The sequence below is a fragment of the Acartia tonsa genome, chromosome 7 (genome assembly GCF_053477335.1).
Source record: "Acartia tonsa isolate MP-2025a chromosome 7, ASM5347733v1, whole genome shotgun sequence".
Lineage (NCBI taxonomy): Eukaryota > Metazoa > Arthropoda > Copepoda > Calanoida > Acartiidae > Acartia > Acartia tonsa.
Genome location: NC_137266.1, coordinates 46,726,598 through 46,945,137, shown reverse-complemented (window position 1 = coordinate 46,945,137; position 218,540 = coordinate 46,726,598). Strand labels below are relative to the sequence as shown.

The following is a 218,540-nucleotide window of genomic DNA, read 5'->3' as shown; positions in this document are numbered from 1 at the left end:
TTACTAAAAAACTATAATATAACAACGGTATCCAATTTAATAAATAAACGTCCTGCATTATGCAATTGCAAAAAGTGCTCTTGCTAATATGTCTACATCAAACCACTTTAAGTTAATGCAATATAATCGACATAAACCATTAAGATTGTATGTCAAAAAAGTCATTTCAGTTGTTCTTGATTGTTCGATATGACATACTCTAGTTATAGAGTAGCTGCGCTCAAAATTAACCTTTTAGTAAAGTATATATGTGAATATATCAAAAATGATAAAAAGATAATGGGAATAATGTGCTCGAGATACAAAACCATTATCCCAGGGAGGGAGGGGACATTGGACTATAAATCATGCTGCTCTGAATTTTACAGTTTTACATTCGTTGGCTTAAAAACTTTAAGACCTTAAATAAACATTCACAGGGTTATAAAAATCCACAATATCAAAACAAATTATTTTTTTAAGAAGGGGTAATTTTGTGTGTCATAATTATGGGTGTATTAGTCAATTGCCATATTATTCAGTGAGGGATTGAACAATGGACGATAAATTAATGTACATATCCAAAATTACCTCCTCTTTTACCAATGTAATTAACTTGTCCCCTCCTTTCCTACATATTTTTTTAAAGATTTGATGTTAATGTTTTTAAAAGCATATTTTATTTACTTTCTTTAGACATAATTTTAGACTTATAAAATCTAAAATTCAAAGAGAATTATAAAGTGCATTTTATAAGAAATATTTGATCAAAAAATATTTTGAGTGATTAATTTTATATGAAAATTTTCCAAATATGACAGATGTTCAAGATTTTATAAATTGCTCTTTATAAAATTCTATTTAAATCCTCTTATAATTAGCGCAGCTACTCTAAAGCTTTTCTGTACGTCCGTCTGACGGCATATCACAAAATATTGACTGTATAATCGACAGAATATATGTTGCTTTCACTAAAAGTGTCTCTTAAGCACTGATAACCCCAATTCCTTTATTTTTTTTAATAAATTGAAAAAAAGGTAGTTTTCCTATGCCTTACCCCTGCAAAGTAACCAAAACCTGCGTGACCATTCTCTGATTTGCCCTAACCATGAAGGGCTACCTAGTACCTTAAGTAATAAACAAGTAAACTAAAAACTAATCCACCTGCCTTATTTATTATTTATTTTAACTATACCTGAGATGCCCTAACCATGCAGTGCTACCCAGTACCCAATATAACCTAACCTTACCTGACCTAAAGTAATAAACAACAAATGAAAAACTAACCAACCTCTCTTATTTCCAATTTATTTTTTTCAAGCAATGGAGGTTGGCTCAATAAGCTGGGTATATTCAATGCATTTTGTTTAGCTTAATTATTGATTACATTCTTCTTACACTGTTTACTGTTTTTTTTTGTGAAAGATATTACTTATCTTATTTTAACGCTAATTCAGAACAAATATGAACTTGTTTTTTATATTTTTCAAATTAATAATAAATTTCTTTTCAATAGAATTAAATTTATTGATAATCTCTGTTGAAAAAATCAAAAATCTGGTACACTGTTACTAGAAAGATTTCAAAATTAATTCCATTTTAGCTTTTGAATACAGGCCAAGCTAATTTTGCTTGATTCACTTCACTGCAGACTTGGAGGATCAGGACCTCCAAATTAAAACATAGAACCTGAAATATTAATATAAAGATTTACTTCTAGTTTAGTACTTTTGTAAAATGAAATGCTTTGATTAAGTCAACAAAAAGGATTGCTTTTAGCTGGCATCCTGTGCCCGCCAGGATAGTTACATTGAAAAAATTCCAACTTTCAGTTATAGCCCTCTATCTTTCACACACAGAAAATGAGTAGAAAAAAAATGTAGGAGGGAGGGGGTCATTCATCATATGGTTAAGTAGATACAAAATATTTTATAGAAATGATATTTTAATAAAAAATTAACAGATTAAATTTTCTGAATTTTGCTCATCATGGGATGAATAATGGATTTCCTGCGGAGTGGCATTTTTTTGCCACTTCGCACGGGAATCAGAGTGTGATGGGCTAAGGGGAATTGACAATATCAAGTTGTAATCCATTCTCTACACCAAACAGCTGAGAATCAAATTCTATTATCCAATCAACTTTATGAATATGGTGTAACAGCTTATAAAAATGTTAGATCTTTAAATGTTAGCAGTGAACAAATTGCCAATACAAAACAATTTTTAATTCCAGGGCGCAATCCAGCTAATGCCATAGAAAGAATTCAAAAATACCATTGTTCTATTCATGATAAAAATGAACTAAATGTGATGCATGTAAAAGATTTTTCAAAAGATGATAAAATTTTAAAAGATGAGTGTCCAGCATGCCGGCTTAAACAAGAACTTGTTCATCCAACTTGAACTATTTATTGAATGTGGTGTCTGTGTATGGAAAATCAATAGTTTGGTAGACAATGGGCCTACAATAGGGGGCGGGGATGTGGTTGTCCAGGTGGATTGTTCTACACAAAGTATAACTTGGACGTCAAGTGAGGTAACAGCTGTGGGTATATGATTTTAGTTGCACTTCTTCAATACCAGCAACTGTAATTGTAATACTAGGTGCTGACTGTACTGCAGACTCATTTCTAGATTAGATCAAGTAACATATGAAACAAGGAAATATAACATTTACACAGCAACCGTTGTATATGGAAATTCCATGAATATATTTTAGCCACTTGACAGTCAATCATTCTGAAAACTTCATTGATCCAGTGACAAACGCTCACACAGCACATAGAAAGTGCCTGGAAACAGATGAAGCAAGATATAAAAGCAGGCAATGAGTTCATCTAAGACAACCTGGAAGAGCATGTGTTCAACTGCATGTGGTAAAACAGAATCAGCTAAATTTTCATGCCACCATGTTCCAGACAAGCTAATAAATGACATACAATCATGAAATTAGAAATTAGTAGCAATAAGAATACTTAAACTACATAAAAACCCTGTTTAAAAATTTTCAGCTTTCTCTTGATATAATTTTTTGTTGATAGTTTGGCTTCAATGAAAAATCCTCATGGCTGACAATATAATTATTTTTTAATTAAAATTATATTAAATTATACAGTAAAATATTAAATTAGAATGTAGTTAAAGGATAAAAAAGATTAAAGTCAATATAAAATTATAACATCTATGACATCTGTTAATTTCTTTTAACTGCACTGCAACAACAGTTCCTCACGGCATTGATGGTGAAACTGCCTCATCACAGAAAATCTTGGAAGCCAGCCCGACCAAGGCTTTATTTAGTTTGTGGCATTTTTCCACAAACACTGTCTTCCTTCTTGTACTCTTGGTGTAGGTGTAGTGGGCCATGGTTTCCTTGGTTCCAAGATTCTTGGTGATGATGATGAGGTCATTCTATGTCTGGATTTTGCTCTCTTTCCAAGTTGAGTATTACTGTTCATCACAGAGCTAATCTCTCTGATATGCTTAAGTGCGGCTCAAGGAACAACTGCTCTTGTTAGTTCTATCATTGCCTCCAAGCTCTCCTGCAGTAGATTTTCAACCAAGCCCAGCTTTGCCATGGAATCTTTCTATATATGCCAGTCTCAATCTGGTTTTCCAACTTGCAGTCAAGGTTTTCTACAATTTCAGGCAGGCAACTGCAACTTGGAGATAGAGACAATGAGTGCATATGTACTGAACAGTGGTGAATTCTTACAATTTTTTTTTGGCTCACTGTCTCAGTAAAATAGTCAGGCAAAATTATCCCCTCTTGATTTTAGGGAGTCTCACTAATTTTAGTGAGGTAGTGAGCCAAACAGTTTTTTAAGAATTCACCTCAAGTTGTCAATTTGTCACAACTTCACCAAACTGTCTACATAATCTGGACTGGGAGAAGTAACACTTAACTCTCTCATTCTTTTTTGTTGACTTCTCGTCCTAACATTGTGAGACATTCTCTTGTAGAATATTAGCTTGGTTGTATTAGACAATATAATAATAGGTAAAAGTGGTCATAGCAGACATTTTAACATCATTGTGACTTTAAACTTATGTTGAACTAATAACTATGTTTTGACAAGAAAGATTCTAAAATACTATTGGATGTCGACTCCCTACTAAATTAAATGTTATAACCAGGGATCTAAATGGATAAAAATCGGCGGGAAATAATGTACATCCCCTAGGTATACAAAATTACTACCTTTTGTGTGTTACAATTAGTGGTTGAAACGTTTTGACACTCAACTTATTGAACCAACCAAACAAAAATCATTAAAAGTTCCCAAAGTTGTTGAGTCAATGAATAAGAAAGAATCAGTAGAAAATGTTGGTTACTAGTGTATTGTGCAGCACTTTGTCCCCTCCTGTGTAAAACAGTTCTCGAAGAAAGGGAAGATAATAAAAAAGTTTTGTCCCACCTCTGCTAAAATATTAGATTTAAGCTTAGTTTTGATGGGATGGTAAACAATATTTGCATTTCGTACAGTAATTATTTTGTACACATGTTTTTATTTTCTTATTTTACATATATTTTCAAAAAGATTTACATAGTTGATTAAAATGTACAAAAAAATATCAAATAAACTTTTCGTAAAAGTATTTTCCAGTATGGCTTATAAACTATCCGCTGGAATAGAATCGGTTCTCAGTCATACTAAAAAATCATGTATAGCATCGTATTACAGACCATTTTTCATGAATATTGAAATAAAAATAATAAACTAACACCAGTTACTAACTTAAATCTTAAAATTTTTCTTGAAAGCTGTCTATAATATGATACGACAAATAACTATTTTCAAATATTTTTCCTTGTACTTTGTAAACTTGCATATATTGTTGGTCTACTTGGTGTATATAATCTTCATTTTCTTACAAAATATTCCCTTCTTATTCTCTTTAAAAGATTTAATAATTTGGTATAAGCCTTAATATTCTCGATGGACTAAATAAAATCTACCCTTCTCAAACTAAAGAGAAATGCTATGAATCTAAACAGCATTGTTTCCAACTATTGATGTTAAGTCAAGGTAAGGCGGTTGTCTTATTAAGGACTTACATACGAATGTAAAGCAATCAAATGGTTGCTTTCACTCACTCGGGATACTGTGGGTACTCTTCTAACCTTTATCTAACCAAACCTAAAATTAGAATTTAAATTCATTTTTGGTCCACATGGAGGCTAGACAAAGTGGCCGAAAAAAAGCCGTGTGACGTCATAAAAATAGAGAGATGAGAGGAGATCTAATTTTCTATTGCTTGGAATACTTTGATAGTATAACTAGTAGCTACGCCCTAGCATTTAAGGGCTCTATATTTAAATGGGTAGGCAATGATGCATAAAAATAACCTAAACCATCCGAAGACTTTAATCTGAAAATTAAAGGCCTAAACCGTCCAGGAACCTATGTGATGCTTCCTTAAAAGAAAGAACTAAAACAGCTCAGTAGTTATTGAAATCTTAAAATATAGACAAAAAAACTGGATTACTTTTAAAAACAGAATACATTATTTTTGGGGGGAATTGAGGTTATTTGGTATCAATGTTAAATTGAAGGATTCTGTTAATATTTTCACTAAAGATATAAAATATTTTGCTACCCTTATATTGCGACCATATACACATATTTTATAGTGGTACAGGATGTCCTTTAAAAGATTCTTTTGTTTTAACTCCGGGAGGGAGGGGACATTGGTCTGTAGATTACACAAGTCTCTATAGGTTTATAAACACTTTCTCCAATTGTTGCCTCAACTAAGGTAACTTTAATTTAGTCTCTTGATTAGTTGGTACAAACTAATCACATCGAATTACATTACAGATGAGGTTATTTTGTTTATGATAATTGTGAAGAATACACAAATTATTACTCCATTGTCTTATCCATTGCTACAACTTGACTTGTAAGCAGTTGACTTTCAGTTCATGTAGCAAGCTAAAACCTAAAGTAATAAAAAAATACCCTTCTTTTTATTTTCCAAAAATAAGAGGGAGTTTTATCAAGAATATAATTTGAGTGAAATTATACATTTTCACATAATTGTCCTTGAAGAAAGTTTTTTTCTGATCCATCCTGAATTTGAGGGTTTTGTTTGGTGACGGATTTACCTGAGTTCAGGGGAGACACACAACTGCTAATGGTCCTAGACATACACTGATGTTTTTAAACTAAAAAAGTTTCTTTTAAGTATATGTTAAAAGAGTATTTCTTGTGTTTCAAACACATGACAATTAGGGTTAGAATCGGGGACATAGCCAATAAAACAATAAGCCAAGTATAGAAATGAATTTATTATTTAAATTTACTCTAATCAAGTGAAACTTGTAGTTGGATAAAATAACGATCCTCCCCATTCACCCCTTTTATCCCATCCCCTTCCTTTCCCAATGGATGAACGAACTGACATTAAGTGATGTATGTTAGCAACCTAGATCGACGACAATATTTCCACGTATATTCTATATCCATTATATCAGGATGAAGGGGACATTGGGCTGTTTATTTCTCTAGCCCCCAAAGTTTTATCTTAGTCTAACAATTTTTTCATAGTTTCATTGAATTTTGATCGGTTGGTTTATTATGATGAGTGTCCAAACGTTTCAACCACTAATTGTAATCTACAGAAGGGGTCATTTTAGGTATCATCATTAGGGATGTGCAATGTGAATCAATTTATCGGCAATTGTCTTATCCCTTTAGATAAATTTAAACATGCATGTTTTATCCTAAAAAAATACCCCATTGTCGTGTGGTTTGAAGCATGATAAATCTTTTTTACAGGTATTAAACATAATACTTTTAGCCTTTTCTTTCATTTTACTTTTCTTTCTGCGGATTTTTATATTTCCGTATTTTCTTTTTCTACAATATCAAGGAGATTTATGCTAGGGATATAAAGGGATAAGACAATGGCAGATGAATACATACACAATTATGATATACAAAATCACCCCTTTTTGTAGATAAAAATTAGTGGTTGAAACGTTTGAACACTCAACTTATTGAATCAACCAATCAAAATTCAATATAGGTCCCCAAGGGTGGTAAGCCAAAGAATAAGAAAATGTCATTATAAAACTTTGAGGACTAGTGTAATAAACAGTCAAATGTCCCCTGCCTCCGTGGAATTATATCCATAACTAGCGCAGCAATTCAAAGTTAAAGGGTTGATACTAGGGGGACATCTTTTAAAGATAAGTTAACTTTAAAGATTTTAAAGAAATCTTCCAAAATTTGAGACAAAATCTACTATTTTTTCTGAAAGGAAGATATTAAACAATAATACATAGAAGCAAAGCTAACCTTCAAAGCTAATTATAGGTTTGTTTGCTATTACTGGATGATTAAAAATGGATAGATGACTTTAAATTATCATTTGTCACTATTTAAGTACTTTGTTCTTTTGTCATAGTCATCCTTGTTTAACTTTTTTACGCAAATATATTTTTTTTTGCAATGTAAGGGTCATGTAACTTTTTTGGCATGAAAATATAGAAAATAAATTTTTTCACTTTTTTAACAGCGAAGCTATTCTATAGTTCACTTTCTCCGTCCATCTATATTGCTATAGAAATAATGCATTTTCTCATCTGCTATTTGATATATAAACATGCAAGTTTTTTTGTTTACATTCCCTAAATAAGCGAGCATCCAGAATACTGAAAATCCTATCTATTATTTTTGTCCATTGATAAAATTTTTATGGTTCTAGACTTATGGATGATGCTATCCTTGTTAATATTTGCGCAGTTGCATTATTGTTTTGATCATTCGTGTGTATGGCCATGATTTAATCGGTTATTATGGATATTGTAAAAATTACTGGTTTATACTGAAATAGATTTAACGCCTTTAGCCTCTAAGGGCTCTGTATTCAAAGAGGCAGAGAGAAGCTAGAAAAATAGCTTAAAACAATCTCAGGACTTTCACCTGGAAATAGAATTGCCTAAAACCATCTCAGGTCCTATGTAAAGCTTCCCTCTTAAGCTTCAACCAAAAACCCTTACTACTTTATATAATAGGATTTTATTAATTAAAAGTATTCATTGATTATCATCATTGACATAAATCATTAGAATAAGAAATTTGCCTTATATTTGCGTAAAAAATATAGAGGTTTTTTTTTTAAAAAAAGGTTATTTTGAATATGAAAATCAAGTAGGAGATTAGTTTGTTGTCAATTGTCCTTTTCCTGTTAAAGATTCACCTTGAAATACGAAGCTACTCTATACAAATCTTATTCGTTGAACGGTACCTATTCAGTATTTAAACTTCAGATATTTTTTTAAAATATAATTCTTCCATAGACGTCCAAGGGGGGGGGGTAATGGGGTGATTACCCCCCCCCCCCCATTTAAAATTTACCCCTACCCTGGGGGTGCCGTAGGCACCCCCAAACATTTAGGAGGGTGTATTTACCCCCCCAAACAATTTTGGGGGGGTAAACTAAATTTACCCCTGCCAACAGATTTCAAGGGGGGTAATTACCCCCCCAATCAAATTTTACCCCCGGGGTAAAAATTTTGGGGGGGTAACAAAAAAATTCGGCTCGCTTCGCGTGCCATTTTACCCCCCCCCCCCCAAATACGATTTTCCCCCCCCCTTAAAATTTTTTAACCCCCCCGCCAAAAAAAAGCTTGGACGTCTATGATTCTTACAATATATTCTATAATGCAAAGTAGAACGATGTCTGTCTATCTGTCCGTCCGTCCTTCTGTCCATTAAGATCTCGGTAACCACTGAACCAATCGGACTCTACTCTTCAGGGAATATACCTACTGGTCATGTGGTGGTTTAAGGCTATTTTCTTGGGGGGTGGGACACAAACAACCCCCCCCCAAAAAAAAAAAAAAAAATCTCCCCACCATTTATTTTTCAGGCAGTTATTTTAAAATAAGTGGCAGCACCAGAAATACTTATTTTTTTTTACCTCTTAGGTGCAAAGCCCCTAGAGGCTAGGGGCGAAGCCGCTAGTAAATATGCAATTTATCAATTTTTCACAATAATAAGTTAATTCATAAGCTATGTTGGTGTTAAGAATTAATTACAGAGTAACAGAGTAACGGTACTTAATTATAAGTACACATAGCCTTTTTAGGATTTCAACCAGGGATCAAAAGGATAAGACAATGGCCAATATATTAATTTACATTTCCAATGCTTACCTCTTTTGTAGGTTACAATTAGTTGTTGAAACGTTTGTATATACGACTTAATGAACCAATAAATCAAAAACCTATAAAAGTTCCCAATGCTGTTAAGCAAACAAATAAGAAAACTTTATCATAAAACTTTGGGGACTAGTGTAATAAACAGCCCAATGCTCTCTTCATTCCGGCCTCCCTGATTTCGAACACATATTTGTTAAATCTGAAGCTTCTTTTCATATTGGTTGTGTCTGTATTTCTTCTAATAGGATGCTACTTTGTTCTAAAACTTGCGTTAGAACCATCTAATCATACTTAACCTAGGAAGGGAAAGGTCATTGGACTCTAAATTACACTGGTATCCAAAGTTTAATAACCATCATTTTTAGTTCAAAAATTGTGGTTACTTTTATTTCGGTTGGTTGCAATAACAAATAATTTCAATCTACAGAAAGGGTAATTTGTTTATCATCATTGGGATGTATATATCAATTTATTTTGGTGGCTATACGGACATTCTCTTATCCTAGAATAGCTGCGCTAGTCCATAAAATACTTTTTAAATCCAATGACAAGATTACTAATGTATGATGATCACTTTAAGGTTTCTTGTATTAATAATATTAATAACCAACCCTCAAATAAATTTTCATCCCCTTTTGGATTAAGTGGTGTTTTCACATTTAGGGAAAAATTAAATAGCGATGCACAAAAAGTCATGGATGGGCAAAAGGACAAAGTAAGTTATAAAGCAAATGTTCAGTGGTCAAAAAGAGAGATTTTTTTAGAAGCATGATTAATAAAGAAGTACATGGGGAGAATTCTTCAAAACAAGGTTGAAAATATCCATAAAAGCGAAGCACTGAAACGGCAGGACAAACGCACATCAAGAGTGTCAGTTCACTGAAAAAAAACAGAATATAGATGTATGGATTTTTTAAAATCGTAAGTAAAATTGTTGCAAAACTGCTTACACAAAATACTGTTTTGGACTTCATAATAGAGATGCTTTGCTTATACCATTGTACCGTGATGTAATAGGAATCAGTTTTCCAAAAATGAGATGAATAGGATAATTATAACCATTTTTTAACAATCAGCATTTTTAAAATTTACATACGGACTTACTGGTAACAATTACAGAGTTGCAACTATTTCTTAATTGTAGCTAACTGTTATATGAATCTTAATGCAAAGTTTAAAATCAATAGGACAATTCTAACATGTCAAAATTAAATTGCTATTAAATTTCATTTGCATTGTTTTGTTTGAGCATATGATTAGTACATGGATTATTAATTAATTATCTATGTCAGCATATCATAATTAATACAGGGAGGGAGTGGACTATGGTAATTATTTTATCTATGTTACTTTGTTTGAGCATATGATTAGTACATGGATTATTAATTAATTATCTATGTCAGCATATCATAATTAATCATGGAGGGAGTGGACAATAGGCATTATTTTACAACATTACCTTGATAATTTCAATGAATTAAAAGCCGTTAGAAATTCATTAGAGTAAAACACTAGAGGGAGAAAGTGTTAAATAACTGTATCCCCCCATCGCAACCACCTTGTGCAACCTTTCTATTAGGTCATTGAAAATCTACCAATGGTGTCGCTTATATTAACACAGCCAAGTAGCAAAAAATAATTTAGAAGCAGACGAAAGAGGTCTTTGAAAAAGGAAGGGAGGTAGTTGTCTTTATATACATCTATACTATAGATCTGTTAGAAATACCATGTTGGCTCAGGAAAATATAAAATGTCTGACTTTTTAAAATAAAATTATCCAATTTTTATTCTAAAAAATGCTTAAAATGTTTTGTAACAAGTACACAGATAAAGAATCAGAAAGAAAGGCATTTTATTGATTTTATCTCGTCGTGACGGGAAGGTGACAAGTAAGAATCTTGGTCTAAACTCGTAATAACCACAGAAGTAAAAAAAATATATTCCTACTGTCGGATTAGTAAGGTATGGGGAAGGTTTTGGCCAAAAACAGGTGCAACTCTTTAAGCTGCAAATTCCAGACAAAGGTCGTGCAATCAAAAGTTGCCTGTACCTTACGACATACTACAAAAAAAGATTATATTTTATCGTATGGCTTCGAACCAGATTTCATATAACAGGTTCTAGGCCATACTGAGAAAGCATGTATAGCATCGTATTACAGACAATTTTCTATGATTATTAAAATAAAATCATAAAACAAATTCTAGATTGTTAGCCCAGGCATTCGAACCCTTAGGGCTAAAAAAACTGGTTTTAGTCTCGTAATGTTTTATTTCAATATCCACGGAAAGCTGTCTATGATATGATGCGATAAATAACTATTAATTCTTGTGGTAAATTTTTTGTCTCAATCCATGACAAAGATGATGTCTAAAGGAATGAAATTTTTGTGTCTAATTACATCCCAAGCTGCAAAAAGCAAAATATTTGGCCAAAATTTGCTGACAGCCTAATCAGGGCTGGGTTACTTTCAATAATTGCCAAGAAATTCCTGAGGATTTTCTAGTAGGTGTAAAAGAGTGATATGGTTCTTGAACTTATGTAATGGTATGCCTTTTTATTTGACACCCCCCCCCCCCCCTTTCGCTATATTAGGGGGCGTATCAGAGGGGTTTAGACCCTAATCAAGGGAAATGTAGGGGGTTGAACTCCTAGGGATATGTGTATCCAGCCCCCTTAAATCTCGCCAGAGGGGGGGGGGTGATAATACACCCCACTTCTGCACGCCTCTTGTAATATTTATAAAAATAAAAATTATCTTTTTTTTAGATATACCAGATTTTAAAATTTTATCTATTATACAAAGGTGTAAGATTTTTTTGGCATAAGATTTCAATAACTGCCGAACTGATTGATGTCTCAATCTTAGAGAAGCTTTACATTGGTCTCCGGATAATTGTAAGCTTTTTTATTTCTAGATTTAATTTTTAAAATTGTTATAGGCTATTTTTCGACTTTGCCAGGGACGAAACCGCTTATTCTTATTCTAAAATTCAATAGGTTCTGTTCAAATATATCTGATTTTACCCAAGAAAACGTCTCAAACCTTTTCAATGCTGTATTTATGTATTACAGAATGTATATTCAGGGAGGGAGAGGACACTGGGCTGTTTATTACACTAGTCTCCAAAGTATAACAATAAGCATTTTCTCCGTAGCTGAATTAACAACTTTGGGGACTTTTAACAGATTTTGATTGGTTGGTTCAAAAATAATTGCCCTAACGTTTCAACTACTGATTGTAATCCACAGAAGGGATAATGTTGTGTACTATCATTGGGGGTGTAATTTATCGGCCATTGTCTTATCCCTTTAGATCCCTGATTTATATATGTAAATATATTCAAGTAAAATATAAAACAGCTGGGCTATTAAATTGATTTCTGATTATCAAAGTAGTCAATTCTTATTTCAAGAATTTTTTACTTAATTCTTTTAGAACATGTTAGTTTTTTATATATTCCACCATGTAATTGTATAGGGCCATAATTCTGCAAGAATGCCTACATACTTTTCGACAGACATTTTTCGACCTAAGATACTAGAAGAGTTGCTTTACAAGCCCAGGTAATGCTGTATTTATGTATTAAAAATTTATATATGTAACTATATTCAAGTAAAATATAAAACAGTGAGGCTTTTAAATTGATTTCTGATTTATAAAGTAGTCAGTTCTCAATTCGGGAATACTTTTAATTAATTCATGTGGTACCTTAAGACTGAAGAGGGTGCAATGTCCACCGAAATATATTTCAATAAACAATAACTAAGAAGTATCAAAGACTTTTTCACTCAGTGAATTAATGTATAAAGTATTTTTTTAATTTGGGATCTTAATGGATAAATATGATACACAGCTGTAGAAATAAAGTATAGTTGGAAAAGTTTGGACTATGAAAGTCTTTCTAACCAAATATGATTCAATAAAAGTCTCTAAAGTTTTTTATCTATCTAAAATTTTGAGGACAGGCGTAATTTATAGTCAAATGTTACTGTCCATTCCCTTCCTAAAATAAATAAGGATATTTGCTTGATTTCACTCTGATGAATCCTAAACCCCTTACTATAAAATATGTAAGATTCTGTGAAAATCTATCATACCAAAGTGGTTTGAATTTTAATATTTCAACAAATCCCATTTCTTACATTTAACATTTAACATTTTCATAATTTAATTCTTTAATACAATTTGAGACGAAATAAACCATTGAGAGTATATCCTTTCCTTCTATAATCCTATTATATAAAGTAGTAAGCATTTTTATGTCTGTCCCAAAGGATCTTGCTAACTGCTGAACCGATATTGTTCTCCTTTACAGTGAAGCTTTTTATAGGTCCTGGCTTCTAGGGGGCATAGCCGCTAGTATAATATTTGGCAGCTAAGTGTGACATAATCATATCGACAATCTAATAACATTATATTTACATAATTATAATCGTATAACGTTATATAACGTTATTTTAGCCAATAAAGTGATGTTTTTTTATCTGAAGCTTTAAATTACATTAATTACGAAACTGCTTGAGTTCTCCTTTATGGTGAAGATTAACATAGTTCCCGCTATGAATGTTTTCTATTTTATTTTATATTTAAGACTAGGGACGGTTTTAGGCTATTTTCTACCCTCTTTTTCTGCCTTTGAACATGGAGTACCTAGATGCTAGGGGCGTAGCTTCTAGTTCTAAAAAAAATTATATTTTGTTTATGATAAAAGCACCAAGTTTGACAGTGGCGCATAACACTTTACGCTGGCAAAACATGATTTACTAAACATTGCGGAGATTAAAGCCTATAATTGGCCAAAATTAAAGACAGAAAGGCGAAATATTCGGATCATATATGAGATATGCAGTATCCACTCATTTATTCTGCATTTTAAAAGTTTGAAAACAGTCGGTCTAGTAATTTTAATTTTCATGGGAAAAAATCATCATTGGAGATGTAAATCATTTTAAAATTTTGTACGCTTCGATCTAATTGATTGTTGACGCAGGGTGTGGGGGCTCTACGGATTGATCCCGACATGATCCAAAGATTCTTCAGAGATATGATCAACAAAAACTTTACCTGTTAAATGATATGTTTTTACATTTAAACCAGAAGTTTTAGGGAAATAGAACGATTATGTCAAAGTCTGACAATAGCAGGGCTTTTAAATCAAAATTGCTTGTCCTTTAATGCCATTATTTTTCTTAATTTTTTTTTGGCTTAAAAGTTTACATAGTAGGATGTAAACTAGGATTTCTGTCCTTCCGTGTCACACAGACTGGGTACGTTATGGAGATTTAATCTATCCTACATCTTTATTGGCAGATCTAAAAATTCTACAAAATTATGTCAATATACAGAGCAGAGGTTAAAGAACTGGCACATTAGAAATATATTTCAATGTACGGAAGGACGAACATAGAGACATTTGCTTAAATTTAGAGTAGCTGTGCTATTGAAAATATAGAGTGCTAAAATTCAAATGTGTTATCCAACAAAACTGTTGTATTTGGTGATTTATTTACAATATCTGCCAAAAATTACTATTTTATATATGTAAATAGCCCCTACGCCCCTAGAGGCCTCATGGAGTACGTATTTTTTTCTTTTGAGTTACACTATTATCCTTATCGGTTCAACGGTTAGCGAGATCCTTCGGTACAGAGGGATACACAGAGATTCATTTATTTTGCGCAGCAATCCATGAACATAAATTTTTGTTACTTGCTATTTTAATGTTAATCCTTTTTTGGCCTTTTTACAGAAACACACCCAAACACTTTTTTGTGAAATATTCTGTATAATAGTTTTAGCATTGGGACGTTTTTCACCCTGCTTGTTAAAAGATGGACATATTACTAAAAGAAAAATCTTTCAAAATTTAAAATCATAGTGACGGTAAAAGTAGAACATTATCAGTCCTGTGATATTTCAAGGTAAAGATAGACAGATAAACATCTTATTTCTTTTAAGTTTGGATGTACAAATTTTCAATAAATTTGAAATCAAGGACGTCCAAGCTTATTTTGAGGCGGTACAATATCTGTTTGAGGGAATGATAAACCCCTTTCTATCCTCCCCTTGGACGCCCTTGTTTAAAATATTTGAAAAAATCATCGACGAACAAATTTTTGTTGCAAACAGTTTTCTTTCATGCAATTGTCAAAACAAGGATGGCAAGATCCATTAGAGCGAAGTTTAGACACAATTTTATTTGGGTACCATGTTACAGAGTGGTAAAAATTTTTCAATATTCTAAAAGTTTAAACGATATCGACGTAGCAAAACTCTCATAATTTCTATAAGATATTTCAGGCACGGCATTAAAACCAGTTATAAGCCGTCCTGAAAAATCATGTGTACCAATTTTCTTAGTGGAAACTAAGCAAAGGTATACAAAGATACATCGCTGGTGTTAAAAACTGGGTAAAAATCAAACATATTCTGGAAGGGTTGGTTATTGTGATGGTACAGACTGTATAATGTGAACGCGTAAGGGACGTACATACCAATGTATAGACATTGACAAGCTTCGGTCCTTCAAACGGTGAACAAGCATAAAATAAATTTCGGGGAGGGTTGGTTGTGTAAAAATGACATGATTTCCATTTTAGGCTGCCATCAGAAAAAACGCAAACAGAACATTAGTTTCTACAAAACGACAAATATTTAAATAAAATGTTACTTATATTTATTGCACTGGTCCCCAAAGTTTTTTAATTACTTTTTCTTATTCGTTGACATAACAACTTTTAATAAATTTCGATTCGTTGGTTCATTAACTTGAGTGTTTAAACGTTTTAGCCACAAATTGTAATCTACAGAAGGAGTAATTTTGTGTATCATCAATAGAGATGTATAATTAAATTGTCTTATCTATTTAAATCCCTGAATATTTTAGTGAATTAAATGTTAGTATTGCATGTTGGTAACAAGTAGCAAGTAGTTGAAATTTATTTCGATCATATTATTCTTCTAGGGAAAATGATATAAGCAAAAAATCGGTTATCAAACAATATTAGCAAAGTTTCTCTATAAGTGTTCTTGTTTGTCTGTCTGAAATTTATCTTTCTATATAATGTTTAGGACAAATTTTTGCAATGTTTAGGGGTATCTTAAATTTTAGGATAAGAGTTAAACTTTTTAAGGACCTATACAAAGCTTTAATAGAGAACACACCAATCCATCCAGACGTTATCAAGATATTCCCGAACGAACAAACAAAAAATTCTTACTACTTTATACTATGGAAGGCTAGTGATATTTCTTGTAGACACCCTAATAATAATCTGTGCCATCAAATCCGCATATCTCATAAAATGCCGTGTTATTTATTCGCAAAAGTACTTAATAGCAAATAAATTATCGCTAGAGTTTAATAAAAAGCATAAATTAAGATACAGGGGCAGATCTGTGCAAGGGTCTTAGGGGATAAGACAATTGGCTACATATATTTTGTGAATCCACAATGATGATCGCCAAAATTATCCCTTATTATGATAAAGATTATTGGTTGAAAAGTTTGGATACCATTAGTTTGAAACCAACCAATCAGAATTGAATAAAAATACCAAAATATTATGAGCTAACGAATAAGGTAAGGTAGTTATAAAACTTTGTGTGTAATTTATATTCCATATCCCCTCCCTCCCTTATTAGTTAATGTGATACCCTTTGTGTAAGCCATGGCACACCCCCCATAATTTTTTGGCAAGAACTGTGTAACGCCAATCTTCATGGGTTAAATACATGATAGATCATTGCAGATTATGCCATGGATTAAAATTATTAAGGATTGGCAATATGTTTGCTAATAAAAGCATACATTTCTTGTATGTCCGCGCATACGACAATCAACATAGACAATTATCAAATCAATACAAATAAAACTTGTTTTATACTAAAGTAACAGGATGATGTCTGCATATAAAGATCTCGCTAGCCACTAGACTGATATGGCTCTAAGCTAGAGTTTCTTACAGGTTCCGGGAAGGTTTTTATCTGTTTTGGGGTGAGTACCTTCCCCCTCGCAAGATAAACAGTTACTAGAAAAAGAATTATAACCCCCAAAATTTTTTCTTTTTTTAGGATTAACATTTATGCTTTGAACGGCCCCTCTAAGCCTTCAGATGCTTAACCGCTTGTTTTAAATCAATGAATAATGAAGAATAAATTTGAATACAGCGCAAATTAGAGACGGCTAACATAGTGAAGAATTTTATTTTCTAGTATATTTTGAACTTTAATATTTGATGTTTGATTCTAAAGTTTTTATCTAGAATATATATTCTACACCATCTAAAAGGTATGTGACAATGGTCCAAAAAAGGTTAATATATTATGATTTATAATACTAAATTATCATATATGCTTTCATGGATTAGGAATAGGTATTCTAAAAAAAAGGTTAATATATTATGATTTATAATACTATCATATATGCTTTCATTGATTAGGAATAGGTATTCTGAATAATATTAGATGGACTTTACACTATATCCTGCATATTTAAAGGAAGATATAACCCTGGGGGGTTTCCTGTAAATTACTTAACCTAAACTAACCTAAAATAAGCTTTGAAATGTAAGACTTTTAATCTTTGGTTTTACTTACATTTTGAAAAATTCTTAATATTTTATTTATTGAATAAGACTTGTTATCCTATTATATTAAGATGTAAGGTTGTTTGTTTTGTCTGATGCTTAAGATTTTGATAAGATTTATTCTTACACTTATGCCTTGTATGTTTTTAGACTATTTTTCTTACCCCTTTGAAGACAGATTCTCTAGGACTGCCTTTACTAAACATAAATAATACATAAGATTTATAATACTATGATTTAAGGTGTTCTTCACATCAAAGTTATATTTCTCAGAAAATAAGTCGCTATACTAGGAAGTAAAAGGTGTCCAATTACTTACACTTGAAGATTTGTCATAAATGGATGTAGAATAAAAGTGGATATTATGACAAGTGAAAATTGTCTTTTATTATGCTTGCTATCATGGAACTCATTTATTGGTGAGTTCGTTCATCCAGTAGGAGGGGAAAGGATGGGGTCGAGGCCCGCTTTAATTTTCACTTGTTCAGAAAACTGTAAGATCCAAGTAATAATATATTCATTTAAACAAGTTATTAAAGCCTCAAAAGTCCCCAACATTCCAATATGATTGTGGTAGGGGTGAAGCGTTTCAACCCTACAACGCGAGTTTGATTCAAAAGAGCCCCTAGCCTTAAAGATTCTATCAATAAAGAACTACAAGTAGTTACTGTTAAAGAGATATATTTGAACTGAATACATTTACAGCAAAGTTACTAGTTTATATACAAAACAGATTATAAATGGGTTAGGTAGAGAAGGGTGTGGGGGAGATGGGGTGGAGCCCCATTCAGGTGAGCAGTAGAGTGGTAGGCTCCCGTAGGGGGTAAGGTAGGCATCTCCCGGAAAAGGGTAGGTTGCTGGGGGCATGAAGGGGAGAGGGGCAGCGCCCCTCCCATTATCAGCGGTGTCCAAGTTGGCCGCCGTCTCTGATGTGTAGACAATGGCCAGAAAGGGGCTGGGCAGAATTGTGATAAGCTGGGATTAGCGTCGGGGTGTTATTTTATAAACATGGAGCATCGCATACTCTGGAAAAGGCTTGTCCGTATGCCGCCTACCACATGATCATTAATAGCTTATCTGTTTTTTTTAAATGTTACTAGCTTTCTGGGTAAAATGTGATATTTTTGGAAAAAAAACTTACACTTTTTGCGGACATGGTTGGACACTGGAATATAATAATGAATAAAAGTGTTATGATTGATGACATTTTTCTACCTTTATTATCTGATTTAATCATACTGTAGATACATATCCCAAGTATAAAAGAGGTATGATGTATGTGTGTCTTTCTGAAATTTAGTATGTTTGTTTCTTTGAATCTCGCAAACTGTTGAACGAATTTCAAATTTTATTCTTAACAAGAAAGAAGCAAAAAATGTTTTTTGTGAACACAGTAATAGTGTCTGACTGATTATGACGTAACAAAAAAAATTAGCCAATGAGAGGCCACTATAAATTTTACCATTGGTCAATAACGGCCTCTCATTGGCTAATTTTTTTTGTTACGTCATAATCAGTCAGACACTATTACTGTGTTCGTTTTTTGTAGGTCATTATTTTCAGGAACGGTTTCTCTTAGGTGCGAGATATTAAGCTATAGACACACATAAAAACAGACGTCCTGTTACTTTATGTAAGGATTAGGCAGGGAAGGGGGAAAATTGGAATGTAAATTACACTGGTTCCTAAAAATTTAATATACACGATCTCTAATTCGTTAGATTTGGAACTTTGGTGACTTTTGACTATGGATTTTTGTGCAGTATTCCAACTTTTTCACCAATAACTTTATTCTACATATGAAGTAAGTATAGCTCTTGTCGGATATATAAATAGATTAATAGACAAAGTATTATGATTGATTGTTTTCGTTATTTGATTTGATGTGATTTGTGTAATAATAAATTGGATCACATATACAAATAAAAAACATCATCCTAAACTTATTGCCAAAAAAGCAAATTTAAAAAAAGTTATTTTTTTTGCAATACAATGAAAATTTTACTATAATATACAGGGAGAGAGAGGACATTGGGCTGTAAATTACAGTAGTCCCCAAAATTTTATAATTTATTATTCGTTTGCTCAACAACTTTGGGGACTTTTATTATTTTTGGATTGGTTGTTTCATTAAGTTGTGCGTGCAAACTTTTTAACTACTAACAGAAAAGGTTAATTTGTGTATCACCATTGAGGATGTACATCAATTTTTTTTGCCATTGTCTTATTCTTTAGATCCCTGTATAATATATCCCTGAAATTGGCAGATATTTTACAACTATTGGTTGGGTACATATTTATTTGTATTTGAGTCAGCTTTTAATTATCTGTCACACATGGTGTTGCTGTTTATTTGTAGTGCTACAAAACATCAGAATTTTAATTATATGTCACAAGTGGAGTCATTGTTTATATGTAGTGCTACAAAATATCATAATTTTTATTAATTGTCACACACATGGTGTTGCTCTTTGTATGTAGTGCTACAAAATATCATGATTTTTATTGATTGTTACTTATGATGTTACTGTTTATTTGTAGTGCTACAAAATATCATAATTGTAATTATCTGTCACACATAGTGTTGCTCTTTATATGTAGTGCTATAAAATAACATAATTAAAATTATCTATCATACTATGGTGTTGGTCTTTATATGTGGTCCTACAAAATATCATAATTTTAATTAACTGTCACACATGTTGTTGCTATTTATATGTAGCACTACAAAAATATTGAATAACAAAATATTTTTTTTGTGACTCCACTGATGTGTAGGACACACCAGATTTTTTTTTTTTTTTTTTGGTAATATTCCTATTCACATTTTTTGTTATTTTGTGACACCACCTATTGAAAAGAGTCCTGTTGAATATTCCTTATAGACTCATAATTTGCAAATAGGACACATCACAATATTATTTTTAAATTCTTTGTTATTTTGTGGCACTCTCTATTGAATCAGAAAGATTTAGTAATTTTGTAAGACCACCTATTAAACAGAGTTGACTAATTAAAAATATCCCTTATAGACTCATAATCAGCATATATTATTTCCTTGGTTTATAACAAAGAAGTCATATTTGTTTGCTATTTTGTGTTACCACTTTTTAAAAAAAGATTTTGGTAATTTGGAACACCACCCATAGAATATAGTCTACTAATTACAAATATTTCTTATAGACTCATAATTGACAAGTAACCAACATTATATTTTTCTTGGCCTTACCCTTTTAGCATTCTTATTATTTTGTTGCACTTTTTTTGGTATAAAGAAGTTTTAGTAACTTTGTAAGACCACCTATTAAATATAGTCTACTAATTACAAATATTCCTTATAGACTCATAATTGGCTAATAGGATAAAGAACATTATTATTTTTTTTACCACCTATAATTGCATTTTAAAAAGATTTTAGTAATTTTGTAACGCCACCTATTGAATAGAGTCTACTAATTACAAATATTCCTTATAGACTCATAATTGGCCAATAGGACAAATAACTATTCCCTTGTTCATACCTATTTGTAATCTTGGTTAGAAAACTAGTTTATATGTGATTGTAACTCTTTTAGTGGCGAAGCTGCTCTATGATTCACTTTGTCTGTCCGTCAGAGAATACATTATGTAGTCTACTTTGTCCTTGAGTCTGTCGGTCATGTTTTTAAAGACACAATTAATATTTTGCTATAAAAGTTGTATAACCTTTACGATGGATAGCAGGCTCGCTCTATTTTTATGACAACTGAATATCAGCTATACAACTTGCTTTTTCCGTTTATCCATTCAAATCTTTTTGTGCTTCGCTACTTATGGATGTTGTCATCCTTGTTTAATTATCATTCCCTTTTGTCTTTTTTTACTACCATCCTCTAGGGTCATCTCTAAATAGGAATATTTTTAAGAAAGGGAATAATATCTACCCTCCACATAAAAAGTCAAACCACCTTTCTAGGATCAATGTATGGCTTCCCCTTAGAGTACAATTCAATTGGTCTATCATATGTTACATAACAGACAGGCATACATACATACATACAAATGCTCTATATAAGTAGTGTATATGTATATAAAAGTAACATGATCTGTGTCTCTCTGTCTGTTCATACCGATCTCGCTTACCGCTGAACTGACATAGTTCTACTTTACAATGTATCTTCTCATAGATCCTGGAAGGTTTATAACTATATTGGGGAAAGGTAACACCACCCTAACCCCTCACCCAAAGAGAAATCGACCCTATAAAAAATTACATAGGGATATTACTTATATAAAATGTTACTGGAGGATAAAAGCGCAGCCGCTAGTATATATAAACGCAGCCTAAAATTGGTTGATCTTTTATATGTATTATAAATTTACATACTATAATTGGGTGAATATCCTTTGCTACAATTTATAGTATAGGAAAAAGAGGTACTTTCACCTAAATATTCAGTGGACCACTTTTAACACCCTTTTTTCTTTGAGAAGAAAGAGCTACAAGAAACTCTAGCCGACCTTACTGAACCTAACCAAACCCAAAATAAGTATTTGAAGATAAGTAATGAATTATTTAATCCTGTTGTTTTGAGTCTTTTTATATTTCTGGCCTCTGCAGGGTTAATTCAAATCCCGCGGGACTCTTCCTAACTTTTTATAGCCTAAATGAGAAAGCTCTGAAAACTGTATTTAGAAGATAGCTATCCAATCCCCCTTTGGGGCTTTAATTAACCTAAATTACTTAACAAACCTATTTTAAAGATTATACTAATATTTCAATCTCAATTTTTAAACCTGTTTTTAGCTCTTGTAAGGAGCTATAACCATGCAGGATTTTACATAAAATGACCTAACCTAAAAATGTCCTACACATATTTTTAAGCCTATCTTAACTTTACCCAAAAAGAGATTTATAAAAATGTATATTGAATTAAACTATAGGCATTAACAGGAGAGGGGGGGGGATTACCCACTTGCGCAATAATAAATGTTGCTGAACAAGCTTACTAATGTATGTATGTATTGCCAATTTTACTTCAATGGTGGAAAAAGGGTTATATAGTTTGCTAAAGTAGGGAAAGATATTTATTTAATATAAATTGTGTAAATTTTAGCGGTCTGGAATGTTTTCTTTTTTTTAACCCAATTCAATGGAAATTTATAATCATTGATAAGAAACTTCTATATGACTTTAATAAACAGATTTAACTCTATCATAAGAATTAGTAGATCCATTTCAACCAATTGGTTGTAGAGTTATCTAATTAATATATTTTCACATGGTTTCCCTAACCTTTTAATCAACCTCGTCCCCCTTTTGATAACAAGATATTTTTCCTTTCATTTAATTACCCAACTTTCCCAACCTAACATTTTTTCTTAGCCCTTTCTTTTCTTTCACATGAGCATTTATTATTTGTTTTAATTAGCAGAGATACTATATAACTAGTTTGTTTATGAAAATGTTTGCTTCGCGAATAGTTAAAAGAGATTTTATCTTACATATTTTATGCTTCTACTCTAATGACATTTACTAAACAATCCTGAAGATTATTCTTATTAACTTCTGTGTAGTAGTTTACTGTTCTCTTTTAAACTTTTTTTCTATTTAGAACCTTTGTTGCTGCGCTACAAGTAAATGACTGTCCTTGTTTGTTTTGTAATTGATGAGTTAATTAAGGAGGAGACCTTAAGAATTGCCTATCTGATTTTACCCTACTCATTATTCTTATACTCTTGTCCTCTATACATAGGACATACTAGAATATAGAGGTTTAAACAATAAATATCTGATTTTACCCTACTCATTATTCTTATAGTCTTGTCCTCTTTACATATGACATACTAGAATATAGAGGTTAAAACCATTACTATCTGATTTTACCCTACTCATTATTCTTATAGTCTTGTCCTCTTTACATAGGACATACTAGAATATAGAGGTTAAAACCATTATTATCTGATTTTACCCTTCTCATTATTCTTATAGTCTTGTCCTCTATACATAGGACATACTAGAATATAGAGGTTTAAACCATAATTATCTGATTTTACCCTTCTCATTATTCTTATAGTCTTGTTCTCTATACATAGGACATACTAGAATATAGAGGTTTAAACCATTATTATCTGATTTTACCCTACTCATTGTTTTTATAGTCTTGTCCTCTTTACTTAGGACATACTAGATTATAGAGGTTTAACATTATTATCTGATTTTACCCTACTCATTATTCTTATAGTCTTGTCCTCTTTACTTAGGACATACTAGAATATAGAGGTTCAAACCATTATTATCTGATTTTATATTACTCATTATTCTTATAGTCTTGTTCTCTATACATAGGACATACTAGAATATAGAGGTTTAAACCATTACTATCTGATTTTACCCCAATCATTATTCTTATAGTCTTGTCACCTTTACATAGGACATACTAGAATATAGAGGTTTAAACCATTACTATCTGATTTTACCCCAATCATTATTCTTATAGTCTTGTCACCTGTACATAGGACATACTAGAATATAGAGGCAAAAAGCTCTGTTAAATTCCAAGGAACTTTTATTTGGATCTAAAAAAAGTAATTAGCTTTTTACAAAAGAACCTTTCCTCTCATATAATATAAAAGCCTTGTAAAACTTTTCTAAAAAGGACTTTAAATTATTAAAATAATATTAACTATCTATAAATAATATATTAATTGGTGTCCCCTATTTTCTTTCTCTCTCTCATCTTGTTTTGTGGTCTACTTGGGAGGTAAAAATAAAACTCTTCATAGAACAATGGTACAAGAAAATGGATGTTTAAAAAATGTTTCAGGAAGGTATTGAATCGAATCTATTTAATCAGAATTTAGAGAGAAAAAAGAAAGAGTTACATTCAATAGAAGGATAAAAAAAATATTTATTAGCAATTACCATTGCATTGCAGAGATACTGGGATATAGAAAGTTGTACCCACTAATCAAACCTTAAATGACTATTCTAACATAATTGTTCTATGGTTTTACACACAGCAATACTCTGACTTTTATAGTTAGAGGACAAACCATTTTCTTTGGGAATAGTCCCTTTCGTAACATCGCCCCATAAGTGGCGATTCGTCGTATTTTTAAAATCGCTTTTTATAGGTTAGGTTAGGTTGTATTGGGTTTGGTGATTGCAACACAGGGTTAGGTGATTGGCCCCGCAGGATTAGAGCTCCCCGCAGGGGCTAGAAATAGGAGAAAAGCTACTGTGAAAAACACAAAGAATCGACCCATAAGGTGCGATATTACGAAAGGGACTATACCCTTTTCTTTTTCTTTTTTTATACATCCATGGAGGTGTAAGTAAAACAAAGATGACAATATACATAAAAACGAAGCCTAAAGAATCAGATAATAAATATTGAATATTTAGTGTTTAAGAATAATGAATAATTCAAAATTTGAATTTACACTGTTGTTCAAAATCCAGGATGCTTGATTTGGATAACCTATCTTTTTAACTGTAAAGGGTTCTCAGAATAAATATTTTAAAACATCATATCTAAAATGGGCATATTGTATTCTAAGCTTTTACGATTATTTGAAACCGATACCATAACAACATAAGACAATATATAATGCCATCGATAAAATAGTAAATACAGCTTTCTTGAAATATTGCTTAATGCTGAAAAAATACATAATACATTTTGTAGAAATAAACTATTGTTTGTCAACAATGGGCGAAGCCACTAAAATACCAAAAAGGGAAAAATTCTAAAATGTTAAAGTTTTGTGTCCTCTGTAGTGAAATTAGTCTGTTTCAGTTTAGGTAATCCGTCCTGTCTAAACATACCTCACACCAAGTGTACAATAGGATCACACTTTTAAGCGAGTTGGTTGCTTTTTAACAGAAATTGAGATGATCGCTCTTTGGTTTTTTAAGAAAAATAGGTTATTGTCTGGTGTATACATATAATTTTCGTCAATTAAGGTTGCTAACATGGACATCACTTATTGGTCAGCTCGTTCATCAAGTAAGAGGGGAGTTGATGAGGTAAAGGGGTTTATGAGGGAATCGTTATTTTAGCCAGCTACAAGTTTCTTTTTAATTGAGTACATGATGATCTGGTGTAAGTAACTGGACAAAGTGTCTAAAAAATCAGCCATTTGACGTCATAAAAATGAGGGATTATCCATTTCTTTTTTGGGGGTTTTCTTTCCCACTTCTCCTCTCATCTCCCTCATTTTTATGATGTCACATGGCTGATTTTTTAGACACTTTGTCCAGTTACTTGTGTAAGATCCAAGTAATCCGTTTTTCCTTACTACTTTAAGAATAGTGGATAACTACAGGAATCTGACAATGCTCGATAAATTAATGTATTTTCCCAATGTCAATAAAGAAGATCATTAAATTGTAATTAGTGGTTGAAACGTTTGGACACTCAACTTAATAAACCAACCAATCAAATTTCAAAGTCCCCAAAGTTGTTAACCTAACTAATAAGAAAACGCTTTTATAAAACTTTGGGGACTAGTGTAATAAACATGCCATTATCCCCTCTCTCTCTGTTATAAAGATCATAGTATGCACTTGATTGTCAATTTTGTGTTGCAAGATTTATTGCAAGGATTTTATTTGCATTAGTCCGGGGTTTACAAGGGTTTAGCCAAAAATTAGGATAAGAACCACGGACTTTGATGGGGGGGGGGGGGGATTGAGTTATTTTACACAAAACTAAGATAAAACCAGGAATATGAAAGGTTTGTAAATGTTTGCCAAATATTAGTAAAAGAACCATGAATTATTTTTTTTTTTTTTTTTTTGGGGGGGGGTGGAGTTTAGCCAAAAAATAGGAAGGATAAGAACCAGGGGCTTTAGAGGGGGGGGGCGGGGGGTAGGTAGATCAGGTGCTATGCTAAAAGCCAGGGACAGAAAGGTTAATAAAAAAAAGAATCATAGACATGGGTATACAAAAAATTAGACAAAACTACATAGAATAGCACCAGAAGGTTGGTTACAAGGGTTTGGCACAAAAATTACCTGAAATTGCCATAAGATATATGTGATGAGAAAGGGGGAGGTATATGGGAAAATACATCATTGTTTGAATTTTAACTTTACTTTTACGTTTGCAATTAGAAACTCATTAAGTAAAAATTAATCATTAAATCAGAATTATAAACAGCTTCGCAATGCTTGGATACGATTATTCTATTTTTTGCAACAAACCAAAATTCCCCGACCATTATAATGTCTAAATTATACTGGTAAGAAACAAATGTTAAGGAAAATGTGCACAATTATTGTAAATGAGTAGTCTCAGGGATCTTTAGGATAAGACAATGGACGATAATGTGGTAACAACAACAGTAACAAGCCCTTTTCACTCCACAAGGGGAGCATAGGCCGCTGACAATTTGTCAGTGTTTCTGTAACAATGTGGCTTTTTATGGACATGGGATAGGGTTGTTAGCCTTAAGCCCTATGATTGCGGTGTAAAGGGTCCATTTGCCCATCAGACAACCAACCCTTTGATTGCACGACCTTTGTCTGAGAAGTCCTAACTGTGCATGGTAGTGAGTTGCGCCTGTTTTGGGCCAAGGCATTCCCCCTACTCTAACTATTTATGTCGCGCACCTGACATAGCAGCAGTAGGAACCATTTTTAACGTCTTTAGTTTTGACGCGGTGTCGGGCCGAGATTCGAACCTATCACCTTCCCGACGACGAGCGGATGTGCTGCGTGTTGAGCCACGATCGCGGGCGATAATGTGGTATACATCTTTAATGATAATATACAGAACAACTTCTTCGATGGATCAAAATTACTGGTCAAAAAGTTAGGACACATTAGTTTGGAGCAAACAATCAGAATTCAATAAAAGCTTCCAAAGTTTTTAAGGCAACAATTAATATATTGGAATTATAAAACTTTGGGTACCAGTAAAATCTCCCCTCCTTCCCTGAATATATTTTTCTAATATTGTGGTGGCCATAACCTGAATACTTATTATAATATTACTATATTAAACAACATATTTTTCTAATACTAAATACCAGAGGCGCCGAATGCGTAAAAAGTCAGAAAATTGTCCAATTTTGTTAAGCAGCAGCCGATGCCATCCGACAAATTTTGGATTGTGCAGTCGTTATATTCATTAAAATATCAGCTGTTTGTAATGATTGACAAAAATGTAGTTGCAGCCGCCTCCAAAGTTGATCATTGGATGCTGATTATGCCGGAAAATTTCTGATAAACCCAAGCAGGCCATACCTTTTAATCTGAATTTTCGTGAAAATATGTCTGTAATACGATGAAATAAATGAATTTTTAGTATGGCTGAGAACCGGTTTTCGTCCAACGGATATCAATCGTTTTCGAAGTAATAATGAAATATATTGTATATCGACTTAGAATCATTTTGGTTCATATAATCGTTTTAATAAAGTAACAGGATGTCTGTATTTATGTTTGTCGGTTAGTCGTTTTCTTTTAGAATCTAAAAAATTAGGTTATCTAATTAAACACCACCCTCCTCAAGTGACCCTAGAGGCCTCATGGGGCGTAGCTACTTGTGTAATAATAAGGGAATGACAAAAAATTTTGTGGCATGTTATCGACATGATATTTATTATTTTCAAATAAATTGACATTTTAACTATGTTATTAATAATATCTATAGCATTCATTTTAAACTCAATTCTCTGATAATAATAGCACAAAAGTTTAACACGTTAATGACAATAGGATTGTCAATAACTTATGTCTTATATCATTATTATCATAGACATCGAATATTGATATTATTGAGAAAAGTCTCTAATCATAGATAATATAACTAGCGGCTACGCCCCTAGAGGCCTCTAGGGACACTGGAGGGGGGGGAGGGAGTTTGATCCCAAAGCCTATTTTTTAATAGAGATAACAGACACACAGACAGACAAACATTCTTTTACTTTATTATAAGGGTACTCTTAGCGATATAATTGTCGTATTAATTTAAAACTCTATACCTACATAAAGAAAGAACTTCTATTTTTAAGAATATCAGTTTCCTTGTTCATTATATCTTTAGTATATTTGTATATATTGTCTTCTCTGAGTCATAATATTTTGCCAATTTTTTTTGTAGGACAATATCCCCTTGGATAAATCTTCCAAATTATTGTAAATCAATATGAAAACTTATAGAATACATATCTTAGGGGCAAAACCCATTAAGTTTAGAAATAAGTATTACTGCAAGAGAGTAAACCATTTATTGTGTTTTGACATATTAATTCCTTTAATTTTCATTGTAGGACATGAAACCTCTAAGAAATATCCTATAGTAGAATATACTTGAATTTTAGTTGTTTAATTAGTTAATGGTTAATAAATGTCTTGTATATTTTCTCTCTGAGTCATAATATTTTGCCAACTTTTTTGTGGGACAAAATACTTTTGGATTAATCCTCCATTATTTTGTATTTCTAAATAAAATAGGAATCATGTAGAAAACCCAGAGATCTATAGGGATCTAAAGGGATAAGACAATGGCCGATAAATTAATGTACATCCCCAGTTATGATTCACAAAATTTGTCCTTCTGTAGATAAAAATAGTGGTTGGAACATTTGAACACTCAACTAAATGAATTAACAAATCAAAAACGTCCCTAAAGTTTTTAAGCAAACCAATAAGAAAATGTTATTATAAAACTTTGGGGACTAATAAACAGCCCATTGTCTCGTCTCTCTTTGAGAAAACCACTATATTTAATTTGAAGTAATATAAGCGTAATTTTATAAAGATAAATCCCTTTGTGCTATGAAAGTCTTGATTTCAAAATAGTCGGTTTTTTGGTATTAGTTTTAAAATTTTTGTATATTTTTCACTTTGGACTCTGCGCCATATTGATTTGCCAATATTTTTCTAGGATAAAATCCCTTCGAGAGTTTTTTCTGTCTGGGATTTGTCCAACCAATAATCGATACGCCCATTTTACAATTACAGTATCAAAGGGAATACGCAATTTCTTGAGACAAATAGATAGATAGATAAACAACCGTACCCATTTAAGAAAGTTTAGCTCATGAAAGTTGAACTTATACAATAAGGAAGCCTTCATTCAAAATGCCTCTCAAGCAATGAAAACCTCCTCTTTTATTTTAAAAATAAATTGAATGTTAGTTTTTATTCCTATGACTAACCCCTGCTGAGCCTATATCTTCAGGGTTACCTTACCCAACCTAACATAACCTAACCTGCCTTTAATTAAATAATAAACTAACAAACAAAAACTACACTCCTCCCCTTATTTTCAATGTATTTCAAAATATTTCGATAATGCACTTTAAGAGAAATTGCCAGGAAAACTTGCCAATCTTTTTTTTATTATTGGCTGATTTTAAAACTAAAAACATAGATTGTATGAATTAAATTTTAGCTCTTGTATATTCGTATAATTCTTACATTGTTTATCAATTTGGTTTCATAGGCAACACTGTAATAAATATAAGGTTAAAAGGGAATAATTTCTTGGCCATAGAATAGGAGATTTTTTTACATGTTCGGCTATATTTTTATGACTCTATCTAAATCAGCAAACTTTCTGTACAATCAAGGATGACAAAATACATTAAAGCAAAGCTCTAAAATCAGAGGAAAGGACAAAAGAACAAATACTCTTGTATAATGTCAGAACTTAATACGCAGAACATAATATCTAAGTCTAAACGAAATTGTGTATAAATTTGTTGTAAAATTGCTCAAATATAGGATACCATAAAAGGACATACTTTCATTTTTTAGAATTTTAAACTAGAGATGCCTCGCTTTTAATACTCTAAATGTTGTCTTAAGAATTATTATTTCAAAAATCATATGAATAGGATAATAATGCCATAAAACAAACAGCATGTTTTAAATGGACGTACGGATTTTCTGGTAACGAATATATAGTTGCCAAGCTTTCTAATTGGTACCTGACTGTTATAGGATTCACCAAGTTCAAAATCGTTATGACAAATCTAACAGGTCTAATTAAACGAAAAGAGCTAACCGTTACGGACGGACGGACGAACCGACCGACCGACCCTAATTATAGAAAAGCTTATTAAAAAGTATTGAAGTGGGTTTAGGCTGTAGCTTGTAAAAAGAAATACCTTTTTAAAATTTTGATTTGTTGGTTTAACATTAAGTTTAGTGTCCAAACGTTTCAACCACTAATAGTAATCTACAAAAGAGGAAATTTTATGTATTAAAGTTTGGGATGTAGATCAATTTATCGGCCATTGTCTTATCTCTTTAGATCCTTGTATTTTTTAAAGGATAACAAAGAATAAAGTAAATTTTTGGCAGGTAATGTTTATAAATCTAAGTAATTACATCTTTTCATTCGCTATTAATAAGGACTTGGGCATTTAGGAAGAAAAGACATCCACAAATGTAGAGAAGCTTCGCTCTTTCTAAAAAAATACTACATTATTCTTTATTGTTAATGCATGATAATCTTGAAATAGTTATTACTTTCGTCAAGTTCTATGGATACTTTAATAATGTTAAATCACAGAAGATTTTAGTAGCGAAACTACCGTATAATAAGAAACCTTTTATTTAACGCATGTTATTTAATTATGCATCTATTCCATCAACTCATAGAATCCTTTTATTGTCTATGTAATATTTTTCTAAAAATTATTTAACCTTTAATGACTAATGTTAAAGTTTTGAAACATAAATTGTTTTGGAATCAAATGAGCTAATCAACTGCAATGTCAGTATTTTTAGGCTACAGTCATAATCTAGGACATTCAGCAAATGGGAGGGGGGGAGGGTGTTAATTGGGATATTATATCCCTTATAACAAAATTTCGAGATGTAATACAACATAATGATCAAATAGATATTAAACAAAGTAGCTTTAATATCATCAGGTGGACATTATGTCAGCAATGACCATTTTCAGAAAGCCTTAAATTCGAAACTTGAGATTGTGGTTCTACAGACTCCATCTTGGTCAATTACATTACTTAAAATCGTATTGTAATTTTATAAGGATATATTAACATTAGAAACTGCCTTTTGTTCGCACAGGCTAATATCTATTTTATTGGTTGATGGGGCTGTTTCTACGAATGAGACCAAAAAAGTATTGATAGCAAGAAAAGGATGAAAATAAAAAGAAAATAATTAATCACCTTCAAACATTTGAAACCCCTCATTTTACCGATCTTAATATTTTTAAAAATACATTAGATTACCCCCTCTCAAACCTTTAAAACTCCTGATTTTGTCACCCACAAAAAAAAGCTTAAACGTCATGATTGGCAAGTATTGGTAAAAGATCTATGAATATAACATATTCTTCAGATAGCTTACTAAATATAATATGTATATTAATTAGTAGATATTACCAAATTTATATCTTTAAAAAAAACTAATACCTTACGTACAATCTACAGGTCGAAGTAGCTAAGCTACTTTAAATAAAGTGTCTTTCCATATGTCTAAAATTATCAACAAACGTTCAGAACCTTGGCAAACATTTTCTTGTTTTCTATCTTTCTTGCTTTAACGCAATTTACTGTTCTTAATTATATTGTTGCACTACTTATTTACATTATTATATACATTTTTAGATTATGTAAAGAAACCAAAGTAGCGGTTTTCGTCGTATTTTCATAGTAACTTTTCTCCAAATTCTAGCCCCTAGTGGGCTCTAACCCTGCGGGGCCGATTTCTAAATCCTGCGGGACAATCATTAACATTTACCTAACCTAAAATAACCTATCAAAAGCTACTGTGAAATTATTACAAAACCCACTATTTCGTTTTCTTTACATGACCCAAACTTTTGCATGATTTGCAGCATTATTGTAACACTGCATTGTAAGGTGTAGGCCAGATGAACTGAATTTAGTTTCCGAAAGTGTGCGTAGCTTCCGCGTCCTATCTCAATATTTGCTACTAGCTAAAAAAGCTTCAAACTTAAAAAAAAATCAAAATTTGAAAAATTAAAATTTTTGAATGTATTATGTATAAATCGTTTATACATTAAATCGCTTTTCCATTTGACCAGAGTCGCTGAAAATAGGGTCTGCAATAATTGGGTTATCTGCTGTACACTTTAGGAAACTAGGGCTCGAATAGGAAATTTATTTCAGCTGATCGTAGGCCAACCAATGCTTAAAAATGTCATTATCTAACGCCTATTTTAGCCATGTTCTACAAATGGGTGAACCATCACACCCGCCTTAAGTTTTGCTGCGCCTGTAGAGGGCTCTTGGGGCACTTTAACGAGGGGGGGGGGGGAGGTTGATTGAAAAGTTTTAAAAGGAAAAGTAACAAAAAAATTAAAGGTTGGTAGGATTGATATATTCTCCCCCAAAACAGGTTGAAAACCTTTCTGGAGCCTATAAGAAATTTTACTATAAGGAATAGCCATATCAGTTCAGCAGTTGGCGAAATCCTTAGGTACAAACGCACACACAGAGAGAAAGAAAGGCATCCTATACATTGGTATTAGAATTTATAAATCAGTAGCTCAATTTTTTATTACAACGCATACTTTCAGTTAATATAAATAACATAACAGTCCTACCATTGTTTTTTGCAACAAGGCTAATCTTTAATTTCAAATAAATAATAAGAGATAAACCATAAATAAAGAAATTTCATAACCACTGTTTTTTGCTTCGCTATTTGTAGATATTGACATCCTTGTAAATATTGAGTATCGTGCAAATCGGGGATCTAAAGGTATATGACAATGGCCGATAAATTGATGTAGATCTCCAATAATAATACACAAAATTACCCTTTTTTATATTATGATTACTGGTTGATACGTTTGGACACTCAACTGAATGAACAATCAAAATTCAACAAAAGTCACCAGAGTTTTTAAGCAAATAAATAAAAAAAACGTTATAAATACTTGGGGACTAGTGTAATGAACAGCCAATGTCCCCTTTCTCCCTGCGTGCTTATAGGAAAAATGTTCCAGTAATGATACTTTTATCGGAAACTATTGCACACCCTACAAATGTAAATGCGTATTATTTGGAAAAAATACACTTCGTTGCTAACAAAATTTCATTTTATTTATTTTCATTTTTATGGAACAGAATAGTAATTTTTCGCATTGTATTTCTGACAGCTTTCTGAGTATATTAAAATTAAAAAGATTAAAAACTGGGTTGTTGGCCCGTGCTTCTTTAAAAGTTTTAGTTTCTATTGTAGTCTTAACGTTCGAGTTTTTTTTTTTAAAATAGTAGCTTATTATTGCTTTATTTCTATCGGTAAATGTTATTTACTAAGTATATTTGCGATTACTTTTATTTAATGAAATCTTCTAATTTTTAACATGTACAAAACGGCCTGCTGTATTGCATCAAGATCCATGTCAGATCTATATAGGAAATAAATGTCTATAAATGAGCTCAAGTCTTCCAAGGAATATATGTTTAAAACTTATAGTGCTCCAATAATCCATAATAAAATCCCATTGGCCAGAACGATAAGACCCATTAGTTTACTCTATTAAAAATAAATTCATTTTTTTCATTTCATGTTGCTATTTACATTATATTGAAGTATTTAATTTCTAATCATGAAAAAGAAAATTTAAATTTATAATATAATAAATTTAAGAAAACTCTGTTTTAAAAGAATTCGATTGTGGCGACACTTTGTGTGTTCAAATATTAACCCATTAGTGCCGAGCGCCACTTTTATGGGCCGATCGAGCTGTAAGTTTCAGGGAAGCTTTATAATGGTCAAAACGGAATTCGTATTTTTTTGTTTTGCTCTAGTGGCGTGCACAGGAAAGTTGCAAAAAAACCCGGTTCGGCTTGGCCATAAATACCAACCAGGCATTAACACCCGTTTTTGGTGCTTTCCCCCAGTTTTAAAACCCGGTTGACCTGTATAAACCCGGTAATTTTGACCAAAAATCGAAAAATGTAATTTTTGAACGCCAAAAGTGAGATGAACACTTTTTAGAACTTTGATACGATCCGTAATTGAAAACTACACAACCTCATGTAATCTAAAGAGCTACAAGTATAATACGAAGCGATTTATTTCAAATTTAGTGTTTCGGCTATAGGTGCCGCCGTTTTCGGGTAAAAAAACCCGTTGCTCGAAGTTTTAAAAGACACACACTACAAAAAAAGAACATATAAAATTTGGGTGTTACATATCAGAAAACGAGCATAAAACTATTGGGTGACACCTATAGAGATTACTAGGGTTATTAGGGTGGCTCAAACCCTTACTAATGACGTAAACTGTTATTTTTATTGGTTGAAAAGTTAAAACCGGGTAATAAAAACCGAAACCGAGCCGGGTTTTAAAATTTTCGGGTATTTATGGCCAAGCCGAACCGGGTCATAATAGGGCGTAAAAAAACGATAAAAAAATCATATAAAAAATTATAATTTGAATAAAACGAATTCACAAATAGATGTACTTGTCAATAAACATTAGATTTCACAAAAAAAATCAGCGACTTTACTATAAAAACAAAAAAGTTAGAAGGGGTTTTTGAATTTTCATGATTTTCAAATTTTGTTGAGCTATACCAGCAAACGGAAGTAAGCTAAACTGCCTGCTCCAGGGGGAAATGAAAGTCAGGGTAGTAGAGGGGGGATTCATTCTGAGAATGATGCAATTATGAAGCCGGAAACCGGTTTTTTTTCCATTTTTCGGAGCCGGGTTTTGATGCCCGGTTCGGCACTAATGGGTTAAACTAAAATTGTAGTAATCATATTAACCCTTTGGTGATGGTATTGTAGAAAAAAATATAATTTAAAAAATCTTTTTAAAATCATTTAAATTATTAAATATTTACTTTCTTTAAATAGAAATGCCGGGTGAGGAAAATAGATTTATTGAGAAATAGATATGCATTGCATATAGAAAACTAGCCAATAGGGAGATAGTTATATCGAGCAAACTCTAGTATGTTATATGAACGCATGCACTGTTATATAATTAAGGACAATTAGTTTGTAATTCGTCCGAATGTTTATTTTTTATAGCGGCTTAACAAAAACATAATTTTGTTCGTTGCAGAAAAGGAAATTTTATCTGCCTGTCCTTTTTTTGCATCTATTAAGACAGGGTTAATGCGCAACTTTTAGACTTTTGTTCTTGTTTATGTAATAAATTAAGTGTAATAAGAGATGTAAGGAAGGGTGGTTTAACTACCCCTCCCCCCCCCCCCCTACAAACAGCATTTTTTTCCGTAACCATTCGTCCTACTAACTATTTTAATATTTACAAAAAAAAATATTTAGGAGGGGGGGGGGGAGAGATTTGCAGCACCCCACTGACAAAATCTTTTGCCAGGCGCCTGGATAAAATCTATTACTTTCTATATTTGTTTGATAAAATGAGAGTGGCTAAAACAATTTATTTTTTGGCTTGCAGACTATCTAAGTTGCAAAATCTTGTACAATTTATTTAGACATTAGGATAACCAAAAAAATGAATATTCATAAAAAATATATCTTAGCTAGATATATTCAATATAAAAGCTCTGCTTTTCTTTTTAAATAGTATGTCCATCTGTTTGTAATTCTTTGCTATAATCAGTAATTTTGTGATGATTCCTGTAACTATATGATTGTATCAAGGAAGGTAGGGAACAATTAACAATAAAGTTTTATCTAACTGTACCAAACCTAATTCCAATCTAACAATCTAAAATATGTTAGTTTTAGTTGAAAATTTTGAAATTTAAGTTTTGAAATGAAAGTAAGACCATATTGACTATCTTAAATACACGACAGATTTATACAAAGAATTTTTTTTATAATAATTCATGAAAATTCTCCTCCATACATACCGACATACAAAGACTTGATAAGAATAGCTGTGATTTAATTCAAAACTAAGGCTTTAGGTGGATGATAGGCTTTTGAAGAATCCAACTTTGTACAGTACATCTCATATACACATTGGATTTTTTGAGTTTTCAGAAATTTTTTTTTCTAAAATATACAAAATAAAGAGATTTTAAAAACCAAATAAAAATACAACTTTGAAAAGTAGTTTTTAGGTCTTTTTTTTACCCTTATTCTTGTGTATATATTCGGTCTGCATGGTGTACATAATCCATTGGGTGGATAAAAATCGTAAGTACACGCGTCTTGGCACAAAACAGTGGTGTTCTTCTAAAAAAAGAACATATTTTAAGATTAGCAAATAGGTTCATGTGCAAATATCAAACTATACATTAGCAATGTTTCTAGAATTACGAAACCTGCGACTGCGACTGTGACGTGCACCATCATAACTTAACTGTGCGCGACATAAATAGTTAGAGTAGGGGGAATGTATTTGCTGAAAACAGGCGCAACTTATTATCATGCTATGTTAGGGACCCCAGGCAAAGGTCGTGTAATTATATTAGTTGTTGATTGGTATTTGAGGCCAACACACATTAGAAGGATAAAACTTTTCGTTGTAAAAAAAACTAGCCACCATTGAACCTTATCGGTCCAGTGGTTTTAATGCGTTTTAATGAAGTAAAAGCAAAAGTTTATTTTTTGTTGAAAAGATAGAGCACTAAAAATAATAATTGTTCATTTGTGAATAATAGGTTATTATCTGGGACTTACAAAGAAAGACAAGCATAAGTAGATTAGGTGGATAATCATTTTTAGGAGCAAAGCTACTATATTAGTGCTTATTGGTCGGTTTTTGTCTAATGTTAAGTTGTTTATGCATCACATCTGGGACTTACAAACAAATACAAGCATAAGTAGATTAGGTGCATATTCATTTATAGTAGCGATGCTACTCTACAAGCCAACTATGTCGGGTTTTTTTCTAATGTTAAGTTGTTTATGCATCATATCTGGGACTTACAAACAGTTACAAGCATAATTAGATTAGGTTGATAATTATTTTTAGGAGCGAAGCTACTACATTAGTGCTTATTTGTCGTTTTTTCTAATGTTATGTTGTTTCTGCATCATATGTCCATTTTTTTCTTTTATCTTTATTACTTCTCAATTGTAAAGATTAAAATTAATGGTTAAAAGATGTTTGGACAATGCATAAGTTTGAATCAGTTAATCAAAATAGTTCCCAATCTCGTTAACGCTAAGCTGCTATTGGGCATTCTTTTCATATTACTATTAATAATTTCAAAGTTAGCTTTATTATGTTATTACTGTATAACTATAATGCAAATAATTGAACCTGTTAATTCATGAAAAGTTTGTTATTGCTTCCCATAATTGTCCTGGTTCACAGATTTATTCTCTATAAACTTATCCCTGCAAGCGTGATGATAATAATAGGTTTATTGTGCGAATTTTACAATCAGATCGGCAAAAATAGTTACGCCAATTTTGCAATGAATTTAATCAATTGTAATAGAACTATTTTTCGCATCGTATTATAAACGGCTTTCCGCGGATATAGAATGTACAATTATGAGATTAAAACTAGTTTTTTTTAGCCCCGAGGTGATTGTACATTTTTATATTCGTAGAAAGCTGGATATAATACGATGCTAACATAGTTTTTTTCGTATGGATGAGAACCGGTTCCTATCCACCGGATTCGAATGAATACGAGAAATAATTATTATATAAACTTTTCTATGTTTGATTTTTTATTCTTTTAACTTAAATTATAAGAATTAAGGGATGGAGGGACTGTTGGACTTTATTTCACACTGGTCTCCAAAGCTTTATAGACACCTTCTCTTAAAACCGTTGGTTTCAAACTTGTTTACGGGTGTACAGTACATCCTAAATATATCTATCTACTGTCTATTCTGTCAAAAATTAGCAATTAACATATTAGAAATCAAAAGGTTTCGTGGTTTTTGAAAGAATAATCTGAGATTATAGTTATTATAATTTCTACTAATAGCTGCTTGTAATTTCTTCATCTAATTACTTAATAGAAATTAGTTCAGATAAAGGGATTAAGGGTTTTGTAGAACATACTTTGCGCGATAAAAAAAAGTTACAATGATTTTGAATTTTGATTTTAATTGAGTATAATTTTAGCTGTATTTATACAATTATCTTTTCTACTTTTTTAAACTTACAAGCAGAGTGTGGGATTTAGGGCATTATAGAACATATTTTGCGCGATAAAAAAAATTCTAGCTATCTTTGTACTAATACAGCTTTTATAGTTAGTTTTTCAATTTTTCTAAATAGTTGATAGAAATTAATGTAGAGTAAAGGATTTTGGGTTTTATAGAACATATTTTGCGTGATAAAAAAGTTTGAATCATAAAATTAGTATAATTTCTAGCTGCAGTTTTTTAGTTGTACTATTATGTTTTCCACTTTTCTAATTTACAGACAGAGTGGGGTATTTAGAGCATTATTGAACATTCTTTGCGCGATAAAAAAATTTGGAATGATAAATTTAGTATAATTGATAGCTGTTTTGTAGTTGTACTATTATGTTTTTCCACTTTTCTAATTTACAGACAGAGTGGGGGACTTAGAGCATTATTGAACATACTTTGCGTGACAATTTCTAGAAGTCTTTGTACTAATTAATAGCTTTTATAGTAATTTTTCTGTATAATTTTTCAAAATCTAGAAATTAATTTAGAGTATGGGATTTAGAGCATTACATAACATATTTTTCGCGATAAAAAAAAGTTAGAATGATAAATTTAGTATAATTTCTAGCTGTCTTTGTACTAATACTTTTTAAACTTACAGTTACAGTGGGGGATTTAGAGTATTATAGAACATTTTCTGCGCTATAAAAAAATTTGGAATGATAAATTTAGTATAATTTCTAGCTGTCTTAATACTAATATATTTTCTACTTTTCAAAATTTACAGACAGAGTGGGGGATTTAGAGTATTGAAGAACATATTTTGCGCGATAATAGCTGTCTTTGTACTAATTAATAGCTTTTATAGTCATTTTTCTGTATAATTTTTAAAAATTATAGATAGAAATTAATGTAGAGTTAAGGATTTTGGATATAAAGATTATATTTTGCGTAATAAAAAAGTTAGAATGATAAATTTGGTATAATTTCTAGCTGACTTTGTTTTTAGCAACTTTTCAATATAATTTTCAATAATATAGATAGAAGTTAATGTACAGTAAAGGTTTTTGGGTTTTATAGAACATACTCTGCGCGATAAAAAAAATTGGAATGATAAATTTAGTATAATATCTAACTGTCTTTGTACTAATAGGTTTTTATCCATTTATGGTTGGTTGTGGAATGACGCCCATATCATAGAACAATGTGGGGACAACGTACACCCCATTTTCTTTTAATCTAAGGTGTTCTCATAAAAAAATTATATTTTTTTTCAGGGGTGAATTATCCAAAAAAATAGTTACAAATCTTAGGGCATCTGTAAAAAGCTTCACATCCTGTTATAGTAAGTAGTAAGCGTTTTTTGTCTGTCCCGAAGGATCTCGCTAACTGCTGAACCGATGTTGTTCTCCTTTACAGCGAAGCTTCTTATAGGTCCTGGGAAGGTTTAAACTATTTTTGGAAAGGGTGTCTTCACACCCTCCCCCCCAAAAAAATATTTTTTTAATCTTTTAAAACTCAAATTTAAAATAGGATGAGGTCATCTTTTCCCTCTCCTTACCTTAAGTGCCCATAGTAGAGCCTTCTGGTGGCGTAGCCGCTTGTTGATATAAAAAGGAATAACAATATATGCTGAAAAGTTAGGACACTGCTAGTTTAAACCAACCAATCAATATTTAATCAATGTGCCCTAAGTTTAAGGACCAGTATGAGTTGCACTCTCTCAATGGATTATATACCTTTGGCTTTTTAAGCTCCTTTTTCAGCTGCTTTGAATAAATTTTGTTTTGTTTATCACTTTCTTTATCTAAAACAAAATTGAATGCATATATCACAAGAATATAAATATAGATATACATAGTATATATCTGCTAGTTGCTGCGACCATAGCATCTAGAGGCTCCGTAAATGAAAGGGAATGAATGTGCAGAAAAATAGCCTAAAACCATACCATGACTTGAATCTAAAACCTTCCCAATTCAATTTGTTTAGTGGTTATAGAGACCTTAAGCTACAGCCAAAAAACTTTATATCAGAGGATGAATTTAATTACGGCTTTGCTTGTAGCTTCTATATGCTATGTATTTAGACAATAAATTTTAACATTGCTTAATGTTGGACCTGATCCGGTTTTAAGCCATTTGGGTGTGAAAACTTCTCCTCATGAGATTAAAAAAAGTTTTTACTTCAGAATAAATATCCCTGCCTGTTTAAACATATATGGAGGGGTAATTTTGTTGATTAAAGGACCTCTAAAGAACTCTATTGACTTGATGAAATTAAACAAATATTTAGTTAAATCTCCTTTCATTTTTTTTAATCACTTTAGCTCCAAAAGTATTATGTTCCCCCTCAGAAGCGTGCGGAAGGGGGGTGTATCAATCCCCCTGACAAAATAAAGAAAGTTGATCAAGGATCACAGCACCAGGATGATCTTTGGACTTGGTATGTTGATTATGTAGGGGATGTGACCACCTACCCCCCCCCCCCCTCTGACGATTTGATAACACTTAGATCTTGTTTTAGTTTAAGGGGAGAACCAAAACCAAGTTAGCATAGGATAATTTATTAAAATAAAGAAGAGTACGTCCAAAAGTAGCGAAGCTTTAATGTAATAGAATGTAAATTTAGGTAAGTAGGGTATAGGCTATTAAGAATGAGGTTCGAAAATAGCTACAATACTCCCCCCCTCTCAAAAAAAAAGTCCAGTTGACTAGAAACTTTTTAATAAAAAGTAAATGGATGTAAAGTATCGAAAGGAAAGTATTTAGATTTTAGTTTTTTTGTGTAAATTTGTGTGGTTGTATGTTTTTGTATGTGTGTAAATATTTTGCAAGACAAGATTAAAGTTTGCAATATCTAGGGTTGCAAAACAATCTGGGAAAGCTGATATTTTTGGGGGTCAATATTAGTTATTTCTCGCATCGTATCATAAACAGCTTTTCGCGGATGTAGAATGTACAATTATAAGATTAAAACCAGTTTTTTTTAGCCCCGAGGTGCCGAAGGCACGGGCTAAAAACTGGTTTTAATCTTATGATTTAACATTTTCATATTCGTAGAAAGCTGGATATAATACGATGATAGACATAGTTTTTTTTGTATGGATGAGAACCGGTTCCTATCCACCGGATTTGAATGAATACAAGAAAATACAATACTTTTAACAATTTTAGAAATCTACCTTAAAGTCCTTAGAGAGCATAGAACCCTTCTTCTTAATTTTAAAATAAATCCTAATGACAAAATAACAAGATATCAATGTGTGTTTGTACCAAAGAATCTCGCTAACTGCTGAACCAATAAGGTTCTCCTTTACAATGTAGCTTCTTATAGGTCATGGCAAGGATCATAACTATTTAATATGTAATATGTTTAAATTTCCATATATTTTAAAAGTCCCTAACTTTGAAAAGACTACAATTTGCACAGCCCTAATTTTGTAAAATAATTTTAACCTTTACTACTAGGTACATGCTTAAAATTTTAAACATAAAAAAATGTTTTTAGTATTTTTATTAAGTAAAAATATTTATTAATGTAACTTGTAAACTGTATCTTTCATGGAGCTTTTGCATGATTATTAATTAATTTCCTTTTTTTGTTTTCAAGATTCTAACAAAACTGGTTTTCATTTTATAATTTTTTTCATTTTAATATCCGCTGAATGCTGTCTATAATACAATGCGATAGATAACTATTCTAAGCTTTTGTCAAAGATTGACATCTATTTTTTTGAGTAGATTCAGGTAATGATGTGTTTGTTAGCTCTAAGATCAATACTTCACTTCATTTTATTTGCTTTTGTGATTTTATTGATAACTAGAGGCTTCTCCCCTAAAGGCACGTAAAATGTTTTCTTTTCAATCTAAGTTAATATCAGCTGTTACCAAAAATATTTGCTATGCGGCGCTTTATATTTTTTGGGGCTTTTTGGTCATTTCTCCTGGTTGGGTGTGGTACCCAACCCCCAAATAGATATATGCCTTCCCAGGACTATGAGAAGCTACACTGTAAAGGAAAATCATATCGGTTTGGCGGTTAGTGAGTTACTTCGGTACAGACAAACGGACGCAGATAATTATGGAAGGGACATAATCCTGAAGACTAATCATAGATATTGGTATAACTTAAAGGGGATATATAAAGATATTAACAAGGATGACAACATCTAGTAGAGCGAAGTTAGACAAATACATTAATAAATTATTTAAATTCTGTCACAATGAAAATGATTTCCAAATGTTATTGAACTGTGAATTATTATGGTGCCTAAAATTTTATAAATACGGTATCATATTCGCTGGCTTAAAACTTTGGGTACTTTTATTAAATATTGATTGGTTGGTGAAAACTATCCAAATTACAAAAGGGTCAATCTTGTTTGTCATCATTGGAAATGCATTATCCCTTAAGATCCCTGATATTTATTAAAGACGGACAATTACCAGTTATAGAGATACCGTGCTTCTCAAAAGGACATTACATTATTATGAAGAAAATGTTCTAAATATTATTGAGACACAAAATTTATCATACCATAAAATCCCTTAACGGGTCACTATGGGCTTAAAATGTACATTTCTTGTAGAAAACTAACTCAATATTTTTACAGGAATCTAAAGGGATTAGACAATGGCCGATAAATTGATGTACATCCCGAATGATGAAACATAAAATTATCCGTTCTGTAGGTTAAACTTATTGAAACGTTTGGACACTCAAATTAATGAATCAACCAATCAAAGTTTTATAAAAGTCCCCAAAGATGTTGAGACAACGAATTAGAAAACATTATTATAAAACTTTGAGGACAAGTGCAATAAAAAGCCCAATGTCCGTACGATCGCAACGGTTTAGGGGTTTCTAGGCTGCTTTTATGGATAGGTAGGTTGAAATTATTGCCGTTTTTTCCCTAATCTGACATCTACTCTGTAAATTTTTCCATCTTTCTCTCTATCCATTCAAAATATTATAGGAGAAATATCATTTTCTTGGCTATTAAATAAAGTAGACGGCTAGAAAAACTAATTTATCTATAGTTACAGTGACTGCAGCCCTAGCAACTGGAGTTGGAGGGTTGTATAATAACCTAAAAGCATCCTAAGGCTTTAATATTTTTTTTAAAAAATAGCCTTAAACAATCCACAGACTTGTGTGAAGCTTTTTAAATGTGAAAAACCTAACAGACATATATTGAAAAACTTTTTTATTTATATAAAAGGATATTATAGAATGCACAGATCGGCCTAATGTGTATTAAAAGAGGGGTGAAGAAAAATTTGGATATAAAAGATAATTTGCAGGGATCTAAAGGTATAAGACAATGGGCGATAAATCCATGTACAATACATACCTAGCGATGATACACATAAATATCTCATGCAGATTCAATTAGTGGTTAAAATGTTTGAACACTTAACCAAATGAACCTTCCATTAAAATTTTTTTAAAAATATCCAAGGTTGTTAAGCCAAGAAATAAGAAAAAGTTATTATAAGATTTTGGGGACTAGTGTAATAAACAGCCCAATGTCCCCTCACTCCTTGATAATTTGTCCCCCTACACCACATAATATTTCAACATATAAAAAAAAACAGAGAGAGAGGGGACAATGGGCTGTTTATTACACTAGTCCCCAAAATTTTATAAAAACCTTTTCTTATACCTTTGCTTAACAACTTTGGGTACTTTAGTGAATTTTGATTGGTTAACTCATTAAGTTGAGTGTTCTAACTTTTCAACCACTAATTTTATTCAACAGAAGGTGTTATTTTGTTTATCATCATAGGGGATGTAACTCCATTTATCTGCCATTGTCTTATCCCTTTAGATCCCTGAAAATAACCATCAATAATAATGTTACAAATCTTTATAAGAGATAAAAACAGTAAATTATTACACAGAGTAATCAATGTACTCCTCCAATTATGATAAATAAACATTCCCCTTTTTGTAGACTAGATTTTTTTGTGGAAAAGTAAGATTATAAAACTTTGGATATCAGTATAGTTTACAGTCAAATGTCATAACTCTCCCCCTGTAGAAATATGATATTTATCTAGTCTCAAGGTTGCGTGATTTTTTAACTAAATTCAAGAGATGTCATTATTTGTTTATATTTATAACTAGATCAAGGCTACGCTTCTAGGGGCACTTGAGGTGGGAGGAGGGAAACCAGCTCCCCCCCCCCCCCCTTTTTCAATTTTAGTTTTAAAGGCAATGTAAAAAATAAAATGATGGTGGAACTCTCCCCCTAAATAGTTCAAAGTTCTCCAAGGACCTATGCTACAGCGTGGAGGAGAACCATATCGTTTAAGGGGTTAGTGATATTCTTCGGCATAGACAGACAGACACAAATCCTGTTACTTGATAAACTTGAATTAATATATTTATTCAAATGGAATGTAAAAAACTTCCTTTCGAAATATCTTTTTGTCCATCAAACAGTTTTTGAAGGTTAGTATGATTATCACCGCTGGTATTAAAGATAGCTGAAATTTAGAGTGAAGCTTCCCTGAACCAACAAGCCTCCAGCATTTATAGAATTTACTTGGTCCGTCATTTTCTATACATACTAGCGGCTGCAACCTAGCTTCTAAGGGCTCTGTATCCAAAATGCAAGATAGGGGACAGAAAAATAGCCTTAAACCACCCCAAGGATTTAATCTACAATGAAATCATCCCATGACCTACGTGAAACTTCCCTATAAATAAATTAAAAGGTTTAGTAGTTATTGCAATATCTGCAGCTGAAGACAAAAACCTATTAGAGGATCAAGGGGTAATTAAAGTGAGTCAGAATATTTTGTTTTATTGTAGAAACATCCCACATAATCCAAAACATCTTTACATGTTTTCCCATAAACATTAACCATTTACCATTATGGTTAGAAAAGAAAAGTATTCTGGAAAAACTGATAACGCGGGAAAATTGATAATTACAAAAATACGTGTACAAAGTCAGGGCTCAGTCTTTCTAAACCGTAGCCACCCTCAGCTTCAGCCACCCCGACCGTAAGCCAAATTTAGCTACTGAATCTTTTAGCTACAGCCATAATCAAATGCCTAGTGACGGTTTCATAGTCTTTTAAATTAGACCTTGTATATTTGTAATATATGTTAAGAAAAATTAAAAAATAAATTTTAACCAAAATTGAAAGCTAAGGGCTGTCTCCCCCCTTCCCCTCCACCTCTAAGGGCCTCTAGGGGGGTAGTTGATAGTAAAGTATAATGTAGTTTTGATATTACAAACAGGCCTTCTTTTCTGATATTGTATTTAAAGATTTATCACATTATTTAGTTATTTAATTTATATTTTTTCATCATCATAGTAAAAAATGATAACTTTTCGCCAGGCCAAAGTTAAACAAGTACAATATTATCTTGTGTGGCGTGGCCCTTTAATTTCTCAAGTTTAAACTAAAGTATTCATTATTATATAGTGTCTACACTGTGCATTTCAAATCAACAGGGTAATTCTTCATTTTGATTTGATTTTTCAAACTTTCAAAATGATTCAATAGGATAAGACCAGGAATAAGGTATAACCAACAAGCAAAATAAATCTAAAATAATATTTGGGGGGCAAATGGAGAGGTCGTCAATTTTACGATGTGTTGCCCCCCAACGACAGCTGAAAAACACTTATAGGTTTCGTGATTTTCTTCAGAATTAATTTCGTTATTGGTATGAGCTGGGATAAGACACTTCTAACATGCATGGAGGGAGGGGACATTGGACTAATTGTTACACTGGTCCTCTTTATAACAGCGTTTTCCTATTACTTGGCACATCAACTTTGGGGATTTGATTAGTTTGTTCATCAAGTCGAGTGTCCAAACGTTTCAATTCAACCACTATTTAAGGGGTATTTTTTTGGGGATCTACCGATTTATCGGCCATTGTCTTATCCCTTTATATCTTTGTCTAACAAGTGTTACACCTACATACAGACGGTTGGTAGATGAACTCAATTGTAGAAAAGCTTCAAAGTACATAGAACATAGTAACTTGAAGTGATCACAATGAGAAAACATTACATTTTTGATGAACAATAATCAGATCTAATATATTGTACATATTCTAGGAATACAGTTTCAATGCAGGTTAAGATGACAACATTCATAAAGGTGAAGCTTTGAAAGGGAAGGACAAACGAACATTAACACGAGTGTCAGAACTGAACAAACAAAGTATTCCTAACATTTTTAGATCTTGATTACAGATATGGTAATAGTAATCAGTATTTCAAAAATCAGATGAATAGGTTAATTAAAATATACATACAAACATTTTTTTGTAAAAGAAATTAAAACCCAGCTTGTTTTAATTGGACGTACGGACTTTCTGGTAATAATTATGGAGTTGTTACACTTCCTAAATCGTGCGCAATTGGTATAGGAATCATCATCAAAGTTTGAAATCGACATTTTAATTTCATAACAACAAAAAAGTGCCTGAAATTGTTCATCTTAAAAGTTTATAAAGTGTACACTTATAGAAACATATCTTCAATTTCAATGAATCTAAATCAAAGGCAGGGATAAGTAAAGAAAATAAATCGTTGAAAAGCACAGGTAATGGATATATTATTACTTGGATCATACACCAGATTTTCGTGTTCTCTAATAAAGTGAAACTTGCAGCAGGCTAAAATAACAACAATTTCACTATACCACCCCGTTTACCAATCCCCTCCCTTCCTCTAGATGACCATTTTTTAGTGATTGAATGTTAGACTTACGGATTTCCTATGGTTGAAAAGTAGATGCGCTACGAAGGAGAAATAATAAATTACTTATAATGTTAAAAAAAATATTTACTTTCCCTGCTTTATGTGAAAAGGGTATGTGTGTGTTAGTGTGAGTGTGTGTGTATGTATGTAAGAGTACGTGTGTGTAATTGTGTGTGTAAGAGTGTGTTTGTGTATGTGTTTGTGTGTTAGTGTGTGTGAGGGTGTGTTTGTGTCCATATAAGTATGATTCTATAGTAATATAAAACTAGTTTCATTCTTAGAATTAATGTTTAGTTTAGTTATAAACTTCCTTAGCAATAGTTATTGTATTAAATGAATTTTTTGTTATTTGTTATCTTTTAATATTTACACAGGCAAATGCATTGGGTTGACATTACATATTGAAATATTATATTTTTTCAAGTTTAATATATTGACAAATATATTCCCTATATAAAAGATTTGTAGCTATTTAGGGGGAGGGTACCACTTCCCTAAGAGAAATAAACCCTAGAATCCCCCCTCTATTTATTTTACTTTTTCTTTCTAAAACTAAAATTTAAATTCTGGGTTTTAAAATGAGCCCTATCATTTGTTGGCTTAAATCTTTTTTGGGTATTGTTTTTATGGTGTGCTGAAAATGGATTGCCTATTTCTTTCCTAATTTCCATAGTTAACCCAATTATTGCAAACGCTATTTTCAGCTACTTCGGTCAAAGAGAAAAGCGATATAATGTATAAACGATTTATACATTATACATTCAAAATTATAATTTTTTTTGGAAGTTTGAAGCTTTTTTAGCTAGTAGCAAATATTGAGATAGGACGCGGAAGCTAGGTACACTTTCGGAAACTAAAATTCAGTACATCGTTTTTATTCCATATTGGTTGGTTAAATCTTTGAGTGTCAAAACTTTTCAACCAATAATTTGATCTACATAAAAGTACATTTTCTATCATTTCAATGGTATTTTACTTTAATTTATTGTCCATTGTCTTATCCCTCAAGATCCTTGGATATAACTTAATTTGTAATTATAATGTGATAAATTTATATTTTTGTAGATTTTTTTGAAATGGAGGAAGAAGGATTTGTAGTTCTTGGAGCTGGCCTCCCTAGGACTGGAACATTGTCCACCAGGTAGATAGAAAAAAAGATGTTTCTTTTTGCACTTATTAGTTTTACCAAGATGAAAAATATAATCAGAGTCAGAGATAGAAGATTAAAAGATATGAACACAATGCAATTAATTACATAAAATGGAAATAACTTTTTATTTTTTAGGGCCGCACTTAAAATTTTGCTGAAGGGTGATATCTACCACATGGCTACTGTAATGCACGAAAGACCAGACCATCATCCCCTCTGGAGAAAAGCAATTGCTGGTAAAGCAAGGTGAGAAAACATAATAAATACATAAGAATAGATGTGTAACCAAGATAACAACCTGGATCCAGTGTTGAAGATCTTTTTCTTCTACTAGGAAATTGCTTTCTACCCTTTTTAGCTACTTGGATGTGTTAATATTTCCGACACTAATGGCTAATATTTGAAGACCCAACTGACATAATGTTATTTAACCTCTTCCCCATTTTTGTTTTACTCTAATGTAAACAGAATAGTTAACTGCCTTTATTGACCTAGAAAGTCTTATAATTGTTGATTTCTGAAGTGCCAATGGTGGATTGTATTTTGAGTGAACACAATGTCATTATATTAAAAAACCTGTCGCCTTTATGTAAAACACTCAACACTAGAAATACATGCGAAATGCTCCAACAAAAGCTCAGGACTTTCAAACAGGGGCTCTGAGTAAAAAAACATTTTGAAATTGAGTTCTACTTGATTCTAGCTAATGCCTTCTTCCACTGCTGTAAGATTCTATTACAATCTTTAGAATGACCCAGTTTTTTTATTGCAAATGAACCATAAATTTCAGAATAAATTTGCTTACCTCCCATTAAACACAACTATCCTTTTTTTCAGTGATGCTGACTGGCGCACTATCTTGGCTGATTATAGGGGTGGGGTGGATTATCCAGTCTCTTTCTTCTACAAGGAAATTTACAAAGCATATCCAAATGCCAAGGTGAGACAATTGTGTTGTAAGGACTAATAAAAAGCTTTCCCTGAAAGTTCTTGTCAAGCAAAGAAACCAAACCCCATACTTTTTTGATCAATTGAAAATAAGAGAAGGGCTGGATTATTTCCTATTACAAACCCCTGCGAAGACCTAACCCTTCAGTGTTTCTTGGTATAAAAAAAACCTAACCTAATCTGACAGTAACAAACATAAAAAGAAAGAAACTACATCATTTCCCCCACTTTTTCAACTTATTTCAAAAATTATGGAGGGTGGGGTTCTGTACTCAACTAGACCTTTTGAGGTAAAACACCAAAAGCATACATTATGAAAACAACTTTTCTTTTAAATTTTCTTAGAAATCCAAACAACAGTAATGTACTAGATTAAAGCCTCATGAATATCTTTATTAGTTTTGCCTGTCTAAACATGAATAACATTTAAAGGAAGCCTGCAAGAAATACACCGCTCTAACTGCCGAAAGACTGCCACAGGCAGATCAAATACACCAAATTTGAGCAATGGAAAACCTTTAAATTTTAAAATTTCAAAAACTTTTTGTTAATGAAGCTGAATGCTTCAAATTTGAGGTTTTTGGTCTACTTGTGGCGGTCTTTTAGCAGTTAGATCGGTGTATTTCTAGCAGGCTTCCTTTAGTATGTCAACTTTGCCAATTTAAATTCATTGAATTATGTTTTTTAAAGGTTATTCTGAACGTAAGAGACCCAAAGAAATGGCATCAGAGTGTAAATAACTCAATTAGGAAGTAAGTATTGTTGTAAATTTCCAGGGATCCAAAGGGATAAGACAATAGCCGATAAATCTATGTACATCCCCAATGATACACAAAATTACCTATTCTGTAGATCTGCAACAGTCCTCAAAGTTGTGAGGAACACAAATAAGAAAATGTAATTATAAAACTTTTAGGACCTGTGTCTACTTCCTCTCGCCTTCCTGCGATTGACCTTAGAGGCTTCTAGGGGCGTAGCCGCTAGTATATAAATATTACTAAAGTATGCTAGGGTTATACATGAAAACCAGAACAAAATTGAAAAACTTTTTTTGATTGTATAACCTATGACTAATTTTAGTTCTAATTATATTAAATTACCCCTTCAAAGTTTTGAAACCCCTTATTTTACCCAACTCAACATAAAAAGCTTTGATATCCCTGATATAGAAGATTATATCCTGCAATTAATCAATCAATCAATCAATCAAAACTTACTTTTTAGGGCCCATGGAACAGCAGCTAGCTGGCCGTGTAGTTGGTTCCTCAGGTTTATTGGAAAATACTCAAGTGTCAGCCTTGTCGGGTAAGACAGAAAGACAGACAGATAGATAGACAGACGAACAGAAAGATAGACAGATAAACAGACAGACAGACAAACAGACAGACAGATAGATAGACAGATAGACATAAGATAGCTGGCCTTGCAGTTTGTTTCTCAGGTTTATTGGATATACTCAAGTTTCAGCCTTGTCGGGTAAGACAGATAGATAGACAGACAGATAGATAGATAGACAGACAGATAGATAGATAGATAGATAGACAGAAAGACAGATAGACAGATAGACAGATAGACAGACAGATAGACAGACAGATAGACAGACAGATAGACAGACAGATAGACAGACAGATAGACAGACAGATAGACAGACAGATAGACAGACAGACAGATAGATAGACGGATAGACAGACAGATAGACAGACAGATAAACAGGCAAATAGACAGATAGACAGACAGATAGACAGATAGATAGACAGACAGATAGACAGACAGATAGACAGACAGATAGACAGATAGACAGATAGACAGACAGACAGATAGACAGACAGACAGATAGACAGACAGACAGACAGACAGACAGATAGACAGACAGACAGACAGATAGACAGACAGACAGACATGGACCAGAAGCTAGTGTAGTTGGTTCCTTCGGTTTATTAGAAAATACTCAAGTGTCAGCCTTGTTGGGTAAGGCAGATTGACAGACAGATAGATAGACAGACGGACCGAAAGATAGACAGATAAATAGACATACAGACAGACAGATAGATAGACAGACAGACAGAAGATAGCTGGCCGTGTAGCGTTATCCTCAGGTGTATTAAAAAATACTCATGTGTCAGCCTTGTAGGGTAAGACAGATAGACAGACAGATAGATAGAGAGACGTACATACAGATAGACAGACAGATAGACAGACAGAAGATAGCTAGCCTTGTAGTTTGTTTCTCAGGTTTATTGGAAAATACTCAAGTGTGAGCCTTGTCGGGTAAGACAGCTAGACAGACAGATAGACACAGACAGACAGACATATAGATAGACGGATGAATATATATATGGACAGAATGACAGAGTGAAAAATGATAGACAGACAACTATAGATTGATAAAAAGAGAGTCAGAGATGTATTAATTTAGATAGACATACAGAAAGACAGATAGTTAAACAGATATAAAGACAGATAGATGTACAGATAGAGAGATAGATAATAAACCTACATCTATATATAGAAAGAGAGTCTGAGAGATATTCATATAAATTGATGAAGTGATAGACAGATAGATAAACAGATAGACAGACAGATATATGGACAGATAGATAGACAAATAGATAGACAGAAAGTTAGACAGATGGACAGATGGACAGATAAACAGATGGATAGATGAACAGATGGACAGATGAACAGATGGACAGATAAAAAGATAGACAGATTGACGGTTAGATAATAAAACAGATATACATAAGGATAGTCGATATATAAGCAGAAAAAATATGTGACTGTTAGGTAGGCAGATAGATAGACAGTTGAATATATTATACATTTGGGAAAATAAAGACGCAACTTTTAATAATTTTCAGGCAATTGTCTGATGTGGCGCCACAGAACTCTCCAACTGGTTTGGGGTTGTTTTCAACTGTTGGCAAGGGAGAGAAAGAGGCTGTTGAATACTTTAACAGACATGTTGAAGAGGTAGAAAAACAATAGTTTCAACTCAACAAAACAGTTGATGATAGTTCATGATAAAAGCTTATCATTTCATATAACTTTTTTACATAAAAACATGGTGAAGCTGAATTTTTTAGTCGATAACTAAATCAAGCATGAACCCAGTATATTAACAAAAAAATACGCAGGTTCACTGCCGAAGATGCTTTAAATCAATAGCCATTTTTGATTAGCCCCCTTTTAAATCTTGTATGAAATCTAGTCCCTTTAAAAACTCACTACTTCATAGTACAGGAGGAATAATACTATTGATTTTTTAGGTAAAATCTGTTATTCCAGCAGAAAACTTGTTAGTTTGGGAGGTGAAGCAAGGTTGGGGACCTCTTTGTCAATTTTTGAACCTTCCTGTACCAGATGTGCCTTTTCCAAAGTAAGTAAGACATAGATAGACAATCCTTATACTAAAGTAACAGGATGTTTGTCTGTGTGTTTGTACCAAAGGATCTCGCTAACCGCTGAACAGATCAGGTTCTCCTTAACTGGGTAGCTTCTAATAGGTCCCGGGAAGGTGTATAACTATTTTCTTGTAGGGTGGGACACCCCCCCTAAAAAAAAGCAAGAAAAATTTTTCTTTTTAAAACTAGAATTAAAATAATGGAGTCGAATACCACCCTCCATGAAAAAAAAATTCCTCCACCCCCCAAAAAAAATTTTTCTTTAAAAACTAAAATACGAAAAATTATGTTGATCAAAGCCCCCTAGAGGCCTTATAATAAAGTAACAGGATCTCTGTGTGTCTGTCTGTCTGTGTGTACTGAAGGGACTTGCTAACCAATAAACCTATAGGGTTCTCTTTTACAGTGTAGCTTCTCATAGGTCCTGGGAAGGTTTAAAACTATCTGGGGGAAGGTACCAACACCATTCCAAGGTAAATGTCTGTTTTTTATAGCGTAGATTCCTCTAACTATAGGAAATGTTTAACCATATTATAAGAGACCCCTCCTTTACTGCTTTTTACCCTTTTTCATATTTTTTAAACATTTGTATGCTTGTTTTTAGTGTGAACGACACTTCTGAAATTGAGAATGGACGGAAGAGCTTACTGAAGATCTCGTATCTATTTGTCCTTGGTATTCCTGCCGCGATTGGCGCTGTTTCTTGGTGAGTATTAATATCCAATCCTTGAAATAAAGTAACAGGATCTCTGTCTGTTTGTCAGTCTGTATCTCGCTAACCAATAAACCAATATGATTCTCTTTTTTGAATAGCTTCTCATATATCCTGGGAAGGTTTATAACTATTTTAAGGGAGGGTAAAAACATCCCCCATCTAAGATAAATCGCCGCTAGAAAAAGTGACACTCTCCAAACAAAATTATTTGCTTTTTTTTAAATTTAAAGTTGGTCAACTTCCCCCCACCCTCTCCCTTCAAGGGGTACTAAAGGCTTCTAGGGGCGTAGCACCTAGTTGATAAATCAACAAGAACAATATTGTCCATATTGTGGCGAAGCATCGGCAATCAAATAGTGAATATAAACAATTTACAGTTTCTGGCGTTTTCTCTCAAGATGGAGCGGTTAGGAATCTCGTCCAAATCTGACAAAACACTTCAAGACAGCAGTACATACGTACATAACCAGAATTTAGAGCAACTGTGCTACCAAAAATCTGTTATTAAACATAGATTTTCAAACTTTAAACTAAATCCAGTTTGGTTTCGAAACTGTTTTATATCCCCTAGATTGGAACCGGTATTCGGCCATACTGAAAAATCATGTATAACATTGTATTATTGCCAATTTTCCACAAATACTAAAATAACATTGATAAAATTAATACCAGTTTTGTTAACCTGTGCCTTCAGCATCTCGGGGTTAACAAAACTGGTTTTAATCTAATAAATGTTCATTTTTATATCCGCGGAAAACTGTCTATAATACAATGCGATAAATAACTATTTATAATTTCAGGTACATGAATATAAGAGAACCAGCAACATATATGGGAATAGGGGCTGGATACCTTCTATCACTGGGTAAACTAATTAGAATTTTTTTAGTAGTAAAGCTACTCTATAATTCAAGCTGTGTGTATGTCTGTCTGTCCGTAAGTCTGTTGTGGATATAAGAGAACCAGCAATATATTTTCGATTTGTGAACACTGAAAATTTTCTTTTAAAACACTTTAAAATTCAGCTGGAAATCCAATTCACTAACAGAAAAGCCATCTTCTCGAGAGAAAAAATATTTGTCACTTAATTTAAATTTTAAATTTAGGGCTAGTGCGCTGCTGAGATGCGGCTGCTGCCCCTGCATTTCAACTTTTAAAGTAACACACAACAAAGTATTTTGCTTTCTTTTAGGATTTGTGAAATCAATGATTGATGGATTTTTACTGCAAGCTGGCCAATCTAAGGTATTTTTTTTAAATTTATCCCTAAGTAACATATCTCTGTCTGTGTGTCTTTCTGTCTGTCTTTATGTACCGAAGGATCTCGATAACCGCCGAACCGATATGTTTCTAGTTTACAGTGTAGCTTCTTATAGTTCCTGGGAAGGTTAATAGCTATTTTGGGGGAGGGTACAACCACCCTTTGAAGAGAAATTGCAAAAAAAACTAACCCCATCTAGCGGCGAAAAAATATTTCTTTGCTACCAGCTGATCTTAACATAGATTGAAAATAAAACATTTTACGTGCCCCTAGAGGTTTCTGGGGAGTAGCCGCTAGTCATAAATAAAATAAATATTAGGCTGAGACTTAATTCAAAATTTTTATCCTTTTTCAGAAGTGAAGAATTACAAGACTGCTATTGAAGTTACACAATAACTGTATCACCAAAATGATATTTGTTTTATAAATTTAAATTTTTGAAAAAAATAAATATATGAAAAAATCTGATTTATTAGTTATTTAATAGGGGTACTATGACATAAATAGCACAGCAATAAACAAATTGAAGAACAAATAATGTAAAACTTTTATCTTGTATAGCTACTTATAAAATCTCAATTTGTAAGGATTCAAACGATCAGACAGACGGTCTTACAAATTCTAGTTTCAGAGTAGCTATGCTACGAAAAAGGGAGACTGTTGTATAACGTGAGGTTACTGATTAATGCAGTACGTGATCGGCAAATGCAGACCAAACAAAGATGACAACATCCATAAAAGTAAAGCTCTGTAATGGAAGGACAAATCAACATTAACGCTTGTAGAGTGTCAGAACCAAAGAAGCAGAATATTAATGCATAAGTCCAAACAAAATTGCAAGTAAATTTGTTGCAAAACTGCTTAAATACGTAACTATTTAAGGATATACTTAAATTTTTAGGACTTGATTATAGAGATGCTTCACATTGTACCTTGTTGTGATAGGAATCAGTATTAAGAAAATCAGATAAATGAAATTCGTACTCAACTAACAGAACAGCTTCGCTTTTAAAAATGTACAGACTAATTTATCTTAAAGTTAAAGAATCTTATCATCTCATTAAATTATTAACAGACCAACGAACCGGCGAACAGACAAACAGACGCACACATTGACAACGGACAGACAGACAGACAGACCAACACCGCAGAAGTAAAAGCGTAAGATCCGTCATTTGATTTGATGCACAGTGTTGCCTGAATGAAGTATGAAGATTATTGGACTTAAATTATATTACTAGTCTCTAATGTTTTTTTAAAAGTATTTATTCACCTATTTTAGTCCACAAAGTTTTATTATAAAGTTTTCTTATTCGTTGGCTTAACAACTTTAGGGACTTAAATTAAACGTTTCAACAACAAATTGTAATGTATAGAAAGAGTAATTTTGTGTATTATTATTGGGAATGTACATAAAATTATAGTCCATTGTCTTATCCCTTTAAATAACTGGTTAATAAACAAAATAAATTGGCCAACCTTCTTCAAGTTAAGCTGGCAACATTAAAAACTTGGAAAATTTTCATCTTTGCTTGCACCGCACTGTGCCCCCACGCACAAACACACACGAACGCACACACATATACACCAGTAAGGCGCACACCATCGGACCCCATGGTCACCCTGTTGCCACAATGTAACATTATATTAGTTAGTCAACCACAACTGAGCTTGTTTTGTAATTATATGCTTTTTAAAGACTTTAGAAGTCTATTATGATTTATGAAATGTATAACTTCAAATTTACTTTCAAAGTTTCTTAAATTCTTTCAGTCAGTACGTTCAAATCATAAACAAAGTTATTTATTTTGAAGTTAAATATTATATTTTTAGTTTATATATTAAAACCAATTTAAGGAATGTAAAAAGTACCAATATTATACTGTGCAAAATTGTAGATAGTGATTTACTGCAGTAAATTAATATAAAATTACGTATTAAGTGCATGTATTTTGAAACTAAACCATGTGAAAAATGAAAACCAATATAATATTTTGGATATAACTAGTTATAATTTAAAGTGAAAATATAAAATAGCGCAGCTTTTCTATAATTAGGATCGGTCCGTCCGTCCGTTACGGTTAGCTCTTTTCGTTAATTTAGGCTTGTTAGAATTATCCTATCGATTTCAAACTGTGCATGGGGATTCCTGTACTAGTTAGGTACTATTTAGAAAGTGTGGCAACTCTATAGTTATTACCAAAATGTCCGTATGTCCAATTCCATTTTAAACGTGTTGATTTTTTACTTTTTTGACATAAAATTTTTGTATGTTAGAATTATCCGATTCATCTGATTTTTGGAATTTTGATTCCTATTACAACAAAGTACAATTTTATAAGCGAGCATCTCTATAATCAAGTCCTAAATATGTAAGTATGTCTTTAAAAATTATAATGTATTTATGCAGTTTTTCAACAAATTTTCTTACAATTTTGTCTATACTTATGCAATGATAATCTGCTTATTCAGTTCTGACACTCTACAAGTGTTGATGTTCGTTTGTCCTTCAATTTCAGAGCTTCGCTTTTTTGGATGTTGTCATCCTTGTTTAATGTAGTTTTACCTCACCAACGTCACCTAAAGGCTATGGGCGAATCAACTAGAAAATATAAAATACTAGAGGCCCAACCCCCTAGCATCTTTTGGGAAATATATTCAAAGAGATATATTACTGTCCCCTGGCATTTTTCAGGCTGTTTAGGGATATCTTAAACATACCCCCCCCCCCCCTCCACTCCTCTTTAAGAAATAAAATGAGAAAAGTTAAGTCTGTTTGAACATTTCTTGCATGCATGTTAAAACTATAAGACAATTGATATTTTCATGATATAAGACAATGAATTATTTATGAGATTCAATGACAGGGACAAAATACAATGATTTTATATTTAATTGAAACAATTGACAATTTTATAATCATAAGAAAACACACACAATAAAAATATATACATATATGTCCACTTTTTGGAAACAGTAAAATTTGATAACAGACATCAGTATGTCGAAAATGTTTTCAAGTTTTAAAAAGTACAATGTCAATATAAATGATATTTCTAAAAAAATATCAATATTTTGTTTTTAAAACATTTGTTGTGTTTATTTCAATCATTAAATAAACATTTTCTAAAGTTTCTGTACAAAATCTGACCATAAAGTTAACTTTAAAATGATCTGTTATTTTCTGTATGTAACACGAACTATGGAATGCAATGCAAGGGTGTGCACCTTATGTTTCACATTATATCAAATCATCAGAACCGCGCAAATTACTATTATAATACAAACTGTTAATTGCCATTTGCTTCACCTTCATTATTGTATGTACACCTTTACAGGGATAAGACAATGACCGAAAAATTGATGTACATCCCCAATGAAGATATACAAAATTATAAAATTCAATTGCAATTAGTTCTTAAAATGTTTGGACACCCAACTTAAGGAACCAACCAATCAAAATTCAATAAAAGTCCCCAAAGTTGTTAAACCAACGAAAATGAAAACGTATAAAACTTTGGGACTACTGAAATAAACAGCCTAATGTCCCCTCCCTACCATACACCTTCGAGATTATTTTCAATTGTAATAATATACAAATATAAAATATGACAATATGCAAAAACGATGTCACACCATATCACTTTACATCAGGGAGGTAGGGAACATTGAACTGAAAATTGGTACCCAAAGTTTTTTAAGCCAGTTCTCTCATTTGTTTACATGAAAATTTAAGGTACTTGATTTGTTGGTGTCAAAATTTTTCAACCAATAATTCTAATATAATTATGTAGAAGGGTAATTTTGTTGATCATGATGGGGGATGTGATATTTTTTCTTATCCCCAAATATCCCTGGTGTATATAAAACATATGAGTAAGCTTTGTTTAGTCAGTAGAAAGTTATACTTTACCAAACATCCAAGTGAGACAGAGAGAGAAACATAAAACAAATATAAATGAGTAATATACACACACACCTTAGGAATCTCAGTCATCAAGTTTTGCCATAAGGAAAAAGGATAAGAGGATGAATACTCACCCCTTTTTCATGGTAAAATACTACTTCCCCATCCCTAAATTTAGAAGCAGACGAAAATCAAAAGCCGCCCAGGGCTTTTTGTATGTCAATCATAAATAATAATGTGAATAAAAAGAAAAGCAATATTTAGCAAACAGCCGTGGGCGTTCAGAATCAGCTGAATGTTCATTATGAAAAAAATTTCCCTCTTTTTAGAAATAGAAGGATTCATCTTTCATGAACAAATTTTTTTAAATAAAAATAAAATTCTATGTAATTTTTAATTAAAACATTAAAACGAAAATATCTAATCTAATATTCTTGCCCTAAATATGGAAATAGTAAAAAGTAAAAAAATATTTTTTTAAATAATTTTTAATCCTCCCATTTGAAAAGTAGTGGAATAGCAATAAATTTTAGCGCGGCAACAGCGCTGAGTAGGCCTCTAGGCCCACTGCCTATTTTCGTCTTCTAGTTGCTTCGATTCCTCTCTTTTATTTTTTTTCTCTATGAGTTTTGCATAGCAAATCCTCAAAAGAAAGGTATTTTTAGAAAGGGAAGTATATGTAGACAATGCCTATGTAAATAAAATCTGAAGAAATTGTATTTAAAGATTATTTGCAAAAATTTGCAATATTAATTTGCAAAACTAATTTCATACTCTTAAATGATAGATTTTGAAAAAAAATACATATCATATAAATGTATATAAAAAAAACTATAAAACAAGTTAAATGTTTTTCCATTCTGTCATTGATTAAATTGCACATTGGGTTTTATCATTGCCAAAGTAGAGCATAAAAACTCTTTTTATTAAGTAATTAAAAAAAAATTAATTCAAAAAAACTACAAAAGGGTTGATTGATTGATTGATTGTGTGTAGCAAATCAAAATGAAATCATGGATGGACAAACGGACAAAGTGAGCTATAGTTCATATGTTGAGTGTGAATAACAGAAAAAGAAAGAATATGTGATTATTAAAACAGTTTACAAGCACGAATTCTTACTAAAAAATATATGTATCTTTTGTTATTTGAATTTAAAATAAATTGAAAATAAAGAGGAGGTTTAGTTTTTCACTTGTTTAGAATTGATCGTATCATTCTTGTTTTAAATCAAAATATAATTTAATTTCAGGTGTTTTTTTAATATGTTTTAGAAAAAAGTATACAGCTTTAAAATGAACGAAACAAAGTAAGTTGTTTTACACGTAAATCGTGTTCTAAAATGCTTACCTAGCGTATTAGTTTATAAAAAAAGAATTATATTTCACTAAAGCAATGGTGTTAAACAACTAATTCTGTCGGTCAAACTATTAGACGTGCTCCAGTTATATGGTAGTTGCGCTCCCATATAAAATAAATTTTCATTAAATTTTTTCATCAGGATTTGTAACGGATCTGTTGGACCACTGGACCTTTTAGAGCCAATAGGTATTTTATATTTTTAATAGCCACTCTAATATATGTATAATCAACATAATAGGTCTCTCAGTATTAGTACCAATCTATGTATTGGTTATTACTCTAATAATCTCTATTATAGGTCTCTCTGTCTTAGTACCAGTCTATGTATTGGTTATTATTCTAATAATCTCTATTATAGGTCTCTCAGTATTAGTACCAGTCTATGTATTGGTTATCACTCTAATAATCTCTATTATAGGTCTCTCTGTCTTAGTATCAATCTATGTATTGTTTATCACTCTAATAATCTCTATTATAGGATTTTCTGTCTTAGTACCAGTTTATGTATTGGTTATTACTCTAATAATCTCTATTATAGGTATCTCAGTATTAGTACCAGTCTATGTATTGGTTATTACTCTAATAATCGCTATTATAGGACTCTCAGTATTAGTACTAGTCTATGTATTGGTTATCACTCTAATAATCTCTATTATAGGTCTCTCAGTATTAGTACCAGTCTATGTATTGGTTATCACTCTAATAATCTCTATTATAGGTCTCTCAGTATTAGTACCAGTCTATGTATTGGTTATCACTCTAATAATCTCTATTATAGGTCTCTCAGTATTAGTACCAGTCTATGTATTGGTTATCACTCTAATAATCTCTATTATAGGTCTCTCAGTATTAGTACCAGTCTATGTTTTGGTTATCACTCTAATAATCTCTATTATAGGTCTCTTATTATTAGTACTAGTCTATGTATTGTTTATTACTCTAATAATCTCTATTATAGGTCTCTCAGTATTAGTACTAGTCTATGTATTGGTTATCACTCTAATAATCTCTATTATAGGTCTCTCAGTATTAGTACCAGTCTATGTATTGTTTATTACTCTAATAATCTCTATTATAGGTCTCTCAGTATTAGTACCAGTCTATGTATTGGTTATCACTCTAATAATCTCTATTATAGGTCTCTCAGTATTAGTACCAGTCTATGTATTGGTTATCACTCTAATAATCTCTATTATAGGTCTCTCAGTATTAGTACCAGTCTATGTATTGTTTATTACTCTAATAATCTCTATTATAGGTCTCTCAGTATTAGTACCAGTCTATGTATTGGTTATTACTCTAATAATCTCTATTATAGGTCTCTCAGTATTAGTACCAGTCTATGTATTGTTTATCACTCTAATAATCTCTATTATAGGTCTCTCAGTATTAGTACTGGTCTATGTATTGGTTATTACTCTAATAATCTCTATTATAGGTCTCTCAGTATTAGTACCAGTCTATGTATTGGTTATTACTCTAATAATCTCTATTATAGGTCTCTCAGTATTAGTACTAGTCTATGTATTGGTTATTACTCTAATAATCTCTATTATAGGTCTCTCAGTATTAGTACCAGTCTATGCATTGGTTACCACTCTAATAATCTCGGTGTTTTCCTACGCTTTATTTCACAAGTAAGCTATGGTTTTTAGTAGCGAAGCTTCTCTATAATTAATAATATCTGTATGTCTATAAGCTAATTGTGATATAGAATGTTTTAGCTGCTTTTTATAATTTCAAAAATTCTTGTACTCTGTAACTTATTTGGTCCATGTATTTTTAAAATGTATTAATTCCAGATGAAAACGTAATATAGAAATCGTCATTTTCTATCTTCTGCTTAATTAAGCATGTTATTTATTTAAAATACCAAATATCCTGTTTTAAATAAAAAGAAAACTATAGTATATGATCATGAATATAAAAGCGGCTACACTCTTAGAGGCCTCTAGTGGTACTTGAGAGGGGGGAGAAGTTGACCCCCCACCCACACTTTAAATTTTTAAAGGAAAAGCAAAGAGTGGGGGGTGTAATTTAATTTTCTTGGGACGATTTCTCTTAGTTGGGTGGCAGTACCCCACCCCCCCAAAAAAAAAGTTTTAGACCTTCCCAGGACTTATGAGAACCTACACTGAAAAGGAGAATCATATCGGGTCAGCGGTTAGCGAGATCTTACGGTACACACAGAGAGACAGACACAGACATCCTGTTATTTATTTATCAAGAATAAGGCCATTTGCTAGTTCAGAAATAGAACTAAGTCCAATTTAGAAAATAAAGACATAAACCCCATTTTTATTTGTACTTATAAATATTAAGTGGTAGAATGGAGAGTAGATTAATTGATCTGTCATATTCCCTGTCTCTTCCTTCCTGTTCAATATAAGACTTGTTTAGAGATTAAAACAGCTTTAAATTTGAATAGTCTGATTTTATAAGTACATTTGAGACAGAGACGTGCAGAATGATACCACCCCTCTATACCCTCCCTTAAGAGGTGGTCTACCTCTCCCTTGTTCATCCCCCTAATGCTGCCAAAAGGGGTTTCAATTAAATAAAATTATATGTCCATTAAAATAAACGAAGGTGTGAAGTTATGTATATTACCTAAAATATAAGAATTTCTTTTTAGCAATTTACATCAAAACACCATAAATCTCACACCCAATTGACGATACAATAACACCTCACTTGTTGTAAGAACAAGGATAACAAAATCCATGAATGCAAGGACAAGCAACCATTAACACTTGTAGATTTTCAGAACTGAATAAGCAGAATATTTATGCATAAGTCTATACAAAACTGTAAGTAAATTTGTTGCAAAACTGATAAATACATGATACTTTTTAAGGACATACTGACATCTAAGTCGTACCTAAGTGTTTTAGGAATCAGCATGCAAAGTTTGAAATTGATAGGACAATTCTAACCTGTTCTAATTAACAAAAAGAGCTTACAGTAACGGACGGACGGACCGACCCTAATTATAGAAAAACTTCGCTTTTGATAAACTTCCTTAAGAAGAGTGTCAAAAATAGTAGGGAAAGTGTCCAAATTTTTCGGCGCACCCCTAGCAAAACCCTGTGCACGCCACTGGTTTAAGGACAATAATGTCCATTGATAGCCAAAAATCGTATGCTGTTATTGGACAAGTTTTTTTGCTCATCAAAAAGTGTACATGCGTTCAAATAAGCGCTCTTTTTTCCACCCATTTGGAAATCCCCATACCTATATATGTGTCTATAGGGCACCTAAGAAAATAAGAAAGAGAAAAAAGGATGTTTGCATGTTTAAATAAATTTCTTTTAAGATCTTTCAAATGACTGAAACGATTGTATTTTTTTTTTTTGGGGGGGGGGGGTATGTTAGTCTTCCCTCTCCTCCTCCCCCCCAACTCATTTTCCATTATTCAATCCTCCCCAAGTATAAGAAAAGCTTTGAATCAAACACGACACCTCTCACCAAACAATTGGAATCTTTACATATAGAAGTTAAGTCTCAATCAATCTTAATAAAAAAAAGTATTTTTTTAAAAAGCATCAAATTTGTCCCTTCTCAAAAAAAAGCAACAAACTAAATAACTTTTTTCATTGCTAAATTTAATTTTCATAGGCAACAATGAAATCTTAGAAATAAACATATACAAATGTTTAAACGCAGGTTTTGGTCACCATGCTAAATTTTAAGTGAGTGATGGATTTATTATTAATTGGATTATCATGAATTCTAATAAAGTGAGACTTGTAGCTGGCTGAAATAATGATCCCCCCTCATTCACCCCCTTTACCCAATCCACTCCTTCAGTACTGAATGAACAAACTAACCAATAAATGAAATCAATATTACACAAATTGACGAGAAATTTTCACCTGTCATAATATCCACGTATATTCTGTAACCATTACAGAGTGAGTGATGTATAGTTGTACACTTTTATATTCAACAAGGATGACAAGAAGACAATATCCGTAAAAGCGAATATGATCATCATAAATATAAAACTTTTTGCAAAACTGAGTAAATACGCAATTATGTTTAAAAACATATCTACATTTTAGGACTTCATTGGGGAGATGCTCCATTAAAATATTGTACCTTGTTGTTCTAGGAATAATTGTTCCAAATATCAGATGAATAGGATAATTATATTATTTAAAAAATGTTTTGATGGACATATCGAATTTCTGGTGACGGTTATGTAGTTGCTACACTTTCTAAATCACACCTTATAGTAACAGAAATCATCTTTTAACGTTTAAAATCGTTTGATAAATTCTAACATGCTTAAATTAAAGAAAAGAGTTAGTTTTTACTTACGGACTACGGAGGGACTGACATTAAAATTATAAAAAAGCTTCGCTTAAAAAGATTGCTTTGCTTTCTTTGTACCACTTTGGCGCGCACAGTTGTTAAGGGGATGGGAGGGGGGGGGGGGGGGAACCTACCACAACTTTCAAATTTATTATAAACAAAAAAAGGCCTTCTACAAAAAGATGAGTGACGTCATACATTTGCTTTTCATAAACTTAAGGAGGGAGTGGACATTGGACTGTAAATCATACTTGTACCCAAAGAATTATAAACAATTTATTTCATTACCTTTAACTAAAGCTTGATTGGTTAGTTCAAACTAGCAGTACCCAAATTTTTCAAATAGTAATTTTAATCTACCTAATGGATGATTTTGTTTACCATCATTGAAATTTATCTCAATTTATCGTCTATTTTTTAATGTGTGCTTCTCAGCAGCTACGCGCCTAGATGCCTCTAGAGAGCTCTTTCTCTTACGAGGGTGGTGGTAAATTCCCCCAATATAGCCATAAACCTTCACATTAAAAGCTTTATTGTAAAGGAGAGCCATGTCGGTTTAGTGGTAAGTGATATACTTTGGTACAGACAGACAAACAGACACTCACACATAAATACATCCTGCTACTTTTATATAAGGATGAATGCAGTCATCCTTGTTTTATAATTTAGGTTGAAATGTGGTCGAATGTTGACATGGATAGAGAGTTTCCAGATAATATTTCCCTCTATCCATCTATTTATTACATCCCTACCTCTCTTTTCTCCTGTTCTTTATGAGATGGTGGCTATTCTACAGGTATGTATTTCCAGATATTATTTCCCTCTATCCATCTATTTATTACATCCCTACCTCTCTTTTCTCCTGTTCTTTATGAGATGGTGGCTATTCTACAGGTATGTACTTCCAGATATTATTTCCCTCTATCCATCTAATTATTACATTCCTACCTCCGTTTCTCCTATTCTTTATGAGATGGTGGCTATTCTACAGGTATGTACTTCCAGATATTATTTCCCTCTATCCATCTATTTATTACATCCCTACCTCTCTTTTCTCCTGTTCTCTATGAGATGGTGGCTATTCTACAGGTATGTATTTCCAGATATTATTTCCCTCTATCCATCTATTTATTACATCCCTACCTCTCTTTTCTCCTGTTCTCTATGAGATGGTGGCTATTCTACAGGTATGTATTTCCAGATATTTCCCTAGCTCCATCTATTTATTACATCCCTACCTCTCTTTTCTCCTGTTCTCTATGAGATGGTGGCTATTCTACAGGTATGTATTTCCAGATAATATTTCCCTCTACCCATCTATTTATTACATCCCTACCTCTGTTTTCTCCTGTTCTCTATGAGATGGTGGCTATTCTACAGGTATGTATTTCCAGATAATATTTCCCTCTATCCATCTATTTATTACATCCCTACCTCTCTTTTCTCCTGTTCTTTATGAGATGGTGGCTATTCTACAGGTATGCATTTTTCAAAAGTGTGTAGACATTTTTTTATGGGGGGTATATAGTTATCTCCCCCAGTCTAAAAAATTCTCCTTATGAACATAAATTTAGAATTTTTACTGAGGACGAGACAAAAGTATCTAAAAAAAACAGCCATGTGACGTCATAAAAATGAGGGATTATCCATCTTTTTAAAAAGATTTTTTCCCCACTTCTCCTTTCATCCCTTATTTTTATGACGTTACACGGCTGATCCTTGTTACACTTTGTAAAGCTTTAGTATGACGTATGACATTATCTATCATATAAAGTAGAGATTTGTCTAAAGCAAATGATCTCGGAAAATTCTGGTCCCAATTGTTTGTACGTTTTTAGAAAAGCTTTATAAATATCCTGTGGTGGTTTTAGGCTATTTTCTTGACCTTTCTCACCCTTCCTGTTCCTTAGATGCTAGAAAAGAATAAACTAGTCTTAATATATGTCCAATCCATCAAAAATAATACTAAAATCTAAATTAAAAATTGTATTTAGGATCTGTTATCAACGACAGCAATGTTGCTATTTATGTACCAAAGTGTTACCCTCATAGGAGGTAAGATTATCATGTACCCTAACAAAGTGAAACATGTAGCTGGATAAAATAACGATCCCCCCATCCATCCCCTTTACCCCATTCTCTCCCCTCCTACTTGACGAACGAACTGATTGATAAGTGATAAGAATGTTAGCTATATGAATCTACAATTTTTCCTTTGTTATAATATCCATGTATATTCTATATCCATTTAATTAGTGGACATGAATGTCTTTGTGTCTTGTTCTCCAAAAAGTAATATAATGTCGGTCTGTACGTCCGTTTATCAACATAAGAGGGCTATTAGATATTTATATTATTTTTAAACGATGTTAACGTTAATTTACAATAATTTGAAAGATTAAATAATTGCTCTAATATGCTGCTGGCTTTTGGCCATATTTTATTTATTTTTAAAGTATTGTATTATGTTTTAGGTTATGAAAATCTTATCACAGATAATTCAAGGTAAATATTTTTAATTATTTTTAGAAGCGTTGCTATTCTATATATCTAAATGTCCGTACGTCCGTCTGTACCAAAATATTCATCCAGTATATAATTTACTTGGTACTACGTACGATCTGTCATTCAAGGTCATTCAATATTTCACTTGGTCCATCAGTCCATCCTCAATTTATGTGCTTTGCTTCATATGGATGATGTCATCCTTGTTAAAATTATAACTGTAAAACAGCTAGATTTATACTTAAATTTTCAATAGGTGTACTTTTGACCTAATGACATTTTTTGTGCAACCAATTTGCAAAAATTAGCATAAAAAAGCTTATTTTCATTTATATTAAAAAATATTTTTATTTTCAGATGTCCTTTGGGTACTCCTCCCTTGTGCTGTCTCAGAAAATGCAAAAGGTTTGTAAATTAGTTTTTTTGTACCAAGAACCTCTAAAACATTGGTCTCCCAGTCACAATTTATGAAATTTGATTTATTGTCACTGTTTTTCATTTAATTTGCATGGAATTTTTGTATATGATTTGTTTTAGGCTATTTTCCTCAACTCCCCACCCTTCCCTAGAGACAAGGGGCGATACCCCTAGTGGCATTTGTATTGTGTTATGTTAATGATAGATATTTCAGTCTTAATATAATGAACATATTATTACGTGGATGTTACACCAGATTTTCATGTTTTTTAAAGTGAAACTTGTTGCGGGCTAAAATAACGACACACCCCCTCCTTTCCCCTCTTACTTGATGAACGAACTGACCAATAAATAAGTTCCATGTTAGCAACCTAAATTGACGACAATTTTTTCCCTGTCAAAATGCCCACGCATATTCTATTTCCATTCCTAGTTTATTAATTTTAATTAATTTAAGACCAAAGATGACTCGCAAGTTGATGAATTTAATCTTTCTCTCAATCAAATTAATAGGTAAAACTTTTTTTAAAAAGGAGCGAAGCTCTTATATTGTAGTAAAAGGAACAGCACGGTATATTGAAGAAAAAATTAACAAAACAGACAGACGAACTGTGTTGTACAATAGATGCTCAATATTATATTATATAAAACATTTCAACAGACTATTTTTTTTACAATAGCTGAAAAAAAACACAAATTTTCTACAAAAAGAATTTATAGAGCATCATACACTTTAATATTTAATACTTTAATACCCGGCCTTATATCATGAAAAATACACAGTTATACAAAATCTAGAATATGTTTGTATTTTCTTTTTTTTTTTAATTATTACATACATATTATTGTACACAGAAATGCATGTAAATATTTTTTCAACTAATATTTTGTTGATTTTTAGTTGTTATGAACTTTTTACTATTGGTGGTGAATATGGCTTTAACTTACAATGGATTTCCTCCACCCAAAAGTAAGTTACATTTTTTGTATACATTTTACTAGCAACTACGCCCCTAGAGGCCTCGAAAGAAAATAAGGGAAAAGGGGTAAAAGAGTTAACAATCCACTGTCTATTCTGTTTTGAAAAGAAATATTTTTTTTCGGGGGGGGGGGGGTTAGATGCGACTTCTTTTGGGGGATAAAGGTGTCTTCTACATTATATAAAGTGTTCTAAGTATTTCCTGGAATTATAAGAACCTTTAAAGGAGAACCAAATCGGTCCAGCAGTTAGCGAGATCCTTCGCTACACACAACTTGTTACTGTTATGTAAGAATGGAAAAAAGTACTCGGTCAATATTTAGATCATAATATATTTAAATAACTGTTATATGAGTTTGAGATCTAAGGGTCTAGGCAAAAAGGATTTAAGAAATTGTGTTATCTTATTTATAATCTTTTCAACAGTCCTAACCTCAATTAATCTATAAATTTAGGTGTCTCTGATGTAACGAGTATACCTTCTCTGTGCTTAGCTCCCTTCCAACTGACTGCCATGTACTGTTATAAGGTTAGTGTGGTCAGTAATTCTAGCTGTCACAGATGTAACAAGTATACCTTCTCTATGCTTAGTTCCCTTCCAACTGACTGCCATGTACTGTTATAAGGTTAGTATGGTCAGTAATTCTAGCTGTATCAGATATAGCAAGCATACCTTCTCTATGCTTAGTTCCCTTCCAATTAACTGCCATGTACTGTTATAAGGTTAGTATGGTCAGTAATTCTAGCTGTATCAGATATAGCAAGCATACCTTCTCTATGCTTAGTTCCCTTCCAATTAACTGCCATGTACTGTTATAAGGTTAGTATGGTCAGTAATTCTAGCTGTATCAGATATAGCAAGCATACCTTCTCTATGCTTAGTTCCCTTCCAACTGACTGCCATGTACTGTTATAAGGTTAGTATGGTCAGTAATTCTAGCTGTATCAATATATAGTAAGTATACCTTCTCTATGCTTAGTTCCCTTCCAACTTACTGCCATGTACTGTTATAAGGTTAGTATGGTCAGTAATTCTAGCTGTATCAGATGTGGCAAGCATACCTTCTCTATGCTTAGCTCCCTTCCAACTGACTGCCATGTATTGTTATAAGGTTAGTATGGTTAGTAATTCTAGCTGTATCTGATGTAACAAGTATACCTTCTCTATGCTTAGCCCCCTTCCAACTCACTGCCATGTACTGTTATAAGGTTAGTATGGTTAATAATTCTAGCTGTATCAGATATAACAAGCATACCTTCTCTGTGCTTAGCTGCCTTCCAACTTACTGCTATGTACTGTTATAAGGTTAGTGTGGTCAGTAATTCTAGCTGTATCAGATATAGCAAGCATACCTTCTCTATGCTTAGTTCCCTTCCAATTAACTGCCATGTACTGTTATAAGGTTAGCATGGTCAGTAATTCTAGCTGTATCAATATATAGCAAGTATACCTTCTCTATGCTTGGTTCCCTTCCAACTGACTGCCTTGTACTGTTATAAGGTTAGTATGGTCAGTAATTCTAGCTGTATCAGATGTAGCTAGCATACCTTCTCTATGCTTGGTTCCCTTCCAACTGACTGCCATGTACTGCTATAAGGTTAGTATGGTCAGTAATTCTAGCTGTATCAGATAAAGCAAGTATACCTTCTCTATGTTTAGTCCCCTTCCAACTGACTGCCATGTACTGTTATAAGGTTAGTATGGCCAGTAATTCTAGCTGTATTAGATGTAACAAGCATACCTTCTCTGTGCTTATTTCCCTTCAAACTGACTGCCATGTACTGCTATAAGGTTAGTAATTCTAGCTGTATCAATATATAGTAAGTATACCTTTTCTATGCTTAGTTCCCACTTACTGCCATGTACTGTTATAAGGTATAGTAGCATTTAATGACTACCAGAAATGGACAGTAAATAATTCTTCTCCTAAATTTGATAAACTGTTTCTGCAATTAGTGAGCTTAAAATTTGGAGGGAGGATGATTAGCAAATATTCAGTAAACGTTTCCTCGATCCAATAAGTTCAAAATTTGGAGAAAAATTTGATCTCCATTGTACTTTCCTTGTAATATCTATCATGGAATTATATCTTTATTGTACCTTTTATTTTGTGTAGAAAAAACTAATATATAATTGTTAAACAAATTGACGTTTATTTGGTTTGCTAATAATCATATCCTGATTATTGCCCTGATTTGCCTGATTCTTACAATATCATGTAACAAATTAGTAAAATGTGTGTGAATATCTCTTAAATCGTTGTTGATGAACCTGAGGTTTGAAATAACAATGGTACATTCTTTAAGTCTTTTTTTGTTTGAAAAATGACTCTTGGAAAGGTCGTCATATTTAGTCTTAAACTTATATAAAACTTTATAATAATATTTCCTAATTTGAACAATATACAAGCTTTGCTCTTTTATTGATACTAGAGGCCTCAAGGGGCACTTGAAGTGGGGTGTGGTGGGTTGAATCCAACACCCTATTTATATTTTAGTTTTTTATTTTTTTAAATTGGGAGTGGGGTATAGAAGAACCTTATCGGTTCAGCAAGACCCTTCGTTACAAACAGATAGACAGAAACATAGCTAAACTTACAGACATCCAGTTACTTTTATATTAGGATTGATAGACAGCAAGGTCTCAATTGTTAATGTTAAAATTTTTTTTTTTTCTTCAGGTTTTTATGAATTATGTTGAACCATTACTGAAAGGAACATTTCCGAGGTAATATCTTATTGATTATGTGAAGTTGTTTGAATATGTGTAGTTAAATCTCGTGAACGGCTTAGTAATGATCTTAGGATTTACAGGTCAGGTTTTAGTCTATTTAGCGGAGGATTTCAACCATCTATAGAGAAATTGTTCTTAGATGAATTTGAACCTCTTACCCTAGAAACTGATAAAAGGCAACTTTTTTTTTGGGTAGAAGGCATTTTTTTCTAGGGGCGATTTCTCTTGGGAGGCAGCGTTATTAATGCTCCCCCCAAAAAATAGTTATAAAACCTTACTAGGACCTATGAGAAGCTACATTATAAAGGAGAATCATTTTGGTTCAGCAGTTAACGAGATCCTTTAGTACACACAGACATCCTGTTACTTTTATACAAAGAATTTGGATATACTGCAGTTCACGGTAAAATATTGCTGGTAACGAATATTGCTAAAAATTTATGAATGTTAAAGGCTGCTAGCTGCCAAACGGCTGAACGTACAGATCATGCTCGCACACTGTTTTAAGCGGCATAGAAAGGCCTACAAATAATCTGGAATAGCCATAAATCAATAATGCATAATTCTCTCGCAGTGCAGAGAAATGCGCGAAAAAGACCTATTTTACGCGGTTTTTCTTCAGTGAAGCTTTCCCTGTGCAACATGGGATCTTGGCTATTCCAGATTATTTGTAGGCCTTCTTATGCCGCTTAAAATGATGTGCGGGTGTGATCTGTACGATCAGCCGTTTGGCAGCTAGCAGCCTTTAAAATTCATAAATTTTTAGCAATATTCGTTACCAGCAATATTTTACCGTGAACTGCAGTAGATCCAAGAATTCTTGCCAAATTTACATCTATTCTTTTTAATATGTCATGAATACATGATACATCCTAAATTCATTTCATTCTATTCATGCATTTTAATTAATTTGTAAAATATGAAAGGTTTCGTGATTTTTACAATATTTTTATTTTTAGAACACGTGGAAGGCTGATTTTTGTCACCTTTATTTTGATTGGAAAAACATTGGGAGGCATTTTTTCGGCCATTGAAAGTAAGTCATTATTATTTAGCTGTATTTAGTTAGCTTTGACTTTTTAAATTTATTAATAAATTGTATAACTAAGCGCTTCCTCGAGAGGAAACTCAAAGACAAAAGTTTTATGATTAAATTTCGGGATCAGAGGGGTATAACTTGCATGCGATTTTTGATGATCGTCAGCAAGCGTCTACCATAGTGAAGTAGATTTCAACTATTCATCATTTCCCTTTTAAACATTCAAAAGGATCGTGCACTAAATTGGATGTTTTAATGAACAATTCGAGCCATTTTTGATTATTTAATCATCTTTTAATATTATACGAAAATTTTAAAATTAATAGTTTATAAAACATATTTATAATTAAAAGGAAATAACTTTAAAAGAAAACAATTTATAATTTTTTAAACTTTAAAAATTGTATTATTTTTAAAGTTTAAAATGAGTCACCTAGCGGCAAAAATATGAACTTTATAAAATTGAACTTTATTTTATTTAAATTTTATTTGGAGATTTTTCAGTTAAAACTAAACATTAAGCATCATAAACAAAAACAAGTTTGTCCACAAATAGCGCAGCTAGAATGTTTGAAATAAAACAAGAGTATTAAACTGTACTTATTAAACCATCTGATCGTTTTTTTAATAAGACATATGATATATACAGTAAAAAAAATGTTACTCTTCTTAAATATCAAAGTTGGGAGAGGGGGGGCGGGGAGGGCAGTGATAGGGACAATACCCGCCCTCCCCCCTCCGTAAAAAAAAACTAAATAGTTATGACTAATGAAATATTTACAGATCTGTATTATAGATGACTCTCAATTGTTAAATTACTTTATTACTAAAAAGTTTTGCTATAATTTGACTTGTGATCAAAAAATAAAAGAAGTTTTTGTTTACAATAACTTAATTGCAGTTTATTGTTCTCTGTTTAAAAAAATATTAGCATGTTATTGCTGCGCTACTTTATAGACATAATTTTCTTTGTCAAATGTATCTTTTTTTTTTGCAGGTCTTGGTTGGATTTCTGCAGTTAAAGGACTTGAATGTATTAACTATGCACAGGTTGGTTTGGTTTTCAATAAGATGTCCACAAACAATCATTTGATTTTACTTCACTAATGGCTGCGCCTCTAGAATCTAGAGGCTCTGTATTCAAAAGGGTAGAAAGGCGCTATAAAAATAGCTTAAAACCAAGACTTAACTCTAAAAATGAAATAGTATAAAACAAACATGGGACCTATGTGAAGCTTACCTTAGATAGAGAACCAGATCAGTAAATTGATTATTGAGATATTAAGCTTCAGACAAAAAAAAATTAGGAGAGGGAGAGTAATGAAATTGTATATAATCATCCCAGCTTTGAACAACTGCAATTTCTCCTTGATTATCAGCGTAGCCGCGGTTTCAAACTTAAACAAGGCAGTTTTGCCATAGTATGTCTCCTGTCACATCTCGCTCGCGTCGGCCACAGCGTATACTGGTCTGAATACTTAATTTTTTCTTCCTGGGCACAAAGATGCCTGAACTTGACTGTGTTGCCAGCGATGGTCCCTTTCCCTATGGGCTATAGCACATCTAGCTTAATCTCGTTCACACAACTTTTTGTTAACATACAAGCAGCAGATGTAGGCGACAAGTCTGGTTTAGGCATTTTCAAATTCTGCCTATGGAAAGCCTTTCTATCTGCCTCTCAGAACTTTGGTGCGGGTGTAGCGGCTATACCCGCACCGCCAATTATGGTAAAAGAGGCGGGTTCTCTGTGTGAGTGTAGTATGGAATTCGTGACAGGATTCAGAGGCAACTGGCTGCTTGGACCGCCAAAACACATTGCTGCACAGTTTGTGGAATGCGTTATATCCACACTCAAGGAGAATGACGTCACCAACACCTTTGGACGTATCGTTCTACCAACTGCAGAACTTGTTCACAAATCCTTATTTAACGCTCGGTATCTTGGCAGAAAAATATTTCTGCTAGGCAACTCCATCCTGAGAAATATTGAAAGCTGCCTTCGTTGTATTTGCGCTGAATCCGGAGTTGAGACGGTCAACTGGTCCAAAGGAGGTAATTTTTTTGAGTCGTTCAAGAAACTTGACTTGTCTGCTTTAAAGGAGTGCAACAAAGACGACATTATAATCCTCCATGCAACTGGCAACAGTATGCTTGTCAAAGAGCAGCACCAATTAGTTAATGGACAGTACCACCTTCTTCACCCCCAACTCCTGAATGACGAACAAGCTGCCCTTCATGTTGTACATCTGTCACAAGTACTAGTAAAACTAACAAGTACCTTCACAGGGAAAATAGTCATGATTGGTCCCTTTCCCCGACACATAGAGACATGCTGTGACAACCGTGATCATGCTATTGTTGACGTCACAGGCAGCCCTGTTAACATGATCAACTACACACTAGCTGTCTCCAAATACATCGCCTTGTCACCTGGTCTCAGCCATGAACATGTACACTACATCGAATATCCTGCTGTGTTTGGTGATAACTTTGCTGGCGTCAACCTCACTGATGGCGTCCATCTACAGGATAGCGCCACTGAAACATTGTCTAATTTCGTGTTTGGTCTGCTAACAAAACTAAACAAACCAACTTCCAGATATAAGAAGAGTCTACAGGTACAACTCTCTTCCCTGCTATCAAAGAAGAATATCTTCAATAGCGACACCATCATCAACACTAACGACGATGCAGAGGATGACAACATCAACATGGAAAATGGAATCGATACAGCCATCAAACTCATTAACCAGTAGATCTATATCCCACCGTTTTTTTTATTTTACTTTATCTTATCATGTTTTAATATATCATATGCGTATTTTATCAATTTTTTATGTTTATTTTATAGAAAACCCAATAAATTATAGAATAATAATAATCATCCCAAGACTCAACTTTTAAAACAAAATAGCCTGAAGCCAATAAAAATTCAGAACTATAATGGATCTACAGTTAGTGAGACTTTGAGTTACCAATAAAATCGAGATTTCGTGGCTAAAGAATGCCCAACTGACAAAAAAAAACTTCAGGACTAGCAGCTGCGCCCTTAGAAACACACAATCTCCTTATTCAATATAGATTATATATTTCGGTTTAGTCTGTTGTCTGACTGTTTTATAGATCTTACAAAGCTTGTCCACTCACAATATCTTAATCTTTCTACGGTTCCAGGACAAACGCACGAGTGTTAAAAGATTTATCTAATTAAGTATTTCTATACAGGTTAGGTTAGGTTAAGATATGAATATACAAATAAGCCCTATGCAGGCATTTAAAAACCTAAAAGATAATTTAAAATAGGTTAGGTTAGGTTAAGTTTCCACTTCGACGTTTGGGACTCCTGCGTTTGTCCTAGGGCCCTTTCTACTATTACAATGCTTGTTACCGTCGTTTTACAGATCTTAAGTGACAACATTTGTTTATTTTAGTTGTTGCTGCCCTTGGTACAGATAATGCTCCTATTACCTATCAGCCTGATACTTCCCAGAGTATACACAAAGAAATGGACAAGGAAAAACCAGGTATAAACCAGGGAGGTAGGGGACATTGGACTGTTGATTATACTGGTACCCAAAGTTTTATAAACACTATATCACAAGATGGTTAATTTTTTGTTGTTGTATTTTTATGTAATCTGGATTGGCTGGTTCAAACTAGCAGTGTCCAAACTTATAAACATTTTAAACCTGACTTTGGAGTTTGGCGAAAAATTTTAAAACGATGCTGTGAGTATTGGTGCAAAAAATATGACGTAACAAAAAAAATTAGCCAATGAGAAGCGTTATTGACCAATGGTAAAATTTATAGTGGCCTCTCATTGGCTAATTTTTTTTGTTACATCATATTTTTTGCACCAATACTCACAGCATCTTTACACGATAATTATACTTTAAACTTAATTTTTAAATGATGAATCCTAGCACAATTAGGCAAGGCCTCTTTAAAATCAAGTTCTAAAATGTAAGTATGTTCTAAAAAAACCTCAATTACATCATCAATATTGAAATTGCTCAAGTGACTCAAAATTAGCAATCTGACGTCATATAAATGAGGGAGATGAGAGAAAAAGTGGGATAAAAAAAAACTTTGAAACGAGATGGATAATCACTCATTTTTATGACGTCACATGGCTGATTTTAAGTCACTTTGTCCCTCTACTACTTAACTTGTTGAGCTTTGCTTTTTTGATGTTGCTATCCTTGATGTTTTTGTTTACAGGTTGGGGATGAAACAAAAGAGTTGGACATCAACGAGACAAATCTGAGCAAACTTGAGGACAAAGGTTGTGTTGTGAATGTGAACGGTGACAGCCAGAAAATCCAAGAGAATAGTGCTCTCATAGTTCCAAATATATAGGCTTGTTTTGGCTGTTTCCCTCAAAGTACCTGGTCGAGCAGGTTTTCATTTTTTAGGCCCACCAGAGGTTAGGCATGGAAATTAAACCTAAACCACTTTTGTAATGATATATGAACAATAAATGTATAAATATACAATATTAATCCAGACAATTACCTGGCCAAAGTGGTGGAGACCCTTTTCGTCGGTTATCAAATTGCTTTCTGTTCTTTTGTAGGGACTTGGCTTTGTTTTTATTTCCCACACTATTAGCTGATTTCAAAGGCCCAATACAATATCGGGATAGGGTCAACCACCATGTGGACAGAGTTACATATATTAGCTCTTGCCTCCTCTATTCTTTTACTTTAATATATGAACAGTTGACTAGTATATCATTGTCACCGCAATGTTGTAAGGCTAACAGTGGGTGTATATTAGTTCAATTTTGACCATACAGTATTAAATAGAAATCTCTGGATTTTTTTTCATTTTTTTTCATAAAAAAAAATTCTTTTTCTTTTAATTAATATGATATCAATATCCTTGTGATTTATATGTGATACTATTTTTTTAATAAATAAATATGATATACATTTTTTAATGCAATTTTTGTTTTAATATTTTTTCAAATTTTTACAGTTCTTCAGCTATTGACAATTTCAGCTCTTGTTAGATTACAATCGCCCCATCGCAGTGTGCTTGTGCCGACTTTCAATTGGGTCGATGAAAATAAAAAATGGTGTCAGTTATATTTACATAGCCAAGTCGAAGAAAACAAATTGGTAGCAGACGGAAAAGGTCATTGAAAAAGGGAGGGAAGTAATTATTTGTATATAAATCTACATATACTATAGATGTGTTCATTTTCTACCCATATGCTTCTGATTTTTCTAAAATATTACCCTAGTCAATAAGCATCAACTCTGTAACTCATAATGGTTGTATGTTGATTTGTTATTTTTACTAGTTTTATAGCGTATTTCTTTACTTCAGGCTATTGACGTCATTATCTCTTAATTGTAATAAAAAATCGTTGACGTCAATTCTCTTTAAATAAGTTTATAAAGGATTTCTCATTATTATAAGATAAATCTTATTTAGTAGCAAAGCTACTCTATAATTTACTTTGTCTGTCCATCAGTCCGTAACGCTATTGGGGAAACGATTCGATAGACAGGTAAAATTTTTAGGGAAGATTCCTATGACATATGCTCATCTAATCTATACCTTCTTTTGTCCATCTGTCTGTTATTGGGGGTGCTAGATCAATTACTAGATTTTCGAGTTTTCGTGATTTTCTCAATCTTTTTCAAGATAGAGAGCTGAAATTTTTAGGGATTAATTAATTTAATATTCTACATATTTTCCCCAAGTTTTATTAAGATTTGTCTTTTAATTGGGGTGCTAGAACGATTCTTAGATTTTTATGTTAACGTAATTTTCTCTATTCCTATTCAGGATTGATGGCTGAAATTATCAGGGATTGAATATACTTTTATTGTATATACACATTTCCATCAAGTTTCTTTTAAGGTTTCGTGATGTCCATATTTTTCAAGTTTATTGTATGACATTGCTCTATAGTTAATTTTTTCCCGATATTTATTCATAATGTTTTAGCTTCGATACTTATGGATGTTGTCATCCTTATTTGTAGATGAGATACTCTATAAATCTATTCAACAACAGATAGCTTACATTTTATTCATTTTTAACATATTTGCGGTTGCCCCTAATATCTAGAGGCTTAAAGAAATAAATTAACTAGAAAGCATTCCTCAAATGGGTAACTGAGTCGGTTCAGTGGTTAGCAAGAATTAAACTATGAAACAAGAAACCTTTACTACTCTATCAATATTACTGGCGTCTTTGCCCCTAGCACTTAGGGACTCTATAATCGAAGGATTATGGTAGTGCAGAAAAATAGCCTAAAACCATACTGGAGGCTTTTTTAATTGAAAAAAATAGCCTAAAAACTTCCTGGGTCTAAGAAAAAATCTTGACATGAGAGGAGGACTATATCGAAGCAACGGATAGCAAGATCCTTCTCTACAGACAAAATAAAACATTACTACTATTTTTATAGAATAGGATACTATATCCGTAACAGGATCTATGTCTGTCTGTACTGAAGGATCTTGCTAAACCGATACAGTTCTCCAAGGTCCGTTGAAGCTATTTTAGGGAGGGTACCACCATCCACCAAAAAAATCCCCCCCGTGTTAAATTTTCTTTTTTGTTACTTAATTTTAAGAATAGGTGTGGGGGGTCGAATTTTACCTTCCACCATTTTAAGTGCTGAAGTGTTGAAGTTGCTATTCGTATATAATGAAAATGTCCATCCATCTGTCCTTCAGTCCGTCTGTCTGTCCGTCCGTCCCTTAATATCTCGGTTACCACTGAACCGATTGGATTCTTCTCTTCAGGGAATATACCTACTGGTCCTGTGGTGGTTTTAGGCTATTTTCTTGGGAAGTGGAAGCAATTTTTTCGGCTTGGATTGGTGACTCATTCGCAATTCTTTCGGCTGGGTAGGTAATAGAAGATGGAATAATTCCCATACTCAAATCATTTTTTAAATTTCCTCTTAGGGCAAAGCCCGCTAGAGGCTAGGGGCGAAGGCGCTAGTTCGTATATAATGTATCTATAATTAACCATTTTATATATATTTTATAAGATATAAAATTTGGCTTTTGTCTGAGTAGCATCTTAATACATTTGTTTTAATAGAACTCCTTGATTTTATTCATTCTTAATATTTAAAAGCGAGGCTTTTCTATAATTAGGATCGGTCCGTCCGTCCGTCATGGTTAGCTCTTTTCGTTAATTTAGGTGTGTTAGAATTATCCTATCGATTTCAAACTTTGCATGGTTATTCCTGTAGTAGTTAGGTACTATTCAGAAAGCGTAGCAACTCTATCGTCATTACCAAAATGTCCATTTTAAACATGTTAATTTTATACTTTTTTTACATCAAATTTTTGTTAGAATTATCCGATTGATCTGATTTTTAGAATTCTGATTACTATACAACAAGGTACATTGTTATAAGCTAAGCATCTCTATAATCAAGTCCTAAAAATGTAATTATGTCCTTTAACAGTATTATGTATTTATACAGTTTTGCAACAAATTTACTTACTATTTTGTTTATGCTTATGCAATAATGATCTGCTTATTCAGTTGTGACACTCTACAAGTGTTAATGTTTGTTTGTTTTTCAATTTCAGAGCTTTGCTTTTGTGGATGTCGTCATCCTTGTTGCTTTTTCGATCTCTTAAGCCTTATTTGAGTTCTTTCTCTCGATTCTAACCAATTTCTTTCAACTGTTAGGTACAATTTAGAAGGCTTAGCAACTCTCTAATCAATCTATTCAGCCAATTAATTATTTTGAAATTGCCGAAAATTAAATATCTTGTTGGCGTAGAGTTAGCGTAAAACTTGTTTTTATTTATTCAACCAAAGGCAAGTGGGTGGTAAGAAGTGGAGAAAAAGGGGAATGGGGTTGTATGGTAATTTTTACACAGAATTGTTTGTTAGAATCAAATTCCCTGTAAAATCAAGTTGTCAAATAATGGATAAATAATACGTGACTATTATGAAAGAGTATTTGTTTGTAAACTCAGTCAGGTTGCTAATATAGTCATCAGCTATTGGTGAAAGGAGGGGGGATTGGGGATATTGTTATTATCAATTAATTCTATATCCTTATATATAATTCTATGTTACTTAGCCTAATATCCTTGGGTGTTTGGACAGAGAAGGGTGCGTTAGTCATCCTTAGTTCTCCTGGATTGCTGGACCAGGACCTGGACAGTACATCAAGTCGATAAGGTCCGGTACTGCAATCCCGCCCGTACGAGGTAATCTAGGTAATCTAATTCTATATCCATTCTTTAGATTATTAATTCTGTATTAAAGCAAATGTGGGAGATAGATTTACACGAACTTCTAATTAATGCTGAATATTAAATGCATTGTTATTCTTTATTTGTTTGTCTGACTTTCTGAAATGCTAAGCCTCGCTTTTATGGATGTTGTCATCCTTGTTTTTTCTAAAATTTCCAATTAAAGCAGTAAATTTGTTTCCTTTGAAGCAAATTATTTAATTCTATAGAAACATTCTACTTAATTTTATTCAAATCATATATTAGTATTAATTTAATTTTTAGTAGCAAAGCTGCTCATGGAGGGAGGGACATTGGGCTGTTTATTAAACTAGTCTCTTAAGTTCTATAATAACGGTCTCTTATTCGTTGGCTCAACAACTTTGGTTCATGAAATTGAGTGTCTAAAGGTTTCAACCACTAATTGTAATCTACAAGGGGCAATTTTGGTTATCATCATAGGGATGTACATCAATTTATCGGCAATTGTCCTATACCTTTAGATCCCTGGGAGCAACTCTACAACTATGGCGTCAGAACAAAGACAAAGCTTAAGATCTCGATAACTGCTGAATTCATGTATATATACCTGCTGGCCTTATAAATGTATAGGGCTATTTTCCAAGAGCAGAACAATAACAAGCATGACAACAAAGTACTTTTCTTTATTACCCAAAACTGAACAAAAAACCCAAAGAAATGTGAAAATAAGCAAAGATAATAAAAGACTAAAAGGCTGTATAATCCAGACAACTACCTGGCCCAAGTAGTGGAGACCCTTTCCGTCTTCTAGAAAATTGAGTTTTGTTCTTTTGTAGGATCTAGGCTGTGTTTATATTTCCAACGCAAATAGCTGATTTCAAAGACCCAATACAATATCGTTACAATATCGCCCTGTGGACAGAGTTACATGTAGCTCATGCCCTCTCTATATTTTTACTTTAATGGAATGTGAACATGAAAAATCATATCAAGTACTTGTGATTCTATAAAAATTAAATTGATGAGTCAAATTTTATTAAGAAAAAAATTAATTCCTCATTCCAGATAAAAACGGAAAAAATCCAATTTCTAGTCCAATATCAGTTTTTCAACAGATTTACTTACAATTTTATTTCAACTTTTATACAAATTTATATTCTGATTATTCAGTTCTGACGCTCTAAATGTGTTATTGTTCGTTTGTCCTACCGTTTCATAAATTCGCTTTTATGGATGTTGTCATCTTTGTTTCTTTATGATTCCAGCAAGGTCCGTTCCATACAAACTAATTAAAAAGTGCATTGCTGCTTGGCTGACTAGAAAAAGTGAAGGGAAATTTAAATCTAAAAGAGAGAGAGAAAAAGATATTATAGAGAGTGAGAAACAAGGAGGGAGGGGACAATGGTCTGTTTATTACACTAGTCCCCAAAGTTTTAAAATACCGTTAGATTAACAAATTTTGGGGAATTTCATTGAATTTTGATTGGTTAAGATAATTTCAACCTAAATAAGGAGTAAATTTGTGAATCTTCATTGGGGATGTACATTAATTTATCGGGCATTGCCCTACCCCTTAAGATCCGTGGTGAGAAAGGCTATGATTAGTTGAATTGCATCATTACTATAAAAACAAGGATGACAACAAGGCAAAGCTCAACAAATCAAAGCAACTAATGAACATTGAAAAATATTAAAAGGCTGAAATTTCACAGGGATCTAAAGGGATGAGACAATTTCTAATAAATTTATGCAAGTCCCCAATGAAGATACTATTACACAAATATGAAAACGATACTTTAAGGACTAGTTTAATAAACAGCCCAGTGTCCTCTCCTCCCTGACAATTTCATCGTTATTTATAAATCTAAAAATATTTTTTCTTATAATTCTTTGTTTTTAGCCTTAGTCTTCGCTTATTACTTAATGCCTAATATCAAAGGAATTACCATTTTAAAATCATGGTAATAAAATAAATAAATTAAAACTTACCCTGCAAAGAATATAAAATTCGAAGAAAAAAAGTTAGATATACAAAATTTCATATGGACAGACACACCAACATTCTACTGCTTTGGCATACAGACATCCAATTACTTCAAAATAAACCGAAAATAATTCTCCAATACTTTTATCTCAGAAAGTCTAATAAATAGTGGCTGGCCAAGTTAGTCAAAATTTCATATAGACAGACACATTTACACATATCAAACATTGGCAGAAAGGAATCCCACTACATAATGATTGCAGATTATTTTTTAATCATTTTATTCGGAAAAAAAATAATCTGATAAAAATATCCATACTATGCAAAATTTAATATAGATTAACAAATAAACATCATACTACTTTGCCATATATTCATCGAAATACTGCATAAAAATAGACCAACAAATAAACACCATACTACTTGCCATATATACATCGATATACTGCATAAAAATAGACCAACAAACAAACATCATACTACTTTGCCATATATACATCGATATACTGCATAAGAATAGAATAACAAACAAACTTCATACTACTTTGCTATATATACATCGATATATTGCATAAGAATAGACAAACAAACATCATAGTACTTTGCTATATATACATCGACATACTGCATAAGAATCGACCAACAAACAAACATTATACTACTTTACCATAAATACATAAAAATACTGCATAAGAATAGACCAACAAACAAACATCATACTACTTTTGCAGATATACATCAAAATACTGCATAAGAATAAACCAACAAATAAACATCATACTACTTGGCCATATATACATCGAAATACTGCATATAAATAGACCAACAAACAACATGCTACTTTGCTATATATACATCGAAATATTGAATAAGAATAGACTAACAAACATCATAATACTTTGCCATATATACATCGAAATATTGCATAAGAATAGACCAACAAACATCATACTACTTTTACAGATATACATCGAAATATTGCATAGGAATAAACCAACAAACAAACATCATACTACTTTGATATATATACATCGAAATATTGCATAAGAATATACCAACAAACATCATAATACTTTTGCAGATATACATCGATATACTGCATAAGAATATACCAACAAACATCATAATACTTTAACAGATATACATCGAAATATTGCATAAGAATAGACTAACAAACAAACATCATACTACTTTGCCATATATACATCGAAATACTGCATAAGAATAGACCAACAAACATCAAAATACTTTAACAGATATACATCGAAATACTGCATAGAATAGACTAACAAACAAACATCATACTTATGCAGATATACATCGATATATTGCATAAGAAAAGACCAACAAACAAACATCATACTACTTTGCTATATATACATCGAATTTACTGCATAAGAATAAACCAACAAACAAACATCATACTACGTTGCCAATATACATCGATATATTGCATAATAATAGACCAACAAACAATCATCATACTACTTTTGCAGATATACATCGAAATACTGCATAAGAATAGACCAACAAACAAACATCATTCTACTTTGCTATATATACATCGATATATTGCATAAGAATAGACCAACAAACATCATACTAATTTGGCATTTATACTTCGTATTTCGTATTTCATGTTTTTTGTGATTTATCGAGCATTTTCGCTCTATTTACTAGTTATGACAACGGATCATCTGCTATATAACTTACTTTGTCATTCATTAGTTATGGATGTTTTCATCCTTGTTAAAAGCGAAGCTTTTCTATAATTAGAGTCGGTCCATACGTCCGTCACAAACGGATAGCTTTTTTAGTTAATTTAGGCATGTTAGAATTGTCCTATCGATTTCAAACTTTGCATGGTGATTCCTTTAGTAGTTAGGTACGATTAAGAAAGCATAGCAACTCTATAATCATTACAAGAATGTCCGTACGTCCATTTTAAACATGTTGATTTTTTTTACTTTTTTAACAACAAATTTCATTTTTGGTATGTTTATTCTTGGGACAACAAAGTTTAATGTTTCAAGCAAAGCAACTCTATAATCAAGTCCTAAAAATGTAAGTATGTCATTGTCCATAAACATTATCCTGTATCAAGCAGTTTTTCAACAAATTTACACTTACAATTTTGCTTTAACTATTATACGTTTATATTCTGATTATTCAGTTCTGACACTATATAAGTGCTAATGTTCGTTTGTCCTACAGTTTCAGTGCTTCGCTTTTATGGATGTTAACATCATTGTTTTATATGCATATGAAAATACAAAATAATAAGCTTAAACGCCTGCCAGTATCGGGTCAAAATAGAAGGGGCTAAAAAACAGCCAAGGGACAGTCTTTGTACCATTTTTCAAGCCTATAAATGCGCTAAATGGACAGAAATCTACACACAAAAAATCATAAATCTAACTCAATCAAGCATACAAGCTTTAGAAATTTGATTAATATAAAATGGCAATATTAACCAAAAGGACAGGCCCCATTTGTAGAGTAGCTATGCTGCTATAAAAATACATACGTATCTTTTGCACACATGCAACAAAATCTGGAAAGGTCCTAGATTTAAAAACACAACTTACAAAATATTAATTCCATAGTCCTTTCCTTCCCCTTTGAGGCTGCTTATTAATTTTCCTCCCCAATATTTATCTGTCCCCTTCCCTAGCTCTCTCTCTCCGTGTAATTCTACTCCGTCCGTTCAAAGTGTTTTCACATTATAATAAAATATTGGTTTTCTCAAAACAGTAAAATCAATAACGAACTAATTCAATTTTTAACAAGTCGCAATGTGATGTGGACAAGTTTAGATTTAAATTAAATATTTTTTTGCTAATTTTATAAACCAATATTGGTTGGATCATAAACTAACCTCCGTCCGTCCGCTTTAAATTCACCCCACCCTATTAATTCTTCTTTCCCTTTCTCTTTTTATTAGTGTTTAGGCCTTCTCAATACTTTAAATCCCTTCCCCAATTCCCTCTCTCCTCTTTTCAGCAATGGAAGTGTCCGATCCTCCCTTTCACTCTTGGTTTAGGGGCCTTGCACAGCTTTCCTAATTACATCCCATTTCTAGGCTTCAGAGGGCTGTTTTTTTGTCCTGAATTTGTAATATAATAACTGTGGAAATCAACCTCTGTGTTTAATGAGGACCGTTCCTTGTAAGTGTGTACTATTGCGCGCTTTTAAAACAATGTTTCCAAACGGAATTTTGATAACCCATAAAAATTCTGCTGTAGTGGATTTGGTATAAATATTAATAATCCATTTATTTTGACATTTTGTAGTTTTTAGTGGATTTTGAAAAAGTTAAGATTTTATATGTAGTGCAAATATTTGTTATATGTATGGAAAAGTCCATAAAATTGTAAATTATATCAAAAATAACCAAAATTTTAGTTATCCAATACAATTATTTTTTTTAAATGTAAACGGCATCCCAATGTAAACATCAAATATTGAATTAAATTTATAAACACCAAAAGTGGTTAATTTATTGGTATAATTAAATATTGTGAGTTGGTATACCAAATAAAATACTTCCCTAGCCCCCATAATTTCACCCACTCCCCCTCACAGCATGTTGCACTCTCCCTCCCGCAGCCATTTTCCCCACACAAGATTCAGCTGCCAACTTGTGATTAATAGCCTACTTCAACTTTCCTATATGTTTGGAACGGCCCAACTGATATTTTGGACTCTTTACATAGAATGACAAAACCCGCGTAATTTCTATTATTCTACATAATGCATATTTATTTAAATTATTATCAAATGATTGATGTTTTACAACAACGGATTAGATTTAGAGATAATTAAACACATTTTCTAGTAAAACAAACAAAAAGAAAGCTTGAAAAAGGGAGGAATTGAAGCAAAAAGTTTGAAAATTAAAGTTTCTCTTTAATTTTGTGGTCTTTAACCTCTGTAAACAGCACGTGGCCTTGTGTAACTATAAAACAAGGACAATCTATTCCATACTTGCATAAAATAGCCTTAATTATTATTTAAATCTAGCGGAACGCCCCTAGAGGCCTCTGGGGGTACATATGAGTTGGGGGAGAGTGAGTCAACTACCCCTAATTTTGAATTTTAGTATTTATCCTTAGTAAAGGAAAAGGGTGTCTAGCTGTCTGTTGGTACCGAAGTATCTCAATACCCGCTGAACCGATATGGTTCTCCTTTACAGGGTAACTTCAACAGGTCCTGGGAAGGTTTTCAACGATTTAGGAGGAGGATCCATAACCCAAATCTCCCTAGAAAAAGATAACCCCACTCCAGAAAAATTAACTAAAATTATAAATGGGGTTTGGTCGCCACCCCCCCCCCCCTCAATTTTTTTTTAATTTTAAATAAAAAAAATGAGGCATCTAGGGGCATAGTCGCTATTAGGAAATAAAGTTAACAAAAAATTCTGGAGGGAGTTGACAACTCCTCTTTAAAATTTTAGTTTTAAAAATTTTCTAATTTTATGGGTGGGAGTATTCTTTTCCAGGGGCGATTCCTCTTGGAAGTGTGGTGAAACCCTCACCAAAAATATTACCATTCCCAGGGCCTATGAAAAGTTACATTTTAAAGAAGACCCATATTGGTTTAGCAGCTTGTGAGATCCTTCAGTACACACAAACTTTGAGACATCCTGTTACTTTTAGGAAAGGATAAGACTAAAGAGTGGGAGGGGGGGGGGGGATACATGAGAAAGATAAATTTTGTGATCAGGTTTAACATCTTTAATAATGAGAAGTTATGAGTAATTGGTAGCCCCCTCCACCCCCCAACCTTGACATAACCTGAATATTTTCAAAGTTACAATTATGACTATTACAGACTGACAGACAGACTAACAATTTACAAAAGTAAGATAGTTACATCATTTGAAGACAAAAATATCTTGGGCAGTGAAGCTGCCCTACATTTAATTCAAAATGAAGGTCAGTTGATTGTCTGTCTGTTAATGATGGTTAGCAGGAAATTTAAATTTTTGCTATTCAACATAGGTGGATAATTTTTTTGTGAAGATTCTCTGTACCAGTAAGCATTCAGTACATTATAATCTGCTAGGTCCGTCAGTCTGTTGGTAATGCCCTTATCCACATCTTAGATTTACTAGGCTGCTAGAACTTGCTGATGTAAAGATTCTATTGATTGACTAATGGGCATCTTCTCTCTAATTCAATTGGTCTGTCAGTCTCTCTGAAATTCGCTAGAACCAGCTCTAAAATAAATGTAAGGGAAGTTCTTTGTTGTACAATGAAATTTGCATTGCAAAAATTCCAAATTGGTGCATTTTATAATTTTGTAAATTGTGAAAAAAAGTTTAGAACTTTAACACTGAGGTCCGCTCCAAAATAGACCTGGCAAAAATACACAGTACACACACACACCTTTAGTAGCCTGCCAGCTATGATGCCTATTGCCTTCCCTATTTACTGTTCCTGTAGTGCTACCCAATGCTACTTCTTACTAGATTAAACCGGTTTATTATCTGTACATATCCTTGAACCTTCCCCTTTCACACATTAATTGCGTGGGTTACAATTGTTTATGGGGGAAGCGGGCAAAGAAAGAACTAACTCTCTCTCTTTCTTATTCCCTTTGCCTTGCCTAGCTGAAGTATTATTGGGAGAATTATAGCAGCCGGTTCAACTTTGGACTTGGCCTATTCTGCGTTCTTCTCCATTGCTTTATGCATAAAAGTCCACCAACAATTTGGGAAAGAGAGTTGGAAGGGAAAGGGGATGTGGTGTGTAGAGAGAGGGGGGTGACCAATGTCAAATTAAAGCAATCAAAATTACGGAACGGACCGCTCCTAAAACACACACACACTCGTGCACACACATCTTTACATTTAACAACTTACAACCCCCATTTTATTGCCTCCTTAAACTTAACTCTCTCTCTCTCACTCTCTCTGTTGAAATGGTTCCAAAACTAAATATACAATGAAAATAACACAACAAGTCGGACCCATTTTCTAATATTCAGATGTTACTGTAAATTTCATAATTTCTAGAACTCTCCCTGTGTTCTGTCCGCTTCATAAACACTCTCTCTCTCATTTTCTCCCATCCTCTTTGTCCTCCCCCAGAGCGGCCCTATCTCTCTCTATCACCGGCTGTGAAACTTCCCCTCTCCTCCTTCTTTCTCATTCATTTCTCCCGGTGTTTACGCAAATAAACTAAAATATTCTACCGCAAAAAAATATGCACTTCAAAAATCGACGAATATATTTTTGGAAAATGCGCAAAATTCTATGATTCGAGGATGACTTTTAATATTTGAAAAATTTATTTGCAATCATAACTACAATTAATTTTGCTGTTTTGTAATATAACCAATTCTTCTCTTCCCTTTTTAATATAACAGAGGTGTACTCTTAATTGGTGCCTGGATCTTCATTTTAAAACTTTTATTCAAATTTTAAAAACAATTATTTATTAAAGAGAGATGTTTGTCGATTATTTTAAAGCATACTTTAATTTTGAAAAAAGTTTTAAAAGTTGTGATCCCGGGCCCACTCCATAATCTCTAACGAAAAGAGGGACCGTTCCTAATATTTAGGTGGTTCCAAAATTTCTGTCAAACTTTCCCAACAATTTTGGAACCTTTCATTCGTGTTCTTGCCTCTGAGTGAAAAGCACGGCCCTACGTAGACCGTGTTAAACTAAAAAACAATATTTATTTAACAAAAAGTGCTTTTTAACGCGCATTTAGTTAATAAAAACATTTAAGTGTAAATTAAAAAATTGCTGAAAAAAGCATAATTGGAGTTATCAGAGTTATAGTGTTATGATTACTAATGGTAATATAATGTATACTTAACTGTGTACTTAAACCTAACCCATTAGCTTATATACATGTGTGTTTTAACCTAACCTACCCCCTAGTATATTGCTTAATAACAGCTTTTATAAAGTGCTAAAACAGGTTTTCTAGTGGAGCTTTATCATCTATTTGGCTGCTTAAAATCCTGCTTTAATCCTATACATTCCGGCCATATATATCTCTAGCTGCTGACCGGTTCCCTAGCTGTTTGATGTGATCATTTGATGTTGTAATTTCTACAGTCTTTAAAAGGTATTATTTTACATGAAAAATTCTAACTTTTTCTTCCTTAAATCTTTATATGCATGATACTTAATTCCTTTCAAAATTCTTTTATTGAATTGGACTTATTTGATTTATTTAATGGTTTTTCAGGCAATGTTTATTTATTTTGCATGTTATTGTTTATTATTTTATGTATCAAATGTTCTTTGACAGACGGACGGACAAATTTTGTGTTGAAACATCTGATTTTTGCCGGTTTTCACTTGTGTAAGACGACATTTATAATTACCATCCGTAGTTTTGGTGTAAGGATTTTGATGTACATTATTATTTTCTTTTATTTGTAGTTTTAGTTATTTGTGCATGTTTTATTTGTATAATTAGAGATAAGACAATAGTAAATTAACAGGGGCTAATATTTTCCAAAATTTCTATTTCCCCACTAGCTATTAAGATTACTAAATATTTCCTTTAATTTTTCCCTATCCTCTTCTCTGTAATAGGGTAAATACACACCCCTGCAATAAACTGATTTTATTTTTTAGGGGTGGGGGGGGGGGAGCGGCCATCTTATTTAGAAGTAGACTAGTTTATAAAATTGTGTATTTTTTAACCCATCACTCTTTGCATGACTTTTGTAAACAGATGTGATAGACCCCTTATTTTCTTTAAAAGTACTCAAAATATTTGCGAATGTACCATAGCTTGGGATGGGGGGGAGGGGGGCGATCACCGCCAATTTCAGTTCTCACATTTGTTACGTTGTTCTTTTTCTTTTGGGTTTGTATAAATATATGACCCCCCTCCCTACCAGTAAATAACATTAATTTGGAGGTAAAGCATGATAAAACAAATATGAGAATTGTGATCTATTTGAAGATTTCTAATTCTAAGCATCTCCCTATTAAAAACATACCTAGGTTGTATAAGTCTGATAGATTTTTCTTACTATTTCTATCTGTTTATTTTAGGTTTCTCGCTGCCTGTAAAAGAAGAAAATGAGGACGCGGAAATTCTAGAGCTTGCCCGCAAGATAAAGGAGGCCAACAAGGCTAAACTAGCTCAACTTCAAGCACCACAGTATCATCAAGTATCAGGTGGGTTGTCTTAGGACGCCCCTAGTTTTTTTTTTTTTGGGGGGGGGGAGGGGCTTTATAAAATCTTATTTTATTTACCATTTATACGTAAAATTAGAAAAAATTTGGGAATTTTTAACAGGTTACTGTATGAAATTTGTTATAAATGGCTTAAAACCAACCCAGAGTATTAATATTACTTTTAAAGTATATCTAAAACGTCTTTTTACTGCCTTTTTAAGATTTTTAAACTTCTTTTCTGTATGGTTTAGTGGCGTGAAGTGTCTTTATTTTTTTACTATAATAATAATTGATATTTCAGTGCAGGGAATGACTATGGCCCCTGGACAGCAGACCATCACCCAGTACCTTAATGGAAACAGTAAAGAGACTGCGGCGATTCCCGCCGTTAACGGCAAATCCGCCGAAAATGACAAACCAGTGGACGAGGAGTCGAAGAAGGGAAGATTCGCCTGGTTTGAATTAGAAAAGACTTATCTACCATACATTTTTAGGTAGGCACTTACTCATTTTGCTGTTTTTAGCGAAGCTTTGTAATTTTGGGGCGCATCTATTTTAATTTTAGGAAGTTCTCTTTTCTATTGTTAAAATGTCAGGGTGGGGAAAATTCAGGAATTCACCCCTGCAATGAGACCCAAATTTTTATCAACTTTACTACATCTAACTTTGAGAAGTTTGTTCCAAATTTTGTTCATAAACATTGGGATTGTACATTGTCTTATCCATAAGGATCCCTGAGACAACAATATTTTTATGTTTTTATCTTTTTTTAGGTTTAATTCAGAAAAGTATACATCCGTGAGAATGGTAGAAAGAAAATTATTGAATAGATATTTACAGGTAAAGAAAACTTGCCAATAATCATTATTCAAACAAAATGTATTGTTCTGCATTTTGTTTTAATACCTAATCATAATGAATGGTAGAAAACTAGGTTTTGAATAAACATTTTTGATAAATAAAAGAAGATATTAATTTTTTAAAACTATTCTTAATTGAGCTAGACTTTTACCTATTATTTAAAGCAGCATAGTGGTTTTGTTTGTTTGTTTTTCTGTCCTTCAAGATCTTATTACCTACTATTGAACCGATTGATTTCTCCATTTAAGAGAAGCTTTACATAGATACTGGTTTGGTATCAGACTATTTACACCCCACCCCCCCTCCCCCCCTTCCCATGGAATTTTTCAATTATTACTTTTCAGGCAACTTAAAATTGTGTATTTTATCAGGTGTTGCCACAGGAAGTGAACTCGTGTACCTCCATCAGATCCTACTACCTGACAGACAACGAGTCCAAGCTGCTGAACGAGATCAACCTGAAGCACACGGACTGCAGCTACGGCAAGGAGGCCTTTACCAGCAAGGATCTGGTTGTCAGACTAAAGGATGCCAAGGTGAGCTGCCGTTTTAAAGATAGTAATGGAAATAAATCATGTTTTGTAGCAAAACTTCTCTATAAACCATGTAATTAGTGCATATAAAAATAAAGGGTATCGTTGTTTTTCGATGGAGTATCACTCATTGTTAGGTTAAATTGGGTACTGGGTAGCTCCGCAGGTTAAAGGCACTGCAGATATTAGCCCTCAGGTTTCAAACATAAGATAATAATTACCCCTCCTCTCTTATCTTCAATATTAAAAGGGGAGTTAGCAACAATATTATCCACTTCATCAAGTTATCAAATAGATCTTGTTATTCTTCAAGTATTTGTACATCAGAATATTTTTCCATGGTAATAATATATAAATTATTTGATATATTTTGCTGAGCTTACTCAAATTTCAATGGAATAAGAAAAATCATATACAAGGACCAAAAGTAACGCAGCTTTAATAGGCTATCTTTTATTTATTAAAAGAGCTGAAAATAATAAAAATCTTTATTTTAAAATGTTGTTTTTGGCGGGTTATCTCTTTCAAAATGTATGTGACGTATTTTCAATTTACAAGATTACACATCAAAGTCATTTAAGAGCAGCTATGCTCCTAAAATTCTCTAGAAAACTTTTATTGAAATTCTTTAAAACTTTAGAGCTGCAAGAGAAATATGAAAATATCTAAATTTTCAGTTTTTTAGGATTTTGTTTTGGATTATTATTTTGGTTGTATTTTTTGTATTAGGAAAAGTTCTTTGTAGTAAATGTATTTTAATGTTATTTTTCTATTTCAGGAATTCTACAAATTTTTGGACCTATGCCACAAGAAGCTTGTGATGAAGAAATCCAACGCCAGCGACCGGTGCGGATTTTTCCGCATCAACGGCGAATCCGTGGTGCCCTACACCGTCAAGAATAGCATCAAGTACGTACCGCTCTTCTACTTCGAGGGCGAGACGGACCATTTGAAGTTGAAATCCGAGGAGGTCGAGGGCTGGGATTTGGCCTACCTTAAATTCTGCTGCAAGGTCCAAGGCATCCGCTCAGAGTTGTTCAACAATGACATCTGCAAGGTGGTCGCACTCGACGAAATCAAGGGACACTTCCCGCAGGGCACCACCTTTGAGGATTATTGGCCCGCCAAGGGCAGCATCGAACCTGTATCCTCTAGAAGTGGCGTGACCGGCGGTAACTGGACACAAAAGCCGCCTGGCCAGCCAGTCAGCAAGCCGCTGAATCCAGTGTCGGCGGCCGCCACTGGCAACGCAGTCCAAATGCAGCCCAACGGCATCAGCAGCCTAAATCAGCTCAACAGCCAGCAGTTAAGTGCCCTACAAGCAGCCTACCGGCTGCCAAATGTTGGCAGCTTAACCGCCGCTCAATTGCAACAGCTTCAACTACAAAGCCTGCAGGGTAATCAGCAGCAACAGCTGACAAACTTAATCCGTGCTGGTTTACTAAACCAAAGCACACTTCAACAACTACAAAGAAACCCACAAATGGCAGCATTTACAAGTCAGGCGGCTGCAGCCGCCGCCAGCTTAAGACAACCAGTCGACATGGCAGCCTTGGCGCGCCAGCAGCAGCAGGCAGCCCAGTCACAACAGGCGGCCAGCAAACCGGGCGGTAACAAAACATTCCCCGGTAAACTGACACAGATCAAGGAATTCCCCATGGAGCGTAGCAACCAGCCGCCCTACAAGCTGCAGAAGGCGCTGATTGACCAGAAGATCGTGCCCTGTATCAACGTCAGGCCGTACGTGTTCCACGACCTCATGATGACTTTGCCAGATTTTGTCAAGAATTTTTTCCCCGATTTACCCCTGGAGAAGGCGAGAGATATGCTTCAGGAGATTCTCAAAGTTGTCCTCTACAAGGGAAACACGTAAGTACCTAGTTATGATATCGCAGCTTTTTTATGAGTAGGGTCTGTTTGTATGTCCGTTATTCATGCTAAAGTTAGTAGCATTTAATTCAAATACAAACGCATTAATTTTTTTACAAAACGTTTCGTCCAAAAATAACTCCACCTTTGTGTAAATTACTGCTTTTTTTCATCCTCCCTTTTTTTCTACACAGTTCCATAAGGTTTTACTCGCGGTTACCAAACACAAAAAAATGAAAATATTAGTTTTTGGGGGATTTTATCATTTGGTTTTTGATCTTTTAGTATTAGACCTTACTTTAAATCTCTAAATTATGTAAGCAAATATTTTTTTTGTGTAATAAAAAATAATGAAAATTGGGAACCCTGACTTGATATAAAATATGTATAAACTATCTAAACTTGGAATGGCCCTTACAAATAGGAATAGGGAGAGATAAAATAGGGGTTCTAAAACCTTAAAAATTATAGTAACACAGTGATTTTGTTCAGGCTAGCCTGATACTATGCTGTTATATTACAGGGACCTTAAAAACCTTCTAAAATACATATATATAATATATTAGCAGGAGAGGACTTTAATATGATAGGGCGGGTTAAAAACAAAACAAAATAGATTATTTTATATGTTTTAATTTAAACCTTTTAGGTACAAAAACATGTTACTTTTTAATTTAATTTTAATATTTATGAATTTTAAAACACCTTTAATGGGCAAAGGAAGGGGGAGGGGGCGAGAATTGGGGATTAAGTTTAATCTGGGAAAGGGTTGGTACTGGGTGTTGGGGTGACCAAGGGGTGTTGACAAAAAGGGACGTGATGGTGCATTAATGGGGAAGGGATTAGGGGGGTTCTGAAGATTTTTTTAGGGCTGTAAAATTACAGTAAAATATATAACGCATCTTCCCTTCTTTTGTGGTATCATATTCTAAAAATATCCTGAAAACCCGCTATTTATAAAAGTTTGATCAGGGAAGGAGGGAGAATTGAGACTTAAAACTAAATATACATAGACTTCTAACCCCCAAGAATCACCAACTACCAATTGATATTGTTAATAGTAAGTTTGGGGTAACTTTAAGATTATATCACATTTTCTTATCCCTTCAACCCTGTTGAAATTACACAAAGGGGAAAACTCCCGGGGTTTTTTAATAGCACTGCTAGTCGTTGACTCAACTTTTCCTTAAAATATTGTATTATTTCTTTAAAATTGCGTTATATCTGTAATTTTAAAAGGTAAGTCGACCTTCCACTTCACCATTTCATTTCTTTAAAAAAAGCAAATAATTGGAAGGGGCATTGGCTCACATGAAGGAGACTAGCACCGGTGCTAGTCTCCTTCATTCTACACCATTTGGTGCTAGGGTTCTTCATCCTTAAGATTTTCAAGATTTCTAATAGTGGGGGGGATTTTAGGTGTTAAAGGGCCGGGACATATTTTGTGTGAGAAAGAGGGAGGAGCAATTTATGTATTACTAGCGGCTATGCCCCTAGAAGCCTCTAGGGGCACTGCACTGGTAGGAGAAGGAAAAGTCGACCTCATCCTATTTTAAATTTGAGTTTCCAAAGCGCTATAAAAAATATTTTTGGGGGGAGAGGGGGGTTAAGACACCCTCTCGAAAAATAGTTTAAAACCTTCCCAGGACCTAAAAGAAGCTTCACTGTAAAGGAGAACAATATCGGTTCAGTGGTTAGCGAGGTACTTCAGGACAGACAAAAAACGCTTACTACTTTATATAATAGGATTAATACATAATACAATTAAGAAGGGTCAAAACATTAGGTGCTAGCTTTCTTCACTTTAGGACATTTGGTGCTAGCTTTCTTCATTCTTCGATTTCGGTGCTAGTCTCCTTCATGTGAGCCGGGGCTTTTTTCCAGGGGTGATTTAGGGGGGGGGGTGAAGGTACCCTCACCCCTAAAAGTTTATAAAAAGGACTAACTTGTTGTTTCTGTGCTACTTTTGGAAATAGTTGTCCTTGTTTAATAATAACTATCAACTGTTTATTTATATTCGAGCTTAAAGGTCATGTTTTTTATTGAAAAATAAAGTAAATATTGCAAAGCAAATAAGAGAATTAAGTAAAAATTTTAACTTTCGCCTAAATGTAAAACTTACACTATGTAGGTAAGAATTAAGAAATAATCGAAAATTCAAAATAAATATTTTAAAAAATATACCTAATGTTTCTTAATACCTAGTAGATTTTAGATTATAATAAAAGTTTCTTAAATTTTCTAGTATATTTTATCTTGTTATTATTGCTTTTGATCAAGAAAGATAAAATTATAAATCAAGAACGGATAGTACCAATTTACCAAAGGTTTGAAATGGTGCGTCAAAAATAGCTAAAGACTTATTGTTTATTAATTTTCTATTTTATTTCAGCGGTCACCAGGAGATCTTGAGATCTGAGGGTAAATGTCAGCTGTACGACCCTGTTCCTCTCGTTCTTGTTAAGGTAATTTTATACTTTTAGTAGCGTAGCTACTCAATAAATGTTTGTAAGTTTGTCTTTATAAAAGGAAACATGATATATTTATTTTTCATTGATATATCCCTTTTTTTACCTAAATATTGTTAAAACTAGATTTTAAAAAAAAGATTTTAACAAATATTAGGAATAATTTCCATATTGTATTAGTTATTTCTAGTAAAATCCGCATTGGAAATTTTTATTTAATCATTTTGATTACGTCTCTTCATGTATTTCTAGTAGCAAAGCTAATCTTTAACTTGTCATCTTTCTATTTGCAGGACATAATGACGTACATGCCGCAGATCAAGTACATGTTCACTCAGATGATGAACGAGCCGTCCGCCAAGAGACAGCGGGTCAACTAGCATGAGGTCACGGGACTGACAACCACACAAGCACAACAAGCCGCCGCCTTGGAGCAGTACGCGGCAGCCGCATTATTGGCGGCTAGCCAGCAACAGGGCAGCGGCAGCAGTAACAGCATGTTTGATCAATTAACAGCCGCCAGCAGCGCGTTGAGCCGTCTAGCGGCGGCTAACAAAAATACAAGTGAAGCCAACAGTTATCAACAGCTGTTGGCTAGTTTAAGCTCGGCGGCCCAGGGCGGTGGTAACAGCAATGTTATAACTACAACCGCACCATCAAGCTGTGGCGGCAGCTTTTGGGAGAAAGATTTTAAGCTGTTTGCCGACTCTATGACGACCCAACCGTCGGCCAATATGGATACACATACAACAACTGTATTAACGCACACCCCACCGCCTATGCCGCCGACTTTAACGCCCTCCCCCAGCCTTCACACGCCTAGTCCTGGAATCATTTCAACCGGCGGCGGACAACACACGCCGTCGCCGAGTTTAGGCGGCAATCCGCCTTCCTCTCCATCAACACCGGGCAGTAGCAGTAATGCTGGTCTAATGGGCGGCGGCGCTAACAATTTACCCACACCATCGCCAAGCAGCAGTGGGCACGATTTGGAGGCGGCACAGCTGTTATGGGCGCGCTACCTAGAATCGGCTATGCATCCCCAATCGCAGTAGCCCCGCGGGGTGTAGGTTTGAGCCCTAGCCCTTGCAGAGGAAAGTTCAAAATTGTAACCGGTGATTCAAGTGCTTGTATATTTCAAAATGCTGTTATGTTGAATGGGGGGTGGGGATATTGAGTTCCCCACCCCCTCATCTGTTTGTATGATCTCGAAAACCAGTTTTATTAAACTACGTCAGTCCCACCACAATGTAATTACTCATTCTTGTTATTTAAAAATTGCAAAAAAATGGACTAAAACTGTTAGCCACTACAGAAGCTGGATATTTACTAGCTTTTTGTCTTCTAGATATCTATTATCTATCCATTATAAAAAGTGATACAAGATAGCCAAAAATTATTGTCTATAGTTAGATCAGTGATAATATAAAGATATACAATTAAAATTTGAGTGCATGATGGAGAGGAGATGAATTTTAATATGAGAAATTTCATTCTTTTAGCGAGTTCGTTATTTGGTTATTATATTAAAGTTTTCGTTGATTTATTTGTATTTATGCTGTTTTTCTAAATATATAAATCGAAAAAAATGTTATGTTTTTGTGTAATTGTGCATTAGTTAACGCTTCTCTATAATTTGACATGTCTGTACGTCGGCCTATGGAGTAATAAGTAATTTTTGAAAGCGAAGTTGTTCTGTAATTAGGGTTGGACAGTCCATCTGTAATGGTTATCTCGCAAATTAAATCATGTTATAATTGACCTATTTATTTCATACTTTACATGATGATTCCCATAACAGTATGGCATGTATTGTCGGTACGTGTATTAGTTACTTGTAACTAAGTTGGGATTGCACCTTTGAATTTAAAATTGGCTTGATTATTTAGGCTTTTCCCTATAAATTACAGTAACAGGACGTCTGTAGGTGTATGTTAGGAAAGAAACTCGTTAATAATTATCGATAATAGGACACATAAAGGCTGCGTCCTTAGAATTCAGCTGCTCTGTATTGGAGGAAACAAGAAATTAAAATAGCTTTAAACGAAACCGGGATCTACGCAAAGCTTTCCTGAAAAGAAGAATTCTAGCAGTTCAGTAGTAACGCTGAAACAATAAAAACTAAAAAGCTTCTGGTACTTATTATAATGAATTTAATATTGTTTCCAAAAATGCGAAGATCCTATAAAATTTTGTAATGTTCGTATGTCTAAGCTTCTCTTTTGATGGTGTTTCCATCCTTTTTCTTCTATCAACTGATAAATCAGTGGACAAGTAAGCAAACAGAGGCGTGCCGTAGGGAGGTGTCCACCTCCCTTAAGATAAGGGCGATGTTTTTTTTGCGTTTTGGACTTTTCAGTGGGTAGGTGTACCTCCTGAACTAAAAATACACCCCTCTTGTTGTCTGTGGTACATCCGCCGCGATTTTGGATCAAGGGGTTGTCTACAGCTGTGTATTGAGCACCCTCTTGCAAAATACTCTGTACGCCACTGGCTACAAACCTATCGTCTAATGTCATATCAAGTTACTAATGATAAAAGTACAATTAAAACTAAACTAGTATATACTTGTTCTTATGACTTCAAATGTACTATCTCATCGTTATAGAAATTTAAAGGACACGGGATAAATATTATAAAAAAATCGCTGTCTGGAATCGGGTTTATACATTACCAGTGCAGTTTCTGTATTCAAAAATTGAAATAATAGCCTAAACCATTCTGGGACATATGTTAAGCTTACCTAGTAGTGATTGATATCATAAGCTACAGATAAAAACCTTACTACTTTATTTATATTAGATAGACTTGTATTGGTTTGGATGTATCCATTTTGTTGAGTATATGGATATAGTCATCCTTGTTTTTAAAAAATAATTATGTTGCATACTGGATGCTCTTTACAGTAGGGATATCTTCACAAAATAACACAAAAAGTCTGTCTTAAATATTAGCCGAGAAAATGACATTTACCTCGTAGCGTTACAGACGGATAAAGTAAATTAAAGAGTAGCCTAGTTACAAAAACATATTTATTTTCCACTATGGCTTCGAAATCAATAAATATCCGATGCTGGCTTAGAACTGGTTCCCAGCCATAGTGAAAAATCGTGTATAGCAATTTTTCACGAATATTAAAATAAAAACCATTCGATTAATTGTTAGTCCGGCCCTTGGAGGTTAACAAAACTAGTTTGATATTATATTTTTTTAAGCCGCGGAAAGCTATCTATAATACTCTGCGATAAATAACTATTATCAAAAATATTTATGTCACAACTCTTATCAAACAAATTATAGTTTTAATTGATAAAATATTCTATTATAATGGATTTATTATTACTTGGATCTTACACCAAAATTTTATGTTCCCTAATAAAGTGAAACTTACATCCTACTGGATGAACGAATTGAACTGGCCAATGAAGTCCAATGGAAATAGCAACTTAAATTGACGATAATTCAACCCTGTCATAAGTATATTCTACACCCATTTCTATTTTGTAAAGTAGAAAGGTTTATTTTGTCTGAGTGCACAATATCACATAATTTTTAATTAACGAAAAAATAGCAAATATATGTATTTTTATTTATTTCATATTATAGAGTTAAGACAAGTTTTGTTTTTAAATGAATTTCCAAGCAAAAATGTTAAGGATTGGATTATTTATGACAGGTTTCGTGAATTTTACCCTACAGAAAAAAAAACAAAAAAATATTTTCAGGTATTTTCTCGTATTCATTCGAATCCGGTGGATAGGAACCGGTTCTCATCCATACGAAAAAACTATGTCTAGCATCGTATTATATCCAGCTTTCTACGAATATAAAAATGTACAATTATAAGATTAAAACTAGTTTTTTAGCCCCGAGGTGCCGCGGAAAACCGTGTATAATACGATGCGAGAAATAACTATTAATATGTTTTAAGGTTAATTTCTATAAGTTTGTTTTTAAGGTATAATAGATCAGTAGATATAGAAAATTTAGATGAGCAATCTCTAAATTGGACCAATAGAAATACAAAAACGGATATATAAGAACCATTCCTGTGCTACGTATAGTTTAGGAGCTACGTGGTAAAATGTTCCAACTTAATTAAAACTTTTCAACGTTTCTCACATTTTTCAATATAGCTCCTATACTACAAATAGCACAAAAATGGCACTTATATTTCCAAAAACTAGAGTTTTTGACGATACTACCGGTATGCATAACGTTTTTCTACTATTAATACAAGCCGCGCAATTTGAATTTTAAAAATGAGGGCATTTTTTCCACAACCTTAAATTTTGTAAATCTTCAAAGGTCTTTGGAAAAACTGGTTTTTAAGGCATAATTTGTCAAAAAAAATCACTTCTAAATATTTAAAACATAAATGTCCCAGAATAGGTTTTTTAAATATATAAAAAATTTTATATAATTGTTTCATTTTCTATGCCTAATTAAGTTTTTTTAAAAACGCATTTCTCTTGAAACACCCTGTAGTACCCAAAGTTTAATGAATATTCTCTCATTAGTTAGCTCAAAATTTTTAAAAATCCTTTTCAGTTTTGATGACGGTATTAAAACAAGAGATAGACATACATCAATCATAAAACTTATATGTCAACATAATCATTTCGGATTCAACAGAAGTGACTAGTAAGCACAGAAGCAGGAAGGAAGGGGACAATGGGCTCTTTATTACACTATAGTACACAAACTTTTTAAAAAGTTTTCTTATTTGTTGGCTTAGAAACTTTGGGGACTTTTCATTTTGTGTATCATCATTGGGAATGTAAATCAATTTATTGGCTATTGTCTTATCCCTTTAGAACCCTGACTTGTTATATTGATTTATTTGTGTTTTCTTCGTTTCTTTCGTTTATGCTTTCTTCCAGAGCTTTGTCGTCTATCTTCGTCGGAATCTGAATCTGTGGAAAAAGAATAATCTTATATTTTTGGTCATTACTCGGGATCGGCAATTGTAATAAGTTTTTTTAATCTGCATCCATATAAATGGGAAATCTAGATCAATATCCCCTAGGGAATCCAACATTCTGACGGTCAACATAAATTACATACTGGATGCTCAGAAAGAACAACGGGAAATTTAATTTTGATACTATAATGCACAAAAACTTTGAAAACCAGACCAAAAACACCAAAGATATGGGGATATAGATATATATAAACTAGCGGCTACACTCCTAGAGGCCTCTAATTTTTAATTTTAGTTAAAAAAATATTTTTTTTAGGGGGGGGGGATTTTTTTGGGGGGGTTAGGGGTGTCCCACCACCCAAGAAAATAGTTATAAACCTTCCCGGGACCTATGAGAAGCTACCCTGTTAAGGAGAACCCGATCGGTTCAGCGGTTAGCGAGATCCTTCGGTACACACAAACACACAGACATCCTGTTACTTTGGTATAAGGATAGTCAAAAAATCTGCTAAAGGGGTGGGGTGCGCGAAGAGTATTCAAAAAGGTTAGCAACCTCAATTTAACCGAAATCGATGTTAGTGAGACAACAAGATCTTAGGATGTTATTTCATCTTTTGTGGTACACACAGCCAGACTAACATCCTGTTGCTTTTATACAAGGATTTAATATAAGATTGTCCCTTTAAGATCTCTATCTCTGTCGTTGTGTCGATTTGATTTAATTTCATTATTTTCTTTTGGCATTTCTTCTAAATTTTCTTCAAGATTTTTCAACCGATTTTCTCTAAAAAAATAAAATATTAAATTACGGGTTATTAGGAAGTTATATACACTTTGTCTGTTCGTCCGCAAAAAAATTTTAAAAAACAATAAAAAAAAATTCAAAGGTTTTAAATAATATAAATCAATATAAATAAATATAAAAAGTTTTAAAGAGTTATAAAATGTTATAAAGGGTTATAAAATGTTATAAAGAGTTATAAAATGTTATAAAGGGTTATAAAATGTTATAAAGAGTTATTAAATGTTAAAAAATACAGAAAATGTCTAAACAAAAATGTAAAGAAAATTTTTTTAATTCTCCCCTGAACCTTCAAAAAAAAAGCCCCTAGAGGCTAGGGGCGAAGCCGCTAGTAAATTTATAAAGGTTTTAGCCTTCTCTGAACCTTCATGTAGATTCGTTTGAAAGGAAAACCATATCATTTCCGAGTTACAGTGCTACAGACAAATAGACATCCTGTTACTTTTACATGAGGATGCAAGTAACCTCGCCCCATGAGAGGAGAAATATACCTACCATTGTCAAAATGTTATGCCACATTTTTTTTTACAAAATTAAATTTTTTTTTGTGGGGGCGGGTATTTTTTTCCATTTTGGGTGGGTGTCCAAACCCCAAGAAATGACTAAAAAACATAGCAGGACTAGTTATACATATTATATATATAGCCCTTGAAGAGTAGAACCCAATTGGTTCAGCGGTTGCTGAGATCTTAGGATTCATACAAACAGACGGACTGACAAACATTGTTCTTCTTTGTATTATTAAAGGTATACCTGGCTTTGTGATCAAATTTAACATTTAGAATTGTGACTGTTTTATAACTCGTTGCTACTAATTTGGAACCTTAAAAAATAATAAGAATGGCATTAACAACATTCATAATTAAAACCAATTTGAGTGAAGTCGGATAAATGAATGTGTAAGTAAAGATATATAATCCAGAAAACTACCTGCATCCAATGTTTGGGACCTTAATTTTCTGTCTGCGAGCAAATTACTTTCTGCTCTTTTGTAGCGACTTGGCTGTGTTAATATTTCCGACGCTATTATGCTGATATTCAAGGACCCAATTAAAATTCGCACGGGACGGAGACATAATTTTACCCCTCCCCCCTCTATAATATGCTAATATTACGTCACTGAAATATCCAAGTATTCAGCAATTTTATATGGAATCAAGCTGCTGAATCACGAAACCTGACATATACGAAAACTGGTGTAATACTTTTAAACACATTTACAAATATTTGGGTATCTCTACAAGAGGGCGTGTGGCCAAAAGGATAAGGCATCGGTTTCCGGCACCGAAGATTGCAGGTTCGAGTCCTGTCGCGCTCGATAGTCTATTTTAAATTATTTGTCTTGTGAAAAAGTAAACAGACATTTTAAAAAACGAAATATCTAAAATATCAGATATATCAGAAGTATGATTTACATTTAAGAAAATGAAAACTATAATTTTGAATTTTAATTTAATGAAAGAAATCATTATAAGAAAGGAATCCATAGAAATGAGGGATTGATTTGTATAGGTAAAAGCTAGCCCACCAACTAAAAAATTTATTTAGATTTTTTTATGTAATTATTGTTTTTTGCAGTTTTTCAAGCTGTAATAATTTTTTTTGTATTTCTATATAGACCTTCATTAGGTGTCACTTTAGCCAGCTACAAGTTTCACTTTTTTGTAGTACATAATAATCATAGTGTAAGATCCTATTAATAATAAATCTATGGTAATCAATGGCGTCCTCAGGATTTTGCTACATACAATTGTTTTATGTTACAGAACTTTTGCAACATATTAAAGATAGTTTAAAATTAATTTCCGTTGGACTATTCCATCAGAGGGGCGTGTGGCCTAATGGATAAGGCGTCGGTTTCCGGAGCCGAAGATTACAGGTTCGAGTCCTGTCATGCTCGAATATATCTTTTAATAACAATTTATTACAATATATCAACTTTTACATTTTCAAATAGTTAATTTTTTAGAACAGTATAATTTGTATAAAATGTAAAATGTTTATTTTTTCTTTTTTTAAATTAAGTCACTTTTATGTTTAATATAGGCTTAATGAAATTTCAACAATTGTAGGTACTGAAAATTTAAAAGTTTTAAAAAATAGATTTTTTACATTTTTTGTTGTTTTTCATATCAAAACAGATAACATTACTTGTGTTTTTTAAAAATTTATTCCCTTTTTGAACTATTTAATATTAGATTTATGCTTTATTTTTATCTTCTTTATAATGCTTTTTGCTATTTAAACTAAATTTTTAACTATTGCTACAATTGTAGAAAAGGTTTTCGAGGTTGCGTGATTCACTAATATGATTCACTTTCATGAACTATTTCATGTATTTTTGAAATATGACAATGGCTTCGCCCTTGGCTTTAATGGACGTCAATTTTAAATTAGTATTTTTGAGTTACCCGACCCTTCAAAAAAGCAAATTAATTGTTCAGAAACACTACTAATATTTCCAAAAAATGTGGCCTGTTGAGGCGTCTTGTATAAAAGTAACAGGATCTGTCTGTCTTTACAATGCAGCCCCTCATAGGTCCTGGGAAGTTTTATAAAACAACATTATAATATAGATAGTTACAAATTCACAGTTTAATAAAACATTTTTTTATTGAACAGTAATGCAAAGTTCAGCCTCATTGATCGCTATTGTTCAAATTATAGTAATAATTTACCTTCGGGGTTCCAAGACGATTGGATTATTCTTCCAGTCCCTAAAACATTAAAATTATCAACTTTTAATATCTTTAAATAAAAGTAACACAATGTCTGTGTCTATTTGTTTGTGTGTCTGTCTGTCTGTAGTTTAAGATATCGCTAACTGCTAGATCGATATGGTTATCCTTTGAAGTGAAGCTTTTTATAAGTCTAATAAATGATCTCTAAATTCTTACTCAACCTAACCTAACAAAAAAATTTTTTTTATTAATTTAGTTTGAAGTCTATTGTCGGTTCTATAGAATTTTAAGATTAGATACTGAATAGTTATTTATCGCATCGTATTATAGACAGCTTTCAATGGATAATAAAATAAACTAAAATTCTCGGGGTTTGCAAAACTGGAATTTTCATTCCACTGTTCTTTGAAAATTGCATCTAATATGACCGATACATGCTTTTTCAGTATGGCTCAGAACCAGTTCAAATCCAGTGGTTATTAACCGGTTTCGAAGCCATACTGGAAAAAAATCTCACCTTCAAAAGAATTGATATATTTAGCATCAATAATACTCCAGAAATGAACATCTCCATCCAACCCCGAGGTTGCTATAATAAATGGATATATTATTACTTTGATCTTACACCAGATTTCTATGTTTTATAATAAAGTGAACTCTGTAGTGAACTAAAATATTGATCTCTCCTATCTCCCCCCCCCCCCCTTTACCCCATCCACTTTCCTCCTACTGGATAAACGGCCCGACCAATAAATGCTGAGGGAAATTTCAACCTAAATTGACGACCATTTTTCTCCTGTTATATCAACTTATTTTCTACATCCATTCTATGATAAAATTATTAATTTTTCTAACACGCATATAGTGTTCTTTAAAGCCTAATATTACTCAATCTTTGTGTAGGTATATATCTCGAGGATTTTATGATTCTAATAATCATTACTAATTTTGTACCTTGTCGATTTAGGTTCAAAACGAAGAAGAAAACGTAAGGAAGGTCTAAGTAAAAAAAAGTCAAATCCCCTTGACATTGATGGGGGCATTTTAAAAAATTCGAGCGCTTCGCGCGCAAATTTACAAATACACTTATGAAAGTTTTGACATTTATCTTGTTTTTATGCAAACAACAGCCTAATGCTCACATCCCCCTGACCATAAAAATACCCCCTTTGTTGTCTTATACACCCCACTAAAGCTCACACACCCCTAAAACTCCATTGATTTTGATTTAAGAGTTGTGTCAAATTTTACAAGTGCGCTACGCGCAACTCCCAGCAAAAACCATGGGCACGCCACTAGTCAAAGCCTAGCAAATTGTTGGTTGAACAGCAGTCTTACACTGCACTGTATAGAAAACTGCTGACAGACAGACCTATGGAAAAATTAAAATTACCTAAATATTCTGAATTAGGGGATAATGATATTTGTGTAACGGCATCCTTGTGTTTATCTAAAAGAAATAGTGATATTAGAAGAGAAAAAAGTTGAAATTCAAGTCAATTGGTGTCCCGTGGCTAATAAGATAAAATGTCTACCTAAAGTAAGTAAAAGTTTAATATTGAAGAACCCCTAATACAAAATTTTGGATTGGCCCTTAATTGTTTATTTATGTTTTGTAGCAACCGGAATTAAATAAACTCTTAACGGTCGGACCTGCAGGATCATACCTGGAACCTGTAATTGACTTGAACACCTATTTTTCATATGAGGAAGCACTACTATGGATATTTTAGTATTTTGGTAACATAAAATGCTTTGTTTAAGTCATGATGGGTTAATGTTAAAAGAGTATTCTTTTGCCACTAAAATAAAATATCTACCTAAAGTATGTAGTAGTTGACCGCTAGAAGTATCCCAAATACAAATTGTGGAATCAAAACTTGCGGATATAAGCTTGTCCGTGCTAGGTATCCATTCTAATACTGTTACATAGCCACAATGCTCCTACAAATATGAAAAAATACATAAGTAGCAAAGGAAAAAAATTGTTAATGAACAAACGGACAAAAGTTACTTAGGTATATAACATTTTGGTGTTTTTTTTTACATAAAATAAGTATGAATCATGGAAAGAAAACAAAGTAGCGGGTTTCGTCTTATTTTCATAGTAGCATTTGAGAGATTATTTTAGGTTAGGTAAATGTTAATTATTGCCGGGTCCGGAGAGTAGAGCCCCCCGTAGGGGGTAGAAATAGGATACTGTGAAAATACGACAAACCCCGCTTCTTTCAAAGATCCATAAAAATTAGTATTTTGTAGCATGTCCGACTGACCAATTATGTACTGGATGTATAATGAATCTACATATAAATTTTAGACATCTAACTTGAACTGCTCCTAATAATTTTCCGATTCCCTCTTTCCGTTTCTTAATGATAGACAGATAAAGATAATAAAGATAATAGAGAGGGCTGGGGTAAAATAACTTTATTGTCCATGGGGTGGGAACCCTATGCCGACCTTCAATTTGAAAATCAGCCAATATCGTCGGAAACATTAACACAGCAAAGTTGCTACAAAAGAGTAGAAAGCAATTCGCTAGCAGATAAAAGGTCACCATCACTGCAATCAGGTAGTTGTCATGTTTATACATCTATTCTTATACGTCTAGGTCCAATTAAAGAAAAGCTTTGTTACTAAAACCTTATGAAACACAAGATAAAATCTTTAAGTTAAAGAAAGATAATACCTCTAGATCTTTGAGTAAAGGTTCATTTTTTGACTTTGTATCCCAGATTTTTACTGAACAATCCACAGAACACGAGGCAAATATACTGTGAGACCCTGAAATAATAATTTTCATTTTATATATTTTACATACAAGTGGCTACACCCTTTGAGGCCTCTAGGAACACTTGAGGGGAAATGTTTTTAGTCGACCCCCGGCCCTCCAATATTACATTTAGTTCTAAATAGAAAAGTTATAACAAGTTGTGGGGGTGGGGGGGAATTATTATTCTAGGGGCGATTTCTCTTGGGAGGGTGGAGGTACCCTTTCTAAAAATAATTCTTTACCTTACCTGGACCTATAAAAAATCTTACTCTGATTTATACTTTTAGATAGATAGTTGATAGTTTGATAGAAAATAGAATGTAGATTTTTATTTAATAATTTTGAATAGAGACCTTAGCCTGTAACTGTTTAATTTAAAGAGAAAGTTTAAAAACAAAATAAATAACATATGTTCTGTAATATGGAGAGCTAGTTAGATCTCCTTTGAATGTCTTATATTTTAGATAGCTGGATGTACACTATTTTTTTCTGTCCTATCGATGTGTTGTACTTTAGATTGTGCTACCTAGAAAAATAGTTAGATACATGAATAGATAATTTTACCTGGTTTAACTCTAACCATATATAAACCTCCAGTATGCCCTGTGAAGGTTTTATGAATAGATAATCATACCTGGTTTAACTCTAACCATATATACACCTCCAGCATGCCCTGTGAAAGTTTTGTGAGCTCTTTCTTTGTCTTCATATCTTCCCTCTAAAGAAACTATTTTAAAGAATTTCTGTCAATCTAAACTGATATAAAAAAATAGACATTATCTCTTTACTCTAACTTAACAAAAGACACTAAAATGCAACTTTGCCAATTAAATCTTCTTTATAAAAATCCACCATCAATGTAAGCCAAGAAAGTTCCATTTTCTTCGAAGTTGTATGGACATACTTACAATAAGAGTTATAGAGTAGCTCCAATGCCAATATGAAACGATTGAATTACCTTTAATTCTTCGTTTGAGTTGCTCAATGTCAAAATGATGTAAATCAATGTTTCCTTTAGTTTGAAATTTTATACAAAAAGAAACTTTAAACTTATATTTAAAATTTAAAATATAATACATCTAGATTCTTTATCTGTAAGTTGAACCAAGAAGTAAGAACAACTTGACCAAATTAATGGTTAGATGGTATACCCAGTTTTGTACGAAGGGGTAAGTATTTTTTTTTATTTCATCCAATCATATTTTGCATTGCTTAGGATAAAGCTAACTTTTAGGATATTTTCTGATAGACCATTTAGTGTAATAAATCTATTGAAAATAACAAAATTGACTTCTTAAGAAAATGTGTTTTTTAAACCTTATTAAACTACCGTTTTACTTTATCTTATGTGACATTTTAAACTAGATAAAAACTTTTTTTTAATGGATTTTTATTTGTATGGAATTCCTTGAACGTCAGAAGTAAGAAATTTGTCTTCTGTTAACCATTCTACCCATGACAGATCTGACAGGTTACTGAAGTACAACTGAGACAGCTAAACAAATAAATAGATGAACATATAGGTAGATGGATAAATAGATGAATATATAGGTAGATTAAGGATAGATAGATATTTTCTACCCAAACCAGATCTAACAGCCTACTAAAGTATAACTGGGACAGCTATACAGATAAATAGATGAATAGTTAGGTAGATGGATAGATAGATAGAAAGATAGATATGTAGATGGAAAATCACTTTCTATCCATAACAGATCTGACAGGGTACTAAAGTATAGTTGAATCCAATAGACAGATAAATAGATTAATAGATAGGTAGATGGATGATAATAATAATAATAATTACCTCCTGTAATGTATCTGAAGCTGGTACATATTGACTGCAGGCAGCGCAGTCACCTCCAGACAATATTGTTGGTAGACCACCATCATTTCTAGGGATAATTAACCAGTCAATTTTGGTAATTATACCGGGGAGGGAGAGGTCTTTCGGCTGTTTATTACACTAGTCCCTATAGTTTTATAATAGCTTTTCCTATTCGTTGGCTTAACAACTTTGGGGACCCATATTATCATTTTGATTGGTTGGTTCATTAAGTAAAGTGTCCAAATGTTAGAACTACTACTTGTAATCTACAGAAGGGTATATTTTGTGTATCATCAATAAAAAAACTAAAAACTTTTATATCATGAATTAGCTTAAACGAAATTTTATTTTACCAGATTAGTAATTTTATTATCATATTTTACTTTTTTTTTTTTGGGGGGGGGGGTGGATGAGATGGAAAGAGTGGGAAGGTAGGGAGTGATGAATATATTTTATTTTATTGTCCTTTCTGTATCCTTGGACATACCTGAAGGCAAGGCAATTAACAGGAGCTTCATGGGGCCACCAACTAAACAGATGTGTTCCACCCTATAATAAATATATAGTAGATGGGTTTTTCATACTGTGATGGTTGAATATTTGTGGATATCATTTTCAAGAATAACAAAAAATTATTTTAATCTAATTTAATTAAAGTAAGGGTAAAAATGAGTACTCAACAAAAAATCAAATAATACCAAAACTTATTGGACATTAAGACTGTAACAAAGCTCGGCAACCTTAAATTTCTAAACTTTAAAAATCAGATGGTTTATTTTAACTTGTTCCTGAAATTTTAAACCGTCCCTTAGTAAAATTTATATAATCCTCCAAGCAGTTTTAATTAATGACTAAAAAGTTCGGTTGCCGAGCCCTGGTATAAATTTTGTAAACTTTCTTAACTATATAAAAAACTTACACTATTCCAAAGAGATACTTTTCCATCGTCATGACCTAAAACAATGAAAATGACTTAAATCTAAAGTTTCTGGATTAAAAACACTGTCAAGTCTGTACAAGAGAACAAAAGGCAAAGTCTATTAAGCAAACAAAAATAATCAATTTCTAAGGGTATTAAAAAAGCTTTTTATTGATGTTGAATTCTTTAAAAAGACCATTTTTGCTTCGATAACATTTTATGTAGGGTTGGGCCGGATACTTTTTTGGCCGGATACCGGATACCGGATATCCGGCTGATTTCAAATGCCGGATATCCGGCAAAATTACCGGATATCCGGCCGGATAACCGGCCAAATTACCAGATATTAAAGTAGTAAAAAAAAAATTCTTCAGAAATCTTATATAAATTTACATAAAGTTAAACTTATTCAGAAAAAATGTTCTTCTAGCTTCAATAATAAGAAAATTATAGCCATTTAAGATTTAAAAAAGCAGAGATTTTTGGTGTAAAGTATAAAAAATTATAGAGCCGGATATACGGCCGGATAGTTTCAATATCCGGTATCCGGCCGGATATTGAAAATGGCCGGATATCCGGCCCAACCCTAATTTTATGTTTAGTTTTGATCTAAAAATATTTGATTTTCCTGTACGAAATAAGGTGTTTGTAATACGATTAGATAAACAATTTACTATTGAATTACCTAATGCAAAGTATTTTTGGTTCTGATGCCATGTTGCACAAGTAACCTAAAATTTTAAAGAAATGAACAAAATATTAAATCATTTTTTTGGCCTAAATATGATAAAAAAATAGCAAATCTCTAATATCTCTGTTTGAACATTACGATCTTGATAACCGCTGAACCGATTGGGCTCTAAGCTCTTTAGTTGTGGGGATGTTATTCTCCCCAAACAAGTAAAAATTACCCCCTTCAATTTTTTTTTTGTAAAAAGATAACATCTATGGCGAAGCTACCCAATAATTCAATTTGTCTGTCCGTCCGTAATGCTATCATGATAGAATGCAGATTTTTTGTGCCATCCTTATACTAAAAAATAATTATTTTGATTTGTAAAGTTTTATTATTTTTTTTATCTATCATACCCTTTTGTTTTTCTTTTCCTCCCCCTATCTCTTCTATTTCATAACTAACATTGTCCGTTTGTCTATCCATTGTCTTTTTGTGATCGTTACTTATTTTGACATCCTTGTATTCAGGAAGAATCATAATAAAATTAATATTCTATTCCTGAGATTCATCAACAGGTCCAGCTAGTTTCTGGAATCCAGGTGAACTGGAGTTTGTATCCTTCCATAATATGGCCACTTTATCTGATTATAAGATCATTTTATTTATAAATTGAGAATGATATCCTTGTATAAAAGTAACAGGGTGTATGTCTTATGACCGCTGGACCATTATGGTTCTCCTTTATAGTTCAGTTATTTATAGGTCCAGGAAAGGTTAATACATATTTTGTTGTAGGGTATGCAATTCCACCCTACCAAGAGAAAACGCCCCTAGCAAAAATATACCCCACCAACAAATTTATTTTTACTTTTTCTTTTAACTCAAAATGGTAGTTGAATCCCCACCCTCTTTATAAGAATGAGCTTGAGGCGAAGTCACTTGTCCTTTTAATTGAAATCAAAAAAATTTAAAAATCAAAGGCTGTAACATTTGTTTTTATTGACAAAGACATAAAGACAGCTTACTTTTCACTTATCTCAGAAGTGTATCTTTTCAATAATTATGATATTTAAAAATGTTTCCTGAGCTGGCTGTAAGTAATGCATCTGAAGTGGGACACCAACGGGCTACATCTACATACTATAAAAAAGATAATATGAAATTTTGCTACTTTCCCTCATTGTGCCTATCGACCACTGAATCAACTCCAACTCCCTCTCTTTTTTTGGAAAAAATGGGAAAAAAGTGGGACAGTTTTTTCCTTTGCAAAACCCTTGCGGGGATCTTCAACCTTTGGGGCCTAAACCTTGCAATGCTACCCATTATCCAATTTAACCAAACCTAACCTGACCTGAATTTATTTGATAACAAGTTGGGAGGGGGTTAGGGTCAGTAATTGACTATGCACTTTAAGGAAAACTCCCAATTTTTTTCCAATTGTAATTAAACTTAATATTGAGATTTAGAGATGTGCCTTGTCATATAAACAGCATGTAATTGTTAATGAATATTTTAGTACATAAAGATAGTCAAAGTGTCAATAAACGTAGGTTAACCCTGGGATAAATTAAGCGCAAAAAAATTTTTACGTGATTTTTGCTATAGTTTGCTTAATAACCTTGCTATATTAAAATACTAGAATCTTCTTAAGGGTATTTTTTTCAAAATCGGTACTTAAATTTATAGTTTTTTAACAAATCCATTTTGAGATCAACCAAACAAAAATAAATTTTGCAGAAAAGCTCCTCTACAATAATCCCTACCTGTAAATGACCCTCCAAGTTGAAGTGTGAATCTATTTCAATTTCTTTCTTTGGTGGCGGTGGCTTCGCTAAAACAAGCACAAATATAAATATAAATACCGCAGATATAAAACACGTGAGTTATAGAGTTGTTGCTTACTTTATAAATCACTAGCGGCTTCGCCCCTAGCGTCTTGGGGCTTTGCCCCAAGAGGTAATTAAAAAAAAATTGGAGCTGCAACCACTAATTTCGAACTTCTTAAAAAATAATGAGGGGATATTTTTTTTTAGAAAATAGCCTAAAACCACTACAGGACCAGTAGGAATATTCCCTAAAGAGTAGAATCCAATCAGTTCAGTGGTTACCGAGATATTAAGCTTCAGACGGACGGACAGACATCATTCTACTTTGCATTATAGATATCTAGCAGCAAAGGAAATATACGGTAGAACTGGCACAGATAATTATAAAGAAAATTCGTAAACGTAATTTTTAAAAATCAGTCATTTCGTCAGAATCCAGAAGCGCTAGTGTCATGTGTGACATCATAATATATGTCTATTATCCATCTCTTTTTAGGGGTTTCCTTCTCACTTCTCCGCTCAGCCCTCCTTTTTGAACGTAATTTTATTTTTAACGATTTCTTAATAATATAATTTCATCTGAGGCTGAGGTGCATCAGAATAATCAACCTTTTACAGTTTTAAAAATCAGCTGGAAGTCTAAACCTGATCCAAATATGACAATCCCTCTTTTAAAAATATTTCCAAAGAATCCAAAATGTTCAATGCTTAGTAGCGGATGCCGAGCCATGACAGACGGAAAAATATTTTGTAGTATAGATTCACTACTAAAAATGGAATATTTTTTTCTCGTATTCATTCCAAACCGATTAATATCCGGTGAATAAAAACTGGTTCTCATCCATATGAAAAAATTATGTCTTGCATCGTATTATATCCAGTTTTCTACTAATATAAAATGTACAATCATAAGATTAAAGCCAGTTTTTTAGCCCGTGCCTTCGACATCTCGGGTCTAAAAAAACTGGTTTTAATCTCATAATTATACAATTTTATATCTGCGGAAAGCTGTTTATAATACGATTCGATAAAAACTAAACTTACGTTTAACGGGAACGTAGGGTCTAACTTCTTTTTTCGGAACATTTTGTTTGTTTATTTGATTTTGTTTAAGCACATTGTTGTTGTTATGGGTAGAATTGGTTAATATTGAGGATTGAGTGTTGAATCTACTGTGGGTTATTTCTTTCTCCTAAAAAAGCACCAATATAAACGGTGAGAAAAAAGCGTACATTCTAAAAATCAAATGGCGCGACTTGTGTTAATAGTAAAAATTGGTATGCATACCGTTGTAGCCGCTATAAACTCTAGTTAAATATAAAAACGATTTTTGTGCTACGTATAGTTAAGAAGCTACGTGTTAAAATGTCCCAACTGACTTAAAACTTGACTTGCGAGTAAATCAATAAATATTAGAATAAAGGATGCGCAAAAAGAAATGCGTACATTTTAAAAATTTAAATTGCCCGGCTAGTGTTAATAGTAGAAAAATGATATTCATACCGTTAGAACCTCATAAACTCTTGTTATTGGAAAAAAAACGATATAAAGATACATACCTCAAAATGTCCCTTGCTCCCCTTCTTTGGTGTATCAATAGGAGAGACCTAAAATTTTAAAATTGTTCAGTTTTAAATAAATAAAATATTAAGACGATCTTTCAGACAGAATCAAATGTGTATTTAAAGTCGAAAGTACACAAATAAAGCTTAATATTAATAGAACATACTCAATATTTTATTACTGGTATGTTACATCAGAATTTCATGTTCTTTAATAATGTGATACTCGCAGCTTGATAAAAGAACGATTCCCCCTCCCAACCCTTTTACTCCACCCCCTTCACTCCTATTGGATAAACGGACAGATCAATAAATGAGGTCCATGTTAGCAAGCTAATTTTTCTATCCACAAATATCTTATATCTACTTTGAAAATAATTGCTAACTATTATTGATTTGCCACTTTTTAAAAGAGAAGCTTTTCTATAATTAGGGTCGGTCCGTCCGTCCGTCCGTAACGGATAGCTTTTTTCGCTAATTTAGGCATGTTAGAATTGTCCTAGTGATTTCAAATTTTGCATGGTGATTCCTGTAGTAGTTAGGTTCGATTTAGAAAGCGTAGCAACTCTATAATCATTACCAGAATGTCCGTACGTCCATTTTAAACATGTTGATTTTTTTACTTTTTTAACAACAAATTTTTATGTGATCTAATAATCCGATTGATCTGATTTTTGGTATACTGATTCCTGGGATAACAAAGTACAATATTATAAGCGAAGCAACTCTATAATTAAGTCCTAAAAATGTAAGTATGTCCATAAACATTATTCTGTATCAAGCAGTTTTTCAACAATTTTACTTACAATTTTGCTTCGACATTTATACAATTATATTCTGATTATTCAGTTCTGACACTATACAAGTGTTAATGTTCGTGCCTACCGTTTCAGTGCTTCGCTTTTATGGATGTTGTCATCCTTGTTAAGTGACACATTTATCTATGTGTCGGCTTAGAGACGTTAAAATGCTGCTATTTTAGAAAGGGGGAATGTTTTAACCATTAGACAGGCGCAACTCATCTAAAATCTTTCTTTTTATTCAATATAAATATAAAACAAGGTTGAGAAAAGCATAACCTGCTTACTACTCTTTGAACCAAAACATCCCATAATAAAGATAATAAATGTAATACAATCCTTTCATTATGTCATTTTATCTAAAATTAGTCATTTTATCCACTTTTGTATTGTATATATTCATTACCAAATATTTAACATTGTTATTGATTTTGATTTATATTTTTTTCAAATTTAAATGCTCAAAGATGTAAAAACCATTTCTGTAATTTGGAGACTTTGAAAACCAGCCACAGTGATTTTGAAGGTGCTTTGACTTTAGTGTCAGAACCTAAATTAAGACATAGTGCATTTCATTACCCTAGGTTCAGGGGCGTCCAAGCTTTTTTTATGGGGGGGGGTAAAATTTTTTTAAGGGGGGGGTAAAATGGAGCGCGAAGCACGCCGCAAATTTTTTTTACCCCCCCCCAAAATTTTTACCCCGGGGGTAAAATTTGCTTGGGGGAGGGTAATTATACCCCCTGAAATCTGTTGGCAGGGGTAAATTTAGTTTACCCCCCCCCAAAATTTACCCCTGGGGTAAAATTTTTTGGGGGAGGAAATTTAAATTTTATTAAATATATAGTATTAAAAATGCGCGCGAAGCGCGCAAAATTTTTTTTTATTAGAGATCTTTTATTTTGGGAGGGTATTTACCCCCCCAAAATTGTTTTGGGGGGGTAAATACCCCCTCCTAAATAGTTGGGGGTGCCTACGCCACCCCCAGGGTAGGGGTAAATTTTAAATGGGGGGGGTAATCGCCCCATTACCCCCCCCCCTTGGACGTCTATGCCTACGTTAGGTAACTTCATTTCACTTTTCAATAAAATCTAAAATGCAGCGGTTTTTGAGAAAATTATATTTGAAAATTTCAAGTTAAATTTTCATCCTCCAGGAGTTATCGCATAATCATGACAATTTAAAATTTTGAACAACTTTGCTTTTATAAAGTCTTTCATAAAACATCTCTTTATATGATTTATTTAAAACTGAATTTCCGTGACCTTAGCAAAGCAACTGATAAAAATGTCCATTAATTAACTCCCTCCAGGAGTGGTTTTATGAAGAACTTTATAATAGCAAAGTTGTTCAAAATTTTAAATAAATAATCTTTGCTTTTCTTGTTATGATTATGCGATAACTCCTAGGGGATAAAAATCTAACTTGAAATTTCAAATCTAATTTTCTCAAAAACGGCTGCATTTTAGATTTTATTGAAAAGTGAAATGAAGTTACCTAACCTAGGGTAATGAAATGCACTATGTCCCAATTTAGGTTCTGACACAAAAGTCAAAGCACCTTCGAAATCATTGTGCAGCAGTATTTAAAATTTTCAACCAATAATCTTATTCTGCATAAGGGTAATTATGTTTATCGCAATTCAGAATGTCCAGCATTTTATCGTCTATTGTTTTAGCCTTTTAGATTGTACAAAAGTCTTTTATAAATGTTATTTTTGCTTATTATTGCTTTGCTACTAATTAACACAATTGTCCTATTAAATCCAGAGAGAGAGTTGGGACACTAGTCCCCAAAGATTTTTCTTATTCGTTGACTCACAAAACTTTGGGGACTTTAGGGAATTTTGATTACTTGATTCCTTAAGTTTAGTGTTCAAACGTTTCAACAACTAATTTTATTCTACAAAAGAGATAATTTTGTGTATCATCACTGGGGATGTATATCAATTTATCGGCTATTGTCTTATAAATTTAGATCTCTGTATTAAATCACTACAAAAATCAATAAATAAAAATAGAAATATATGTTAATTTCTAAATGAACAAAATCAGACTAATTGTATCGAACGAAGGTTAAAAGAATATATAAATTCTAAAGTAATCTTGTGACAGTAAAATAACAACACATTAACATTCTAGCATAGATAATTTTATACTGTCATACTATGATAATACACATTTATAAAAACTGCCTAATATGTTTATGAATTGTTTTCTGCAGTCCCCCCAAAAAGTGGTCAATTCCTATGTTTTTACAATGAGAAAAAAATGTTAATTATAAAAGTAAAAATTCTTAATAGAATTTCGTTCAATACAAATATTCTAAAGCATAAAATTTACAAAATTTGTGGGTAGGTGGTTCTTCTTATGGAAGCTTCACATAAAGGCTAACTAAATGCTTCAATATACATATGTGTCAGAAATAATTATTCATTATTAATTTTCCCTCTGATTAAGAATCCGGATGGATGTTTGACTAACAAGATCTAAAATTGGCTGATATTTGAATAAGTCATGATTAGGTTACATGTTTTATTGAGAATCACTCCAAGATGGTTAACCCCAGAAAAAGTTAATACAAGTGATCGATAAACAAACACAGAAAATCGTCCTATTTAAGAGGAACGAGATTAATCAACAACCAACAGACCACAAACCTTTATTCATAAAGTTAAAACTGTTTATGAACCAAGGTATTCCAATTAACGCACCAGAGCGGCAAAGCAGCAATAGGCACCAATTTAACGTCTCTTTTTTGAAATTGTCCAGACTCAAACCCGACACATCTCCCGGTTTCCGACAGCAAGCCCACACATTTCAATTAACAATAACTTCCTATTAAATTTGATATTTAAATCAAAATTAACTATTTTATAAAAACACTAGACTAGTTTCTATGGAAGAAAGCACAAAGTGAAAAGTCTATTTGAACTATGGTTACTAAAATATACAACAATAATTAATACAAGCATTACTGCACTTTATACTCTAAGCCTTTTAAATAGCGAAGCCAATATAAATTTAATCCTGTCTGTCTGTACGTCCATGTTCTATTATATTTAAACTATGGTTACTAAAATATACAACAATAATTAATACCAGCAGTTCTGCACTTTGGACTCTAAGCCTTTTAAAAAGCGAAGCTACTCTATATTTCATCATGTCTGTCTGTTTGTCCATGTTCTATTATAAAAAGTCTATTTGAGCTATGGTTACTAAAATATACAACAATAATTAATACTAGCAGAACTGCAATATGTACTCTTAGCCTTATTTAGTAGCGGAGCTACTTTATTTTACATCTTGTCTGTCTGTACGTCCATGTTCTATTGTTAAAAGTATATTTAAACTATGGTTACTAAAATATACAACAATAATTAATACAAGCAATATCACATTTTGGACTCTAAGCCTTTTAGTAGCGAAGCTACTATATATTTTATTCTGTCTGTACGTCCATGTTCTATTGTGAAAAGTGTATTTAAACTATCATTACTAAAATATACAACAATAATTAATACCAGCAGTTCTGCACTTTGTAATCTAAGCCTTTTTGAATAGCGGAGCTACTATATATTTTATTCTGTCTGTCTGTACGTCCATGTTCTATTATGAAAAGTGTATTTAAACTATGGTTACTAAAATATACAACAATAATTAATACTAGCAATATTGCACTTTGTACTCTAAGCCTTTTTGAATAGCGGAGCTACTCTATATTTTATTCTGTCTGTCTGGCACACTTGTTCTATTATGAAAAGTCTATTTGAGCTATGGTTACTAAAATATACAACAATAATAAATACAAGCAGTTCTGCACTTTGGACTCTAAGCCTTTTTAGTAGCGAAGCTACTCTAAATTTCATCCTGTCTGTCTGTACGTCCATGTTCTATTATGAAAAGTGTATTTAAACTATGTTTACTAAAATATACAACAAGAATTAATACTAGCAATATTGCACTTTGTACTCTAAGCCTTTTTGAATAGCGGAGCTACTCTATATTTTATTCTGTCTGTCTGTACGTCCATGTTCTATTATGAAAAGTGTATTTAAACTATGTTTTTTAAAAAAATTACAACAAGAATTAATACTAGCAATATTGCACTTTGTACTCTAAGCCTTTTTGAATAGCGGAGCTACTCTATATTTTATTCTGTCTGTCTGTACGTCCATGTTCTATTATGAAAAGTGTATTTAAACTATGTTTTTTAAAAAAATTACAACAAGAATTAATACTAGCAATATTGCACTTTGTACTCTAAGCCTTTTTGAATAGCGGAGCTACTATATATTTTATTCTGTCTGTCTGTACGTCCATGTTCTATTATAAAAGGTCTATTTGAGCTATGGTTACTAAAATATACAACAATAATTAATACAAGCAATATTTCACTAAATACTCTAAGCCTTTATAGTAGCAAAGCTACTCTATATTTCATCCTGTATGTCTGTACGTCCGCCAGTCAATAAATCTATGGGGGAAATGTGACTTTATGCAAGATAGACGGCTGAATTGTTTTGTGATGATTCCTTATACGAATGAGCATACAGAATGAATGTTGCCATCCTTGATCTATTATGAAAATGGATACTAAAATATACAGCAATAGGTGATACTTTTAATATTAGACTTATAGCTACATACCTACTTTTTTGACGAAGTTTAATAATAAAATAAACTAGGATAATCAATATTTAAAATTTGATATAAATTAATTACCCGTTGATATAAAGACAGATTGACACATACACAAACAATTAATTAAAGAAAAGAATAGAGGGGCATTAGCTTATAAAAGGATGAAAATATTACCTTTTGAATGAATATTAAAGAGACCACGATTTTGATTATTTAAATACGTTTTATATGTTTTAATTAGACAATAATAGAATATTAAGATTGTGAACATTAACTTTAGCTAATGCGACATTAAACTTTGTTCTAAAAGAATGCTTTAAGGAGTCTGAAAGTATAATAAGTCAGTAATAATTAAATATCATACAATCCTTAAAAGCATAAAGATCACAAAGTAAATTACTAATCACAATTTTTAATAGAAATATATTGCAATTTAGCTAACAGTGTTCACATTGGAGGTCAGATATCAATTGACAGTAATCAAATGTAAACAAAGATCAGCTGATTATAAGCATGGTACAGCTGGTGTGGGATTGCTGCGAAACGCATAATGTCGTCTTCTTGTGTGGAAATATATCATAAATCATTAATTTAAACAAATATAATTTTGTTACATAGCTATATGTAATTATGCAAACACAGCGAAGGGACTTTGTCCCGATTTTGTATTAGTCTAATCAGTTAATAGAGTTTGAAATATAATCACAGCTGAGGCACCACAAAAGAACAAAAAGAAGTTTGCTAGCAGTCGAAAAGGGTGTTCACTTATAAAGGGTTAAAAGGGTTGCTTATAAATATCAAATGACGTTTTCAAAATTCAAATGAAATACTAGAGATTTGTAAACATAGAAATCCTACAATATATTAGATTCTATGTAAAATCCTTTTTAAAAACGAAGCTTTTCTTTTAAAAGGGCCGGTCCGTAACGGATAGCTATTTTCGTTAATGTAGGCATGTTAGAATTGTCCTATTGATTTTAAACTTTGAATGGTAATTGCTGTAGGTATAATTTAGAGAGTGTAGCAATTCTATAATCGTTACCATAATGCCTGTACGTCTATTTAAAACATGTTGATTTATCTTTAAAAAGCATTGTTTATGTTATATGATTATCCTATTCATCTGATTTTTGGTATACTGATTCCTAGGACAACAAAGTACAATATTATTAACTGCATTCAAGCAAATTTGCAACATTAATACAATTTTGTTTAGACCTATTAACTTACACATTCTTCTTATTCAGTTCAATATGTTCGTTTGTCCAAACATTTCAAAGCTTCGATTTTATGGATGTTGCCATCCTAGTTATCACTCAATTCAAATGTAAATTTCTACTTGATTTCTTCTATAAGTTTCGCATCTTCTTTATAATCAAAGTATTAAACTTTACGTCCCCTGGTAAATAAATACTTAAGTACAAACCAACAGACAAAATGGACTATTAGAAGAGCTTCACTTCTATAAAAAAATTTAAATTAAATATAATTTTAAACATATATTATAGGTACCATAATAATATATTTATTACAAAATAATAAGTAATTTGAGATATGTAATCAATAGTAAAAAACAAAAATTTAGATTTATATAAAAAATGATAAATTATTATATTTATAGTAAGATAAAGAAAAAAATGTATGTAATTTTTTTATTTTATTATTTTCAAATAAGTTATTTCTTTTTAGCCAGACGTACGGACTTACAGAAACAATTTTTTACATACAGCTACGCTACTATGTATGTACAGTCAAAACTCTGAGAGAGAGGGGACAATGGGCTGTTTATTACACTAGTCCAAAAAGTTTTAAAATAACGTTTACTTGTTGGTTTGCTTAAAAATTTTTGGGGAAATTTGATTCGTTGATTCATTAGGTTAAGTGTTCAAACGTCTCAACCGCCAATTTTAATCCAAAGAAGGGGTAATTTTGTGTATTCACAGGGATGTACATAAATTTATCGGCCATTGTCTTATCCCTTCAGATCCTTATCAAGACTTCTTCTTTCTTAGAGTGCTAAAAATTGATTGGATTGGCTTGGAGCTCTTCTGTGACCCGGTGGACTGAATTGAACCTTTCCGAAGCTCTGAGAAATCACATATCTAAATATAATAACAAACAATAGTATGTAAAAGTTAATATTGTTTTAAATCTAATTTTGCAACATTTAAAAAATTTTCATCAATGCTAACCCGAGAATGACATAAATAATCCATATAAGGTTTTTTTAGAGGAATAGGCCCATTTTGATTGTAATTTGTAGATTAGTTCAATGATTGCTAAGTAAGGTTTTAGGCTATTTTCCTGAAAAATATTTCATCAAATGTAAAATTACTTACTGAAGATCTATTTGACTTTGCAAAGTTATTCTTTTCCTCAGCCAAAGCTTTTCTTTGGATCTCTAGGTCATTTCTTAAATCCTGAATAAATATGTTGAATCAATTGTGAAATAAAGAGTTAATACAGAATAATAAAAAAGTCACATTTGGTCAAGTGTAATTGGGTTTACAAAAAAATTTTAATATTTAAAGTTCTAAAGATATATGATAAATCAATTATTGTGAATGATGATAATTATGAGCATATTAATAAAGCTGACTATAACATATACCCCAGAATAACATTAAGAACATATATCTCTAGTCATAGACAAGACGATTTAGGGACACTAAGTAAGTTTTATTGAAGAGGTTGTGTGTGTTAAAAAAATCACGAAACCTTGAGTATAAAAGTACAATAAAACATCTCGCAACCTTATCAATAGTTTAAGAAATCTATAAATTGGAAAATTTCACTATTTTTACTTATGGACCTCACTTAAAATTAAAAAAAATTATGCTTAGATTAAGGAAGAGTTAGGTGGGAAAACAGGGGAAACACGAGTGCACACAACGTTAGAGCCCCATGAAGGGAATATATTTGTATTAATTAAATTGAAAGTTCAGAGGGTTGACTCGTAGAAATGAGTGATAGCATAATGAATTGTAATCTAAAAATAGAATGTTGCACTTTTCACACAAAATACTCTGTATAAATGTGACAGCCCCCCCTCCCGTTTTTTACGGAAATAATTTGAAATTAATCACATCCCATTATAGACAGCTTTTCCTGGATATTAAAATGAAAAAAAAAATTTAATCAAAACCTTCGGTCCCTCGGTGCTAACAAAGTTGTTATCGACAATATAATTCTTATTTTAATATTCGTGGAAAATTGTCTTTAATTCGATGCTGTACATGACTTTCAAGTATGGCGGAGAACCAGTTATAATCAAGTGGATATTAATTGGTTTTGAATCCATACTGGAATAACTATTTGTTTGTTTGTTTATTACTTCAGGTCAGGTTAGGTTAGGTTAGGTCATATTGGGCAATGAGTGGCCCTGCAGGGTTAGGGCTCTACAGGGAACAAATATAGAAAACCCCCTCATTTTAAATTTATTTTTAAAAAAGGGAGGGGGGTTATCAATGCTCAAAAGACACTTTGTGCCAAAGGACCCAGAATGTTAATCTTTACTTTAGGAATAGTTTCCTTTGTAATACAATTAAGTTTTGTATTTTCCTATTTATTTTACTAGAGTTTTCCTTCTTGTATTAAAGAATAAATATATAAATATAGATGTATAACCAGACAACTACCTGGATCCCTCTGTAGGGGACCCAATTCGTTGGATCTTTTATAGCGACTTTGCTGTGTTGATATTCCCGACGCTATATAGGTTGATTTGAAAGACCAAATTGAAAGTCGGCACATGGTCCTCTGGGGTGGGGAATACAGTTATTTAACCCCTTCTCCCTCTATTGCTTTATTTTTTTTTTTATGTTTATCATAGTATATAAAACCAGATAAAAAATTCTTGGAAAACGAAGCAATAACCTCAAACCATATCTTTATAATAAAGTAACAGGATGTCTATCTGTAAGTGTTTTTGTTTAACATTAACATTAACAAGGCATTAACATCCCAACCCCAAAGCACTAACCATACAAAAGTGCAGACAACCAACCCTTGTCTGGGAGACCTGTGCATGGTAATGACTTGTGCCTTTTTTTAGCCAAGAAATTCGTCTTACTAAGTATGGACTAATTATTACAACATGAGGCATCAAATAAAAACTAGTCACCTTATTGACATTATATGTTTGAATTGGGACACAAAGAAGTCAAAGCTTTTTGTTGCTTGGGGGGCGGGGGGGGGAGGAGAAGGGTGTAACTATATAGGTTGTTGTTTAAGTTGATTTTTTTGTGGGGGGGGGGGGGGGAGAAGTAAAAAATATATGATCTTTGGAATTTTAAAATACTATAGATAGTAGTACCCCCCCTCCCCCCAAACTTCGGATGTCCTTGTATTGACTTACCTGAATATACTGCATCTGATGAATAATAATAGTCCCTTGTTCCTCATTTATTGTTTGAAGGGTTGGGGGAAGGGGGTAAAAAATATATAATCTATGTAATTTTAAAATTAGCCAGATTTGTTGGGGTACCCATTTATAACCCCCCTCCACCCCACCTTCAGAGGTTCTTGCAGGGGGGTGGGGGAGAAACTTACCTGAATATATTGCATCTGATGAATAAGAATATTTTCTTGTTCCTCTCTGTACTCCTCTCTACGAGCTACACGATTATCAACCTATAATAATGGATATATAAATACTGAATATATTGCATCTGATGAATATTAATATTCTCTTGTTCCTCCCTGTACTCTTCTCTACGCATGACACGATTATCAACCTATAATAATGGATATATAAATACTGAATATATTGCATCTGATGAATATTAATATTCTCTTATTCCTCTCTGTACTCTTCTCTACGCATGACACGATTATCAACCTATAATAATGGATATATAAATACTGAATATATTGCATCTGATGAATAAGAATATTTTCTTGTTCCTCTCTGTACTCCTCTCTACAAGCTACACGATTATCAACCTATAATAAGGGATATATAAATACTGAATATATTGCATCTGATGAATATTAATATTCTCTTGTTCCTCCCTGTACTCTTCTCTACGCATGACACGATTATCAACCTATAATAATGGATATATAAATACTGAATATATTGCATCTGATGAATATTAATATTCTCTTGTTCCTCTCTGTACTCTTCTGTATGCATGACACGATTATCAACCTATAATAATGGATATATAAATACTGAATATATTGCATCTGATGAATAATAATATTCTCTTGTTCCTCTCTGTACTCCTCTCTACGTACTACACGATTATCAACCTATAATAATGGATATATAAATACTGAATATATTGCATCTGATGAATAATAATATTCTCTTGTTCCTCTCTGTACTCCTCTCTACGTACTACACGATTATCAACCTATAATAATGGATATATAAATACTGAATATATTGCATCTGATGAATAATAATATTCTCTTGTTCCTCTCTGTACTCTTCTGTATGCATGACACGATTATCAACCTATAATAATGGATATATAAATACTGAATATATTGCATCTGATGAATATTAATATTCTCTTATTACTCTCTGTACTCCTCTCTACGTGCTACACGATTATCAACCTATAATAATGGATATTTAAATACTGAATATACTGCATCTGATGAATAATAATATTCTCTTGTTCCTCCCTTTACTCCTCTCTATGTGCTACACAATTATCAACCTATAATAATGGATATATAAATACTGAATATACTGCATCTGATGAATAATAATATTCTCTTGTTCCTCCCTGTACTCCTCTCTATGTGCTACACAATTATCAACCTATAATAATGGATATATAAATACTGAATATACTGCATCTGATGAATAATAATATTCTCTTGTTCCTCCCTGTACTCCTCTCTATGTGCTACACAATTATCAACCTATAATAATGGATATATAAATACTGAATATATTGCATCTGATGAATAATAATATTCTCTTGTTCCTCTCTGTACTCTTCTGTATGCATGACACGATTATCAACCTATAATAATGGATATATAAATACTGAATATACTGCATCTGATAAATAATAATATTCTCTTGTTCCTCTCTGTACTCTTCTCTACGCATGACACGATTATCAACCTATGATAATAGATATATATATAAATACTGAGTATACTGCATCAGATAAATAATAATATTCTCTTGTTCCTCTCTGTGAACCCGGTATTAGTGTCGGACTGATTATGACATAACAAAAAAAATTAGCCCATGAGAGGACATTATTGACTAATGGTAAAATTCATAGTGGCCTCTTATTGGCTAATTTTTTTTGTTACGTCATAATCAGTCCGACACTAATACCGAGTTCCTCTCTGTACTCTTCTCTAAACATGACACGATTATCAACCTATAATAATGGATATATAAATACTGAATATACTGCATCTGATGAATAATAATATTCTCTTGTTCCTCCCTGTACTCCTCTCTACGTGCTACACGATTATCAACCTATAATAATGGATATATAAATACTGAATATATTGCATCTGATGAATAAGAATATTTTCTTGTTCCTCTTTGTACTCCTCTCTACGAGCTACACGATTATCAACCTATAATAATCCTATTATATAAAGTACTAGCGGCTGCGCCCCTAAAATCTAGGGGCTCCATATTCAAAGGGATATTGAAGGGCAAAAATAGCCTTAAACCACCTTAAGGCCTTTAAAAAGCTTCACTGTAAAGGAGAACCATCTCAGTTCAGTGGTTAGCGAGATCCTTTGCTACTGACAGAAAAAAAGCTTACTACTTTATATAATAGGATTATATAATATATAAAAACACAAGTTATATTTTTCAACATTTTATTGATACTAAATAGATCATCAGTTCCAATTAATGTGTTTAAAATAAGAGTAAAAAAGCTTTGTATCTTGAATCCTTTAAAGAGTTTCATTATATAAAGTAGAAAAGTTTTTTGACTGTAGGTTATGATTTCAATGACTACTGAGCCGATTAAGTTCTCCTTTTTATGGAAGCTTCTTAGCGGTCCCGGGATGGTTTAGGCTATTTCATATTCATATCTAAGTTTGGTTTTATGCTGTTTCTTTATTTTCCTTGCTCCTAAGAATAGAGAACTTCTAGATGCTAGGGGCGCATCTGCTAGTAAATATATATTTACTTAGATGTTGCACCAGATTTTCATGTACTCTAATAAAGTGATACTCCAAGCTGGCTAAAATAAACTCCATCCTCCCCCTTTAGTCCAACCCCTCTTGGAATGGTTTTAAGCTTCTAACCTATCAGCCCCTTAAAATATAGAGTCCTTAGATGCCAGGGGCGGATCCGCTTAGTTTTAAATTAATGCATTTTACAATAAAGTTATCTACGTAAAATTAATATAAACTTAACTTTAATTAAAAATATAAAATAAATAGATACTCTATAATTCATTATATCTTTATAAAACATTATCATCATTATCTAATATACATATGTATAAGAAAGATGATGTTTGTCTGTCTATTTGTCAGTGATCACCAAAGGATCTTGCTAACAGCTGATCCGTTTTGGTTCTACTTTAAAGAGACGCTCATAATAGTTGCAGATATGATTTCTAACTATTTTTGGGGAGGATACAACCACCCTGCAAAGAGAAATCGTCCCTTGAAAAAAAGTTTTATTCTTTTTAAAATTATAATTAAAAGTAGAGGGCCGCCTTCTCCTCCCCCTCCCCCCTATTTCAAGTGTTCCCAGAGACCTATAGTGGCGTACCACCTATTATACATTAAAGTAATTAGTAGCATGATTGTGTTTTTTCTTTAATGTATAATATGTTCGTGTCTTTGGGTAAATATCACAATATTAATAATCATTCCCAAAGAAATAAAAAAAGTCTTCGCGGTTTAGTAGGTATTTGTTCTTGTTTTACATTGTATCCTATTCCATTGTTCCAATATAAAGACGTCAACGGTTTAATATAAAGAGTTGATTGTTAATAAGAAAAGATATAAGGCTTCTGAAGTATATGAATAAGAAACCTTTTTCTTTGAATTAATTGCACATTTTATTGACTTTTATTAATGTATTTTTAATATTGATGTCATGCGCCTACAATAGCAGTAAAAGCTAGCAGTTTTTTTGATTTAAAGGCCATTATTTCATCAAACTAACTCGATTAAGTGACCCTTTTTATAAATGCTTTATATGGTCCTTATCTTATTCTTAAATAATCCTCGGGGCTTTATTAAAGTAGATTTTATGATCGCGGGGGGGGGGGGGGTCAGGGTTCAAATACCTCTTTTAAGACGCGCCTCTATCATGTTTTTAAAGAAAATTTATGCTCAAAACGTAGGTCTTTGAATGTCCTGTTTTACTATTTGTTCTTAAGATTATTTAATACCCAACAGAAAACCAACTCTTTGATTGCATAACTTCCAACTATGCATTGTAAGGAATCTCGCCTGTCTAAAAGCCAAGGCATTGACTTATGGTAAATTGTATTCTGGCCTATCATTGTTTTGGACATTCTAGCAACATTTTTAAAGTTTCTAGTATGATGCGTTGCGGAACAAACTCGAACCCGATAACCTCCACGACTACAAGCGGGTTCGGTAACATTTACACTATTGCCGCGGGTTCTTTTGAATATAAGTCCATATGGTACTACGTCAAACACTAGATACGTAAAATAGTAGATGCGACAAACGCTAGACAGACAAACAGTAGATGCGTCAAACGCTAGACAGACAAACAATAGATGCGTCAAACACTATGCTACGACAAACAGTAGAATTTTCAATTTCGCGACAAACAGTAGAATTTTTAAAGTGCGACAAACACTAGAAGCGACATACGCTAGAATTTAAACTTAAAAAAATAATCAAAGATTTTTTCGTTCATAAATACTAAATTTATATTACTATCAATGCAGGGATCTAAAGGGGTAAGATAATGGCCGAAAATGTACATCCCCTATAGCAAAAAATTAGTTGTTAAAACGTTTGAACACTCAACTTATTAAACCAACCAATCAAATTCATTAAAGTGCCAAAAGTTGCTTAGCCAACGAATAATAAAACTTTCTTATAAAACTTTTGACTCCCCCCCCCCCATCAACCTCATATTTTATTTTAGAATATTTTACAATATTATTTTATTCCGGGGGTTGGGGGTAATTTCTTCTAGGGGCGGAATATCTGGGGAGGGTGGTGGTACCCTCCCTTAAAATAGTTATAATCCTTCCCAGGACCTATGAGAAGCTACCCTGTTAAGGAGAATCCGATCGGTTCAGCATTTAGCGAGATCCTTTGGTATAGACAAACAAACATCCTTTTACTTTTTTATAAGGATTAATTATAGCGTTTGTCGTATCTATTGTTTGTCGCATTTAGAAAAAATCTAGCGTTTGTCATATTCTAGCGTTTGTCGCATTCTAGCGTTTGTCGTATCTAGCGTATGTCGTGTCTAGGGTTTGTCTGTCTACTGTTTGTCTGTCTAGCGTTTGTCGCATCTACTGTTTGACGTATCTAGGGTTTGACGTAGTACCGTCCATATCTCTGTTTGTTGAGAGTTTCATAAAACAAATAACTTTAATTAATTAACTACAACAATTATTTTAAAAAAAATATTTAAACTTACAATGTTTAAAAATGTGTTTAAATATTCTGTTTTATAAGCAGTGTATTCATTAGTAAATTGTTTAAATATTAGAGTAAAACACTAGAGGGAGAAGGGGTTAAATAACTGTGTCTCCCCATCGCAACCGTCTGTGCAACCTTTCTATTGAGCATTTCAATCGACCAAGTACCAGAAAATGTTTTATAAGCGAATGAAAGAGGTCTTTGAAAAAGGAGGGGAGGTAGTTGTCTGTATATACAACATCTGTAGTATAGATTTGATGTTTTAATAAATAAAATTGATTTTACCACATTTTTTTGGTAATATAATTAAATATATCCAATCCTCATTTTATAGTTTTTTTTTATCTTCAATATCACCTAGACGATCTTTTTTGACAAACCCTAACCGCTTTAAGAATGTTATAAAAAAGAGCTTTAATATTTCATATTTATATAGTCTGTTTAAAGCAAACTTTCTTAGCGAATGTTTGACCTAATAAGTTCTGCTATTTAGGAAGTATATTTTAAAAGAAGTTTATGCATTATTAACTTTTAATATATGCATCAGTAGCAGCTACGCTCCTCGAATCTAGGGTGCCCTTTCTTAAACACAGCCTTGGGACCTATGTGAACAGGTACAGCGGTTATCGAGATCATAAGCTTCAGACGAACAGATAGAAAGACAGACATTGTTCTACTTTGTATTAATGATTATGTATAAATGCACAAAGTGAATTTTAGAAAATTTTCACCTTTGCTTCAAGTATTTTGTCCATCTCTTGTTGCAGATGTTCTAGCCTTTCCAATCCTTTCTCACTTTCTTCCAGTATCTAAAAATAACAAAAATCACCACGAAACCTTTTTTGCATAGAATTTTTAATTATGGTAGCCTGACCGACAGACCGACGGATTATGTAAACCATTGATGAATTCTTTAAAAACAGCCGAGAAATCTTAATCATCTTAATTTGCAAAAGGGGTAATTTTGTTTATAATCACCAGGGATGTTAATTAATTTATTTTCCAATATAGTCTTATTCCTCAAGAATAACATCTCTGAGCTGGATCTTTAAATCATTTTAGTGGTGAACCAGATCGGGGTGAGCCAATTTTCCACCAATGAGAGCGCAGCATTTTATGAAATGCCGCGCTGTGATTGGCCTGAAATTCGGCTCACCCCGATCTGGCTAACCACTAAAATGATATAAAGATCCAGCTCTGATAGCACGAATCGTACCTTATAATATCGAAATGAATGAAATAAAATTTTTGATCAAAATCACGCGCTAATTGATTAATTACGTGATCATATGAAGAGTATATTTTGATTAAAAGATACAAATTTGGTCGAAAATAATTTCTTGCTAAGAACTGTTTTGATTCAATAAAAAAATCATGGATTTTCCAATGAAGTGAAACTTGTAGCGGTCTAAAATAACGATCTAACCTATCACATCCCTTTACCCAATCCCTTCCTACTGGATGAACAAATTGACCAATACATGAAGGGGAAATAGGAACCTAAATTGACGACAATTTCCCCCTGTCATAATATCCATTTTATATATTCTACACCCATTCATATTAATAAAGCTGGTTATGATTTTTTTTAAATTCGTAAATTATCAAAAGAATTCTTTTTTAGAGAATAACTATAAGTAAATGCTAAAATTAGGTAAATTATTACGATGTTTAATGAACAATAAAGTTATCTTTTATTTTGGATTTTGGAAGAATTTAGATTTTGAAAAGAAAGAAGTTTGTCAAATGCCTTTGTTAGGTCTAAAAGCCATTATATAATCGTTTAGATAGTACGTCTTTTTATTGAATAAATATTATATTCAAAATATATATCCAAATATATATAGCAGAGCTAAGCTACAATAAAATTCCAAATATTCGTTTGTTTCTCTTCTAAAAAACTGGGAGTTAAAATCATGAAATTAAGGCCTATACATTAATTTCATTTGTCTGTCTATCTATTTAATGTAGTTTTAAGTAAGATTTCAATATTAGTTTTACTTATTTATATAATTTGCAAGAAGCAGCTTATAGTGTCTCCAAAAAAAAAAGGACAAATGTTACAATGTCTGGCTAAACTACCACATTTGACGTCATATAAAAAGTGAATATGACGTCAATCAGCATAGTTTAGCCACACGTTGGAATATTTGTTCACTTTTTTGGAGACTCTGCCACGATTTGCAATATATGCATGTTTTTTATAATACATTGAATCTACCTAAAAATGTAATATATATTGTAACTATTGGCTTTACCCCTAGCCTCTAGGGGCTGTGTCCCAAGAGATATAATTACATCTTTTATTACCTGGAGATTCCACCACTGGCACTACTATTTCAAATAATTAAAAAAAAAATGGTGGGGGGATTTTTTGTTTTTGGGGGGGTTGAGGGTGTCCCCAAGAAAATAGCCTAAAACTACCACAGGACCAGTAGGTATATTCCCAGAAGAGTAGAATCCGATCGGTTCAGTGGTTATCGAGATCTTAAGGGAAAGACGGACAGACAGACGGACGGACGGACAGACATCATTCTACTTTGTTTTATAAATAAGCATATTAGACGAAGAGAACTTAATTGAATGTTTTAAATAGATAATCAGTCTTATAGAGTAGATTTGTTGTTAGAATCCATCTGTTTGAATTACCTGGATAATATAGGAAAAGTTTCAACTTTATTATTTACTTTGCCTTGAATTTCAAACTTTAAACTTTCTCCTCTCTCACTCTCTCTGTCTGTCTCTCTGACACTTTCTCCCTCTTTTCTTCTCTTTAACTTTTTTCTCTCTCACTTTCTCTTTTTCTCTCCCTCCCTCCCTCCATCTCTCTCTCTCTCTCTCTCTCTCTCTCTCTCTCTCTCTCTCTCTCTCTCTATCTCTTTCTCTCTCTCTCTCTCTCTCTCTCTCTCTCTCTCTCTCTCTCTCTCTCTCTCTCTCTCTCTCTCTCTCTCTCTCTCGTCTCTCTCTCTCTGTCTCTCTCTCTCTCTCTGTCTTAATCTTTCTTTCTCTCTCTCTCTCTCTCGCTCTCTCTGTCTCTCTCTGTCTCTCTCTCTCTCTCTCTGTCTCTCTCTCTCTGTCTCTCTCTCTCTCTCTGTCTCTGTCTCTTTGTCTCTCTCTCACTTTCTCTATCTCCCTTTCTCTCTATCTCTTCTCCCTTTTATCTCTCTCTCTTTATTTTTCTATCTATCTATCTTTATCTCTCTTTCTCTTTTCTCTATAATATTTATATAGATGTATAGACCTACTAGGATTGGTGCTCAATTATTGTCTATTGTAGGTGTTTTTTTTATATTTTGACAAATTGAGTTTTTCACTCTTTTTGCAGTAACTATGGGCATTATTAATTGCCTTTTTGTAGTTGCTATACCATTTATACTAGAGAATAAAGAGAAGTACAGTGTTTTTTATTTTTTCCAGTGTGGCTTCGAAACCGATTAATATCTGCTGGATTAGAATCGTTACTAAGCGATACTGGAAATTCATGTATCGTATTGAATCATATCTAGTTTTCTACAAATATAAAAATTTACAATCATAATACTGAAACCAGTTTTGTTGGCCCTTGCCTTCTAGCTTTAATCTTATAATTGTACATTTTTATTTCCAAGGAAAGCTGTTTGTAATACGATGCGATTCAGGGGCGTCCAAGCTTTTTATTTTGGGGGGGGGTAATTCGTGTTTGGGGGGGGGGGTAAAATGGCGCGCGAAGCGCGCCGCAAATTTTTTTTACCCCCCCCCCCCCAAAATTTTTACCCCGGGGGTAAAATTTGCTTGGAGGGGTAATTACCCCCCCTGAAATCTGTTGGCAGGGGTAAATTTAGTTTACCCCCCCCAAAATTTACCCCAGGGTTAAAATTTTTTGGGGGGGTTAATTTAAATTTTATTAAATATATAGTATTAAAAATGCGCGCGAAGCGCGCAAAAATTTTTTTTATTCGAGATTTTTTAATTTTAATTACCCTCCTAAATGGTTGGGGGTGCTTACGGCACCCCCAGGGTAGGGGTAAATTTTGAATGGTGGGGGGGTAATCGCCCCATTACCCCCCCCTTAGACGCCTATGATGCGATTTAAAACTATTTTTAGTTTAGTTTAAATATCTATTTACCCCTTAATATGTACTTCTAACTTTAGCATTCAACAATTCATTAATAACCCTATATTCATTTCAAACTTTAGATAAAGCAAAATACAAATGAAGAATAGTGCAACTTTGAATAATGTTTTCATCTAACATTTCTGCACTTCAAAATCCTACATATAAAATAAGTTTTCTTATACAATAAACATGTAATGTACCGATACCCTAGTTTTAAAAGCGTTCTCTAAAAGGTTGCCTTAAACATTTAGGGTAATTTTAAGTTTTTGAAGCATGCCCAATATACTGGCGCTGATTGATACAGAGAATCTTCATTAAAAAATTAAGGTTAAATTGCAGTCGAGAATGTCAAATTTACCCAATAGCGTTACAAACGGATTGACGGACGAACAGGCAAAGTGAATTATAGAGCAGCATCGCTACTAAAAAGACCTACCTTACTATAACCCGAGGCTTCTAGAAATTTTTGTCTAAAATTCTCGTAGATTTTGTCATTGGTTTGGCTAATCAACTTCACAGTGTCAGTCACAAATAACATTGTTCTAAAATAAATATATTTACAAAAGCGAAGCTTTTCTATTATTAGGGTCTGTTCGTCTGAACGAAACATATAGCTCTTACTGCTTGTTTAGGCATGTTAGAATTGTCCCATTTATTTAATTGATTCCTATAACAGTTGGGTACGATTTAACCAATAAAAAAAGCAAAAACAAAAAGTACGCATTTATCCATATTATATAAATGAACTAAATGTACCTATAGTATAATATACGTAATTTATATAAAATAAATGATTAATGAATTATAACATATAAATCATATAAAATTTATCATGAAAGATTTGACAAGGATAGTTTAGTCCATAGCATTTTGGTTATTTGTAACAGAAAAGTAAAACAGGGAATTTTTTGTGCTTTTTCTATTAAAGAAATAGTTTTTGTTTTGATTAAAGCTTAAGATTACAAAAAAAGTGGTACTAATTTTCAGAGAAGCGTAACATAGGTCATATTTTAAGACTATTTCATTTTTAAAAATGTATATAAGCCTTGGATGGTTACAGGGTTTTATTATGCTCCTTAGAATACAGATCCAGCAGATGCTAGGGGCGAAGCAGCTAGTACTAATTATAGAGTAGCTGTATACTTAAATAATGGATCATATGTTACTGTAAAATCTTAAAAATCATTTACAGTATTACATAGATACAAGTGGAAAATACAGAAGCAATTTATGTTTTTTTTTTTTTGGGGGGGGGGAATCTATACAAGAATTTTTATTTGTTTTTATTATAATGATTTTACTCTTAGTCTATAATATAAAGTAGTAGTTTTTTTTGTCTGTATCTTAAGATTTCAATAACTACTAAACTAATTAAATTCTCCAATTTAAGGAATCTTCACATAGGTCCCAGGATGGTTTTAGGCCATTTTTATAGGGTTAAGTCATAGGATGTTTTTATGCTATTTTTATGTTCTTCCCTACTCCTTTGAATACAGAGCCTCTAGATGCTAGGGGCACATGCGCTAGTTAAAAATATAGTGATTTTGTAAAATATTTTCCAGTATGGCTTCGAAACCGATTAATAACCGCTAGATTAGAAATTATTTCACCCTTACCGTAAAATCATGTGTAGTATCGTATATCAGACACTTTTCTACAAATATTAAAATAACACTACTGGTTTTAATCTTTTACTTTTTTATTTTAGTATCAGCGGAAAGCTGTCTATAATAAATAATACGATAAATTTTTATTTGAACTAAGTTAAATTTGCTATGTAAAAACTTAAAAATTTGCTGTTTTAATAATCATCCTAATTTATTTGATCTAAATCATGAAATCTATATATTTCTAATCATCTTGATATTAAATTATTTTTATTTCAATATGTCAAATATATATCAGCTTTATGATTTTACATCGTACAAGTCTTCTAGGGGAAGGGCGGCGAGGCCTTTAGAATAGTCTAAAACCAGCCCAAGATATTTATAAAGCTTCACTGAAAAGTAAAATCATTTTGGACCAAAAGTGTTTTGGCTTCAGACAAAATAACCAATTACTACCTATATTATAGGACTAGTCGCTTCGACCCAAGCTTATAAGCGGGAAAAGTAAAGAAAATAGCTCAAAACCACCCCAAGACATTTATAAAGCTTCAATAAAAAGTAAAACCGATTAATAACTTATGTGCAACAGTTTGGACTAGTATTTTTCAAGATTTTTAGCTAAAACAAATAACTCTACTGCACATTTAAATATGATTGAATATGTAGTCAGTTTTAAAAATAACTATCCTTATACTAAAGTAACAGGATGTCTTTTTGTGTTTCTGTGTGTTTGTACCAAAGGATCTCGTTAACCGCTGAACCGATCGGGTTCTACTTAACAGGGTAGCTTCTCATAGTTTCCGGGAAGGTTTATAACTATTTTCTGGACATTCCCAACCTCCCCAAAAAATGAAAAATACCCCCCCCCTTAAAACAAAAAAAATTTCAACCTTCCAAAATTTTTTTATACTTTAAAAAAAATCTAAAATAAGAAATTGGGTTATCAAATTCGACTTCCCCTCCTCAAGTGCCCCTATAGGCCTCTAGGGCCGTAGCCGCTAGTTTATATTAAAGTTATTTAAAAATTCTAGTTACCTCAGTTTTTGAAAATCACTATACTCCTGAAAAATGAAGGTATTATGATGATGTGTGTAAGAAAAATTCATTCATTCATAAGTAAATAGCACAATAATATGTTGATAGGAACCGGTTCTCATCCATACTAAAAAACGATGTCTTGCATCGTATTATATCCAGCTTTCTACGAATATAAAAATGTACAATCATAATTGTACATTCTATATCCGCGGAAAGCCGTTTATAATACGATGCGAGAAATAACTATTATGTAATAAATATCATAAAAACAAAATTAAGAATCATACGGATATGTATATTTTTGTCACAAGATCAAGAATTATTGCAAAGAAAAACAGACAAAATAAGCTATAGAGTTGATGCTCATTAAGGTGGGGGGGATTAATGTATCCATCTCGTAATCAATGATTAAATGGCACTTGCATGAATAATCCTTGGTAGGTCTATTTTCCCTAAATCGAACAAAAAGTTGGAAAAGTAACGGCTAACGGGTTGCGGCTCAGTTCGTTTATCTCCACATAATACTTTTTGTCGCTCAAAAACCCTATCAAACGGTTCTAGCCGGTAGCTGTTTGTACTAGAAATATAAAAAATGGTTATTGCTATCATTTAACATGAATTAAACCAAAAATATGTTTTAAAAAGTTGATTCCTACGTAATTAATGATGATTTGCCCTGAAAATAGGCAAAGAACGGTTAAACGGCTGAGCCGCCAGTCGTTACTTTTCCAACTTTTTGTTCGATTTAGGGAAAATAGACCTACCAAAGATTACCCATGAGAAAATAACACTTTTGTAATAGGTAAACAAACAGACAAAGGGATTTTAGGAAATGTTCACAATGTTGAGAAGGCTTATTCTTATTGAGGCTGAGGGTGACTATATTAATCAGTGTGGCTGAAGCTAAGGTAGCTTAGGCTGCCTGAGTCTTTGTAGGTGGTGTAACTAAGTATTGCAGCTGAAGGTAAGTCTTATATAAGCTGTGTGGCTGAATGATAATAAGTAATAAGAAACCAAGACTCCCTTAATTAGAGTGACAGCTGATTCCTAAGAAAACAAGGATGACAACATCCATAAAAGCGAAGCACTGAAACGGTAGTGTCAGAACTGAATAATCAGAATATAAATGTATAAGAGTTAAAGCAAAATTGTAAGTAAATTTGTTGAAAAACTGTTTGATACAGGATAATGTTTATGGATTGGACATACTCACATTTTTAGAACTTGATTATAGAGTTGCTTCGCTTATAACATTATATTTTGTTGTCCCAGAAATCAATATACCAAAATTCAGATCAATCGGATGATTGGATCACATAAAAATTTGATGTTAAAAAAGTTAAAAAATCAACATGTTAAAAATGAACGTACGGACATTTTGGTAATGATTATAGAGTTGCTACGATTTCTAAATCATACCTTACTACTACAGGAATCACCATGCAAAGTTTGAAATCAATAGGACAATTTTAACATACCTAAATTAACGAAAAAAGCTATCCGTTACGGACAGACCGACCCTAATTATAGAAAAGCTTCCCTTTTAAAAAGGAACACTGAACAATACCTGATTTTCAATGTGAACAACGCCCCACGGATATTCTCTTGTGCTTTTATAGCTTCCATCATTATTCTAAATATCAATTCAAATACATTTCAGCCATTATAATAAAAGAATGGAGGAGGGATGAACTATATGTAACTTTATCCACAGTGTGGGGACACCTTGTCAGAATTTTGTATTGGGTCTTTGAAATCAGCTAATATGAAATAGGAGGATGTATATAAAGAGAGGGGTAGGTTTCTGGTAGAATCCGTAATGGTGTGTGTTTTAAGGCTTAAAAATAGTAGTAGAACGATAATATTCACTAAATATGTATATTTTTTATTGAAAAGAACTATAGAAATTTTTTTTTTTAAAGTTAACATCAATTTTTATCGTTCACCTACTGTTTTTTTACTTATAACACATAACCTTTACGGATTTTACCAGAAACCTACCCCTCTCTTTATTGTTATATAGAAAGGGGCTCTAAAAATGGCTAAAATAATCCCAAGACTTAACCCATTAATGACAATAGGGTCTTAAACGACGCACAAATTCAAACCTATATTATCACTCTATTTTTTTATGCTGTTCTTTTTAAATGTTTGTAAATAACTGAACAGAGCTTCAAGTTTTGTCCTCTACATTGCTTGGCCTCTCACTTCATTCGATGACCAGATGAAATCATATTTTCATGGCAGAAGTGGAAAAAATAGGAAAAAATTTCCACACCAGGCCTAACTTTTTTCTTTTAAAGAATTAAAACATACTTATTTATAATTAATTATAGCATTTGTTATATATTTTTAGTTTCTGCTAAGTTTTCTTTAATTTTAGTTAGTTTACATACTTTTTTTTGATAAATTGTTGTGCGTCGTATTCGACGCATTCGGACTAATCATTTTAGCCATTGCGTCCTTTTTGACCTTATAGGACTAATCATTTTAGGATTTTACTGTATAATCTCCTATAATCTACTAGTTGCTAGGCCCCTAACCTCTAGGACGTGTGGGGGGGATGTCAGGAAAATAGCTTAAAACCATCCCAAGGTATTTATAAAGCTTCCCTGATAAGTAAAACCAATTCAGACCTTCAATTTATGTAATCTTTGGCTTGAGCCAAAAAACCTTACTACTTTATAGTATGGAATACAATACAAGCAGCGGCTACGCCCCTAGAGGCATCTAGGGCCCCTTAGATTGCAGGGGGAGTCAAATCCCCTCTTTCAATTACAATTTTTTAAAGAAAAAGTTTTTTTTTTAATTTTGTTTTTTTTTATTTTCTAGGGATGATTTCTCTTAAGGGATGGTAATGGTACACTCCTTCAAAATAGTTATAAACCTTACCAGGACCTAGTAGAAGATACCATGATTGCAGGTATCATTTTCGTGAGAGTTTCTTCGTAGAGAACATAAATTTGGAAAAATCGTACAGAAAGTTCGTATTCATAATCCCAAAAAAGTGGGGTTATTTCAAGGGCGTCCAAGTTTTTTCATTTTGGGGGGTTAAAATTCCAAATTTTGTGGGGGGGCCTATGGCAACCCGAATTTCATTTTTTTTTGTGGGGGGGGGGGGTAATCTTTACATTATATAGGCAAGGACGTCCAAACTTTTTATCTTTTAGGGGGGTAAACATTTAAACTTCAAAATTTTGGTTTTTATTTATTCTCCTTATAATATCGTATTGGTATAACCTTTTTATTATACCTCATACAATAATACTTCTTTTTGAGGTTAACAAACTTTAAAATTTTTTGGAGTTTAAAAGTTAAAGTTGGTCTTCTCCTGAATTTTAAAAAAGGTGGGGTCTGTTCCCTTTATCCCCCCTATGTAAACGCCCGTTTGGAGAGAAAGGAAGTAGTAGACAACAGGTGCAGATCATGGCGTTCATACATTTACCGTTAAATTAAAAAGAAAAATAATAATAAATTATTAATTAGCAATGTTTTTTCTACATATTTTCATTTATTATTCAAATAAATCTTGTGAAAATTATAATTAAAATTTTTTGGACAAAACCAGTCTCCTCTAAACTGAGAGTCCAGTTATTTTTTCTTAGCTGTAATGTATAAACACCTAATGTCACACTATGTCGTTATGATATTAAGTCCTTCACACATTTCTGCAAATTAACAATATAGCAAATGTTTATGTATCCTAATATTGAAAACAAAATATAAAAAGTTAAGAAATGTATCTATTATATTCACATATTGAACAATTGACAATATGTAATGAATATTTTCTGCTAAAGTTTATTGCATTTCATCTTCTTTTGTTGTCTTCTTTTATATTTAATGGAGTCTAGTTTTCATAAACTAAATTATTTTTTGAGTTTTTGTATAGCACATTTATTTTGTTATAAGAATGAAACACCATAATAATAAATATGAGTGACCTATCAAGTTTATGAGAAGTGCAAGTTAAGAGAAAAGCTACTCTATAATTCACCTTGCCAATCTTTTTGTCAGGAAAATATGCGTTAAAATACATAAATAAATATGTGATAAACATGTCTTGTCCTTAAACAGCATCCTCTAATCAATCAGTTTTGCAGCAAATTACTTAAAATTTTGTCAAGACTTTTCTATGGACTTTTATGTACGTTTATAATATATGAGAATTTATGGCAACATCCATAAAAGAAAAGCTCTGAAATTTTATGACAAATGAATATTAACACTTGTAGAGTGTCAGATCTGAATAAACAGAATATAAATGTAGTAAATGTAAAAACTTTACCGAACAAAATTGTATTAGATTTCTTGCAAAACTGCTTATATACAGAAAAATGTTTGAGGACATACTTGCATTTTTAGAACTTGATTTTAGAGAAGCTTTGCCTATAACATTGTACAAAGAAACGTTTCCTACAATATTATACGCCACGAAGTTAAGTTTAACGCGACCCATTATGTATAATGATTTATAAGATACAACAAGATTGAGTATTGGTATTCATTTCATTCAACAACAAAAATTTTTCCAAATTTTAGCAATAAATCGTTCAAATTATTAGCTTTTTAAATATAAATTGTTTACAATGATGAGGATTCGATATTTCTATATTCAATAGCATAAAACCTTCCCCAAACCAACACTACCATTTCCTGAAAAGTTGGAACGCCATTACAGCCCTTTACTAGACCTTTTGGGACATGAAACACTAATGCAATCTACTCTGCTTTACATACATTATTACGCACGTACCGACGTTTTTAGTCAGAGATATGTTGTGCTGCTCAATATTGCATTATTGTAAAAACGTCTTGAGCACATCTTATACTTGGAAGAAGGAAGAGAAATAATTTCTGGAAAACAGTGATATGACAATGGGCTATAAAATAATATCTCTAACCTATATTTATATTGGCCTATACTATCCTTTTTTGTCTGAAGCTAAAGATCTCAGAAAACTTTTCAGGAAAGAATTAAAATGGATTTAGGCTATTTTCTGACAAACAATAAGCTCCCCTAGTGGCTAATAATTATTACTTCATTTATTATGTCTTGGTCTTTATTACTTTATATATTGTTTTAGATTTCTCGAAAATTATTTTTTCCCACTGTCCAATCTAGGTTTATCGATTTTTGATCATAATTATTTTTGCGGGGGGAGGGGGTATAACTTTGTAGTCAATGGTTCTATCCCTGTATACCAGATTAAATGGGAAGAGTAGGAGCGCGTGACAACCAATTTTAATAAATATTTAGATAGATTCCCCTTCATATGTACATTGTACATATATACAATACTCCTAATATAAAAGTAACAGGATGTAGGGGAGTCTGTCTGTCTGTGTATACTAGAGGATCACAATAACAGCTGAACTTGTATGGTTCTTCTATACAATAAATCTTCGTCAACCTAGGTTGCAAACATGGAACTCCTGTGTTGGTCAGTTAGTTTATCCGTAGAAAGAGAGGGGATGGTGTAGAAGGAGGTTTAGGGGGTAATCGTCATTTTAGCCCTCTGCGTGCCTCACTTTATTAGAGAACATAAAAACATAATAATACATCTATTACAAATCCATATTCAGGTCTTTCTTAGAAAACTCTTCTACATTTCTTATTACAAAGCAAGATTAACTTGCAAAATATGTATAGGTAAAGATTGGACATATTTATATTTTACGTTGTTAATACTTCCAAAATAAAAGATTTTGTCACAATAATGACAGCTTGCAGCTATACCCCAAAGGCCTCTGGGGGCACTTGTATTGGACCCCATTCTTTTTAGTTTCAAACATAAATGTAAGATGATGGTACCCTCCCCCAAAATGGTATAAACGTTCCCAGGACCTATGCAAAGCTACACTGTAAAGGAGAACCATTTCGTATCAGTGGTTAGCGAGATCCTTCGCTACATACAAAATGCACCTTATCAATTTATACTATAGAATAAAAGCATACAATTTAAATTTTTGGTACATTGAAAATGTCTGTACAAATAATAGATATAAGTCATTGCTACCTTCTCTTAAGATAAGTTGAATCTCTCCAATTTCCCTCTTCCGTCTAGTTTGTATGTATGTACAACATTGGGGACAATTCTTGATTGTTTTTAAAAACCTACAGTTACAAGACAAGAGAAAAAGGAGAGAAAATACGAATAAAATAAACAAACGGTTATTAGTAAAAAATAATATCTAAGTTATTGTTGTGAACAAAAAACAAATTATTTTGACCAGAGAAAAAAACTGTAAATTGTTTTATTGATCTAATGTCTATTGACGGAGACTGTAAATAATTAAGGTTTTGACTTGAAAAGTTTTTAAAAATCTTGACTATTTGTAAAACTATTGCTTTAGAAAACCTATTTGTAAAGTAGTTGCGCTGCAGAAGGTAGAAATAATATTCGGTGAGAACTGTCCCTCCTATTTTTTATTGTAACTCCTCCCACTCTTTCACTCCGTCATAAAAAACCCGAAGCTACTCTATAACTCAAGTGAGCATTCAAAGAGAATAACGTAAAAGAAAATTTAGTGACTTTTTATAATGAAGATGCGAAATAAAGTAAATAATTTGAATATAAATTCGTTGTTAATTTGTTGCAAATACTCCTTATATTCCTTATTGTACTCTTAATTTGAGATAGTAAGTATACCAAAACAAGCAGAACTCTACGTTATTCACTAACGGACGGATTAACCGACCAGATACAAAAAAATGTGGCTTTTAAAAATTGCAGATATAAGAATTATTTAATTTAAATTTCGTATGAGAATAATAGTGTTTGGGTATATATAGTATGAAAATTAGCCTTTGATTGTTTAAGCTGTGCAATTATAGTAATATTCATCCTTGTTTTTAATTGTAATACTTTCTTGTTGTCATGAAACAGTGTTCTGACAATTCTTCTTAAGTTCATTTTTAAGTATTAAATTTACTTAAATATTCTTTCTAAAATTAAACCAAAAAGTATGTTTCCATGCAAATAAGATATTTATACGATTTTATTTTATTGTGTCACAAAAAATATTTAAAATTTGAAAAAGGCTTTCATTTTATTGTTTTTTTTTGCATGAAAGTATTTGTATTTATAAAAAAAGAAAAATGTAAACTCTTATTGTTATACCATATCAACCCTTAAAATAGATTAGTAGATGTCAGTCTTATTGAATCAGATAATAATAATATAACATTAATTTAATTTGCTAAAATATATAAATACTTATATATAGATACAGGAAGGATGTAGAAACAGAAGTTTATTACCCTATTTTCAAGAAGATTTAATCAAGGATACCAATGTAAAAGTTAATAAAATATATAATTCTTTACAAAAACACACACACACACACACACTTACATAATATTGTCTTAGGTTAGGCAAATTTAGAGTTATAGGAGTTTCACAGAGATAGTCCGTCCCCAAATTAGAAACAATGGTAAATGATGGGATATGTAGGTATGAGTTAGAGCACACAAACTTTTGGGTTTTTTTTTTATCTTTTCATTTAATCCAATTAAGTTGCACTTTAAAAAAGGTGTTGTATTAAATTTTGTACCTGATAGTATTAATCCTTAAAAAAATTTTATTATATGCAGCTGTTTGTAAATCTACCATACTCACAGAGTTCAGGGATAAGTAAATGTAAAAAAACATTTCTTAAAAACTTATTTCAAGCTTTAAACATAGAAATTTGCATAGTAAAGAAAATGTTGATTATGTTATTATTTGTTGTGATTATGTTACCATTTATTGGCATATACTTGTTTAATGTACTCTGAGATACTTTTACCTTTTTTAAGACTTTTAAAATATATATGTATAGATTGAACATTAAAAAACTTTAAAAATACCTTTAAATAATAGATTTATTCTTTAAGTAAAATTGAAATTTACTGTAGTAATTTATTTCAATATTTTTGATCAATTTGCGTATCATATTATTTGAACTATCATGAATAGATCACGACGAAAAAACTTTCGTACGAAATTTCTATGCGTTCGAAAATCCCAGTGATCACCGATACCATGTAACGGAGCACCATATAGGTTCAGTGGTTAGCAAGGTCCTTTGGTACACACACAAAGACATACAATAACATGTTACTTTATTTTAAGGATATAAAAGTAGTAGCGCAGATAATCTACAACTAGGGTCTGTCTGTACGTCCACCTGTCTGTATTTCCATAATTGCATCCAAATAAATAATAGCTACCTTACAACTAGGGAATGTATGTATGTCTGTCTATATATCCAAAATTACAGCCAATTTAAGACTGTAAATATGTTTATACTTCCGTAATTTTTATTGCAGCCTAGCTGTTAATATATTCATAAAAATAGCGCAAATACTCTACAATTATGGTCTGTCTGTACATCCGTCCGTCTCTATATATATAATTGCATCCAAATAATTAACAATTACGCTACAACTAAGAAATGTATTGGTTAGGGATCTAAAATAGTAAGTCAATGGTTGATAAATTGATGTACATACTCAGGGCTATTATACCATAAAATCTTTCTGTAGATTACATTTAGTGGTTGAAACATTTGGACACTTAATAAACCAACCAATCAAAATACAAATACAATTCCCCACAGTTGGTAAGACAACAAATAAGAAAAAGTTATTATAAAACTTTAAGGATTAACAGGGGCTGGGGGGGGGGGGGTTGAGGGGTTGTCATGTATTGGATTGTTCAATATAATTGTCGACAAAATCATATTTCTTTGCTAAACATTGTAATAAAGTGAAAGGGTATCTATCTGTATATCTGCTTAACTGATATGCTTCTTTTTTTTACTTTGTAGCTTCTCATAGGTCCTAGGAAGGTTTACAACTATTTTTGGGGAGGTTACCTTTACCCTCCAAAGAGAAATCGCCCCTTGAAAAAGACCCCCAACACAAGAAAAAATAGAATTCACTTAATGAAATTAATTCCTTTTAAATAAAAAATATTGTTGTTGAATTCAATGACCTCTCCCCATCTCAAGTGCTCCTAAAGGCCTCTAGGGGCGTAGCCACTAGTACTAAATAATTATATTTTGAATTGTTTCATACAGACGAATGGACGTACAGACCGACACTGATTGTAGAGTATCTGTGTTACGTATCCTTTTAATAAAGTAACAGGATATACTTTCTACATGTGTCTATGTGTTGTGTACCAAGGGATCTCACTAACCACTGAACCGATATGGTTCTCCTTTACATGGTAGCTTCTCATGGAACCTGGTAAGGTTTATAAATATTTTGGGGGAGAGTACCACCACCCTCCAAAGAGAAATCGCCACTTAAAAAAGACCCCCAACACAAGAAAAAATAGAATGAACTTAATGAAATTAATTCTTTTTAAATCTAAAATAAAAAATATTTTTGTAGAATTCAATGACCTCTCCCCATCTCAAGTGCCCCTAAAGGCCTCTAGGGGCGTAGCCACTAGTACCAAATAATTATATTCTGAATTGTTTTATACAGACGAATGGACGTGCAGACAGACACTGATTGTAGAGTATCTGTGTTATGTATCCTTTTAATAAAGTAACAGGATCTAAATACATTCTACATACATGTGTCTGTGTGTACTAAGGGATCTCACTAACCACTGAACCGATATAGTTCTCCTTTACATTTTAGCTTCTCATAGGACCTAGTAAGTGAATAACTATTTTGGGGGAGAGTACCACAACCGCTCTAGGAGAAATCACCCCTACAAAATCATAAACCCCTCTCATTATTTTTTTAAAAATTTTCTTTAAAAACTGTAATTGAAAGAGGGGGTTTGACTCCCCCCAAACCCAAGGGTCCCTGGATGCCTCTAGGGGCGAAGCCGCTGCTAGTATAGTGTTCAATACTATAAAGTAGTAAGGTTTTTCTCTGAAGCTAAAGATTATAGAAATTTCGGGTCTGAATTGGTTTTACTTATCAGGAAAGCTTTATAAATATCTTGGGATGGTTTTATGCTATTTTTCTGACATTCCCCACCCAACCCAGAGGTTAGGGGCGAAGCAACTAATAGATTATACAGTAAAAGCCTAAGATGATTAGTCCGATATGGTACATAATAGACGCATGGGAAAAATTATTAGTCCGAATGCGTCGGAAACGACGCAAAAAAAAAACTTCTTTGGTATGCCACAAATCAAAAAATCTAAAAATACAAATGTCTTACAATCCCTTAAGGATTTAAAATTTCAAGTGATTCTGACGACAGGGGGGAAGTTCGGCACTAATGGGTTAAATCTACAAATGAAATAGCCAAAAACCATTACAAGACCTATACAAAGCTTACCTAAAATTTAGAACCCAATCAGTTTATAAGTTATTGAGTTCTTAAGCTGCAGATAAAAAAAAAACTCCTTCATATAATAGGATATATGCTAATTTTTAATGGCAAAAAAGCAAAGTAGATTTTTTGATGATTCCTTAGATGATGTACCCAGAGGAATCTAGGAACATATATGAAGTTGGATATATCCCCCCCCCCAAAAAAAAAACTATATGGACATTCATATAATAAGCTTCACTGCAAAGGAGTCATATCGGTATGGCCGTTGTCGAGAAATTTCAATACAGACACACAAAAAGACAAATATCCTACAAGTTTTCTAATTTTCTAATTTGTCTAAGAGTAGAAAATTATATAAACATTATAAAACAATAGTTTCTTAATAACACTTTAATATTAATCAAATATATATTGTACTATATATTTCTTAATAAATACATTATATTTTGATTAGATATTTATATAATCTTATGATATCAAGTGAATCTACTCTTTAACTGGTTAATAAAAGTATGTATGTGCGTTTAATTTAGGGATCGAAAGGGATAGGACAATGGCAAATAAATTGATATACATCCCCAATGATGAAACACAATATTGCACCTTCTGTAGATCAAAATAAGTTGTTAAAACGTTTGGACTCTCCATTTGATAATCCAATCAAACAAAATCAATAGTCCCAAAAGTTGTTAAGCAAACAAATAAGAAAACATTATTATAAAACTTTGGGGACAAGTGCAATAAACAGCCCAATGTCCCCTCCCTTACTAGTTATATTACCTGTTTTTCAGCTATTACACTTAGCGGTCCTAGAAAAATAAAAAAAATTTAGTAGCGAAGCTACTTTATAAGAGCTAGTGTACTTCTGTCTGACTGCAGGAGTTGGAGTCTCTATACAAAAAAAATTCGATTTTTTGTGATTTATCTTGGGAGGGTGCTGGTACCCTCCCTCTCAAATAGTTATAAACCTTCCCGGGACCTATGAGAAGCTACCCTGTTAAGGAGAACCCGATCGGTTAAGCGGTTATCGAGATCATTCAGTACAAACAGACATACACACAGACAAACACACATCCTGTTACTTTATTATACTTTATTATACTTTATTACACACTGACAAACGGACAGGCCATTATTATAAACTAGTGTAAATTACAATCTTTTTACTATAATGCTTAGCTTTAAACACTCTAATAAAGTGTGTTTCTTACCTGTATATGTTTGGATGTTATGATTCTTTAAGCTTTCCGTTACTGATCTAAAAAAAACAAGGACAATGACATCCATAAGTTATTAAGGGGCATTTTACAAAAGTGGGACAAGGGGGTGGAGGTTGCTCCACCACCTTAAAAGATTGTTTTTATTTCAGGTGGAAAGTTGTAATATTATCGGGCCATATTCTTTTTGTGTGCTGATGTTAACCTTCCAAAATTAAATGAAAACCCCTCTTTAAGGCTCCCTTCACTGTTAATGCAAGCTATATCATATCAGTCAAGCAGTTAACGAGATCTTTAGTTTCAAAGACACAAAACCAAACCAAATGTACTGACAAAACCTATCTTTCAGTACGTTTTTAGGCATTTTGAGTATTTCAGTCGCTTTATACTCCTAGTTTCTTATTTCTCCAAGTATTTGTAAACATTTTAAGACAGACATAATAATTATTTTTGTACCTTTTATGAAGCTCTTTATAGTGCCTATGAAAAATGACGCAATATTAGAACAGTCCATTATCTTTTAAATTTTCGTGCCTGTAAAAAAGCGGATAAATTGAAAAAAAAATTTTGGCCGAAAAATCCTGAATTACGTCATATTAGAATAATGGACTATACTAATATGACGTAATTTTTTATGAGCACTATAAGAAGCTTCTCCTTTTATATAAGGATATACATTTCGCCCTAAGTGATATTTTTGATAAACTACTTGCTTATAATCAAATTTTGGGAATAGCCCCTTTCGTGGCAACGCCCCTTAAGGGGGGATTCGTCGTATTTTTAAAATGGCTTTTTATATGTTATTTTAGGTTAGGTTAGGTTAAATTGGGTTAGGTGATTGCCCCACAGGGTTAGGCAATTGGCCCCGCAGGGTTACAGCCCTCGCAGGGGCTAGAAATAGGAGAAAAGCTACTGTGAAAAATACGAAGAATCGCCATGAAAGGTGCGTTGCCACGAAAGGGACTATACCCCAAATTTTTATATAACGCTTGAATATTAATAAAAAACAAGCCACTTAAGAAAATTAATAAAATATGTAAAAAAGTATTCAAGGACAATTGTGTTTTTAAGCAGCAAAGCTTTGTGAAACTGTATGCAAAATATAAGGATATATATATAGAGAGAGAGAGGAGAGGGAGAGAGAGAGAGAGGAGAGAGAGAGAGAGAGAGAGAGAGAGAGAGAGAGAGAGAGAGAGAGAGAAAGAGAGAGAGAGAGAGAGAGAGAGAGAAGAGAGAGAGAGAGAGAGAGAGAGAGAGAGAGAGAGAGAGAGAGAGAGAGAGAGAGAGAGAGAGAGAGAGAGAGAGAGAGAGAGAAAGGATATACACACCCAATGATAATTAACAAATTTACCCCATTTTTTGATTTTATTAGTTGAACAGTTCATAGGCTACTAGTTTGGAACCAACTAATAACAATTTAACAAGTGTTTAAGCCTACGAATAAGATGACGTGGTTTAAAACTTTGGGTACCAGCGTAATTTACAAATCGGAGTCACCACTCCCCTACCTCCCTAGCGAAAAAAATTGGATATCAAAAATGACAAAATAGTAGATAGACAGACAGACAAACGGCTTGGTTACTAAGACAAAAAAAAGAATGTTAGTTCTATAGAGTAGATTCGTTATGAAAACAATACCTTATATAATTTTGTAATTCTTGACTCGTAAAAGTATCAGCCTACGTTCAAAATATCTTTTATTAATTTTTCTAGTGGATTTTTCCATAAAAAAAAAGAAGATTTTGTTACATAGTAGCGATGGTGCTAAAATAAATTTGTAATAGCTTTCCGCGGATATTAAAATAAAAATTTTAAGATTTTAATCAGTTTTGTTAGCCCCGATGGACCAAAGGCCCTGGCTAACTGAAGAGGTTAGGCCTCTCGAAAATATACCCACCCTCTATTTTCAATTTATTTATATAGGGGTTGGGGGTAGGAGTGGTTAGTGGTTCAGAGCTCGATATAGAGTAAGACTGAAAACCATTATATACATGATACATGTATGCATAATGACCTATAGAAAGTCTTTGAAAAATAAAAACAAAGGATTTTTTGGATAATTAAGCAATCTGATACAAGTTATTTTTGCAAAAGATTCTTCAATGAAACTATTTTTTCATTAATTAGATTTTTATGAAGAAACTACTCTACAATGATGGTGAGTTAGTCTTTAGAGTAAGCAGGGATATTAAGGGATAAGACAATGGAAATTAATTAATGTAAATCCAAAAGTTATACCTCTTCTGCAGAAAACAATCTTTGGTGAAAAAGACAATCAAGATTTAGTAAATTTTTTTATTCAATGATAAAGGATCTTTATAAAACTTTGGGTACCAGTAAAATTTGCAATCCTATTTTCCCGACCTCCCTGGATTTAATGTCGACGTCAAAAACATTCACGAAATCTATTCATTCTTTTAAAAATTTTAATTATATGCAAAGATGGAGGGTACATTGAAGCTTCTTATAGATTTAATAAAGGTTTATAACGATATTGGGGAAGGGTATTTCCTCCCTCCTAAAAATAATGACCCCCTCCTAAAAATTACAATTTTGCTACTATCCGAAAAAAATATTCTTGTTTTATTATGAACGTAAAAGATAATTTTTCTTTTATAAAAAGAAAAGGAATTTATAAAATCTTAAATTTTTTTGAAAATAATGCTCAATAGTAAACTTAAAACGTAGGAAATGAATAGCTCTTTCAAAGTAAAATTTCATCTGTTCATAGAGAAACGGGGCAGAGTAACTTATAGAGCAGCTTGACTACTAATAAAATGAAATAAGATATTCCCTTTGATATTATTGGTATTAGGTTCACTTTGTCTGATATACTTTCCATACTATGTAAATCAATCTTCCTAAATTTTAAAAAATTCCACAGATTTCTTATATAAAAAGTTAAGTTTTTCTTCATTTTCCAGTATGGCTTCGAATCTGACTAATATCCGCTGGATTAGAACCGGTTCTCAGCCATACCGAAAAATCATGTATAGCATCGTATTACAGACAATTTTCCACGAATATGAAAATAAAATCATAAATCGGCCCCTCGGGGCAGACAAAACTAGTTTTTATAAATCTTATAATTCTTAATATTAATACTCGCGGAAAACTGTCTTTAATACGATGCGATAGTAAATATATAATTTGATCCCTTAAAGCTCTATATCTTTATCTCTTTTTCTAACTATCTATCTATAATTTGACTATCCTAATCTATTCCTTTCTGTAGATTATCTATCTATCTAAAAATTATTTGTTTACTCTCTTTTCAATCTATTTGTCTGTCTATGTATCTACAGGACAAAAAATAAGGGGGAATATTTTTTTTGGGGGGGTGTGGGTTGAGGGTGTCCCACCCTATAAGAGAAAAGCTTTAGAATAAAAAATAATAGTAGGCATATTCCATAATAAGCACAACCTCGACGGCTTAGCGGTTAGCGAGACCTTAAGCTTCAGACGGACAGAAAGACATAAATCCTACTAATTTATATAATATTATAGATAAATGATAATTACCTAAGATCATTTCCAAAAGGTGGTAGGAAATACAAACATGCATGAACTCTATTTAATTTTTATTTTTAAGATAATATTTTTTTTATACATTGCAAACAAGGATGACAACATCTTTAAGTATAAACAATATCAAGCCATGTACAAACAGACAAAGTGAGTTATAGAGAAGATCATTGTTAGTACTCCTAAAAGAGAGAAAAAGAAAAAAGGGAAAGCGAGAAAATTTTATGATAAATTGAACGAAGCTTTCATTTAAAAATATATACAGGGTGTTTTTTTTAATGGAACAAAAGTATTGCTTAATATAACCAACTTGTTATTGACATAAATTAATAATCTATATCTTAATTTCTTTATTGGGTTGGGGAGTTTTGTATAAGAAAAAAATACTTGTCGATTTTCAACAAATTATTCCTTAAAAACCGGTTTTTTCAAAGTACCTATTTTTGGAAGATTTTTGGATCATGACTAATTTAAAGGGTGTGCAAAAATGCATACATTTTTAAAATTTAAATTGCGCGGCTTGTGTTAATAGTAGAAAAATGTTATGCATATTGTTAGAATCGTCATAAACTCTAGTTTTTGGGTGTTTAAGAACTATTCCTGTTCTACGTATAGTTTAGGAGCTACGTGGTAAAATGTCACAACTTACTTAAAACTTTTCAACCTTTCTCACATTTTCCAAAGTAGCTTCTATACTACAAATAGCATGAATATGATACATATATTTCATATAATTCTAATGGTATGCGTAACATTTTTCTACTATTAACACAAGCCCCACAATTTCATTTTTAAAAATGTACGCATTTTTGCACACTCTTTAAATTGGTCATGATCCAAAATCTTCCAAAAATAGGTACTTTAGAAAAACCGGTTTTTAAGGCATAATTTGTTGAAAATTTGCTAAATATTTTTTTTCTTATACAAAACTCTCCAACCCAATGAAGAAATTAAGATATAGATCATTAATTTCTGTCAATGGCTAGTGGGTTATATTAAGCAATTGTTCCATTAAAAAAAACATCCTGTATATTACTTGTAAAGTGATAGACAGACCAATGCACAGTGATAGACAGACCAATGCACAAAGTAAATTAAATACTAGAGACAGGTACATGGTTTCTTTCTTATAAATGCTCTAGACAGAAAGACAGACATGCAAAATGACTTTTCGTATAATAAAAATATATTTTTTTAAAAATACAAATTATATACCAACTGGCTCTCGGAGCCGGCTCCCTACAAATGAAGTGTTTAATCATAAAAAATAAACTATGGAATGGGTGATTTAAAAATATAAAAATTATTTTCTGTACTTTTGATGATAAATATCGCCAAAATCCGAACAATCTGGACAATCAGGCATATATGAACTCTTATAGTGTATAATTAATTGAAAATTAAATTCCTGGGATCTTTAGTGGCTGTTCTTTGCAATCTACTTTCATCAGAAAGATACTAAAAATAAATATAATTAGTGCCAGGAGCATTAAAACAATAAGTGGTTTCCCTGAAAATGTATATTAGAGCAGTTAGCTCCCACCTTATTTTGAAATAAATTGAAAATGAGGTAGGGGATTATTTTCTTGTGTTTACTGTAGGGAACCGCAAACATAGACCCTCGATTGTGGGCTAGGCATAGGAAAGAAATATCCTACTTTTAAATAACAATTTAAATTTTATCCCCATATGTGTAAAAGAAAGACTTCTTTTTAAATATACTACTTTGTATTATAGATAAAGAAATTATGGATAAAATTGTAATAATTTTTAGCTTAAGAAATTCTTATGCTGGCTTCGAAAGTTATGAAACAATTCAACAACTTCAATACAGATAACACATGTAAGATAAAATTCTTTAAGTTAGAAAAAGTTTTTCTTTCAGAATTATGTAACACATTTAAACATTTAATATAAAGTAGTGAGGTATTTTTGTCTAAAGTTTTGAAAACGCAAAATGCCGTTTAGGTCTATATTGTATGGTTAGTTGAATAATAGTTATTCATCGCATAGCATTATAGACAGTTTTTCGCCGATATTAAAATATAAAAATAAAACATTAAAACCAGTTTTGTTAGACTCGAGGGGCCGAATATGATACATGATTTTTCAGTATGTCTAAGAAATGGTTCTAAACCACCGGATATAAATCGGCTTCGAAGCCATACTGGAAAACAAATTAATTTTGGTTCTTGCAGCGCTACTTATGGATATATTTATACCTGTTACATCAATTTAGTTTACCTGTAAAAGCTTAGTTTCTATATAATGAACTATAGGAAGCCAACAATCTCTAGATAAAATTAAATTAATTTTTTAAACAAGGATAATTGTTTTTCTAAGGAAGAAGGCTCTAGCTTATATAACTTTTTAATCTCTCAGACACTGATCGTACAATCAAAGTGTTTGATCATTTCTTTTTACGTCTGTTGGGAAAAGAAAAATTTTAATTTCTTAAACTGGCGTAGACTCCCCACCCAACCCCGATAAACTTAACACTATGAGAACATATTACCTATTATCAATTAGTGATGCATAGTTGGGCAAGTAGATAATTTTAAGCCTAAGTTTAACTTCATTCTCCTCTATTTCTATCAATATTTCTTCCATTTCTGATGAATCCTAAAATATAAAATGTTAAGAAGTCAAATCCTATAGATTTTCCTATAGTCTAGCTACTAAAGTACAAACAGCAAAAATATTGTACTTATGTTTTAAATACAAGATCTCAGAGCGGTTCTATCAATATGCGTGGTTATTTCTACCATTAACACAAGCTGAGCAATTTGTGTTTTAAAAAGGGAGCATAGTTTTGCATATCCTTTATATGATTATTATATGCAGCTTATTGTCTCTTCAATAAAATGGTTCCAATGTTTGGCTTAAATATACAGATGTACGTCATATTTCGGTCTAATAAGACGTCAATTAGAATAGCTCGACCAAATGATATAAAATTTAATAAATTTTTTTTGAAGACACTAATAAGTATAACCATCCATTTGATTATTTTATTACCTGGTTGTCTTGCTTTTCAGGATTTATCAATGATCCCTAAATAGTATTTTTATATCAATATTCAATTCAAAGGCGTGCAGAAATTAGGTGGCTTGAATACAACCCCCTACACCCTCCTAAACAAGGGTTTTCACCCCCATGATAACCCCCCTTAATTATAAGCTAACTATAATTCGATGCTACAAATAACTATTACACAGCTTACAATTTATTTAGTTTGAAAGAGAAAAAATAATAAACTGACCAAGCTATATTTGCTTGATTCACTTCACTAAAAGAAAAATGGGAAAATTTAACAGACACCAGAGCTGGATCTTTAAATCGTTTATTGGTGCGCTGAACTGGTGCGATACATTTCAGCGCACCATCAGATTAATAATACCAATCTTTAAATCTAAATGGCATGGGGTGAATTGGCACGGCCAGTGGTGTGGTACCAGTGCGCCAATGGTACTCAGCAAGTATTATTTTTTTTAATTACTTTAATATTTTATTGTGAAAATATTTTTATAGTTATTTTTAAAATAAATTATATATTGTTTTATATAAAATACCGTACTGACACGGCATTTTATATAAAATACCATACTGACACGGCTTAAGTAATAAAGTTGTACTGATCGATATTTTATCGAGTGTCGCCAGCGATCTAGCAACACCATGCCAAAAACCTTTTAAAAATCTATTTTTTATAGCAGTAGCTGTGGCGCACCATCAGCGCAACTCCGGTTCACCTTGGAATCGACCCGACTCAGAGCACATCTAAAACGATTTAAAGATCCAGCTCAGGAAAAAGCAGAAAAAGTCTTAGAGGTGAAAAAACAAAGGACCCAGAATATAAACCAGACAAAAACGAAGAAACTGAAGATGAAATGTCAAAGTGATGATGAAGCTAAAAAAATTGTAAAAATTCAAATTGTAGCTGAGAAAACAATTTTGAAATTGATTGAAATATGCAGACACAAAGGATGTAGGGCTCGAGTTCTAGATGATGACATTCAAGTGGTTTACCATGGCCTGTATATGCAAGTTATACAGCACTGTGTATCTTTTATAAATGAAGATTTTGTATGGGAAACCAACAAATTAGTCAAAGGAAAGTTGAGTGAAACAAGCCTTGATTTAATTATTGAATCTCAATGTAATGGGCTTGGAACTAGCCAGATAGTATAAACATAAGAAATTTGTCAAGACGAACCTGGATTATGGTTGAGCTAAGCTTCCTATATCCTTCAATAATAGAGTGTATATGCATACTGAGAATAAGAACCGTAAGAAGTGTGTTAAAAAACACAAAGGGGAAAAGATTACTCTAGCAGGAGATGGAAGATATGATTCTGCTGGATTCAGTTCCTTTTACTGCCTTTATTGGGTGTTGTGCTGCATGACAAACAAAATCTTTGGTTTTCAACTGGAGACAAAGCAGCCTGGAAAAGGTAGTGCATCCATGGAACCAGTGGCAGCCAGAAGGTTCTGGGAGAACTTATCACAGAGAACTCTACATCAGGAGGACAACAGACAAGTGAAATCACCAGAACAGCCATCAGTAACAGCTGCAGCAGCAGTCCTGGCTACCCCGGGGGAGGCCTCTGTGGAGGACAACAATCCTGAGGCAGGTTTGGAATGTTAGTGAGCGACTGTTGTACAAATTCTGGAAAAGTTATTAATGAGATTAAGGAACAAAACAATACAAGTATCATTCTAGAATATGATGTGTGGCATCTAGTGAAATGCCTTCTAAAGAAAATCAGGCATGTGACAGAGCTACAGCCTTGGCTGGAAACCATCAAGAATTTCCTGTGCTTTTCCTATAACAAGGCCAAGGGAAACTATGGATGCCTGATTGAATATCTAACAGCAATTCCAAATCATCTTGTAGGTGTTCATAGTTTCCCAGAAAATCGCTATCTAAAAAGATGTCCTCATTCCTCCGACTATTCTCCAGAGAACAAGATGTTTTTGAAACCAAACTCAAGAGGAGTAAACAGATTAAACAATATTTTGAGTAACAAACGAATGCTTGAAGCATTAAAAAAAGCAACCCATTTCAAACATGCAGGTCTGGAGAAATTTCTATGGACATCGGGCTATGACAGCTGAAGTGTGCTGTGCATTGCTGTCCCACAACAAAAATATATACAGGGATATAATAATGGTTGAAGATGGAACACCAAAACTAGAAGTTAAGAAATGTGTTGATGCTAAATAAAGGACTAAAATTTCTTTATTTTTCAGATTAAAACGTGATAAATTGTAAGCAAGATGCAAGTGCCCTTATAAATCTTCATGCCTATTATTGCTTTTAAAGGCACTTATTTACATGATTTGTTTCTTCTGATTTTAGAGTGCCTCATGCTTTTTTTCCATATTGAAGCCTTTTATTTGCATTGAGAAGAGGTATGAATGAATTGTTTAATTACTAATCTACCTCCTTGTGATGGCCAAATGGGAACATCAATGCATGCTCTTTCACCTCATAGCCCAATTGATTGCTTGTGGATTTAATGGGGCTCTAATGGTCTTCTTAGGTAATTATAAAATCAATGAAAAACTGTTAAAAATATTTAGACTATACGTATTTTATTGTTTGTAGAATTAAAGGAGCTCCTATTGTCATCATTTATAATTGTAATATCAATAAAGAACTGTAAAAAATATTTAGACTATACATATTTTATTGTTTTACAATTACACTATCAAAATATTTTTAATTGGATATCTATGTGTTATTTAATAAATGATACATCCACTACCAGTTTCCTCCAATTCTAAGGGTCATTTTATTGAGGCACTTTGGCACAACATTGATAACAAAAATTATACTGTATACAACTGCGCATTATTAAAGGACGCCTGCAAGAAATAACACACTTTAACTGCTGAAAGACTGCCACAAGAAGACCCAATACCCCAAATTTAAAGCCTTCAGCTTCAATAACAAAAAAGTTCTAGGCATTTCAAAATAGCATTTTATGTACAATGGAATTTTTGAAAGATTTCTAATGCTCATAAAAGAAAAAACAATATTAACCCATTAGTGCCGAGCGCCACTTTTATGGGCCGATCGAGCTGTAAGTTTCAGGGAAGCTTTATAATGGTCAAAACGGAATTCGTATTTTTTTGTTTTGCTCTAGTGGCGTGCACAGGAAAGTTGCAAAAAAACCCGGTTCGGCTTGGCCATAAATACCAACCAGGCATTAACACCCGTTTTTGGTGCTTTCCCCCAGTTTTAATACCCGGTTGACCTGTATAAACCCGGTTATTTTGACCAAAAATCGAAAAATGTAATTTTTGAACGCCAAAAGTGAGATGAACACTTTTTAGAACTTTGATACGATCCGCAATTGAAAACTACACAACCTCATGTAATCTAAAGAGCTACAAGTATAATACGAAGCGATTTATTTCAAATTTAGTGTTTCGGCTATAGGTGCCGCCGTTTTCGGGTAAAAAAAACCCGTTGCTCGAAGTTTTAAAAGACACACACTACAAAAAAAAGAACATATAAAATTTGGGTGTTACATATCAGAAAACGAGCATAAAACTATTGGGTGACACCTATAGAGATTACTAGGGTTATTAGGGTGGCTCAAACCCTTACTAATGACGTAAACTGTTATTTTTATTGGTTGAAAAGTTAAAACCGGGTAATAAAAACCGAAACCGAGCCGGGTTTTAAAATTTTCGGGTATTTATGGCCAAGCCGAACCGGGTCATAATAGGGCGTAAAAAAACGATAAAAAAATCATATAAAAAATTATAATTTGAATAAAACGAATTCACAAATAGATGTACTTGTCAATAAACATTAGATTTCACAAAAAAAATCAGCGACTTTACTATAAAAACAAAAAAGTTATAAGGGGTATTTTGAATTTTCATGATTTTCAAATTTTGTTGAGCTATACCAGCAAACGGAAGTAAGCTAAACTGCCTGCTCCAGGGGGAAATGAAAAACAGGGTAGTAGAGGGGGGATTCATTCTGAGAATGATGCAATTATGAAGCCGGAAACCGGTTTTTTTTCCATTTTTCGGAACCGGGTTTTGATGCCCGGTTCGGCACTAATGGGTTAAATTACGTTGCCTAGACATAAAATTATTACCTTATCTTTGTCAGAAACTTAGATTGCCTGTAACTGATTACATTTTTACAATAAAAACACATTTCATATTCAAAATCTATGAAAAAAAATTCGATTTAAAGTGCATTTTTAAACGAAAATCATAGCGGAAACAAAGGGGTAAACTAATACAAGCTCAGCTGTGATTGGTTGTTAAGCTGATTCAGCCTTCTGATTGGCTACAGTACATTCGGTACAACGCAAGTAAAACTTAATTTTTTTTAATGATTTTGACTATAAAAATGGGTAGTTTTATTGTAAAAATATATTTAGTTACTGGAAACCTAAATTTATGACAAAAATAAGCTTATAATTTTGTTTCTAGGCCACGTAGTTTAATTTCAAAGTTTACAACATGAGCATTGCAATTCTTTCAAAATTTCCATTGTACATAAAATGTCATTTTAAAATGCCTAGAACTTTTTTGTTATAGAAGCTGAAGGCTTCAAATTTGGGGTATTTGGTCTACTTGTGGCAGTCTTTCAGCAGTTAAAGCGTGGTATTTCTTGCAGGCTTCCTTTAAACTGTTTTTAAACTATTTTTAAAAGGTATATTAAAAATATACTTTGACATCTGTAGAATCATACTGCAAAGCCAAAAATGAGAACAATTGCCCACTTCAAATTTTATTAGGATTTTAAAGTTTATTTTTTACTATGGATTAAATATTTTTTACTGAATCGTGATGTTTCTTCCCTTTGTAGGTAAAATACTCAGCTTTAAGAGTGTCTTGCTTCGTAAATATTGTATGCTAGTATACAGTAAAGTTAGGTCTTTTGATTTTATCTATCAATACTAATTAAAAATTAATTCTTTACAATATATCAATGAATTAACATAAAAATGTTTCATGTTTATTATACATTAAAACACATAAAAATTGGCTGTAAAGGGTTAAATAAATTAAGATGACAACAAATGTTTATGCAATACAACAAATTTATTTTTGTCACATATACAAATATGATATAAAATAAGATTATTCAAACATATTTTTAAAAATATTTTTAAAAAGTATGTATCTTTTATGAGTAGGGTTTTCATTCTTTTCATTTTTATTAAATAAAATTATTTAACTACGTTTGAAATAAGTCACTTTGTGAAAACACTCTTTCGGAAATTCTAATTTCTAATTGGTTTAAATTCAGCATTATGTTTTTTATTGTATTATGTCAGATTTTTCAATGAAATTAATTGTTTAAGAAAAAAAATTATTTCCATTAAACAGAGTAATGTTTTTTTTATTGTATCAGTATAAAGTGAATTATATAAAATTGTTCACTAAGTTACAATATTACACGAAGTAAAAAAAGACCCTTTGATCTGGTAAAAATGACCAGAGCAACAGTAAAAATTAATTTTTAAATCCCCCAAAAAAAGTTTATTGGGGACTTAATTCAAATTTGGGCTCTGCAGTCTGATTCTATAGGTGTCCTAGTATATTTTTGACCCCCCATTCAAAAATAGTTTAAAAACAGTTTAATACTACATCTTTCTAAAACCATTTGAGGGCACCTAAGTTGTGTTTCCATAATACATTATTCCTCACTAGTTCTGATTGCCTGTTATGTTAGTTGCACTAAAATAAGCTGAAAAATATCTTTTTAGACATTTGTTCCAACATTTTTAAACCTTAATTGCAACTTTTTCAGTTGTCAATAAACAAAATTGATAATAACTGCATAATAAGCAGTAATTTATCTCTTATTTTACAAGTATTAATATTGACTCCATCTGTGTTAAGAGAAATGCCAACAAATCTAAATGTTTGTTTAGCACAGAATTGTGTCAATGAATATACTGTAGCAAATTTAAAAATAGGAGTTTTAAGGCACTTTTTATATCAAATTTAGCAAAATTTTTGTCATAATTCTGAGCTCATTCTTTAAATGCGTAGCCGTTGTCGTAGTCGTGGCCAGAGTTACAGCCAACAACCTAATAGTGATCTTTAAATCATTTAACTACGCGTTGCCACAAAAAAAACAATGCGATCTTTAAATCATATTGGCAACGCGTAGTCATAGTTGTAGCGTTGTTGGCCACGCTTAAAGTGACCACAGTCCGTTAGTGTGGCTAAAGCGTTGCTAAAGCCACAAATAATTTGATAATTTTAACGTAAAACCATTAAAAGTGATGTTTATATGAATTATAATTAAATGAATGTATGAATAATTGTACAGGCGCAGACGGGATGAAGAAAAATAATGACCCACCCCGCCATTCATGTTGCCTGTCTAACCTTTTAAGGGACAACTTAAAATAAATAAATACTATACTTAAAATACACTTTTTTTGATTTATAACTACATTATTATTGATAGGAAAGAAAATTATTTCTTTTTAAAAAATATTAGTAAACAATTTTATTCCTACCATGCAGCGGATGCAACAAAAACTTAAATAATATGATAATTAATAATGAAATGTTTGGTAACACTTATTTTCAAATTAGCAAGGAATTACAAATTCATTACAAATACTACGTTACGTATACTTGTTTACAAACATACTAACACTTACAATGCCTTTTGCTGACAATCTTATTAACCCTTTACAGTCGGGCCCCTTGCCGAACCTTAATCGGTCAGGGGGGGGGGCGTTCAACGCCCCCCCTAATTATCTCAGTTCCTACTAGAGCTAGAGGGCTAAATTTTTTTGTGCAAGTCCCCTGTTTGATAATGAATTTCCGACCTTTTATAAGTCTAAGTCAATTTTCGCTTCCTTCACCCTTTTATTTAACAACCTTTGTTTTTAGGTCTTTTTTTATTTAAAAAGAAGGTGTATCAACTTTTTTTTTATGGCTAGCCGGTTCTTTTAGTAAGTAGTAGATGTAAAATTTTTCATAGAATTCAGATATGCAATCGGTTTTTTTGTAGACCTCTTATTTTTTAAGTAATTTAAGTTTTTAAAAAAAATAATTAAGTCGGTTTTAAGGTACTAAAACGCAACAAAATAAAAGAAGAAAATGGCCAGTAAGAACAAAAATAGTAAGATCTTTAATTTGACACCTTACTTTTAAAATTCTGTTGAGTAATTATTGAAAAAATCTATTTTTTTAACCTCGGTTTAATAAAAACTTTAGACCTAAATATTTTCTCAAACAGACATAAAAAAACATGGGTTCATATATACCTTTAGAATCAGAAAAATATTACGAATCCATTGTAAGCAAAATTGAAAAAAAGTAAAAAAATAAAAAAATATAAAAATGGCCAATTGTATTTTTTGTTTTGGCAACACTATCGTCTTCCCTTTTTTACCCCCTCTTTACCCCCTCTATACCCCCTTCCCATTTTTATACTTAATTCAAAAGTTAAGACGTTGCCTGTACAATATAATATGATATTTTCATATAATTCCTTTTATTGTAGTTTATATACTATATTGTAAACTTTTTTTTCAATTTTGCTTACAATTGATTCGTAATATTTTTCTGATTCTAAAGGTATATATGAACCCATATTTTTTTACTTGTGAAATGATAAAATTGAGTTCAAAGTTTTTATTCTCGTGGGTTTAAAAAAATCGATTTTTTCAATAATTACCTGACAGAATTGAAAAAGTAAGGTGTCAAATTAAAGATCTTACTATTTTTGTTCATAATGGCCATTTTCTTTCTTTTTTTTTGTTGCATTTTAGTACCTTAAAATCGACTTAATTTTTTTTTTAAAACTTAAATTACTTAAAAAATAAGAGGTCTACAAAAAAACCGATTGCATATCTGAATTCTATGAAAAATTTTACATCTACTACTTACTAAAAGGACCGGCTAGCTATAAAAAAAAAAGTTGATACAACTTCTTTCAAACTGCTGTAATTTTCTTATTTTTGAAGCTAGAAGAAAAATTTTTTCCCAGAAAATGTTTATTTTTATGTAAATTTTACATTAGAAATATCAAAATATAAATTTCAGCGGCCGCAGCTGTACTTGGCAGCTGCCAGCCGCTGCAGTCGGCGGTCGGCGGGAAAACGGCGGCGGATCTTCATGAAAATTTAATAGGTTATGTAGACATGTAAGAAAAGCTTAAGTTTAAAATTTGAAGTCTCTAAGTCAAAAATTGCGGTCACAGGAGCCTTTTAAAGATTTCTGGAGACCTGGAGGATCAGGACCTGCAGGATCATACCTGGAACCTGAAAGTGACTAGAACACCTGTATTTCATATAAGGATGTACTACTAGAGGATTTTTTAGTATTTTGGTATGATAAAATGCTTTGTTTTATTCAAAAAAAATGTTTTTGCTCTTTACCTGGATGACCCTGCCAGGTTTGCTGGCATCCTGTGCCCGCCAGGATGGAGATATTCAAAAAATTCCAACTCTCAGTTATGTGTCATACCCATACTTAAAAAGTCAAGCAGTTTGGGCTCTTTATCTTTCACACACAGAAAATGAGATAGAAAAAACCGTTAAGGGTTAATTTGACTGTTTGGAGACTGTGGAAGTTAGAGGGCTAAATTAATCAAATTATTGTTATACACTGTTTACTACCTTCATACAACCACTTTTTGAATTTTTCTGTAAAAATGATAGTAATAATACGTAAAAACCTCAAAACATTTAAAGTTAATTATTAAAATAGTAATTTTGTATAAAAAACTTCAAAAATTAGACGTTATAATTTCATTTCTTTGATGAAAATAATTTATTTTTAAGTGGGCTATAAAAGATTTTAGATATCCATAATTCTAGGATAGCTGGCATTGCATTGCTGTAAAATCAATTAAAAATTCATGTTTTATTAGCAGCACTGTGGCGACGACTACGGCTACAGCTACAGCTACGGCTATGACTACGACTACGACTACGACTACAACTATGGCAACGGCAATGGCTACAGCCACGCCAACGGCTACACATTTAAAGATCCAGCTCTGATTAACTAAGTAGTTCCAAATATATATCAAATTTTTAAAACTTGCTTTGCGATCACTTTAAATATATTTTGGTGGACATTGCACCCTCTTTTGTAGTTTAGCTGGATATTGAATATAAATCTTCTTAACTTTTGAGGAATATTTACTAAAAAGTGAGAGCAATTTTGGTCCTGCAGTAAAAGACAAACAAATAGACGGACAGACACACAAGATGCATTATTTGCCAAATGTACCTTTTTTCTGCACTACCTCTCTGATTTTGTTAATACTCTATATTTTGGTCTGTTGGGTGATTCAAGGATGCTGGATGGCCAAAAATAAGTTTCAGAGTCCCTGGATGTCTAGATATCTAGCTATCTATGAAGGTAGGTAACAAAAATTTAAAAAAATGCCAATTTTTTTCACAATTTTAAAAATTAATTTTTTCATCAATCGTACATCCAACCTATACATTTTATACACCAAAATGATTGTTTATTCATTCAAAAAGCCCACATGATGTTATTTTGGCCAAATCTCTAATTTTACAGGGTGTCCAACATAAAGTGTATTTTGGATATCTAGAGTAATACCCAAAATACCTGTCCAAAAAAATCATTTTTTGGCTTAAATCCTGTGTTTTATCTGTGGGAATATGTGGTACATATCGGTTTGGACCACCCAGGACTATAAGGTTGTCAAATTTCACTTTTGGACACCCTGTAAATGTGATTTTTGCGTCTGTAGAGCTAAAATTTGGTCCCAATTGGCTATTTTTTTTAAATTACTCTAATATGTGTCTTAGTATGTTTGGCCATAGTGTTTTCTGACCAGATCAATGTTTTCCTAATTTTGGACACCCTGTATTTTCAAAAAAAGTGAAAATTTTTTTTGCTTTTACAAATTTTTTTTTCTATTTTAAAGTTCCTTAAAACTGTCATATAGATACAGATTTTGACTAATAACAATAATATTTGCCTTTTTTACAAATTTTTACGCTTTTGGGACACCCTGTGCATGTTTTTAAAAAATGATGGTTTTTGTCCCTTTTTGGGAGAAAGAAGTCGTGTCAGGGCCATAGACTATTTCTTCACTTTTGTAGAACTTTTCAAAACACAACATTTGTTATTTACTTAAAAACCGCAAAAACCGAACCGTTTTGCCGTTATTCACCACCAAAGACGGAATTTTTGACGTTTTTGCCATTTCCAAGGTTCTAATGGGCATTTGTGGTAAGAAGACGTTGATTTATCAAGATAACTGTAAAATACTTTTATTTAGGCATTTTAATTTACTAAATTTTATGTAAAGTAAACTGGTGGTTTTAGGCTATTTTCTAGGAGGGTGGGACACCTCAACCCCCTAAAAATAAAAAAATCCCTAATTCCAAATTTTTTTATTTTTGTAAACAAAAACCAGTAATTGGGTTGGGGGAATCCCACTGCATCATGGGGCGAAGCCCCCATGAACCCCCCCTCCGAAAAAAAAAAATTCACCAAAAATTTTGGGCTTTTTGTAACTTTTAAAAATTGACATCTTTTAAAAAGTTGTTGCAATTATAGGTATTAAATAAAATTTACAGTGAAGAGTTTTCAATTTTTGTGTATATGTGGTCCAATCAGTGGGACTATCAGAGCTTGCGCCGCATACAGGGTACTTGAGATATACGGTGAACAACCTGGGTTTAATTTTTACGAATTGAAATTTTTGTGCATACGGCGCACAACCTGGGTTTAATTTTACCAAAGAGAAATTCGGCAAAGAATAACTTTTTTGAAAATATAACTATAAAATTATTCTGGAGGGTTGACTTTCCATTACCTCATGGGGCGAAGCCCCTAGAGGCTAGGGGCGAAGCCACTAGTTATTTATATTTTATTCACTTCATTTTCTTGTTTTAACAATTGAAATCTATCTCGGCGAAAAACGGTTTGATATACAAAAAATTTTACTTCACATGAAATTTAGTAAACAAAAATGTCTAAATAAAAGTATTTCACATTTATCTTGATAAATCAACGTCTTCTTACCACAAATGCCCATTAGAACCTCGGGAACGGCAAAAATTGTGAAAAAATGGGCCTTTTTAAAATTTATGTTAACTACCTTCATAGATAGCTAGATATCTAGACATCCAGGAACTCTAAAACTTTTTTTTGGCCATCCAGCTTCCTTGAATCACCCAACGGACCAAAATATAGAGTTTTAACAAAATCGGAGAGGTAGTGAAGAAAAGTGGTACATTCAGGGATAAGGGATGGGAAACGTAAGAAAATATTATTCCAGGCCTATTTTCCAACTAGGCCTAAAAAACCAGTTTCGGGATGCTGCAGTAGTTAGTATTGACAACTATCAACTAGAATAATGAAATAGCTAAATAAGTTCAAAGAAGATAATAGAATAAATTCAGGTAGCTAGCCTTAAGTAAAAATATATCTTTTTTACCCAATATATAAATGGCGTTTGTTAAAATTATGTTTTGATTTTTTTTTCTCCCCTAGTTTTTTTTTATCTTTTACTCTAGTAATTTGAATTTTTCAGAAAGCTATCATTGGGTTTGTCGCTGACAGATTTTAGGTTGTGTTATTTTTAATTTTATTTATGAGTAAACATTTTATTTGAAAATATCATTGCTAATTAAAATCGAAAATGAATAAATTAATAAATAAGCAATGGGTAACATTCTATCAACTTCTATGGATACTATTAGGTAATTATAGATTTGTACTGTGTACAAATTGACTAATAGTACAAAAATTAAGGTTAATGTGTTTTATCCATTCCGTATAGAATTTTTAAAATTTGAAATACAACACTTCATTTATAAACTGCCAATTGAATATTCTTAGCTACGCACTTCCTAAAAAATAATTCCGTTATTTTTGTTTTTTCTATATGGCCCTTTTTTAATGTTTAACTCTAAGCAGATTTGATAATTAAGCTAATGTGATCTAACACCATTTATATTTATTTTTTAATAGCAGACGAATCATTATTTTTTCTAGAATTGTCTGCTTCTAAAACTTCCCCCAATTGGTGATTGGTTGACAAAAACATGTCGATTCTTATTGGTTTAGAGCGATAGCTACTTGGGAGCGTCCGCCAGTTTGATAGTAATTAATAATAGTTGCAATATCCTTTTAGAATCTAGGCCGGGACCTAATTAATGGCCAGGTTTCCTATCCCTTATCCCTGGGTACATTTGGCAAATAAGCACCAGAAACATTTTTTATGTAAGGATATTAATTTGTACAGTGTTTCATGATTGTCATAATTGGGTTTCTTTTATACAGAATCTCATAATTGCAAATATCAAAGGATTGACAGCCGCAATTCTCCAAACGGCTGCAGATTGTTATGGAATATGACAGGAAGGGAGAGAACATTAGACTGATAAGAACACTAGCACCTAGTCCACAAGGTTTATAATTGTATTTTTTCTCTCCAGGGCTTAAAAACTTTGGGTTCTTTTTATTAAACTTTTTGCTTATTATGTTAAGTGTTCAAATGTTTTAATCAATTGTTTTATCTACGGAAGGGGTAATTTTGGCTATCATCATTGGGGATATACATCAATGTATATGAATTCGCAAAAAAAAATGCGACTGTAGATGCCTAACATTGCAAACAACTATTGTAGTTAAATTAAATTATAACTATATAACAGTCTTTTCATTGTTAGATTAGGAAAGTTTATCATTATTAATTCCATAGAAATTATTAAATTATTATTATTTCTCTTAACAACAACAGTAGCTAAATTAAAAATAAATTAAATTGTCGGCGATTTCACACAAATTGCCTATGGAGCACTATTGACCCCTTTAATTAAAAAATCAAATGACTGGAAAGTAGTTTTTTTTCACTATACATAACTCCTGGGTGGGCTCAATCCCAGCAGGACTCAAACCTTATATAACTTAACCTAACCTGGCCTAAAGTAATAAAGAAAAACGCAAAAAACCATCTACCCCACATTTATTCAAATAAAAAAATAAGAGTAAGGGGAGCTCAATAACTTCTGTGAAATCGCCAAATAGTGCTTTTGTATTATTTGTACTTAATATAAGAAAGAAGTCTATTATGTAATTGTTCATTTTTCTAATTGATCCCATTTAAAAAAATCTTTTTCAGCTCGTTGTTACTAAACAGCTATACAGTTTTAATATTTCTCAGGATATCATTTTAAAATACTTGCTCTGTTCTATTACTGTTATTACTTTATTATATCATTTTATCTAACGAATTCTATTCCCTTTAAACCCTGAGATTTATACTTTACAGATTCTTTGTTTTATTTAAAGTAAAATGTGTATAACCATTCAAGATTAATTAATATATCTAGAATTTCAACCATAAATTTTAGGATGTCTAAAAAAATTTAAATTTTAAATATACAGAAAATAGCCTCAAACCACTTCGAGGCTAAACAAAAAAAACCTTAATACTTTATGTACTGGGATAACTTTATGTGTTGGTCCAATCAAAACTCTTCAACCACTGGACCAACTAGGTTCTCCTCAAGGAAAGGAATAATTTCTTTTTGGGCAAGTTATAACCTAATTTTTTGGAGGATAAGTAAACACCTAAATTTACAACACCCTAAAATATTAATTGTTAGTCTAAAATTTAGGTTCAGAGGGTTTTACTACTCCCCTACACTAACTTAAGATGTCCCTTGAAGCTAGAGGCTTAACCATGAGTAGAACAAAATATAGATATGTACCTTCAGTAATGAGTTTAGAAGTGAAGTTTTTCCTAGGCCATTATCTCCAATAACCATCAGATTAAAATCAAATCCTGATCTAAATATGAAATGATAACTTTGTATTTTAAATAAGCTTCATAGATAAAAAATGAGTACTTAATCAACCTTCTATACTCAAAAAAAGTGGAGAGTAGAAATACCTACCCCATATGAATATTTTTTTTTTTGGGGTGGGAGGGTATACAATTTATCGAGAAAGGTAAACAATTCTTACCTTTTAGCATTTCTATGAATTTGGTCTGTTATTCTAAAATATAAAAACTTGAGATAGTATTTTTTGCAAAATAAAATAGAGAATCATTACATCCAATAGTTTTAAAGCTACTTTTGATTCGCCAGACAAAAAATAAATACCAAAGAAAAGAAATTCTTTGGCCTATTAACAGGAGCAATTCATCATCATTCATTACTGGGCATAATATTCAATGTTAGAGGTAGGAAGGTAACAATCCCCTTCACACTCTTATTATACACACTTTGCTTAAAATGTACAAAAATCTTAGTCTGCTAGAAAATTCTTTTTTAACTTGGGCGGATTGCTGTGTAAGGACGTCCAAGCTTTTTTTGAGGGGGTAATCTAATGTATTTTTTAAAAATTATGACGTGCGGTAAAATGAAAGGTTTCAAAGGTTTAAGGGGGTTTATAACAACACTTTAATTCCCCCCCCCCTCCCCCTCTTTGAACGTCTATGTTCATGTGCCTATTTGACCTTCTATCTATTTATGGGATTGGTATACCTTGAAAATCCAACAAGTGGTGAAATATCAGCTTTATTTTCTCTTCCATTATTAATCCTGAATAGTAAATAATTTAATTTTCATTTTAATATGTTAGCGCTTTTTCAAAAGTGTCCATTGAGCACCCCACCCTCCTTATAATAAGCATTTTAAAACAAAATAGAAAAAATGATGGTTAGTTTTTTCCTTATGCCTAACCCCCCCCCCCCCTCCCCCCCCCGGTTACAGAATATTGTTTATGGACTTACTTACAGTTTAGTCTTGATTATAGAAATATATCACTTATAATATTGTACTTTGCTGTTTGAGGAATCATTACTCTAAAATCCGATAAATAGGATAATTATATCATACAAAAAATAGTCAATAAACTTTACAATCAGCATGCTTTGATGGTCAAATCTAACATGCCCAAATAAGGGCTATTTGTTACAGACCTAAGGACGGATGGACCTATCCTAATTATTAAAACGGTTCGCTTTTAAAAAGTAACAAACAAAAAGTACCTTTGATTATTTTTATTGGTGGTGTTTTTGTTTTGAATTTCAGTTTCAAATTCTTAAGAGATGTTTTTTCATTAATTTATTTATTATTTTCATGTTTTAGTCTATACTTTTTGTACCAGGAAGGGAGAGGATATTGGGCTGTTTATTACACTAGTACCTAATGTCTCATAATAAAGTTCTATTTTCCGTTGTCGTAACAACCTTTGGGACTTTTATTGAATTTTGATTTGTTGGTTCATTGATTTGAGTTTCCAAATGTTTTATCCACTAAATAAAAGGATGTAAAAATTATAAACATATTTTATATAAAAGTAGATTCTTTGTTTGTTGTCCGTTAATATCTTAATATTTAGACCGGTTATTTTCTCCAAATTAGGGAAGCTTTACATAGGTTCCTGGGTAGTTTGAGGCTTTTCAAAAAAAGGGTTGATTGTTGGGATGAATTTGACTATTTGATTGACCTCACTCCCATTGATGCTAGTGACGCAGCCGCTATAGATTGTTAAAAAGTTTATTTAAGAAATTTAAAAAAAATAAATTATCAAGAGAAATGTAAAAAAGCAAGATTACTGAATTGCCAATGCAAGTCTAATTATAGAGTAGCTTAACTACATAAATTATAACAGAAGAGAGCAATAAATATCTATCTAGACACAAAAAACATATTAATAGAACATTTTTAAAATTTCCATCCTTTTGAAGACTGGAAGATAATTACTCAATTGTTTTACAAAATTAATGAACAATCTTCAACAATAAAGAAAATTTACTGATTATGTTTCCTACTGTGGTGAAAAGGTATGTAAATTTATAAAAAAAAAAAATTTTTTGAGGTAAGGTTTTCTTCAAGTTCGTTTGAAGAAAATTTAAAGTGCATGGTCGACCTCTCTCTCCCCCTTCCCTTCTCTCAACTGACTCTAGAGGCCTCTAGGAGGATATTCGATAGTTCTGAAATATAGCTAGTATCACATTTATTTGAACAAAATCGAAACAGCATATAGTGTCTAATAAAAAAATAACGCCATACAATACAAATGACCAATAATAGGCCAGTATACATTGTAATAATGGTAAATTGTACACTGGCCTATCATTGGTCATTTGTATTGTATGTCGTCATTTTTTTGGCACAATAAGCTTTTTGTACTAAATCAAATATTAGATTTTTAGCATATTTTAGAATCTTTTTATGGCTTATTTGATAAAATTTATTCCTGGAAAAAAGGCTAATCCTTTCTAATCTTTATTGGTAAAAAAATAATTCTTTTTCTTTATTAATACCCTTTTTATTAGTGATAATATTGGTAAAAACGTTAAGTGATAAATTTATCTATATTATAGGCACAAAGCTTATTATATATTTTTATTCTTTAATATTTTTAAATGATAAAAATTTAATAAAAATATCTTAGGGGATTGGTAGCTATTTTTTGCCTACGAATTGTAATCTGTTGTGCCTTATAGTGGAACAAGGCATTCCCCATACTCTGACTATTTATATTACGCTTTGAGGACGTCATCGACCCCCTCTCTCTCTGGTAATTTAGACTCGAACCTGAACCCCCCCCCCCCCCCCACCAATAATTAAACAGACTTCTTAACCCTTACAGATCGGGGGGGGGGGGCTCCAAGAGCCCCCCCCTCTAGTTTTTTCAATCTCATTTTTTTTTGTAGGTAAGATGGAGTGCTGTGACTTCATGACTTTTTAAGTTTAGTAATTATACGTCGGCAAGAGTTGATTTTATTAGGATATCTGGTCTGTGTCGGTCGTGGTGTCCGGTCAAAGTCGGTTGGGTAGCACCAAAATTAGAAAAAAATTCTAAAAAAATCTTAATTTCTACATTATGACTTTTGTGTATAAGGAGAAACTTTTGGCCGTTTTTTGGCGATGATCAGAAAAAGTAATTTTTGTTGTTATGAAAAATAAAAGTTCGTCCTAAAATTTGGTCATCCTAGCTGCAAAATTGGCCGCTCTACACCTGTTTTAAAATTTAGCGGCTGGCCGCTAAAAAGCGGTTAAGGAGCGGCCTGGCTGCTATGACTAGAAAAAGTAATTTTCTCTAAAAATACACATGAACCACCAGAAAAAAAATTTACGTCTTTATCTGTAACAGGAGCCCTCCCCCCCGATCTATTAAGGTGGGAATTGGGGCCCGAGCTGTAAGGGTTAAGAAATTTCCTTAGGTTAAGGTTAGATTCGCTACATAAAATAAACTAATGAAAAAATTCCTTTGTTTCTAATATTGAAAGGTTTGATATTAAATTTAGTTTCTTCATCCATAACTGCGCTCTTCTCACTTGCAATGGTTTCATTCTTGTTACGTTGAGGATCAGTAATGAATAATTTTTCATCGTTTCCTAGATTTTTTCTCTCTTTGTTGGTGAATTTTTCAGAAGTGGTTTGCTGTAAATCTAAATAGTTATTTGGGTGGTTTCTCTTAACATACAAAGTCGAGCACATAAAAACCCATTATTTTGAAATAAATTAAAAATAACATAAGGGGAGGGGGGCTTTTAATCAAGAATCAATTGTTACCTTAGGCTAGCTTATATAAAAACTCGCATATATAGGCCCCGAAACCGTAGGGTCACGAATAAAAAAATCACCCTATTTTAAATTTTCTGCTAAATAAGGGGGGAGGGATGTTTCTGCGCTCACTGGATACCTTGAGGGAAATTCCTCAGTGCATTAATTGTACTAACAGCAAATAAAATAATGCTTATTAGACACTATTGGTATAGGGGGGGGGGGGGGCTGAGAAAGCCGAAATAAAGCAAAATAAGCCAACCCCCCCCCCCCTCCAATATAAGAATATGAATTTATGAATGTACTTACTTTTTTCTCCTTTACTCTTTATATTGAAAAATGGAAATAAAATTTTTTGTGTAATTACCCATCTCAATTATTAATGAAATGTTTAAAATAACCCTTTTCATTAATCATTTTTAATTTAAAAAATATAAAATTCTGATATTAGGAAAATGAAAAATTTTAAAATTAAAACAATTTCATGCTATGTTCCAATTTAACTAAGTTAGTCCACAATATAACCCTATTCTAATAATGACATTAAGGCAAATTTCATAACATTTCTTGGGCTAGCCTAAGAGTTAGGGTTTCCTAAGTCTAGCTTAGTCTTTTATTTCTATGTGAGACTTACTTCAAGTCTATTATTCTCCTTTTTAATAGTCTTCGAAGTGTATTTTTTATCGTAAAAGGTGCTACTACATTCCCCCATTGCAGGAAGAACTACTTTTTCAAAAGAAAAGTTTTTTCCTTCAACTTCTCTCAATTATAAATAATTCTAATCATGACAAAATATCTAAAGCTTTCTACTATAAAATAATTGTGAACAAGGATGACAACATCCATAAAAGCGAAGCACTGAAACGGTAGGAGAAACGGACATTAACACTTGTATAGTGTTAGAACTTAATTATCATAATATAAATTTATAAGAGTCAAAGCAAAATTGTAAGTAAATTTGTTGAAAAACTGCTTGATACAGGAAAATTTTTATGGACATACTTATATTTTTAGGACTTGATTATAGAGTTGCTTCGCTTAATACATTATACTTTGTTGTCCCAGGAATCAATATACCAAAAATCAGATCAATCCGATGTTTAGATCACATAAAAATTTGTTGTTAAAAAAGTAAAAAAATCAACATGTTTAAAATGGACGTACGGACATTTTGGTAATGATTATAGAGTTGCAACGCTTTCTAAATCGTACCTAATTACTAAAGGAATCACCATGCAAAATTTGAAATCGATAGGACAATTCTAACATGCCTAAATTAACGGAAAAAGCTATCCGTTACGGCCGTACGGACGGACGGACGTACGGATGGACGGACCGACCCTAATTATAGAAAAGCTTCGCTTTTAAAAACAGAGAAAAACTTTTTTTTGACTTTTATATGTTGAAAATTGAAAAAAAATCAATAACCTGTATACATTTTGTTATCACCATTTTTATTCTTCAAATCAATTTCTGCTTCGGGAACTTGATTTTTAATTTCTTTATTTTCATTGGTATCATAATTACAATCAATATCATTCATTCTGTTAGCTATATTTTCGGTATTGTCATAACATTGGTTGCTTCTATTTTGATTCAAATAATTTTTGTTAGGCTTTTTCTTTCTTGGATTAAAATTCATCTGTAATAACACTCTTCGATTTTAAAAATTATAAAAAAATTTAAATCTTCAATAATGCTAAGCTCCATGCTTGGAAAATATTAGATCATGGAAAGAAAACGAAGTAGCGGGTTTCGTCGTATTTTCACAGTAGCTTTTAATAGGTTAGTTTAGGAGAGGTATATGTTAATGATTGTCCCGTAGGATTCGAGCCCCCCCCCACAGGCTTTAGAAATATGAGAAAAGCTACTGTTAGAATACGGTGAATCCCGCTACTTCGTTTTCTTTTCATGATCCAACATGATAAATGATTGTCAAATTAATTATAATTAAATATCAAAAATATGTAAAAAATCAAGGTACTCTAATAAAATAAGCCTTATTATTTCTTAAATCTGTTCACTAGTTTTTAATTTAACAGGCCAAAGACATAATTCCTACCTCTGGCTTGAGAAGTATTCATTAGACAACTCTTTGATTCCAGTCCTTTGTCTGGAATTATTAACTGTGTAGGTTAAAGACTTGCGCCTGTTTTCGTGCCAAAGCATCTCCCTTCCTTACACATCAGGCAGGGTGTAGCATTTTAAACATTTCTAATATGACAAGACTCAAACCCGACAACTTCAGGCTTAACTTTACTCTGATACGCTAATTCGTTGTTAATATTAAAATGATAGTGTTTTCCTTCAGCATGTCTTTGACAAGATTGAATCCCTTGAAATTTTCATCATTTTCCAAATTGGGGTTTTCATTGTTTGACGCTGTGGATTGATCTAAAACATTGCAGTGCTTATACCTTCATTAACCTAACCATGCGGGTCTACTCTGTTCCCAATATAACCTAACCCTACCTAAAGCACAAAAAAACACAAGAAAAAACTACTCTCTCTCCATTTTTAAAATAATGACAGGGGGGGGGGGGGGGTAGAATCGTTTTTTCGACTAGTCACTTTGATGGAAACCTCCTTAATTTGTAGTTTTAGATTTTAAACTTTTAATCATAAATATAAATACCTTTAGGTGCACTTTCAGTAAATTCACCAACAGAATTGTCAAGACTATGCTCACTTTCAGAAGAAACTGTAGTGTTCTCATTATGAACAGTATTATTATAATCAGAAGAAGCTCTAGTTTTCTCATTATGAACAGTATTATCATAATCAGAAGAAGCTCTAGTATTTTCATTATGAACAGTATGCTCACAATCAGAAGAAGCTCTTGTATAATTATTATGAACAGTATGCTCATAATCAGAAGAAGCTCTAGTGTTATCATTATGAACAGTATTATCACTATCTCCATTCACTGTGTTGTTATCACTATCAACTTCATTCTCTAGTACATTGTTATCAAACTTACAATTAATTTCTGACAATGCTGAAGTAAGATTGATTTCTAATCCTTTGGTTGCTTTCCCTTATTGTGCCTAGCTAACAATGATAAAAGGTGATACATTTCTTAACCTAATCTACATATAAATTAAAAAAGATTTTGGGTACCTTGCCTCAAAATGCCTAGTGAGAACTGAAATCCCACCTTTAAAAAAATTGATTATACGGGTGGATAGTTTTATTTTATCCTATCCTTGCAGGCCTAAATCTGCAGTTCCCTAACCTTGCTTAACCTTATTTTCTTATTGCTTATTTGATTACAAACATAAATTATTTATGTTATAAGATTGTGCTATTGAAAGATCCAGTTATAGGCATAAAGGGCGGACAAGGAGGGGATAAAAATCTTTCTATTTTTTTTGTAATATTTCCGATTTTACCCATACACCAATCTCTGAAAAAACCTTTGACTTTCTTGATAGTAATTCAACTTAACTGTATGTAATGGCAAAACTGTCTGATATATTTTAATTTATAATATAATTAATTTGTAGCCACACTAATATAAAATAATATTTAAAGTTTGTATATTCCTTGACTGCTAATATGACTGTCCTCTTCACCCAAACTTCCAGATCCTTCTTCACTCACTGAACAACTACAATACACAGGAATTGGACAACGGATAGTAAAATAATGCCCCACCATCATAATGACATCATACAATATAAATGACCAATGATAGGCCAGTATACATTTTACTATTGATCAATTACAATTTATACTGACCTATCATTGGTGATTTGTCATATTCACCCCCTGGGCCCTCCCCCCTCCTACAAAATTTTTATAACATTGACATTCTATAGTATCAAAGCTACTCATTATATGTCTTAGTCTGTCTGTCCTTTTGTCAGTTCTTCTGTCTGTCTGTATGTAATGCTCGGCTGATTAGATTTTTTTAAAGTTAAGATAATTTATTTCAATTCCCTAAATCTTCTTAAGCAATCCCCGCATCTTAAATTACATACAGAAACACAGACAGACATACATCCAATTACTTTTATATAAGTAATTACCTAAATCTGCTATCAATATCTGATAAATTTGACAGAACATCAGGATTTATTCGCCCTCCTTAAAAATACAAAAAAATATTAATACCCCAAAATATAAATATATAGTATACAAGGATGACAACATCCATAAAAGCGAAGTTCAACTAATTATATTATTTAACAAAGGAATGTTTACACATTCACATTGAATAACAAATTGTTATTTAGAAGTCTACATAAAAAAAAACTAATATTGCAACGAATTTTGGATGCTTATATGGAGGCGTTTAATTTTAAACATTTAATAATTCAACATAATTACGTATTAAAATAGCTAAATTCGTAAAACACATGAAAAAACTGCTAATAATTAAAGATTTACATAAATTACTTTTTCAGAGAGGTTTCAATTCGATAGAATAATCTCAACATTTCAAAAATTTCATAATTATAGAAAAATATACATACAAAGTTAAAAACCTGTAAAAGAGCTTCTTTCATCCATAGATTCTTCAGGGGAGAGAAATTCATCCTCATGTTTTATGCTAGTTTGTTGGGACACCTTTCCTAACTGAAACAAAGACGATAATTTTATGCTAGTTTGTTTGCACACCTTTCCTAACTGAAACAAAGACAACAATTTTATGCTAGTTTGTTGGAACAACTTGACTAACTTAAACAAAGACGACAATTTTGGGCATGTTTGTAGGGACACCTAGACTAACCGAAACAAAGACAGCAATTTTATGCCTGATTGTTGTGATACCTTGTCTAACTAAAACAAAGACGACAATTTTATGCTCGATTGTTGGGACACCTTGTCTAACTATAACAAAGACGACAATTCTAACATAATTTTCTAGTACGGAAGCTAGTCTACAAATGATTCTTGTCGTTTATTTATATTTTTTCCCTATTTCAAAAAAAAAAAAACATTGTTTCTCCCCTTTTACTCTTTCTTTTATCTTCCCCTGCTAAATAATGTTAACTTACAAAGCAAATAATTTCATCTGTTAAAACATGCTCTTATTGTTTTATAGCTATTTTAAAGTTTCAGCATCCCACTCTTTTTTGTTTTAAGTTGGACTTATCATATAAGATTTACAACTTTTTTATTACAAAAGTATATTTTTTTAAATTTGTGTAACTTTGACTTTATACTAAAGTGTTTATTATGTATTTTGCAAGCAATAGAAATATTATATCTTTCAAGAATATTTACTTTATTCAGACGGCTTTCCGCGGATATTAAAATAAAAAATATCATAAGAATAAAACTAGTATTAATTTTTAAATTTTTTTTGCCTCTTTTTAACCGTTTGAATACAGAGCCCCTAGATGTTACTGACTAAAATGCTTGTGTATTTGTAATATATTGGTTTTCTTTGCCTTAATAAATTATCTAAAATCAGAATTTTTACCTCAATGTATGCTTTATCTTCTTTTGGTTTAGTTGTTGTGACATCTAAAAAAATAATTAAATGACAACAATGAGTATAATCACACAATTAAAAAAAACTTTTTTTCTTGCAGTGCTAATCTGATCATTAACTAATTACCTAACCAATCCTGAAATGACTATCCATATAGATGAATTTCTTCTAAAGGTATGAGACAATGACCGATAAATTTTCATACATACCCAATAGGGATACACAAAATTTCCCCTTCTGTAGATAGAATAAGTGGTTGAAACGTTTGGATTAGGGTTGGGCCGGATACTTTTTTGGCCGGATACCGGATATCCGGCTGATTTCAAATGCCGGATATCCGGTAACCGGTCGGATATCCGGCCAACGCCGGATATCCGGCAAATATCCGGTTATCCGGCCAGATTACCGGATATCCGGCCGGATAACCGGCCAAATTACCAGATATTAAAGTAGTAAAAGAAATTTCTTCAGAAATCTAATAAATTTACATAAAGTTAAACTTATTCAGAAAAAATGTTCTTCTAGCTTCAAATATAAGAAAATTATAGCCAAATTAAGATTTTAAAAAGCAGAGATTTTTGGTGTGAAGTATAAAAAATTTTAGAGCCGGATATCCGGCCGGATAGTTTCAATATCCGGTATCCGGCCGGATATTGAAAATGGCCGGATATCCGGCCCAACCCTAGTTTGGATATTAAAATTTTTAAACTAAATCAAAATCTAAGTTTCCAAGGTTGTTGAGCCAACAAATAAGAAAACATTATAATAAAACTTTGGGGACCAGTGTTATATAAAACCTATTGTCCCCCTCCTTCCTGTTCTTAACCCCATTTAAAAGATAAAAGTCTTCATTAAAATTCTAAAATATATATCAAGTAAACAAATGCTCAGTATTTTAAGTTAATTAAAAATGTTTAGCTTTTATCTTGTGACATATAGACATATGGACTTACATTCTCCACTTATAGAGTAGCTGCGCTACCAACAATCAAAATCATACCTGGATCGTCAAAAATGTACTCAGCGTATTTGTAGGTCTCGATCTTGGAGTTTTCCCTTATTTTTAATTCACAAGTTCAATTTTTTCTTTAAAAATCAAAAAATTCTAGGCGTGTTTGAATCGTTCTATTGATTGAAAACGTTATTACAAGCTTCATTTGGTCTTCATCAGAATTTGCCTCTAGCAATTATCCACAATTTAAAAATAATGTAATTTTTTAAATTATAATTCAATAGAAAATTTAATAATAATAATACTTGTACTTTATTTAATTTCATTAATTTTAGGATCAAAATACATCAAAATTAATCGAGTAAAATAATCAAGGGATATTTGAGTCTAAAATATCTTCAATAAAATTTTTTAATAAAATAAAAGAAAACTAAATTCGGCAGTTTATTCTTTTTGCTTAAAGCATGAACAAAAATAAAAAAAAAATCTTTAGCTTGACAGTTTTGATGTTGTTGTTTATATCACGACCTTCCCTCCCATAAGCAATAGTTTTAAATGTTCCTATAGTCCCTATAATAATGATGATTAATATCATTAATTAACATTAATATCATTAATTAACATCTATTAATGAAATATCACTTTTGAATTTTAAATAGTGCAGAATGTAAAATACTAAAATGGATATAGGATATACGTGGATATATTGACAGAGGAAAATTTGTCGTCAATTTAGGTTGCTAATATGGACCTAATTTATTGGTAATTTATGGATCTTGGACAAAGTAGCTTCGGACAAAGTATCTTCGGACAAAGTAGCTTCGGACAAAGTAGCTTCAGGACAAAATAGCTTCAGGACAAAGTAGCTTCAGGACATTTACAGAAAAGTAGCTTCTTAAGAAAAATTATTTTCCCATAGTAATAAAGGTCATGGCCGCAGTGCTCGGCCCCCTGGCCTGCCTAGCTGCGGGCGCTCCGGCCCTCTAGCCTATAACCTAACCTAACCTAATCTATGTTAGCCTCAGGACATTTATCTAAGCAAAATATCCTCAACTGTTAATACATACATAGGTGGTTTGGAATTTCGTGGATTTTACAAAAAGTGGTTGGTAGATTTTTACAATTTTTAATATTGTTTTTACAATTTTTAAAATGATGTTTTTACAAATTTTAGGTTAGGTTAGGTTAGGGTATAGGCTAGGGGGCCGAGCGCCCGCGGCTAGGCAGGCCAGGGAGCCGAGCGCTGCGGCCATGGCCTTTATTAACAGTGGAGGCTACTTTGCCCGAAGCTACTTTGTCCGAAGCTACTTTGTCCTGAAGCTACTTTGTTCTGAAGCTACTTTGTCCGAAGCTTTTTTGTCCGAAGCTACTTTGTCCAAGATCCTAATTTATTAGTTCATCCAGTAAAAGGGGGAGGGGACGGGGTAAAATGGGTTGATGGGGGTATCGCTATTATAGCAAGCTGCCAGCATCACTTAAACAGAGTACATGAAAATCTGGTGCAACATCCAAGTAATAATATACCGAATAATAATAATCTACATATCTAATAATTTTAATCTCTCTGTAGAATTGACTTACAAGAAAATATTGTTAATTCTTTGACAATGTTTTTCATAAATTCTGTTCTTTTTTTCATCAAAATAAGCAGGGATATGGGTTATTAATATGAAAAGAATCATTAAACAAAAATTAAGGGGAGTATGAGATTTTTGAGGGTGTAATACAGGCAATAATAGGTTATTTTATAGTTCAGGAGGTGGACACACTCCCATAGATGTCCAACCCCACTTTGAAAGTAAAAAAGCGTCCATTTTCTTTTGAAGTTAAATTTTTCTCATACCCCCCTTAAATTTAAAGGTGTGATTTTCTTCGCTATGTAGATTCTTGTCAAGGGGATGTAGAGTGGCGGAGATGGGTTTGTATTCATTCACCTTAATTTTGCCAGGGGGGGGGGTGAGGGGGGGGGGTGAATACACCCCCCTAAACCCCGATTATGTAAACTTTTTAGTTGTAGCAAAAGTAAAAAAAAAAAATTATGATAAGAAATAAAAAGTTAATTTCATGTATTTTTAGTAAATCACAACTACACAAATATCCTACGATTATTTAGAAACTTTTATAAAAGGAAAACGTGATTTTCTCAGCTATTTTAAGAGATAGATAATTTGTCGGACTTTCTGTTCATTTTTGCTTTAAGCTAATTAATGATGTTATAATCTTACAGATTATTTGTCTGTAGTTGAAACTTGAAAACAATGAAATTAATTTGATAGAATTTTATTCAAAATTAATAACATCCTGTACGATGAAATTAATTATCTTATTTTAAAAATGATAAATTAAACCGTTCAAAGAAAACCTTTTGAGTACAATCATTCGAGCACTCTTTAAAAAAGAAATTTTTTATAATTATGGGATTGTGTTGTCAATAAATCATTCAAATTCACAATTAAGACTAAAAACTAGAAAACAAGGATGACAACATTTTAAAAGCAAAGCTTAACATACTAGAGTATTACTTAATTATAATGTTGCTTCGCTTATAATATTATGTATAATCATCCTAGGAATCAATATACAAAAAAATCGACTTAAAGACTTTCTGTTTTTGTTTATAGAGTTGCTACGCTTTCTGAATCATACCTATCTATTGCTGAAATCATCATGCCACGTTTGAAATCTATAGGACAATTCTACTTTACTTGTCTAAATAAACGATAGTCGGAAGTTACGGACGGACGTACAGACCGACAATAAATATAGAAAAGCTTCGCTTTTACAAAGTTTAAATGTGAATCATACTCTGAATTTTCTTGGTTTTGTTTCTTTACCACTTGATACTGTTAATATCATAAATATTATAATTAAAACAAATTCTTGTAGTACTAGCGTATTCACCCCTAAAAACCGCTGAGTTAACTTTTGAGTTAAAAAGAGGGGTGGGGGTTCGACCATCTGATTTTTAAAAAGAAAAGGCAATTCATTTTGGTTTAAGGTTGTTTTGTTTCAAATATGATTTCTCTTGAAATAATAGCCGCTATAAACCATTGAACATGCATAAATTGAAAGAATACTACTTTTTTCACAAGGGTGTACTTAAATATCAATTAGGTATTATCCTCTGATAGTCAAGGGTATTTATAAAATTATAGTTGCTGCTGTATATGATAATAATCCTGAATATTTTCATAGTTTGGATGCATTGGTTTTCTTATTTCTATAGGACAACTCCCAATATCTGCGCCAGGAGATTCTTCTTTCTTCTGTATCAGGTTCTATTTTATTTTTTAATGCATTTTTTCACAAAAAAACAGCAGGTTTTTTAAATTTTCATGTTAATAGATTGTAAAAAATATATAAAAAAAACTACAAAAGTCTACAGTCAAAATTTTGAATATTAATTTAAAATTTATTGCAATAATGGAGAGCCGCTTAAAGTTGAGCTGAGTAAAGTTTAAGCCGCAGCCGGCCAGTAATAACAGATTATCCAGCCGTAAAATTTGAATAAACTTTTAGGAAATTCTTTTTATCAAATCTTGATTTGGTTTTACTACCAAAAGATGCTGTTCTGTTAATTTTAAACTTCTAGAATCAGCTCTTGAAAAAAACATTAAAATTCCTTTGATTCACTCTTAGTTGTTTGGCTGTCCTCAGATTGTTTTATTTCAACTTTTATAGGAATTGATATCTTCTTTGTATCTAAAATATTTTTTTAATTTTCAAAAAAATTTAACATGTAATATTTTAAAAAAAACCTTTATTGTTCAACTTTTATCTAGAAGATCTGGTAATGAAATTTATTATATCCATTATTTCTGCTAAAAATCACACATCTTATTTGCAACAGCGTAGGAACTATAAAAATCTAGGGACATAACAATGTCAATAACCGATATATTCATGTAAATCCCCAATGTTAATACACAAAATTACCCCTTCTGTGGAGTGCAATTAGTAGTTGAAACGTTTGGACGCTCAACTTGATAAAACAAACAATCAAAATTCATTAAAAATCCCCAAAGTTGTTAAGCTAACAAATAAGAAAATGGTGTCATAAAAAAACTTAGGAGACTAGTGTAATTAACAGTTCATTGTCCCCTTTTTCCCTGACTAAACAGTATTTGTGACTCGGATCCACCCGAGGTTCGAACCCATAACCTGTTTTCTTTTTATTTTAATTTTAATTTCACCTTGATTTGAAGATTGCTTGGTCGCTGTTTCCCACAAGGAACTTCTGTTAGATAAACGTGGGAAATCTTGGCTAAGTAAACTTGGCCTTCCTAAAAAAAAAACAATAGATAAATAGCATCTTTTCTATACATTTGGATTATATGTCTTAGCTGCACTTAACAATTTACTCCTACTATTTAAAAGCGAAGCTTTTCTATAATTAGGGTTGGTCCGTCCGTCACACACGGATAGCTTTTTTCCGTTAATTTAGGCATGTTAGAATTGTCCTATCGATTTCAATCTTTGCATGGTGATTGCTTTAGTAGTAAGGTACGATTTAGAAAGCGTATCAACTCTGTAATCATTACAAGAATGTCCGTACGTCCATTTTAAACATGTTGATTTTTTACTTTTTAACAACAAATTTTTATGTGATCTAATCATCCGATTGATCTGATTTTTGGCATGTTGATTCCTGGGACAACAAAGTATAATGTTATAAGCGAAGCAACTCTTTAATCAAGTCCTAAAAATGTAAGTATGTCCATATAATGTATATTATACATTATCCTGTATTAAGCAGTTTTTCAACAAATTTACTTAAAATTTTGCTTCGACTCATTTATATTCTGATTATTCAGTTCTGACACTATATAAGTGTTAATGTCTGTTTGTCCTGTCTGTCCATAATGATTGTTGATTTAGATTGAAGTATAATATAACTTTTCTGAAAGTGGCTCTACAAACATTTTTATAACTTCTTTATTAATCACTTGCGGCTTGGCCTTTAGCATCTAAGGGATCTCTATTCAAAGAAGAAAGAAAAATAGCATAAAACCATTACGGGAATTAAGTGAAGTTAGAGAACCCAATCAGTTCGGTAGTGAATGAGATCTTAAGTTTTAGACTAAAAAATCTAAACTACATTATAATAGGACTAGTGACTGTACCCCTAGCATCTAATTTTACTTTACTGTAAAGGAGAACCATATCGGTTCAGCGGTTAGCGAGATCCTTCGGTTCAGACAAAAAACCTTCACTAATTAATATAATAGGATTAAATTAAAGTTAACCTTGAAAATTGGAGCTTCTGAGTTCAAAATGGTCGCCGCCACTAGTCAGCCACGAAGGCGGGTCAAATTGTTCGCCACGCCGCCAGGAAGGCGGACCAAAATGGGTCATGGCGAGCGGCGTTCGCCGGTATGGCTTTGTGTAACTTGATTCTAAAAGTATAGGAATATTATGTAAATAAAGCATTTTATAGTGTCTATAAAAAATGACTTCATACGGGCCTACCATTGGTCAATTAAAAGGTATATTGGCCTGCCATTGGTAATTTAGTCTGTATATTGGCCTATTATTGGTCATTTGTATTGTATGACGTAATTTTTCTTATATAGACACTATAAACAGCTTCTATGTAAATAGATGGGTGGTGAGGGGACATTGGAATGATAATCATGTTTGTATTCAGATTTAAAAAAAAAGAACTAAATTGCATTTATTAATTTAAAACTTTGGGTATTTTATTAAATCTTGATTGGGTATTACAGTCCTTCAGTGTCCAAACTTTTCCATTAATAATTATTTTGAGGTAAAAATTGTTATTTAATTTATTGTCAATTATCCTATCCCTAAAGGTCCTTGGTAAACAGGAATTGTACCAAATTATATATTCATTTAATTAGTAAATTAAAACAAGTAGATAAGTTGGAGAAATATTCACAAAAAAATGTCAACGTCTATCTCATACACCAGCTACATTGGGCTCATTTCATGGCGTTTAAATTTGACGGGTAGACAGACGGACGCATAAATCGAACTATGCACGAAAGGTAACCATACATAAATCTTAGCTGTCTATCATAAATGGCAGCTGAGTAAATTAAGTTATCTCAAATTGTTTTATACTCCTTATATACAGTTACATGATGTCTGTCTGTTTGTTTGTCTGTGTGTACCGAAGGATCTCGCTAACCGCTGAAACATTATGGTTCACCTTTACTGGGTATCTTCTCATAGGTCCTTGGAAGGTTAATAACTAATTTTGGAGAGGGTGCCACCATCCATCCAAGAGAAATCACCCCTTGACAAAATTCTCCCTCCCCCCCAAAAAATATTTTTCTACTGTAAATAAAATTAAACACCCTCTCCTCCCCCCCTTATTTTTTTACTTTTTCTTTTTATATCTAAACTAAAAAATTGGGTTACTGAATTCAACTCCTCCCTACTCAAGTGACTCTAAAAGGCCTCTAGGGGCATAGCCGCTAGTTTAGTAAAGTAATAGCTGTGCTACTAAAAAATGAATGAATACGGTCATTCAAGTTTTTATTTCAGTCAATATTGAACTTTTGAAACAGTTGAAATTAATAGCAGTAGTGCAGCTATAGTATAGAATCAGCTTCTTAAGTTTAAAAGAAAAATCTTTAAATCATAATTTGGTATTACAATTCTTAGTGTACAAAGTTTTCCAATGATAATTATATTCAAGTATAATTAGGGGTTTTATCCTATCCCAAAATGAATTGTTCTGGATACACTTTACCCACTTCCCTAAAATATTGGTTTTACATTTGGATTTTGGTGTCAAACGAGCGCAGTTGGGGGCACGCGGCTTTTATCTCGGGGGGCCTTTAAAAATACTAAATTTAGCTACATGAAATGTTTATAAGCAAAAAATGTTTTAGAAGATATTTCTGTCCATTGAGCATTTATTCTCTCGTTTTACCATTCATTGGTTTTATAAACGTAATGCAAAAAAACACTTTATATGTTTGTGTGCTATTAAAGACAGACATCTGAAATTTTAAATTCTATATTTTAACTTTTCTGTACATTTTGTCCTTAGCTACTTATGAAGGTTATCATTCTTGTTATGATATTAATCTAATTTATATAATCAAAATTTTAAATAGCCTTTTTAAAATGAGAAACATTAATTTAATGCACAATAACATAAAAGTAAATAAACAAAGATGGCAACATCTATAAGTGGCGAAGCACAAAAAAATCAAAGGTATGAATACGGACAAGGAGATTTAAAGAGCATTTGTAAAACTCAATTATATGTTATTGGAGAAAAAATCACGAAACCTTTCTAACATTTTTGATTTTTTAATATCTTTTTTTTTGTATAATGACTGACAGACCAACGGTAAAAGTAAATTACATGAAAGCAGTTCAACCGCTATAGATTTTAAAGTTAATTAAGCTCCTTAATACTAGAAATGTTTACATAAAAGTTTTAGCCGTGTATCTTAGAGGACGAGAAAATCACTTTAACCCAACTTCGTGTTTGACAGACGGACGGGCATTTGGAATTATAGAATTTGTTAAGATTTTTTATATAACTATTGTAACAAACGATAATGAAATTCTTAACAATTTTTATAAAGATTAGAATGTACTAATTAAATTGCATAACCCATTTTAGCAGTGAAGCTACTCTATAACTCTGTACGTCCGCCTGTCTATCAATGAACGAGACCAATAGAAACATATGTTTGTACCAAAAGTGCAAATAATACATCTGCGAATTATTTCAAATTCAAAATCGATTGGTTGATTTGAAATTTTTTGAAAGGAGGAATTGCCATATGTGGGTCAGGTTTAGACTTCTAGCTGATTTTTAATATTGTGTTTGATTTCCCTAGAGCTTTCAGGCGGCTGCCGTGCAGCTGCCAAGCCCTTAAAAACACCCACAAACAAAAATTAATGCTTTAATAAAGGTAGCACTTGATATGAGAAAATCTACACAAAATTTTAAGCCGTCAATCTTCAACAGTAGCCGAGAAATTCACGTTTCCTTTATTCAGTCCATACTTTCTTATGGACGAACATTTCAATTATAGAGTAGCTTTGCTATTAAAAAGGTCTTACCACCAGTAGATTTTATTGCTAGTTTATTACCTCTTGTTAAATTCGAAGGTTTGGTAGATTTATTAGCTTCTACATCAGATTTGTTCATATTAATATTACTATTATCCTAAACATTAAAATAAATAAATAACCAACTATATATTTCTTATATAAAAGTAACACGATGTTTGTATGTAGCGAAACCACTGAACCAATATGGTTCTCCTTTGCAGTGAAGCCTATTTTTTTTACTTTTTTAAAACTAAAAACAAGAAGGCCTCGAAGGTTGTAGCCACAAGTAAAAATATGACAATAAACTTTGATAATCTATATACAAAGTTGATCTGTCCGTCTGTTTTTTTAGATGAAGATAACCGATGGACCAATATGACTCTTATTCATAGAGAAAATACCTTTAAATCGTTGTTAGGTTTTTGGCTTTCTCCAGGGAATACGAAAACTTCCAGAAAAAAAGAGAAACATTTTTTCCCCATAATTTCGTAAAGTTTGATGCGAGCGTTCAGTCAAATGCGCTTATTAGGTCAACTTGGTCTTAATTACAACCAAATGCATAGTATGTTAAATTTTATAACATGAATGTTGATATTTACCCCCAAGTTGTTAAGATTTACAGGCACCTAGACTTGCAATGGGACAGCTACTAGTAATTTATATAATCTTATAAGGTTTATGTTTAAAGCAAAAGGTGTTTGTGTGTGTGTATGATTGTGTTTAACTTTTAGTGTTAGTAAGTTCTTTGAAATCAAAATACAAATATTATAATTAGTGTTGGTAGGTTTAAGCCTATTTTGACGGTCAGCATGGAGAAACTGACCCAACCCAGATGTTTTGGCCGATCCCCTAGAGGTTAATGCTACAGGCACTAGTAGAATTATAATTTTAATATCTTGAGACTTGATGATTTAAGCATTTCTAGAATAGAAATCCTTGAAAATTCATCAAATCGCTTATTGAAATTTCGCAAGAATTTAAAGTAGTCATTTCAGGAATAAAAGGAAAGATAAAGACCCCATTGCCCCCCCCCCCCCCTACAAATTTTACCCTCACCAAAACCTTCAAAACCCCCCTTTCCCAAGTTTCTTTTAGCGCTTCGCGCCTTGGTTAAATACCCGTTTCATTTTTAGTGTCTAACTTTTTATCTTTGTGACGTAACAAAAATCCATCTCTTTTTAGGGGTTTCCTTTCCCACCTCCCCTCTCATTCTTCGATTTTTGTTACGTCACAAAGATAAAAAGTTAAACACTTAGGTTCATTTTTACTACCACCTCCCTACCGTCTCCCCCCCCCCAAAAAAAAAAAGAGAGAAGAATTTAGGGAGGATAATTACTCCCGACCATGTAAATTTTACCTCTGGAATTTTTATTTTAGAGCGGGAGAGCTCATTTCTCCAAAAATTTGTCGAGAGTTTTGAAACAATCGCTATTGTTTAATCAATTGATTTTTAACAAATTATAAAACTATTCTATGGAATTGATATTTATAAATTCTAATTTATTAATTTTAAAAGTCTGTTGATAGGAATAAGAAAATTTTCAAAGATTTTTTTCTCGTTAATAAAAAAAGTCTTGTTAATAAACCTCTAGCTAGTTAATTCTAACTCTTATTTCTGGAGAGGTTTGGGGGGAATTTTTCTTTGGGGAGTATCACACAAAGTACCTTCTTGAGCACTGATGCCCCAGCCCTTTTTATTGAAATATGGGGGGGGGGGGGGGGGGGTTAGTGCTTAACCAGCCAAACAACCGTGAAAGCCCCATTATTAGTCATAACGGCTTATGGTTTTAAATCCTTTTTTCGTCTAGACTTTTTTTTGGCCCAGAGCCTGTAGAATATGAGGATATACCCAATTTTTATAGGTCTAATAAACATAATTTTCTGTTTTTTTCTTATTTTTGTCACCGTTCCTTTTAATATTAAAATAGATCTCTTGGGAATTCAATTTTATTAGCTGATGGGTTCAATTATGGAATTAAAACTTTTATAATTCTCAAAGCAGCACAGCTTCTCTATAACTATGGTTTGCCCATACGTCAGTATGTCTGCATAAAGTAAATTTTAGACAAAATATCTATCCAAATTTCTTTTTAAAAAGAAAAAGTAAATTATTTTGTTTTTGAGGGGGTCATTTTTTATCTAGAGGAGATCGCTCTAAGAAGGGTGGAGGTACCCTCCATAAAATTATTTATAAACCTTCCCTGGACCTATAAAGGAGAACAATATCGGTTAATATGTTAGCGAGATTCTTTTCTAAACATACAAACAGTTAGACAGACATACAGAAAATTAGACAGTCTGTTACTAGAATATTAAATAACAACAAAAATAGTTATTATATAATGTTCTCTATACATATATTTATAAAATTTCTTACACTTATTCAAAATTGATTAATTAATTGATTAAACAATGAAACATTTTAAGATCTATTATAGTACAAATCAGGAAGGGAAAGGACACCGAACAGTAAATTACATTAATTCCCAAAGTTTTATCAAAACGTTTTCTTATTAGTCTGTTCAAAAACCTAAGGTAATTTATTGAATTTTGATTTTTTGATTAAACTTTTCAACCAAATATCATAATCTTGTGTATCATCATTGGGTTATATATCAATTTATCGTCCATTGTCTTATCCATCGTTTTCAAAACCTAAACAAATCTCACCTTGGTTATTGAAGAAACTCCGAGGTCTTTAATCAGTTCGGGTAACACAAATCTTATAAAACAAGGATAACAACATCCATAAGTAGCAAAAGCACAAAAATATCAATAGATACCACGAAAAAGACGTAAAGAGTATAAAGAATTAAGCAACTTGTCCTTTCATCTATAGACACAAAAAACTAGAACGACGAGCAAGTACTATTATACCCACAACAATTTTGAAAATCGGACCAAAGATATTTAAATAATGTCCATAATGGCAGGAATTTAAACATGAAATTTCTGCCGTTTATCTTGAATAGGAGCCGATAAAATCACGTTTCTCCCAAAGCGTTGGAGACAGACGGACATTTCATATTAAAGATTATCTTTGTTACTAATAAATGTATTAAATTTTTTTCTCGTTTAGGTTCGCCTTATTTCATTGTTTATTTTGGCATGATAAAATCCAGGGATCGGAAGCCGCGCGTAAGCCGCGTGTAAGCCTCAGTGAAATCTTCATTTATCACTATAAAATTCAGCTGGATGTATAAACTGCTCTTTAGAAGACAATCCTTCTTTCTAAAATTTCTTTTTCTGCTCACAAGCAGGTTTAAAACTGAGGCTTATGCGCGGCTGAGGCGCGGCTTCCGAACCCTGATAAAATCTTCATATTTATACAAGTTTTTGTATGATAATTCCTGTGACAACGAAGTAAAATTATTAACAGTCACCCCCCTAAATAAGATTTGGAAAGGTGACCCAAACTTTGTGTAAATCATACCTTTTATTTGGTTCTTCATTTTGATCCATTTTTCATCTGTTATTTTAAATTAACATTAAAAATTATATTTTCAACAGGGCTCGGCAGCAGCGACTAAGCCTCAAATCAAACCCCGTTTGGATGTATTGAATTTTTTTTTGAAAAGGGCATTTTATGTTCAGATACAGACCTATAGCTGATTTTTGAATTTTGAAACGTTGATATCCTAGAGGCTTACAGGCGGCTGACGCGCAGCTGCCGAACCCTTATTTTCATAAATTGTTTTACAGTTACGAATTTTTGGATATTGTCTCTCTTGTTTATTTAATAAACGTCACTTTAAATTGCATACATTTCAAAGTACTTATTTTGACAAGCTTAATTGAATGACTTAAAATGTCAAATCATGCATTTTAAAATTAAAATATTAAATGCTAAAAAGTAATAAATAAATTTGTGACTTTATAAAAAATACTTCGGTTACATCGGTTAGCGAAATCTAAAGCTACAGACACATAGACGCACAAACAAATATCCTGTTACTTAGGTTTAAATAATATGCGGTAAAAATCGTTTTTTTCAATTTTTTTTGGATAAAAAAATAATTATTTGCGCTTATCTTTATGCAAAAATAATAGAATATATGTATGTGTGTCTTCAGCAAAAGATCTAACAAACCGATGAACCAATATGGTTCTCTTTTTACAGTGAAGCTTTTAAAAGATTTTGGGAAGGTTCATAACTATTTTTTGTAGGAGCGTAGCTGTTGTTAGTTTTGTTGTTGAAAGCTAAAGATTTTAATAATTGTTTGCTAGAATTATATGTTCTTTTCAAGAAAGCTATAACAATGTCTTTGTGTGGTTTTAGGTTAATTTTCTAACCTTTCCCGCCCTTTTCAAGAGCCCCTAGAGGCCTCTAGTAGTAATAACAAATAATAAGAATAATATGATGTGAGTATTGTCTTATCAAGTAGTCACAGTTATGTAAGAAAGGAATGTAAAAAATGATTAATAGCCATACTATTTTTATACACATATCCAGGGGCGTAGGGAATAAGACAATAGATGAAAAATTAATATGGTTCCAGGACAAACGCAGGAGTGACAAACGTCGGAGTAGACAAACAAAGGAAGTGTTAAAATATCAATTAAATTAAGTATATCTATACAGGTTAGGTTAGATTAATATAAAAATAAGCCCCTCGCAGGGTTTAGGTAGTTAAAATAGGGTAAGTAAGGTTAAGACTACTCCAACGCTTGTCACTCCTGCATTTGTCTTAGGACCATTATCATATGTATGTACCCTTTATATGATTAAAAAATAACAACCTATTTAGATAAAAAATATTTATTTTGTTTGGATTTTACTTTATTTTTATTAGTACCCCAAAAAGTCATTCAGCTAAGAAATTGATGATTTTTATGGCAATATTGGTTCTAGTCATTTGTCTTTTTTTCCCTCTCTCCCTGATACATGCCAACAAACAAATAATATAGGAAGATAAACAAGGATGAAAACACAGAATTTATACATGAGGTGTCGTAGCTCTGTAGTAATCAACGAGTTCAAGTACCAGCTTATCGTAATTTGAATTCTCCGTCACAATACAATCACGCAACTTCCCATTTTTGTATAAGGAGATTTTAAGTAGTTAGGAAATTAATCGCTTTTTATGAATAAACTTGAAAACAAATGTAGATTGATACAAAAATGTCCTAAATGCTAGCAAAAAAGATCCAATTATTTCCTTGTATGATTTTTACGTTAAGACGGACTGATGAACGTACAAAATGAATTCCTAAGTATAGAAAACCGTGTACATGCATTATTATTTTCAGAATTTTATCATATTAGTTCCAATGAGATAATCATTTCACAGAAAAACTTAAATCTAATAATTTAGTTAATCGCAGGATAAGTAAAGAATAATTGCCCCAAACTCTTCACTGTATAAAATTTGTGTATCAAGTTTATCACTCCCAGACAAGATTGATGTCAAAACTGAACCTTCACATAAACACTTTCAATAGTCTTCACTATATTTTATGCAGATCCCTAAGTTTGACATTTTTAGAAAATGAATTTTATAGATAACAAAAAGGGACTGTGGAGGTTTTTTTTTTTTGGGGGGGGGGTGATAAAAAGTATCACAGCTGGGGGAAAATTGTTTAATAGTCTGTAGGGAGGGATGGGGGGAGGGGGGTGTTCTAAACCTATTCTTTGATTTTTTTCTATTTCATGTTCTGTGTTCATAGGTTAAAGATCATAAAAAGGTTTAACAATATTGCAAAACATTTAAGTTTTTATATAAAAGAATAAAGGACGCATGAGCTATATGTAGCTCTGTCCACTGAGGATGAACCCTGTCTATGTTGGGTCTATGATATTACGAAATATGTAAGCCAAGTCCCATCAAAGAACAGCAATTTGTTAGCAGACAAGAATGGTCTCCACCATTTGGAAAAAGTAGTTGTCGGTATTATATATACATGTACATTTATTTATAAACATATAAATCTATTATTAAGAGAAGATATTTTTATATATCCCAATTACAACTCACTCAACTTCTACATCAATCTATAGAACTAATTAACCAAGTTTCAATACAAATATTATATTTCTTTTTTCTTCCGGCTTTTTGCTAATAACATATTTCTGAAAAAAATGTTAGATATTTATACAAATAAAGATTAAATATATATCCTTATATAAGAGTAACAGGATGTCTTCCTAATATATTTTCAAATGTGTGTTTTTATCAGTGTATAATACAATATAATGTCAAAATTAAAATAAAATTTTAGTGAATTAGCAAGCAGACTGTATAGATAAATTGACAAATTAACAATTTGTCAACTATATAAACAGTATTGAAGTTTAGTTATTTTCATTATTATAACCTAACAGTTATATTAGTATTAACCTTTATGCTAAGATTGTCTAAACTAATTTTCTTTTTCTCAATAATAATATTTCTGTGATTACAAAGTTATAAGTGGTTATGTAATGGAATCCTGCTGAGGAAATGCAAACATATTTTCTGGAAAAGGAAATGAGATTGTAGAGTGTTCATAATTGAGTTTACATAGAGTTTTCTATTAACTCAGCGTTAAGCTTTTTAAATACCAATATAAGTTTCAGTCTATTATGCAGACAAGCAGTTGCTTCTCTCTAAATTATAGAGACGTAAAATAAACAATAAACAATTTAAAAGCGTTTTAAATTAGAAGTTATTAGTATTTAAAATTTAATAACATATCTAAGAAAAAATGTATTAAAATAAAATGCTGTCTATTTCATTCACATATATAATGATGATATAATTTGAGAATGCCTACTGCATTGCAGAAAACATCTCAGTCTTTTTATTAGCCTATCCACACTCTAGAATGTGCATTATATAACCATAATTTAAAAGGCTAAAGGAAATGAACACAGTTATAAAAAGTTAGGAATCTGCCTCTTTAGGTTTTTGTCTCACAATTCACTGCTTCAATCAAGGTATCTTTTTCAGGGAACCTTTGAGTGGAATCCCAGGTAGCTATTTCTTTGAAATAAAGCCAGAAAAAAATTACACATTTACTTTTATTTTTACCCTTTTATATTTCTTTAAAATCAATACATCTAAGCTGTAATTGTTGTGTAATGTAGGTTTTTAAGTCTATTTGTTATTGTATGGAGATATTCATAGTAAAATTAGACTACATGGTGACTGCAATATCAAGAATTATAGTTTGACAATTTGATTTATGGACATACTTTCAATATTGAGTACTTTCATTTCCCAAAAAAGTAAAAAATTAAAAGGTTCAACAACAAATGCCCAAGCCTGTCAAACTTATAACATTCTAAAGCAAAAATGGCAAACTTAGACAACCCAAGTTTTGAGTAAAAGACACATGTGAAGATTTGAAACGATCATAAGTCAATTCAGGTCTCAACTTTTTTTAGAGCATTTTAACCTTTAGTCAATAAATATCTCATATTTTTATGCTTTTTGCAAAAGGACTGATGTTTAATTGACATATGCACTTAATTTTTCTTTAATATGTAATATGTTATGTCTTCTGAAGTATTATTCGTATGTATGTCTGTCTGTCTTTCTGGCTATCTGTACAAAAAACGAATAGATCAAATTAAGTTTTTCAGAAAGACTTCCCAATTGATTATAAGTAATATTGATACCCTTAAGTTATAGGCGAAGCCAATGATGTACTTAACATTTTATTTTTAGTAGCGAAGCTACTCTATAATTCGCTTTGTCCGTCCGTCCGTCAGTCCGTCAGTCCGTCAGTCAGTCCGTCAGTCCGTCAGTCCGTAACGCTATGGGGGAAATGGGATTTACTCAGCTCCTATAAAAGATAGAATGCTGAAATTTTTTGACAACATTCCCTTCATTAAGGAGCACAATTAACTATAAAACATCAATGGCGGTCGGACGGCTTTTTAGCAGGTTTTAGGCTATTTTTTTATTTTCCACATTTTTCCTCATATCTTTGGTGTTTATGGTCCGATTTTCAAAATTTTTTCAGTTAGATATATCAAAATTAAATTTTCCGTCGTTTTGAGAACCATCAATGACGGTCAGACTGCCTTTTTGCAGGTTTTTGGCTATTTTTATATTTTTTACATTTTCCCCCATATCTTTGGTGTTTATGGTCCGATTTTCAAACTTTTTTCAGTTATAGATATCAAAATTAAATTTCCCATCGTTTGAAGAAAACAACAATGACGGTCAGACTGCCTTTTTGCAGGTTTTTAGCTATTTTTATATTTTTTACATTTTCCCCCATATCTTTGGTGTTTATGGACTGATTTTCAAATTTTTTTCAGTTAAAGATATCAAAATTAAATTTCTGGTCATTTGAAGAAATCAACAATGACGGTCAGACTGCCTTTTTGCAGGTTTTTGGCTATTTTTTATATTTTTTACATTTTCCCCCATATCTTTGGTGTTTATTAATCGATTTTCAAATTTTTTTCAGTTAAAGATATCAAAATTAAATTTCCCGTCGTTTGAAGAAAACAACACTGACCGTCAGTCCCATCCACGAAATTTTGTTCTTCGCTACTTATGGATGTTGTCATCCTTGTTAATTTGTATTTGATAAAATTTGAATACTTTTAAAACAGCATAGCTACTAAAAGAGTAAGCTTTAAGTCGTTTTTTGTTGTCTGTAACATATAAATCGTTTTCTTATAAAAAACTTTTTAGTAGAGCGCTATTGTTTAATACACTTGTTTTGGGGAAAATATGATTTTCTGGGCTAATATTCAAGATAGCTTGCTTATTTTTTATTCTAATTTTATGACAAGTAGATGTTTGCTCTATAATTCACTTTGTCCGTTTGTTCATCCATGATTTTGTGCTTCGCTGCTTATGGATGTTAAGCTAATTGTTTCGTAATTAAATTACTTTCTAACCAAAATGTTATCTTTTCCTTTTAAAATGCATTACTACTTGTTTTTATTTTGTGACCTTTTTATGCTTTATTTTTTATTTTACTGGCGCTAGATAATAATTTCCAGATTTATGTCCAAATATATAAGACATTGACGCAGGCTTATAATGGATTTAAAAAGATGGACATGGTATTGAAATATTTCTTCCTTTTATAATATTAAAAAAAACAAGGATGACAGCAATTAAAACAGAAGAACAAACGGACATTAACACTTGTATAGTGTCAGAACTGAATAATCAGAATATAAATGTATAAGAGTCGAAGCAAAATTGTAAGTAAATTTGTTGAAAAACTGCTTGATACAGGATAATATTTATGGACGTACTTACATTTCTAGGACTTGATTATAGAGTTGCTTCGCTAATAACATTATACTTTGTTGTCCCAGGAATCAGTATACCAAAAATCAGATCAATGGGGTGATTAGATCACATAAAAATTTGTTGTTAAAAAAGTAAAAATCAACATGTTTAAAATGGACGTACGGACATTCTAGTAATGATTATAGAGTTGCTACGCTTTCTAAATCGTACCTAACTACTACAAGAATGACCATGCAAGGTTTGAAATTGATAGGACAATTCAAACATGCCTAAATCAACAAAAACGCTATACGTTACGGACGGACGGACCGACCCTAATTATAAAAAAGCTTCGCTTTTAAAATGGATAACAATATAAGTAGCAATGCACAACAAACCAGACAGACGGACAAATAAAAAAATATGCATAAAAAAAACATCTGTTGAAATAAGATCTCAGAAAATCAACTAGACTTTTATAACAGGATTTGTGTCTATTAAGTATCTTGTTAGCTGCTCAACCGATTAGGTTCTCCTTAACAGTATAGATATGAATTAATTAAAATTTGACAAGGTTTATCGCTATTTATTTTAGGGGGATTATAACTGATAAACACAAAATTATAGAAATGTAATTTTTTTTGTTTCTAATATCATATCCATAAATATTATTAAAACAAAAATTAACAGCCCTATGTCCTCACTCTCTCTTTTTCTAGTTCCAAGTACCGAAAAACGACCCAATTTTGTTCCTTTTATGGTAAAAAAAAAGAGTTTGTGTATCTGGTGTAGAATAATGTTATTGTTCTCTAATAAAGTTGTCTGGTCTCATTTTTATTCAGAGATACATGAAAAGTTTGTTAGCTTATTTTCATACATAGGAATTATGGACACGGTAATGAAATCAAAGGGTTAGTTGTCTATAATACTATAATAAAGGTAAAGTATGTACTGAAGGATCTAGCTAACCGATGAACCTATAAGGCTCTCCTTCACTGCAGCTTCTTATTTTTTAACATTGCACAAATCCTATTCTATAAGACTTTTAGTTAGATTGTAGTTATCTTATCTTTATTAAGTTTTTTTCATAGTTTTATCTGAGCTGGATCTTTGAATCATTTAGTGGCGCACCTCATATCAATCTTTAAATCAAAATATCATTGGCGATCCGGCGCACCTCCGGACCACCTCTGGCGCGCCCCGATATGGCACACCACTAAAATGATTTAAAGTTCCAGCTCAGTATTATAATAATCGTGTTTTACTGTTCCCTACATCCTTTGTATACTAGAAGTAAGCACTATTGTAAAGAAGCTTAACTAGTTGCAGAGTAATTGTTCATTGTTTTCAGAAGCGCACCTACTTTTTAATAAAAGTAGGTCTTGCTGTCTGGCCAATCATTAAAAGTCAAAGAATAGAGTGGACTATTTGCTATGTGTAACTTTGCCCACAGGGCAGGGACCCTGTCCCGATTTTGTGTTGGGTCTTTGAAATCAGCTAATAGCGTCAGAAATATAAACTCAGCCGAGCCCCTACATAAGAACAGAAAGCAATTTGCTGGCAGACGAAATGGTTTTACCACACTTAGTCCAGGTAGTTGCCTGGAACTCAATTAAAAAAAACAACATTTTATTATCCTTATTAAATTACTGAAAAAGCTGAAAAGCTTTTTTTATAATATAAATCAGACATTGATAATTTTCTACACAGAACCTCACAGTGCAAATGAAGGTGCTTTGACTTTTGTATCAGAACCTAAATTGGGACTTAGTGCATTTCATTACCCTAGGTTAGGTAACTTCATTTCACTTTTCAATAAAATCTAAAATGCATCGGTTTTTCAGAAAATTAAATTTGAAAATTTCAAGTTCAATTTTCACCCACTAGGAGTTACCGCATAATCATGAAAAGAAAAGCAAAGATTATTTATTTAAAATTTTGAACAACTTTGCTTTGATAAAGTTCTTCATAAAACCACTCCTGAAGTACGTTCATTAATGGCCATTTTTATTAATTGCTTTGCTAAGGTCACGGAAATTCAGCCTTAAATAAATCATATATAGAGAGGTTTTATGACTGACTTTATTAAAGCAAAGTTGTTCAAAATTTTAAGTTACCTAACCTAGTGAAATGAAATGCACTATGTCCCAATTTAGGTTCTGACACTAAAGTCAAAGCACCTTCGAAGGCACTGTGACCTATTTTGGTGTCTTTTCTTTATATTATTACTCTTTTTTTGAATGGTTTTAGGATTATGCATTGTTAGATAGATATACACTTATACACTAAATATACAGTAACACAGGGAGAGAGAGGATAGTGAGCTGCTTATTACTAGTACCCAAAGTTTTTATATAGAGTTTTCTTATTCGTTAGCTTCACAACTTTGGGGACTTTTATTTAAGTTTGATTGGTTGGTTCATTAAGTTGAGTTTCCAAACGTTTTCACCCCTAATTGTAATTTACAGAAGGGGTAATCTTTTTAATCATCATTTGGGATGTAAATATTTACAATTTATTGTCTATTATCTTATCCCTGACAGCAGGGGCGTCCAAGCTTTTTTATTTGGAGGGGGGCAAAATTTTGATAATAAAAATTTTGGGGTGTGTGGGTGAAAATCTTTATTTCATAGAGACATTTTTTTTTTGGGTAAAAATTGAAAATCCAAAATTTTGGGGGTGTCAAATTCATTTGGGGGGGGGGGGGGTAATCACCCTTTTACCCCCCCCCCTTTGGACGTCTATGCCTGACAGGCATTGAATTTTACAAGAATCTACCTCCAAAAGTTCATAAACACCTTATGCCATTGGTTAGCTTAAAAATAATTTGAATAAGATCATTATTGTATTGCCAAAATAGCAGTGTCTAAACTTATCTATAATTACGTTTCATTTATCTAAATAAGGGGTAATTTTATCTACCATAATTCATGGGATTTGTGGTAAATTTACCATCCATGCTCCTTTCACTGTATAAAATCAGATAAAATATACATTTAATAGTGCAATAATCTTAATGATAGACATCCTAACATGACATAGGTAAACCTATCTAACATAATTTTGAGCAATATTAATGTTTTCACAGTAGCTATTTATTATTAGAAGTAGCTGTTTTTTTAAATCAGGAATATGAGAGGTAAAGAGACATTCCCTTTTACCGTAAACCTAGCCTAAATCCTGTATTAATACTAAGCTTCTCTAAACTTTTAGATCCAACCTGTCGTTAACATGATCTTACTGGACACACTTGTATGTAAAAATCAAGGAATAACTTTGCAAAGTGTACAAAAGTGTATTTATAATTTATATCCCAAAATAGATGAAACCTTACCAGGAACTATAAAAAGCTTCACTGAAAATAAGAACCATATCGGTCCAGAGATCTTTCGGTGCATACAGACACACAACATCCTGTTACTTTTATATGAAATATTCTATACACTCAGACTAGGATGACCTATGATAGTTCCTTTTTTTCCAAATAAATGTATTATACACAAAAAATACAATAATTTTTTTAATATATGTCTAGATTATTTACATCTGTTTATGGGTCAAGGCCTTCCTACCACACGGTCTATATTAAGGTGAAATATTCAGGGGAGGGTTTTGATTCTACCCCCGCCTTTCAAATTTAGTTTGTTTTAGGCATTTTTACGGGGTTATTTCTCTTGGAAAGGTGTTGGTACCTTCCCCCAAAATAGTTATAAATCTTCCCAGGACCTAAAAGAATCTAAATTTTATAGGATAATGATATTGGTTCAGCATTTAGCGAGATCCTTTAGTACAGACAAACAGATACACACATCCTGTTACTTTAATAGAAAAATTGTCCTAAAATTTCTGTACTGTTAATTCAATGCAAATTTTTAATATAGAATATAATTTTTCCATCTGATAAAATATGTAAAATCTCTGGATTCAAACTTTCTGATACCAAATAACCTGTTATTAACTATTTATAACTTAAAGATAAGTTTTCACCATTTCAACCAAGAAAATATTCTTCAAACTTTGAGCAAAAAAGGATTTTGGCAGTGAAAATATTTCTAGAAGTTTTCCTTTTTTGTAGAGAGTTTAATAAATATTAGTATTAGATTATCATTTACTAGCGGCTTCACCCCAATCCTCTAGGGGTGAAGCCCCAAGAGGTAAATTTAAAAAGAAAAGTCGATCACCCCCCTTTTTTAATTTTAGTTTTAAAAGAAATTATTGTTTTTTTTTCAGGGGGGGGTTCTTTTTTTTGGGGGGGGTTTGGGGGGAATCCCATCTCCCATAAAATAGCCTAAAACCATCACAGGGTCAGTAAGTATATACCCTGAAGAGTAGAGCCCACTTTGTTCAGTGGTAAGGGAACTGAAGTATCAAGTTTCAGACAGAGAGACAGACAAGACACTGGTGTATCTTGTATTATAGATAGCCAAGTCAAAATTACCCCAAAATTTGTTGGCCTAATATTATCAGCACACAGTTTGACGATAGTTATAAGTATGTAATCTTCGTATAAAAGTAACAGAATGTCTAGCTGTATGTTGCTTAAGATCTGCTGGAATGATATTGTATTTTTTTCAATTCAATAAAGCTTCTTTACATCAAGAGAAATTTTATTTGGGACGAGGGTATTCTAAGAGTAATTGCCCCTAAAAAAATCCCCCCCCCCCTTAGATTGATATGAAACAAGGATGACAACATCCATAAAAGCGAAGCACTGAAACGGTAGGACAAACAGACATTAACACTTGTATAGTGTCAGAACTGAATAATCATAATATAAATGTATAAGAATCAAAGCAAAATTGTAAGTAAATTTGTTGAAAAACTGCTTTATACAGTATAATGTTTATGGACATACTTCCATTTTTAGGACGTGATTATAGAGTTGCTTCGCTTATTACATTATACTTTGTTGTCCCAGGAATCAATATACGAAAAATCAGATCAATCGGGTGATTAGATCACATAAACATTTGTTGTTAAAAAATTTTAAAAAATCAACATGTTTAAAATGAATGTACGGACATTTTGGTAATGATTATAGAGTTGCTACACTTTCTAAATCGTACATAACTATTAAAGAAATCTCCATGCAAAATTTGAAAACGGTAGTACAATTCTAACATGCCTAAATTAACGAAAAAGCTATCCGTTACGGACGGACGTACGGTCGGACAGACAGACCGACCCTAATTATAGAAAAGCTTCGCTTTTAAAAATGTTTCCTTAACAATCTACAGAGTCTTCAAAGACATTGGACATTTTGGTGGATTTTCGTATCCATAATTAAGTTTCAAAAAATACATTTCTGTTGAAAGACCCTGTACAACAAAAAGCAGTGCATGTTCGAAAAACATGCATAGCAATGACAGTACACGAGTATAATGTATATACTACTGTTCTTGTCATGTACTTACTATAAATACTTCACATGCACTAGATTGGCTTTAATTTTCTGTACATGAGCTACCATATTATTAATTGTGTCTGTTCATCCGTAACGATATGGGGGAACTGTGATTTTTGCTGCTATTTATGATTTTTTTTACAAGGAGCAGCCATTATATAACTTACTCAGTAAAAGAAATAAAAATATTTTATTAAGGTTTTGTCACTTTCTCCAATGTAACATATCATACTTTCTTTTTCCTTATCTCCCTATCTTTTATGATTACTGAACATCTGCCATGTCCCTTTGGTGCAGGTTTTTTTCCCCACATATCTCGGACTAAAAGAGCGTTTGGCTTCTTTTTAACTTAAACAAATATAAATTAATAACAATAAATAAACATTAATACATTATTTGATTGCAAATGTACAAAACATAAGTGCTTGATATTGTTCATTATCCCTTTTTGCTGGTTTTGTTCTTGGCAGTTTTCCTTGTGCCTTACATTTTAAATTTTCAATAAACTATTCAATATTCTGCATATAGAAGCGAAGCTACATACTAATTCACATTGTCTGTCCGTCCGTACGTTACATTATGTGGGAAATGTTATCTTCTCATCTGATATTAAGACTATTATTTTTTTATTGCAAAACCCCAAACAAAAAGGCATCCAGTCATCAATTTTCTTGTTGGTTATTTTTTTGTAATGGTTACTGAACATCTTGTCATTCTTGTTTTATGTTTTATAATTAGTTACAGTCCATAGAGTTTGATTAATAACACTTAACTTAAAAGTATTTTTGTGTCAAAACGAATTAGATAGTAAAATTAAATGTGAAGAACAAAAGCTGTGACCTTTTAGTCAGTTTGACATTAGCAAAGTATTTGACTTATATTTTTATATTTAATCCAGATTAAACAGGCGAGTTTATCTGTACTACTGTCCGTTTGTTCATCTGTACTAATGTCCCTTTATCCTTCTGTCTGTATGTCTGTCTGTTCGTACATCAGTTTCCCTGTCTGTCTATTTTGCCACTGAATTTTCAGACAATAAAAAATATCAGCTTCATTTATTATAATGTATTTTGTTTATTTTTAAAAGGAAAGCTTTTCTATAATTAGGGTAGGTCCGTCTGTCCGTAACGGACAGCTCTTATCGTTAATCTAGGTATGTTAGAATTGCCCTATCGATTGGTAGATAGGCACGATTTAGGAAGCGAATGTTCTAAGCGAAGCACACCAATAATAAAGTTTAAAAAATGTTATATGTCCTTAAACAGTATCCTGTATTTAAGATGTTTTGCTACAAATTTACTTTATTTATATTATGCTTATTCAGTTCTGACACTATACAAATGGTAATGTTCGGTTGCCGTTTCAGTGCTTCGCTTTTATGGATGTTATCATCCTTGTTTTTGATAACATACCTATCTATAAACATATAATCTTCCAATCATGTTTTTATCTTTTCACATTATTCTTATGATAAAAACATTGGTAATATGAAAATAATTATATATTATTTTGATTGTTGTTAGATAGTACATCATTTACCAATACTGTTATATATTTATTGCTTGATTTTTGAAAGAATTGACCGCGGATACAAATATATTAATAATTAAAGGCAATTTTCCATTATGGTTAATTTAAATATTAAATGCCCAACGACTACTTTTTTTTATCTTAGCTTCGTGGTCTTAAATAAACGTTTTACTTTGGGATCAACAAAAAAATTGAAAATAACATATAATTGTGCCATGTCGTTTGAGAATCACCATTTAAAAAACGTCATGGTCTGTCTTATAATTATAGCTAAAAATTGCAATGATTAAAAATGATGAATAAGATGAAACGATTCTAACAAAAATTAATATCTAAATATTCTTAATGGACGTTTTTACAGAAATATAAATATAAAAAAGCTTCACATTTTAAAGCTCCCCTATATCATAAATTTATAGCAAGTTTTCTTTATGGGTAAGTTGAGGCATAAAGCACATCATTTAGTGACGTAATAAAGGAAATTTTATTGAACAAGGATAACAATATAATCTATGATAGCGACAACGTTCGAAACTGAAATGAGAAACACAATAAAAGTTGAATGTTTATCTTGTGCAAGATTTGGATTTAATGAACTTTAACATAACTTTTTTGTTAAAATATAATATTAATTTTTTATTAACAATATAGAGCTGCTTAGTTTACTAAATAATACCTTATTGTTTGAGTAATATTCATTAAATGATTCACAAATAATAATCTAACATAAATAATTTATTCTTTATGATGTACAGACAGTCGTTCAACCATAGATGTGTAAAATGTTTGCGTTTAAAAATGCAAAGCATTTTCCTCCCAGCCCCCCCCAGCTTATTCACCTCAAACACATTGTTTTCTAGGCAAGGATAAGGTTGCCGAAAAAAAAATATAGAATTAAAAAAGATGAGTCAAAAGTGCATATATGTAATAAAAAGTAGAATCCGTCCATATGAAGCCTAATATCTCAGTAACCACTGAACAGATTGGGCTTTCCTTTTTACGGAACCAAATTTGGCGAAAGGCAACAAAAAAAAAAGATTCTCACCCTCCCCGAATAAAAAAAATTATAGGATATTCCATCATAAGCATATGTTAAAAAGAAAAGATAATAGTTATATAACTTTAATAGCTAGGTATAAATAGCCTTGAAAAAACTAAATTTTTAAAAATATGTTGTAATATGTAAATATTTACCTCTTAATAATGTTCAAAAAATGGATGAATATAATAAACCCCCATATTTGAACTAGCACAGTCCATAAAATAGCAGTTTATAACTATATACTAGCGGCTACGCCCCTAGAGGCTTCTAGGAACACTTGAGGAGGGGAGAGTCTAGGAGGAGGAAAAGTTGACCTCATCCCATTTGAAATTTGAGTTTCAAAAATATAAAAAAAAATAGTTTAAAACCTTCCCAGGACCTATAAGAAGCTTCACTGTAAAGGGGAACAAAATCGGTTCAGCAGTTAGCCAGATCCTTCAGTACAGACAAAAAAAAAGCTTACTACTTTATATAAAAGGATATCCTCATTTTCTTCTTAAGGGAGTTGTTCCTCTTTTAATACCCTAACTGAAGAAATGGATCGTTTTAGTTGTTACAGATATCCTAAACTTCAGACAGACACACAGACGGATGAAGTTATTACACTACAAATTAATATTAAAGATTTTTTACAATGTATATTCGTGTCTTTGATTTTGTGCCTTTGGGGTAGAAGGCTTTTTTCTATCAAACTTGTTTTACATTTTAATATATAGAGAGAAGATATAGGAGCAGGGCTTGGCAACTGCTGTTTTAGGGAGACTTAAATATTGAAACAGTTTAATTTTGGGCAGTCATGTATATTAGTAAAAGAATAGAGGGAAAAATCTTATCCCTTTAGTTCCCTGATGCTTGCACCATAGAGGATGGTAAGGGAATCATCGTGGTTTTTGGCATGAAAGGGAAAAGATAAAAGGCAGGCTGCTAGGAATAAGCTAATATTGTAAAAAAAACAAGGACGATTTTGTCCAATTGTGATTTATGTCTGGCTGTAACGAATGATCTCGCTAACCACTGAACCGATATGGTTCTTATGGGTCCAGGGAAGGTTTATAACTATATGGGGGATCATACCTTCACCCATAAGGAAAATATCTCCCCCCCACACCGTCTTTAAAAAATTGTTATTTTTTAAAACAAAAATTTAAATTGGAAAACTTGACAACCCCCTCCCCCCCCCCACATATCCCAGTGCCTTTGGTATTTTTATAAACCCATTATAAAGTCATAAAAATTGAAATTTATTTTGAAGAGTGAGATTGCATGGAAATTCTCAGATCTTTATGGACATATTTGACTTATTTCTTGTTTAGTATTTACTTATTCCTTTGCCTTTTAATAGAAGGCTTTTATAGATCATTTTCTAGTATCAATATTTATATACAGCATGACCCTCAAAAAAGTATTTTTAAGCATCTGCAGCCCTTATTTCTCAATGAATTATAAAAAAATGCATATGTCCTTGTTCTCTATAGTATTCCACATAAGTAGATATAAAAATATTTTTTTTACCTCCATTAACACCGGAGATTTTTAGAGCTAAAGTTTTGAAAAAGTGACTGAGAAAAAGAATTTTTTTTTGTTTCTCTTATTTTTTGGATGGTTATATTATGTTTTTCTGGCAACTGAATAATGAGACACAAAGAAAAACAAGTTAACTAATTATTTTTTTTTTATTCCACCAAAAAATATAAATTTTTAATGGCAAAAAATACTACTGAATGAATTGATTATTTGCAAATTTTAGGTTATTTATTAACCCTTATTTGAGAAAAGGATTAATTATGACAGTTGCTCCGCCTACTTTTCTGACATCTCAATAATTTAATAGGGGATTAATTAAGCTTTTTAGACAAAAAAATCATTATGTTTTAATTTTATTTTCTTCATAACTTTTTTGTTATTAAAGTTAGGATTGTGAAACAAAAACAATTTTCCTGCTATATTCATAAAGATTTATTTGGTTTTTTAATCTTAAAAAATTTTGCCTAATAAGTAAGTTTTTCAAAATATCATTAAACTAAAAAGACTCAAAAAATGTGTGTAAAAAAATGCTTTTTACTCAAAAACTAAAATTTTATTTCATTTTTGTATAAAGTTTCTGCTAGTAACAAAAATAAAAGGATTTCTACCTAAATTTTGCTAAAAAAGTCGTTTCATGTTAAAAGTTACTTTTTCCTCAGTCACTTTTTCAAAACTTTAGCTCTAAAAATCTCCGGTGTTAATGGAGGTAAAAAAAATATTTTTATATCTACTTATGTGGAATACTATGGAGAACAAGGACATATGCATTTTTTTATAATTCATTAAGAAATAAGGGCTGCAGATGCTTAAAAATACTTTTTTGAGGGTCATGCTGTATAATACACTTCATAGATTAATTTAGATGAAAAGTCAGGTAGATTATATTCTTTATTGTCATAAAAATGAATTAATTTGATTATGTTATTTAAAACACTGAAAGGTTTGTAATGAGTAACCTTTAAGTGAAAGGTGGTTTAGTCTGTCTGTCTGTCTGTCCTTCTGTCTTTCGGTAATGTTCATCATCATCATCAGGCGCATCTCTCTTTTTGACTGTTGAGTCCAGAGAATACGGACACCTTGTTCCTCCATGAATTTCTTTTTTTGGCAAGTGCTTCAGCTTCTCCCCATGTTAATTCCAAATCAAAGAGGTCCTTTTCAGTGCTCCGCCTCCAGGTCATTTTTGGTTGTCCCCGTTTACGTTTACCAGTGGTGGGGTTCCATTTTAAGCACTTTTTTGGAAACCTATTTTGTTCCATTCTGAGCACATGTCCTAGCCACCTTAGTCTTTTATATTTCACTTCTGCTTCAATACTATTGCACTTCGTCTTAGCATACAGCTCAATGTTTGATATTTTGTTTGGCCAGAATATTTTGCAAATTCTTCTTAGGCAGCTATTGTGAAATGCATTAAGTTGATTTGTTTCAGTTTTCACAGTTCTCCAGCATTCAGCTCCATAAAGAAGAACTGATTTCACATTACTGTTGTAAAGTCTGATTTTTGTTTTCAGAGCAAGTTTCTTTGAATTCCAAACGTTGTGTAGACTGTTGAAAGCAACCCTAGCCTTATAAATCCTGGTCTTAATATCAGCTTTTGAGCCATTTTCGCTGCTGATAACACTCCCCAGATAGGTGAATTTGTTGCTTTGTTTCAATTGTTCACCATTTATTGTTATATTTTGATCAGGGGTTTGTAGGTATATTCATAATTTCGGTCTTCTTGACATTGACAAAGAGCCCGACTTGTCCTGCATATTTGACTAGTCTATCTGTTTTAGCTTGTAGATGTTTGATTGTTTCTGAAATCAGTGCCAGGTCATCAGCAAAGTCCAGATCCTCTATGTGTCCTAGTATGCCCAACTGGAGACCACGTTTTTTGTCCTCTGTGGTTTTCTTCATCACCCAGTCAATGACCAATATAAATAGAATAGGTGATAAAATGCATCCCTGTCTAACTCCAGTGCTTATTCTAAAGAAATCAGATGTCTTATTGTTTCCAACTGAAACACAGGCTTGGAAGTTGTCATAGAATTTAGTTATCATAATTATCATCTTTTCAGGTATACCATAACTTCTTAGTATTTTCCAAAGTGTTTGTCTGTGTATGGAGTCAAAGGCCTTAGAGAAATCAACAAAATTTACATGGAGTGGCTTGTTAAATTCAACACATTGTTCAATAACCGTCCTAAGGGTGAAAATTTGGTCAACACAGCCCTTTCCAGCACGGAATCCAGCTTGTTCTTCTCTTAGTTTATTGTCAATTTTCTCATCAATTCTGTTTAAAATAACTTTACATAGGACCTTGCTTGGGATAGAAAGCAGCATAATTCCTCTCCAATTATCACAATTGTTCAAATCTCCCTTCTTAGGTAGTTTTATGATTATACCTTTAGACCAGTCCGTTGGTATCTTTTCTTGCCTCCAAATTTTATCAAAGAGATCAGTTAGAGTCCTAGCAGAAAGATCTATGTCTGCCTTAAGCATTTCGGCAGTTATCAAGTCAGGTCCTGGTGCTTTGTCATTCTTTAGACTATGTATAGCAGCTTTAACTTCTTGAATAGTTGGGGGTCGTGTGTCTATGTCTATTTCATGTCCTGGTTCTGGTTCAGCAGTAATTTCTGGTTCAGGTCTGTTCAACACTTCTTCAAAATGTGATTTCCACCTTTCAGCAACTTCTTTTTCTGTAGTGAGTAATTTACCATCTTTAGCCCTCACCACTCTTTTTGCTATATTTGCCACTTAATTGCTTGGTTATGTTGTATACTGTTTTCATGTTACCAAAGTCAGCTGCTCTTTGGGCCTTTTCAGCCAGATTGTCAATGTAATCTCTCTTATCTTTCCTTGTGCACTTTTTGACTTCTTTGTCTTTAGCAGTATATTCAGCTTTTAAATTGCTCATGTCAGCCAAATGTTGAGCATTATGGATTTTGTTTTTAAGCTTCTTTCTCTCTTCTATTTTGATCCATGTTTCTTCAGAGATCCAGTCCTTTTTCTCTGGTTTCTTGTGTCCTAGGATTTCCTTAGCAGTAGATTGAAAGTTTTCTTTAATTGAAGTCCATGTGATCTCAGTCTCGTCATTTAGGTCCTCTAAGACTTGAAATCTATTTCTAAGTTTTAAGACAAATTCATTCTTTATCACAGGGTCCTTTAATCTTGAAGAATCATATTGTCTACCAATCTCACTCTTTTTATCATGGCCAGTACGCTTCAGCTTTAATTTAATCTTACTGACAACTAGTTCATGGTCACTAAATATGTCGGCTCCTCTGTAACTCCTACAGTCTTGCATTGACTTGACCCATTTTCTATTGATCATAATGTGGTCAATCATGTTTCTTGTTTGTCCATCAGGCGTTGTCCAGGTATATTTGTGAATGTTTTTGTGTTGGAATAGTGTACCTCCTACAACCATATCATTATTTAAACAGAATTCAATTAAAAGTTCTCCATTTTCATTTCTTGTACCTATACCAAAGTGTCCCATTGCGTTCTCCACTCCAGTCCTGTCAGTTCCTACTTTAGCATTCATATCTCCAAGAACTAGGCACATGTCATGTTTGGGTACTGAGTTTCTGATTGATTGCAGTTGATCATAAAACTCTTGTTTTACTTCTCCATCTTTGTCATTTGTTGGGGCGTAGCATTGGATAATAGTCAACTTGCAATGCCTTGATTGGAATCTAGCCTTAATTATTCTGTCTGATATAGGTTTCCAGTCTATTAGTGAATTGACATGTCGTTTTTGAATAATTATAGCAACACCATACATATGTTGGCTTTCATGACCAGAATAAAGTATTAGGTGGCCATCTTTGGTTGTAGTTTGTCCTTGTCCTGTCCATCTACATTCCGCAATTCCAAGTATTCCAATATTGTAACTTGTCATTTCTTTAACTACTTGGGCTGTTTTAGTTGACTCATACATTGTTCTAACATTCCAGGTTCCTATCTTACAGCTTTGCTTAGAACTTATTGGTCCTGTCATCAAGTTGATAGCTTCCTTTTGGATTTGACCATCATCTTTCATATTCTCAGTAAACTGAGCATCAGTACCAACAGTTCTTGTTTCATGTACACCTCTGGCTGTGTGAAAGCCATAAGTGTTTGAGGTTCTGTGGGTGTTTTCGCTAACTGTGGGGATTTTTACAGGTAGGATAGTTAGTCCTACGCAAACCTTCCATATCCCTGGAAGGAAGGGTGACTGGTAAGGGGAGGGACGTCAATATCCCCCAGTACTTCAAGAAGTACCTCCTGCCCTTCGGTAATGTTATTGCAGATAAATCACTTCATATACTTACCCATCCCTTTCTTTCCCCTAACTTACCCTTCCATTCCCTGTTATATTATCTTTCCTTCCTTTCCCCATACAATAACCCTTTAACGCAACATATAAACATTGATACAAAGGAGATCGAGACCTTTTAATATATACACTGTTAAACTTATACTCGAAGAAGCTTTTATTGTTTTAAAAAAAATACGTTATTCCAATTCAATACAAATGACCATAAATATGCCACTACACATTTATTTTAACTAATAGTAAAATGTTTACTGGCCTAGCATTGGTATTATAAGCCGCTTCCTAATGTTCTATAATTTTTTCCCCTTACCTCTGCTTTTCCTTTTCTGTTTCTTGTGTTTTCTTAATAGTTGGCCTTTTATTTTAAACGGCTTCGATACTATTAAAAATAATCGTCCTTGCTTTTTATATGAATTTGTTACTATTTAGTAATCCATGGAAAAAAGCAACTCCTCTCTTTTGAAGCCATATAGACCATTCTTTTAGGCTAGTTCTAAGGTTTTTAAAAACTGTAGAATCACATCATAATGGAACATACTTAAGCACACATAGCAAAGCTACTCTGTAAATATCTTTGTTTAGGAAATATGAATTTCTGGGCTGCTGTTTAAGTTAGTCGGTTGAAATTTTGTTGAAGATTAATTAGAATACAGTTAATAATTTTATAAAGGTTTCGTGATATTCTTTGATTTATCACAAACTTTTTTCTTTCCTTATTATTTGGGAAACCTGAAAAACTGATTCATTAATGACTTTTCTCGTATTCATTCGAATCCGGTGGATATGAACCGGTTCTCATCCATACGAAAAAACTATGTCTAACATCGTATTATGTCCAGCTTTCTACGAATATAAAAAAGAACAATCATAAGATTATAACCAGTTTTTTAGCGGGTGCAATCGGCACCTCGGGTCTAAAAAAACTGGTTTTTAATCTTATAATTGTACATTCTATATCCGCGGAAAGCTGTTTATAATACGATGCGAGAAATAACTATTACCTTTTACCCAAGTTATTACTTCCTGTTCCTTTTCTTTGTGTGTTTGATTAGATTAAGTTTACAAAGTGCATTGCTCTTTGTTTCTATAATGTGCTCTAATCTGTACAAAATGACCCTAGAACCAGCGTTGGTTAAAATTATCTGGCAAAGTGCCTTAAATTCTTCTTTAGTATTACTTTTCTTTCTCTTCATCACTTTCTCTCTCCTTTTTCTTTATAAATTCCATTCTCCTCTCCCCCTTTCTCTCTCATTCTTCACCCAATCTCTCTATCTCTCTCTATCTTTTTCACCCCCCCCCCTTTCTCTCTCTCTCTCTCTCTCTCTCTCTGTCTCTCTGTCTCTCTGTCTCCCCCCCTCTTTTACTTTCTCTCTCTTCCCCTCCTCTCTAACTTAGTCTCTTTCTCTCTCTTCCCCTCTCTCTCTCTCTTCTCTCCGTTGCTCTCTTCTAGCTGAGAATGGTTTTGTCTCCGACAGTATTTTCACAAAATTGCATATAAAAAAAAGAGCTTAAATGTATTTATTAATTTTTATTTATGTATTAATGTATTTCTAATGATATATCCACTTCCAAGTATTTTCGTCAGATGTTTAATTTTTTGGGTGTATTTAAAATAAAATATATGAATTGAATATGAAATTATCAGAAATTGAAAGCAAAAACCTTGTATATCTTTTTAAATCCACCAATCAACAAAGAAGTTTTAGTTTGTTCCTTTAACTTACTTTGACAGTCGTTACAGATTACAGCGAAGCTTGATATACGTCACTGGAAGGTTTTTAACCACCCCCTCTTCCAAGAAAAAAACCTTTAATCCCTCTCATTAAAATAAAAATAAAAGCAAAATTAAAAATAAACCCCTCACCCCCCCTTCCCCACTTTAGGGGAGTAACCACTATTAGTTTTATCAATAGCAAATTATTATTTTTGCTCTTTTTTCATATTTTTTTGTAAGATCATATAAACTGGCATGTTTAACGGATCTATTATAAGAAATTGTACTCCAGTCTGTGACGAGATATTCTTCTCAAAACATCCATTGCTGAGTTCTCCTATTTATACCCTATCTATTTAAAAAAAAGTAACATGGTATCTATGTGTGTGTGCGTGTGTGACGAAGGATCCCGCTAAACCGATATGGCGCTCCTTTATAGTTAATCTTCTTACAGATACAGGAAAGGTTTACTTATACTATTTAGGAGATGGTACCACCACCCTCGCCCCACAAACATTTTGAATCCCTGTAACTGTAACTTTTTCTTTAACACAAAAATTTAAATTAGAGGGCCGACTCCGCTTTCCCTATTCAGTCAAGTGCCCCTAAGGGCCTCTAGGGGCGTAGATAATTGTAATGTATAAAGATATGAGTTTTTTGTCTTTAGCTAAGGATTAAGAAATTTTTGGTCGGAATGTGTTGTACTCTTTAGGGAAGCTTTGTAAATGTCCAGGGGTAGTTTTAGGTTATTTTCCTGACCTTTCCCCGCCCTTTTTAGAGACTAGGGGCGAAGCAATTATAGCAACATTAGTAAAGCTGTTTTATTTCCAAATTTTTATTTGCTTTTATATTCTATTTAAGATAGCACAGTTTTTGATTTTATACAGTTTTTCTCTTTCTTTTCTTCGACTTTTATTAATGTTTCTTTCTAAAAAGGTTTAACTATTAACTATTAGTAAACATTAGCAAATATACCCTTTTTAAACCTGCATACTTTCCCGTACTACTACTTCTGTATCATCGTTTTTAATTATAATTTTATCTTTGGTGATAACAAATATGATATAATGTTAAACACTTACTCGGTAATAACACCTTTATATTAGGGCTCGGCAGCAGTGCGTCAGCCGCCTTGGAAATAAACCTTTACAATGTTAAAAGTCAACCTGAAGTTTAAACCTGATAAAACTATGCAATCAATCTTTTTTTTACAAATCAAAAGCCTCAAAACGGGTTGAAATTTAAGCTTAGTCGCGGCTGACGCATGCCTGCCGAGGATAATAATCTAAACATGAACAATTCTATGACTTTTCTATGAATTTTTCCGTACGTCAGTCAGTCTGGTATGTCTGGAATCGGTTGACAATCAATAGGACAATTCCAACATGCCTAATTAACGATAAGAGAACTGACGGACAGACCAACTGACCCTAATTAAAGAAAAGCTTCGCTTTTAAAAGGCATAAAAATGTTTGAAAGAAAATTTTAGGCACTAAATTAAAATCCAATTATTTCTGTTCTATTTTATGATTATTTTTTACTTGTTGATAATGAAAAGAAAGGTTTGGTTATTGTTCTAACAACAAGAGTAAATAAAATGCACTGAATAAACAGTAAAAGAATTACATAATATCCTTGGTTTGGTCGTTTGTTCCAACGCCCAACTTTCTAGAGAAAGTAATGGAATTACTTTTCTCGTATTCATTCGAATCCGGTGGATAGGAACCGGTTCTCATCCATACGAAAAAAACTATGTCTAGCATCGTATTATATCCAGCTTTCTACGAATATCATAAGATTAAAACTATTTTTTTTAGCCGGTGCCTTCGGCACCTCGGGGCTAAAAAAATTAGTTTTAATCTCATAATTGTACATTCTATATCCGCGGAAAGCCGTTTATAATACGATGCGAGAAATAACTATTCACTATTCCTACATGGCTTCAAAACCGATTATTATCCGCTGGCTCGGACAAAAAATCATGTATATCTTTTTCTACGAATATTAAAATTTAAATAATAACATTAATACCAGTTTTTGAACAGTCGGGGGTAACCAAGCTGATTTTAATCTTTTAATATCCTGCCTATAATACGATGCGATAAATAATTATACTCTTAAAAACGAATGTGAAAAACTATTTAGCTTTGCTTGGCAGCTGCTAAGTTTTATGTTAGCGCAGCTGCGAGAAACGTTCTGATATAGATTTTTAAACTCCTCCATTTTTTTCTTCAGAACACAGTAAATGTGTCTGACTGATTATGACGTAACAATAAAAATTAGCCAATGAGAGGCCACTATAAATTTTACCATTGGTCAATAATGGCCCATCATTGGCTAATTTTTTCTGTTTCGTCATAATCAGTCAGACACTTTTACTGTGTTCTTTTCTTCATATTAACTATTAGCGGTTAGATATGGATATTTTTGCTCGTAACCAACACGTTCTAGAGACCTCTAGGGGCGTTGCTGGTAATAATGCATATTTTGAATGGCAAAGTTATTCGTTGAAAAGAAAGCTTATTTCCCAATAAACATTCTAAGATACTAAAATTAATCCTATTTATAAAGACACTAGCGGCTGCGCCCCTAGCATCTAGGAGCTCTAAATTCGAAGGGATATGGAAAAACAGAAAATTGCTTAAAAGACTTAGTTATAGAAATAAAAAAATAGCCTAAAACCATCTCAGGGCCTATACGAAACTTCCCTTTAAAGGAAAACCATATCGGTTCAGTAGTTAGCGAGATCCTTTGCTACAGACAAAAAAAGCTTAGTACTTTATATATTAGGATTATACTGTATAGATAAAAGAAAGTTAAGTAATTTTCCTCAAATTCTCATTGGACCATTAAAGATCTTTAAAAACCCAGAGATATGAAAGGATCCAATGACCGATAAATAGACATCTCCAATGGTGATACACAAAATTACCTTTTCTAAAAATTTAAATTAGTGGCTGAAACGTTTAAACACTGAACTTTATGAACTAACCAATCAAAAACCACTAAAAAATTCTTTGAACTAAAGTAAACTATTTATATGTCTCTTTGTTCAAGCGACCATGCCTCAAGACAACTCTAGGGGCACTTGTGGAAAGGAGGTGGGGGGGATTCAAAGGGCTTAATTTAGTGTAAGAATAATATGATTATGGTGTGGGCTATCATTTTTCTTAGGGCAATTTATCTAGAGAGGGTGGAGGTAACCTTCCCTAAATAGTTTTAAACCTACCCTTTTCCTATAAGGTGCTTCTTTAGAGAAGCAAATCAGCGGCTAGCAAGATATCCTTTTACTATAAATATTTTCAAGCTTTAAGAAAATAATAAAATATTGTCAGAAATTGTTGCAAAAACTAGCAAAAAATACACATCAATGTGCACTTTTTATTATGTGCAGTGCAGTAATATTAAGTTTTGGTGTTTTTTAAAAGAAAATATTATAGAAAAATATAAAAAAATCTGCCAAAAAATGTACAAAATGTTTTTTACTCTACATTTTGTAAACTTTGCTTTTATCATTGTTTTGCTATGTAATTTTTTATTGATTTCGAATAATTTGTTGTTTAAATAGTTTATTCAGGGATTTTAAGGGATAAGACAATGGCCGATAAATTGATGTACTTCCATAATGATGATGCCCAAAATTACCCCTTCTGTATTGGTTAAAAAATTTCAACACTCGCCCTAATAAACCAACAAATCAAAATTCAATAAAAGTCCCCAAAGTTGTTATAAGAAAAAAAACTTTGGGGACTATTGTGTTTAGCTATTATTTAGCAAACAATTATTAGTGATATCATAAGTTTACTGTTTGGCTAAGTGTTCTATAGTGAAGATAATCTTCTCATTATCACATTGTTATCAGGGATACAGGTATAGGGCTTTGTACAAGAAATTTAACCCCCCCCCCCCCCAACAACAAAATGTATTAACCCATTAGTGCCAAGCGCCACTTTCATGGGCCGATCGAGCTGAAAATCTCAGGGAAGCTTTATAATAGTCAAAACGGAATTCCAATTTTTTTGTTTTGCTCTAGTGGCGTTCACAGGAAAGTTGCAAAAAACCCGGTTCGGCATGGCCATAAATGCCCAACGGGCATTTAGACCCGTTTTGGGCGGTTTCCCTCAGTATTAAAACCCGGTTTTGTAGTAAAAACCTGGTTTTTTCGACAAAAAAATGAAAAATGTAATTTTTGAACGTCCAAAGTGAGATGAACAGTTTCTAATACTATGATACGATCCGTAATTGAAAAGACATAACCTCATGTAATCTATAGAGCTACAAGTAATATACGAAACGATTTATATCACATTTAGTGTTTTGGCTATAGGTACCACCCTTTTCGGTTAAAAAATCCCGTTTGTCAAAGTTTTAAAACACACACACTACAAAAAAAGAACATATAAAAATTGGGTGATACATACTAGAAAAAGAGCATAAAAATATTGGAGGACACATAGAGATTACTAGGGTATACTTATTAGGGTGGCTCAAGAATAATAAATCATAAACAAATATTTAATGGTTGAAAACTTAAAACTGGGTAATAAAACCAAAGCTGAGCCGGGTTTTAAAACTGTCGGGCATTTATGGCCATGCCGAACCGGGTCATAATAGGGCGTAAAAAAACGATAAAAAAAATCATATAAAAAATAATAATTTGAATAAAACGAATTCACAAATAGATGTACTTGTCAATAAAGTTTAGATTTCACGAAAAAAATCAGCGACTTTACTAAAAAAACAAAAAAGTTAGAAGGGGTATTTTGAATTCACCAAAATTTTCGTGGTTTTCAAATTTTGTTGAGCTATACCGGCAAACGGAAGTAAGCAAAACTGCCTGCTCCAGGGGGAAATGAAAACCAGGGTAGTAGAGGGGGGATTCATGATGCTGGAAACTGGTTATTTTTGTGATTTTCTGGAACCAGGCTTTAAAACCCGCTTCGGCACTAATGGGTTAAATAAATGATGTATAACCCAGACAACTATATCTCCTATGTTTTTAGGACCTTCTTCATCTGCTAGCAAATTGCTTTTTTCTCTTTTGTAGCGACTTGGCTCAGTTTATGTTTCCGACGCTTTTGGCTTATATTCAAAGATCCAATAAAAAGTAAGTACAGGGTCCACACCTTGTAGGTAGAGTTGCCTTTAGCTCATGTCCCTTCAATTCTTTTATTTTAATATACGATAAAAAAATTTCTTCTTTCAAGCTTATTACTTTGTCTAATCAAATACTGCTACAACCTAGCATCTTAACAATTAAGCAAATCAATGGTAGAATGAGTTAAAAAATTTGTGAATTTAAAAAAAAATAACTTTCATTGTCTCCTTTCTGTCATTGCATTGCATAAGAGAGACAAGGTAATAGAGGTGATGGTCTTAACTCTGTTTCTAGAATCATATTTTTTTTATGTTGATTCAATATTCTTTAATTCTTGAAAATATAAACCTTTGTACTTTAGTTTGTTCTAAGATTATCACCTATCATATTATAACAGAAAGCTTTGATTATGAGCTAGACTGTCTTTAAGCTGTTATATAATAGTTATTTCTCGCATCGTATTATAAACGGCTTTACGCGGATATAGAATGTACAATTATAAGATTAAAACTAGTTTTTTTAGCCCCGAGGTGCCGGAGGCACCGGCTAAAAAAACTGGTTTTAATCTTATGATTGTACATTTCTATATTCGTAGAAAACTGGATATAATTCGATGCTAGACATAGTTTTTTCGTATTGCTGAGAACCGGTTCCTGTCCACCGGATTCGAATGAATACGAGAAATAGATTTGTAATACTTTAATAACCAGTTAGTGTATTAGAATTAGGGGGGTTGGGTATGGTAAGCTTATCCCCTAGGGGTTCAGAAACGAAAATATTAAACTAAAAGGAGGCATCTACAATTGTTGGAATTTGTTCAGGGGTTGTTCTGTAAATCCACAGGGAATGAGGGTATAACGTTTTTTGTTATTACACTGGTTTTATAATATTGTTTTCTTTTTCATTGGCTTCACAACGTTGGGGACTTTAGTGAATTGTGATTGATTGGTTCAATAAGTTAAGTGATCAAACGTTTCAACAACTAATTTTAATTTCCAGAAGGGGTAATTTTGTTTATCATCTTGAAACAGCCAAACGAAAAAAAATGCATTGACTTCTAAATTTACAAGCAAATGTACTCAAAACTCAAAAATATGTTGTAAGAAAAATATATCTCATTCTTTTGTTAAAATATCGAATATTTTCAAAACTCTCTGGTCTGATCTATTTATAAATATTTCTGCAAATATAATAGGATTTTTAGAAATTTAAAATTTAATAGTATTACAGTAGATTTTCCACAAAGGCTAGCCTGATGTCTTGAAGTTATACTAATGTAATTTCTTGACTTGAAAATCCGCCAAAAGTTTTAGCTCAAATTTCTGCATCTCATTGTTAAGCAAAGTACATGGGGATGGTGTTGCGCGAAAAAAGCCAGGAGGGATGTTTTGTAATATATAGGTGTAACTTAAGTAGTCATTGAGATCTCAAGCTTCAGACAAAAAAGCCTTATAGGTTAAGGGATCATAATAATTTACTTTCTTCACCAATCTCACTCTCTAAAATACACAAACAAACATCAGACATCGTACTACTTTACAAATTAGACTAGCGGCTTCGTCCCTATCCTCTAGGGGCTTTACCCCAAAAGGTATAATTACATCTTTTATTATCTGAAGATCCCCCAATCCACCACTATTTTAAATAATAAAAAAAAATGGCGGACATCATATGTATCATCATCATCATATGGTTACCGAGATCTTAAGGGAAAGACGGACGGACGGACAGACAGACAGACAGACATCGTTCTACTTTGTATATTAGATTACTTAATATAATTCAGTGTTTTTCTGATTTTGTTATGGACACAGTTGTCCTTGTTGTATTGTTCACTCAACACCCCTAGAGAAGAAAAGTTATGCAGACAGAAAGACAGACAGACATTGTTCTACTTTGTATCATAGATCACTGTATATAAAACCCTAATTATAAATATGAATGTTTTTGTTGTATTGTTCACTCAACACATCTAGAGGAGGAAAGTTATGCCGACAGACAGACAGACATTGTTCTACTTTGTATCAAAGATCACTGTATATAAAGACCCTAATCATGGATATGATTGTCTTTGTTGTTTGTATTGTTCAGACAACACCCCTAGAGAAGTAAAGGTATACAGACATATAGACAGACATTGATCTACTTTGTATCATAGATTACTGTATAAAAAACCCCAATCATGTATATGATTGTCTTTGTTGTATTGTTCACCCAACACCTCTAAAGGAGGAAAGTTGAGGAGACAGACAGACAGACAGACAGACATTGTTCTACTTTGTATAATTCATATAAAACTATGGATATGATTGTCTTTGTTGTATTGTTTACTCAACAAATCTAGAGGAGAAAAGTTAAGCCGACAGACAGACATCTACAAATTTAGTTTAAAAATGAGCTCAACTGAAAGCTCCACTTCGCATGCATGGAAATTATTTACCAATCTAGTTTATAGGAGGCTTGGGGTGAGGGGGTTAATTGTTTAGCATTTGTTTAATTATTTTTATTGAAGGTTTAGGAAATTTAGTTAAGTCCTAATATTAACAAATTAGGAAAGTTAAGAATATTATATGAGCATAATATTCTAGATTTAAGAACTTCATAATACTATTCCTTTTAAGGCTTATTGGACCTCCCCCCACCCCCATACATTTTTTATCAAAATATTTTCCTTTTTATCCATTCGC

General features: G+C 32.3%; 8 protein-coding genes, 1 long non-coding RNA gene and 1 other non-coding gene across 14 annotated transcripts; 5 read left to right on the top strand and 5 right to left on the bottom strand.

Moving 5' to 3' along the window:
* Nucleotides 1-48,545: 48,545 nt before the first annotated feature.
* On the top strand, nt 48,546-55,438 carry LOC145323869 (uncharacterized). Its single transcript, XM_080166456.1, has 11 exons — nt 48,546-48,617; nt 48,762-48,872; nt 49,464-49,566; nt 50,265-50,326; nt 50,799-50,879; nt 52,433-52,544; nt 52,841-52,950; nt 53,580-53,681; nt 54,491-54,555; nt 54,883-54,935; nt 55,307-55,438. The coding sequence occupies exons 1-11, from the start codon at nt 48,553-48,555 to the stop codon at nt 55,310-55,312; spliced, it is 870 nt and encodes a 289-aa protein (XP_080022582.1). The 5' UTR covers nt 48,546-48,552; the 3' UTR covers nt 55,313-55,438.
* Nucleotides 55,439-60,108: 4,670 nt separating this feature from the next.
* Nucleotides 60,109-65,427, top strand: LOC145323868 (uncharacterized). Its single transcript, XR_013881125.1, has 4 exons — nt 60,109-60,167; nt 60,360-60,406; nt 61,779-61,857; nt 65,207-65,427. It is a non-coding gene; the product is annotated as an uncharacterized LOC145323868 (long non-coding RNA).
* A 218-nt stretch (nt 65,428-65,645) lies between these two features.
* Nucleotides 65,646-77,145, top strand: LOC145323866 (uncharacterized). 4 transcript variants are annotated; one of them, XM_080166452.1, is made up of 12 exons: nt 65,646-65,724; nt 66,532-66,592; nt 67,012-67,042; nt 67,400-67,447; nt 67,917-67,972; nt 68,361-68,429; nt 68,894-68,967; nt 71,120-71,166; nt 72,132-72,208; nt 73,209-73,261; nt 75,643-75,735; nt 76,433-77,145. In XM_080166452.1, the coding sequence occupies exons 1-12, from the start codon at nt 65,707-65,709 to the stop codon at nt 76,568-76,570; spliced, it is 765 nt and encodes a 254-aa protein (XP_080022578.1). In that variant the 5' UTR covers nt 65,646-65,706; the 3' UTR covers nt 76,571-77,145. The 4 variants fall into 4 exon arrangements, with proteins under 4 accessions (XP_080022578.1, XP_080022580.1, XP_080022579.1 ...); XM_080166454.1 differs by lacking the exon at nt 65,646-65,724 and adding an exon at nt 65,777-65,819; XM_080166453.1 differs by lacking the exon at nt 65,646-65,724 and adding an exon at nt 65,833-65,917.
* Nucleotides 77,146-88,978: 11,833 nt separating this feature from the next.
* LOC145323865 (uncharacterized) lies at nt 88,979-97,381 on the top strand. Of its 2 annotated transcripts, none has more exons than XM_080166450.1 (8): nt 88,979-89,488; nt 90,433-90,558; nt 90,860-91,052; nt 91,332-91,398; nt 91,791-91,955; nt 92,731-93,821; nt 96,214-96,286; nt 96,583-97,381. In XM_080166450.1, the coding sequence occupies exons 3-8, from the start codon at nt 90,868-90,870 to the stop codon at nt 96,667-96,669; spliced, it is 1,668 nt and encodes a 555-aa protein (XP_080022576.1). In that variant the 5' UTR covers nt 88,979-89,488; nt 90,433-90,558; nt 90,860-90,867; the 3' UTR covers nt 96,670-97,381. The 2 variants fall into 2 exon arrangements, with proteins under 2 accessions (XP_080022576.1, XP_080022575.1); XM_080166449.1 differs by having other exon boundaries at nt 89,022-89,213.
* A 4,495-nt stretch (nt 97,382-101,876) lies between these two features.
* Nucleotides 101,877-111,375, bottom strand: LOC145324585 (uncharacterized). Its single transcript, XM_080167167.1, has 15 exons — nt 111,355-111,375; nt 110,902-110,947; nt 110,217-110,251; nt 109,785-109,846; nt 109,277-109,364; nt 108,880-108,964; nt 108,428-108,484; nt 108,104-108,187; nt 107,386-107,480; nt 106,517-106,640; nt 106,090-106,146; nt 105,214-105,285; nt 104,694-104,732; nt 102,769-102,838; nt 101,877-101,997 (listed from the first exon to the last, which is right to left on the bottom strand). The coding sequence occupies exons 1-15, from the start codon at nt 111,373-111,375 to the stop codon at nt 101,877-101,879; spliced, it is 1,056 nt and encodes a 351-aa protein (XP_080023293.1).
* On the top strand, nt 103,843-103,915 carry TRNAR-CCG (transfer RNA arginine (anticodon CCG)). Its single transcript has one exon. It is a non-coding gene; the product is annotated as a tRNA-Arg (tRNA).
* A 570-nt stretch (nt 111,376-111,945) lies between the features above and the next one.
* LOC145324584 (uncharacterized) lies at nt 111,946-115,441 on the bottom strand. The gene is made up of 5 exons (XM_080167166.1): nt 115,360-115,441; nt 114,278-114,325; nt 113,763-113,910; nt 112,656-112,723; nt 111,946-112,032 (listed from the first exon to the last, which is right to left on the bottom strand). The coding sequence occupies exons 1-5, from the start codon at nt 115,390-115,392 to the stop codon at nt 111,946-111,948; spliced, it is 384 nt and encodes a 127-aa protein (XP_080023292.1). The 5' UTR covers nt 115,393-115,441.
* Nucleotides 115,442-121,210: 5,769 nt separating this feature from the next.
* Nucleotides 121,211-136,077, bottom strand: LOC145324353 (uncharacterized). Its single transcript, XM_080166959.1, has 6 exons — nt 136,054-136,077; nt 133,848-133,953; nt 130,046-130,123; nt 124,272-124,352; nt 122,060-122,140; nt 121,211-121,822 (listed from the first exon to the last, which is right to left on the bottom strand). The coding sequence occupies exons 2-6, from the start codon at nt 133,947-133,949 to the stop codon at nt 121,712-121,714; spliced, it is 453 nt and encodes a 150-aa protein (XP_080023085.1). The 5' UTR covers nt 133,950-133,953; nt 136,054-136,077; the 3' UTR covers nt 121,211-121,711.
* A 1,522-nt stretch (nt 136,078-137,599) lies between these two features.
* On the bottom strand, nt 137,600-173,262 carry LOC145324583 (septin-2A-like). Its single transcript, XM_080167165.1, has 16 exons — nt 173,050-173,262; nt 171,327-171,506; nt 169,095-169,149; nt 168,589-168,645; nt 168,065-168,097; nt 167,809-167,887; nt 154,109-154,144; nt 153,606-153,712; nt 153,335-153,383; nt 152,502-152,548; nt 151,088-151,138; nt 150,362-150,426; nt 149,204-149,246; nt 147,560-147,606; nt 147,129-147,157; nt 137,600-137,689 (listed from the first exon to the last, which is right to left on the bottom strand). The coding sequence occupies exons 1-16, from the start codon at nt 173,162-173,164 to the stop codon at nt 137,600-137,602; spliced, it is 1,083 nt and encodes a 360-aa protein (XP_080023291.1). The 5' UTR covers nt 173,165-173,262.
* A 1,861-nt stretch (nt 173,263-175,123) lies between these two features.
* Nucleotides 175,124-180,395, bottom strand: LOC145324581 (uncharacterized). The gene is made up of 6 exons (XM_080167164.1): nt 180,379-180,395; nt 178,065-178,120; nt 177,053-177,096; nt 176,112-176,202; nt 175,653-175,710; nt 175,124-175,231 (listed from the first exon to the last, which is right to left on the bottom strand). Exons 1-6 carry the CDS (start codon nt 180,393-180,395, stop codon nt 175,150-175,152), a joined length of 348 nt encoding a protein of 115 aa, XP_080023290.1. The 3' UTR covers nt 175,124-175,149.
* Nucleotides 180,396-218,540: the final 38,145 nt, after the last annotated feature.

Bases quoted from the DNA above. Each gene is read 5' to 3' on its own strand.
- LOC145324583 (XM_080167165.1), bottom strand. From the start codon at position 173,164: ATGAATGATATTGATTGTAATTATGATACCAATGAAAATAAAGAAATT. The intron at 168,098-168,588 runs GTATACCAATCC...TTTATATTTTAG, and splicing joins CCACTTGTTGGATTTTCAAG to AATAACAGACCAAATTCATA. The intron at 153,384-153,605 runs GTAATATGTTCT...AATTTTATCTAG, and splicing joins GCATCACTAATTGATAATAG to AGATTGTTGGCTTCCTATAG.
- LOC145323866 (XM_080166451.1), top strand. From the start codon at position 65,920: ATGTATTTCCAGATAATATTTCCCTCTATCCATCTATTTATTACATCC. The intron at 66,593-67,011 runs GTAAGATTATCA...ATTATGTTTTAG, and splicing joins AAGTGTTACCCTCATAGGAG to GTTATGAAAATCTTATCACA. The intron at 72,209-73,208 runs GTAAGTCATTAT...TTTTTTTTGCAG, and splicing joins CATTTTTTCGGCCATTGAAA to GTCTTGGTTGGATTTCTGCA.
- LOC145324585 (XM_080167167.1), bottom strand. From the start codon at position 111,375: ATGGATAGACAAACGGACAAT. The intron at 108,485-108,879 runs AAGGAATTCCAT...AATTTCAAACTA, and splicing joins ATTTCTTACTTCTGACGTTC to AAGGAAACATTGATTTACAT. The intron at 101,998-102,768 runs GTATACCTTTAA...TTATTTTTTTAG, and splicing joins AAATTTGATCACAAAGCCAG to AGAAAATCGGTTGAAAAATC.
- LOC145323869 (XM_080166456.1), top strand. From the start codon at position 48,553: ATGGAGGAAGAAGGATTTGTAGTTCTTGGAGCTGGCCTCCCTAGGACT. The intron at 52,545-52,840 runs GTAGAAAAACAA...TTGATTTTTTAG, and splicing joins TTAACAGACATGTTGAAGAG to GTAAAATCTGTTATTCCAGC. The intron at 53,682-54,490 runs GTGAGTATTAAT...TTATAATTTCAG, and splicing joins GCGATTGGCGCTGTTTCTTG to GTACATGAATATAAGAGAAC.
- LOC145324353 (XM_080166959.1), bottom strand. From the start codon at position 133,949: ATGTTATTTGTGACTGACACTGTGAAGTTGATTAGCCAAACCAATGAC. The intron at 130,124-133,847 runs GTAGGTCTTTTT...TGTTATTTTTAG, and splicing joins AAGCCTCGGGTTATAGTAAG to ATACTGGAAGAAAGTGAGAA. The intron at 122,141-124,271 runs GTAAGTTTCTCC...ATATTTATTCAG, and splicing joins ATCAGATGCAATATATTCAG to GATTTAAGAAATGACCTAGA.
- LOC145323865 (XM_080166449.1), top strand. The intron at 91,053-91,331 runs GTAGGCACTTAC...ATCTTTTTTTAG, and splicing joins TATCTACCATACATTTTTAG to GTTTAATTCAGAAAAGTATA. The intron at 96,287-96,582 runs GTAATTTTATAC...TTCTATTTGCAG, and splicing joins TTCCTCTCGTTCTTGTTAAG to GACATAATGACGTACATGCC.
- LOC145324581 (XM_080167164.1), bottom strand. The intron at 176,203-177,052 runs GTAAAAATTCTG...TCTTTGTTTCAG, and splicing joins AAGATAAAGCATACATTGAG to TTAGGAAAGGTGTCCCAACA. The intron at 175,232-175,652 runs GTAATTACTTAT...TGTGTATTGTAG, and splicing joins GATATTGATAGCAGATTTAG to TTGTTCAGTGAGTGAAGAAG.
- LOC145324584 (XM_080167166.1), bottom strand. From the start codon at position 115,392: ATGGGATGTTTTGGTTCAAAGAGTAGTAAGCAG. The intron at 112,724-113,762 runs GTAAGTTTAGTT...TGCTTGTTTTAG, and splicing joins ACCCTACGTTCCCGTTAAAC to CGAAGCCACCGCCACCAAAG. The intron at 112,033-112,655 runs GTAGGGATTATT...TCTTTTTTATAG, and splicing joins ACTTGGAGGGTCATTTACAG to TATGTAGATGTAGCCCGTTG.